Source organism: Ixodes scapularis, unplaced genomic scaffold (assembly GCF_016920785.2).
Source record: "Ixodes scapularis isolate PalLabHiFi unplaced genomic scaffold, ASM1692078v2 PGA_scaffold13__105_contigs__length_92229423, whole genome shotgun sequence".
NCBI classification, from domain to species: domain Eukaryota; kingdom Metazoa; phylum Arthropoda; class Arachnida; order Ixodida; family Ixodidae; genus Ixodes; species Ixodes scapularis.
In genome coordinates this window covers 21,686,954-21,951,758 of record NW_024609839.1, presented here as the reverse complement: position 1 = coordinate 21,951,758, position 264,805 = coordinate 21,686,954, and the positions used below count along the sequence as shown (strand labels likewise).

Sequence of the window (264,805 nt, the reverse complement as noted above, 5' to 3'; positions counted from 1 at the left end):
ACCAATCTTACCAAAATAAAAACCTTGTTTCGATTACAAACCGTTTCCTTGGAGCTTGAGAATGTGCAAACCTATTTTAGTAAGTCGTAAGTCGCTAAATCGGCTTTATGACACCAATACTTCCAGCCGCATTTTGAAGTCTAGGGCTATCTTTGGGTACAAAAATATAACTACTGAAACTTGTGATTATTAAGAAACTTACACACCTGACGTAATGTCCTGCTCTCATATCTTTCTGGGATATATATTATTTTAAGTGCGTATGCTTACCCTGTTTCTGTTGATAACTTCCCAAATGTTAAAGTATATGAGCAAAACATTTCTTACTCAATAAAAAATATTATTGTGTTCCCAGGAATAATTTTTTAACGTGCGGTAGCTTTTAAAGATAACTACTGAGCTTCATAACTGTTGCGTGTTTTGTTTCAGGCACACCAGCTATTGTAAGAAGGCTTCGCAATTTATACCGTATGCCGATTCAATTCCTGGCTTTATTCGTTATTTTTGACAAGAACAAACATCAATGTTTTATTTACTTTCTTTTCGCATTTTGTGTTTACCAAGAATATACGTTCCGTACGACGCATGATGTCTTATAAATAGGTTTATATCAGACAGCCGTCCCATTTGTTCTTGTTGGAATCTCCCAGCTGTTGTGTCACTCTATAACACCAGAGCAAACAGTGGGACGTGCTTGGCTTGTCGATGTTCTGACTCTGTTGTTAATTTAAACCAGGGTTGGGCAGAAATACTCAAAAATGTATTTGGAAATACAAATACTGGGATACTTTAAAATAGAAGCTAAAATACTGATACTGAAATATATCTGTTAAAGTTTATTGCGATACGTATCGGAAATACATTATAAATAGTGGCAAAAAGTATTTGGAAATACAAATACAGGAATACATTCTAGGGAGGCCAGAAATACAAATACAGAAATGCTGATACTGCAATACATTTTTCAATTTTATTTGAGACCAAATTAGATGAAGCTTGGAGTTGGAAGTGGAAATTTTTGATCCTGAAATTACTTTCCCGTAGGCTTGGCACTTTGCCTTGAAGGTAGTGATTTCGGGCGACGAGGTGTCTTCAGTGGGCTCAGAAAAACGTTCCATCAAGGACTGACCGTGGTCCCTTCCCTGACATCCTGTCTGTCTGACGAGGGATGCGAAAAGACCTCTAAATAAATTCTCTGTCATCCTAAATCCTATCATCACGCCCCTGTCAAATAAGGACACCCCTATCAACATTTATCACATGACGTCACGGTGGAATAAACTAGCATTCTTTATCTGTAGGTATGGCCTTGAACATGGAACTTCAACATGCTGCTGTATGAAAGGACAATACATGCTTTCGTTGTCGGTTACCTCGTTGAAAATCGTGCAGGATTTTCAAGAAGGGTGGACCACCTGAAGCATCCTGGAACACATGTCTTATCTTCTGTTACGGTTGAAAAAACAATACGGTGGCATCCCTGTTGTGAAGATCCTTCCTGCTGACCCTCCGCCACCGACGCATGGATTGTAGTCATCAAGTTTCGCCTTGCATATTCCAAATAGAGACTTCGTGGATTGCGACCTGATATTGCCGGCAGAGGTGAGCTCTCCGAGAAACAGCGCGCTCGAGACGAGTCGCAGGTGTACGAAGTCTGGGTCGGCACAGCGAAGCCACGTCTGACCTCTTTCCTAGGTTTCGGATCACCAGAGCAGCAGGTCACTTTCACGTCGGCTGATGACGTACCCTTGAGCCGTGCAATATTATGGGCGCAGCCGCAGACGCATTCGAATATCTGTTGAACTTCACTGCGCGAGTTATCCTACTATTTTAAGTCAACCTCCGCCAGGCTCGTGCTGCAACGGACTGTGACTTAGCTTTGCCGAATGGGTGTACTGTGTACGCTAAGGCAAGAGAGACGGTTAGCAGCGGGCTTTGGATGCCCGTAAGTAATGACTCAAGAAACTCTACCTAAGGACCTGCGGCGCAAGATGCTCTGACTCCACTCCTTGCACGCCACCTGGTTCGAGCCCCCGACCGCACAACAGTTCTCAGAAGAGAAAAGAGCACGCATAGAAAAATAGTTTGGAGAATCGGAAGGAACCTTCGTCAGCATGTACCGATACCCCAGCATCTCCTTGACCCTGGTGCCCTCAAAAATAAAAAAAAAAAAGCGTTCGGATTTTTTTTTTTTTTTTTTTTGGGGGGGGGGGGAGTATTTCTCAAGAAATGTAACGAAATACATTTCACCCTGATTGTTTCGCGGTACAAAGAAACATTCAAAGTGTATTTCGATACAGAAATACAGATACTGGTGAAAAAAATGTATCGCGATACAGAAATAGAGATACGAGATGTATTCCTGAAATACTATCGCGATACATTTGTATCGCGATACTGCCCAACCCTGATTTAAACGTATTTAAGTGGTACAACTATAAACACTCAAATACTTCGAGATAATAATAAAACATGAAAACCTTCCGAGATCCTTCTGCGACCCAATCCTCAAAAATTGAAGAAGTTACTCTTGGCGCGTAACGGTCATTACGTTTTGTATATAATTAATACACAAATTCACAAGCTCACCAGTTCTTATCAGAAAACAAATTTTTTACCATAGGTCCAAAGGACAGAAATGACACGCTTTCAGTGAAATGTGCAGCAGGTGTCGTGATTTTTTAGGTGATTTTATGGAAACTTCGTTTGAAACTGCACAATTAAATCTCCGGCCGTAAAATTTGCTACTTCTAGCCTAAACTACAAAAATACAAACTTTTCAGGCTTGTTCATCAAAAATATCTGGAGTCTTGAAATTGTTGAAACTGTGAATTCCAGGTAAATTCGAATTGGTTTAGTTTTTCGATCTTCATTTGTCAAGTAATTTGAAATCCTTGAAGTCGAACTTTCAAAAACCTTGCCAATCTCGACTTTTCGAATTCTAACCTAAATGGCATCTGAAAATTTTCGCCTTTCATAATTGAACATTATAACAAGGTTCGACATTTTCGAAACGCTTTGAACTCAAACTTAAGCAGGTTTGCGGCATCACTAACTTACTGCTATACGTTTAAGTAGAGATAACCGTTTTACGTGGGGTTGAATTGTTTGCTCGGAATATTCACTTTGAAGTTGAATTTCAAACAAGCTTGTTGGAACGTTATCATCTGTTGTAAAGCTCGATTATAAAAAAAATGTGCACCGTTTTGTGTCCCATGTTGTAACATGGGAATGCTCAATTTTGTGTGCTCTCGTTTCAGACGCTTTATAAATCGCTCAAAGCACGCGCATTTATATAATTATCAAAATAACTATAATTGCTCTCCAGGAACGCGGGGAAAGTGAGGCATGCCTAAGTTTGGATACACTGCTACACCCCACAATGTAGGGGAATGATGAAATGACCCAGAATGGAATGAGGTTCACTGTGGTACCTCATGTGGGCTGCCCACAAAGGCCCAGAGTGAGTCCCATGAGGGACACCCCTTCGGCTTCTCACATATGTCGTCTATGGGATTCAAGGTGAGGCCAATGTGGGCTGCCTATGTAGGCCTCCTGTAGACTTCCTGAGGGCAGCCCGGGTGGGCTGCCCAAATTGGCCAAACGTGGTCCCCCCTTTTAAAAGCCACTTTCTGCTACTTGGGTATGTACGCTCATACACAGAGGCCAACTACTAGAATAAGAGAACAAATGCTAGTGCATCGAAATACGTTAATAATATTTTCAATATTTGACAAATACCCAAAGTTTTCAGCAATGTAGGGCATACTGAAGAAATCATTGGTAATGTAATAATGTTGAAATAAAACGCCAAAGCATCTGCAGTGTTTTTCGAGGTCGTTAGTTTTTAATTCTCAATTTATTACTAGAGGACGCACGTCCGTGTCAGGCTCATCTTCTGCTCGTTTTGTAGCAGAAGAGCGTGCGAATACGGCAAAGTTTATGAAAGCCGCCGTTTACAGAATAAATAAGGAAACCATATCTTGTACGAATCAGTCTTGGAGCGCACATAAACCACGATCCACGTCAAAAATAGTTAAATATTATTATTCTAGTGAACCATATTGTACGAGGGCACAAATGCGTATAACGGCTCATAACGCTGTTAATTTACATTCGTTTGTGGGATGATACTTCGATTTGAAGAGTGCTGATAATGTATTAATGTAAGTGGTTCCTTTTTTACGAAATGTTGTAAATAGTCAGCAATCTACGGGTCGTGGTAATGGAACATTATGAAATAATATAAAAAAGTTGTTTTTTACGAGCAACAACTTTTAACCTTTTTCTTTAATTTTATGCGCAGCAAACTATGCTTGTGTTGCTAAAATTTGAATGCAGAATAGCTCCCGTGTTACACGTGTCCGTCACATTCAACAAACTGCGAACGAACAACTTGCTTCGTATCTCCCAATTTTCATGCTCCGAGTCCATCGGTAAAATTGACACTGAGACTCCTGTAGGTCGTCCCAGTGACATTATAAGATTCATTGTTTGGTGTTTCGCGGCATGTTATATATTGTCTTGTGCCAAACAAAAGAAAGAACGAGCTTTGAGAAAGCAGCAGCGAGCGTCAAAAACGGTAGCAGCGAGCGTCGAGGTGTCGGCGTAAATGGCTGTTTATACTCTAACGTCGACCAACGAAACGCGCGTCGACGCACACTCACGTTCGTCGGCCACTACGCCACATCGCGCCATGCCGAGAAGCTCCCGGACAACCGTGTTTACGGTCCAGCGTAGACCAGCGCGCATACTTGTCCCATGTGGAAACCGCGTCGTCTCGCGCTGCGTATTTCCGCTTTCTCGTCGGTACGAATCATGCAAGCCGGTAGGTGTGGTCCATCCATGTCGTGTGGTCTCTCAAAGCAGCGATACAAAGCGGGGTTTCGCAGTTTAAAAAAAAGCGAATAATAGGGCAACAGGTGCAAGCCAACATTTATTTTCTCCTCTAAGTCGCAGCAATGTCGGCGAATAAAAAAAAGGTCACAATATAGCGTCCTTCGAAGCTAGCCGCTTGGTAGATTCGCCCGAGCCGTGCCAAAGCGACTCTGGTGAATCCGCACAGATAGCTCAATGGAAGCGATGCACACAATATTCCGGAGCAGCCACTTTCTGACAGATGACCAGTGTACTATAATTATAACTAGCCATTCACGTTGACTTAGGAAAGTGACACCGAAGGGAGCGGACGGTGCCTAAATGACGCAACATACGCGTTCAAAATTGTAGCGCACTTTATGGAGACCAAGCAAATAATCCAGACTTCAGTCCCATTTTAATCGCTTACTGCTACTATCGTCTACAGGTTGGGATGCCCCGGTTAAATATTTCTGGTTGGCTAAATAGTTCTGATATATTTCACTGGGTTGGTCGTTCCAGTACATTGGATGGTGTCTGTTTCTCCTATCGCGAACGGTTGCCTGTGCGTACGACTAGAACATGATCATATAGAGCACATACATGAGATTATCCTTCATTTTAATTAATTCCCCTACAAAAAACAAACAAAAAACCTTTGGCTCCTATATGAAAGTAAACTGGTTCATGCTGGTTCATACCAATCAGCTTTTTGTCAAACGGGTCACCTGCTTGAGCCATTCGGGTCATCTGTTTGAGCACTACCGGTCACCTGTTTGGGCGAACGAGTCACTCGCTTGGGTAAACGGATCACTCATTTGGGCAAACGGGTCACTCGTCTGGTCAAAGTGGTCACTCGTTTGGGCAAGCGGGTCGCCTGTTTGTTCAATGGATGACCATTTTGCAGATCAGGGTGACCAGTGACCGTCAAGCAGCAACGGTCTTATGAAACGGCTCTTCCGTTACGCGGTGAGCCCGTTTGATACTGAAGTACAGAGCGGTGGCACGGGCACGCCAGTTTGACCCACAAGTAGTCTCAAGAGTACTGTTTTAAATGACAGTGCACATGTCGTCAGTGTAAGCTGAGCGACGCCGTACCAATCTCGGCGCGAGAGCCGACTGCGCCTCGGTCTGGGCGACCTCGCTCGTTCGGCTGAAGTGTGAGGGTGGGACTCTCGAGCACCGTTAGCTTGCTGAAGATGCAAGATACTGCTTTGATGTCGCAAATCCTTTGCCCTTCCAACACCCGCGAAGCCGCCCAGCAGTCGGCGTTCCCTACTCAGCGCATTTCAACAACCGATCTCGCAGCATCGCAAACTTTTGTCCGTGAGGTCTGGTACTTCATTGTCGCGGGAGTTCTAGTTTGCGGAAGTTCATAAAATACTGGCATTCATGTCGCGACGGTGACCCGCCAACGCTCAGAGACTCGGAACAGTCGTTCTAAAGGTAGCGATGCTGCGCGGGCGGTGTGCCAAGCACTGGTTCGCAGGCGTTCGCAAGGCAAAGTAATCTCAGCGACAGAGCAGCCTCCTGCAATGTCGGCAAGCAAATGGTGCTCGAAAGTCCCACGCTCCCAACTCATCCTATCCTGGCGACGTTCAGGCACGTCGCCAGCATATTGTTTGAGGGGGGGGGGGGGGGGGGGGCGGGCGCCCATGAAAAAATGCTGTATGAGGGGGAGGAGGGAGAGGACGCAATAAAACTCTGACTGATTGATTGATATTCAATAGGTGAGTAGCTGCAGCTAGTACACTTCGACGTGTGGAGCACAAATGGAAAATCAAGGCATATGCGTTTCAATGGACTGCAGAAACACAAAAGATTGGTTTTTTTAACGTTAATTTTTATAAGATTTGTTTGAAACCATGCCATTACCTTCGTAGCATTTACTTGTAACATGTTAAGTGCACTGCGCAAATTTATATGGCGCGAAAGTAACAACATATCATCTGCGTATTGAAAGATTTCACCACCTGACATTGTCTTAGCGAGATCGTTCACATACAGATTAAACAGAAGAGGAGAAAAAACAGAACCTTGAGGAACTCCGTTTTAAGAAATACTTTGATGCTCTGGGTATTGTTGACAGAAATCGTTTCGTCAGAAAGTCTTGAAGTTTACGAAAGAAAGGACCTCTAAACCCGTAGCCAAACAACTTTTTAATAATATTTTGTGACTGATAAATTGAACGCCTTAGACAGATATAAAAAGAGAGCGCAGGTATATTTGTTTTTTTTTTTCAAAGTGTCGTGTAACATATCCACAAAATCTTGGAGAAGTAAATCCGTACCACGTCCCGCGATAAAAGCGTGCTGGGACGGCGAAAAAAGATCGAACTTTTCAAGGAACGCCTTCATTGGTTTTATCAAGTGTTTCTCAAGTATTAAACATAAACACAAAACAATAAATATTGGTCCGTAACTTTCTACTCTATCATGTTTTCCTTCTTTGTGACATTGACACTTTTTAGACCAACTGGAATGTCCCCTGAGCTGATAGTTTCATTCAGTACGTACAGCAGAATATCAGACTAAAGGTGCAAATCTCGCCGTAAGTTGCCGATACGAATATTATCAGCTCCGGGAGGTTTGTTGGGCTTGAAACTAAATACAAGATTACACAAATCCTGTGAAGTCATGTTTGGCAAAAACGGTCAAGCCGATCAAGAACGGTACAATTTAATAGGAGTGATATTCTCGTCGTTTGATACACCCGACATGGAAGCAAAGAAGCAATTAAAAGTGTCAGTAACCGATTTTAAGCCGGTTCCGGAATGCTTGGTAATTGTGTCATCTCTCGAAGACTTGCTTGAAACTCCCTTAACTTTATTTACCAAAGCCCAAGTTTTATAAATATCAAAACGTGATTTATGAAACTTATTTTGAAAACGGTGATATGCTAATAATAATAGTATTAATAATAATAATAATAATCAAGAATCAAGGATCAAGAATAGTTTTTATTTGTGCCCAGGAACAACCTTGTGGTTTTGGTGCTGGCGCACGTGAAAAAAGAACAAAAACACACACACACACAAAAAGGAAAAAAGGAAAAAAAACAACACGGAAGACAGTTTTACATAAAATTCTACAAAAAAAGAAGATGCGAGAACTGTGTACACAAAATTGTACAGAAAAACAAAACAAAAAAGTGCACAAAAATTGCACAGAGAAATGAAGACACGAAAAAAAATTGTTCCAATACATATGGATGCTTCGCTTGGACGCAAACAGACGCGAACGTCTGAACACTACACATACAGCTTCGTACAAATAGAAACAAGAAATCAACAAGTCATAGAAATACATATGGAAGCCCGGCAGTTGATTCAGGAGGTTCGTCAAAAGTCACAAAAGAGCTTCCGCACAGATCTAACAAAATCGGAAAAGTCGTCAAGAAATATATCGAGATTAAGAGAAGAGTTATTATAAAGGAGTTCCGCACGAGATACTGGATCAAGGGTATTAACTCTAGATGACAGATAGAAGGTTGACGTTTTTCTTGTCGTCACTCGCGGTACGTGCAGAGAAACCTGATGCAGGATGTCGGAGCTATCTATTTGACCATGTATACATTTATAAAGAAAGAGCAGCTCCGCAGTGTTTCGGCGTCCCTGCAAGTCTTGCAGTCGAATGGGTGAACTATGCACGTCATCAACTGCTTTTGCAAAGTTGAAACGGTGTTTAAAATTAGATACGAATTTTGCTTGTACACGAGAAACCCACAATAGATTAGAGTGGCACGTCCCAACCCCACACAACAGATGCATACTCAAAGTGAGAACGACACAGGGAACAATATAAGGTTAAAAATGTTTTAGGGTCACGAAATTATCGTGATACACGACACACAAGACCCAGGGTGCGCAGCGCAGACTTCACAATATGCATAACATGACCCTGGAAACGCAAAGCAGAGTCAAATACAACACCAAGACCTCTAATTTCGCCAACGCGGGATAGTTGATTAGTGTTAATTGTGTAGTTAAATGGTACTGTGGCAGTTTTTCTAGAGTAGGTCATGACTTTTGTTTTGGACTGGTTGATCTTCAGGTGATTACGTGAGTACCAGCCAACAAACGAGGTTATATCAGACTGTAAATCCATACAGTCAGGTTCGCCGCCTATTTCTCTAAATATTTTTATATCGTCTGCATATAGCAAGAAAGAAGACGTGGTGGTGGCGCTTGCGACGTCATTTACAAAAACAGAAAATAGCAACGGGCCCAGTACGGAACCCTGTGGTACACCCGAAGTTGCGTTATACGTGGAGGAGCAAGACCCGTTCGCACGCACATAACAAACCCTTTCCCTTAGGTAGTCCTCCAGAAGACAGTATATCGGACCGCAAAGACCAATTGCAGAGAGCTTAGATAAAAGTATACTGTGGTTTACAATGTCGAAGGCCTTGCTACAATCAAAGTATATAACGTCAAGTTGACCTCTGTCGCACACAACCTGAGACGCAGCAGTCGCGAATGCCACAAGATTTGTCGTTGTTGAACGACCAGCGAAAAAACCGTGCTGGTTGGTAATTGTCGTACTTTGAAGTGAAAAAGACAGAGACCTGTGGATGACCTTCTCAAGGAGCTTAGAAAACGAGCAGAGTAAAGAAATAGGTCTGAAGTTAGAAGCGTCAGTCCGCTTGCCCGCCTTAAAAATCAAGACCACAACAGCAATTTTCCAAATACTCGGGAAAATGCCCGACTTCAGACAATTAATAAAGATAGCGCAAAGTACTGGTATTAAAATGCAGCCGTAAGACTTGAGTATAGCTTGGGGGAGGCCGTCATGACCGGCAGATAGCGTCGGACGCATTGCTTTAATACAAGTTTCTACAGTAACCTCGTCTATCGCAATATTACTAACTGATAAAGTGTTCGTGCATGAAAGGGTCTCACTAGGAAGTGCGCCTGTATCAACAGTGTAAGCCGAACCAAAGACACCAGCGAAAACATTAGATACATCAGTTGTAGAGCCTCCGTTCCCTTCTATGACAATAGCATTTTCTCCTGCGCGATCGCCCCTGCGCGATTTAACTCCTCTCCAAACTCTTTTAGGGTTTCGCTGTAGATCTGACTCTACTGCTTCGGTATCTGCCTGCTTATTACGCTTAAGCAATGCCCTGCAACGACTTCTCACCTCCTGAAATTTAGACTTGAATTCAGGACGGCCTGTTTTCTTAAATTTTCTATGCAAAAACGACTTTCTCTTCAAAGCCGTACGGAGTTCAGGAGAAAACCAATAGGGAAACCCAGAGCGTACGTTTTTTCTCAATAAGATGAACTTTTTCATTCCCTCCTGTACCACAGCGGTCAGTTGATTTACTTGAGCATTCACGTTTGGAGACTCCAGAATGGAACTCCAGTTAAAATCAGAAAAATATCCGTACAGGCCTACGTAATCGCCCGTTGCGTAGTTAAAGGATTTCTCGACGTTTTGGCCACTTGGCTTTTGGCGCAGCACTTGTGTTTGAATAATCATTTTTATATCAAGCGCTGGATGATATTTATCCTCTGGAACGAGAGGAACTTTACTTTTATCGACACTGACAGTCTCTGAGGTCGTTAGACACAGGTCGAGGAACTTCCCTTGCCAGTTGGGTGTGGAGTTTCGTTGTGTCAGACCTAAGAACGATGAAAAATTTACTAACGAGTCACATTTTGTAGTGATATAAAAATTATTCGATGTGACCTTCCATGTTTTCCGACAAATAGATGGTGCGTTAAAATCGCCTAAGATCAAAACATTAGCTGAGTCAGATGCGGTTACGGTTCTTTCAATCTCCTGAAGGCAGTCATGGAATGTTTCCGGTGACATATGTGAGGGAAAATAAAATGTTCCCAAAAGTATATTGTCTTTCGGACCGCGCACCTCAACCCAAACTGACTCGGAATAAGTCTCAAGGCCCGTCCGCCTAACGCAATCGTAGGACTGATCAAACGCGACCAATACACCTCCACCCCGCTTCCCTTCAGTAGGCTGCCTGTCACTGCGAAAACCCTTAAACTTGGCGGGAAGTAATCAGAGGAGATGTCTGGACATAACCACGTCTCGGTAAGAACCAGAAGAGTTGAGTTTGAGCAAATTAAATTTTCAAAGAACTGCTTAGATTTTGTGCGCAGACCACGTACATTGTGATAATAGATATTTAAATCGGTATACTTTAGTTTCATATTACGTTTTTATGCTATGTCCGACGGATTAATCATCTCATCGCGAAAATTACCTCTAAATGTCTGGAAGTAGCACGCGCAGGGCCACAGGTAAGGGTCAGCGAGCGCGTGAAAAGGAGGAGTGTCTACAGCGATGTAAAAAGACGCGTAGGATGCATGTCGCGTTTTCAGACGCAGGCATTGCAAAGGTGTTACACCAACAGACTTCAAATGCCTCATGCCAATAATAATAATAATAATAATAATAACTTTGTTCAACAGAAACAAATATGCAAGGTACAGAGACGGGTCTGTGCAAGCCAACGGAGGCTTGCCGGACAGGACGCGGCAGTCGAGCGGCAAGGTAACTGTAGATTGCATCAACAAAAATAACTGATACGCTTAAAAAAATATACAACAGAACAGAAAGTAGAAAAACAACCACGGTATTGACGCGGACTCAGAATCATGAATTGGTCAATAACTTAAACTTTCTCTTAGTAGAAGCTTCACCAAAGAAGCATTCGGGTTTATTTAAGTTTATTTAAGTTTATTTAAGTTAATTTTATTAAATTTAAAAGGCACATAGTAGGAACGATCAGGCTTACCGTGCCTTGTGTAACACTGGGGGATCTCAAATCGATTCAATCTTTGCAAGTCTCTCGGGAATAAATGGGTTGTTTAAAATCACTCCAGAAGTGTTGTAGAACGACACATTGCAGAAAGCAAGTGCGGAAGCTTTGCATTTGTACGGCTTCAAAAAAGTCTGTGTCAACGGAGACATCCAGGTGGTAACCGACACTTCTTAGCAGGTTTTTTAGAACGCAGTCAATTTTAGTTTGCCACACTTGCGCACAATTACCAAACACTGCTATGCCGTATCGAATAATACTGTCGGCAAGAGTAGGAACTATCAATTTCCTCACTGCAAATGACATGAACACTCTGTTATTATAAAGCAAACAACTTACGCTGCGGAGTCCGCCACAGATGTAGGAGAAGTGCGTCGCCCAAGAGAGGTCGGAATCAAAATGTACTCCCTAATACTTGACACTGTCAACACAATTCAACGGAAGACACGTACCGTTAACGCAATTGGTCCCGTGTAACATAACTGGTGTGTTCAGGTTCACGTGCTTCAACGGTTTCCTTAAAGAAAACTAGTTTTGTTTAGGAGGCGTTAATTTTAATTAAGTTCTCAGAAAACCAGTTCATTACTTGCTGCACGTCATGTCGCAGAAACTGTATGGGTTGATGAATATCTAGATGAGTGGTGACTATTAGGGTGTCCTCTGCATATTGAAACATTTTGCAAATGGACAGCCCTGCAGCAATATCGTTAACATAGAGATGAAATAACAAAAGCGATAAAACAGAACCCCTAGGGACACAATTTATGGCACAAAAGCAGAAAGACTCTAGGGGCAGTCGGCCTCAAACAGGTACCAAAAGAAAAATGAAGGGACTCTCCGCCTCACCTGCACAAAGTTCATCGGTCAGATCACCGCAAGGATTCGCCGCCGACTGCAGAAGGTGCAACTTGGAAAGCTGGTTTTATAGCCAGCGGAGCTGCGGGATCAGACGTGGCGACCTCCAGCGGTTGCCTCTAGATTGAAGGAATCACGGTGACACTTGCAGTTCGGCACGGCACGTGGGACGTCAGTATGTGACGCTTGCAAATAATAATAAATAATAAATAATAGTAATAATATTGATGACAATGATGATGTTTATTGAGTTTTCAAGAACAGCCAGAAGCCTTTTGCTGAAACATAATAATAATAATAATAATAGTTATGATGATGATGATGTTTATTGTTTTTAAGAACAGCCAGTAGCCTTTTTGTTGAAACACATATAAATGATATAATAAAAATAGTAATAAAAATAATTTTTATTTTTCCATCGGAAAGAAATGTTATAAGTATGGGCGCATCAAAGGCCAGCAAAAGGCTTGTGTGATGACGCCCTAAAAAATACAATAAGATTGGCAGAGATGCAAAAGTAGAAAAATGACAAAGAAAAATTAAAACATCAGGACAGATAGTAATACACAAATGTCACCAGAACAATTGCAGTAATGGAAATTAAAGTATAATTAGCGATCAGCCAAGAGCAGAGCGCGATCTGGAGAGGAGGAAACAGAGGAAAGTCCAGAGTAGCGAGGAGGTTTCTCCTCTCCACTCCAAGCATCCGCCCACCACGCAGCCCGCACATCACCCCTGAAATGTCGCTGATCAGAGTAAAAAAAAAATATTAAAATAAAAGTACATAAAACTAACAATTTCAGCAGAGATATACTGAAATGAAAACACGAAGCTGGAAAAACATATCAACGAAAAGAAAAGCAGAAGGAAAAGTCGTAAATGTCATCAAACAGTAAAAAAAAAAAAAAACAATGCAATGAATAAGCAGAAGAATGGAAATGTCAACAGAAAAAAAAGAAGAGAAAGCGAAATGAAACACACAGTCGCAATACATTGCATGAGAAAAAGCAAAGAATTGCAAAAGAAAACCCAGAAGGCATAGAAATGTCAATGTCAATGTCAATGTCAATGTCAATGTTTATTTTTTTCTTTTGTGCTAACCAACAAATGTCTTGAGAATCATTGGGGAGGGGGGAGGGAAGCGATTGAAATTCAGTGCACGAAAGAGAAAAATAGAAAAAATGGAAAGAAAATTAAGACAGAAAACAAAATTCTACATACTATAAATGACTTATTCTTCGCGGGCTATATATTTCGTGATTTAGGTCAAAGCTGAAGTTTTGGAATACTTCGCGGGTCCTAATTCTCGCGACGCGGTATGATCTCAATATAGATTTCAATGTGTTTACGTTTTACTGAAATCGTTCGCAAGACCTATTTTTCACGAATTGTAGACGATTCGCGAAATTCGCAAAAATTAGGTCTTCGCGAAAATCGGTCGTTTACAGTATATACTAAGGTAAGAAGGAGAAAGAATGAGGCCAGAGAAAAGAAAATGATAATATCCCTTCAAATTCACTATTCACATACTGGTACTAAGCTTGCACTAAGTAATATCCAAGTCAACACAAAATATTTTGTTAAAAAGAAAGAAAGAAGTTAAGAAGTATCTCTAATGTGCCACTAGTTTATGGAGGCCGAGCCGGCCCGTGGGGCCTGGCGCGACATGGTCGTTCGCGCCACTCCCCGTTGTCGTCTTAACCTTCCTAACAATATAACGAAGTACAAACACACTACGCACTCCACTGTTAAATAAGAAAGAGACGTACATGATAAAAGCACGGTTCTATCCAGGTCATAGAAGAATTGCTGCACAAGACCACGTACGACACGCCAAAATCCGCTATGGTGAATGGCACATAAGGAATAGCAACAGAAAGAGACAGAAATGCTGCAGTAATACTAGAGAGATCAATTGGTCAGCGATTTCTTCACTTGTTTTTCCGTACTGGCCCCGATGACGCTCTCTGAAAGATTGTTAAAGATGAAGGGTACATAATAGGGGCGAACTATCTTGCCATAGCGCGTCACACAACAAGGGGTTACGAAACGTGGCGCATGTCGGTGGGTTTTGTGGCTGACAAAGGGGCGCTTGAAATAATTGGTCCAAAAGTGACCAAGTGCTATACTTTGTACAAAAAGAGCCGAAACATTTTGTATCTCTAGTGCCTTGAAAACATTCATTTCAGAGGAAATATCACAATTATACCCCACGCAATTAAACATGGCCCTTAAAATACGATCGATTTTAACTTTCCATAGCTCTGCACAGTTACCAAAAATCATAATACGTACCTGACTATACTAGCCAAGAGCATACAAGAGAGAGATTCTTAAAGCAAGCGAAAGAAAAAGTTTGTTGTTAAAAAAATAAAGACATTTACAATTCTCTGTAATGTCTAAGTGGAGCGCAGCTCTTAAGAAGGAGGAAGAGAGGGTGCGGAGGGGAGGGTATGCCCCTCCTGCCCCTCCGTACCTACCATCCTCCTCTCCCGCCTCCCTCCCATTTAGCGGAAGATTTCCCACTAAATTTAGCGGGAAAACTTTTCCGCTAAATTGACGTGTGACGTCACGTGCGACGTCACAGGTCAGTTTCACGTGTGACGTTACGAGTTACGACACGTGACGTAAAAATTCACGTGTGACGTGACGTGGCGTCACGTGTGACGTCGTTATGGAAACGTCCTGCTAAATTTACCGGAAAAATATCCCGCCAAATTCAGCAAAAATTTTTCCCGCCCCATTTATATGAAAATTTTACCCTCGTGACGTCACACGTCAATTTCACTTGTGACGTCATGTGACACGTGACGTGAAAATTTACGCGTGACGTCATTATGGGAAACGTCCCGTTAAATTTACGGAAAAATATCCCGCCATATTTACCGAATAATTTTCCCGCAAAATTTAGAGAGAAATTTTTCCTCGGGACATCACACGTGACGTCACGTGTCAGGTGTGACATAATGCAGCACGCAGTCACGCCGACGCTGACGCCGAGCAACCCAGGAACGGGCGCCGCTGCGCTCTAAAAGTGAACAGCTTACGCTCCGAATCCTTTCACAAACGTATGACAAATGTGTCTTCAATGACCTTTCAGAATCGAAATGCGTACCCAAATATTTAACTTGATCAACTTAGTACAGCTGAATACACGGACAGTCAAAACAATTTGGTTGGTGTAGAGTGACTGGTGAGTCAAGGTTCACTTTCTTGAGTGGGTTTCTAAAGCAGAGAAGTTTCGTCTTTGGTGCATTAATTGCGAATATGTTCTCCTCAAACCACTCTGTTACTTGCGTTTCATTGCGTTTCAATTGGTTAACAGCATGACAGTTCAGCATGATATCAAGACAAGACAGGTGTGGTCTGCACACTGGAAAATACAGCAAATAGATACTCTAGTGAAAATATTGCTTACATATAGACTAAAAAGAAGTGTCGATAACACGGAACCCTGAAGAACATCATTACGCGTGTGCTCCTGAATTTTTCTGTAGACACGAACTGTGAACGCTCGGAAACAAAATTTTGAACGAAAGCAAAAAAATGGACCGCGGAAACCTAAATTATATACTTTGCTCAGAAGGACTTCATGGCTAACCGCGTTGAATGCTTTCGAATTGTCTCATAAAAGGGCATACACGAATAGGTTGTTTTCAAATGCGGAGTGAATGAGATCCGCAAAGTCTTTCTGGAGTAACTGGGTGCCTTTTCCAGTCACAAAACCATACCAGTCGCTTGACAGTGTGTCAGAGCTCTTAATACAGCTTGGCATCACAGTAAATATATGCTTTTCCAACATCTCCATATGCATGGCAGTATTGAAATCAGACGGTAGCTCTCATGCTTTTTCGGCAAACCTCCCTTTAAAAGTCGTTTCACAAGCTCAGTTTTAACGTCAACAGGAATAAGACCAGAACACAAAAAACCATTGATGATGAAGATGAGGACCTCTTTGATGGCATCGAAGTTTCGACATGAGTAATCAATGCGGATGGCATCGATTTCAGGTGCTTTGCTCCGCTCTATACCAAATAAAATGAAATGCAACGTGCCTAGATCAAGAGGTGGTAAAAATGCCGAAGAAGGAACTTTGAAATTATATCCTAAACTGGATGACGTTTCTTTACAATATCTGGCAATACCTGATGTCGAAGCAAATATCTTGTTGAAGTCTTTAATAGAGAATTATAGGTTTGCCCCGAAGCGCCACTCCGGAAAAATATTGATCGGTTCTCGTAGTGTGGGTCCTCTTAACGTGTTTATCAGAAAAACTTTCTCTGAATGTACCACCGTTTCGCCGACCTAATAATCACATTTGCACAATTCCTCGCACACCTAAATTCAGAGCTGAATTATAAGCTATTAGGGGCACACGGAAACGCAACCAAAACGCCTCCTTAGTCTTAATTGCAGCCAAGATGTCGGTGTTTAACCAGGGCTTATCTGACCGTTTCATAAATTTTACTTCTTTCAAGGAGTCACGATAGAAAGACTGAATGAACTCAACAAAAACGCTGTACATATTTGAGGGCTCACCGACCTTAAAATTTGAATCCAGGGTGTGTGCAGATAAGGACGATAATTGTGGTGTCATGCCTATTTTTTGTTTTCAAATAAATTATATATGAGGTAGCGAAACCTGCCCCCACAACGGGACAGGCCTTACTTTTTCAAGATACTTTCTTGTATTCGTGAGAGAAATCGCATTCGAGACAAGGTTGAAACAACGATTTTCCCGACTGCGCGATGACGCAACTGAAGGCTAAAGAAATAAAAAGTGCAGCTTTTTACAGTTAACTTTTTTACTTTAATGCAGGCATACTTTACTGCCAGAATATCTTAAAGTTAACTTCTACCAGCATATATTTCAAGCGAAATAAAATGCCAAACGTGACATCTTACGCAAATCTTACATAATATGGCCATTTTTCGGCGAAGGTTTAAGTCACTTTCAATTTATATTCTAAAGCTGAAACTTTTTGTGTCAAGTGTTTAATGTTTTGTAAATTTTCACCAAATTAATTAGCATTCTACGGTTGAAAGTGTTTTCTGCATTGCGCCCGGAAATTTCGGCAAAATGAAAAAAGTAAAAAATTTGCAAAGTTCTGCGGCAATTTAAAAAATATACATAATTCTGGATTTTCTTTAAATTTTACCCGGTGGGCCCTTGATGACCGATAATTACAAATATGCGAAAACATGCTGCATTATTTTGTTTGAAAAAAAAAGTCCGACCAGGTCATGGTAGCATCAGTTACCGCTGGGGCGTTCTGTCTTCACGACCAGTGGTACAGGAGCGACGCATGCCACAGTATCCGTACTTGGCCGTTTTAATGCCCCAGGTGCCATGAAGCACTCTCGAAAAAACACGTGAACTTGTTTTCATCGCTGTATGGCTGATATTGCCAATAAATGCTGAACTTTACGGCGCGTCTGATACCCATTAGGGTGGTATACTTGGCCGGTTCGATGCTCATCGTGCTACCTTTTAAGATTAGTACTTTAAAATGAGAAGTCTGACACAATAATTTTATTCGTCGTTCTACTAACCGCTAGGACCGAACGATGTTACGGAAGGCTTGGCCCGACTGATAAAAGCCGTGGCGTGAACGCAACGTTAAGCCGGTGGTACATTATTGCATTGTAACACATGGCGTAGCTGGACTCCAAGCCGGAGCATAATCGAAGACGTCAAAGGAAAGAAGTACTTCTTGATGTACACTTGCCACCAAAATAGGTTGCAGCCACCCCCCCCCCCCCCCCCCCCGAAAGTGACGCCGAAGCAGAAAGTGAAGCCGGAGGTTGCATCCGCGTTCCCAAAGGCTACCGTATCGCACCGACGCAAGGCAGCGATACGCGACACCTGCGGCGCCCCCTGCGCGGTGTAAACATAACCGGCAGGGCGGGTGGCGATGGTAAACAAACACCAGAGTCATTCATCCTGCGGTGGCGCAATAGCCCCTTCTCACGGTAGAGCAAATACAGAAAACAGAGGAGGCGAGGCGTTTAGACGCAAGGTTTGTGAAGAGGATGTTAATGCAGTGCTTGCATACTACGAAACGGGCGAGCTGGATGGCAAGGCACAAATAAGAAAGATGTTGTGCGCGTGAAAATTAATGGAGAGATCCAATGGGTTCCAAAACGCTTCATGATCCGGTCCCTGCACGAAGCATACGGCGTCTACAAACTTGCCCACCCCAGCTTTTCGATTGGCCTCACAAAGGTTATATCTTTGCGACCTCATTGGGTCAAGTGCTTGCCACACCGGGAGGTGTGTGTTTGTTCTTACTGTGCCAAGTTCCAGCAATGTCCCGTGGGGCTGAAAGATACCATAAGGAGTTCACTTCCTGCGGAAGCTGTGCAGGCTCTCTGTGTATGCCCGCAGCCTACTTCCTCTTGCTTCCTCGGCAAGTGCGACCAGTGCCCAAGAGCGGAAGAGTCGACATTGGAAAAATTTGATATTGGACATGATGAGGAAGTAGTCTTCGCCACATGGGAATTGAGGGAGTTAATTAAGAAGACGCTGACGGCTGCAGCATTTATCAATGAGCATCAAAAGACTGTGATAAAACGGATCCCTCACAACTACCTACGACGCGTGCAAGCAAAGGCAATACATGACGAGAAGCAGTCTTGTGAAAGGGGTGCTATTGTTTTTCACTTTGACTTTGCCGAGAATTGGACTGTGACGCTTGCGGACGAGGTACAGGCGTACCATTGCCAGAAGAAACAAATCAGCATCTTCACGTGGGTTGCAATGTCAAGGAAGTTGAAGCGGAGCTATGCCGCTATTTGCGACGATCTGACTCATGACTCGGCCCTGCACGCTTGGCCTTGTCAAAAATTAAGACACACCTCGAGGACAACGCACGAATCTACTCTCGCGTCATTTACGTTAGCGATGGAGCGGCCACCCGTTTTCAGAACCGGCACCAACTTCACTAGTCGCAGTGCAGTGAGCTCGAGACGACAAAGTGGATCTCTTTTCGGCAACAGGGTGCGTCCAGAATGCATGCGACGGGGTAGGGGGGCTTGCAAAACACCAAGCCTACGGTCCACCGACTGCGAGCTTGAGGCATTTCGAAAACGAAAAAAAAAAACTAGATTGGAAGGATGCCATGAGGGTGGCTGGAATTCAGTCGCTTCACATGTGAAAATATGAAATATTAGATTAGAAGAATTCCTTGTACGTTGCACGCAGCGTGGACTCTGAGTGGAAGTCCTGATGCGTTCAACGTGTTCTAGTAGATTGCTTGTGCCACCAAATCCGGCTGCGCCCCGATATATTAGAGACTCCTCTCGTTGAATTACCTGGAGACCGACCCAAGCGTACACGAGAGTTTCCGAATTTCTATGCCCTTCAAACAAGACTCCGCGGGACAAACGTTTCGAAGGCCTTCCTGTACCTTGTTTCATATATCGCGCTTTCAACCACACTCTTTTCGTCTCGCACGAAACGCGACCTGTGTGAACACGAAGTCTGCTCTGGACTTGGAGCCCTGGAAAAGTGATGGTGGCTGGCCAGATCCGTGCTGGGGAAGCCTCCACAAGAAGTGTGTGTGAGTGTGAGTGTGTGGCTGGCCTCATCGAGCTCCCCACTAGCCCACTATAGAATTCACCGTTCCCACCACCTCCGGACAATGCAACGGAAGGGGCCGTACAGCCAGGCGCTATTTTTAGAAATTGTCAAAGTGTGATTTCCTATACGAATTCGTAATTCTCGGTGGTTGATAAGAATCCAAATATTATTTTATCTCAAAAACATTGCGGGGGTTAGGGTGTGCTTGATGCCAACACCGAGTGCACCGGTGTTTACGATAGATTTATTTTTGTAATAGAAATTACAATATTAAAATGTATGAATCTGTTCAGAGCAAGACTAAACGTGTATGTCTTCCCGAGTTTGATATTACTGCATAAGAACTCATTCAGTAACCTGTAGCACAAGGACACAGCCAGGTCCTATTTTAAGAAAATGCCGAAGCGTGATTTCCAATACGAATTCCTCATTCTCGGTGGCTGCTAAGAATCTCCATATTATTTTACAGCAAAAACATTGTGGATTAAGGTGTGCTTGATACCAACACCCTAGTGCACCGCTGTTTCCAATAGCTTCATCTTTGTAATCAAAATTACAATATTAAAAGTGCATGAATGTGTTCAGAGCAAGACTAAACGTGTACGTCTTTCCGAGTTTGAGATTACTGTATAAGAACAGCTGCTTCAATAAGAAGTAGCACAAGGACACAGCCAGGTCCTATTTGTAGAAAATGTCAAAGTGTGATTTTCTATACGAATTCGTTATTGTCGGTGGTTGCAAGAATCCCCAGTATTACTTTACAGCAAAAACATTCTGGATTAGAGAGATTTTGATCCCAACACACGAGTGCACCGCATTTTCCGATAGCTTTACTTTTGTAATAAAATTACAATATTAAAAGTGTATGAATGTGTTCAGAGCAAGATTAAACGCGTACGACTTTCTGAGTTTGACTTTGCTGTATAAGAACAACTTCATCAATAAGAAGGAGCACAAGGACACAGCCAGGTCCTATTAGCAGAAAATGACGAAGTGTGATTTTCTATACGAATTCGTCATTCTCGGTGGCTGCTAAGAATCCCGATAATATTTTCCAGCAAAACATGGTGGATGAGGGCATGCTTGATGCCTATACGAATCCGTTATTCTTGGTGGTTGCAAGAATCCCCAGTATTACTTTAGAGCAAAAATATTCTGGATTAGGGTGCTCTTGATGCAAACATCCGAGTGCACCGCTGTTTCCGATAGCTTTGTTTTTGTAATAAAAATTCCAATATTAAAAGTGTATGAATGTGTTCAGAGCAAGACTAAACGCGTACGACTTCCCGAGCTTTACTTTGCTGTAAAACAGCTGCTTCAATAAGAAGGAGCACAAGGACACAGCCAGGTCCTATTTTTAGAAAATGTCAAAGTGCGATTTTCTATACGAATTCGTTATTGTCGGTGGTTGCAAGAATCCACAGTATTACTTTACAGCAAAAACATTCTGGATTAGGGTGTTTTTTATCCCAACACACGAGTGCACCGCTGTTTCCGATAGCTTTATTTTTGTAATAAAAATTACAATATTAAAAGTGTTTGAATGTGTTCAGAGCAAGACTAAGCGCGTACGACTTCCTGAGTTTGACTTTGCTGTAGAAGAACAACTCCTTCAATAAGAAGGAGCACAAGGACACAGCCAAGTCCTATTTGCAGAAAATGTCAAAGTGTGATTTTCTAAACGAATTCGTCATTCTCGGTGGCGGCTAAGAATCCCCCTAATATTTTACAGCAAAAGATGGTGGATGAGGGCATGCTCTACGCCTATACGAATTCGTTATTCTCGGTGGGTGCAAGAATCCCCAGTATTACTTTAGAGTAAGAGCATACTGGATTAGGGAGTTCTTGATGCAAACACCCGAATTCACCGCTTTTTCAGATAGCTTTATCTTTGTAATAAAAATTCAAATATCAGAAGTGTATGAATGTGTTCAGAGCAAGACTAAACGCGTACGACTTCCCGAGTTTTACTTTGCTGTAAAACAGCTGCTTCAATAAGAAGGAGCACAAGGACACAGCCAGATCCTATTTGTAGAAGATGTCAAAGTGTGATTTTCTATATGAATTCGTTATTCTCGGTGGTTGCGAGAATCCCCAGTATTACTTTTCACCAAAAACATTCTTGATTAGGTTGTTCTTGATGCCAACACACGAGTGGACCGCTGTTTCCGAGAGCTTTATTTTTGTAATAAAATTACAATATTAAAAGTGTATGAATGTGTTCAGACAAGACTAAATGTGTACGTCTTCCCGAGTTTGATATTTCTGCATAAGAAGAGCTCATTTAGTGACAAGTACCACAAGGACACAGCCAGGTCCTATTTTTAGAAAATGTCGAAGGGTGACTTCCTATACGAATTACTCATTCTCGATGGTTGCGAAAAATCCCCATAATAGTTTACTGCAAAAATATTCTGGATTAGGGTGTGATTGATGCCAACACCCGAGTGCACCGCTGTTTCCGATAGCTTTATTTTTGTAGTAAAAATTACAATATTAAAAGTGTATGAATATGTTCAGAGGAAGACTAAACGTGTTCGTCTTCCCAAGTTGGATATTACTGCATAAGAAGAGCACATTCAGTAACAGTTGCACAAGGACACGACCAGGTTCTATTTTTAGAAAATTTCAGTGTGATTTCCTATATCAATTTGTCATTCTCGATGGTTGCTAAGAATCCCCATAATAGTTTACTGCAAAAACATTCTGGATTAGGGTGTGATTGATGCCAACACCCGAGTGCACCCCTGTTTCCGGAAGCTTTATTTTTGTAATAAACATTACAATATTAAAATGTATGAATGCGTTCGTAGCAAGACCAAACGTGTACGTCTTCCCGAGTTTGACATTACCGTATCAGAACAGCTGCTACAAAACAAGCAGCACAAGGACACAGCCAGGTCGTATTTTTAGAAAATGTCAAAGTGTGATTTTCTGTAAGAATTCCTTATTCTCTATGGTCGCTAAGCATCCCCATACTATTTTACAGTGAAAACATTCTGGATTAGGGTGTTCTTGATGCCAACACCCGAGCGCACTGCTGTTTCCGGTAGCTTTATTGTTGTCATAAAAATTACAATATTAAAAGTGTATGAATTTGTTCATGCAAGACTAAACGTATGCGTCTTCCCGAGCTTGATATTACTGCATAAGAACTCATTCAGTGACAAGTACCACAAGGACACAGCCAGTTCCTATTTTTAGAAAATGTCAACGTGTGCTTTTCTATACGAATTCGTTATTCTCTGTGGTTGCTAAGAATCTCAAGTATTACTTTACAGCGAAAACATTGTGGATTAGGCTGGGCCTGATGCCAACACCCGAGTGCACCGCTGTTTTTGTGAACTTTGTTTTTGTAATAAAAGTTACAATATTGAATGTGTACGAATGTTTTCAGGGCAAGACTAAGTGCGTACGAATTCTCGAGTTTGACTTTGCTGTATCAGAACAGCTGCTTCAATAACAAGGAGCACAAGGACACAGCCAGGTCCAATTTGTAGAAAATGTCAAAGTGTGATTTTCTAAAGTTGAGGCTTGGGCGAGTTGGTACATACTTCGGTATGGACACAGCGCTACGTCCGTGTCCCTTCTTTGTCTGGTCCTCGTCTTTCCGCGCTGTTTTTAATTTCCGATGTGATTTTCTATACGAATTCGTCATTCTCTGTGGCTGCTAAGAATCCTCATAATATTTTACAGCGAAAACATTCTGGATTAGTTTGTTCTTGATGCTAACACCCGAGTGTTTCTGATAGCTTTATTTTTGTAATAAATATGACAATATTAAAAGTGTATGAATGTTTCAGAGGAAGACAAAACGTGTACGTTTTCCCGAGTTTGACATTACTGTATCGGAACAGCTGCTTCATAAACAAGCCGCACAAGGACACAGCCGGGTCCTATTTTTGGAAAATGTCAAAGTGATTTCCTATATTGATTCGTCATTCTCGGTGGTTGCTAAGAATCCCCATAACATTTTACAGCAAAAGAATTGTGGATTAGGCTGTGCTTGATTCCCTACCCGAGTGCATCGCTGATTCTTATAGCTTTAATTTTCTAATAAAAATTGCAATATTATAAGTGTATGAATGTGTGGGCATTTGCGACCGGCAGGAATGCAGACTCGTCAAACCATCTTGTATTTCCTCGTGCAGGTGCTATCATGCTGCGTATCTTGCTCGCTGCTGCCACCGAATGGCACGTCGTCAGCTTCGCAGAGTCATCCGACCTTGCTTGGCTCGTCACCGCAACAATGTAGCCCGGCTTCGTCGTTTGAAGACATCGATTTTCATCGGTGGTCTTTCCCGGCTACTTTGGCTTCATCGTCAGTGACATCAACACTCCTGCACCCTATAAAGCACGGACCGTCTTCCTGGGACTTCAGTGGGCATTCGCAAGCGGCAGGAATGCAGACTCGTCAAACCATCTTGTATTTCCTCGTGCAGGTTAGTCCCATCCCTTCGTTACATTGTAAGCGCACGAACAATGTTGACCTGCTGCTCTTGCCATGCCCAACTGTTCTTCTTGGTTCTATTTGTGATTGCCTTTATGTTGTGAAACTTTTGCTGTTGGGGGGTGATATCGAACAGAATCGAGGCCCACCTAAGAAGGAGTCCAGCCAAAGCTCTAACGATTTAGTGTCGATGCTGAGGGCACTACATTGCAAAATGGACAAAAAACCACGCTGAAGTCTTGTCTCAAATAAATGAAGTGAAAGAAATTCGGCCGAATCTTGAGAGACAAATGACCAGCACAAACGATTGGCTTACTGTCGTAGAAGGAAAAATAGCTGCCTCGGACAACTCCACGGACCTTTATGTGGCTAGAGCGGTGTCTGACGCCGTTCGGAACGAAACAGTCGCTCTAAATCGTCGTTTAGATGATTATGAAGACAGATCTCGGCGTGAAAACTTAATTTTCCACGGCTTACCTGACAAACAATCAGAATCGTGGGCTGAGTCAGAAAAACAAATAATTGAAGTAGTTTCGCCTGCTTTGAACTTGCAACTATCTGATCAAGCGGTCTATCGCGCTCATAAGTTGGGCAAGTTCTTTCCCAATAAATGCCGTCCGGTTATTGCAAAGTTTTCAAATTCAAAAGACAGGGATTCTATTTTGGCAGCCAGGGCAAAGTTGAAGTCGTTTGGTTTTAGTGTTGGTGAGGACTTCTGCATTTCCACTCAAACCTCGCGCAAGAAACTGCTCGAATATGGGAAAGCTAGTAATTACAGTTTTCAATTCGCTACAATAAGTTGTACATCAACAGAAAATGCTTCGTCTATTGTCCCTCATCAGCCAGTGTGTGTGAGTTATACGCCAACAAGGAATCACCTGCTCACGCAAGTTCAAATTCGAGTAATTTCGTAGACAATGAAGTACCATTATCGTAACTATCACGTAACACCGTAATTCCCGTTAGTAAAATTTCTTTTCTTTTTTCAAATATCCGCAGTCTCGTTAATAAACGAGAGGAACTGTCAGCATTAATCGACAAGTGTATCGCCGATGTAATAATACTAACTGAAACGTGGTTGTCTGCCAAAATTGGTAACAAAGAAGTTTTTGAGTGTGAGAAAACTTTTAATATTTATCGGTCTGATCGCGTCAATAGATTGGGAGGAGGTGTATTAATAGCCGTCGCAGAAAATCTGCACTCTAATCATATCTCTCATGCAGCATGCTCGGAAATGGTATGCGTGTGTGTACGCATTAATCACCGTGACATGATCTTTTGTGCCTGTTATCGGCCACCAAACGCTTCCTTGACTTTCTGTGCACAACTTCATGACGTTTTAAACAGCATTGTTGTCAGATTTCCGCACTCACCAGTTTTTTTATTAGGTGATTTTAAGTTTCCGAAAATATTATGGTCTGGTATGTGCCCTGTTCCGTCTGACATTTCCGGTCAAACATCTGAGTTCTTAAATTTGTGCACACATTTTAATTTCTCTCAGTTAATATCTCAACCTACCAGGGTCACCGCGTCAAGTTCGAATATATGGGATCTCATTCTCACAGCTACTCCTGACCTCGTTCATTCTCTAAGTATTTTACCAGGCCTGAGTGACCACTGCTTTGTTCACTTCACACTTGAAGGCAATTCTCTTCGCCTTAAGGGTATGCCTAAACGTATACGCGATTACAGCAAAGCTAACTAACCTGCCATCAATGATGAATTGGCACAATTTCTGGACGAATATATGCAGAATTTTTCTAATCGCACTATAGAATCCAATTGGTCTATTTTTAAAGACAAAGTTAATTATCTTGTAAACAAATGCGTAACCCTACGAATTATCCCGTACGAAAACCGGTCCCCTTAGTTTACTGTATCTTTAAAGCACCTGCGAAATAAAAAGAAACGACTGTTCCGCAAAGCAAAGCAGTTCAATAAACCTGACTTCTGGTGAGCGTATCAGAATATTGCAACCCTCTTTAAGAATGAAGTGGGAAAAGCCAAAAACATATTTTTAATGATACCCTACCATCCTTATTGACAAATGATACTAAGAAATTTTAGAATATAATTGGTGGACAAAAAGAGAGTGTGATATCGCTAGTCGACGATAATGGTGTCTCAGTCCCAAGGTCTGAATGTTCGTCTTTTCTAAATTATGTCTTTGCTCAGTCTTTTATGCCACTGTCTTTTGTATCTTGCCCTGAATATGATCTTGCAGCCTTTCCACTTATGGATTCTGTTATAATTGATTGCATTGCTGTGCTTAGCATAATAAAAAAATTTGAAAGTTTCTTCTTCACCCGAACCTGACGGGATTAATTCTAAATTTCTGAAAAATACTAAAATTCTCTCTTCCGTAATACTATCTAAACTTTTCTCGCAGTCCCTAGATCTTTGTCTGTTGCCCAGCGATTGGAAGGTGGGTGAGGTGGTACCTTTGTTTAAATCAGGTGATGCTCACTCTCCTCTTAATTAGAGGCCTATATCTTTAACTAGTGTCCCATGTAAAATGTTGGAGCATATCATCTATTCTAACCTAGTTAACGTTCTTGAATCCAACTCATTTTTCACATATCGTCAGCATGGTTTTCGTAAATCATTCTTATGTGAAACGCAACTGGTTTGTTTCACGAACGATGTTTTCTCTGCGCTAGACAATAATCTTTCAATCGACTGCATATTTCTTGACTTTTCGAAAGCCTTTGATTTAGTCTCTCACCAACGGCTCTGCTTAAAATTTAAAAAAGAACTAAACATTGACTCTAACATTCTTGCATGGATCGAAAATTTTCTCTCTAACAGAACACAGTATGTATTTGCAAACGACTCAGGTTCTTTTCCCTGTTCTATTAGTTCGGGTGTGCCGCAAGGTTCCGTCCTCGGCCCCCTTCTTTTCCTCATATACATAAATGACCTCGTTAACAATGTCCAGTCATCCATAAGGTTGTTTGCAGTTGATTGTGTCATTTATCGTGTAATCTATTCTGATACTGATACGTCTTTTCTTCAGAGTAACCTTAATTCCATTACTAACTGGTGTGACGTCTGGAAATGCGCCTTATTGCCAGTAAATGTGAAGTAATAAGAATTTCACGGAAAGCTGCCTGTACTATCTTTCCTCAATACAACATTGGTTCTGCTCTTGAACAGGTGACATCATACAAGTAGCTAGGTGTCCATATAACATCTGACCTCTCCTGGCAAACTCGCATTAATTTTATTGCTAACAACGCTAATCGCATGCTAGGTTACTTACGCCGCAACTTCTCAAGGGCTCCTTCATTATTAAAACTACTACTGTACAAGACCCTCGTTAGATCCAAACTTGAGTATGCGAGTTCAATGTGGGACCCAGGCCATGATTTTCTAATTAATCAAATTGAATCCGTACAAAATCGTGGCGCACGTTTTATTTTGTCTAATTTCTCACGTTTTTCCAGTGTATCATCCATGAAACTAACTTTACATTTTCCGACTCTTTCATTGCGTAGAAAATTATCCCGTTTGTCCTTATTTCACAAAATGTATCATCACAACCAGCATCTAAGTGAAGAGCTTTTTTTTGAACCATCGTATGTACCCCATCGAAATGATCATCACCATAAAGTCAACGTTCCTTTCAGTCGCACGAAGCTCTTTTTTGATTATTTTATCCCGAGAACTACTAATGACTGGAACCACCTGCCCACCTCCATCGCCACAATCACAGACGCTCCTGCATTCAAGTCTGCCATTGAAAACTATTATGTTAACTAATATGTGTTCATTCTATTTTTTGTACTTTTGTTTTTCCCCCACTCCCTTCTGTAATGCCGTGTGGCTTTGAAGGTATTGAAATAAATAAATAAATAAATGTGTTCAGAGCAAGACTAAACGTGTGCGTCTTCCCAAGTTTGATATTACTGCATAAGAAGAGCTCATTCAGTGACACGTAGCACGAGGACACAGCCAGGTGATATTTTTAGAAAATGTCGAAGTGTGATTTCCAATACGAATTCGTCATTCTCGGTGTTTGCTAAGAATCCCCATAATATTTTACAGCAATAGCATTGTGGATTAGGCTGTGCTTGATTCGCTACCCGAGTGCATCGCTGTTTCTGATAGCTTTGTTTTTCTAATTAAAATTACAATATTATAAGTGTATGAATATGTTCAGAGCAAGACTAAACGTGTGCGTCTTCCCAGGTTTGATATTACTGCATAAGAAGAGCACATTCAGTGAAAAGTAGCACAAGGACATAGCCAGGCCTGGGCAGTGCCGATCGCATGTTTACACAAAGTGCGGGGTGATAGTTATCTATCGGTTCAAGCGAAGATTCTACATGGTTTAATTTCAGCATTTCAGCACCTGTAATATAAAGATCCAGTATGATGCCATGCTCAGGAGGTCCTTACTTTTTGCATTAAAACTAGTTCGTGGTGTTGATGAGATTGTTTTGCGAATCAATACATGACAAATTAAAGTCACCTAGGATAAGAAAATTTCCATTTATGCTGCGCAATGCCATCTCGAGCCAAGCCAAATTAGCCGAAAAAGAAGCGAAATCTGTTTGGGGAGATACGTAAAAATTACCCATACACATATTCTTAGCTTCGTTAGTCTGGATTTCAATCCAAACTGATTCGTCAAAAACCTCCAAATCGAGACTCCTAAAAGACACCATATTTTCCTTTACGGCTACGATGCGTCACCACCTCGACGCTTTTGAGTGGTCTGATATTTCCGATTTCTTCGATATACCTTAAATGAAAGCGGAAAATAAACCGCGCTTGCAATTTCGGATTTCAGCCATGTTTCGTTGAAAGAAATAATGGAGTAGCAAGAAGAACTAACGATAGACAAAAAGCCTAGTGCTTTCTTTGCAGTCCCCGTACGTTTTGGTAGATATCCATGAGGTTAGGGGATCAGTCTATACGTTCATCCTCATCATACACGCGACTTGCCGTTGGCCGGCCCTGGAATTCCCTGAAGACGCAGACCTCCGGCCAGAGGTTCGGGTCTAACAGTGCCTCAATGTCGCCGTCCACAGCAGCGACGTGGAATGAAGAGTACCCACCATAGCGTGTTTTCAGCTTTGTGGATCGAAACTACCTTGGGCCAAAGAATTTCCCGAGATGTTCTCTGGCATCCACTGAAGAATAGATGGCGTCCAAATGCGTCCAAACGTATCGCACAGACACCGATGCGGCGGTAATCCCTCCATTCTTAGAGTTTCCTTTGAAGAATGGCGGCTGGGGAATGGAGCCAGGGGAACCAAGTCCAGGGACCCTTCTTGCACTATTTTCCGTCAAGCCAGGCGAAGCCGCTGAGTTGCCACAGGCTAGCGAACCGGTCTCTCCCCTATCTCCTCCCTCGTCTAAATTGTTGAGTCGCTGAGCCGCCGGTCCCCAGTGCCTGCGGTGCTAAAACGGCCAAGGGAGGAATGCCTGCAAGGAACTCCGGCGTCGTCTCGCGGAACGCTCTGCCGCTCAAGGTTAACCGGCTCTCGTCAAGTGAATGCTCGGGGGGGGGGGGGGGGGGGCGGGCGGACTGGGAGTTACGGCGCATGTCTCGCCGAAGGAAACAGGTTCTCCAGACCCCGTTGAAGTCGTTTTCCCCTTGGGAAATGGGGAGGCTTCTCCTCCTCTCCGCCCGGAAACACTCGGATTATTCGCGACTCCAGCAAAACGGACGCCACCAAGCGGGGAAACTGGGAACCAAGCGGGGGTCCAGGTCGTCTCGCGAGCCGAGCACAGCCGAGCAGCTGAGCTGGTCCCAGTGTTCTCTTGCTTTCGGATTGTGCGTTGTGCTGTTGGCCGTCTTTCTCGAGATGGCGACGAACCAAGAGTTCTGCTGCGTTCCCCAGTGCTCATCCGCGCGGTGAAAAGACAGTGCGTTGTCCTTTCACCACTTCCCCTGAGAGAACGAAGTGCCCGGAGGTCCGCCTACTCCGACGCGCCGTCGGAAGCTGAATTTCCCGATTAAGGATTGGGAAAAAAAGTCTTAGGGACGATGTCTGTTTGCTCGAAGCACTTCCAAGATGAAGACTATTTCTTACCCGGTAAGTGATCATTTTTTTACGGGGACGTAAAGTATAGAGTGACTGATAACAGACTTAAGATGCACATACCTCAAACCATGTCGTTGAAACTACCACCAACGTAGAGGTGGGTTCCTAGAGGCCGCTTAATAATGTCATGCACAACATGTAGAGCTGTGGGGAAAAGAGTATGAGGTGCTTGAGCATGGCAGAAAGGCGATGCGAGATGCTCGTGCTTGATATTTTAGCTCGCGCGTCCGCTTGCAGGCTTAATCTAATCGATGTGTTTGCCTTCCCAGAGTCTGACTAGGTAGCTCGATTGAACCATCGAAGCGGACCATCGTTGCGACTTATTTTTTGGGTCGCCTCAAGCTGAAAGGGTCGTCGAGCGGACCGAATCAGTTAATGCATTTTCCCGATTATCAGGGCACACCGGGCGTGCCTCGCTGCCGCTTGGCGCACAGGCTCACAATCATTCGCGCTTCCAAAAGTTGCTTGCTTTTGCATTAGTTGTTTTCGTGCTGGCGTTTTTTTACATTAAACGCGATGCTGTTCTGCCGCAGGTGTAGCGTGCCAGAAGCGACGTCTGAAAATGACAGCAGTGCCCAGCAAGTTTCTCCCTGTGCCTTCAACGCATGACGTCCAGAAGACTGCTCGAACAGAAAAGCTGTGTGCAGCTAGGCTACAGAGACAGCGCGTCGCGCCGAGGCCGCGCAGGCATCCCAGGTACCGATGGATGCGAGTACACCGATTCCCTCGACGCTATTCGTGGCTCTTGAGAAACACATCAATAAACAGTCGAAGTTATTTGTTATTTAAAGTGCCTATGGGTATTTGTTAATTTTCGTCCTCTTTGTAAGAATGAGGCCTCAGCCTCTGTACTTGTCATACTACACGGGCAGATATTTGTGCATGTATGTGATAAGGACTGCATGCTTAGCTAGAAAACAATTCCTATCGTAACTCCAAAATTACTTTGCTAAGAAGTAACAGCCAGAACATACACTATTAACCAATTTCACGAATTTCAAGCGAAGCTGAACCAATGAATAGCCAACCTTACCTTCTCAGCTGTCAAGCGGAGCATTGTCAAATACGTGAAGATGTTTCAGCTCGTGGCTCCTTTCAAAATGTTTGTGTGCAGGATGAGGAATCATTCCTCCCATAAGCTCTGGTGTCAGAAAGCATTGGCCGCATCTGTCTAATTACCAGTAAATTTCGTTGAAATTTGATAGCATTGTACCGATAGGACGACATATCCGCAGATTTTTTGATGACACCACAGCGAGCAATGCCTGTACTGGCAGGGCTCGTTCACAAAGCAGAGCCTGAAGCTTTGCATATTTCCTCCTGGAGAGATCATGCTCACAACAGACATGTGCCGTGGATACACCCTGTTCACGTTACTATTAAACCAGAGATAAACGCAGACTGCGCATACAACACCAAATGGATTCTTGACGAAGCCGACTTCAAAGAACTTGTTGGTCACAGCAAAACCCTGCAAATCAGTGCCGTTTCTGTTAGTCATGTTTTCTAGATGCATTCAATGCCCTCAGCTGGCACTTGGCCATAGCAGCACGAATCCCCTTGTCTTTATTTCACATATTTTAGTGTCAGATGTTAGGTCCATGGTCCCCAGCGATCGCATAGTTTGGCAGTGTCGGCTGCCCCCCCCCCCCCCACACACACACACCTCCTGACAGTGTCAGTGGCTAAGCCCATGTCCCCCGGAGATTGCTACATTTGTCGATGTCCATTGCCACCCTCACATGCCACGTTGCCTGCCCCCCCCCCCTCCCCCCCCCCTGTCAGCTGTTAAGCCCACACTCCTTGCAGACTGCGTCATTGGTCGGAGTCCACCGAACCCACACCACAGGTCCTCTCCCCACACTGTATTTTTGTTTCCGTGGGGGACACACTTTTTTTGCTACACCTGCTGGGAGAGGGTTACGGCACCCCAGTTTGGATGTGGCGCCTGAAAAGGAGGCAAGTCATGGCGGAGGGAGCAACCAAGGCCTTTCTGCAAATGTTCCGGGAGCACCCTCTTGGCTATGCGTCTACTGTGCCTGTGCCGAACTGCAACCTTCATTCACACTTTGCATGTTCACAGGTGCTGACGCTGAACATCACGCTATACAGAGTCCAGATCATTGCACAGTTTTTCTACCTCCTTATTACCTTTCCCTTACAGAGAGTAGCAGGTTAAGACAAGGTCATTGGAGCAGCTTTTCTCTCTTCCCTAATAAACCCCTTTGTGTCCACCACAGGTCACCTGCGAAAACTGCGAGAGCACTGCCAAGACAAAGATGCGGATTCCAGCAGCAGTACAAGGGACGCCTACACACCTGCTTGAAATGGAGATAGCACATTTGCTGGCCACATTTTGCCACGCAAACGCCAAGGTAGTCACATTCTACATGTCTTAATAGTCAGAGCGACCAGGCAAACTTTTGGAATTTTACTTATCGCATATCACATTGCGAGGCACAAGAGAACTAATACATGCGAGCAATGAGTCAGGAGAATTTTTTTCTCCATATTGAATGCCTGTCAGGTCGATCAGTTGGCTTTGTTTAGAAATGGACCTATGCAGGCACCTCAGGTGGCATGAGTTCTTTCTTTTCTGGTAATATCTCGCCCATTTCCGACTTCAAGAACGAGGGCGCTGAGGTGATCAGGCACTCCCCAAGACATGCATGCCTGCATCGGTGTTGCCTTTGCCAATCGTCTGTCGTTGCTGTGCACGACGCATGCTGGTGTGGATTAAAGCACTCTAAGCGGGAAGCTTTAGCAAATGCGGAAGGGGAAGAAGAAAGATTGATTGCGCAAAAAGCACTTGTCTGGTATGCATTCACTATAAAGGAAGCTTTGGTCAGGAATGTAATTTCCGCTCTGGTGTTCCCAAAGGCAGCCCTTGAAATTCAAAGTTTTTCAGATAAATCCGAATTGACGGAAAATGTACCGGCGAGTGTTTTTCGGATTTTTTTCTGATTTATCCGAAAACACGGAACCCTATATATGAAGTACACAGCATGCAAGTAAGACAAAAGCAGCGGACAGGACAAGCACTGACTGCTCGTACTGTCTGCCCATTTTTTTCCTTGTCTGACGTTTTTTGCACTCTGAGTACTTTACATCGAACGTCTTGTGTATTATGAACACTAGTGATTATGGTGAACTAATCAGGATTTAGCAAAGACAAGCAGAAATTTCTCTTAGACGCCTTGATGTGACTGTTTCCGTGGATCTTACTGTACATCACTTCCCAGGTCGGCCTGAAATGACTTGGGAGAGGATGAGGACGTCAGCACTGGCGACATGTATACAACAGCCGAGATGGAAGCGGCACGACTACTGGTCTTGTTCGGCTGTCCAAATCACAATAAAGAGATGCGGCCGCAAAAATTGTCCTCCGCAGAAGTTTTTGTAAACAAAGCGGTAGAAGTTTGCTCTGGTGATTCTAGAACCAGGTTTGTCGACGTTCTGTCGGCGCAGAACATCAATGCTCTCACAGGTCTTTTTTCAGTAGAACTGCTGGAGACATTGACAAAATGTGCTGCGATACTGCCAGTGCCAGCTAGCGGCACTTCCACGAATCACGGAGAGAGTAAGCGCCTGCGCAGAAAAAACGGATGCATTGTTATGATAGTGTGTTTCACCCCCTTGCTTGAATTGTAATACCACCAATGGTGTTTCTATTTCTTTATTTTTTTTTTGTAGTGTTAAAACTTGGTCGTGATAAGCAATCTGCCAATGAATGCGCTTTCCGAACAACGAATTCCGCTGTGCATTTTGCGTGTTTCGGCGTGATCCACACATGGCAATCATGCCGATATGGACAAACCGCTCAGCGGAATTTGTCGTTGAAAAAGCGCAGTCCGTTGCAGACTGCTTATCACAACCAGCTTTTCCAACTATCAAAAAAAGCACCGCGGGTGGTATCACAGTTTAAGAATGGCGGTGATATACACACTATTGCAACCGTGCATCCATTGTTTCTGCGCAGGCGCTTGCTCTCTGTGATTCGTGAAAGTGCCGCTAGCTGGAACTGGAAGTATCGATCGGTTAACGGACGTCTGCTCACGCTCAAATTGCGGACGACTATGCAAGAGAATGCACACAGAATTATTTGAAATGACACTGTATGTACTCAACAGACACAAGAAACATTTAGATACACCTTTTTACAGTAGAGAAATGCAGAGCCTCGCTAAACACGTTTAAGCAGTTCGTGCAGGATCGCCTTCTTGTAGATTTTTATCATTTGGCCACAAAGCTCCTCAAACTGTGACTGTTCAAACGCAAGCTCACACAGTAGATACTCCTGTCGAACTGCCTCTGATTTTTTCCCCTTGCTGGTCTCTCCCTTTGCTTCCTTTATATCAGTCCAAATGAAGACATGAGCTTTGGTGATGCCCATGATCCCCATTTGGACATTTACCTGCGTTTTGTATTCCCGCTTCAAGGCACGCTTCTCGAAGTTTGAGAACGAGATTTCGAGCTTAGCGGGACACTTAACTTCCAGCAGAATTACCTCACCTTCACAGCAGGCTCATGCAAAGTCACAACCCCATCAGGGGAGCAGCCCAGCATGGGTACATCTTTTGAAAGGCTAAAGCGCCGTTCACACTCTTGCAACAGAGTACGATCGAGAAGGACCAGGCCGGTTTTTAAGCCTCTTGCGACGTCTTGGAACCGGATGCGCTGCTGCGGAGCTGGTTCTAAGACGTCGTAAGAGGCTTAAAAACCGGTCTGGTCTCTCTCGATCGTACTCGGGTGCAAGAATGTGAACGGGCCTTAAAGCCTACTTTCTTGAGGCTAGCTAAGTACCCTTGGCTTGCCAAGATATCCATATAAGCCTTCTTGGCTTTACCCTCGTTTTCCACAGCCGCCTTCATGGCAGGTGTGAAGACGGAGGACGTCCTTAAAACTAAATTAAGGAACGGCTGTATGTTGGCGCTAGCATCAGACCGCAAAAAAGTTGTGGCAGGGGTGAAGCATGAATGCGCAATGCTAGGAGTTACCACACCTTTTCGATAATCGTGCCACTTGGACGAAGACGCTTGGCCCCGAGTGGCGGCCTCTATTTTCTTCAATGCCTCGTCAGAGCCATACATGGTGCTTAGCCATCCGAGGATCTCTTCGCAACTCTTGTTCCACAGGTGTTGCTTGTTCTTCTGAAGCAGTACCAGTAGGGGGACCGGGGCATCGTCATCTAAAGAGTAAAAAACAATACTGACATCAAAAAGGTAGTGTTCGGGTAGCATCGGCACTGTTAAACATGTGGCGGCTAACAAGTAAACAAAGATAAAAAAGCAAGCTCCCGTACGTTCTTCGTTAGACGTCGCAACTCTAGGACGTCTTGAGCGCTTCCTGAAAAAAAATTTGCGGCTTCAACTTTTATTGTTTTTGGACACCTTACTCGTGAATTAGAACACAGCTAAGAATACAGCCATCTGCCTGGTTGACAATGCTAAAAGCATGTGCTGTGCTCCGATTGGTTGATTTCTGCTACTGGCTACTAACGAGAACCCGAGGTCTGCCATTGAATTGACTGTTACTGAGCGCAAGCCAACCGTCGACTCCTGCTTGTGTTCACTCAGTGCGGTGCAAGATACACAATGTGCCAGGCACTGCTTGGGGCAAGGCGGAGGATTGTGGCGACGGTGAAAAAAGAAAAATTGCCTTTGTGATTTTTAAAACAGCGCGACAATACAGGAACAAAGAGAAGACGAGTCAGAAGACAGCGCTCAGCACTGTGTTGTCTTTTCCTTGTCCCAGTCTTGTTCAGCTGTTTTAAAATCACAATGATGACCAACCAACCAAACTGTCAAAAATGGTCTGCTCTCTTTTTTTGGATTCTTAAAGAGAAAATCACATTTATGGCTGTCTATTTATAACCCACAAATCGATACACACACACTGTCTGAATGTGTTGTTAATTTCCAACAGCGAGAAAGTAGTAAATACATATTCAACAAAAAAAGTGTGGTGTAGAATTATGGTCATTTGGCAGAGTGACTCTTGGTGCGCTGACTGACAAGGCTGCCAGGAAGAGCCACTTTACTGTGCAGCGCTATACTGAACTGCACTTTGTTTATGTGCAGTGGTACCAAGTCATATATTTTTATACTGTCATTACCATTGACATTTTGTAAAAAGGTAGAAATGGCATGCCAAATACAAAAAGTTCCGAGACTCATTGCCATGGTACGCTTTCGAGGGTTGCATTGGTCATCATTGTTTTGCTGAGCTTGTCGAACTCAGTCAAGTCACGGGTATGGTTCGAGTGGAATAAGTGAAGAAGATGATGCAAAACGCTGGGAGGAAAGAAAAAAGGGGTATGCGGGTGGAGCTCCAAGGAGAGGGCCGAATCGTTCCCATTCAGCTGGAGCACGTCGTGTTGGCTGGGAGGCACTCACTTGATCGAATGACATTTTAGCGAACGCCCACGTTTCACTGAACGACACTTTAGCGAATAGTCAGATGGGTGGGCCAAGTGGGTTCACTTTTTTGTAATGAGCCGCCGCAGACTGTCGCCGCAGACTGTCGCGGCGAAGCGGCGTAAAGCACAGCGCAGCGGATGGGTTAACGCGCGCCCCCGTTATTCGTTAAACGTCGATTCGCTCAAATGTCGCTCTTCGCTAAAACATCATTCGCTCGTGATATGGACCCCGTCTTGGCTACACCTCAAGGCATGGGGCCCAGCAACTTGTGTTACACCATAGGCCCGGTAACCGAAGTCCGAGCTTCAAGGCGTCATTAAGGAAATGTGACCTACTTTACTCCGAGGCTACCGAGATTGGGGACCGGTGAGCGATTTCTTCTAGGATTTCACACCGTAGGTCTGTTCCGTTTGGCCATAAAGTTCCTAACTAGTTCAGTCCTAATTCTGAGGAGTGCAGGGTTTACCTAGTGGTGGCAGAGAGCCGGCGTAGCCGCAGCTTGTAACTGGCAGTGTAATCTACCGTCGGGATGCTGCACGGACGCTGAGCTGACCTTGGAGCCGTAATGCCGTGACAATGTGTGTGCAAAAGGCACATTTTTCTGAGCTTTCTGCTTATGTGATTATGTAAAGATGTAATCACTTTCACGCAAGGTTGTGTGATCACATAAGGTTTTATGACCATGCAAGGTTATGCAATTACATAAGGTCACATACTGAAGCACACATGCAGACAGCATCGACCACTCAAAGTGACAATTCATATAGATGCTACCATATGTAAAAAGCGGATTGGCATGCATTCCCACCGATGTTCCTCCAAGGCAGAGTCTGGACATGCCCTTCGCAGACTGGCTGAGAAGGCAGCAAGCTCGCTCTTGGTCAGCTCCATAGTTGCGACAGACTTCACGTGGCAGAATTCTTTAAGTGGCACGGGGTAGTACATTTCTGTGACGTCTTTTTGTCGTGCTGACCACTCGCAGGCTATGTCGGTGCAGCTGAAGTCGGGAAGAGAGGATAGTCCTGTCCTGCAGAAATATTCAGACATACTTAGTACTGCAGTTGCACAAAAACACAAACATTACTGTAGTCCTAAGAAAACGGTGGGCGTAATCGTAAGTTCAAATATGTTTCGCCTCCTTTGAAGGGTTTCATTTCTTCCTGGACGCCAGCACAATCTAGCTTGGTCAGTATCGACAGCAAGTGCGAAACATTGGATCAAAGCAAGAGGAATTATATGAAGTAGCAGTACAACGGACTCAGTCGCCTAGATTTTAATTCATTGGAACGCTTTCACGAGACTGCCAAGTGTACAGGACAACAGAATATGTCGTTTCTAATGTAGCGTTTGAAAGACTCACAGTTACAATCGTTTTGTGCGGTTAATTAAAAACCGCACCTTCGTGCAGTCTCTCTCAGTTAAATGTTGTTCCGCCGATGGATTACTCAGGCTAGGTTATCACTCGGGAAGCGCGCCGCACATGCCCGACCACTCAATCCATCATTAACGTCCACCTGACTCGATTCGTAATGTCCGATTGCAAATACTGAGATTATTTGGCTGCCTACGAGCTTTAACGCCAAACACTGTTTGAGGCGCACAGCGGAGGTTAACGTACTTTAAATTTGCAACTTACCTGTAGCAATGCAGCAGCAGCGCTGTCGTGTGCTTACACTTTTCAGACTGTCCGGCCACGCAGGAACAATCGCTGGTTATTTGCACGACTTTTTTTCGGGCGATTTCTAGTTCTATCCCAATCTGATGAAGATCTGCCTGGGGCCCCGCCGTCTGGAGGCAGTGCCGTACACTTTCACTTTTTCCGCGCTTCGTTGCGTAGCGCCAGCGAGCACTACATGACCGACTTCCGAGAAGCTTCTCGCTTTCTGTAAATCACCTCGATGAAACCTCGCACTTCAGAAAACCGAGGATATCGGCCAAATTTAATGATGCTCCCGTCGAGCCATCGCTAAAGGTCCTGTCCGGGGCCGCCATTTTGGTTGCGGGGGAGCGGGGAGCGGCGGAGGGTAGAGGGTCCTTCGGGGTGGGTGGGGAGGGTGACGGTGACGACCCCGGACGGCACCTAGCGGCGGAACGCCGAACCTGTTGCTCCAGGTCGTTTTGGGAGCTGCGCGCCCGCGCCTTGCCGGCAGCGCCGGCAGTCTCGTCTGCTCGTGCTACATTGTTTACTGTTCTCGCGTGTGGCACATTGTACGCCGTAGCGCGCGATGGCATCCGAAACCAAGGGGAAAAAGTCTAAGGAGTTCTGTTGTGTTCCCCACTGCTCGTCGGCGCGGTGGAAAGACGCGGCATTATCATTCCATCGCTTACCGGGAGCAGACAAAGCCTCTGGATCTCCCCTTACGCCAACAGATCGTCGCAGGCTTTGGGTCGCCAAACTAAGGATTGAAAAGAAAGTGTCGAGGACGATGACCGTCTGCTCGAAATACTTTCATGAGAGTGACTACTTCTTACCTGGTAAGTGCTTTATTATTCGATCGTAATTATCAGTACTAGGCAACGGAACGGCAGAGGACACAGACTGTAACTGTAACGTTACTGTAACGCGCTAGTTCTCGCAGCCGCGTTGGCCGCGTCTCTGAAAGGGCCAGGATAGTTGTGGTACACGTAGTGCTATCGGAACGCATTTGGCGAGAAGCAAACGCGCGGAGCTTGGAAGCAAGAACAGGGCGCGACACGAGACGCTCGTACTAGAGGATCGAACTCGGCGCCTGTCGCCGCCTTCATTCACTTTATCTGCCGAGCGTCGAGCGCGTTGAAACAGGCATAATTTTTGCGATTATAACTTTATAAGATATCGGGAAAGGTTTTCCGGCGTACCTACAGAGTACAAGTTCGCTGACGTCTGCACAACTTAGCGTTAGCGAACTGCACAAATTTGCTAACCTCAACCCCCTGCTGTTTCCAAGGCTTGGGCCATAATCATGCAAAATTCAAAGCAGCTCCAGCCTCGCGAATCTCCGTGGTTCCAAACAATTGGCTGCTCGTTTCTCAGCTGGCGTTTACTGCGCTAAATGCAATGTTACTCTGGCGCAGGTGTAACGTGTGCGAAGCGACGACTAAAAAGGACAGCAGTGCCAAGCGAACGTCTCCCTGTGCTCTCGACGCACGATGTACACAAGTTGGCTCGAGCGCAAAGGCTGCGTGCATCAAGGTCGGAGAGACAACAGCGCCGTGCCGAGGCTGCCCAGGCAGCCCAACTGCGCATACATGTAAGTAGTACATTGCTGCCCTCATCAGGGCCCATCTGTGCCTGCAAGAGCGTGGAAAAGCCTCTGGAAACGTTAGTGGTACTTATCTACACCTATACATCACTTACTTCCCATTTTAGGTCAACTGTGAAAACTGCAAAAATGTTCCTGATAGAGCTGAGGACCTGGATCACAACAGCAGCTTTGGGGACGCCGTCAGACCAGTTGAGATGGAGGTGGCACATCTCCTGGCCACGTTTGGCCATGTTAACACCAAGGTAGGTATTATTGTATTCTTGCTTGACATGTTGACCCTGACACTATGGCAAGCTTTTGGCATGGGTAAGATTTCAAAAATAATTTATTCTAGCTATGGTTGCAGCTCTCACAAAAGGCAGTAGATCGGTGGAAAACGATTTGGCACATTATCAGCTGTCGAAGCGGGGTGCTCACTCCCAGTGGCATCCTCTGGAGGGTACATCTGATGTGGGTAGTGTTCCATAATTGACACAGTTTGCTCCAAGTTCAACATTTTGTACCTTGCCCTCCATAAACCTACTCGCATTCAGGATCAGCCCGTGTTGTCACGTCATATAACCCACTGTAGTAGATTCTGATTACAACCGTGTGGTTCAATCAACTCAATGTTTAACTTCGCTGGTTTGAAAGTTTATTTGATCACAGTACGTTGGAGGGTTTGAACATTGTCGAAAGTTCGAAAATAGGCGAACTTTTCGAACGTACGGTTCCAGAACATTTTGCGGCAGCATCATAATGCCTAAGGATCATTTAGCGAATGAAATTCTAGAAAATGTCTGGAACTGCCTTCAACATAACTGTTTTATAAACCTTATTCACTCCAATATTTTTAATCTATCCTTATCTACTGTTGTGCATCACTTCTCATCCCAGGCCCACTGCGGAAGTCTTGCCAGAGAAGACGAGGATTCCCATTCCAGTAGCAGAGCTCTTGGATACACACAAGCCGACATGGAAGCAGCATGTGTGCTGGCCACCTTCAACCACGCAGCTAAAGCGCAACAGACAGCATTGTCCACAAACAGTTGTGTTGACAAAGCTGTGGAAGTTTGCACTGGGGATTTTGGACGGAGATTCACCGATATCCTGTCAGCAGAAAACATAAATACATTAACAGGCCTCACTTCGGTGGAGCTGCTGGAGACACTGACCGCATGTGCTGGAAAATATTACGAAATGACTGCAAGGCACCATATGTCCCTAAAGGAGAGATTGGTCTTATGGATGATGAAGATGAAACATAACACTTCTACAACATTTCTCAGCAAGCTGTTTGGCTGCACATTGACTAAGTGCACGGACGTGCTAGTTAAGCTGATACCCATTTTGGGCAAAGTTTTGTTCTCGTTGGTAGTGCTCCCATCAAAGAGCGAAACACTCATGAACGTGCCCACCTCTTTTGACAAATACCAGAAAGTCCGTCTCGTGCTTGACTGCACTGAGGTTCCCGTCGCACAGCCAAAGTGTCTTAAATGTGCATTGCGGATGTATTCTTTTTACAAGAAAGGGTTCACTTGTAAATATATGGTGAGTGTAACCCCGGGGGGTCTGATCGCTCATATCAGTGCAGGGTATAGCGGTCGAGCCTCGGATAAACACATCTTTGAGGAAAGCGGGTGGTCGACCTGCTGCTTCCGGTAATTGACAATGTCATGGTTGACCGGGGCTTTTTAATCGACCAAATCTGCGAGGACAGACTGATTAAAGTAATTCGGCCACCGTTCAGAAAACAACGGAAGCAGATGAGCCGCACAGATGCTCTGGACACCCAGAGAATTGCGTCTGCAAGGGTGCACGTCGAACGTGTCATTCAACGCATGAAGATATTTAAGATCTTGAGCAGAAAGGTCACATGGAACATGGTGCCCCTTCTAGACGACATCATGACGATTGCGGCAGGTCTGATAAACCTCTCGGCACCAATCCTTGCACCAGAGAGAGTTCTTTAAAGTGTGGCTGCTCGAAGCCGGCCTATCGCATGACTGAAGATAAACTCTGCTTCATCTAGGGTCTCAGAGAAACAACGTGCCATGCTGTGTACAAGGTGTTTACCGAATTACCTCTTTCAGAGTCCCTAACTTTTCCACTTTTTTTTTCTACTTTAGTTAAATGCCCCGGCCATTAATTCGATTGGATTAGTGTTTCTTAAACCAAAAAAGTACCATTTGGTCTACTACTGGTCAAACGAACCAATAGCAACTCTTCCCTTTTAGCTAGGTGGTGGCTTGAGCTGCTTCGTGATGTTTCGGGCAATATTAGTTTGCATGGCCGTGATGATGTGCCACTCTCAGGTGTCATCGCACACCACCGTGCATCTTTTATGGGTCATCTTTCCTGATTTAGTCAACTTTCTGATGATTTCCCTGATAACTCCCCGTGTTTTCTAGGTGATCTTGGATTTAGGCCGGCTCCAAAGTATTTCCTTTTTTTTCTCTTTCATTGAGCACAGTTGTCTAAAAAAACGGTAACCATACATGTTACGGCAAAGGTTTTGTAACCTTGATTTGTGTAAAATGTTCAAAAATAGTATTTGTTTATTACTGGGCCCACGTGTTTGTTTAATGCAAAACAACTTGCTGACAAGGCACCAGTGTTTTATTTACAAAATCCTAGTCCTAATAAGGTGTGACCATCATATATTTGCCAGGAGAAGGAGCTTGAAACTTCATCGAAAAAATATTCGCAGAGCACAATGTCAGACAACAAAGATTTTTAATCGGCGTGGAAGTTCAACTGCACTATACAAGACGATTAGGATCATGGATGCACTACAAAAAAGTATTGGCTGGTTAACGGCACCAAACAGTGTGTCGCAACCGTAGCAGCAAGCTTTGTTCCAATCATCAGAAGTCGGGTTCAGGGGGTCCCGAGGCGCAGTAAAACTTACGAAAGAAGTTAATACCGCGTCATTCTCCCCGAACCCGTGACCACGGCGCTCACCCTCTCTGCTAAGGAATCGTAGAGCGCGGTCAGGAAGTCTGGCTCGGCCCGAAGCCCCATTCACGTCTCACCGCTTCCCACAATTTGTCGGCACTGGCGCTGTAGAGGGGACGCAGTGACATGGCTAGCTTGACGCGCCTCCAAACGTGTTCGATGACATTCAGATCGGCATCTTTTGGGGGCCAAGGCAGCTCCGTCTGGCAGCGCTCCTCGAGGAGATACGAGCGTGACGACGTATTTTCCACTTCGGCGCTTTCTTGAAATGCACTGAAATGCATGTTAGCTGGAAACGTGGACATTGGGCTGCACGGCACACGCATCGTGATGGTGTGCCGTGCAGTTGTCATCGCCTCATCAATTGTCATATGTGACACTATAGTTTAGCTTCAGCTCACATTCGTGTTCAAAGTTGCTACGTTAACTGCTATTTTAAGGTAGCGTCGCACAAGCCTCATGATGGCTTTGTTGGGTCGGTTACGCAACCTTGCTTCGTGCTAGATACAATAAATTTATTATTACTATTTTAGTAGTGGTAGTTGTAGTAGTTTTAGTATTAAGGGAGGATCGCCTAACAAACCTGAATGCTATCGCCCTATTTCTATCCAGCCTTGCTTTGGGGAGATTTTGGAAAAGCATTTGTACCTTGTAATGCCCAGTATCACTGAAACTTCTAGCATCTTGTCGCCTAATCAGTATGCCTTTGTTGCTGGGAAGGGTACCCATCCTCTGCTGGAGGATTCTTCTGACCTACTACACAGTGCTCTTGATCAAAACTTGCGTTCTTGTGAATTTTTTTTTTTTGTTTCGCCAAGGCACTTGATAAGGTCAGTCATAAGGTACTTCTTTTTTTAATTACGGTTTCCCCGGAGAATTACGGTTTCCGCTGACCATTTAGTGGATTGCTTAAACGTTTTTCTTGATCGCTCCCAAATCGTACCTATAGGAAAATATAAATTGTACTCGGCCAATGCTAAAAGCTGGTGTGCCACAGGGATCGGTTTAGTAGCCTTTGTTCTTTAATATTTTTGTTAATGATATCTCAACAAGGCTCACTAGTCGCAACATTTTTCAGTATGCGGATGATACTTTAATTGTCTCTAGTCACATTAATTACCGCCATGCTGTGCTATTTATTGCAACATGTCTCTGCAAGAATAATGGACTGGTTTTATGACAATACTATTACTGTTAACACGTTTAAACCGTGATTTGTTTGCTTCAGGAGTCAACTGAGGCATGTAAAATTGGACTCATCATTTGCGTTACACAGATCCAACTACCTACCTCGATCGTACATGTAGTTCACTGAAATATGTTGACACTGTCAAGTACTTATGCATATTCTTTGATTCAGATTTGTCGTGGTCACCGAATTTATCCGATGTTTCTCGCAAGCTCCGCATCGTGCGCAGCTTATTTTATAATAATAAGGTATTTATGCCGTTTGCCGTAAGAAAATCAATTGCAATCTCTCGCTTATATTATACTAAGGAATGGCATCACATTATTTGGTAACATTGCAGAAATTCGGTAAACTAAAATTGACCACATTCTTAGGAATTTTTTTAAGTGTCGGTTATCATTATGATCTTCCTTTAGAAGCTGACATCGTTGAGGCTCTACACCTTTCTAACTTCCATTCACTTTTTTTTTCCAATGTGTCGTGCTTTCACACTTCTGGTGCAGTGAATTTAAACATCCCTTTGTGCTCCGCAGATATTTACGTACTTATGATCGTTTTATAATCTCCCGGTGTTTTACAAGGCATGGCAAAAGAGAGCGGTCTTACTGTGTGCCTTATATTTTAACAGACTTCTTAACCACTTCTTAAAGGGATACTACAACGAAATTTCGGTGCTTATTTTTTGGTCTATATGTGTTCTAATGAGCAGTATCACATCGAACATACCAATATGTACCCAGTTGACGCACATAATGTTCAATGACTTAGGAAGCTTTCGGCTCCTTCGCATTTTAGTCTACAATCTATATTTTGCGAACTCAAAGCGGAAAATATGTTCCCCCAAAACTCGGAGCTCTGGGAGGCCGCTTTCCCGCACGAAGGTCGGATCCAGTTCTGCCCACGTGACCACTCCTCCGCCAATCCGGAGATGGCGGCGAAAGGAAAAGGAGCGCGATACTCTGGGTCTGCAAGCTGGGCCTATACAGTTACTCTAGTTCTATCCTGGACGACCTGCCCGAACTAGGGGTGACTCATGCCCCCCCACCCCCTTAAGGAAAACGCTGCGTGGCGTGCATTCGGTCGTTCTGTCCTGAGCGGTTTTCTGTTCCCAGCGAGGTGCTATGAGTATGAGCAAGGTTCAGTTCTCGCGCTCGCGAAGCATGACGTCTTCGAGGATATACATTACAGTTCTACCGAGGCCAGACGAACAAGCCGGGCCCGCGATTGATCCCTTTACGACCGCGAAACTTCACGTGTTGAAGATCTGTTGCACATCCTGCCCAGGCAAGACAAACAAGCAGAAAAACAAGCTGGGAAGCTAACAACGCCATGGTTACTTGTTCCAGTATTCGGGCCGTACAGATGGACGTGTTCACGAGTATGAAAGGCAATCTCGCTGGAAAGTTGGGGTTAAAAGTAAACTCCAGCGGTGAAGCTTTAACTCGAAGGAAGTCCACTGCATCATCTGCAAAAAGCCGTTTTCATACAGTGGAAGCGAACGTTCGCTTCAGTATCACCTACGATTGATTGATTTTGGGGGTTTAATGGCGCAAGAGCTACGAGGCAATCTGCGCCAAACGATAGTAACAATCAGCATACTTTGGTGAGGATTTTACCAAAGTGCAACCTAAGATTTGGTAAAGCTATATTTGGTATAAAATGCCAATGCTAGTAAGAAAGTCTACTACCCTGCTAAAAGGGACCATGGGATTCTCCCCCAGCAGGAGGGCCGGATGAAACGGGATCTGTTGTTGAAACAACTCGGGAAAATAAACACGATGTTTGGGCTCCAGAGCAGGACAGGACCACAAGATATGTAAGATTGTAAGAGTATCACGACACTGATCACAAATAAGAGGATCTTCCCCCCAAAGTAGATACTTATGAGTGATAAAAGAATGCCCAATTCTCAGACGGCAGAGCAAGGTTTCATAAAGACGACTCTTGCATGAAGAGCTTTCCCAGGCTCCAAGAACAGGCTTTGTAACGTGAAGCTTGTTTTCCCACTCCCTGTCCCATTCCAACTGCCAACAACGAAAAAGTGATGACTTTACTAAAGGCTTTATATCCTGATATGGTAGACAGGAAGACGATTGGACGAGGTTTCCCACAGACCCTGCAAGCCTGTCGGCCTTCTCGTTGCCTTCTATGCCAAGGTGACTAGGTACCCAACAAAATATTATGCTTTGACCGTCATGTAGAGCAGTGTTGAGTTTACTCTGAATTTGTTGTACAAGCATGTTTTTAGTGTCTTTAACAGAGCAAACGGCAACAATCGCACTCTGAAAATCAACAAAAAGAACAGCCCTAGTTATTTTTTATGTAGAATGTAGTCTATTGCCATTGATACTGCATAGAGTTCTGCAGCAAAAATGCTGGCAAACGAATTAAGTCGCTTAAATTTAGAGAAGCGTTCTCAATACACAGCGCAGCCAAAAAAAATGAAGTCTTGGCGCCATCTGTGGAAACATGTAGAGAACCATCATATCTGATTTGTACTTCAGAAAACACTTGCAGTATTACAGCATGGGAAATGCCATGTTTGTTAAATTTTGTGAGCGACCAGTCACAGGCAACTGGCAGTGTCTTCCAGGGTGGAATACGGTCGTCGACATTTCGATTGAGGCCGACCTGGTTCAATGAAAAATGCAGTGAAGTGGAAAGTTCTTCAATGGCGGGAGATTAATGGTGTCACAATGCCTGGCTTGTTGTTAAAGAGACGGGGAACCTCCACCTTGTAAGGGAAGAGTAAGTAGGGTGTTGAGGGTTAGCCAGAATCTTAAAAGCATACGTTAGGCTAAAATAGGTACGTCGTTTGTTCAGTGATAGCTCATTAGCTTCTGCATACAAACCTTTGGTTGAGACTAGCACCAGTTGCTAGTCTCAACCAAAGGTGGTGAACAGGGTCCAACATCCTGAGGGCAGATGGCCGGGCCGATCCATACACTACCGCACCATAGTCAAGAGGAGATCTTACCAGGGCATTGTACAACCGTAGAATACATTTTCTGTCAGAACCCCATGACTTGTGAGATAGAACTTTCAAAAGATTCATAAACTGAAGACATTTAGTTTTTAAAGCTTTCAGGTGTGAAATAAAATTTAACTTTTTATGAAATATCACGCCGAGAAATTTGTGCTCTTTCCTGACAGGTACAGGGTTTCCATTTAGTTCCAGTGATGGGTCCAATGACAGCCCACGACGCAAAGAAAACACACAGACTGTTTTGGATGCAGAGAACCGAAACCCGTTCTCGTCAGCCCACTTGGAAAGTTTGTTTATGGCTATCTGCAATTGGCGCTCACAGCTGGAAAGGTTGCAAGAGGAAGACGAAATCTGTATATGATCAGCGTAAAGAGAATATGAAACAAAAGGAAATAGCAGTCGTGCAATTGAATTAATTTTTAGCACAAATAAAGTCACGCTCAAGACTCCTCCTTGAGGAACTCCATTTATTGCACGTAGAAATCGGATAGGTCAGAGCCAAGACGAACTTGAAAAGTCCTGTTTGTTAGATATTCCATTATGCATTGCAGCATATGGCCACGGATATCACATGCGTACAGATCTTGAAGAATCCCATGTCTCCACGCTGTATTATATGCCTTCTCCAAATCGAAAAAAAAACTGCGACACAGTGCTGCCGGTTTACAAATGCCTCAAGTACCACAGTTTTCAAGCGTACCAGGTGATCGAAAGTAGAACGACCTCGGCGGAATCCACACTGGTTGTTATCAAAGGCAGTTGTTCCTGTTGTTCCAATGCATAAACCAGTCGCCTGTTTATCAGCTTTTCAAACGTTTTTCCGAGGCAGCTCGTCAGTGCGATTGGGCGGTAACTTGATGACTGTGAAGGATCTTTATTAGGTTTTAGAAGGGGAATAATATTTGCATGCCTCCAAGTCTGAAGCAAACAAGCCTTCTCCCATAAGGAATTAAAAAAAAGAAGAAGGTTTTCAAGGGATTCCGTGGACAAATTACAAAGCCTTTCATAGTGAAGCCTATTGGGCCCAGGAGCAGATAGCTTGTTTACCTTAAGGCCATCTTAAGTTCATATCGCGTAAATGGCCGATTATAAGAGGCTGCTTTTGCTCCAGTTACGACTAGCTTTTGCTGCTCCGCACGGCCTTTAAACTGTGCGAAGTTAGCACTGTAGTTGGCTGAGCTGGATGAATTATAAAAATGTTCCCCGAGGATGTTAGCTATGTCTTTTAATGACGAACAAGGAGCATTAAACGTTGGGATGGCAAAGCACCTATAACCCCCTTTTACTTTCCTATATCTGTCCCAGGCCTCTTTGGCAGGGACAAAACTAGCTAGAGAAGACAGGTACTTCATCCAAGACTTCCGTTTTTCCAGCTTCCTAGTCCAACGAGCCTTGGCTTTCGACGCTTGAACTCCACAAGGTTGTGCGACGTGGGATATCTACGAAATCTTTCCCAGGCCCTGTCTTGATGTGCCAGGGTTATGGCACACTCCTTGTTCCACCAAGGTTTGTATTTTTGTTTTGGCACATTACCAGCGGTTTGTGGAATAGAGCGCTGAGCAGCGCTTAGTATCTGCTCAGTTATATGAAGTGTAGCGTTCTCGGGTAACATAGAAGAAAGAATCGAAGGATCTAAAGTGGAGTGAAGATTAAAAAGCGTCCAGTCAGCCTTGTCTAATTTCCACCTAGGGGCACACTTTAAAAGATTAGGTAATGGAATAGTACTTTATAAAACATTAGGATAATGATCACTTCCAAAAAAGTTATGGAGAACCTTCCATGAAAAGCAAGGAAGTAATGAAGGTGAAGCTATAGAAAGATCAATAGATGTGATTGAGTTGTGTGCCGCACTAAAAAAAGTTGGTTCTTTCCCGTTAAGAAGACACAGCCCAGAAGACAATAAAAGGCGTTCAATAACACCACTCCGGGAGTCTTGATGGGTACTACCCTACATGGGATGATGAGCGTTAAAATCACCCAAAATTAAAAACGGTTAAGGAAGCTGTCCTACAAGTCCCTGCAGCTCTTGAAGGTTCAAAGGAACATTTGGTGGTAAGTATAAAGAAACAAGCGTTACAAGGCGGTCCACGAGGAGACGCACTGCAACAGCCTCCAGAGGTGTGCGGAGTGGAACTTGAGAGCAAGCGACTTTACTCTGCACAACTACTGCAACGCCACCAGAAGGAGTGGAATCGGGACGGTCTTTCCTAAAAACCTGATGACGTCTTAAAATGTTAAAGAATCAGAGTGAAGACGGGTTTCTTCCAAGGCAACAGCGATGGGTCGAAGCTCATCCATGAAATGATTGACATCATCAATATTTCTTTAAATACCGCGACAGTTCCATTGCATAAAATGTAACTTCGTCATCTATTAAAAAAGTGTGCAAACATGTAAATATAAGGAGATAAAACCTAGAAAAATAAATAAAACTATGGAGAGCCAACTCGAGCTAAGTGGAAGATGTGACCACAATAGAGCAGCTATCGGGGCCATCACTTGGGTGCTACTACAGATTGCTTCTTTTTAGATTTACGGGAAGCTGTCTTCGATTCCATACCATTCTGGTCGGACCCAGAAGTAGACTGACTGTCAGCATCAGTTGGTATCTCCATGTCCTGGGAAGTGTCTGATGGATGGAGCATGACAGAGCTGGTCCGGCCTGGCACGCGCGGGGGAAAACCCCGGCCACGACCGGATGGAGGAGTGGTGGACGAACGGGGGAGGGGTCACCCAGGCTCGTCTTCACACCTCTTTTCACAGGAGCTGCATGGGTACCATGCTGCTCCTTCGGTAGGGGGACCCTCTCCAGCGAGCAGGAGCGAGAAAAAAAACTCGCTCCCTCTCCCTGGGAGGGAGAGGGAGCGAGTTTAGGCCCTTGCCATGTGTAGGCGAGTGTAGGCCCTTGCCATGTCGTCTAAAAGACGACATGGCAAGGGCCTACATTTTACACATGAACTCCCTAACCAGGATCTCCTACAGTTTTTAGACCTGAGCTTGAAGTTGCAGGAGACCACGATCCCAAAAAGCGCTCCTGCCATATGACTCTGCGCATTCTAAGGTGGTAAGGAGCGGAATTGCAACGCTCTGCCTAGAGTCAGTTATCAAGAAGTCGTGTGCTCACCGCATGCAGGCCAGCTTCCACAACCAATTGACTAGACTATTGTCAGCGAGCTTCCCTCAAAAGGTCTTGACGAGTGTGGCAGACGCCACCCTACAGAAAGTAAAAGGTCACACAACCAGGAAAGTGACGCAGTCGGCACTTGGCAATATGAGGCCAGAGGTTGTACCATATGTACACAAAATGGCGCACAACCTCAAGAAGGTTGCGAAGAGGTACGGAGTACCTCTCGTGTTTTCAGCGCCAAAAAAACTCGGACAACTTGCCCTCGAATTACTAAAGAAATCAAGAACGATCGAGGATGTGGCACGAAGCACGCCAGGCCGTACATCGAATGCGTCACAGGGGTCGTGTATGAAATCCCCCTAACGTGTGGAAAATCTTACGTTGGGCAAACGGGAAGATGCACGAATGACCGTCTAAGAGAGCACGCGCAAAATTTAAAGACAAATGACGGGGCACATTTGCCCGCGCACTGTAGGGTCTACAAATGCGAGCCACGCTTCGGTGATACCAAGATTCTCGGTAGAAGCAGAATTCAAAGGGCACGCGAACTGCAAGAGGCATATTTTATCAAGAAGAAGGGACCCCAGTGCGTCAGCGACACGTCAATAGCATTGTATAACGCTGAGATTCGTTTTTTTGATAAATACATGTAAACGGTTTTATGCTCTTGTATCTCGCGCATGAGTAGCCTGGGTGACGATAAGTGTATCAGATATATATATATATGTACTTCCATCTTCGTTTCCCAATACAGTTCTGAGTAGCGCCCGTGTTTGTCTTCTATCTTGTGTACGTCTTCTTTAGCGCTTTTAACCATGGTTCAATTCAGTCAACACCAGCTAGCCCAACAACAAGTTCTTTTGCACCGCTGTGGGTTGCGGACATAAGGGCGGATGCGGCAATTAAGGTACCCTGCTTTAATTGTCTCTGGTAAAGTGTGTCTTTCGAAAGTCAAAATAACATGCTTGGCGGGAATTTCGTCACCATTCTTTTTAAACATTATTCGTTTGACGGCGACGACACCAGAGCCTTCGAGACCCTCAAGAAGTTCATCATCACTGGTATGAAGAAAGTCATCCTCAGAGAGGACACCACGAATGGTGTTAAGTGTACGGTGAGGGATCACCGACACTTTAAAGTCAAGAATGTTGGTCATATTAGAGAGTGCTTCACTTTGTTTTTTTTTGTTTCTACCTCCACAAGGAGGTCTCCACAGTGGAGCTTCTTAGCCTTATAGGAGAACCCTACAAGGTGCTCGAGAACTAGCTCAACAACAAAGGGTGAGAGCTTTGCAACTGGTTTCTGTTCGTCCAGCGAATGAATGACAAAAAACTTTGTAAAGGCTTCTTCCTTGGATTCTTTTTCAATGGTTTTGTGTACAAGGCAGCGCCTTTTAAAGGAGTGCCCTGAACGGGGTTTGGAGGGGTGGGCCGCCATAGGAGGGCAAAGAGTGTTCAGAATCCGCGGTGCACCGCCCACTACCGAGCCCAACAAGGGGTTAGGTAACGCACCATAACAAGAAGGGCTTGGCTGGAGACGTTACGCTAACAGTGCTGCCGGGAAACTATACCCAAGTGTGGGTCAAGACAGAGGTCCATTGCCACCCAAGGTTAGCCCTTGCCGCCAAAGAGGGGTGAAAAAGGAGTAAAATAAGTGAGAGAGAAGTAAAGGAAACAGGAAAGGTACAAGTGAAAGGTCGGAGGGGATAGTAGAAGAAAAGGCGACTAGACTGAATCATCCTGGCCGGGCCTTACCAGGACTCCCGTCTATGAGAAGCAGGGGCCGAAGTGGTCTATTGCCTTACCCGGGGGGCCCCGAAGGGTCCAAACCTACCCCGGGCTCGGCTCAACCACCAGGATGCCCTTTTACCCAGACACGGGAAGGCCACGCACAGCCAGACGTGGGCGGGCGAACCCGCATGGCTTGGGGTCCGTGGTGACGCCACTCACCAAACACCGGCTTTCACAGGTGCCCTTGGCGGGGTCGGTATCACCTACGAGCGAAGCACCCATGTACGCCGCTGCAGCAAGGACCATCCGCCAAAACGCAGACAAGAATCAACGACAACAACCGAGGCCCCTTTCTCTGAAAAAAAAAAGAAAGCATCGCCCAAGCCCTCACTTGTTGCCTTCCTGTCGGAAAATGTGGACAAACTTCTTTGTCTTTGGAGCTGGAGCAAAAATATGTGAGTCTTTGAATTGCTAAACTATATGTATCCTCAATTGTAAATGTCCTTTGCGCCGTGTAACAGAGAGTAAAATAAGTCTTCAAAGGCAAGACGAGTTATTGCCATTCTTTTTAATATATTATTGATAAAAATCAACGCAACCTATTAATCGATTAATTAATTGATTAAAGGGTGGTGATTAATCGGGTTAAAATTTTTAATCGACGCCCAGCCCTAACAATTTTGTGACTGGAAAAAGTACCCAGTAACTCCTGGAAGACTGGAGATCTTACTCACTCCACATTTGAAAAGCACCTATTTGCGTGTGCCCTTTTTAGGCGTTTTGAAAGCATTCTACACGGTTAGCCATGAAGTTCGTCTGAGAAAACTATATAATTTCGATTTCCTCGGTCCAATTTTTGTTTTCCTTCAAATTTTTTTTTTTTTTTTTGCGAGCGCTCAGTTTGTGTTTATAGGGAAATTCGGGAGCACGCGCGCAATGATAAAGGCTGGTGTTCCTCAGGGTTCCGTGTTATCGCCACTTCATTTTAGTCTATACGTAAACGATATTTCCACTAGAGTATCGATTCGCCATATCTTCCAGTATGCAGACGACACCTTGCTTGTCTTACTATCATGCTGCATTACTATCATGCTATAAACCAATTGAAACACAATGCAACGCCAGTAATAGACTGGTTTCAGGAGAACTTAATCGCAATTAATGCATCAAAGACGAAACTTGTCTGCTTCAGAAACCCACTCGAGAAAGAGAACCTTCACTCACCAGTCACTCTACACAAACCAAATTGTCTTGACTGTCAGTGTTCTCAGCTGGACTATGTCGATCAAGTTAAATATCTGGGAATCCATTTCGATTCTGACACGTCACGGAAGACACATTTGTCATATGTTGGTAAAAGGAATCGGAGCGTAGAGTCTTACTTTTAGAACGGAGCTCTTAGGCGCCCGTTTCCCGGGTGAGCGGCGTCGGCGTAACTGAGCGTTGCATTATGGGACGTTTCCAATATTGACGTCACACGTGACGTCACGTGTGACGTCCCGAGGATAAACTTTTCGCGGAAAATGTGTCGGGAACATTTTTCGCAAAATTTTGCGGCATATTGTTTTTGCGAAATTTAGCGGGACGTTTCCCATAATGACGACAGATGTTAATTTTCACGTCAGGCGTCACGTGACGTCACACCTAGTTTTTGACGTCACGTGTCACGTAACGTCACACGTGAAATTGCCATGTGACGTCACGAGGGTAAACTTTCCCTCTAAAGTTGTCGGGAAAAATTTTCCGCTAAATTTGACGGGAACTTTTTCTGCTAAATTTAGTGAGACGTTTCCCATAACGGCGTCACACGTGACGTCATCTGTGACATCAGTCGACGTCACGCGTGATTTTTTACGGCCCGTGTCACGTGACGTTAAATTGACGTGCCACGTTGGACGTGACGTCATAGTTCTACTTAGGAAATTATAGGCCTATTTCCGTTTTACCAATATTTTCGAAAGGTCTACAAAACATTTTACGATTTGAAACGATTATACTGTTTTTGTGACAAATTTTCAATCCTGACACCCTGTCAGTATGGGTTCAGTAAAGGTCGCGCTGTTAAAGCAAATATAATTAATTTTAAGTAATATTGAGAATAAACTGGTTAACTCGGAGTGTTTGTAGATTTTTCGAAAGCATTCGATCGCCTTATTCACGTAACTTTAATTCAAAAGTTATACATGCTAGGTGTTCGCGGTGTCGCTCTTGAGATGATTAAACGTTACTTTGAAAACCACTATCAGTGTGTAGAAATCAATAAAAATAGATCAGATCTCAGGAAATTAACAGCAGGCTTGCCTCAAAGCAGCATACTCGGGCCACTTCTTTTTGATTTTATATATCAGTGATATAGTAGATATTGATGATACCGTTAGTTACATCATATATGCAGATGACACCTCCCTCTTTTTTTCAGGGAACGACGCTAACCAAATTATACCAAAGGCAAATCCATATCTTATTAAGCTAAATGCTTGGACGATATTAAATTCCTTAAAAATAAATGTAAATAAAACTAAAGCCGTTCTATTCAGATCACGTAATACAAAATGTACCTACATGACTATTCCCTCACTTGGTGGAAATGAAATAGATATACTAGTAGCAAATGTAAAAGTACTAGGGATAATATTTAATGAATACCTATGTTGGGACGAAACTGTGCAACAGATAAGTAATAAGCCATCGAAAGTTGTTGGGGTTATATATAAATACCGAAACATGATTCCCATCTCTGTTATGCTACTTATTTACAAGTCCCTTATTTACGCATACTAAAACTATTGCTTTTTAGTATGGGGTGACACGACTGCTACAAATCTTAAAATAATACATAATCTTAAAAAAAAGGCAATTCGAGATTTATGTCATGCATCATACGATAGTCATACCGAGCCATTATGTCATAAATTTAAAGTAGTACACATTCCGAATCACTATAGTTATAAAGTTGCACTTTCCTAGAAAAAGGTATTTTAGACAGAACAAAAATATGTATCTATCAATTTCCCAACTTCAACTTAGACAAGCAAATTATCCAACTCGTAATGCTGAGAAATGGATAGTGCCACATTCAAGAACAAACTACGTGAATCAGATGTTAAAATCTACCCTCCCCCATATTCTGAATTGTTTTAATGAACTCGATATAGATATCTTCAGTATGTCCGCAAAACAAATATGTTCACTTTTTGTCTAATAGTTACTCCCATGTAAAAAAAAAAATAGTATAACACGATTGTATGCGTTTTGCGCGTGTTGTTATTTTTGACATACTTTTTTTGTTTCTTTTTTCTCTCCCTTTTGTTTACATTTTTCTTTTTAGCAATATAAATTATGTTGTCGTTCCCATGTTATAATGAATATGTCAAATGCTACTTACTGTCTTTACGTTATGTTTCTTCTTCCAATAATGACGACGATGGCTGCTACGGGGGGCAGAGGCTAGTCAAGCAGCGTGAAAGTTGCTTTTTTCTTTGCCTCCTTTCTCTGATTTATGGATTAATAAAGGATTTGATTTTGAATTTGAATTTTGTGGGAAAATTTTCCCTCTAAATTTAGCGTTAAATTTAGCGAAACTTTTCTGCTAACTGTGAGTGGAGCAGGAGAGGAGGATGGGAGGGTTGGGAGTGGGAGGAGGGGCATACCCTTCCTCAGTACCTTCTCCTCCTCCTCTTCAAGAGCTGCGCTCCAATTCGGCATTACAGAAAATTGTAAACGTCTTTAATTTTTTTACCAACAAACTTTTTCTACCGTTTTCTTTAAAAAAGTCTATCGTGTATGCCCTTGGCTATAGTATAGTCAGGTATGGTATTACAATTTTTGGCAACTGTGCAGAGATATGGAAAGCTAAAATTAATCGTATTTGAAGGGCCATGTTAAAAAACGTTGGGTATAATTGTGATATTGCTCTAAAATGAATGTTTTCGAGACACTAGAGATGCCGAATTTCTCTGCTCTTTTTGCACAAAGTATAGTAACTCGTCACTTTTGAAGCAATGATTTCAAGCCCTCTTCGTCAGCCACAAAACTCTCCGACATACGCCATGTTTCGTAACCCCTCGTTGTGTAACACGCTATGGTAAGAGAATTCGCTTCTATTATGTACCCTTCATCTTTAACAAAATTTCAGAGAGCGTCATTGACTCCAGTATAAAAAAAAAACAAGTGAAGAAATTGCTGACCAATTTATCTCTCTAGAATTGCTGCAGCATTTGTCTCCTTCTGTTGTTATTCCTAATATGTCATTCACCATAGCGTGTTTTTGCGCGTCGTGCGTGGTCTTGTGCAGCAATTCTTCTATGACCTGGATAGAACCAGACGTTTGCCTTGCAAGTCTCTTTCTTCTCCGATTATTGAGTTCATAGTGTATTCGTACTTTCTTATATTGTTAGAAAGCTGAAGACGGCGAGGGGGAGTGGCGCGCGCGACCATCTCGCACCAGGCCCCACGGGCCGGCTTGGCTTCCATAGCCCATTCCATCTCCTGTCATCACCTGTCCTGTCCTCTCCGACAGCATCATCCTAAAGGCCCGTTCACACTCTTGCGACCGACTTCGACTGAGAGAGACCAGACCGGTTTTTAAGCCTCTTTGCGATTTCTTAGGACCAGCTCCGCTGCATCGCATCCGGTCCTAAGAAGTCGCAAAAGGCTTAAAAACCGGTCTGGTCTCTCTCGGTCGAAGTCGGTCGCAAGAGTGTGAACGGGTCTTTACAGTATGGTGGAGGTACGGAGCTATTGTCATCCCCTGTATCGAGCACCGTCGCTGTTATCACCCAGCCATCGCCTCGTTGTGGCAGTCATGCGCAGCAGCAGACCAGTCACCAGCCCATGGCTCCGTCGCCCAGCCCACGCCCAAACGCCATGACGAGCCCAATCAGACGAAGCCGACCGGCGATACCCCGCCCCCGACGTTCCGACGCTTCTTGACCTGAATCCCCCAGCCCACACCGTGACGTTCTGCAGCTGTGACTGATGCAAATGTCTGCGAGGCTCCGGATTAGGGGCCGAACTCCAACGACGTTCCGATCTTCATCACCGTGCACCCCCGATGCCGGCAGCTGTCCCTTGTTCTTCTGTGCCTTCTTATTCACCGGCCGGGTCGGCCGTTTTCGTCGGACGGAGTACTTACAGGAAGGTGAAGACGACGACAAGTCAGTGGCGCGCACAGTCATCTCGCGCCAGTGCCCAAGGGCCGGCTCGGCCTCCATAAACCATTTTATCTCCTGTCATCAGCTGTCCTGTCCTCTATGCTGCCGACAGCATCATCCTAACAATATAATAGCACTATTCCAAAAACCAATCGAGTCAAACGTTTTTCTTATCGAGCCGATTAGGTTCTGCTATCTTTCCGGATACTTTTGTTGAACGTTTGTTCGCGATATGGTGCGTGTGTTTTCGTAACTCTTCTAAAAGACGCAGGTCACTCTTCCTGACATTCCATATAACGGGAAAATGATATTTTGTGTGTTTTTTTCTTATTTTGTGTGGCCAAGTAGATATCCAATTTTCCTCTTATTTTTGTTTTGTTTTTGTTTTTGTTTTTTACAATGGTTTTTTATACTGATTGTACAAGCCTTTGCTGGCTTTGATCGGTCGCCGAACTCAAATGGCATTTTTGCACCCTTGAATAAAGCTATTCTTATTCTATTATTTTTATTCATAATATTATAATTGTTGTTAGTATTCCAAGTTCGATGTGTTTATTTTTTTCTGTTCTATTGTGTCATCTAACACAAAAGTGAAACTCCTAGATTTGGGTAACTGAACTTGACTGTGTAACCGAATGCAACTGAATCATATTGTGTTAATTATCCAGAGTTTCGCTGGCGGCTGGGTTTCGGTGATACGAGTCAACTTAAAGGGGCACTCAAGTGGATTCTGAGATCGTTTATTTATTCTCATAACGCAATCCACGGGCTCTAAGCATCCTAAAAATCCTAAAATTACATTCAAGGGCGGCCGATTTCACTATTGAGAATACAATCAAAGATCGGTGTTCTGCGCCTAGGCGCACGCCGTCAGGGGCGCTGTCGGACGGGAAGGCAGCAGGGAAGGGCGTGCGCCCGCCAATCAGGAGTCCCGGCGGACTGATTTTGAAATGCGCGCGTATTCGGCGGACTGATTTTCAAATGTGCGCGTATTCGGCGGACTGATTTTTTCGAATGTGCGCGTATTGGACGGACTTATTTTGAAAACGTTCATCGAATGTGGTGTCGTCGTACCGAAATTCTTCGGCGGACGGCAGATATCAGGTTCATCCCGTACGACGCCGCTGCGACGCCGACGCCTCAAACGCGCCTCAAACGTAGACGACGGCATTCCACGGCGCTGTGAAGACAGCGAAGCAAGCATCTTCGGCATCGACACCGGACTCCGGATACAAAAGAGAAGAACGCACTCGGCGACGGAACCCAGCGGCTCCCAACACAGACTGATAGATGGTACGCTCTTTATTGTAAAGCTCACATGTATAGTTGATGCCAGTTTTCTGTTTTAAGGTGCCAATGCGGTTGCTGCATGCCGATGGAGATCGTCGTCAGGTTGTCTGCCGCCGGGTGTACCCTGCCGCCGTACGCTAGCAGCAGGGGCGGCGCGCTGCGTGACGAGCCACTTGGATTTCGACTCGCTGTGCCTCAGCCCGGGCGTGCTACGACTCGCTTTATACAATAGACGCCACTATGGGCAGAAGAAAATGCGGGGCGACGAGGCACAAGTGAGTACGACTTACCGATCGTAAAACTTTCGATCGGCGTCGACACCGTTCCAATCATCGGCGCCCGTTTTTCTTGCCGCACGTCCGCACGGGATACCTTTCAATAGAAAACACATAGCGATCAATTGCTTTTTTTAATGTTCGTTTCATGTGGCTGTTTTTTTGTTTTGTTTGCCGTGCGTTTTCGTTTTCTTGCCCATGCCTCCCAAGCTGCGAGCCGAGGATCAGGACTCCTCCAGCGACACGGAGTCGGAGTCGGGTTTCGGTCCGTCGTCGGTAGAGATCCTGGCCCTCAATGACCGTATGTCTACCACCCTCGAGTTGGTGACGGAGCATTCAGGCAGCCGTCACGGGCGAAACCGGCGGCCAGCGGCAGCGCGAATCCGAGGGGCTTGACGACCGCAAGTCCGTCGCCGACTTCGTGGCGGTGCTGGGCGTCTACACAAGAGCGTCCAGCGGTCCAGCGCCCCGGACGCGTAGCGCCTCGGATGCCTACGCGCTGAATCGGATCTTCCCCCTTGCCTTGCCGGCGAGTGCGAGACGATGGTAGGTGTTGCAGACTGTAATTGACTGCACCTTGACCGGAAAGGGCTCTACACAAGACGCGAAACGTTTTGGTTCTCGTATAAAACTAACTGTCAAAGCAAGATTTCCGAAGCTGTAAAGTAGCCTATTGGTAACGCGTCTGTCTCGTACACAGCAGACCAGGGTTCGACCCCCCTTATGGGTTTACCTTTCTTTTTTTCTCAAACATTGTTTTGTTGAGGCATTTGGCAATATTTACATTTCTTTTCTATGATTAACAGTGAAAAGAATGAATGTTTTCGACGAAACTTCGCTCAACTAAATGGTATGATCCTCTCTTTCCGGAGGTGCATAGGGAACAGCCGAGCTGTTCCCCATGCATCTTTTGAAGCGTTACCCCAGTCTCTTTTGAGGCGTTACCCCATGTTACCCCAGTCTCTTTGGAGAGACTGGGGTAACATAGGAAATAGAGCGGCAGAAGACCGTTGGCAGCCCAGTTCCTGCTACAACGAAGGACAGCGTGGCCATTCTCGCAGCCAATGCCTGCACTGGTAGTGCCGGGGCCAGAGGAACTAGGGAAACCAACAGGGCCCCCGCTGAACTTCAAGATCTCGCTGCCGCCGGCCCAAGCTGGCGGCAGCGAGTTTCAGCCTTGGGATAAGCGAGTCGCCAGCACTTCTCTCGTCTGTGGCGCTGACGACCTACAGATCAATGCATCGAGCCTCACATGACACTTTGTCTACTTGCTGTTCCTTTTGCCGCCCTCCTTGATAACTGAGCAGAAAGTTTGATTACTGGAGACTTTTTTTAGCTGTGCAAAACAATAAAATAACCGCTTTGTTCCTAAATCACACTTGTGCAGTGCGCTGCAAGGCTCGGCATTCTATTCGAGGAAGAGGCACGGTAGAATTTTTTTTATCTGCCAGGATTGAACGTGCCATTTACCATTTGGTTGAGATTTTATTGCAGGAGAAAAACTTTTGCTCGACTTTGATGTTGCCGGCTATTGACCGGACGTACATTCAGCTGGATGCGACCCCCTTCACCAGGCGACAGGATTGCATTACCGGCGCAACTCTCCCGGCTCTCTGTACAAGAAGGCCTGCTGCAGCTTTTCCTGCCGGTGTCTGAGAAGCCCTGCAGGTACGTCGAGCGTCCAGGAAACAAAACCAGCAGCTAGAGAGCATCTTGCAGCCATTTCCACCAATGTACTACACGGAAGATCCGGAAAAGAGTGATGTGCTGCTGCATCGAATCGAGACTGGCGACGCTCGACCAACTGCGGTGCAACCCAAAGCCCCTCATCGTCCATGTAAGAGCTCTCCTAAATGCAGCACTACAGGAGTGGATCGACACCGGAGCTGTTTGCAACTCCCAGAGTCGTTGGGCTTCTCCCGTCCCAGCCTCAACGCTGTAATGGTTAGAGAGTCATACCAGTTTCCCTTGATCGACTCAATCACGTATGCGATCGACGACACGAAAGTGTTCTCAACGCTTGACTGCAGTCTACGACAACCGAGATAGACCCAGAGGAGGTTTCGACAACCGCTTTCACCTATCACAAGAGAGTGTTCGAGCCTTTCCAATTTGCCCGATACCTTTCAACATCGAATGGACCTTGGTGTCGATGATACAAAGAGCAAGTTTGTGATGGCGTACATGAATGACGTCATTTTCCCCAGTCTTTCAAGAAATACCTCGAACGTCTTGAATTGTCCTCGAGCAAATTCAATCTGCCAACTTGACAGTTCACCCTGAAACGAAAATGAACCTTCTTGGCTTTGCTGTTGTTAACCCGAGTTTTTCACCCCAATCGGGACAAGATGTGCGCGATAACAGATTGCCCGCAGCCGCAAGACGTCAAGAGCTTTCAATGCTTTCTAGAATTGATTGGATGTTATCGCCAAATCGTCCCACACTGCGCCAAGGTAGCTAACCCTTTGTATTTGCTTTTGTGCAAAGGAGAAAATTGGCATTGGAGACGAAAGCAACCAGACGCTTTCCCTCGGCTCTCGAAGGCAATCACCGACTTCCCTTCGTTAGTTTCCGGGTCTCTTTAACCTGTTTGTTGTTCAGACTGATGCCAGCGGCTCTGGCCTTGGTGCAGTCCTGCTTCGGGAACACAACGATGTTCTTCGGCCAGTTGCCTCCACCAGCCGCATGCCGACAGCGGCCAAACACTACTATTACGCAATGGAAAAGGAATGTCTCACCATTATTTTTGCCCTAAAAAATTTAACATGTATTTAAATGGCACATACATTCAGATCCAGACCAATCAAGTGTTTTCCCGGCCGAATAATTTGCGGAATCCAGTCGGACGTCTCGCACAATGAGCTCCAACATTACAGGCATACCACTAAGCCACTACATACAAGAAGGGAGTTTTGTTGCGGCAGATGTGCTCTCGTGTGCTCCTTTGCAGGTGCTTCCCACTCAGGACGAACATGCATTGGTGGGAATAACTGGCATTGTGGCCGACACATCAGTCAGAATGGGGGACGTTCGTGATCAGAGAACAAGGCACAGTGGGAGGGGAAACTCCGTCTACGGGTATGCGAGAAGCTTGCAGAACAAAGGGTAGGCCGCACCGAGAGCAACGGTAGGTACGACTCGTACTTGCCGAGAGAGATTGGACTTCTTCTCAGCTGCATTTTTTAAGTAAACGATGCTGCCCGTGGCTCGCCTTTCAGGATTGTGAAACTTCGAACGCCGTTCATCAGTCACTTCCATGATTCAGCCTCATCAGGTCACAGCAGCATCAGTATGACTTGCAGTAAGTTACGCCGTGTCGAGACTTCATCAGGAATCAGGCAGGATATACTGAAGTATGCCCACTCTTGTCCAGGATGTCAGAAGTCTAAGCCACGCGAAGGTCACCTACCAGGATTTATGCAACCAATCGTAAGCCACTCTCCTTGGCAGATTGTTGGCTGCGACCCGTAATGGGATCGTTTCCTCATAATCCGTACAGTAATCGGCATCTTCCTGTCGTGACTGATCACTTCACGAAATGGGTTAAATTTTTCCCTTTACAGAAGCTTCTTTCGCAAAAATATACCGGATTGCCTTCTCGCCGTCCTTACCAGATTCGGGTTTCTTTCAGAGCTCATGGTGGATCATACTTACGGAGCAAGGTTGTCTCGACATTTGTGCTGTGCTTGGCATACAGTACAAGCTCACTTCTCCGCAGTATTTATAGTCTGTTGTGCCGCCTAGCTGTTCGTTGGCAGATGCATCACATGCACAGCGAAAGGGAACATAAAAGCAGCATAATGTGTTATTGGTTTCCCAGGGAAACGAACACAAGACGTGTACACTTAGAATATAGAGTATTCCTTCTTACATCTGATCAGTGTGGTCATTGCTTCAGTTACTGTGATTAATTAAAGTGGTGTTTTTTTCTTACATTCAATCAATGGATATTGTTTCAGGTGCTTCTGGTACGCTGCCTATTGGCAGTGGATGCTATGGTTGTGACTGCGACTGGGGCAAAGCAACAGGCGACCACTGCCCTCCTGCATGGTGAAAACAATTAGGGACCGATCGCCAGCGATACATTTTCCGGGTTCCTGTGCCCTGATCGCTGCGACTGAATAAAAGTGTTTTTGTTATACTGGGTATAGAACCATGTTTTTCTCACCACAAAAGTAAACAATGCATCGTCCATTGGTCGGTCTTCACACAAATGTATTGTTAGCCGTTAGAGCCAAGTGACAACTTACTATTGGCCACTACAAAGTTGTAATCGATTTGCGTAACTTCTCCCCAAGAACACTAGGGGTTTTGTTGGCTGCCATCTTCGCGGCGCTTCTGTGTAAATATTTCCATACTCCGTTTCAGCTTACAACTGACTGCAGCGGACGCTACGAGCTATTGGAGCCAATGGGCAATAAGTTAAATAGCAGCGCCCCCAGCGGTTCAGGTGCACTCTGGGAACAGGAGACTGTCAACAAGTAGTTTCGGTTTCGCCGGGTTGTGAATCTGTCGTCTGCTATTGTCTCCAAATTGTCATTGCTCACGTCGTCGTGGATTGCTCCATACTTGTGAACGATGCACTAAGTGCCCTTTTCTTCTCGTCGCTACAGGTCTGACTAGGCGAATATTCAAACAATTAATTTTGCTGGCACGGGTTTTGAGGGAGAACGTTCCAACGGCGAACTGAAGTGAACGTAGAGCGACGTACGCCGAATGCCGTGCCAGCTCGCTGCGTGCATTTGTTTGCCATCTCGAAAACATCCACTGAGACTAGCACTCATTTTATAACACCCTTGGTTCGCCAATCGCTATTTGCAATTGGTTTAACACAATACATTACGAAGCTCTCTGTACGAGAACGTTCAAGCGCAAACTAGCGCCCTTTGCTACGTTGCTGTGTAAAAATTGGCCGCGGAAACAAGGCTGTTGTAGGAACAGAGTACTAGTCTCAGTGGCTGATCTCAAGGTTGCAAACAAATGCACGTGGTGAACTGGCATGGAATTCGTCGATCATTTGACTTCACCGTGATGGCGTTCTTGCTCGTCCCCGGTGTCAGAAAAAAATTCAAATTGTTTCGTTATTCGCTGCAACCGATATGTAGCAACGAGAAGAAAAGGGTACTTACTGCATCATGCGCAAGTCTGGAGCATCCACAACAACGTGAGCAATGGTGGTGCGGGGACAATAGCATAACAGATGCACAACCCAGTGAAACCGAAACTACCCGTTGACACTCTCCTGCTTCCAGAGTGCACCTGAACCATTAGGGCCACTGCTATTTTGCATATTGCCCATTCATAGCTGTTCGAGTTTCCCGTGACCTCCAAGAGGAAGCACATTTTTTTAAGATGGTTTGTTTTGGGTGACTCGATGAATTTTGTGAATTTCAGATTATCATGAAAGAGCGAGACTAGATACTAGTGAGGGACCAAACTTTTTGCCGAATCGAAAACTCGGTGCCGAATCTTAGGCCGAACAAAGCGGAATTTTCGCCGATCTTTTTTAAACATTCGGTAACAATATTTTGTTGCCAAACCTAAAAGTTGATATCTTGTATTTCAGTCAAAAAAGGTTTAGGTTTCTTTTATTTTTTAAATGTGTATTGACACAGTTATTACTAAATAAGGTAATATTCTGCAAGAAAATTGTATAGGTGTCATTTTTGCAAGTTTACTGGCAATTTTACAGTGACTTTTTACAGAAGTGGTGTGACACCGAGGTTGGGTAGTAGCGATCAGAGCACTATAAAGCTCCTAAGAGCAGAACAACGCAATCCTTTGGATCCGCGTGTTTTACCGACATGGCTGACAGAGCAGCTCGGCGCCAGTCGCGTGTTACTCGCGGTTCCAGGAGGCGCCCGATTTATGGGAGAACAAATGTAGATTGACGCAGCAAACACAGAGTTCACACTTTTCGAAACTAGTCTGTCGTGAGGTTCGTAAAGCACTAAACACTTTATCAAAGTTTTTATAATTATGAATGCGGGTAAAACGTTTGAGAAGGCAATTTCCAAGGCAATGGCTTTTGAAGCGGTCAATTTTTTTACGTAGCGGAGATACCTTTTGGGTTTACGCAGCGGGTTTTACGCAGCGGGTCATGTAAACGGTGCAACAATTTTTATGCGCATTTTCTGAACAGCGTGAGAGATCGTCAATGCATGTAACCGCTTCTGAACGATCATCCTCCACTGCGCCACGTTGTCTGTTGCATAATGCTGCTCCGGCAATTTTTTTTTAATTACGTTCTTATGTGGCTTGCAGCTTACCACAAATTATTATTGTTATTCTTGAGGCAAAAAACTATTGAAGAGAACCACACTCACAAAGGCTGACAAACACACAGTTACCATGTCGTATACTTCACACCTTCCTGTAACCGCTGGTTGTACTCGACTGCCCGATGGTAACCGCACGGCGTCCATTTGCAATCCATGGCTCCGTCGCATCTCGCTCGTGCGAAGACATTTGCCAAATTTTTAACGAATTTTCGTCAAACTTCTTTCAACAGTTTGGCATATCCGAATCTGAAGTTCGGTAGATTCGGTCCATCACTACTAGATACAGACAGAGAGAAAGACTGGCCGAAACACGAGTGCCGACAGATTATGTTGCATGTAAATCCTAGTCAAGGGCTTTGTTCGCAAAGCCACATTGGCTGGGAAGGCTCGTACACTACGCTGTTTAGGAACAAGGCTTGCTCTTGCTCCTTCAATGCACATATGAGTTACCCAGTAAATTACTAACTGACATTCCTTTCAGTAGTTAAAATCAAACCTTTTTGCCAAGGCACAAAGGAGAATGGTGCGGACATAGGCAAATGCCGAGTGTGCATGTCTTGGCATCTGCAACAGTTACTCTTGCAGATGCCGTTTGTAAATGTACTTCCAGCATGCTCCTTGGTGCTTGGCAAAAGTTCTACTGTCCGAAGAAACCTGTGCATAGTCATTCGGCTTTGGCTAGAACTATTTTTATTTGTTTCCTCAAAGGTTAACAAGGCCTAATAGGTTGTATCTTTGTGAACCAGTGAAAAATCGAGACGAGACAATGTTGCAGATGGGGGAGGAAACCGTAGCGTAGAGTGGAAAATATGTTTAGCTTTGTAAGTCTGAATGGTATTGAACTTGTGTTAAATGTTTGTGCTGTCACGCACAGTTGCCCAGGTTTGGTTTATACAGTTCCAGTCTACCTCCTCGTTGAAAGTCCCATTCATTGAAGACCAAAAGGAGAGCTGCTTTCCCAAGGTGTAGTCTCTTCAGGATGTCTGTGGCAGCACATGAAAAGAAAAGTCAATGCAGTATTACGTGTGAGGGACATAAAAAAATATGCAGAGAGCATATATATCAATACTCGTCTGTGGCGCATCGGAACACAAGGTGGGCACACAAGAAATGACAAGAATAAAAAGCATGAGGAACGCACGATGACAAAGCAAGCAAGCACTGTCACTAGGCCAAATTAAAGGGGCACAAGCATGTGGACGCATGTGGAGGGAGGGTAAACAAATGCACAAGGCGTGCAAAGATCAGACAAACTTGTTAGTTCTAGGCGCACATACGCATAGCTTACCTCTCGAAACCTTCGGCAGAGTGGGATGGAGAGTATGTCGCATCAGAGTCTGGCATGTTGCTGGGAGCAGGAAATATGCAGTTGTATGGCACCTCGCTGCTGCAGTAGGGGACGGCAGAGTCGAAAGTATCAACGGTACCGGCTCCTCCACGACCAGGGAGATTCATCTCGACAGTGCAGTCCCTCTGCATCCTTTCTGCCTTGCAGGATGCAGCAGTCCAGCTGCTGAGACTAGGACCTGCAAATAGCACTATTATACTACAATGTTTTTCACAATGCCTGAATGATGCAATTTGTGCGATCAATAGTTTCTAACACTTAGAAGAATGAAGAGTTGGGCGAGTTGGTGGGGATTCATCGTAGGAAACAGCAAAAGCAGACGAGGACGTAGAAGAATCACACGGGACGAGCGCTACGCTCGTCCCGTGTGGCTCGCGCACTAGCCGTTTAGTGCGCGAGCCACTCGTGGGAACCGGCACGACAAGCACAGGCATCACAAGGCGTCTCATTTGGATGACCGGTTTCCACATTCGCTCGTTTCGCCGTGCTTTGGCTGCGCATACACGCTCCAAGCTCGCGAACGAAGCGTGTTCTCAGTTATGAAGCTCGAACCGGCAGGACGGGAGAAAAAGAATTCCTGCCGGTCGCTTGCTAGATGTGGCAGCTGTTTGAGAAAACAGAGCCGTGCATTCTGGTCCAAGTAAATAAACTGCACCGCAGAACACGACGACAATGAGTGTGCAGGCGAGCTGGTGGATGCTGATCATGTTCAAAATTACCCAAGTCTGCGGTAAAAGAGAGAAAACCTAGGTCCTAGAAGAAAAAAAAGATCGTGACGTTATTAGGCTTTGGTGGGCATCGGCTCCATTCTGGTGGGGGCAGCATGGCCTTTTGTAACCCTGTACGCGTCGGTAATCCTTCCCCACTGAGTACAAATAAAGCATTAGTATCCTTTTGATTCAGGTAACGTCATGCTCGGAAACTTTCGCATTCTGTCGCCATCACTAGCATCTCGGCGATATTCAGATTTCTACGATGCGTAGTTTATTTACCCGGATCGAAAAAACACGGTTCTCTCTTCTACAAAACACCCTCAGTTTCGAACACGTATGTCACGCAGACTCCTGCACAATAGGACGTTCATGAAACTCACAAAAGTCACCAAAACACTTACCAGGACTTTTTCGCGGGTTCCTCGCTCGGTCCCGTAGGCGACGGGAAGCAGAAGCGTCGGTACAGCAGACTGAGGGCGTCCACAACTACGTTCACCGGTGGCGAATTCCTCGAAGTTGTCCGCACAGAAACGAGGAATGTGGAGGAGGTCCTCGGTGGTTGTTTTTTTGCCTGGTGCAACGTAACCATTCGCATCTTCGCGAACCTTGCTTCGAGAACGGGATGAAATGGGAGCCTCGGGAAGAAACCAGGTAGACGACGGAGTTGAACTTGACGGAGCGACGCAGCCTCGTCGCCGCGCGGGCACATCACTCCCGCGTAACAAGGCAAGGAGAAAACATAGTTCGCTCGTTTTCAAGCAATAATAGCTGTATTACTTCACCTACATCCTAAGATTTGACGTGGTTGTCAAAATATAATGTGCATCTGTCTAAAAAGAGCAATATTAGTAACTTTCGAAATCTCCACGAAATTCACAATTTTTATTGGTTGAATTTTATGGCGGTGGTGGGGACACAGGATGAACTCCCCAAGAAGAAATAGTGCCTGCGTATTTCTTTTGCTGCGAGTTTATTTCGGCGCCTTGCCGTCTAGAACTGGTCATTTTCATTGACCAGTTCTAGACGACTGACCCATGTTCAACTGCTGTTCACATGGAACCCTTCTCCACTTCAGTCCTCAAGGTTCTCACTTGAGTACTTGCTACTACCACCAAGATCTGCACCCAACAAACAATATACTTTCAAAAACAAACTTCTCCAAAAAGGACCGACTGACCCATTTTCAACTGCTGTTCATATTGAACCCTTCTCCACTTCAGTCCTCAAGGTTCTCACTTGAGTATTTGCTACTACCACCAAGATCTGCACCCAACAAACAATATACTTTCAAAAACAAACTTCTCCAAAATGCACTTGAGTGCCCCTTTAAGGCTGTTTCACATGGTGCGATTCTCGTCCGAAATCGGTGCGATTCCCTGTAAATGTGCGATTAAAATCGCAGTCGCACTGTCGCAGTGAAGAAGGGTATGCACTTGGGCTAGTTGGTAATCCATTTTTTAGGGTAAAAGCGCTAAAAACACCGAACAAGTAAAAGAAACGAACAACACAGAGCGCTACTGTAAGTCTGCGACTGGTTGTCGGTGCGATCGCTTTCTCGTCAACCAGCCGTTTATTAGCCAGCTTTTATCCGCGATAGCTGCGTATTCGAAAATACATTTAGAGACTCAAAAGCGTTTGGTTTTAGGCTTAATCATTAGAAATATCCAGTTATATATTGTATTCGTAAAACATTTGTGTTTATTAAGACATTTTTTGTTGTATTTTAGGCAAAGTCAAACGCGTCGCGTCCGCGTCCGAAGAGCCGGCCGCGCGAACAGAAATCGCGCGTTTGTTGGAGCAAGTGAAACCAAACATTGAAATCGCACTCGCTGCGTCGGCTGTGGCACGATTTTTTTCCGCACAGTCGCTGCGTGTGAAACAGGCTTTAGGATTTGGCTGACCCTATACTGAGAATTGTACTTTTCAATTAATAAACCTATTATGTTTATTGTTGTTGTTGTTGTTGTTGCTGTTGTTATATTATTTTGGACAACACACATTTTGGGACATGCATTCGGAGTCATTACGTTCCACACATTTTTAGCAACCTCCCACCTGTGCTCAGTGATATCACTTGTCGTGGAAAGTTAAAAGAAAATTGAAGACCATTTGCTCATTCATAGTATAATAACGTTAACATTTAAGACTTGTGATGATTTGGTACTCTACAATTCTTGTTCAACGATATTTACCTAGTCGCGTCCCTGACTCTCTGTAGCTTCTTTGTTTTGTGGTTTTTAATGCGAAAGCCTTAACTGGTCCCATGGAGCGAGCCGACGTCATCAGCTTTGAAGCCGCGCCAAACGGCACCTTCACTCCTTTCTCCGAGTGAAGCCGGCTCCCAGCTTAGAAACCAAGCAAAACGCCTAGCCGAACGCCACGTGCACCTGGCTTCCCCGATCGCAAAGGAGCGGAGTGAAACTCATAGTTTCAAGAAACGAGACTTCCATTGTCTGCTGCGCGTCAGTTTAAACGACCGACACCCCATGGCGCTGCGTGTCCGCGAGGCAGCGGCTCCTCCACTCCACGCCCAAGGTCAGCGCGCCGAGGAGATCGTTCGCGCTCGACCGTCGGTGCAAGTACGCGGCATACGGAATAAGGAAGCGGAAGAGCGGCGTGCGTGCTTTCGCATTCACAACTCATAAGAAGTGCTTACGTGTACCTCGAGCCTTTTCTTTTACTTTATGTGTGCTTTTTGTAGACTTGTAGGACACAAGTCTTTAGGACTTTGACGGTCCCGAAACGACACTTTGAGGACCTTTAAGCACCTGCATTAAATTTGAGCGGAATCAATCATCATTTTATATTTTCAAACATTTTAGTCTCTTAAGTCCTATTATTAGACTGACTGAGTGTTATAACCACTACTCTGAGAAACGCAATATTTGTAACTCGTTCTACATGGCACTTGTTATATCAATTGAAAACCTGTCCGGCGGGTCAATAATTACTGTGGTTCACTTTAAGATTGAATTCGGACAGCACAGACATCGTTGGGTCTGTGATTGTGGTACTCCTTCGTATGTTATTCGTTTTGAGAGCCTCTCAAACTTGTTTTTACATTAATGCAATTTCTCATCCTTGTACAAAAGACGTACACATTTTATTTTGTTATCATTGAGCTCAGTGTATGTCCTGTATGATTATATGCGAATATTGTATAGTGCATTGCTCTTCTGTATTTGTCTGTTTTATGTATTCATTTCCGTCCAGTGTGCCAGTATCAAGACCGCAAGGTTTCTCCTGGGCACTATATTAAACATTGTATGATTGATTGATTTATCGATTATTATTATTACTATGTGTTTCAACAAAACGTCTACTGGCTGTTTGAACACGCAACAAACATCATCATTATCATTATTATTATTATTATTATTATTATTATTATTATATCCTTACCTACTGATGATTCCCATCCAAAAATATACTTCAATATGGCAATCTCACACAGGCAAATTGGAAGCAATTCTGGATGGAAAGACCAAGAGGAAGAGAAAAGTGTTTCGAATTCCTATGGGTGCGGCATGGTGAAATCTTTGCAAAACAAAGCCAGAGCTTTCGACCCATTCCCAGTACTGACGTAGGTGCATTGGATAAAATTGCTTAGGCCACGATGACGGATTGTTTCCAGCTAAAAAAAAGTGAAAGCCGTTTACAACTCCCTGTAACGCCGAATTAGAGCGCAGCTCTTGAGGAGGAGAGAAGGGTACTGAGGGGGGGGGTGGGGGAGGGGGTCACGTGACTTCGGGGAGGGGTGTCACGAGACCTCGGGGAGGGGTGTCACGAGACCTCGGGGAGGGGGGGGTGGGGTTACGTGACCTCGGGGGGGGGGGGGGGTCACGTGACCTGGGGGAGGGGTCTCGTGAACTGCATGAAGTCACCGAAGATACCCGAGGTCCTCCAGAGGTCCTCCTGAAGCAAACCGAGGTCCTCCCGAGGTCCTCCCAAGGTCCTCCCGAGGTCCTAGGGGGGGGGGGGGGGCTCGCGGTTACGCCGACGGCGACGGCGACGGCGACGCCGAAACAGCTCAAGTCGGAAACGGGCGCCTAAGAGCTGCGCTCTAAAAACATAGAGTCCTGTATAGACACCTTCAAGCCCACCTCGTGTCGTACTTTTACTTTTTTCCACGTAAATATTAGAAGTATTCGGAAGCACTGGGATGAATTTCAACTTGCTATTATTTCTGTCCTTCCAATTGTTGATATTTTGGCAATTCACTTTACCAGGCTTCAAAAGTGCCTTCTACACCCGCGAAAATAAGCACGGAGGTGGTATTGTGATCTTCCTCAAGAACACGATATATCTTACGGAAGTTCAGTTAACACTCCACTCAGCTGAGTCAAAAGCTTTGCATATAATTAATTCTTCCTATTACCTCTATCTATGCACATTTTATAGACCACCTTCGGAAAAAGCTGCAGATTTTCTTTGTGACCTCCCGAACAGTCTGCAAACTTTGCCGCCAACAGCTTTTTTATCTTTCGTCGGGAACTTAAATATTGACTTACTGAACCCTTCAATGGCTCTAGTTTGTTAATATCTGACACTTCTAGCAGATCATGGCATTAAACCAGAAGTCCTAGTCCAAACAAGAAAGGAACTTTTAGGAAACAAACTTGTAATCGCGTCTATCGACCACATCAATCTGAGATCGGCGTCCTTCAAAACAAAAGCAGCAGTCATCACTGAAAATTATCAGACCACTATTTTGTTGCATGCCATCTAGAATTCCCCCCTGATACGCTGACTACAGTTTCTAACAAGATTCATTGGGCTGCAATTGCTAATCCTCAAATGTTTGACAACTTTGTCTCTAATTACGACTGGAATGCTTTTCAGCAATCTGTTACACCTTCAGATATATACCTCCGTTTTGTGCAGCTGTATAAGCGGTTTTCAAAATCCTCAAAGAAAGTAATTCTTCGCAAACAACGAAATTTAAATACACGTTGGTTAAATAAGGATATATTATCTGCTATACAACTTAAAGAAATAGCCTGGAGACGAAGCCGGTGCTCACCTCATAACTCTAACCTTCAAGCTGAACTCTGAACTCTTCGGAACAGAGTAAGCGCGCTTATTCGCTCGGCTAAGCGTCAATATATTTTCAAAAGCAATTCTGCGCATCGAAGTTCAACTTTGATAGATCATGGTCGCTGATTATTGAACTACGCGGGGTCGTACCCCCTGTTCGAGCTGGAGTCTATAATATCAAGTATCAAACCTCGAAAATCATTAGGGTATGAGGGAATTCACCTCTGCGACATCCGAAGAAATTTTAGGCACATACAAGACACACTTCTACTCATGCTTAACGGAAAAATAGAGTCGGGTGTCATTCCTACAGGATTAAAAACCTCCACTGTTAAACGTCTTTTCAAGGGTGGCAAACGTAACCTGGTTGAACACTACCGACCAATATCTATTCTTCCGTGTCTTGCTCAAATCCTGGAAAAGTATATTTATACAATTATGTCTTCTTATATCGAAAGATATAACATAATATCGCAGTCCCAATACGGTTTTGTGCCGAAACGTGGGACACAATCTCTTTTTTAATCACTCTCGATCAGACGATTTCAATTTTGGTTTTGATCACAACTTATTTATCTGCGCAGGTTTTCTAGATGACAGCAAGGCATTTGACACGGTGTGCCATTCTACTTTGCTTCAAAAGCTTTCCTCTATCGGGTTTTGGGGACCATTCTTATCTCTGTTAAATAATTTTCTCTGTGGTCAATCGCAGCTTGTTTCCATCAATGGCATGCAGAACATCAAAGTTTCCTTAAAAGCGGGGGTTCCACAAAGTTAAGTCCTTTCACCATTACTTTTCAATATTTATGTTAATGACATGAGTTTATCTGTTTCAAACTGTATCATTTATCAATACGCGGACGATACTCTTTTGCTGGACAGCAATATCTCATATGCAGGACTCCCAGACTGCCTCAAAGCTAATGAACTGGTTTGCGAATAATCTAATTATTATAAATATTTCGAAAACTAAGCTTGTCTGTTTTCGCAACCCCTTTTAAAGTTGTTAACCTAAATATTATTCTTTTACTGCATACGTCTCAGTGTCCCATGCCAATGTGTCCCTACTTTGTTCATACACTGTGTATGAACTAGGTGTATGGTTCATGCACCTAGTAATCACGTAAGTTGCAGGATTTCTCCTGCTACTCACACCTATCAAAACTCTGTTCCAAATTAAGAAGCCCTTCCTGCTTATTATATCATAACAAAACGTTTCTATCTTTTAACTCAGGAAGCTCATACCTCACACATTAGTTTATGGTACACTCCGATACGGCGTAACAATATTTGGCAAGTGCTTTGGATTGCGGCAGGCCAAGATAAATACAATTCTAAAACAAATCTCACAAAATATTAAGCATAAATCTGCATCCTCAGATCACGCTCTTTTTCAGGCTTTTTCCATGCCAAATCTGCAATTTTTGTTTCTTGAATCAGTCGTGCTTGAACACTACTGGAAGGATGATTTTAAAACTCTTCGACAGAATATGAAACAATTACGAAAAATATCAAAGTTCTTTGTTCCCGCTTACCATACACGCTATGGTAAAAATATGCGGTCGATCTATGTGGCTCAAATGTTTAGTTACCTACCTCCCAGCTTATGTGATTTTACCTCAAGAAGAAAGCTCAGAAGAGCGCTTCGACGTTTTGATATGACCGACGAACCGTTGTGAGTATTTCATTAGTTTTATTTACAGCATTTTGTTTTAACAAGTGCAAGTACCAACTAGACCAACAATCTGCATTGATGCATTTTTTGTATGTTTTTGCTTGTTTTATGATGGATTTTCTTTTCTTTTATGGCAACAAAGGAAGTCATCTGGATCTTCCGTGTTGCCAGAACTGGACAAGATTTTCTGCTACTTTCAATGGCGGAAAGTGAGGCTAATGCGTTGTGTGTGTGCGCTTTTTTTTAATTTTCTGACTCAAAAGTTTATTCTTTTTTTTTTGAGGGGGAGAGGGGTGAGTTTAAGTATGCCGTTGGAACTGCTGTAAAAACTTGGTGACAATTTAGCTTTTTTATCTAGAACTGATACCTTCATTTTTATGCAATTACATAGCTGGTTTGGCCGCACAAGCCCATGATGGCTTCGGCGAGCCTGCACTGTGCCTTGATTGTACTCTCCTTTATGGAGAAATTTATTCTTATTATATTTTATTGTTATATTTGAGTATTATTTTTATCAAACCAGAAGTGAAACTTCTAGATTTGTGTAACTGGACTTGACTGTGGAACTGAATAGTAGGCCTAAGTGACTTTGCCTCTTCGCCCGGCTCGGCTTCTAGAACGTCGGTTGTGCTCTAGTTTTCTTGCCTGTAACGACGATCTCCAGGGTGAGCAAAGCATCTCGCGCCAGCCTGCCCAACACATCAGGGCGACGCACTTGGCACGGGAGTACAGCATTTCACATCTTTCCCTTCTGCGCGTGTGCAATGTCTTATACGCTCAAGTGTGCTGAATGTCACGAGAAGATTGTGAACGATGATCGCTGCATGGCCTGCACCGAGTGCAGAACATCGTATCATCTTGGGAAGCTTTGCTCCGGTGTTGCGGAAAATACATTCAAGACCATGGGTGTTGGAAAACGAGAGGTCTGGCGCTGTCGTGTGTGCCGACTACAACATAGCGGGAATGAGTCTCGAAGTGAAGCTAGCTCGTCACAGTGAGCATCTCCTGCTGCTACGGAAGAGTTTCCATCTCTGGTAGCTAAACTAGAGTGTCACATCTCCCTGAAAGCCAACGTTGACACCCTCCTCGACTTACCAACTCAGATGAATCAACACCTTACATTGAAGCCGGTAGTCGAGAGCCTGAAATCCGCAGTAAGGGAGGTTCAGGAGGCTGTAGACTTTCGGTCGGCTCGCTACGACTCTCTGCTGCCTACAACCACTACCAACCAAACCGCGATAACAGAGCTCCGCGAGGAGACCACATTACTAAGAACCGTGTAACGGAGCAGTTTCAGACCATCGAGCACCTGCAAGAAGAGCTGAACGATAGTAACCAGTACAGTCGTCTCTCAAATCTTGAGATACATGGATTTTCTACAGTGCATAACATTGGCGTCAAATAATGGAAGTACAGTTTTGTCAATGTTCAGATTTTTCTCCGTTTTAACGTTTCTCGGAACCAGTTAGTGATTGTACTCTTGGCTTCTTACATGGAAATATTAGGAGTTTTCGTAAATATTGGGACCAGTTTGTAATAACTGTAAAAAATATGTCATCACTATTTGACGTTTTTGTGCTAACAGAGATCAATGTTAAAGACGATTTTTGTAATGAGTTCCGGATACCGAGGTATAAATCATTTTTTCTAACACGGCCGGTTGGTCGTGGAGGAGGAATTACAATATTTGTTAAAGACTTGTGTTGTACTGAAATACTTGATGTAGAGTTTTGCCGTTGCGTCTCTGTCTATGAGGCTATGGAATTATAAGTGGTCCTTGATTTTATTAGCTTTTTACAGACGCCCTTCAGGTGACCCTTTAAGATTTTTAGAACCTAAGCATACACTTAGTAGCTTTCAGTTTTTCAGTATGTCGACATCTGTTTAGTAGGTGATTTCAACTTTGATTTGCTTCAACGCGCCAAGTTTGTGACTCTCAATCTTTTAGCGCATTTTAGCCTGGAGGAACTAACTCATTTTAGATCCAGCTCGAGAAGAACTTTTGCATGATCATCTTGTGACCACGTTTCTGTATCATATAAGCCTACGCGCTCCGTATATTTTGTAAAATCGGCCGTAATAGAGCAAAAATTCGCCGACCATTACCTTGTGGCGTGTCAACTTGCATCCTAACTCACGATGAAATCAACAGAAGCGATAACAAAACACTGGAAATAACTGATAGAATAAGATTTGATAAGTTGGTTAAAACCTATTATTAGAATAGTGTACTCTTCATTTAAGACTTTGATGAAGTTTACTGTAGGTTTAGAGATCAATTCGACTACTTCAAGGACATATCAAAAAAGGTTATCACTCTGAGGTGGCGTCGAAGCGAACAAGAATGATTAACGAGTGATACTTTGCCAACTATCCGCTATAAAGATGTTTCATGGGCTAAATTTCGGCGATCTCCAACTAATACCAACTTGAAAAAAGAATTCCGTAGTGTGCGAAATCGTGTAACGGCACTTTTTTTGATCATCAAAAAGAAAATGCTTTCGTGGTAATTTTTTAAAGCGAGATCAAACATTTTACTGACTTGGAGTTTGGTACACCAATTAAGAGGAACGGGTGTTAAGAGATTGATTGATGCCTTCCTTGAGAAACTGTTTGGTAACAATACGACAAACTTGTAGAGGATTTGAATAAGTTCTTCGCTACATTTTCTGGAGTAGCTCGTGACGATGCTATGTTTACGGCAGATTTTCTAGTTTCAAATGTTCCTCGGCATTCCTTCCCCAAATGTCTGAACTTGATCTACGAACCTCGCTTCATAGTTTCAAAAGTAACAAGACACCTGGTATCGATGGCATCAGCTTAAATGATGTGCTCCGAAATTATGATTCTTTAAAACTTGTGCACCTGCACATGTTAAAGGGTTTTATTTCTTCCGGGATGATCCCCGTTGATTTGAAAAGTGCACTAGTGAAGCCAGTATTTAAGGGAGGAGAGCACAAAAAACTTGACAATTATCGACCAATATCTGTTTTGCCTTGTATTGTCCAAATCCTAGAAAAACATATTTTTAAAACTATGACGGCCTTTCTTAATCGCTTTAATATTTTATCGCCCAATCAATCTGGGTCTTTCAGCGGACATGGAACCCAGCTACTTTGGGACGATTTTGCAGACGAATAGCATCTAGCGTTCGAGATGGCATCAGGTTGCTTGCGCGTGTTTTATTGATGTAGCAAAGGCATTCAGTACAGTGAGTCAAACATTTTACCGAAGAAATTACAAAACATTGGATTGCGCGGCACATTCTTTCTCTTCTCCGCAACTTTTTTACTGGGAGAACACAACTAGTTTCTATAGGTAATAGTTGAAGCTCCTTAGTTGCCTTAAAAGCTGGGGTTCTCCAAGGTTACGGTTTGTCACCTCTTCTTTTTAACATTTTTGTAAACGATATGTCCAACTCAGTTTCAACATCTAAATTGTTCCAATACGCGGATGACAGTGTCTTACTTTCGAAACATCTTGATTATCCTGAAGCAATGGCTTTACTCCAAAAGGAAACTTGTCAAATTCATGACTGGTTTAATACAAATTGTCTTACGATTAATGCATCTAAAACTCAGCTTGTCTGCTTTTGAAATCCTCTTAAGGTGTTAACGCCCAATCATCCTCTCTATATGCATACCTCTCTTTGTACATCTTGTAACTGTTGTCCCATATCTCGTGTAGATCAAGTTAATAATTTAAAAATTCAATTTGAATGCGATTTGTCGGAAAATTCTCATCTGTCAAAACTTTGTAAACGACTGACAAATGTATCTTGTTTACTGTGTAATACCAGGTCTTTAATACCTTATTCAACAAAAAACACAATAGCTCACTCTTCGGCACACAGTATTTTGCGTTACGAAATAACTATTTTGGGTCACAGTCCAGGATGATGGAGTCGAAAAATTTATTCAATATTAAAATTAATACTTAAAAGCATTGCTTATGGAGATGATACCAGTCTTGGGCTTGCCGTTGGTGAACTCTTTATTGGTGCAGATCGTTGTATTGAAACACTTCTGGTATGATAATTTCAACGAACCCCCCATGCCTTGTCAAGATCGCTTCGGCACACGAGCGCTATGAAATGTCTTTTGTTGTTACAAAGTACGGAAAAAAAATTCAAATTCTTATGTTCCCCTTATATTTAATAGCCTACCGGACGATGTTTACATTGTGGACTTGCTAAAAAACTTAAGCAAGTGCTCCGATGTAATAGTGCAACTTTTCGGCTGTGCTGTATATGTGCATGTGTCTGTGTGGCCATCATTTTTTGTATCACAGCGTATATTTGATGTATGATGAACTTGGAACTTTACGTGTGTGGGGCAGTGTTGTACGGAACGGCGTTCCAAGGAACGGCGTTCCTGGAACGCGTTCCTTTTAGGAGGAACGAAGGAACACCGCCGTTCCATTTTGCATCGATGGAACTGGAACGGGAACGCGTTACATTTTTACGGGAACGGAAAGAGTAACGGCGTTCCTTTTTTCGTCCAGTGGAGAAATCTTTATTTTGTTTCGAACAGGTAAATTTTGAAAGTACAAAAACAATATCTTTATGAAGTGCAGGATCTCGTTACCTTTTTGGCTACTAATCTTGTGAATTATTTTGTGTGGTCCTCGCTTGCTAAGACATTCCGGTGCAGGAGAGCTAATGGACATTGATTCTTTTTGAGTGCCCGAAACTGCGGTACAAAAAGCAAGGCTTCTAGTCGTAGGAAAGACAAAGAAAGAGGGTTTTTTCAAGCTCAACTACTTTCTTTGGTTCCACGAATCCTCATACACCCAGAAATCTAAGGCCGACTACAGCCACTTGTGAACTTCCATAACGAGGCCTACAGTTACAACAAGATCACAGACTGCCAGACATCGAACGCACCCTTGTATCCCGAACATCGGTCACTTAAAAAATACTCCCCCCCCCCCCCCAAGAAACAAAAATTCTTCCCCCCCCCCCCCCAAACCTTCAAAATAAACAAAGCCAACCTCATAAAGAGGTATTTGTAGTTTTTAAGACTGACCTTCCAAAAGCCCTACCCTCTCCTCGACTTGCTCGTCTTGCAGACAGCAACATCGAGAAGCAACTGTTGAAGTTCGAACAAGGGACTTTGCTCAATTGAAACGTGTGAGGTTGCTGTAAAACGCTCGTACAATGTTGGGTAAAAGTACATTCGGCTCGTCTGAATCGTCCACTACAAACATGCATATGGTTAAAAGCTGAGATTTTTAACTTGAATATATCAACAAATGAAACCCTGCCTCCGCTTGTATTCTTCTCCTGTTGCCCATCCATAACGACATACAAACTCGTATGTTGAATGCTAATGGGATAGATAAAAAAACTCTGCTTGAATATACTAAATATAGTAGTTAGCAAAATACAAATGTAACGTATATTTAACGATACGTTCCATTTTTTAAACTGTAACGGGAACGAGTTCCTTTTTCACAGGTGTAACTTGTAACGGGAACGCGTTCCAAAAATCAGAAGGAACGAGGAACGAGCTTTCGTTCCTTTTCTTGAGGAACGTGTACAACACTGGTGTGGGGACGCTTTCTATCACGAACTGTGGTTTCTTGTCAACAAGCATTTTGTCTGACTTTGACAGACCCGCCTCACTATCAAATGAACTGCATGCGTAAGCATAACTTTATTATTATTATTAATAGTATTTTTACTATTATTATTTTTTTCTAGCGTCACGTTTACTGCTGATTCTATTATTTTTCTCACTGAAACTTGGATTAAATTTTACGGCATTTCGACGTTATCGCGAATTCTCCAATAAGAAAAAGACGGGGGGAGGCGTTTTGATGGCAGTTGATGCTTAATTATCATGCATAAGACTTCCTAACCTGGTGACATTGCTTGAGTCAGTGCGGATGGAACTGCAAAGTGTGAATGGTGAACACATTCTGCTTGGCGCATCCTACTTGTCGCCCGACACCTCTCCTGATGAATTTCGCCAGTGTCTTCTTGCTATTGAAAGTAGAACTAGTGCCCTAGACAAATTCATATTTATTGTTCTTGGTGATTTCAATGTCCCCAGTATAAGCTGGGAAACAGCCTCAGCCTCTTCTAATAATTACTACCTTGCTCAGAAATCGACATTCTTACTTAACTTTGTATCATTTACGAATTCAAAGCAAATAATTGTATTCCGAATTGCCAGGGAAACATGCTTGATTTCTGTTTCTCAGATTTAGATGGTATACGTATAGCTGAGTGTGACTTAAGTTTAGTTCCACCTGACAGATATCACCCCCCCCCCCCCTTCTGGAGATCGTAGTAGGTCTTGGAGAGCGCATGAGGCGTTGTTTACGGAGCCATTCTAATGTGACTAGTCACAATTTTTCCGCTGGAGATTACGTTGGTTTATACAACTATTTTGCCGATTACGATTGGTAATTGATCAATCAGTGCACTGACGCTGATGAACAGGTTCGTGAGCTCAGACGCATCGTTCGAGAAGGGATGCACCAGTTTAACCCGTTACGAAGAACCGCAGGTTCCAGGTTTCCCTTTTGGTTTTCACGTGAATTACGCAGATTAATGAATAAGAAGTGGCACGCTCACAGAAAATTGAAAGAGAACAGTCTCCCTGGATGGAAATAAGAATTTAGGCGTCTATGGTCTTCATGCAGGGAAGTTATGAGGCGTGATCGTCAGAGGTACGTTAATTCTGTTGAGTTGCATTTAACTTTAAATTCCATGGAATTTTGGAAATATGTTCTGTCTCGATCAAAGACAAAAAAAGGGGGGGGGATCACATTGCTGAACTCAGGAAAAGTCAACCACAGATGTTTGCGAAATTTTCGCCCACCACCTTCAGTCCGCATTTAGGCATCAACCGAACTCTCCCATTAACACCGCGCCAGCTGCATCTAGGAATGCAACCTGTATTGCGTTTTTTGATGAGGAGCTCTTACATGAGTGTGTAAAGAAGATGAAGCCGTCTTTGTCCTCTGGCCATGACGGCATCCCGTCGATTCTATTGAAGGCCTGTAGCGCAATATTTATCCCTATTTTGGTACACATTTTTAAAAACTGCGTAAAAAAATGAAAGCCGTTTACAATTCCCAGTCACGCCCGATTTGAGCGCAGCTCTTGAGGAGGAGGATGGAAGCGTACTGAGGGATAGGTTCGTGTGACGTCAGGGGGTCACGTGACCTTGGGGGGTCACGTGATCTGAGGGTTCACGTGACCTGGGGTGTCACGTGACCTGGGGTGTCACGTGACCTGGGGTGTCACGTGACCTGTAGGGTCACGTGGCCTGGGGGTCGCGTGACCTGGGGGGTCACGTGACCTGGGGGGGTCACGGGACCTGGGGGTTACGTGACCTTACGGCGACGCCGCTCAAGCCAGAAGCTTGCGCCTAAGAGCTGCGCTCTAAAACTGAAGTGTTTGCCGTCTTGTGGAAAACAGCACTTGTTGTACCCGTACATAAGTCCGGTTCAAGAACAAGCGTCTCAAATTACAGGCCTATATTTCTTTGTACATTTTCAAAACTCTTCGCAACAACTTTGCACAAAATATTGTCGTTCAAGCTGAAACATTTTCTCATCCCCAGCCAACATGGTTTTATGGCGGGTCGCTCAACCACAACTAACCTCACCTGTTTCATGTCAACTGTTGCTTAAGTCATCTCTAATAGAGGCAAACTTGATGGAATTTACTTTGACTTAAGCAAAGCGTTCGATTTGTAAATCACGACGTGCTGCTAGCAAAGCTGTCAAAGCTTGACGTCCACAGTTCGTTACTTTTATTGCCCAAAAGTCACTTGCTTGATAGAATGTGTTTTGTCAGCTCCAATGGTCATTCCTCTGCTGCTTATCAGGCTACGACGGGTGTACCTCAAGGTTTCGTTCTCGGCCCCCTTCTGTTTTCAGTTTTTGTGAATGATTTTTCGGCTGTGATCCGTCACCCCTCCTTTCTACAATATGCAGATGGCATTAATGTTTATAGAAGTACGAGACGAACGCGACTGTTTTTTACTACAAATGATATATATGCTTTTGAAAACTGGTGCGATCAGAATGCCTTAGAACTAAATAGTTCTAAAACGAAAGTCATGTCCTCCAGTCGAAATACACATAAGATCATATTCTCTTATGACATTCAGTCAGTTATTTTGGCACGTGTGAATTAAATCAAAGCCCTTGGAGTTGAATTTGATAGTACATTACGCTTTTCGAGTCATGTTGATCATATTGTGAGCTCAGCTTTACGCACGCTTGGTATTACGTGCCGCATTAGTAAAGAGTTTAATAACCCTACTACTTTTGTCACACTGTACAGTGTTTTTTGTCGACCACACGTCGAGTATGAATCTGTTGTTTGGAATGGAATCTGCGCGACAAATTCGGCCAGGATCGAACGTGTTCAGAATAAGGTTTTATGTATCTACAGACATCGTTTCTCGTCGTACAATGCGTCTACCTCAAACGGTGATCCAGCAGTCCCAGTTGAACATAGCTTGGCACTGCCCACCCAGCGGCGTAGGAGAGAACATGCCGATATCCTATTTCTTTAAAAACTTATTCATGGCATCACTGACCGCACATCACTGATCTTAAATGTACTTTTGAAAATTCCCGTAAAAACAACACGACAAAATAATCCTTCTACAATGCTCGCACAATTAATCTTCACGACCCCGTGTCAAGAATTGGGCACACCTACAACTCCTCTTTTACAGATACTATTGATATATTTAACAATAACACACCGGAGTTCATCAAAGCGCTAAAGGTCCTCACCTAAAATTTGTTTACCATTTTTTGCACTTGATTAAGTTGCTCAGAACCAAATTTTATACTCTCGCTTTGTGATCTGTTTTAAGCCTTTTTATTGTTTACTGTTTGTTTGTTGTGTGTAGTGTTAAGTTTTTCATGTTTCCTGAGTGCACCCGTACCAAGACCGCAAGGTTGTTCCTGGGCACTTCAGTAAAAACATTGATTGATTGATTGATTATTATTATCATTACTGTCTTCTATATTTTTTGTTTTCTTTAACAATTTATTGCTCTTTTCATGCCACGTAGTATCGTTTTGCGACTGTGTGTTTCATATTGCTTTTTCGTTTTTTTTCTGTTGACATAAGCTTCATTCTGCTTATTCATTTTCTTGTTTCTTTTTTGTTTTGTTTTTTACTCTTTGATGACATTTATGAATTTTCCTTCTACTTTTCTTTTCCTTGATATGTTTTCCAGCGTCATGTTTTCATTTCTGTATAGTTCTGCTGAAATTTTTTAATTTGTATTTGCTTTTTTTTTACTATGATCAGTGACATTTTGGGAGTGATGTGCGGACTGCATGGAGGGCGGCTACTTGGAGTGGAGAGGAGAAACCTCCTCGCTCCTCCGGACTTTCGTCTGTTTCCTCCTCTCCAGATCAAGCTCCGCTCTTGGCTTGTTACTGAATATGCTTTCATTTCCACTGCTCTAGTAGTCCTGATATTGTTTTCTTTTGCTTCGTCGCTTTTTCTACTTTTGCTCCTCTGCCGATCTTATTGTAGTTTTTTTTTTTAATAGCTTCATTGCACAAGATTTTGCTGGCTTTGATATTCCCATACTCTTAACATTTTATTCCGATAGGCAAATAAAAAATGAATATTATAATCATTACTATTAATAGTATCATCATCATCATCATCGTCTTGTCGGCGTCAATACTGACGTTCCACGTCCCGTGCCGAACTCCAAGCGTGACCGTAATTCCTTCAATCTAGAGCCAACCGCTGGAGGTCGCCACGTCTGATTACGCAGCTCCGCTGACCATAAAACCTGCTTTCCAAGTTTCACCTTCTCCAGTCAGCAGCGAATCTTTGTGGGAATCTGACTGATGACCTTTGTACAGGTGAGACGAAGACACCCTTTGTTTTTCTTTCGGTACCTGTTTGAGGCCGACTGCACCTAGAGTCCTGCTTTTGTGCCGTAGGCTCTGTCCCCCAGGGTTCTATTTTATCGCCTTTGTTATTCAATCTCTGTGTTAAAAATATTGCTGCCAGGCTGTTCATTAGCAAAATGTCTCAATATGCTGACGACACTCATAATAGTCACCACTAATCTAGACATTCGTCAAGCTGTACAGTTTCTGCAACATCACGTGGGAAAAGTAATGAACTGGTTCACTGAGAACTTATTTAAAACTGATGTCTCCAGAACAAAACAATTTCTCCTAAAAAGAAAATGTTGAACCGTGTGAATCTGGACACAACAATTATGTTACACGAGACTAATTGTGTTAACAGTTTGTGTCCTCCGTTGAATTGTGTTGACTGTCAAGTATTTGGAAGCGCATTTTTATTCCGACCTGTCTTGGGCGACGCACTTCTCCTACATTTCTGGCAGACTCGGCAGCGTTATGTCGTTTGCAGCGAAGAAATTGAATCTTCCTGCTCTTGCCTACAGCATTATTTTATACGGCATAGCAGTTTTCGGTAATTGGACGGAAGTGTGGCAAACTAAAATTGACCGCGCTCTGAAAAACCTGTTAAGAAGTGTCCGGTAACGCGTGGATATCTCCATAGACACAAACATTTTGGAAGCCCTACAAATGCCAAGCTTCCGCTCTTGTTTTCTGCAATCTGCCGTTCTACGACACTTCTGGGGTGGTGTTTTAAACAACCCTATTTTTCCCCAATAGACGCGAAGATCGAATCTATTTGAGATATCCCGGAGTTACACAAGGTAAGGTAAGCGTGTACTTTCCTACTATGTCCTTTTTATATTTAATAAACTTCCCGAGTGTTCTTTTGGTGAAGTTTTTATTAAGAGAAAGTTGAAGTTATTGACCAATTTATCATTCCGAGTCCGCGTTGTTTTTCCACTTTCTCTTCTGTTTTTTTTTTTAAGTGTGTCGGTTATCTGCGTTGATGCTATCTACAGTTACCTTGCCGCTCGACTACCGATCCTGTCTGTCAAGCCTCCATTGGCTTGGACAGAGCCGTCTCTGTATATAGCGTATTTGTTCCTGTTGAATAAAATGATTATTATTAATATTATTATTATTATTATTGTTATTACCCTCGTTATTATCATTATTCTGTGTTATTCAGCGGTGTTATTCAATATGTTCTTGGTTCAGACTACGTAGTCCTCAAGTATTTTTAAACGATAACTCTAAGATACCTTACGTTGTTACTAGATCACTCAGACACACAGAACAATTTGAGGTACCTTTTTCCTCAACAAAATATGGGAACAAGGTTCGGGACCTCTATGTACCAATGATCTTCAACAACCTACCAGACTATATTTATGGTGCGGACTCGCTGAAGAAACTGTAATGAGCACCCCAAGATCTCGGCAAAACAACATGAATTTGTATGTCTATGTGTGTGCGTGACCCTGTGTGTGTTCTGCGTGCACGCTTACAAACGTGATTTTTTTTTCTTTTCTTTATTTATTAATTATCGTCAGTATCATAGCATGGTAACGGTTGCTTGAGTCGGGAACTACTTTATCAGGGGGACATTTTGTACTCATAAAATGAAGGGTGCTGTCTCACAAGTCATCCAACTGGTTTTGACAGACCTGTATTTTTACCAAATATGATATATGGAAAAATAAACAATAAGAATATTATTATTATTGTGCGGGTGTTCTTTTTTTTTCTCGAATCGCAAAAACTCTTTAGTACAATGCAAATTGTGAAATATCGTTCTGATACGACAATCACATTAATATGTGTATGTGTGTGTGTTCTTTGTCTGCGATCGTGAAACTGTTTTGAATATACATCATTTGAGCACTGGGTCTAGTCCTACAAGCTCTTGCAGGCTTCCCCCAACCCATCAAGCAAACTTGCTACAGATACACGTTTCAATAAATATTATTGAGGCCTTGAAGTCTGGAGAAACTGTTCTAAAGGCCTGTGAATCTGAAGTGGCAGCTTTGAAAGCTACGGTTGCTGCCCAAGCATCACAACTCGCAAGCATACGCGCTGATATGTGCGAATCTGAATTGTCTGTTCTGAGCGATATAATCACTGCAAAAGCCTCACAGCTTGAGACCTTACGCGCTAATATGAGCGAATTCGAGCAGCAGTGTAGCAGAGTCAATATGGAGGTTTGCGGCCTTCCAGCTGTTGAGAACGAGGATCTGACAGGCCCCTTGTCGGAGATCGCGGCGACACTCGACCCGCAGAAATTTCGACATTTAGGAATTGTCTCAATTCACCAATTCACCGCCTTCCGGCCAAACAAAACACAATCCCGAAACTTCTGGTAAAACTCAACCATGTCGCAGTCAGGGAGGGAAGGGTTGCAGCTAGAAAGAAACTGCGCGTCCTTTCTGAGAAAGACGCAGTGCCAAAAATGTTCTTCAGTGAAAACTCAAACCAGGCAAACCGGGTACTCTTCTGGCTAACGAAAAGGAGGGCACGCAAAGCAAATTTTAAATTTGTTTAAACTAAGCCAGGCAGAATCCTCGTCAGTATGTCTGTGGGAACAACAGCTATTCATATTGTCAGAAAGAGCAATTTAGATACGATCAAGTGAGTTTCTGGGTTCCAGTTTTTTAACCATTTCCCGATGTATGCGCATTCAAAGTTTGTGTTAGCCAGGCCTCTGGTAATTCATTTGGACTATCCAACCTGAACATTCCTAGTATGAGAAAATATGACTGCTGTAAACTTAAAAGAGGTAATTGACGCTTTTGTTATAACAGAAATTAACACTCCTTCTGAGTGACTGGAGCTTTTTGTTGTACCTGGATATTGCTCTTTCTCCTATACACACCCAACAGAGGCAGTGGCTGAAGTTCAGTTTTTGTTAGAGACGTATACGCCCCATCCCAAATGGACATTTCCTTCATTTATGCTGAATTTGTCCCTACGGTTAATCACGAAACATGCGTTGTTCTTGATAATTGCAGACTATCGCCCTCCGTCCAACACTGCTTCCAATCGTATTCTAGAACTTGAAAACGTCTTTTCATCATGAACGTTGTGCGTGTTGGGAGATTTTATTATAGATACATTAGGCTCATTCGAACCGGTAGTAATTGGCTACCTTACACATTTTATTCTCGTGGTATTGAATGCGGAATTCAATCTCCAACAAGGGAAGAGTTTTTAAATGGATAGCTAGTTGCTTCATGTCTTGATCACATAAATGCGCGTGGTCCAAGTTTTAATATTCAATCCTGCGTAATCAATCAAATAAAGACAGACCAAGGACAGATCAATCAAATAAGGACAAAAGCCGCAAATAACCCCAAACAGAGGTGGTCCATTGTCAACCAACTCCACGGGCTAACTACACTTCTAGAGCTGCTCTTGCAGTACTTTAAAGATAATCCCCAGCAAGTTGAAAATTCATTCAACATTTATTTTGCAAGCACATCACGGGTAACACCTGAGGCTTCCCTCGGCTTTTGCACCCTAATGAATTCAATATGTGAATCAGCACTTTGGCCAACAATTACTGATGTTTACCTGCATTCTCTGGTGTTTAGCTTTAAAGAAACGAAACCAAATCAAATTGATGGCCTGTTGATAAGAATTCTACGACAAAATTTTGCGGCTTTAAATATTGTTCTTTTATTCATGCTAAACGGTTTCATAACGACCGGTGGAATTCCAAGAACCTTAAAAAACCGCCGTTGTTAAACCTTTATTCAGAAAGAATCGAAAAGATAAATATGAAAACTATCAACCAATCTCCATATTTACTGTCGTAGGTCAGCGCCTGAAAAAGCGTTTGCTAATGACTGTCTCAGGATTCCTCAGCAAGTTCTCAGTAATTGCACAGGGGCAACTCGGCTTTGTACATGATCTCGGAACTGGTTCACTGTTAGAAGAATTTTTCGACCTCCTCCAGTCTGCTTTTGACAATAATCTCTACAGCTCCGCCCTATTTTTAGATATTTCTACAGCTTTTGACTCGGTCGACACAATATATTGCTTTAGAAATTGCAGAAGCTGGGATTTCGCAGCAAGTTTCACACCCTTCTTGCAAATTGTCGCTGTAATCGTTCGGAGGTAGTTACTCTGGGAGATCTAAACATGAGTACAGAGTTTACTGTGACATGTGGTGTTGCACAAGGATTTATAATCTCCCCTTACTGTTTAATATTTATATGAATGATCTTGTAGAAAAAGTCTTAAACTGTCATACATTTCAATATGAGGATGATACAGTTTGAATCGCGTGTCACATAAATTACATTTCAGCCGTACAAATGCTACAAGTTGTTTTTGTTGCTACGAACTGGTTTTGTTACAACTGTATCAAGATTAATGCATAACAAACTAGTTTAGTCTGCTTCATGAGTTCTCTAAAACAATCTGTGATGAAGATTCCTTTGTTCATTCATACCTCTGACTCTGCTGCTTGTTCCTGCACGAAGGTTTCTTATGTCAATTCAGTTAAACACCTGGGCGTTTATATTGACAGCGACCTATATTTATATAGGTCGCTATAGGTCGTCAATATAAACACCTGGGCGTTTATATTGACGGCGTTTATTTTGACACCCACCTGACCTATAATTTTAGTAAACTCCGAAGTACTGCCTAGCTTTTGTACAGCCTTAGACATCTTACTCCGATCTGTGTGCGCAGAGCTATTGCCAGCACTCTTGCATGCGGCGTTTTAAGATAGGGAAGTACTAGTCATGCCAATTGCCCCATACGATGGCAATTAGGAATTTATAACATTCTCTGGAACCTACTGAAGAGCGTAGCGTATAACTGTGATTTGACAGAATCCGGAAGTATCTTTGAGTGTTTTGGTTTACCTTCCTTCCAAAAGCTGTTCGTGAATTCAGTAATTTTGCGCCACTTTTGGATGGATGACTAAAGAAAAAACATTCATGTCTTCCCGAGTTTTAAGAGATAGTCCTTGCTATGCTGTACCTCGTTCCTATACTCGCTACGGACAAGTTACTCTTAATATTTATGTCCCGAAAATATTTATTTTGCTTCCTGATGATATTTTATGCTTTCCTAAAGAAAGCAAGTAAAACAATTTCTCATTGATTGGACCCTACCTTAACTACTCGTTAATGTTTCTTACCTTTATTTTCACAACTTTGTCGGAACCTTTTAATTTTACTTGTATATATCACTATAGAGTTTCTACCGGTCCACTCTGATTGACAATCTCCATCCGAGGCATGTGAAAAGTGACTGACTGTCCCAAACGGACAACTATGATTTCCTATATGTGTTAGTGTGTTAGCAGGTTGACTAGGTATGTAGCTATTGACTTACTGCCTCTCCCAAGCCATGTCCCACAAGCCTACATTGGCTTTGACAGGCCCGAAAATATCGGGAACAAACATGACAGCGGAACAAATTATTATTATTATTATTATTATTATTATTATTAAAAATTCCTCTAAAAACAACAAGGCAAAATGCGTCCTTCTGCAACAGGCGTCTACTCAACCTCCACGATCCTGTGTCCAGACTTGGGCATACTTATAATTCTTCTTTTTCTGAAACACTCGACATATTTAACAATAACACGCTGCAGTTTGTAAAAACGTTAAAGGCCATCACTTAAATTTGAACTGTATGCACTAACTTGCGGCGTTCACGCCGAAATTCCCCACTTTGAATGCATTTTTTTTTCTTTCTTTCTAGCAATTGGTGTTGGCGGTAGTACCATTAAGCTTATCGTGTGTTGTGACTTTGTGTTTACTTTTTATAATTTTTAAGTGTATTTTTCTAGGGCTTGTCCGTTGTTTGTGTTGTCCGTACTATTGCTTTATACCCTGTTCTGCCTTACATGTTAACACAGTGCACCTGTACCAAGACCGCAAGGTTGTTCCCGGGCACGAATAAAAACATTGATTGATTGATTGATTGATTGATTGATTATTATACTATCTAGACTGTCTTACAACGGTATTGGGGAATACGTGATCAAGTGGTTTGGAAGTTATCCGTTAAGTAGTAGGGGTTTTGTGCGAGTTAATAGTATGACGTCAACAACCTTTAATATTAGCTCCGGGGTGCCTGAGGGACCTGTTTTAGGCACTCTTCTGTTATCAATATTTGTCAATGATATTCCTCTCGTTATCTTACAACCATGATTCATCCAGTACGCCAATGACATTAAAATAAGCCATAAAATTCGAACTTTTGACGACTGCGTTAAATTACAGACAGACGTGAAGAGATTCAGCGATTGGTGTAAGAAAAACAGAATCCGTCTGAATCGTCTAAAAACCACAGTATTGTAATTTTCTAGGAAAACTCAAACAGTCGGGTTTCCTTATTGAATTGAGGGGGCCTCATTGAATTGTGTAATCGGAATGAGAGACCTCGGTGTTGTGTTTGGTTCGGACCTAATGTTTGATGTAACAGTAGGCAAAATAGTTTGCGCAAGGTTACGAGTGCTTGGCTTCCGTGTCGCCTGACCAGAGAATTCAACAATCCAAGCATGTTTTAAACGCATTACTGTTCACTCTGCCGCTCGCATCTACATTATGCGTCAGTGGTCTGGAACTGAATTTGTAAAACTAATTCACTCAAAACTGAATGGCTCTAGCACAAATTCATCTCCCTTTTTAAGTATCGCTGTTTGACTAGCGATGCGATGAGCAAAATTTGGATTATGAAGCCCTTTTGGAACGTGTTCGATTACCTAACCTGCATCACCGTAGAGCAAAACTGGATTTGGTGTTTTTGTTTAAAACCCTTCAGAGCCTAATTGACTCCCCATGTCTGTTATTTTAACTGAATATTAGGTTTCCTAAAGTACTTACAAGAATGAATTCACATTTTTATACATCTCAAATATTTAGTAATTTGCGTCCGATTCCCAGGCGATTCTATTGTTACAATGGTTAGGCAGAAAAACAGGACGAATTTGACTCGAGCTGGAGGAATTTTGTCCACTCAATCAAAAACCTGTTTGAAATAAAGAAGAGCTGAAAGGTACTCAGATATTACAGGGAATCTCATTGGCATTTTTCTTTCTTTCTTGTGACTTTGTAGACACGTTGTTTTTCTCTTGAAGCTTATGTAACCGACCTTCTACTATCCCTTTTGAACTACCTTATAATGATTACAAGTGGTAGGAGGGCTACATGGCCACTAACAATTGCAAGAAACTTGGTCAGTTTACCCTTGTTTTTTCCCCTCTCTGCGTGATGCACTCTCCCGACTATATACATCATCCTCAAGGTGCACCAACGTTTTAACTTCCAACATAAATATTTGCCTTCTAATTTTATGTGTCGCTCATTCTCAGGTGTGTGTGTTCTTCAAGTTATAATTTTCATGTTTTATCTTATAATTGTTTTAATGTCCGCTGTGCCAGTGCCAAGACCAAATGGTTGTTTCTGGACACCCAATAAAATTGATTGATTGATTGATTATTATTATAATTATTATATTATTATTATATTATTATTATTATTATTATTATTATTATTATTATTATTATTATTATTATTATTATTATTATTATTATTGATATATGATATATGATATAGTTTAGAGCCAGACTATAGAGGCGTACCTCATGCTGAGTATGATATTACCGTATAAGAAATGATTGCTTCAGTAACGAGTTGCGTATGGAAACAGCGGGGTACTAGTGTAAGAAAAGGTCAGAGTGTAGTTTCATTTCCAAATTAGACATTCCCAATGGTTCATAAAACATATTTTTAATACTTGACTGCAAAAACATGCTGTTTTAGGCAGTGCTCGATGGCAACATCCGTGTGCACCACTGTTTCTGTTAACTTTATTTTTGTGCTAAAAATTACCTTATAATACGTATGTGAATATGTGGAGAACAAGACTAAAGGTATACGTCTTTCAGAGTTTGATATTACCGTCTAAGAGAGCTGCGTCAGTAACAAGTACCAAAAGGCTACAGCGGAGTTCTATTTTTAGAAAATGTCGAAGTGCGATTTCCGATACGAATTTGACATTGCCGGTGATTGCTGAGAAAGGATGTCGAAGTGAAGAAATAACAAAACACAAGGGATTGAGGTACTGATCGTGACTTTAGAAAGAGGAAGATGGCAGTGTTGTTTTTACCATTAAACCCGACGGTCGCATAGACCTTTTACTGCTACAATCCGCCGTCTCTATGATAGATATTTAAAAAAAACCACATGATGCCAAAACCCGGAAGAGAGTTTCACGTCATCTTCTTGTGCTCAACAAGATGCTGTGAAGACAGTTGAAACGAAAATATTATTTATCAGCGGAGCATTCATCTCATAGAGCTAAACGACGGAAGAATTACCACCGGAAAAAGTAACATGAAGATTAACTCTTCGGCTTAGAGATTTACAAGGTTGGAAAGAGCGTCAGCTGACGAGTGACCTCACAATTAGCCTTGGATCGTTTGAAAGCCACGTGGTCAGCCCGACGATACCGGAACACGCGGCTGATTAGTGACGCCGACGCGATTGAACCATCCACAGACAGACTTAGGCAGACTCCATGCGATCAAGGATCGACCCGGCTGCCAGCAACATCGAGCTAGACCGCATCAACATCGGAGCTGGAAAATGAGTACGCTTCGGTAGGCGAGTACTGAGACAACGCCATCAGGGTACTCGCAGAGCTGCGATACAAGGTTGAACACCGGGAGATCGCCAGACGTAACCCGGTTTCTTCTACCACGGCCCCATTGCAAGGCGCTTCCGAAAGCATCGCTCCTCTGAGTGGTCCAAGATTGCCGAAACTGAACATAACCATTTTAAAGGCGAAATCAGCCACTGGTGCACTTTCTGGGAGCAGTTGCCTGTGTGTCTTCGCCCAGTATACAAAGAGAGATGGCTCGTGCCAACGGGCAATCGGAGGTCGAGTCCACCTACAGACGTATAAAGCATGAGCCCTCAACGACGGCACCAGCCGATTTACAAGACCAATTCTGAACGGAAGCAGCCAGCCACAATTTATTCAAGAAAACTTGGCGCAGCGATTGAAGCTCAACATTCTGTGGACGACGAAAGTTAAGCTGAACACGTTTGGCAGCACACCCAGCAAGGAACTTAAACATAGCAATGTAGTGGGGGTCCGCCTGTCAGTCCAGCTTATGTTTTGATTGGACAAAGCCTCATTGTTCTTCCGAAAGTACGTTCAAACTATCACCTTTCCAAGTCCATAACTCACAGGGAATCTATTTGGAGGCTGAGGTATAGACAACTGGTTATGGGCCACTTTTGGAATCGGTGGAGTAAGGAGTATATCGTGTAACTGCAATCGGCTCATCAGTACCCAAACGACAAGGCTGCTTCGTTCAAAGTTGATGACGTAGTCCTGTTAGAAGACGAAAAATGTCAAAAATATTTTGGGAGCTCGCCTGAGTTACACAGGTCTACACTAGAACTGATGGGTGGCTAAGAGCATGTTTCGTCACAGATAAGTATGGAAACGTATAGCGAAGACCAGTTCAAAAGATGCATCTACTCGAAATCAATTCAGCTTGGTTTGCTCGGAAGGATGTTGAGGAAGTCAAAGAAAAGAGAGAAGAAAACACAAAGATTGAGGCACTGATCGAAACTTTAGAAAGGGGGAGTTGGGGGTGTTCTTCTTTTACCATTAAACGCAACGCTCGCATAGACCTTTGCTCTTACAGTGCACTGTCTCAAGTATAGATGTTTAAGAAAAGCACACCCTGTAATACTTTACAGCAAAAGTATGGTGGATTAGGATATGCTCGATGCCAACATGCGTGTGCGTCGCTGATTCCGTGAACTTTATTTTTGTAAAAACAATTGCACTATAAAACTACACAAAATAGTTCTAAGCAAGACTGTAAGGCATTCGCCTTTTTCCGAGTTTGATATTACCGTCTAAAAACAGCTTGTAAATATATCAGCTGGAACTTTAGAATTATACTTCAACACGGAGAAAGAAAGAACAGGAGAGGACCAACTGCTGACTACCAACGGTATTTTAGTGCCAATGTCTTCTTTGCGCGTTTGCTACCTCATTTGGAGACCAAAGTAGATTGCGATAAACCTATTACATATTTACTTATACAAATTATTGCCGATATTTATACTTATACAAATTATATAGGACAATTAGATAAAATTTCCTAAAAAAATATTGTTTTGAACTAACCCGCCACAAGCTCGTACTGTTGTTGTTCGAGGGTAACATTTCGTAGGTATTGTCTTCCTCTTTTGTAAGCGGTGATTGACGGGCTGCTGACGCAATCTTCCGCGTGTTCCTCGATAGCGAGCGCCTCGAGCAACTCGCGTGCATGAGGATTGTCGCTACTGGCGAGAATAGTTGTTCTGTTAAACGCTGTCTGCACTGGCATGTCCTGCAATGAGCTGCCAGATGTGCTGCCGCTGTTCCTTTAAGAAACGCTGCATGCTCTCGGGCTCTGTATTTGATACATCGGCCCGTTCGGCCGATGTAGCATTTTTTGCAAGAAAGGGGAATGTGGTACACAACCCCTGTTGTGCATGGGACATGCTGCGTTTTGTGGCCGTGTAGCAGGTTTTTTCCTTTGTTCTTTGCGTACCTTGTCTATACATAGAGTAGGAAGGTATTGACTTGGGCGAGCTGGTAAAAGTTTGACATGGTGGGATTAACAGCTTAAAGAACGAGGACGATAAAAGGAATAGACATGACAGGACAACAGCTGTTGTCCTGTCGTGTCTATATCTTTTATCGTTCTCGTTTTTTTAAGCTGTTGCACCCACCATATCGAACATAGATAGGCTTTGTTGAGCGGGGAGCATACAACTTGAACGTCTTTTTTGCGGCAATCTTTTTTAACTTGTGCATAATCTCGTGAATGTAGGGTAGCCCCGCAATCTTTCTTCGAGTTTTGTCTGCGTTCTTATTCCCCGGCCTTCTACGTTTCAAGTTTTCGCAGAGGTTCTCACCGACGGGTACTTTGAGACTAGCTGGATATCCCGATTCTCGTAGCGGTGACACCTGTTTTTCGAAGCTTTGCCCTTTTTGATGTTTACACGATTTATGTAGGGCAAAGACTAAAGCCGTGCTGGCAACACTTCTCTTAAGGGTTCATGACTCACCTGATGTGAACGGCAGAAACCCTTTTGGTGACCGGGACTCGTACCTCCAGCACACGTGTCCTTGATTAAAAATCAGAGTGAGAGTAAAACTTTTATATTTTTGTCCACAGGTGATTCATTCGTGAAAACTAGGCCAGGGCAACTTTCTTTGAAGCATCCCGGCACTGTATTTCTGCATCCGTTTTTCTGGTCATCTAGCTTCGTGGCACTAAGTATTAAGAAGTCGTCCACATATAGAAAAATAGCCTGGACGCTTGTGTTTTATATATTGTATTTGATGATCTTGCGGCATGCCGCCTGGTACAAATCACATAGCTGCGGCGGCACCCGAGTTCGAATACGTACTCCGCTTTTTTGCACCCATTTTTGGTCTTTTTGTTCTACCACAGTTGCGTTTAGATATACACGTAATAGTTCTAAAAGGTGTCTACATTTATTCCAGCGGCGTTCTGAAATGCTGTGGTGCGTTGCTTCTCGATGGTAGAGCGGAGCATTGTCATAAGGTTTGCGTGTGGAACCGAATAGTACATGTCTTGAGTAACTACTCGAAACCCAGATGTGACACGGGCTCCAATTTTTTGAAGATACGTAATCGGTTGTTCCGAATTCTTGATTTTGTATGAATCCTCGGATCATATCAAGGACAGGTGATTGGACAGGAACGTCGACAGACGGATTTGCCCGGTTTCTCTTTCCGACACAATGGCTCAAAACGGTTTGCCCTCTTTGTGGGTTTCCACCGAGAAAAAAAAAAAAAAAAAAAAAAAACTTGCATTTGTCCTTTACTTGTTTACTCTATTTTTGTGCAGAGACTGGTTAGGTTGTGATTATGAAGAAGCTTTAGGACCGCTTGTTTAGCTTTTTGTTTCTTTTTGCGTCCACATGAACGAAGGCCTTTGCCATGGCGTCAGAAGCTTTCTCTTTATATCTTTCTGAATCTAGGACAACAATCCCGCCTTCCTTGTCAGAAACGCATAAATTAAGATCTTCGCTAATTGGCTCCTGTGTTGTGGAACGAAAAGTCATACATGCTGTTGCTGAGCTTCTTTGGGTCGGGATGCAATTGATTCCCTTGTTGATTATCTGTGAATTATAAAATAAAAAGTGCTAACAACGGCAAGGGCAAGAAGGAAGGCGAACAGAACAAGCGCATACTCTCTAATCAAGATTTAAAAACTGCTAAAGCAAACAACCTCCGACAAAAAATACACTCAATCACTCAGTGACGTCATTCATCACCACGCGTCAATAGAATCACTCTTTTCTGAGGGATTTTATTGACGCGTGATGATGAATAACGTCACTGAGTGATTCAGTGTATCTTTTTATCGGAGGTTGTTTGCTTTAGCTGTTTTAAATGAATGTTCAGTTGAGAGTACGCGCTTGTCCTGTTCGCCTTCTTCTTTGTCCTTGTTTTTGGTACCGCTCTTAATTTTATAAGTCATGAACCAACTCGCCCGCTTCGCCATTTTAATTATCTGTGAAGCGTTTTCAACATCAACCTTAGATGCAATATTTCTGACTAGGGTCACCTTATCAATGGGTTGTAGCCTAGGTGGCAAAGCAAACAGTGGTCCTTGTACAAGTTTTTTATTGTTTTTTTGCCTTATTTCAGATGGTGACGTCTCAGATGACCTGGAAGACCCTCCTTTCCGGATGTTTTTTTGTATTTCCTTGCCAGGTGCTGTTTCAAATATGAAAGGTACCTATTTGTTGACAAAGTTTATTTTGTATATCCTGCCATTGTCAGGTAATTTAGAGAAACTTTGTTGTGAGGACATTTGGCACGTAGAAAGTCTGTGAGGAGACGTTGTTGCCTAAATGTCTCGGACCTGACAATCTTACTCACTCGCATAGCGTGCCCTTGTGAAAGTGTTAATAGATCAAATATTTGCCTGAAATCTTCCAGGATGAAATTCTTGTTGATGCTGTGTACTAGTAGTCTACGCTGGCACGTGGTCGTGGCAATTAAAAAGCTAAGAATCTGTGAGTCCAGTAAATGAATATGTAGAAATGAGGGGCTGAAATAACTAGAAAGGAACTGAGAAAAGGTTAAGACTTAAGAGTTGAGTTTGTTGGTACATACTTGTAAATGTATTAGCCTGAACTTGAGAATTATACCTCAACACGAAGAAAGAAAGGACAGGAGAGGAGAAACAGCTGACTACCAACGGTGTTTTAATGTAAACGTCTTTCTTACGCGCTTGCTTCTTCATTTAGAGTTGAATGTAGCGCACGTTATTCAGTTCCTTTCTAGTTATTTGAGCCCCTCTTATCTATATATGTAATTACTGGACTCAGACTCTTAGCTTTTTAATTGCCACCACCATGTGGTAGACTTCTAGCGCACTGCATCAACAACAAAATCATCCTGGAAGATGTCAGGGAAATATTCGGTCAAATGACACCCTCGCACGGGCAAGCTATGCGGGTGGGTAAAATTCTCAGGTCCGAGACATGGAGGCGACAATGACTCCTCTCAAATTCTTTACGTGCCAAATGTCCCCAATACAAAGCTTTTATGAATTATCTTACAGTTGCAAGATATTAAACCGAAACCATTTCGACCAATTGGTACCTTCCATATTTGAAACAGCCCCTGGCAAGGAAAGACAAAGAAGGTCCAAAAAGGCGGGGACTACAGGTCAGCGAAGACGTCACCGTCTCATATCAGCAAGAAAAATACTTGAGCAAGGACCAAAGTTTGCTTTCCCACCTCGGCTGCAACCCATTGACAAGGTTGCCCTTCTTACAAATAATGCATCCAAAGCTGAAGTTGAAAACGCTTCACAGATAATGAACGAGGGAATCGATTGCATCACGAGCCAAAGAAGCTCAGAAAATGGTATGAGCTTTCCTTCACAGTACAGGAGGTAATTAGCAAAGATCTTAATTTATGTGTTTCTGACAAGGAAGGCGGGTTTGTCGTCCTAGATTCAGACACATACAAAGAGAAAGCTTCTGCCGATATGGCAAATTACTTCATTCACGTGGACGTAAAAAGGAACACAAACGCTAAACATGCAGTCAGTCTTGATAATAACAATCTGAACAGTCCCTGCACAAAAGTATGAAAGACAAAGAAACAACAACTGCAAGTTTTTGTCTCTGTGAAAGCCCGCAAAGACGGCAAACCATTTCGGGCCATTGTGTCAGAAAGATAAACTAGGCAAATTCATCTGCCGATGTTCCTGCCCAATCGCCTGTCTTTGATATAATCCCAGGATTCATACAAAATCAAGGATTCAAAACAATTGATTACATATCTTCATCTTCAAGAAAATGAAGCCGGTGACGTATCTGGGTTTTCAATAGATATTCAAGACAATTCCTATTCGATCCCACACACAACCCTTACGACAATTCTCCACTCTACCGTCGAAAAGCAAGGCATCACAGCATTTCAGAACGCCGCTGAAATAAATATAGACACCCTTTTAAAACGATTTCGTGTGTATCGAAACGCGACTGTGGTAGAACAAAAAACCAACAATTGGCGCGAAAAAGCGAAGTATGTATTTGATCTTGGCTGGCGCCACGGATATGTGATTTCTACCTGGCCGCATGCGGCAAGATCGTTGAAAACAATCTGAAAGATACAAGATTCCAGGCTATTTTCCGATATGTGGAGAACTTCTTAATAATTAGTGCCACGGAGGTAGAGGACTAGAGACACTAATGCAGAAGTACAGTTCTGAGATGCTTTTAAGAAAGTTACCCTGACCATGTTTTCATGCATGCATCACCTGTAACAAAAATATAAAAAATATAAAAGTTTTAGACCTCACTTTGATTTTTAATCAAGAACACGTGTGCTGGAGGTACGAACCCCGGTCAGCAAAAGGGTTTCTCTCTTTCCCATGTGGGCACTGAAGAACAATTTAAAGAAGTGACGCCAGCACGGCTAAATCTCTGCCCTACACAGATCGTGTAAACATCAAATAGGGCAAAGCTTTGAAACAAAGATGTCACGACTACGACAATCAGAATAGTCAACAAGTCTCATGGTACCCGTCTGTGCGAACATCTGCAAAAACTTGAAATGTACAAGGCCGGGGAATGAAAACGCAGGCAAAACTTGAAGAAAGATCGCGGAGCTACCCTACATTCACAATATTGCGCGCAAGTTGAAAAAGATTGTCACAAGAAATGACATTCAAGTTGTATGCTCCGTGCCGAACAAAGCCTACTTCTTCTGCACTCAAGTAATCCGAAGAACAAAGGAAACAATCCTGCGACACAGCTCACAGATCGCAGTATGTCCCATGCACAAAAGGGTTGGTGAGCGGCAAATGTTACATCGGCTTTTCGTGCGGGAAATGCTACATCAGACTTTTATGCGGGAAATGCTACATCGGCCAGACAGGTCGATGTATCAACAACAGGGCCCGCGAGCATGCAGCGTCTCCTAAAGGAACAGTGGCAGCACATCTGGCAGCTCATTTTCTGACATGCGATTGCATTGCAGCATTTAACAGCACAACCATTTTTGTCAGTAGCAGTAAGATGCTCCAGGCGCTCGATATCGAGGAAAAGTTAAAGGTTGCGTCAACACCCCATCAGCACTGTTTACAAGAAAGAAAGACAATGCCTACGAAATGTCACGCCCCGAACAACTACTGCACGAGCTTGTGGCGTGTTAGTTCAATAACAATATTTTTAGGGGAATTTTATGTAATTGTTTTGTATTACTTCTATAATGTAAATATCGGTAGTGTCATTTATTAGTGGAATAGATTTATTTATGTAATAGGTTTATCCTGCTCTGCTTTGGACTTTAAATGTAGAAGCAAACGCTCAAGGAAGAGGTACAGATTAAAACACCGTTAGCATTTGGCTGTTTGATCTCTCCTCTTCCTTCTTTGTTCGTGTTGAAGTATAATTCTAAAGTTCAAGCTGATATACCTACATGTATGTACCAACAAGCTTAACACTTAACCGCTATTAAAAACAGTTGCTACAATAACAAGTAGCACATGGACACCGCCGGGTCCTATTTTTAGAAAATGTCAAAGTGTGATTTTTTATACCAATTCGACATACCCGGTGGTTGGTAAGAATCTTTCGTAATACTTTACAGCAAAACATTATGAATTAGGGTATGCTTGATGCCAGCACTCAGGTGCACAGATCTGTTTCCGTTAACTTTATTTTTGTAATAAAAGTGCACGATGAAACGTTTTTGATATTACGGTTTAAGGACAGCTTCTTCAGTAAAGAGTAGCGAAAGCTACTCTTTACTGTACAGTGAAGAGTAGCGAGTCCTCTTTCTAAAAAATTCCAAAGTGTGTTTTCCGATAAGGGCTAGGCATTTCGGGTGGTTGCTAAGATTACCCCGTAGTGTTTTATAGCAAAAAACATGGTGGATAAGGGTGTGCTAGAATCGAACATCCGAGTTCATCACAGCCTGTGAACATTATTTTTGTAATACAAATTACATGAGGAAACCTGTATGAATGTGTTCAGAGCATGATTGTAAAAGCATACGCATTTTTGAGTTTGATATTACTGTCTAAGAACTGTTGCTTCAGTAACGAGGAGCGAATGGATACAGCACGGTACTATTTCTAGAAAATGTCAAAGTGGTTTTTTGTATGAATTCGATATTCACGGTGGTTGCTAAGAATCCCCCGTAATACTTTACAGCAAAAACATTATGGATTTGGTTGTGCTCGATGTAAACATCAATGTGCACCGCTGTTTCGTGATATTTAGTTTTGTAATAAAAATTACAGTATGAAACGCGTAGGAATCTGTTCAGAGAAAGACTGTAAAGGTATGCGTGTTTTCAATTTTGATATTACCGTCTAAGAAAGCTTCGTCAGTAAGAAGCAGTGAATGAATACAGCGGGGTCCTATTTTTAAAAAATGTCAAAGTGTGATTTTCGATACGATACCGAGGGGTTCGAGGAGAGTAGCTTAGTCGGGACAAACTTATGGTAGTATTCGACTAAGCTTAAGAAGGCCTTCAACTGAGAGGGATTCGTATGAAGTGGGGAGGTTGAAGACCATGTCACTCTTTGCCGGAAAGGGTGCTGGTCCCTCCACAGAAAAACAATGGCCAAGGAACGACAGTTCTAAAGCTTTAAAAACGGTTTTCTTGTTAACTTTCCTGTCGGCCTCTTGGATTCCTTTGAGGACTTGACGGAGATTGTCATCGTGCCCTTTCTGAGATGACCCATAGATGATTGCATCGTCCAGATAGAACTGGACTCCTGGACGGTGTTTCAGGATCTTAGACATGACCTGTTGGGAAGCCTTTGGCGCAGAAGCTAAACCAAAACAAACTCGTTTAAATCAAAAAAGCCCTTCGTGAGTTATAAATGTGGTTGCGTCACGACGCTTTGAATCAAGGCGGACCTGGTGATACGCAGACGCAGGATCCAACTTTGAAAAATGAGACGCTCCACTGATGAAGTTCAGGAGCTCATCAATGTTTGGGAGCGGAAAAGAGTCTACGACGACTGCTTGGTTCGGCACTCGTAGATTGACACTCATACGGATTCCACCGTCTTTCTTTTTGATTACTGCGATGGGGGATACCCAATCTGATGTGTTTACACGCTAAATTCCGGCTTGGCGCTCAAGCCTCTGGATTTCTGCAGTGACAGCATAACTCAAGGTGATCAGCAACCGACGAAGCATTGCCTTACAGGCAGAACTTGGTGACGGACAGTGACAATGAAAACAAGTCTTTGAAATTAGCTATACCTAGTGATTGTATTCTTGTTGAAATACACTATCCAAATGAAAATGCGATTTTACTGCCAACCAGGAAACTTCTACAATCCCTTTTAAAACCAGGTAGCGTGTTGTTAAAGTTAATGTTCTATTTAGAGTTTTAGTTGTTTGAAAAATGAAAGTTTGTTGACCATAGTTGGTTCTTATGGCCGGCATCCTTCGCTTCGGATTTCTAATCGAATATGCACTAAGGCTCTTCGCTGGTGTGGTGTAAAGTCTATTTTTATGTATCCATAGTAAAAGTTTGAAGTAATATAGTCTGTGATCAGTACAAAACGCCGTGGCTTGCTGACTTTGGTGTGTTCCTGCATCATGGCAATGCCCGCCTTCACACGGCACGTGCGACAGCGTAAGTATATCTAATCTACTTTTTAGTGCATTCAGCATCCGCTGTACTCGAAAGGCCTTACACCGAGCAATTTTAATTTGTTACAACCAAGAAAGGCAGTTCTCGGCGGAATGAATTCCCGTACAGGGGATAGGCTAAAACCAGAGGTGCATCCTTGTCCTCAGACTCACTAGCAAGATGTTTTCTGCCGTAACATTCACGGGTTCCTAAAGCGTTGGTGCAAACGTGTTCAACGCGGGAGGAACTGTGATAAAAATAAAGAACTGTATATTGCTTTTACTTTTGTTTCTATTATAATGCGGATAAAAAAAATGTTGCCTTTACCCTTTCACACTGCCTCCTACAGATAGATTATTTTGTGTATACATATTTGCTTTTCAAGAAGATGCATCCTTTTGTATTTCGCAATATATATTTCAGAGCGCACAAAGATGAGAAGGGAGAATATGCATCTTCAAACACCAATGAGGTTAACTACGCTTGTTTGGGTGCTTTCTGTACTAAATACCGCATGGAGCATTCTTACATACACTTCAGGTAACAGCTTTTCGAGTAACGTTCAGTGACTAAATCGCAACTTACAAATGCTTAAACTTGAACTCAAACATAGTATTTACGACTGAGCCCCTAATTTCATTGAAGGTTACAGGCTGTTTTAATTGTTTATGATAACCAAAATACATATACGTTATTTAACAATTTATAAAGAACCTCTGCTGTGATGATGCTTAGACAGGCATAGCAAATAAAAATGTGAATTTTTAAAAATTAGTCGGTATTTATATAATTCTGTATGTGACATATTGAATAAAGTCGTTATAAAATGTTGGTACCCATAAAATTATTGACATTTATTTATAAACGGTGGGCAGTACAAGAGCTAAAGCAGGAAAACCGCTATAAAAACCATGTCCAAAGATTTTTTATACAAAAATGGACGAGCGGGAAACAAAATAGGATAAACATTTGTTTTAAGCTGTACCAGATCTATTCATCAGACAATTGTGTTGCAACAGAGTTGATTTGATAAATTTATGGCTAAGCGAGCATAACATGTAGAGTACTTTTGTAATTCATGTGAAAAAAGTACTCAGCTTTATGCAGTAATTACTACTACATAAGAGTTTTATACTTCTAAAAAGCACGTCATCAAGGCTTTTTTTTTACAAATACCCTTGCACTGAATCGTGCCCCAAATAAGCCAATGGGATGAATATTGTTTGGTTTTCGTGCTTTAGTATTGATCTTTCTTTTAACATTTAATAGAAATAAAATAAAAAAGACAAGGGCTCTAAACGTTACAGTTGAAAGCTGCTTTAAAATCACATTTCCCATGACATTTTAATCAAAATCTTTTTGCTATAACTTTTTTCGTTCCCGTGACAACTTTTATTTTAGAACTACTCCCGTTGAAGACAATTGAAATCACAAAATTAGTCGCATTTCTTTTTGCAAACATACTTGTAAGCGTCAGAGTAGCACAGGAATCTCGCTAAAACACTTATCATATTCAAATCCCGGAGAAGTTAACATTCTTATCAATCGGCTTCAATGCTGTTGTACTCAGCAGGTTGTTTTCAGAAGTTTAGTTCCAAGCAAGCACAGTAATAAAAATGGCATTATTTACGACTTGGTGTTTCTTTTATTTGCAATTAAAATCATTCTTCACCACTTTATGGACTTCTTAGTAAGTATGGAATTTCTATGCTCTCAAAATTGTGATCTGAAATTGCTAGCTAAATGACACCTTCATGCCCTTTAGAGACTGAAATACGTTTATCGCATTCTTCAATTTAAATACTTAATACTGGTGCAATTGCCGTTCTTGTGATAAATATTTTCAAAACATATTTATTGTATACTTTATGGCAGATCAATTTATTTTGAAATGAATCGTACATTCTACGCTGACATTAATTATCCTCGGCTCAAGACACAGTTTTGGATACACAGAACAATCAAAAACAAACCGTCTCGAAACACTGAATAATATTGTTAAAAATAATATATCTACGCAGCGGAGGACAGCGAATGGTCGAAGAAGCATATTGCGCGTGACCTCTGAGCTTGTTCTATAAGTACAGATGGAGGTGGGCGTAGATTTCGCTTGGTGGTGCCGAGGTTAAGGCATCACCGTACTTCGCAAGCAGCAGAGTAGGCTGGCCTGCAGGGTATTTAAGGCCGGCGAACGTGGGTTGCGCTTGCTTTCCACCGGAACCTTTATTGCCTTTGTGTACAGCTTGCGCATTGTATTTATTGGGGATAGCATCTAGATACAATACGGCTAAGAGTTTGAACTACCTTGCACCCAAATGTGTATAATAATTATTAGGCAACAACTTTAGTGCATGCTACACAGCGGTCAGAAAGCATATTCACTTCAATCGCCATTTTAATTCACTCTAAAGTGGTTTCATTCTAGATAATGACAAGGTTTGCAAGTCCCAGGAATGTAGGGATATGGGTAAGCCAAAAAAACACTCTAGAAAATTTAGACAAATTCATTTAAGTAAAGTAACGTCTTACTGAAAATTGTCGCAGTTATTACTGACCTTGAAAAGAAAACGGTGCAAAAGTTTACTACTACTTACAGCGTGTCGATGAAATATTTGCGGGTATTTACGCCTTTTTTATGATCATATTTAAGAGATTATAACACAATTCGGAAGAAATATGAGCTTTTTGAGCTATACTATAAAAAGTGGCTTAGATGCCATCTTTATAAAAGAAGCTTCAACAACGAACCAAATTTTTCCATTGCTGAAATTATGACACTTCAAAAGTTATGAGAAAATGAAAGCCGTCCCTGTAACCCCGAATTAGAGCGCAGCTCTTAAGGCGAAGGAGGGGAGGGGAAGGTACGGAAAGCAAAGCTATGCCCCTCCTCCTCTCCTACTCGCCTCCCATTTAGGGGAAAATTTTCCGCTAAATTTGGCGGGGAAATTTTTCCGCTAACTTTAGCGGGAACATTTTCCCGTTAGATATAACGGGGAAGTATTTTCCGCTAAATTTAGCGGGGAAGTTTTTCCGCTAAATTTAACGGGGCAATTTTTTTCACCATGTTTGGCGGGAAAAATGTTCCGATAAATTTGACGGGGAAATTTTTGCGCTAAAGTTAGCGGGGAAATATTTCCGCAAAATTTAGCGGGGAAAATTTTCCGCTAAATTTAGCGGGGAAATTTTTCGCTAAGTTTAGCGCGAAATTATTTCAGCTAAATTTAGTGGGGAAATTTTCCCGCTAGATTTAGCGGGGAAATTGACCCATAATGCACCGCGTGGTTCCGCCGATGCCTACGGCGACGCCGACGCCACTCATGCCGGAAACGGGCGCCTGAGAGCTGCGCACTATAAGGAAGGAGACACGTTTTTATCATCCGAGGTAACTATTCTTCGACAACATGGTAATAGAGCAATAGTAATGATAATAACATTACTTTTTGTCAGACATGTACAAATTACTCAAGAAAGGTAGTAAAGTTAAGTATATGAGTATGGACGCCAAAAGTAATTGGAATAGAGTAGAAATTACGCATTTGTAATAGTAATTGAGCAAAATACTAACTACTGTAAAAAGTGGCGAGTTACTTTGAAGTTACTTTTTTATATTTTTGTGGTAGTGAAATGAACATCAATTTTGATACGTGAAAAACCCAGCGAGCTTAAAATAAATGCAGTCTTTTAATGGCGTGCGTTTTTGTAAAATAGATTAATCGCCCGCAGAAGCAATTGACTTTCAAAGTTCTTGATACGGGAGTTTTCCCCTTTTCCTCCTAAAGACGTCCCCAGCCAAGTAAAATGCGTTCCATCGACGCGCTGGATGGAACGGCAGCGTTGAATTTGAGAAAGAGGCTGTGCAGGGTCGGGTAAGCGAGTGTCGATCTTAGGTGTCCGGGACGAAACATGTGAGGTTTGCCTAGGCTAGAGGGTCTTTTATAAGAAAATCTCGTGCTTTTTCTTTTTTCTTCGGCAAGTTGAGATTGTTATGAATGGCCCTTCTTTATCCCACGACGTTCGGAGAGTACGCTGAGCGAGTGGATCTGACCGCCAAGGGTTCAAGTCTCGCGCCACGACGATGAGATCATTCGGACGACTGTGCAGTGCTACGCTACTGAAAAAAAAAATTGCTTCGGTTTGACAGAAGATGAAACGAAGTATATTACGCCGCTGATGTCGGGTCCAACAAAAGGATCTCCCAAGGGTGACTCGCAATCCTCGCCGGCGACTACGGTATCTTGACGCGCCTGACACGCCTGACAAGTAAATCGTTTTCAACAAAGAGGAGGTCTCCTTAGCGTGGAAAGTCGGAAGGACGCGTAGTCGAACTACGTGAACAAGCATCGTCGCTCGTGCAGTTGCAGCTGGAAGCCGGAACGTGCTCCCATGAACGGATTTATCCGTGTCTGCGTTTGTGCGCGGGGGAGTCGGGCTTCGCAAGGGAGCACGCGCTGACGACAACGCGACCATGGGAACAGGCGCCCAGCTGCGAGGTCATTTCAGTGGCGCTCTTCGTGGAACCCCCAAACTGCTTGAGGCAGAGGTCACTAAAGGCAGACAACATGAAAACAACAATAACCCTGGGAGTTTCCCCGTCTTTCACGGTACAGCTGGAGGCGGGCGCCTGCGTGCATTACCGGATTAGGTCAATACCCGACCAAGGCTTGTTAAGCATGTTTGCCTGCGTTCGTGCGCTCCGGTGTTATGTTTTGGCTACTCGTCACCACCTTGGCCCAAGGACGCCTTTGATGCAGTTTCTGGAATGGGAGGGGCCCCTTGCTCCGGAATGCCACTTCATCTGCTGGCGTCTTATTTATTTCTGCGCTCAAACGGTTGTGATGAGCAAAATTAGCGGTAGATTTCGGAAGTAGTTAGTAGTTTGAGTAGAAGTTACCTGAAAAATGTAGTTAAATTAAACTACTAATTACCCAAATAAAGTTGTAATTGAAAGTTACCAAGTTACTCGGAAAAGTAGTTAAACTACAGTAGTTTGAGTTGAGTAGTTGAACTACGTCCAAGTCTGCTTTTTGTAGGAGGGCCGTGGCACCGCGGAAAGAAAACTAGACCATACCATGAATGCCTGCGGCGCCCCGTCTAATGATGAGGTTATCAGATAATGTAAAGATGACAGACGTGCTGACGATGTTTAAATGCAGTTGGAGGGAAAGGGGTTTCGCTATTTTATGTAGTTTCGGAACTGCTCTCTTATTGTGTTAGTTATTAGTGCCCATAATATTCTTTTATTATGCACTAAGAGTGTTCAAATAATACCCTTAATGTAGTGTATGACCAGTCGAGAAAAACTTTCAAAATAATTCACATGAAGTACCTAAATATACAGTTGACCCACTTTTCACTTTGTCACCGTAACGATGTTAGGGTCCATAAGGACATTAACAAAAAACACTGAATGGTTACAAAGTGTTGCAATCAAGTATTTTCAGGGGTGGACGCAGGTATTTATTGAGGGGGGGGGGGTCAGGTGTTGGTCAGCGTACCATATGTTTAAGACCCCCCCCCCTTTCCCACTTCCACGCCCTAAATGTTCACACATGCAGAAATCAAGGGGGGGTCAGGACACCCGGACCCCGCCTCTGAATCCGCCCCTGAGTGTTTTACGTTCAATGAATATTTGCGAGATATGGTAATCCCATCTGATATCTGTTTTATACATTGGGTAATTGAAATTTACCAGCTTCTCTGGTAACGAATTGAACAGAAGTTTTAACATCAAGCTTGGTAACTAGATTTTATATTTTTATATGGTAAAGATACATGCAGTAATTAGAGGTAAATAAAATTTACTACATTGCACTGCTGAACTGCACTATATTGAGTGAAAACTCTTTCTTAGTGACTTCAATTTTCCAACCTTGCATGAAGTGTGTGATGCCTAAAACTAAATGTGCTGTCTTGTGTTTATATTGTACCGACAGTTATATATGACTGCTGGATTATGCTTAATTGTGCCTCTTCATTTGTCCAGCATTTCATGTGTAAGACGTTTTGTGTTTGTTACGCGTTGTGACTCGGGGCCCTATAGTAGCAAGCAATCCCTTATAAAACATATATTACAATACGTATTATTTACGTAATGTCTTCTTAAAATTGAACGAAAGCAATGATATTAGGTAGAGTCATAATCACTCAACAATAATGGCAAGAATAGCACCCATGCGAACACGCATTCACGATACACGTTTGATAAGATTGAAGATTTAATAACGAAGAAAATACTCTACATTTCTTTTGTGTTTTCTGATGAATCACTATAACACCATGCTGCTCATAAGAAAAAACATAAAATAAACTGTTTCTTTAGACAATCGATTTTGAATTTGCAAGCTTTCGAAACATTTGTTTATTCAAATCTTTGTAACATATTTCATTTTGTATATCTAATCGTGTATATATTTTGGACATGCGCTTATTATGAAATCTTCGAGAGTGTCTCAGAAGAGCCGAAGTGCAGTATCGCGTGCCTCTGAATCGAGGAAAGCCTTTAAGGTGACCATCTAAATCGACTTGGTAACGTATCCCGCTATGATTTACCGCATAGCTGCCTTAAGGTAATGAAAGCATCGCATCAAAATTTCAAAGATTGAGCCTACCGAAGTTAAAACGAAATAAGAAGTATATCCTACTTTTTTTCTTCCTACCTGCGGCGGCTGTGTGCGAATAAACTTCTTCCAAAACCGACGCGCCCCATCGCGGCGAAATACCACGCAGTGCACTCTGGGAACTAGTTGGCCACTCAGTTTCGGTTTCGACTGAGCAGATTCATCCCATGCTATCACGCCGTGACCAAATGCGCTGCTTGCGTTTTCGACTATCTGACTTTTCACGAATGTACAATACGCTTGATCTCGAGCGATACAAAAAAGAAGACCGGGGCACTTTTTTGGTTCCCGAAACCCCGAATATTGTGCGTGCGTATGCAAACGTAGTAAGACGTGGCTTAGTCACCTCATCCCACCAGTGCATCTTTGAGCTCGTGTCAGTAATCCCGTCTAGTATAAGTGAATTACAACTGAAATTTGGTCACCTTGAGCCCTACACGCATTTTGTTTGCCAAACGTCCGCTTCTTGTTACTTCATTGGGCGAAAAGCAAGCCGCATCCTCACAGGAGTATCAAAGTTCAGCCAGCGTTGGCGCATTAGCTTTTAAGGAAACGCCATAAATTTGACCTCACTACTGCACAAAAGTTACTATGATGTCTTCCTCGTGTCATCACATATCTCGCACTCAAATGTTATCCTGATATAAAATTAAGCTTTCGCAAACGCTGAGATCGGCTGGCTACGAAGGAGGCCCTAACAAGCGTCCCAAAGTCCTCGCTAAGCCTTTTTGGACGACGTTTTACTGACTCCCAAGATCTGTGCCTGAACGGTGTGTCTGAAATTATCTCGGCACACTCAGTGAGGAAGAAAACAAACACATAACACACATTATAGCCATTAGCAACCGTCAAATGCGCTTTGAATAATTTCGTTCGTTTGGCGCACCGGGGTTCATGCCCGTCCGGCGCACTTCCACCGAACAGTGCGAGGTTCTTCACACAAGTGCTCGACTTTTGCTTTCTTTAAACGGTTTGTACGTGTGGATGTGCCTATATGATTGGCAGGATAACTTTGTGCGTATACGCGATGTTGAATATTAGTGAAATGCAAGCGGGTGGGGACTTCACGAATTCGTGCAGTGCTGCCGGGCAGTACAGGTAAGCGATGAGAAGTGTGTCCAAATGGAACTTTTCCATGGCGCCTCCGAGTTTTCCCTCGCGTACTCAGGCGTATTAAGAAAAACAGTAATTGCAGGAAGTTATATTTCATCTATGGACGCACGAAACAAACAAATTTCCTGATCAACAACACTAATGTTAAGGCGTGAGCTCGTTGTATGCATACTTATTGGAGTCTACAGCTTGTTGATTCGTACACAAGCAAGATCCCCGAGCTTGGCAGCGTCAAGATTCCCAGCACTGGCTCGTCCACATACCTCGAAACGCTAACAGAAAGGCTCAAGAACAAAAATACAACAAGCATGCGTTAAGACAAGCTATACGTCTCGGGCTTGTGCTAAAGCTTCGATGTCTCCCCATTTAGGTTAGTTTAGAGACCACAAATGACGCTCTCGGGACCAGAAAACATGAAATAACGGCCGTTTATAGTCCACGCTTTGTGTATAATTTCTTGTCGACGTGTCGATCGAAACGAAACCATGGCACTCTCCTCCCTGGCCAACTAGTTCCCAGAGGGCAGTGCGCGCCGTGCTGCATGCAGGGATTTATGGAAGTAGTCTATTGCGCACCGCCTGACTGGCGCAACAACCGGCAGATGGAGGCAGCGCGGTCCCTGAGGCAAAGAGCAGCTCAACAGCCGTGCGGTCGCGCCAAAAATAATCATACACTGACAATTAGAGTATCAAAAAAGCTCACGCCATTTATGGTCGGAAAAAGTTGTCGGCGTTTGGTACAAAAGCAGACAACATTTTCTGATTATTAACGGTTCGGGCTTTCTTACTGCTCTAGCAGTAAATATATGATTTATTTTTTCTTCCCAATAAGACACAATAAATGGACGCACACGAACAATAAAAAAGGTCATTTGTCGAGTAATTCCAGCTAATTGCTGTCTGAATTTGGCGCGACCGGGCCGCTGCTGAGGTATCCTAAACCGCCGTAGGGGAAGCTCACTAAGCTGTCGGTGCCGCTGCCGTTATGTATCGGTTGTTGCGCCAGTGTGCGCAGTAAGCAAACGGGCGTACCGCAGGTATGTAAACAAGTTATGGTTTTTGCCCTTAGTCAGGTAAGTTCGTTTTCTTTAAAATCTTGAAGCGGTGCTTCCACCACCTTCGGGCACCTGTGTGGTAAATCATGGCTCGATACGCTATCAAGCCGATTTTTCAGTCGCTTTAAAGGCTTCCCCGGGTTTGCGGGCATCCGATGGTTTGAGAAGTGGCAAGATATTGAGTGGTCAAACGTAAGATTCCCGACCAGTGGGAGATTTTTGCCTCGGTGGCTTTAGTGGTCAACAACTTGAGAACAAAAAATACCAGACCGGCCGTTTGCGCTTTACGTCATTTCAAAAGTTCGCCCTCAACATATATGAGTTTTTCATAAACATTATTCATTCTACCCCAAACCCCCTGTCGGTTTTGAGATTAAAAAGAAAAAAAATGAAAGCCGCTTACAACTCCCTGTAACGCCGAATTAGAGCGCAGCTCTTGAGGAGGAGGAGGGAAGGGCACTGGGGGGGGGGGGTTAAACTAACCAGGGGGGGGTCACGTTACCTTGGGGGTCACGTGACCCCCAATGCCGATGATGTCATCACTGACGTCACTGATGACGTCATCAGTGACGATGACGATGCGGGTACCGATGACGTCATTAGTGACGTCACTGATGACTTCACCAGTGATGATGACGATGACGATGCGAATGTCGGTGACGTCATCAGTGACGTCGCTGATGACGTCATCAGTGATGATGATGATGACGATGCGGATGCCGGTGACGACATCAGTGACGTCACTGATGACGTCATCAGTGATGATGACGATGACAATGCGGATGTCGGTGACGTCATCAGTGATGATGACGATGACGATGTGGATGCCGGTGACGTCATCAGTGATGATGACGATGACGATGTGGATGCCGGTGACGTCATCAGTGATGATGACGATGACGATGTGGATGCCGGTGACGTCATCAGTGATGATGACGATGACGATGCGGATGCCGGTGACGTCATCAGTGATGATGACGATGACGATGTGGATGCCGGTGACGTCATCAGTGATGATGACGATGACGATGTGGATGCCGGTGACGTCATCAGTGATGATGACGATGACGATGCGGATGCCGGTGACGTCATCAGTGATGACGATGACGATGTGGATGCCGGTGACGTCATCAGTGATGATGACGATGACGATGTGGATGCCGGTGACGTCATCAGTGATGATGACGATGACGATGTGGATGCCGGTGACGTCATCAGTGACGATGACGATGACGATGTGGATGCCGGTGACGTCATCAGTGATGATGACGATGACGATGTGGATGCCGGTGACGTCATCAGTGACGATGACGTCATCGGGGGGTCACGCGACATCGGCGGGGGTCACGTGACCTCGAGGAGGGGGCCACGTGACCTCAGGGGAGTCACGTGACTTCGGGGGGTCACGTGACTTCGGGGGGTCACGTGACCCCCCACGAGGTCACGTGACCTTGGTGGGGGGCTCGCGCGGTGCATTATGGGACATTTCCCATGATGCACCGCGCGGTTACGCCGACGGCGACGGCGACGGCGACGGCGACGCCGACGCCGACGGCGACGCCGCTCAAGCCGGAAACGGGCCCCTAAGAGCTGCGCTCTAAAAAGTGAAAGCCGTTTACAACTCCCTGTAACACCGAATTAGAGCGCAGCTCTTGAGGAGGAGGAGGGAAGGGTACTGGGGGTGAAGTGACCTGGGGGGGTCACGTGACCTTGGGGAGTCACGTGACCATGCCGATGATGTTATCAGTGACGTCACTGATGTCATCAGCGATGATGACGATGACGATGCGGATGTCGGTGACGTCATCAGTGACGTCACTGATGGCGTCATCTGTGATGACGATGACGATGCGGATGCCCCCCCGAAGTCACGTGACACCCCCAGGGTCACGTGACCCCCGCCGAGGTCACGTGACCTCCCCGATGACGTCATCGATGACGTCACCGGCATCCGCATCGTCATCGTCATCATCACTGATGACGTCATCAGTGACGTCACTGATGACCTCACCGGCATCCGCATCGTCATCGTCATCATCACTGATGACGTCATCAGTGACGTCACCGGCATCCGCATCGTCATCGTCATCATCACTGATGACGTCATCAGTGATGATGACGATGACGATGCGGATGCCGGTGACGTCATCGATGTCATCGGGGTCACGTGACCTCGGCGGGGGTCACGTGACCTGGGGGTGTCACGTGACCGGGGGGGGGTCACGTGACTTCAGGGGGTCACGTGAATTTGGGTGTCACGTGACCTTGGGGTGATCTTGGGGGTCACGTGACCTTGGGATGACCTTGGGGGCCACGTGACCTTGGGATGACCTTGGTTACGCCGACGGCGACGGCGACGGCGGCGCCGACGCCGCTCAAGCCGGGAACGGGCCCCTAAGAGCTGCGCTCTAAAAAACGTGTGCAGATATGTATATCCTATAAATATTTTCCTAAACCGACGACCTGAATAATATAGCACTACTGAAAAAAACGAAAGACGTTTACAACTCTCTGTAATGCCGAATTAGAGTGCAGATCTTGAGGAGGAGGAGGGGAAGGTACAGAGAGGAGGGTATGCCCCTCCTCCTCCCTCCTTCTGGCGTCCTCGTCCCCCTCCCCTCCTCCTCCTCCCCTTCTCCTCCCCTCCTCATCCCTCTCCCCTCCTCCATTCTCCTCTCATACCCCTCCCTGCCTCCCCCCGTGACGTGACTCGTGAAGGCCTCGTGAAGGTCATGTGAAGGTTCTGACCTTCATGTGACCTTCGCTGTGAAAGTCGTGACCTTCACGAGTGGCCGTGACGTCACGTATGACGTCATTATGGGAAGCGCCCTATGATGCAACGCCAGGGTAAGGAGTAACCCCCACGCGTTGCATTATGGAATGTTTTCCATAATGCAACGCAAGGCACCCTTTTGACGTCACTCGTGACGTCGCTCGTGACGTCATTATGGGAAACGTCCCATAATGCACTGCGCTGGTCACCCGTGAGACCCGCCTGTTTCATCCTGGGATGTTTCCGATAATGCAACGCCCGAGACCCTCGTGACGTCACTCGTGACGTCAATATAGGATGCTTTCCATAATGCAACGCGGGGATACAACGACGGCGACGGCGAAGGCGACGCCGCTCAAGCCGGAAACCAAGGAGGTTATATTTTAAGACTTCTGGAGTGGCGGTAGCACTGCGGAGCTGACGCCAAAAACGGCGACCGCCGCCATCTTACTAAAGGTAGAAAGCGGATTTTACTAAAGGTTGAAAACGAGTCTTAAGCGGCTTTTGCGTCCTCTAAAACAAATAAAAAAATCAGTTTTGTTTTCCTTTTAATACGCATCCCCAAAGCAACGGTGCACTGCTACTGCCACTTCGAGCGCCGTTTCGTTTCACCTTTGGTAATGGCCGCCGACCGGCAAAACTGGCTTCGCCCGGTCGCATGGGAGAGTGCGGGAGGCCGCCACTCCAGAAGTCTTAATACAACCTCCTTGCCGGAAACGGACATCTAAGAGTTGCGCGCTAAAAGAATAGTAGTGATAAGTCAAATAATTAATCGAACTCTAGTAATTATCTATTTCATTAGTCAAAATGAACGCATGGTTTCAATTAGAAACTGGCTGAGAATCAACATAGCCCACTAAATCAGTACACCTTAAAAATATTTGGAACGCGAACGCAGCACAGAAATCGCAGGTGCTAAGTGCGCGGTGGTCTTATCCGCGTTACCGCTAGCTTTACGATTGTGGCAGGAGAGGTAACTTTAGAGCACCACCGCACATCCCACGCGCGTCATATCTTGCCAGAATTACTGATTTTTCGGTTTTAGATTACGGTCTGCAAGTTTGTAGTTATAACGGTTTGTTTTGTTTTTCTACACTTAAACCTTTAATTAACATATTTCAGTTATTTTATTGGACTTATCATGACATTTAGTCTTCCATCTTATGTACCCCTGAACGTATAGCTCACGTGTGCAGACCAGATAAATGTAGTTTTCATAGCGCTTTCTAAACAAACCTGAAAAATATTGAAGAAAATGCCCCTATAGGCATTAAGCCTATTATTGTTTTCTATTCACATCAAAGATAAATTTGAATTCGAAAATGTGTGTTCAACTCGGTTCCATCAAGGGAAACACTGGCCTTCAGCCATTTTATATAACGATCTAGTAAATAAGGCATCCATCTACAAAAGGATAGTTAGGTATCCTATTATAAATTACATTTTGATGTAATGCTAATGCAGGTTACATGATTGTAAATGCTAGCGGGGAGCTTAGCATGATTCATTTAAATTGTAAGTGCTGGCACATTACATTTGAAGAAATCAGTGTTTTGACTTTTCGTTATGCGGTTTTGAAACCCTTGCATTGCCATTTGAAACTTAACCTCGAACTAGAAATAAACAAAATATTAAACTAGTGTTTATGCGAAAGAAAGTTTTTTGTTTTTTTTTCTGATAAAATAGGTATCTTGGAATATCAAAACGTTTTCTTGCATTTAAGTTCCAGCTATATCATTATGTAGCGTGGATTACATAATAGACAGCCTTGTTTAGAAATAGTGTGTTGGTAGGAAGAATAAGCATGCTTTATCACTCTCGAGATAATAAATATTTTTTCCTAAAATGTAATCTCTCTTTTTATTGACTTCGATAAACGTGAAGTGACCGCCGAATAAAATTTTAAAATAATTATTCCTTTAAAAATATATATCAGCAAAACAAATTACTGACGCCATCGACACTAAGGTGGATCCTTGCGACGACTTCTTTTCGTATGCATGCGGGAAATGGAGGGAAAGCACACAAATTCCGAGAGGCATTTCTGCAGTTAACCGATTCGCAGAAGCAGCGAACAGAAGAGATCAGAAAATGGGACGTACGTAGCAGAATGTTTTTGTATGTATACGTGGTCAAAATTAGATATATTGCAACTGCTTTACTGAACTAATAACACGAAGTGTCGAAATCTGAAAACTCTAAAAAAAATAGATCGTAGAGATATATTCTTCTTTACGTAGCATAAATATGTTGTGAATCCCACTAACTCAAATTTGAGATAACGATCAGCAGGAATAACTCAGTGCGAAATATTTAAGGCCGCGTTGGTGGAAATGCTTAAATTCTGCTTGAAATTCACAATTGCTTTCACAAATAAGTAGGTTGCCGAAGACCAAAATTACATTTAGTTAGTCAAAGTGCAAAAAGAAAATTGTGTGTTTTTTTTTTGTTTTTAATTCTGCAAAAAGCCGATTTTACCGAACTGAATACTGAACTGCCCATTCGTTTTCCTATAAAGTGTAGAACATATACAGTGTCACTGTACACATGCTGGTCTTCTGAAATCACAGTAAACTTGAATAGTTCTCCTGTGCGGCACTTTACTTACCCTTCAGCTTCTCCACTTTAACATCTATATATTCCAGAATTACTAAAGCAACTGAGTTATACCAGGGGAGACCAGTCCATCGATCACAAACTGGGAATTTTATTCAGGAAGTGCACAGAGAGTAAGCATTACAATTCTGCTTTCTTTATATTGTCTCAAAACATAAATTGCCACCGAATGGCAACATTTCAAAAGTACAGTCGGCAGCACTAGTTTGCGGGGCATGGAAGCGCAAGGCGAAAAGACACGCTGCGCCTTCTGGGGGCGCGTTGCAGCTCTCAAGACTCACGCTTTGCGCATGCACATCTCTGCGTTTGCGCAGTCTTTTTTTTTGTTGTTTTTTGCTCGTCGCCTACGAGATAACAGAGACTGGCGCAAGGGGCCGCGAAATGTTTGTGTAATGCGACCTACGTCACCCAACACGGTGGCTAAAGTAGGGCAGACGCGCGGCATGACGGCTGGCAAAGCAGCCAACTGGACCTGTCCCGGTTATCGCGTGTTTCTTGGATGGAAGCGAGTAAATAAGACACGACTGCGAGCACGAAAGAAAGCTTATTCTCGAAGCGTGATTCTTGAGAGCGACCGCGCGCCTGTCAAAAGATGCAGCCAGTTATTTTCCGGTGGCGCTCACGCGCCCCGCAAACTTTTTGTTGTCGACTCTATACCTTGTAATGTGAACCAGCCATCTTTGCGCCCATGTCATTTCATTTTATTTTAATTTATTTACCTAAACGTCATCCGGAGGCTGAACACATGCTATCGAGTAGTCTCTTTGTTCATTGCTGTCCAACTCATATCCATATAGTTTCTGGAAAACATGTAAAACTGTTTTGTGTATTACGCGAATATCGGCTTTATTGAATATATTTCAGGCTGGACAGAAACAAGCAGAAAATATAATTATAATAAGTCAGATAATTTCGTAACATTTCCTCGTTTACTTTGTAGTAAATTAGGTTTTAAAGTGTATGTCATATGATCTCTAAATTGAAGGTAAAAAGAGCGCCTCATCCTTATGCTAGCGACAAACTTTGAACTGGCACTTGTCATTATTTCGGCACCGAGAAGTTGTCTGGAGCGCCGATCCCACGCAAGGCAATCCTTAAGTACGTCACAGCTCGCTAGCGTCTCGGAAACTCTACTTGTTGGTTTGACTTTAATAATATCTCCTTTCAGAACTTAAATTGCAGCATGACCCCTCGATTTATTAATTAAATACAAAATTAACCGGTATATCTTAGTTATAGATGTAATGCCGATAGTTATCAATTCAGGTACCCATCGTACCCAAAAAGAGGGAAGTAAGTATTTTTTTCATCTAAAAGTCACCCCTTAAAAAATATGAGAACCAGAAAACAATCTACTTTGAATGTTTGCGCGGTTTCATCTGATCTTGAGCTAACGTGCTAAGGACTGCTAAGTACATATAAACATAAAACTTAATATTGTCCGAAAGCAAGATGCAAGGACAATATTGTACAACACATTTCTTAAAAATTAGTCAAGGAACCGACATTTGTAGACATAGAAAAATGCAAATAGTTTTTAGGTTCTGCTTAAATAAATGTTTTTGAATTAAAAAGGCTTTTAAGTACCACTCACATGTTATGTATCATTCTCTACATAAAACTGAGGTGCATTTAAAGACCTAAACTTATCATACATATTCTAAAAAGGAAACGTACATTACCTCTAATATTTGTCCATTAGACGATGTCTATGATTTTCATCCTTAGAATAAATAAGGCTGCATGGAATAATAGAATACTAAAGCTTTTCATGCCTTTTATTGTTCAAATATTCGCCTTTCATAAAAATATCAATATCTGTAACTATAAACTTGCAACTTTCATTACTTTAAGGCATAAAGAAAATGTTTATTTCGACCATTCAACAATAGCTGGAAAAGATCTTCGATTATACTTCTTTAATTTGCGTACGTGTAATCTATCGTTTATTAGAATATCTTGGGTTTACCGCTTTTGAAAACATAGTTTTTTTCCACGTGAAAATAATTAGCGGATTGGACAAGAACAATACGAAGATACAAGCAGAACAAGTGCTAAAACACTAAAAGATGTGAAAAATGCTTTGATTTAAACAAAAAAATAAAGAAATGTAAGAATCAGAAAGTATTGTGAAACCAAATGACAGACCTGCTGAAAAAGTTGTAGAAAAAACTAATAAAATAAAAAACAAAATAAAAAATGAGAAGAAAACAGGCCGGGTTAACAAACATCTTTGAGGCACATTTGTTCCCCAATTACTGCTACAGATGGTGCAGTAACGCGCATGGCTCCTTGATGTATGATGGTTTTCGCCTCATGACGGTAAACCACAGGTGTACAATTAAAGTTTCTGACGTTAAAAAAGAATTGGGGTGTGTGTATGTTTATACAGGCCAGAGCTTAGTGTGCCTCAGCGGGCGACTTGTCTCCCATCTGGAATGAGAAATTTGGCCAGTGCAGTACAACCGCTAGCCTGGAGTATTTTATGTGCATCACGTACTAGTGATACACGGCTGCACGCCGATACGATGTTCATCCAAATCGTAACGCGCACGGGTTGGGATTGAACCGAGGATTCATGGGTTTTGCAGCGCACGTCTCCACTTCCCGTGCTCTGAGCATATGAAGCGATAATATTCTAATCATCGGCATTTTGCCACTGCTAGCTTTGCGCCTGCTGGACGAGTGGTAAATTTGGTGCGCCCCCAAGTTTCCCACGAGCTTCAAGTCATTCTAAAATTATCTGAGATGGTGGATTTCGATTATGCTCGAGATGTTTCTAATTGAAACCATATGATTATTTTACTAACTAAAAAGTTAATTAAGAAAGTTTAGTTATCCGTCTTATCGCAAAGTTTGGCCACCCACATAATCTCCCTCTGGCTGTATAAGGCACCAGCACAAACCGTACTAGTGCATCTTTTAGAAGTGCTTTGTAATAAGTCTGCTCGAATTAAAATGGAACATTTGGTATACATATATGTCAAAGTGGCGAGCTTCTAGCTCACACTGCAACATTAGAACCTCATGAAGAGCGGTACCCGCTCGGAAATTCGTCTGGTAAATACGTTTTAAAAAATTTACCTCCTTTTTACGATAAATATATATTTAGCACGAATATATATATTCGTGGGACACCCTGTATATATATATAGGGTGTCCCACGACATCATGCTCGTTAAAAAATGAACCGTAAAAATTGACGCCTGCACGAAGCAACCTAAACTTTTCGTCAAAGGTGTATTTCACAAGTCGGTTTTTTTCTTGTAAAATAACAAAGCGTACATCTCTTTCTGTAAAATTATGGCCAAGCAACTTGCCAGTGTCAACGGCTGGCAGCAACGCAGAAGAACAAGTCACGTGGCGGGGCGCGTTTGGCGCGTATTGATAGATGGAGTCGGAAGACGCGAGTCATTGCGTATACAGTTACTCTACATCCGAAGGAGTAGTCGACCAGAAAAAGAAAGCAGACGACACGCACACAAGATCTGTTGGCAGCAATAGCGCCGTTGTTATGCAAACGCGTTTTCTTTCTTTAAGTTTTGCTTTTTTTGTCCGTATTTATTTTTTAATCAAAAGTGCAATACAAAAGGATTATGTTCATCTTAATAAACCACGGTCTTCGCGAGAAGTCTCAATATGGTGGTAGCGCCATTTATCAATACGAGCGCCAAACCCGCCCCACTACTTGACTCGCCGTCTGCGTAACGTGATATACATCATGGGCACTTTCGCTTATCGTACTTGGTCTCCGAAGAGGAAATAAATAAACCAGGACCTGTCTAGAGGATGTAATCAGAGCACATAAAATATTAAACATGGCGGACGTCTATATTATTTGCAGAATTCATCTTCACCAAAACCGTGTTTGTGGTCTTGGTTTTTCAACAAAAAAAATAATAATAAATTCATGCAAAAAAAAAAACTTTACTTTTGTTGGTGTTAACGCTCAAGGAATAAAATGCACTGCGTATTTTTTACATAGCATGGATGTTTTGTTTTGTTGTTGTTTCGTTGTTTGCATGTTTGGAAAAAGGACATAAAACACAATTGGCCTGATGTTTTCAATTATTCTTTTAGAGCATTCAGGAGACAAAGAATTAAGCGAAATCAAGCGTCTATTCAAGGAAAGGTTTGGAAAATGGCCAAAGAAGGTTGAATATAAATCCAAACGTGTTGAATCTACGGACCTTCTGAAGACCGTCGGTTTCCTCGGTCTTCTTGGAATAACTGTGGATATCAATGTGAATGATAATAGTAAATACGCTATTGTTGTGAGTATTTTTTTGCTATAAAATCGAGTAAAAGAAATCGTTTTTGAAAACGGCCTGATAAGGCACGTTTTCTTCACGAAACAAAAAGTTGCGCAATACAAAATTCTTCACGAAAAGAAAAGTTGCGCCTTTAGACGTAACGTAATTAGAGGTCACGGTCTTCTCTAAGGTCCGCCCACAGATCACTGAACCCGCCTTTACTACTGGATCGGCTTGGCTGTTGAACATACTCGCAAGTCTAGTGTATCCTTGTCACAACAACCGCTGCGTCTAGTTCGGAATCTCACATCGCCTGCTAGTCGTGTGAGCAGACGCGCGGCACCTTGTGGCATCGTCCGCCATTCCACGACCGTTTATCGTCGTCTGCAACACCCATAAGACACGGACATGAAAGCGGCGCGTCTGCGTCCGGGTCCGTCTGCTATTCCGTCCCCTTCTAACTAAAACATTATTATTATTAATACGAAAGTATTAACGGTCTCATGGTGCGAGCCGACGTCTTCAGCCCCGCAAAATGGCAGTTAAATTCCCCTCTTCCAGGAAGCGAGCTGAAGCCGCGATCCGAGGCATCCCTGTTTTGAAGCCGCGCAAAAAAGCCACGCAAAACGGCACTAAAATGTAGCCAAACTCTGATGGCTAGGGCCGCCGAGCGTCACTTTCAAGGAGAGCCACCCCATGGCGCTACGTGCCAGCGCCAAAGCGCTGCGGGAGAAGGAAGCGGTTGGCTGGCCGGGCCCGCCGGGCCGCCCGACCAGAGTCCACTGCGGCATAGTCCGGAGCGGCTGCAGGCCCATGTCAGCGCGGCGTGCCCACTTCACGAGAACGAGCGCAAGAACGACATCCATGCTTCTTTCGCAATCACAACTCGTAAGCAGTGGTGATGTGTACATCGAGCCTTTTATTATTATTAACACCGTATGCAACGCTTGCAAGACACGACCACGGAAGCGGCGTCACTGCAGTTCATCACGTACGAGCCACCGTCTGATTCAAGCGTCTGCCAGCATCTATCGATGTGGAATGAAAAGCGACCGAAAGATATAAAATTTTAACGGAATGCGAAGGCAACACTTTCGGGTTTTGATTCGTTGTTTTCTTCTTGTTTTTGTATTGCGTCCGCGAGCAATCTGGGTGAGAGTCATAACGCACAATTAAAACGTGACTGAAACATATTCGCTCTAGTACGCCATATGACTGCACAAAATTCGAGAGTTACAGGCCTTTCGAAGCAAAATATCGAAAACATAACTAAACAAGCATGATGCGAGGTGAACCCTCGATTGCTTCAAGATAAATGGCTCACAAATCCTTACCAGCGTAAATTACCTCTCTGTACTGAAACCATACTAGAAAACAAGACGGTTGCTCGGTTCTGAGTAGGAGGGCCGCTTTCACGGGAATGCACGCATTCATTCGGCATCAAAGTGCGCAAACGAACAAATCAAGTCAGATCGAGCAATATAGTTGACATGGGACGCTAAACTTCCGCAAATCCGGCTATAAAAAGAAGCTCCCGCACAGCGGTTCCGGAAGGCGTGCACTTGCGACAGTCGTCTACGCGAACTACATCGGTGGAGATCTTCCTCTGGATATCTCAGTGAACGCCGAAACGACTCGCACTCATAAAAATTAAACAAAAAAGTCATTGGGTCACATGGTGCGATAAAGCTCTCGCCGGAGACGCCAGCAGCCATGTTTGTTCTTTGAAACCGAAGTAGAAAGGACGATCTAGTTATGTTTTTGAAAATTGTCACTCTCCCTCTATAGTTTGTTCCTCGAACGTAAAGAAATGTCAAATAAAAGACTTCTGCAGCACGGCGAAACTATTTTGCAACAAACATTCCACAATTTCTATCATATCTACATCCAATGAGCACTAAGAAACGGAGCTCAACTAGCTAAACATCTTTTGTTATGGATTGGGCGTCGATAAGGGCTACAATTTCACCTAATGGCTGTATAATGGCGTAAATATCGCGGCAAGCATTATCTTTTCCGTCGAATTATTTCTTTTTTGCCAGTTGCGTTTAGGTTGTTTTTGAATGTTTTTTATTTGTTTTTTTATTTGAGTGTTTGTTTAAGTTATGAAAATAATTGTTTATAAACAATAGCATCATTGCGCTTTTGTTTTTCCGATAAATTTAATATTCTTAATGATTTCACTCTTGTGGTTCTGGAGAAAATTTTGCTTTAATTTACTGAAAACGCTACATGGTGTGTTGCTCTAAAATCGTGTTTCCAACACATAAAAAGTTCGGTTTACGGCTGTGATCAGATTTCCAGCAGTCACAACGGGTAGACGAAAGTTAACCACAGATACACTTATACTCAGTCAACCATATTCACGAGTGGTGACAAACAAGCGCTATTGTAAAGTTTGTAACACGTCTACGTGGTCGCGAGCTGAGCGAAAAATCGGCGACTAAGGAGCGACTGGCAGCGACTAGTAGACCGTGCGGCATTCAGGAGCGCAAAGCAAGTTGGTTACCACCTATTCGGGAGTAACAAGCCCAAGAGAAATAAAACGATAGGTCACCCACGCCCGTACGTGGACGCCACTGCGTGAATGGGGATCCTATCACGTAAAGACAAATAGTTAAATATCTATTAGCAAAATAAAATGCTATACCGAGAGGCTAATAAGTGTTCAGGATCGTGCTTTTCAAAGAAAGAAAAAAAAAACGGAAGGGCGGAAACACAAAAGCCGCATTGCCAGCGACATACGCAAATGTAGAAGCGCCATTAAGGCGCTTCTATATCTCGTCGTCCAGCGCCTCTGAGTTCGCTTCAACGCTATCTCTGCTGCTCCGGTTTTTTCTGGCTGTTTCCCGCAGGTTTCCGATACAGTAAGTTCTTCCTTAGCGCTGGCGGTCAAGGTTGATGGGAGTCGGCCATGGCACCGAACCGGTAGTCACTCGTAAAATGCCGGCTAAAGTAGCCGTACAACCGATTAGGATTTTTCAGTCACCTTCTAAGTCGCTCTGGGCGATTAAGCCCTAAGCAGAGTCGGAGAATACTGAGGGCTTACTTAGCTGTGATTACCACCTGCCACGCTATCATTTTAATCGATGACGTTGTTAGTCAGCGGTAAAACAGACGCTCTGGTGAATACGGCTGAATACTTTTAACATATATCACAGAAATTATCTTCTAATGGAAGCTGTGGCGCAAACATGCAAATAACTTTACTTAGGACATTTCGTAAGCCTATTGGATAAGGAATAAATGTCCTACTACTGATTACAAAAATTTCACTGAACTTCGAATAAACAAACGGTAAACAAACATGAGACCGAAAGTGAACTCCTTCGTTTTGTTTCTTTTACAAGTTTTACAGCGATTACACATGCCGTACTTTAAGTTGAAACATATATTTATAGATTTAGAGAAAAATATCCAATTCCAGAACTTAAGTTGTTGTTGTTTTTGTTGTCGTTCTAAAGGCAGCTTCTGGGATCCTATTTATTCTTCTGATAGTATTGAGATTTATAAAAGAAACATTAAAATTTAGATGCATTGATCTGAGTAAATCCGGAAGAAATATGGGTGTGTGCAGAGTCACTTGAACACTCACTAATTCTATTCAATTTAAGTGTCTTACAATACCACTTTTCTCCTGCAATACTTTGACAAACTAGCACCTGTTGCGTAAGGCGTCTAAACGTATATTTAGCTTCAACTGTTCCTCAGGAAAGCCACCTTTGAGCTCACATTATTCTGTCTTGTTACTTCGAATCAAAAGAGGAAGAAGAATAAGGGCAGCTTTAAACCCACCAAAAGTTTGATTGACGCTATAGAACTCGTGCAAAAAGCCCCAAGCTAGCGTTAGGAAAATGCGGATGATAATCTAATCATCCCCGTTTTTCCAATAATAGCTTTGCGCCTGGTGTACGAGTTGCTTTGCCGCGCCACCATGCTTCTCAAGTGCTTGAAATCTTCCTAAATTTGACTGATTTAATGGTTTTCGATGACCTCAGCAAGTTTTTAAATGGAACCATATGTTTATTTTCAATAATGAAAAAAAATTAATTAGGAAGTAATAATTAGTTATCTGGCTTATTGCGAGGATTATTCCCCTGTATTATGCCCCCCTTGGCAGTATAAGTCACCTACACAAAGCCCATTAGTGTACCTTTCACGAATATTTTGTATTAAATATGTTCGAATTAAAATTAAACACCCTGCATATCAAAAACGTGAGGAAACCAAGGACAGGGCCTTGTGGTACAGCGGAGTTAGCAGGGAAAGATGAAGAGTCATTACCTTTTTATGGTTACACATTGTGATCGGTTAATTAAGCAACGCTCATGCAAAAATGAAATAGTAGGGTCAATATTGAGAGCGCTAAGCGTATGTATTTAATGGTCATATGCTATTTTGGAGAACACCTTCGATAAATCTAATAATATGCAGCCAGTCTGATATTCCCCTATCAAGGGCAGAATGAACGTTATTAATAAAAAGCTAAAAGCTGCCAATTACACGACAGTGATTTCCAAAATCTTTGCTGGGGAGAACTAAAAAAAAAGTGGACTTTAGGAAGAGTGATATATTTGGTGAAATGTTGTGCTCCAAGATTTTAAAAATTGACCTATTATTTGTGGGGAAAATGGACACCGTGTTTGCAGATCAGGACTTCAATTTTTTAGTTATTTTGTTTAAAAATATATTTCAGTATCTGTTGCAGCAGGGCCACAGCTTTAAAAAATGTAGTGTTTCTAATAAATTGTGTGTTTACATCGTCACCTCCCGAGTCCAGAAATATATTGAGGTTATCTGTTTTCGGTCGTAACAATACCGCCGGCGTTAAAGGTAATGAAAACATAATGAAGAAATCTGAATGAGGAAATACAAATGAACTGGCGCTTAGCAGTTTACATAAGAGGTTATGAAAACTTTGATTTAGAACAATTACACAATCGTTGCAGAAAGATGGTTCTCTTTCGGCCTTTTTTTATTGTATTTATGACTATCTTAACTATTAATAATGCTCGAGAACTGTTTTGGATTCTTGATAAGTATCGATGGCTTTTCTGAGTTGAAAAAATTAGTTTAAGGAACATTGATAACCATTTTCTGTTGATTAGCTACGAAACAATTATGCTGCCCAGCGATCTGGGACATCAGGTAACTGATGCTCTAGGTTTTTTTGGTTTTTTTAACAAGCGCTTTTTTAGTGGACAACAGTTTCAGAGCAGTGTTGCACCAATATGCTTTTAAGCTTTATTTTGCAACACGACGTATAGGAATGTACTTTGTAGACAATTATATCACTTTTTTTTTAACTGGAATCGGTTGATATCAACGATTTTCGCTATTAAATACTGTAGGTTCGAGTCCTTAATCTTGCTCATTTCATGGTTCGCACTATCAAAGTTGGTTCTGCCGTAATCACTAATGCGCTTGACAAACGTGACAAACAAGTCCTTCGATATTTATAAAAATATGAAGTAATGAATGAGCACAAAGACTTGGCAAACTGAAACTTTCTTCCACGAGGTCACGAAACTATGTTGCCATAAGATGAAGAACACTGCCAGTCGAGGATGTGATACTCATTTGCTCAGTAACCAGTTGCGCAAAATTCAAGTACTGTCAAAACCATAAAACTCGTTGCTCTCAAATGAATACGAAAGTAAGAGGAACATATTGAAACCACAAAATATTCGCGTCGCTAAAATTGCAATTTTCAACTGTTAGTTTGGAAATCCTGGATACAGCTCCACACAGTTCGGCAAAACACTAGAAGGCAGATAAAAAGGCTAATGGATAATGATTTGGCGGCTTAGCAGTAAACATGCGTAAATATACTAGCTCTAAGCTAAACACAATGTTAACAAAAATGACTGTATTCAATCAGGAGCAGAATCCACAACGTTCCCACCCATGCACATCGTCAGAATAGTCACGAGGAGCGAATATAGTATAAAATATGTATAATATTTCAGATGAAGACACCGTCGAGCGATCCGCTAAGTTGGCAAGGTTTGCAGGCACTAACTGCACAGCAAAAAACTGTGTACAAGGAATACATTGAGCGAATGATAATGACAATTGACCCGGCATTTAAAGACGCACAAAACGTCGCCAAATCTATATTTGACTTTGAAGGAGACCTTTCATTTGTGAGTATTGTATTACCTTTTATCGGTGTTCAGGGCTTCCATGTAATCACCACGCTTGCACGTTGGAGGTCACAGCTCACTAAACGAAGTTATGACATGGGTGCTTTTATGTTTATTCGACCGAATTTGTCAGGTTAGGCAACCAGATATAGGGTCTGCTCGAGCATACAGCGCGCAACTAATTTATTGCTTGTACGCCGCCGGAAAGAGCAATGAATTTTAACATTCGTACAACACTTCATATTACAGAACTAACATAAAAGAGGTCGGTGCCAAAGAAGCACAACTCTTTAAACAATTTTTTGTCACTCAATTTATTTTTCTGGGAGCCCCCAAAATTTAAGTATAATAAAACTCGATATTCTTAGGCCAGAGTTTGTGTATTTCTGGCATAAATTGCCAAACTTTCTGCGTTAGGCTCTGATGCCTGATAGTTCGGCTCTCCCCTGGCTACTTTGAATATTGTCTGCCACTTTGGCAATTACGTGGAATACAAAAAAAACACCGTAGAAAAAAAACTACTTTGGCAATGACTAACACCTTTAAGCAAAACATTATTAAACCCAAGCCAGACCCTTAGGATTGTCGAACTTGCTTCATGTTTCGCGTTTTGCTGGTGCACTACCTGGGTGGTTTCCATGGCACCGTTTAAAGTTTGATACCATAGATGTTGCAAGGGTGTTACAGGGGCCAGGCCGTATTATTGCAGTAACGTAAAAATGTTTGAGAGCTACTTGTTCCATGTTTTGAGCAAAGAATATCCGTCGAAGTATTGAGCTTGGGCCAATACCGGTAAATCTTACCTTTCTCTGAAAATGTAGTTACCTCACTGTGCCAGCAGACGAAATCAAACTCGACATCAGAAGTGCCTCTATCGCCAGCATAGAATCTCAGCCTACTTGCGCTACTTTGCGGTGCATCAGATTGCGAGGAGGGAACCACAGCGGTCAGAAGAAGAAATACAGATTTAAATAAGCCCTAGATTCGGTGCTAATTACAGTACTTATTCAGGGTTGTGGTCCATGTGTGAACTTGTCTAACGCAAAACATAATTTACGGGATATTTTTTTTACTGTAATTAACTAAACTAATTTTGAAAACTACACGAAGACGATTTCCAAGAAAAAGTTAGAGTGCACTGTGTGGAGAAATACAGCTTAATTTCGATTTCATTGTTTTATATTTAGCTTTTGTTTACAGACTAATGTCTTTGCGCAAGCATCCTCTATTTGTCGCCGTAGTAGTGTCTGTGACTGACGATTTTTATAGGAAAACAGTGGAGATTTATTACTTCTGATTTTGTACAACACAAACTGGCAAATCTGCACAATTGTTTACTCGCATTCAGAGTGCTGTAGAAAATGAACCCTTAGAAACAGGAACGTAAAACAACTATCATTGCGTGGTATCATAGAATACATAGAGGTATATCAATCAAGCGAGCAACAATTATTTTATGAATTACATTACATGTAAATGTTTAAGTAAACCATGCTTTAAATATAAATTGAATTTTCAAAAAACGTATTTATATTTTCTTCTTTTCTTTTCAGTTTTATGTGATTGACAATTAACGAATATAAGTATTTGTTCATCCCTTTGGTGTGTTTGTGGCATTTAGTTAAGCAGGCCACGCTTATTAATTTACTTCAGTCTCCGGCTACGATATGCTGGCTTCACCGCTACGTTTTTTGGAGAATCATAAATAACATACTTCCCAAAAACCTACCTTCTCAAAAGCCATATCTGTGAGGAGAATCTTCACAATTGCTTAAACTCGTCCCAAAACATCATGTACAAAAAAAAAAAAAGAAAAGCTTTACATCATTTAAGTGCCATCCGTGCTCAGAGCGTAGTGATGTAAATATTATACTTGCAGTTCTTACGAAACGTGCTTTTGTTATTTGGAATAACATATAAGGTATCATATGAATATCAATAGCACAGGGATTTTAAAGTCGCCATTACATGAAATCAGCTTGCACTTCGGGTGATATGTTCAGTTGGCGCGTAGAAAAAATAACATAACTAAGGGCCTCAAACTAGTGATCCACAGGAGCGTGATTCTTACGCTCTGGTTGGTCCGATTAAAAACAAAAAACAACAGGGCTTTCTAAAAAAAATTAATAGTTAGGTATAATTTGGCCGAGGCGCCGCAGGAAGACCAGTCGCCCCTACCGTGGAGGCCCACGGCGCAGCGTCTAACGATGATGAAATGGTTTTGTACAGAGGAATAAAAAAAATGGTGGTCATGGTTTAAATTAAGCTTGTGGATGAGAGTGAGCGTTTTATGTTGCGGCTGAAGAGGGTTAACAGCGTTAGGCCCAGCGACGGTTTTCGCGACGGTGATCTTCGCAGCCGCCATGGACTGCTGATTTCTTTCCTAGCAGGCCGGTCTCGAGCGCTTTGCGACAGATCCCTGCGCTCCCGGCTTGGAAACGAGCTGGCCTAATTTCCGGTGACGCAGGCAGTCTAGCACACCCGTGGTAAGGTTCCACGGGTTGGCGCCCTTCTGGGCTGGGCGGCTGTTTCGCGAAAGCGGGCCTTGAAGTCTCCCAGCCTGCGGTCGAGCTTGTAGGCGAGTAGTCTGAGCACCCTGTCTATCGAAAACATGGTCTGTGCCACTGGTCCGGCTGGTTCTTTGACAATGGGGTAAAATAAGTCTTACGCCCAGCTGGCATCCTCTTCCTCCAGTACACTAACGTCATTTTACCGCAACGCTGAAAATGTATGTCATTTTTTGTTTGTTTATAAACCTATACTGAAAAGGTCTGAAGTTATAAACGCATAGTGGGGGTAACCACTCTCTAATTAGACATTCAAATTGTATGAACATAAACTTACTCGTTCTGTACCACGTGAGTGAATGAAAAACAATTTGGGTTCTTTAAGAATTGGCTGGCACACAGATTCCAATAACAGTATTTGTTTTTATTTAAGTTTCTTTTTCATTAAGTATACTTAAGGTCGATATTCTCGTTTTTAATAAATTAGTATTTTTTTAGATTTTTCCACTGTCTGTTCAGTCCCGGCTACTTCATTGTCATTATGATTTATTATTTTTTGTTTTTCGTTTTATGAATACCTACCGGTGGGAAAAAGAACACTATTGTTTGCCTCCGCAGGATGCGGTTTACGTAAGCAGTATTATTGTATGTTCAACGTTATAGAGCGCTAAAAAAAAAGCGCCCATGTTTTCTTTCAAATTAATATTTTGCTACCTAAACACTATTATTTGAATATTAGATGCAGCCTATTTCTAAATTATAATTTATATCCTCATATTTAGTTTTGGAAGTATACATTCGAACTTTGAAACACATCCATAGGATGGTGACTCGCGGCGACTTTAAATTAACGCCTACGTAACATATTGCAGTGTTAGGTGTTACTCACCTAATCAACCTTTCTGGCATATCTTAGTTACCACTGACGGGTATATCTTCACTGATGGAAAATGGTAGACGAGTACAAAACTGAAAGTGAACGCTACATGAGGCGAACTTGTGACTACAAACATAAAAAGAAACCTGCAATGCGTCTTGAACATGGCGACCGAAGGGCGACAGGCCCGAACCAACGTGATACTGCTGCTTTTATACATGCGGTGGCTCAAGAAGGTTCTAAACCAAAACACTCGATGATGGACATGAATGGGCTGGAACTTTCGAAAAGAGTACAGACTTTCAAAAGAAAGATCCGGGCGGACTGCGGTTCGAGCACTGTTCCTCCGCGTGGCAGTCGCGTGCGTTGCTAACTTCGCCACGTACGTGGCACTGCGTTCCCTCTAAAAAGCAGCAGCCCGCTGTTTATTGACAGACGAGCAAAGCGAAAAGCTATTCAACCAGATTGCATGTGTACGTTCTCACAGTTTATTATGGTTACTGTTCCGTCTGGTACTTCATTGTGGTTGTATTTTTCGTGAAAATGTTTATCTCTCGTTCGATATCGGCATAGCTGGTCGTTGTTGTTGCCGTCGTAGGTCGTCGTCAAAGATCGTCGTTCTAAGTTGTCTTCCTAGGTCGTTGCTCTAGGTCGTCGTTCTTGGTCGTCGTTGTAGATCGTCATCGTAGATCATCGTCTAAGATCACCGTCGTAGACAGTCCTCGTTGTTCGCCTTCGTCAGTTACAGCTCACCACCGTTTGACGTGGCTCGTCGTGGTCGTTGGTTATCGTTCGTAATTCCTCTCCTGTTGGTTCGCTGGCCTTCGTCATCCTTATCGAGTGTCGTCGTCGTGGTCTTTATACGAGCCTTAAGTGTGGGCAAATGTTACCCTGCACCTCCTCCAGAAATGTCACGAATGAAAGGCAAAGAAACATTGTCAAAACTGATAAAATTTCAGACTTATTGCTGCGAACTTGTGCCAAAACAAAAGACACAACAAAGAGTGTCGCCGCGTACAAGTTGACTGGCAGAGTCGAGCTGTGGCGAAGGTCTGACCTTGTGCAGCATGCTGCGGCCATTTTTATGCAACGATGTACCAGTAAAGTATCCACTAAGTAGCAGGTCGTATAGTTGTTTTGTGACTCTTTGTTGAACTTAGTAGTCACAATATAATGAAGTGAGTACGCCGGAGACGAAACTTCTGAGGACATACCAATAGTTGCCCATTACTACGCGGTTGCAAATGTCGGATGGCACCGGCCATCCGACCACCGTAACCACCTCTGGACAGTTGGTCGCATGCCGCAACGTCTAAACGGAGTTACGAAACGACCAAACAAGCCGTGCCCGACCGTCGTATTGCCTAATCGGAAAGGAGGATTCGGACGATTTCGTCGTTAATCTGCTTCGCGCTTAAGAGCTGGGTTCTAAAAGAAAGAAGTGCTTGAAACCAACCACGACGGACATAAACACTGGCGCCACAGACATCCGGAAACACCTCCAACGACAGCGATCTTACCGGTCATGTTTCGGCAGACTGGAGTTCCTATAGATAAAAAATCATGTTTCAAAATATTGAAACATTTCACGCGCCGACTATATTTGCGTAACAGCATCCAGAGTATACGAATACAACGACTGAAAAATCATAATAATCTAGAAGATGCTATTTTCTTATAGCTTAGATTAGTGCTCCCAGTGAACAGTTTTCAACAAACTATTGAAGTAGATGACATATTAAGAATGCAGTACCTGCTTGAGTTTTGACAAGGGAATGAACGCGAGCGCGCGAGGGCTAAAAGTCTAACGGGGTTACCCAAAACTCTTAGAACGCTGGTGAAGACCCTACAAATAGGGTGCATACGCTCTTGGCATAATCATAGGGATGTTTGAATAGAGGAGAAAGTTTACAAGCCCCAAACACCACATGCAGTTCTTACATGCAAAACGGAGCAAACACAGACCCAATGAATCGCGCGCGAGAGAGTAATTATGACCCTTGTGACTGATATACCGCCTTGTTTAATCGACAACTGAAAGGCATTTATCCACAGATAAATTTCTCCACGATTACAGGGGTTGCGTAGAGGTTTCTTCGTTTTAGTCAATAGTTCACGTACTTCATTATACAGGTACAAAATATTTTTTTTCTTCAAGTTTTACAAGTTTGTTTTAAAAAAGCCCTGAAAGCTACACTTATGCGGTTTGTGCAGGTGGGTTATACGACCAGGGGAACATAGTAAAGGTGAGTAATTATAACAGCCCTTGAATAATTGAGTAAACGCGTTTACCTTTCCAATTAGTGAAAATAGACATAAGGTCCCAATTAGAAACTTGCTGTGGCACATCGGAAACTACTAAATCAAAAACTTTTAGAAATACTTCAACTGCGTGGGAAGCGTAGTGGTACGCTATGGGTACCACCCGTGCAGCAGGTATGAGGTCATGGGGCTGTATTAAGAGACGGAAAAATCGCGGGGTAGCCTTGCTCCTGCTGCACAAGTGCTAACTTTCTTGTATTACTGCGCTTTTCACAACTCAAATCTTTCTAAAAATAACTGAACTGGTGATTCTGGGTGACGCTCAGCATGTTTCTAATTGGAGCCAAAGGTCTATTCTCCCTAATTAAGAAGTGAAGTAAAAATTTTTACTTCGTTATCCGTCTGATCGCTATGACTAGCCCTCAATAGTATGTCCCCCTGGCCGTGTAATTTACCTAATAAACCCGCATAAGTGTACCTTTAACAACTTTTTAAAACAAATCTGTTAAGCTTAATGAACAACCTGTGTATCTTACGTCATAGAATATTTCTCCAAAAAAGCATTGATATAAGCAATAATCGTCGCTAAAACAACATCGGCTAAAGTGGGTGTCAACGTAGCGAACGTCATTCATGAGGTTCCGCTGACTTCACTACTGTACCCTGTTGCGCATCCTTGTTAAAGCCTGAATGACAGCAACCTATTTTACGATTAAAAGGGTGTATTATGGCTAAATAAGGGTGATGAAGCAGTATAGCCTTGAGTGTCAACAGCGTTTTTACACCCTTAAAGGGATGCTGAACCGAAATCTGGATTACCCGAAATACGCGGCAAAAGCGTGCAACTGGATACTACAAACACCAAAACATCACTCATACAGCGGTATCTCGAACGGATGACCGTATTTTTCTTTTTAAAAAGGCGCATTTGGCAGGAATGTTGACGTCATGTTTCTCCGAGAAGGAGAGGGAACGGCCTCGCGTCTTCTCCGCCTCGCGGCCTTGAAGCGAAGCGAAGAGAGGAGGAAACTAGGTATCTTGACGGTCACGCGCCTCGTCGGCCTGGTTCATCTCGACTTCTTTTTCCAAAAATGCGGCTGTCTATTTGAGTTATTGCCTTACTAGTAGTGTTGTAGGGATTGTAGCGTCCCACCTACATCTCGAGCATTGTTTTTCTGAAATCCAAATTTCAGTTCACCGTCCCTTTAAGCCTGTAAAAGTTCCTAGTGTTTCGCTCTGCAAAGTGCCTTAAAGGGATTATGAAGGTAACTTCGGATATTTTCTTGGCGACTGAGCTAGATTCCAGGCACGACACAGACCACGTTGCCCAAATTTCAGCCGAAACCGGCGCTTGCAGTCGCTGCGCGTCGTCACAGTAATCGTTCCATTGTCAGGCAACGAGCAACACTTTAATATTTACACCGCTGAGAATAATACATCAACATTCGAAAGCTTGCAAGGTCAAAACGTTCAATCGTTCACGTTCATCGTCGTTGTCGTTCTTTTTCTTTTTCCCGCTTTTCGTACGCACGTGCCGGGGCAGCTTAGCAGACTTCTTTCTTTTCTGCTTCTACTCCCTGTTCGTCTAACGCCAACAGAGGTTTATCCGACGTTAGTTGCAACATACTCCCCACCGAATGGGTTCGAACCCATTCTTAATTTCAGTTACTTCTATGGGATAAAGCAATTGTACCGGTCGTTTCAGCAACAATCCCCTGTTTAAACGTACGACAAATGAACGACTCTTTCCATCCTGACCCAAAAACACGTCAATCCTGCCCACCTTCCACAGCAAACGTGGAAACTGCTCCTTAAGCAGGACAAGCTGTCCAACCTCAATGGGTGTGGATTTCCGTTGCTTGCTTTCATAGGCGGATCGGAGCTCTCTTAGATACTCCGATCGCCACGTCTTCCGAAACCTGTTAAGAACCTCCTTTCTGGGTCTCCAAAGCTGGCGGAGCACCTCAGGTGACGAAGCGAAGTCTTTTTTCCCCGCCACCGGAAGCGCCGTGAGCCTTCGTCCCGTGAGGAAGCTTGCAGGAGTGAGCGACCCGCCCTCGTCGATCTCATTGTAGACAAATATGAGAGGCCGTGAATTCACTACGGCTTCAATCTTGCACAGAACTGTATGTAAATCTTCCAAGTCCAAACATTTTTTTACCGATCACTTTCCTGAGCCCAACTTTCGCCGATCGGACGAGTCGCTCGTAGAAGCCTCCCCACCATGGTGCCCGCACAACAATATAGCGCCACTCAATATTCGCGTTGGCGAAGTGGTCTACCACCTCTGGATGTCGGAGCGTCTTCCAGAGTTCGGCCAAGTCTTTGGACGCCCTCTTGAAGGACAGCGCATTGTCCGAGTACACGATGCGACACAAACCCCTTCGCGACACGAACCTTCGGAACGCAAGCAAAAAGCTTTTTGTCGAAACGTCCGGCACGAGCTCCAAGTGCACCGCGCGCGTGACGGCACACGTAAACAAGGCAATGTGCGTGAGTTCATTTTCTCGCACGTACATCGGCCCCGCAAAGTCTATACCGACTACCTTAAAGGGATCAGCCTGCGTGGTTCTTGTACACTGCAAAGGTCCCGTTGGAGCACTGGCAGGAGTGGCAATGAACCCCTAGCAGGTAACGCAAGCATGCACCACCCTCTTCACCAATTGTCTTCCGCGGATGATCCAGTATCTCTCGCGAAGCTGCATGAGATTGTCTCGTGGCCCTCCGTGCATCATCTTTCGGTGAGCTTCGGTGGTCAGCAAGGTAGAATACCGGTGCTCGTTGGGCAGCCACGATGGGTTCACGTTCATCCCCAGTAAGGTTTGCTGATCGGATACGGCCTTTGATCCGGAGCACTCCCTCTTGGTCGCCGGATGTTTGGAAATTTCGCAAGGCTGAACCAGGCGGCGCTGCTTTTTTTCCAGCTGCACAACTAATCTCGGAGGCAAACCTCGAGCTTTGTGCCTTCTTTATCCAAACGGTTTGTGCTGCTTGGATCTCCTCAGCGCTCAGCGATCCAGTAGTTTTGATTGGTGATCGAAGGTTATGGACAAACCGAAGCACCCAGGCTGTTGTTCGGTGCAGTCTCGCAGCCGAATTGAATCTCGAGATGTCCATGAACTCCACGGACGTGTCTGCGGGCACTAGCATGACTACAGCTTCCGAAGCTTTCTCCTCGAGCTTGTCGTGGGAAAGCACCCCAACAGTTTCTTCGGGCCATTCGGTTGCTGGAAGCTGTAACCAAGTTGGTCCGGTCCACCAGAGTGAAGCAGAAAGCAGTCGATCAGCTTTCAGCCCTCGGGTCATCAAATCTGCGGGATTTTCCTTACCCGGGCAGTGGTGCCACTTTGCGTCCCCTGAGTGTCCTTGTATCTCCAGTACTCGGTTTTTGACAAACGTTTTCCATCTGGAGGCCTCTCCTCTTATCCAGTGCAAAGTGATCTTCGAGTCCGTCCAAAAGTGAACTTCGTCCACCTGGAGTTTGGGGCATGTCTTGACGTACTTCAGTAGTCTCGATCCGATCAAGCTTGCCATGAGCTCCAGTCTCGCCAAGGAAATTTCCTTCAGGGGGGCGACGCGGCACTTAGCGAGCAATATTGTCGCCTTCTTCGTTCCGCTGTCGTCAGTTGAACACAGAAAAATAATCGATCTGTAGGCGGAAGAGCTGGCGCCCGAGAACACATGCAACGCTCTGTGTATGATTATGTTGCTCAGTCCGCTGTCGTAGTACCTGGGCACGCTGATCTGACCCAGTTTGGTGAGCTCGTCACACCAGCTCTCCCAGTCTCCCATCAGTTCACCCGGCAGTGCATCATCCCAACGCAGGTTCCGCTTCCAGGTCTCTTGACAAAAAATCTTGGCTCGGGTCACGAAAAGAGAGAGGAAACCGAGTGGGCCGTAGAGTCGCGCCGTGGTCTGGAGCACGAATCGCTTGGTGTTTCTGCGTTGGCTTATAAACTCGACCACCTGTTCTGTTGTGAAAGACAATTTGTCTTCGTTTGACTCCCAGGTTATACCCAGCACTTTCACCACTCCCGTCAGCTGTCCAAGGACTCTCTCTTCGGATGCGTTGTCCTCCAGCATTTTCTTTAGGACCGCGCTGTTGGACCCCCACTTACGAAGCTTCATTCCAGCTGCCCCGAATATTTTGGTCGCCTCGGGGTAGAACTTCTGGGCCGCCTCCTCCCTTTCTGTGCCGGTCAAGAAGTCGTCCACATATACTGATTTTTCCAGCTTTTCTGCTCTTTGTGGGAACTTGCTTTCCATAACTTTGTAATGGTGCTGTAGGGTTGCTCCCAGTAGGAACGGACTGCATGTGGTACCGAAGGTTACCCTTGTCATACGCCAGACCTCGACTTCTGGGGTAGGTTGGTCTGGGTGAGGCGGCTCTTTATACCAGAGAAACAGCAAGGCGTCGCGGTCCACCTCGTGTACACCGATCTGAAGGAAGGCTTTCTCGACGTCTGCAATTAGTGCTACCCGATTTTGCCTAAACCTCAGGAGTAGGGCCACCAGGTCTGGATTCAGGTTCGGACCGCCTTCAAGGTTGTCGTTCAATGATCTGGAATTCGGTCCGAGCCAAAAGGCGTCGAACACGATCCTCATTTTTGTCGTGCTGCTACCCTCTCGTAGAACAGCTTGGTGTGGCATATAATAAGCACGTCCTTCGGAACCGTTTAACTGTTCAACCTTCTCGGCCATTCCGTTATCTGCGTACAGCCGGATAGCCTGGTCATACCTTCGCATGAGGTCTGGGTTTTTGCTTAGCTTCCTTCGTAGACTTTCGAGGCGGTTCCATGCCACATCTCGGTTGCATTCTAGGTGCACGTCTGTTTTCCAAGGGAGGCCAACCTCGTACCTTCCCTTCGTCTTGGTGATGCTTGCTTCAAAGCGTCACATGATGTCATTATCTGACTGATCTCGGTCCACCTCTTCGAGTACTCCTACACTTTCAAGCTCCCAGAATCTCCTCAAGATGGATGGCTCTTGTTCGTCTACAGCAGATATGAGCACTATCACCTGGGAACAGCTGACAGTATCGGAAGTCAACTGTGTGGATCCATGTATTGCAAAGCCAAAGGCGGTTTCCACTGCGGTGAGGCTGTTGCTCAGTCGTGAGGTGAGGTGAGGTGGACTTTATTGGGTCCAAGACTGTTAGATCCCCGCGTCAACCAGTCTCTCTTAGGGAGAGACCCTTGACGAAGCGATCCCCTCGGTCGACAGAGGAGACGCGATGTTCACGGCGGCGTCCGAGGCCAGCTGGACTAGAGTTTTCTGAGTCGTGGGGTCAGGATCCCGCAGGAAGGATTCGCAGGCGCCTGGTTGCCTGGCTTGCTTGATGAACTCCTTATTCTTCGAATGAAGAAGCAGCTCCGGACACCCCCAGAGTATATGGTGGAGTGTGGCGATCTCGCCACAGTTCCTGCAAGACGGGTCGTAGGTATCTGGGTACCACGAGTGCAACTGCGTCGGGTTGAGGAAGGTCTCCGTCTGGACTTGACGGAGGATGGTGGATTCTGCCTTGTTGAGAGTGCTGTGAGTCTCTGGGTAGGCTCGGCGTTCAACTCGGTAGTGGTCCAGCACCCCCTTAAAGGTGTAGAGGTTGTTGTGGTTCCACGTGGCGAAGGTCGAGTGCTCACTTGGTGTGCTAGCCCGGTTGGTAAGAGCGCAGGCTGCACTGTGAGCACTCTCGTTGCCTGGGAGTGACGCATGGGTTGGAGACCACAGTATGCGGACTGGGTGGTCAATCAGACGATGACCAGTGGCGATCTTGAGGGCTTTGTCAGAGATGTGACCACGCATGTACTGGCGGATGGCCATCTGGGAGTCACTGACGATGACTTTCGTGGTGCTGAGGGTGAGGGCCAAGGCGATGGCTGCCTCCTCTGCCTCTGCACTGTTGCTGGTGTACATGCTGCCTGCCGTGAGGATTTGGCCGGAGCGATTCGTAACTGCAAGGGTCATTCGACCCCTGTCAGCTGAGGCTGCGTCGACATAGGTCACCTCGAAGTCGTCGTAGCCTTGTTGTAGAGTGTTCTCCAGAGCCTTCACTCTGGCCATGCGTCTGCCTGCGTCGTGCACTGGATGCATGCTCGCGTAGCTCGTTTGGAAGCCACCCTCGCGTACTGTGCCCTGTTGGGTGGTAGTTGATGCCCAAAGATGTGACGATGGTTCTTCCCGCTGTGGTCAGAGATAGCCTTTCGTAGTGGACTATCCTTTGTGCCTCAATGATTTCCGAGAGGGTGTTGTGAAGCCCAAGCTTCTCGAGTCGCTTGGTCTCTGTTGAAGGTGCTAGGTGAAGCGCTTTCTTGTATACGCAGCGGATGATGCGATCGATGGCATCCCTCTCCGTGAGTGTCAAGTCCAGGAAGGGTGCAATGTAGGCAATCCGGCTAATCACGAAGGCTTTGATAAGGCGAATAACATTCCGCTCTTTCATCCCGTACCGTTTTCCGGCGATTCTTGCTATGAGTCTTCCTACTTGCCGTGCGTGGTTATGGAGGACTCCGATGCTGTATGTGTTCTTGCCATCCTCCTGCAACCACAGACCGAGTTTCCGAAGTCGCCGGACCCGAGGGACGTCTTTTCCTCCGACCTGCAGTATGATGCCTCAGGGAGTTTTTACCGTGGTGCCGGCCATGAGTAGCAACTCCGACTTTTCCTGAGAGCAGGCTAGTCCGCGCTCCTTAGCGTAGGCTTCCACGATGCGTATAGCTTCTTGCAGCGAGTCTTGGATGGCGCCATCGCTTCCTCCTACCGTCCACAGAGTGACATCGTCTGCGTATATGCTGTGGTGAAGGTTGGGGATACCTTGTAGTTTCGTCGGTAAATCTTTCATGGCGATATTGAAGAGAAACGGAGAGAGCACTGCTCCTTGCGGTGTTCCGACTCCGCCCAGAGTTTGCAGGTCAGATTGGAAACCGCCGATCGAGACCTGCACCTGCCTACTTGATAGGAAGTTCTGTATGTATTTGAAGATGCGCTCGCCCACATCAATGGAGTTTAGCCCACGGAGGATGGCTGCGTGGCTGACATTGTCGAATGCTTTGGAGATGTCCAGCCCGAGTATGGCTCTGGTGTCTCTTTTGGGTGCGTATTCCCTTGCCACAATCTGATGATACTGTCGGAGCATCACGTCCTGCGTCGAGAGCTTGGGTCTGAACCCGACCATCGTGTCCGCGAAGACTTTGTTGGCCTCTGCGTACCTGTTAAGGCGATTGAGTACGACATGCTCCAAGACCTTCCCGAGACAGGACGTGAGCGAAATGGGGCGCAGGGCTTCCAGTTGAAGTTTTTTCCCAGGCTTGGGTATAAACACCATCTTCACAGTCTTCCAGGATTCTGGGATTTCTCCTTTTTTGCCAGCAGACGTTGAAGTATGATGTTAGCCGGTCAATCTCTCTGTCATCCAAGTGCCGCAGTAGCTTGTTGGAGACTCCATCAGGTCCTGGAGCGGAGCGGGTCTTGAGCTCTCGGATCGCAGCCATGACTTCGAAGGGTCGGAACTCTTCGTCTAGCGTAAGGTTTGGCTGGCCCGTGTATTCCATCGCAGGTGTTGGCGGAGCTCGTCCGATATACTTGTTTTGTACTTCTTGGACAAGCTCGTTTCCATCTCCCTTGAATGAGTTCAGGATACACTCCATCTGATTTCGGACTGTGGTTCGGCTTTGTCCGGGGTCGAGGAGATGTCGAAGGATGTTCCACGTCTTTGGAGTGTTGGGAGCTCCTTCGAACTCGTTGCAGGTGTCTTCCCATTGCTTAGTTGTGAGATAGGTGGCGTGACTCTCGATGGTCTTGTACAATGTTGCAATTCGCTTGCGTAGCCGACGATTTCCTTTCTTTCGCCTTAAGCGTGCCTCAAGGTTTGTCTTCATTTCCCATAGATGCAGGAGCCGACTGTCCGCCGCGGTCAGATTTGCTTCCTCGGGAATGTTTCTTGTGGCCGAGACCTCAACTTCTCTGATGCCTGCGGTCCACTGATCCAGGTCCTTGATCTCTCCGTCTCGGTCCACTTCGTCAAGCTCCTGCCTGAAAGTGTCCCACTCGACCACTCGTAGAGGCCTTCCCATGGGCTTCGTAGGGCCGCGTCTCAGGAGGATGTTGAGGATATAGTGGCCACTGCCCAGAGTTTCCAGGGTGTTGTGCCATTCTGCGTCCAAGCAGTGACCGAGTGTGAGGTCTGGTGATGTGTCTTTGTATCCGCCCGTGGCTTTCCGAGTTGGCTGCGTCGGGTCTGTAAGTAGGTCCAGTCCCAGGGTGGCAATGTCCTGCCAAAGCTGCCGACCCTAGCGCTGTCCCGCGGATAGCCCCATGACATGTGTGGTGCGTTAAAGTCTCCAACAATGAGCAGAGCTTTTCCCTTGGCCATGTCTATGGCGGCGCGCAGGAGTTGGTGAAACGAGTGTCGTGCCTTCGGAGGACTGTATACATTGAGGATGAACGTGCTGCGATGGCTCTTCTTCTTGCCCGCCAAGATTTCGATGAATGTGTGCTCGATGTTTTCGATGCCGGTTGAATGAAGTTGTGCTGGTAGGTTCCGTCGCACTAGCGTGGTGACTCGTACGACCCCTGATGAGTTGGTGTGATTAAAGGCTTGGTATCCCGGAATGGTGATGGCCTTCCACGTTTCTTGTATAGACAAAACGTCTGGTCTGCGTTTTGGTGGTAGGGATTGTAGGTACTGGTGAAGGTGTCCCCTCTTCGGAGCCAAGCTTCGACAATTCCACTGCCCCGCAATGCAACCTTTACTTGTCTTGGCCATTGTTGCCTTGTGGGAGTCTGTCAAGGATGGTCTTCAAGTAGCGCTTTACTTCGCGCATCTCGCCTTCCAGCTGGTCTATGCGTGTGTATATGTCTTGGTTGGTCGTGTCCTGTTGCATGGCCACTCTTTCATCCTTGGTGGTTGTGCCCGAGGGGTTAGAAGTGAGTGGTGTCATGTTGCGGCCGACAGCCCTCCTCTTGGGAGTTGGTCCTGCTTCATTTCTCGGCAAGTCGAGTTGCTGCTGTACTGCGCTATACCGAACTTCGGCCTCCTTCTTTCATCTTTCGGACTCTGCAGTTTGTAGCAGAAGTCGTGCTACTGTGTCTTGAAGGTTCTCCATTATAGTCTTCAACTCTGAGAGCTTGGTGGAAGTCTTGTCTGCAGTGCGTGAGGTTGGCTTGGTCTTGGGGTGACCGGCTACCACCTCGCTCCACCCGATGCTGTGTCTCGCCCTTGATCTTGACCTCGACCTGCTGGGTTTGGCTAGTCGACGGGGAGTTCTGCTCCGTGACCTGGATCGGCCCCTCGATCTTGATCTCGCGCGAGGCGTCTCAAGTGGGGGGAACTCGGAGCTGCGCAGGGTTGGGCTCTCGACATTGGTGGTATCTTGTGGCGGGCGTTGGGGGAGAAGCATGGCTAAGGGCCTCTACCTTGTGTAGAGGCCTCCGGAAATATTGCGCTGCCGTTCGTGTGGTTCATCGTTGTGTATCCAGTGTGGGGGCGTGGAGCCCTGAGATGGTGGTGATGATCATGGATTTGAGCTCAGCCACGATTCTTGAGATGAGGGCCGTCAGGGCTGCCTTGACTTCCGCCTGGATAGCTGCACGAAGCGTTTCATTCGGTTGTGTTGGGGTCGGCGATTGTGGTGTATGCAGAGGTCGATCGCGGTTGATATTTCTCCGCACGGGCGACACCAAGTCTTCGGTATCGGCGGTTGTAGACGTCTCCCGCCGAGATGGCAGGAGCGGGAGCTCCTCTGTCCCTCGGAAATGTGGCTGTGATGATTGAGTGTCTGATAGTTGTCGGGCAGTACTAGTATTTTCCTGTGGGGTTCGGTTTTCGTCGGATGTTCCCTTCATTTGTGGATTAGCCTCGAGCAGACTTGAGAGCAGTTCTTTAACCAGTGGAGTGAAGGTGTGATGAAGGATCATTTCCGTCGCTACACACTTTTGGTGTAAGTCATTCAGCACCTCCGCAGAATTCCCCGAGTGTCCGCACATGCACCGCGCTGGTGTCGCATGTCCTCTCGAAAGAGTAGAGAAGAGAGGAGGAGGAGCAGCAGCATGCGCCTCAGGCGAACTGGGAGGGGGACAGCCGCGATCATTTGGGGAGACCGGGAGCCGAGGCTGGTTGGGGTCGGCTGCCAGAGAAGTATGCGGGAGGGTTGGGTGAGTCCCACTAGCTGTTTTGCAGGGGAGGCTGGTTGGTTCCGTGGGAAGCCCACTGCTGTTGCCATTCCCGCTCCGGCTTCTCTCAGACGCGTTGGAGGCGGACCCGTCTGTGTAAGGACGTTTTTCTTCCCTCTGGTGTTCTTCTTGGAGCAGCGAAACAAGCGGTGGCCAACTTACTGCCCCCGTCCGTCGCATATCGATGTCACCAAAAGGAGGCTCGCTCCGTGCAGGCCAAAATGCACCGCAGGAGGATGATTCCGGCAAACCAAAGGGCTCGATATGCCAACCTCCAGTCATCGCTCTCCGCAATTGGGACCGCTCACTGGGTGACGGCACGGATCGGCAGCGCATATCTCGTCTGGGCATCCTGCCATCTCTTCGGCTGCACCACATGAGTGGACGATTGCGGCCGCAGTTTGACGATGATAGGGGCCCCCGAGTATCCATGTCTCCACGGATCCAGGTGCCCCCGTGTCTCGAGGAGGATCTCTCTCCCCTGCGTTGAGACACAGCTGCACCGTGGCACCGAGTGGGGGTGGTGGCTTTGTGGCCCACAGAGAGCTCTGCGTTCCGGCTCGGTGTTTCCCGACCTGCATGGAGTACACGCGCAAAGGTAGGTCTGCCTCTCCATGGGTTGTCTTCTGCTTGTGGCGGTTCCGATATTGATGTTGATGTGAGTGGGGGCATCTCCATGGAGGTCTGCCGGTCGTGATGGCGATCCCTTTGAGTCGTTTTTTGTTTTTTAGCCGGATAAACCCTGTACCACCGCGGGCCCAGAGTCACGTGGTCAGGCATACTTGGGCCCTCAAAAAAGGCGAAGATTGATGTGCCTTTTCCCTTACGGGCGATGTCCAGGATGGTCCCTTTTGCCTCCACCATAGTCCGAATCACCTGTAGAGAGTGTTCGCCGGCCATGCCATGCACTGTTCCCACGGAGGCGTTTGTCGGCGTAGCTGGGAAAGAGCGTACCGGAATTCGGACCAGGTTGCGGACGAGCAGAAGCCTGTCTCTGGTTTCAATGTAGGGTGTGTCAACCGCCAGGATGTTTTTAGAAGGATTTAGTCGGATGTTTGTGACGGCCGTCTTGATGAAAGTGTTTCTGATTTCTTTAAAAATTTTGCTCCGTTGTGTTGCTTCGAATGGGCGACTTTCTAGCGAGGGATGAAAAAGCACGGTGTAGAGTTTATCGATTTGGTCTGTTGGCTTTTTGAGTTTTCTCTCCGATCGGTATGTGACCAGCGTGTAGCCATCCTGGGTGAGGAATTCGGCGGGCGCAACCCCGCATGGACGGCGCTCACCTGGCGGATCATGACTGGTCGGTGCTGCTGTTCCGACGCTAGGCTCCCCGTCGGGATTGTTCCCCCCAAGGCACTCGAAGCTGTTCGATGTCGGCACGTTCACCCCCGTTGTTTCGCCGTTGTTGGTGCTTAACTCGGGTGTCTCGTTCATTACCCTCTCCACGGGCATGGGGATGGGGCGCGAGACGGAAGAAGCCTCTCGCTGAGTCGAGGACGCTCCCGGTGAGTCCGGGGCACGGCCGGGGGGTGAAGGGGGAACCGCAGGAGGCGCGTGTTCTCTCTCTCCGTCTTCCGAAATGGGTGACGTCGGCCGAGTTGGGGGCGCGTGGCGTGGCCTCCCTCCAGGCACCCCGGGAGGCCGGCAATGGTCCCGGCTTGAATATCGTCGACCGTTGGGGCCGTCCTGACCGCCGGCGCTCCCGATTCAATGCTTTCAATGACGGGATGCCGATGGTTGGTGGTCTTGAGCTCGGTAGCCTCCCCTGAACCATTCCGTTTTGTATCCATGGGAGTCGCTGGAGCGTGGGCACCTCGAAGACGCAGCGGTCGGGGGCGAAGGCGTCTTGGGCTCCCTGGAGCATCACGTCGATGGGGGGCCATGTTGGATTTGGCCGGCGTCTTAAGCTTCCCTTCTAAACCATCTCCTTGTCCCCAATCCGCGACCGGGTCTTAAAATTTATCTCGTGTTTTTTTTTCTACGAGTTTGCGCTTTGTTTTGTGCGAACTGATTGATATAAAACCTTCAGAGATTTTGTCAAAAGAAGTAAAAAGACGGGAGCTCACGTGAAGGTGGTCGAGCCAAGCTGGCCCCCTGGCGGGCCTCTTGCTCAGTCGTTAGATCCTTCCTGTTATACATTCCCAGTAATGTTCCGATCCCAGTAGTATCGCTACTCCGCCACAGTCCAGTGCGTTCAGGTCGTCACCCGAAGTAAGCCCGAGCTCTTCCATTTTTCCAATAACGTCCTTCTCAGGGCTAGGGAGTTCTTTCTCAGAGATGGAATGTGTCTCGAGGGCGTCGATCATGTGTTTCTCGCCACTGTGTTGGTTGCGCAGTATCACTTGAACTCTGCGGTACGTTCGTTCTCTATTCATGCCTCCGAACACTCCGGCAGTCAGGATCTCGGTCCCGAGCAGTTTGCAGCCGAGACTCCTCGATAGCTCTTCTGTGATGAAGGAGCTCTGGCTACCACTGTCAAAAAGAATCCGAGCTCGCTTTTTCCTGTTTTTTCCCGCAGTAACCTTTTGAAAGAGTACTGTCGGCTTGTTTTCCTCGTTTACATGTAGGCTAACTGGTGCTTCGTCTTTCTTTTGCTGTGCTTTTAACCCGTCGGCAGATCGTCTCGGAGTATAATCTGGGTCGCACATGCTGGAGGTATGTCTGCCTCGGCACCTGTTACAGCAGGGTGTACCTCGACACATCCTTGCGATGTGCCCCACTTTCGTGCACCGAAAGCATCTCTGGGCGTTTTGTAGCCTGCGCTTTTTATCAGCTAGCGCTATTCTTGAGTTGCAGTCGGGTGTTCCATGCTTTTTTGAATTGGAGAAGAGACATTCGAGACCTTCCACAACACCATGCAGAGCCGTAGCAGTAGAGGTTCGTGGCCTGTCGGGATCTGTAGACTTCTGCGCCTTGCGCTTGGTGAAATGGGGTGTAGATTTACCACCAACGACCTCTGGCCGTTCTTTAGATGCCTTTTCCTGACTCTCCACCTCGATGTGCAGAAACTCGAGGAGAGTCCGAAGCGCTCTCAGATGTGTGCGATCTGTGGTAGGTCCTAAACTTGTCTGTGACGCTGGTACAGATCTACTGGCGGTGGAACTCTCGGCTTCCCCCTGCAGTGTCTTTCGGTGGTATTCGATGGTCATTTCTCTTGGGAGTGCTCGAAGGAGCACCGGGTAAAGCATTGAACAGTAGGATTCTTCGCTCACACATAGTGCCTTGAGACCCCGGATGCGAGCTCGCAGGCTATCATACAATCGCCGCAGGATTCTGTCGTTGCGCTGAGGTGGAACACGTTGTATGTCCACGAGGCTTTCCATGTGATCCTGGATTAGCGCTTCTTGATCCCCGAACCGCCGCTGTAGGAAATCGATGGCGTCCGCGTAGCACTCTGCTGTGGGCTGAAGTCCATCAATGGCTGCCGCTCCATCTCCTGTTAGTGCCGCCTTTAAGTATTTAAAGGTGGATTGTGGCATCAAACTGGTTCCAGAAAGGCAGCCAGTTTTTCAGGTGTCCGTTGAACTTGATCAGTTCCAGCTTTGGAAGTCTGACCTTCCTTGATGTTGATGCTGCCAGTCTGTCTCCGTTTTCGTTCAACTGACTGGCACTGGCGGAATGCCCCGCTCCCGTCGAGCGCCTTAACTGGCTCTTCAGCTTGGTTAAGTATATGACAATCTTGTCTGCGTACTCGACGACTTGCGCGAATTCAGCATCTCCATCTTGTTCCGAAACAAGCGGTTCGATGGCGGAGTCGACGTTGTTAAGTTTGCCCTGAGCTAGTATCAGACGCTCGATGAGCATCTCTAGCTCAGCTACGTTCGGTCCTGGGGCCCTTAGCAACCCTTCCGCGTCGTTCACCAGTCGAGTTACCTGTGACCGGATGGCCTTGGGCTTTTTCTTGAGGACTTCCATTGTACGTGAAGAGTCACTCACGTTCCAGCTTCGAAGTATCCGCAGCGATGTCAGTCCCGGGTTTCGGCACTAAATTTTTGTGGCAGTCGCTGCGGGTCGTCACAGTAATCGTTCCATTGTCACACAACAAGCAACACTTTAATATTTACACCGCTGAGAATACTACATCGACATTCGAAAGCTTGCAAGGTCAAAACGCTCAATCGTTCACGTTCATCGTCGTCGTCGTTCTTCTTTTTCTTTTTCCCGCTTTTCGTACGCACGTGCCGGGGCAGCTTAGCAGACTTCTTTCTTTTCTGCTTCTACTCCCTGTTCGTCTAACGCCAACAGAGGTTTATCCGACGGTAGTTGCAACATGTGCCGCGCAAATCAATTAAACAGTCGCGGTAATAATCGTACCGGGATCGACTGCGGCGACGCCCCGAGAGTTGAGGGAGAAGCCAGGAGAAGCGGAACTCACGTGACCACTGCGGGCCAAGAAGCGCGACGTCACAAGAGACGTTTCAGCGATTGGTCGAAACGAGATCCCAGGCAGCACACAATATTGAAGCGATATTCGCCTCGGGTCGGGAAAGTTGTGCGAGTATTGCCGATTTTCCTGTTGTATCGGGAAAATTGTGCCGGTACCATTTTGATTCAGCCGATGTCGACAGAATATCTGTTATATTGCGGCGACGCAACCACGCTATGTATGGTACACGAACCGTGTTTTTCCCTGAATATCGTCTTTGAATCGACAATAACTGCGCAGTATTAGGCATTTTTGGCCGATTCGAAAATGATGCTGAAAGAAAGCCGGTACCATGTTGACACAGCCGGTGTCCACCGAATATCTGTTGTATTGCACCGACGCGAACCTGGTAACGACGATTGGACGAATATTGTTTTTTTTCCTCCCAAAAAGATAACTTGGAATGGGAGAGGAGAGCCAGGCTCTGAGGAGAGCTAGAGGACGACACGAGTGAGAGAGGAGGCATAATAAGAGGGAGAGTGATCCCAACCTTTTTAGGTAAACCTCACGTTACCAGACTCGCTGGACCCTTGGAAAACAAACTTGGAAAGGGAGAGGGGGAGAGACAGTTGTGACGTACCCGTCTTTGGTTAACTCTTCGAAACAGGGCGCTCGGGCCCAACGCAAGATCCGGTTAGGTGCGCGCGCGCGGGTGTGTGGGTGTGTGAGCGTGTATCAAGAAGCGAGAGACAAAGGGCGGTGACTCAAGGCGATCACGACATGTTACCGAGAAGCCCCCCCCCCCCCCCCCCCCGTTTCGGACGTGACAATCTGCTGGCCTTCTCCCCATCGATTAAAAGGTTAAAAGGCGCGAACAAACAGGACAAAAAAGAGACACGTACGACACGGACAGGTGCCAACTTCCAACTAACACGAATCACCGTCAAACTCTATCCCAATCGCCTAAACACATGCAACTCATAAAAATTCCTATCTCTCTTTACACACATCCTTCAAGAAACATAATTTCTTTGGTCAACAGATAAAGAAATGGCATGCTTACGCATCTGTCAGCCGCTTTCTGTATACAGAAAGCCTCGATTAGTTCTCTTTCCATTTTTTCATTCCCTTTCTTGATAAACCTGTGCGCTCAAACAAAGGTTCGCACCCACATTGTTTGCAGTGCTCCGAAAGATGCCCACCCGAATTATTGCGTACGGCCAGCTTATGTTCGCGCGCCCTTTCATTAGAACATCGGCCGGTCTGACCGATGTGAACCTGGCCGCAACTGAAAGGAATTTCATACACCACCTTAGTCACGCATTCGGTGTATCTTAATTGTTACATGTTTCTTTGAGCACACTACAGGCTTTCGTTTAGTCATCGCGGGGCATATCTTTGAAAGTTTGCACGGGGCTGAGAAAACGACGTTAACCCGGTGTCTAACAGCCATCTTTTTTAAAATGTGGGAAACTTTGTGCAAATATGGTATCACCTGCACTGGCATCTTGTCTGTCTTTTCACGACTTTTGTCAACACCCTCTCGTTTAATTTTCTGTAACAGCCTTTCACACACACTTGTCACTAAGCTCTTCGGGTAACCGGCCCTCGTCAAGCCTGCAACCTGCTGATCAAAGCTGACCGGCAGTCTATGCTGGAAGCTTTTTGTAATGGCTGCGTGAAGGCAGAAGGATGCAATCCCCCGTCTTACGAGCTTTGAGTGGGCACTGCTAAAAGGAAGGAAACCTTTCCTAGTTCGTGGATTATAACTCAAGCACAAATGATCCTTAGTAAAAAAGAGGTGTAAATCTAGAAACTGAATACTGCCTTCATTAGGCATTTCCCAAGTGAATTTCAGTCCTCCGGACAGTGACTTAAACAACTTAACAATTTCTGCCACGTCATTATCCATACAATTCTCTGTACATTCCCCCAAAATAACCAAAAAATAATCCACATAGCGGAAGATCCTGACCACGTTCGTCCCGTCAAGATTCCTCGATATGCGCTTGTCCATGGCAGAAAGATAAATGTCACACAAAACCGGTGCCACTGAAGAACCAATACAAATGCCACTTTTTTGTACGTAGAACTGTTCATTTAGAACAACGGCCGTTGATTGCAAGTAAAATTTTAACAGTGCTATAAAATGGTCGCAGTTGACACCCGTAGAATTCTGGAACCCCAATTCACCTGACTGCGTTATGCTCTCAGGAACAGCGATGTAAAGTCCATCATGGGGAACCGAGTAAAACAACTCTTCAACATCCACAGAAAAGGCTGTGGCCGCATTCTGCAACCCTGTGTAAAAAGATCGTCAATGACTAAGGCACTTAGGTGACGCTGTAAGTACTTGCTGACCTGGACCTGCCAGGCACTCTTTTCCAAAACGATGACTCGTAAGGGACAGCTAGGCGTATGAGTCTTGCCGCTAAAGAAGACCTCCAACAAACCATTTTCTGCCTTGTTGACCGCCTTTCTTAATCCTTCAAGGTTCACGTCTTTGAGCACCCTCAGCGTAGCCGTCCTTTGCTTCTTCGGGAGAAATTCGACAGGCTTGAACTTCTTTTCAATAGCCGCTAAACCCTTGTCCTGGAAAAGGTCTTCCCTCATCACAACAAAACCGCCCTCTTTGTCGGCTTCTACCACTGCAAGCCCACTGTCCTTCATAAAGTCAACGATTTTTCTAACAGGAGGTTGTTTCCTCGGTTGTCGACTCACTGTGTGCTTGAGACAGTCCACTCCTTCACTGATAGCTCGCTCTCTGTCCTGTTCATTGACGCGGTTGGCAACCCGGCGCACCATGCCCAGTAGCTCATGCTGCTTTGAAGAAGGTTCATAGCTGTACTTCGGACCCTTTTCCAGAGTCATCCGCACATCTCCTTGCAAGGAGACATCGCCCAGTACAGTGACGTTGTTCGCAGAAGTGGCCGCACTTTTCTTCTTGGCCGGAAGGTTCATGCGTACGCGCTGCCACAAAAAGTCTGTCGACTGGGCCGCCAACCTCCTGTACCACGAGCAACAAAACGACCTGGTCATCCATGCAAACGGAAACGGAAGGCAGGCGAGGGACATTCCACCAGAGCGTCCGACTGGAAAGATATCAAGTTCTCCCCCCCCCCCCCCCCCCCCTCTTCTGCGGGGCAAATGGACGACCCCGGAGCGGAACAAAAAGGAAGGAAGAACGGGGCCACGGGCTGGGCGTACGGGACGGTGCGGAGACCAGGAGGCAGATTTTTCCTCGGACAGGACGCCCTGGAGGCAGCGATACATCGACGGACAGAGGAAATATTTAGGAAAGGATGATTTCCAACGCCGTGGAAACTCGACGCGGCTTCTCCGAGACGACCAAATCTGCAAACGCTCGGCGGATAGTTTTTTTTTTTTTTTTTCGCTTGATACTACGCCATTTGCATGGATACGCAGAACAAGTCCTGCTACAGTTTGAGTGACGTGTGCGGCAACTTGGCAACTAGTCAACGATGGCACTGGTCATTATCGATAGAGCCCTCTGTTGACAAAGACGCTTCTTGGACTTTGTCTTCAACCGTTTTCGTGGCGGATAGTATGGATGCGATAGACAGGTGAGAAACAACTTATTTACGGGTTTTCTTGGTCATGCAGGACACAAGCGAAGTGCTGTAGTCGATTTTTTTTTAATCTTGTGACGGAATGAAATTTTGTTCTTCGTCGTTATCCGCGTGCTGTTGCGTCGACATTTGTAAATATGCGTGGTAATTTTCTAGCTTTTATTGGAAGGTGAATGACAAGTTTGGGAATATTGAAAGTGCGTTGTTGGTGCTTATGTGTATATATATACTAATGTTACTTTATTGCCTTTGCCGCGTTTATACTGGAATCTTAACTGTAATAAGGTAACAGTATTACTGTATACAAAATAAGTTATATTTTGTTCTAAGGCAGCTGAAGCCCATAGGGAGAAGTAAATTAGTTGACTAAATAGTAAGTTTAGTACTCCTGCCACACGGAAAAGTTAATGTATCTTCATTAAATGATGATGTTTAATCAGTTCGCGGTCTTGAGTGATTATACGAGCGTCGCAAGCTGATCTGTCGACCCCATAATGTCACTCAATCAAAAATAAATTAATTTTGCCATGTGGCCGGGGTATAGTGCAAGAATTCAGTGACTGGTCGAGATAACAGCCGCTTACATGATCGTAAATGACACTTGTCTAGCCGTGCCCGCGTTGACTACGTCTACCTGATTTTTAACGGTGATCTGTTTTGCTATGTACAATCACTGCGTGTCTCGCCATTTCGCCGGAGTATTTCTGTATAAAACATGCATTCCTACAAAAATAATTGCGCCTCAATGTTTTCGACTTAAAACATTAACATTTTATACACGTCTTATACGCATACCTCGTGCCATTCCGTACCGATTATTTAGCGGTGTAATGTTTTTAACGTGTAATAAAATGTTTTCTAGACCCGTTGCTATGTGCAGCGCTCATTTTAGCTAATAATACGCACGTTACAACGGCAGATCCACGCGCCTCGCCTTCGCTTCGTCGCGCGCACCCGATGGCCTTCCGTTGCGACGTCACGAGAAGAGCGCTACGGTCTTATTCGTAGGAGGTGATGGTTAGTGTGCTGTTGGGCTGATGTTTTTTATGTACCGTGTATGTGTGTGCGCTTAATGTATATGCTTAGCTGATTCTTGTGGTATGCGTAATGTATCTACATATGCGTATAATAAAGGTGCCAAAAAGCCCGAAGCCTAATGGTGGCGTGAGCAAATAAAAATATTTTTGTAGCACATAAATTGACCGGTATCTGTAGTCCGTTGCAACTCGAGAAGGTAGGCGAGGGTAAGACGAGCCGGGGAGAAGCAGACGGAACGCTAAAGAGGGAAGGAGGTTTTCCCCTCTCTTCTCTGTAGCGTTCCGTCTGCTTCCTCCTTTCCTGCCCGTCTTGCCCTAACCCTACCATCCAAGTACTCTGTAGATATACGTACGATATCTGGCGGGTGCTCGGACGACACTGCCTGTACAAAATTGAAATTCTCGACCCCCGGCGGATACTCAGCCGACGCTCTAAGTACTTTATAGACATACGCCCGATATCCAGCAGGTGATCAGACGACACGCCAGCTCGATTGATATACGCGATGCCCGGTGGGTACTTAGCCGACGCTCCAAGTACTGTATGGATATACGAGCGGTATCCGGCGGGTACTCCGACAACTCGATTGACCTTGGATTAACAAGCGACGTCCGGCATGCACTCAACCGACGCTGCTAGTACCCTATAGATATACTCGGCGTCCGGTGGGTACTCAGCCTGACGGTGGCGGTACTCCAGTGATATATGCTGGTACTGCCACGCATTTGAAACGATATTGTCTAGACGTCGTGTGGATGGGAAGAACCGTATATTCTGAGTATGGTGCCAACAATATTGTGTAGATACTCGCCTAATATTCTTGTGCCGCTTGGGGAGACGTGCCCTCGGTCACGATTTGTAGGGATACTGTTAAAATTTCCGCTTCAATAACCATCAAAATTATAAGTCGGACCGGAAATGGTTACTAAACCGTAAATAAAACAGCATTAATGTTTTTCTCTTTGCCACGCTGGACGCCAAACGGGCAACGAGCAACTACGAGCAAACAAAATAAAATGAGAAAAGAATACGTGGTAGACGTTTGGTTTTGGTTCCAGAGGTCGGTGTCGTGTTTACTTTGGGAACTCGGTACTCGAAGGATTCTGCAAAATGATAGTCATGGCAAATTCGTGCTCTGTAGATGGCTGTTATAACGGTCGACTGAAGACCAGTATTCGTTCGGACGACCTAAGTTTGCACGTGTGCGTTGTTCTACGTTGAATACGGTTAAAATCGCGCACAGAGACGAGGACAAACGAGGAAGGAACACAGAACACAGACAGGCGCGCACTCACAACTCTAGTATATTAAGTGAAGAAGAGAAAGATGAAGCACTATTTTTTACAGGGGACAACATCACCAGGGGCAAACAAATCATCCGCAGTCAAATGATCGCCAGAAGGCAACTTCTTTTTCGCTCAAAGCTACCGACGGCTGACTAACGCAGCGATCGGTCTCGCTCAAGATGGTGAACGCCTCGAGCACCTCGCGCGTTTCTTTTTCTTTGAAGCGGCCAATAATTGATGTGTTTTCTAAAGATGATGTGCACATAAAGGCTTTACAGTGCACCGAAAGGTGACCTACTACATTGGATGTTAAAGAAAGTTTATGCTCTCGTAGCCGGCCATTCAGACACCCTCCCGTCTGTCCAACATAGCATCTTCCACATGAAAGATGACTGCTATATACAACGCCCGATGAACAGGGAACAAATGGCCACACATTTTAACCTTGAGAAACAACGTAGTCTGTTTTCAAAAATGAGCAAGACATTAGGTGACGTCACCGAATTTTTATGGCAGAGAGATCGGCAAAACCTGCCCAGAAAGCAAGAAGCTGCCACAGCGTCTGGGCGATTTACCAACCTTGAACATATTTAGGTTCTCCCGAAACTTAAAAAAAAACTTGGTCTTGGCCCCAAGTTTAGCATTCAACCGGACCTACCTCCTTCAGAGCTGCTAACCTTGGTAAGAAAAGTGGCGTACAGGACAAATGAAGAAATTAGACCACGTTGTGTCTCCGAATGTGTTGACACTCTTACCGCCTCGAGACGGGTCCAGTCCCCGGATCCTAGACCGCTGGTTCATTTTTTGGTGGACAATCAACAACTTGTTTTGGAATCCGATAAAGAAGGCTTTTTTGTAATAATGCCTGTAGGCATCTACAATGAAAAAGCCTGTACAGCGGTGAAAAAGAACTTCCGACCGCTTGTAGTAGAAACGAAGAAGGTTAGGAAACAAGCTTTAGAACTTTGCGAGAGATTGTCGTTGACTCAGTTGGCTGCCAACATAAAAAAAAACGAAGGACTGCACCTGGAGGTCTTTTTTAGTGTAAAGACGCACAAGGAAGCCTGTCCTTTTCGAGCTATAGTCACTGAGAGGGGTACGTGGTGGCAACGGCAAATGTCGGCCTTTCTACGAAAACATCTCTCCGCTTTGCGCATTGAGGATCCCTTCTCGGTTAAGAATTCTGAAACTGTTGTTCAAACCTTAAAGACAAATGCATTTTCCAATCACAGTGCATTTAGCATAGATGTACAAGACCTTTTCTATTTCTTTCCTCATGACCCTTTACTTAGCTCAGTCAGGGCCTGCATTGAACCCCAACACGAAATCGCTTTCCGGAACTCAAGTGGAGTGACTACAGACAGTTTTCTTGAACTACTACAGTTTTATTTAAATTCCACATTCGTCGGATGGCAAAACGAGGTTTTTTTTACAAAATCGGGGGTATGTTACGGGTCTTGTGTTGCGCCAGTCTTAAGTGATATTTTTCTTGCGAGAATCGACCGTGACATTGGTTTAGCTATTAAGTCTACGCCTGTCACCAACGTGTTCAGATATGTAGATGATTTTCTTTTACTGTACAAAAAGACTGCGGATCAAGATTTAGTAACTACGATTATGGACATTTTGCATACGTGTGGTTTCGGGCTCACCTTTACTTTTGAGAAGCCTAACGAAGGGGCGTTGCAATTCTTAAACCTTTTCAACTCATTGCACGCCGATCACTTGTGCTGGGCATTCTCAACATGTTCCAAAAAAGGTATTGTTCACTACACATCCTCGCACTCCAAGGTGGTGAAGAGAGGCATTGCTATCTCTTGTCTCACCTCAGCCCTAGAACAGTCATGTTTCCATGCCATTCATCGGAGTTTCTTGGGCGAGATCGATACACTAAAATCTTCAGGGTCACGAATCAGGTCTTAATCGAAGTGATAGGAACGCTGGTAAAGAATGTAAAAGGGGGTGAAAAAACTAGGCGCCCCGTGGAAAAAAACCGGGTGGTGGTTATGCCATACCTACACAAAATATCGCATAACCTAAAACAAGTGGCTAGCAGGTATGGTGTGCCCGTAGTACTATCAGCCCCTAAGAAAATGCGACAAATTTGTTCTAAGGTTCGTGAAAAGGCGTAAAAATTATTAAAAAAATACGTGCCACAAAAAACATGTGCGGCCATTTGTTTCCTGTTTATCGGGCGTTGTATATAGCATTCCATTTTCATGTGGAAGATGCTATGTTGCACAGACGGGATGGTATCTGAATGACCGGCTACGAGAGCATAAACTTTCTTTAACATCCAATGTAGGAGGTCACCTTTCGGTGCACTGTAAAACCTGTATGTGCACACCATCTTTAGAAAAAACATCAATCATTGGCCGCTTTAAAGAAAAACAAACGCGCGAGGTGCTCGAGGCGTTCACCATCTTGAGCCTGAGCGCCCTATTGAAAATTCCATCAAGATACGTAATTTGGTACACTGACTGCCAGTCAGCAGCCTTGGTGGAACGTGATGGACCATCAGACGTCATCTGATGGTCCATCAGATGACGTCTGACTGCCGCTGCCAAGGGAATTTCATCAACAAGGGCAGCATTTATATAAGAGTAAAGCTATACGCACTCATAAATATCGCCAAATGCCTCGATAAAACAAAATGTCCGAGAAAAAAAAAGAAAAAAAAAAAAAACAGGACCGCCGCGGATCGAACCCGCGACCACTTGATCGGACATCTTAACCCCTATGCTATGCCACCGCTTTGAAAACTCGATTTGACTGTTCGTTTTATACGAGATGCTTCGGCTGCAAATGCAGTTAAGCCGTCAGCATGCTATGCAAAGCACACGTACATCACTCGCCGTACTTCAGTTCTACTCACCTGCCATGTAGAGTACTTTCGCGTCGTCGAACGATCCTTTTGTTCGCGCGTCTCCGGCCCAGTAGACCTGGTACACCTTGTCGTCTTCAACTACACCGCTTAAGTCCCTTACATCGTCGGAACTCACAACAGGCTGGGTCTTGTCGAGTAGAAATTCTACTAAAACATAAGACATTGTAGAGCCCGGGCAGGATCAACAGGTTGGAGCAAGCGGGCAAACAAAACGAGTCGAGAGCGATCGTTCATGAAAGCTCGGCGAAGCCTCATTGGCGAAGCGAAATGTCGTGTTCGGCGCTTCGGCGGGCTTCTGATCAAGGTTGTCGGTCGGTTGCGTGTCATATCTCTAACGTCAGCGGTTTTATGGGTTCACGTCCCGAAATCGTTTTCTCGTGCATAGATTACTTCTCGTATTCATAGATTTGACGAAATAGTGGTATCCGAACGAACTTTACGTCCTTTGACCGTACGTCTGTCTGTACGTCAAAGCTTTTTGACGTACAGTCAGAGACAATCGATGTACAATCAGAATCGCCACCAAGACATCCTGATGGCATTTCGCGGCGGCCGACTGCCACCAGGAAACCATGAGAAAGCCAACAAGCGGAGTCTGACTGGAGTTTGACTGTCGGTCAGAGTAACGTGTTGGCCAATCAGACATGCTTGACGTACAGTCAGGCACAGTCAGCGGTCCACTAGAAAACATTGACTGCCAAACAGGGTTACATTGATGGATTTTCCTTCGGGCGATCGCTGCGTTAGTCAGCCGTCGGTAGCTTTGAGCGAAAAATAAGTTGCCTTCTGCGATCATTTGACTGCGGATGATCTGATTCTCCCTGGTGATGTTGTCCCCTGTAAAAAATAGTGCTTCATCTTTCTCTTCTTCACTTAATATACTAGAGTTGTGAGTGCGCGCCTGTCTGTGTTCTGTGTTCCTTCCTCGTTTGTTCTCGTCTCTTTGTGCGCGAGTTTAACCATGTTCAACGTCTACCAACTCGCCCAACTTACTACTCTTCTACTGTTGTTGTACGTGTTTTTTCATGACGAAGAAAGAGGACGTTGGACCAACCCCCGGACGGATTCCATAGGGCCAATGGAGTCGAGTTTTGTACAGTAGCGCCGAATTCCTCGTCCGTGGTGGGGGGCTCTCATTACTTGAACGAGTTAACTCATTATTTTATATTCGGTAAATTGTAAAATTATATTAAGAGCTAACCATGCTATTAATAAAATATCTGGCTTACTTTTCAAAACGACTTCTATATACACGTTTGGGACGTAGTAGCCTACTTTGAAGCCGTTTCTAAGCCAAGCCGTAAAGAATCCAACATGGCGTCTCTTTATTTTTGTAGGGTGGTTCTCGTATGGATCGCTTCGGGGTCGTGCTGGAGCCTGGATCCAGGCTCCTGAGCATCACGCCCGGTCCCGGTAGTGTAATAATAGGGACTTTTAACAAACCGTGTTCCGCGTACCGCACTATCGGAGCCTTTGAAGCATGCTTTTAAGTGCGCGCCCCGCTGTCACGGTATCACTCCGGGTGCGCGCCTATAAAGCATGTTTCAAAGGCTCCGATAGTGCAGTACGCGGAACACGGTAACAGTTCGCTAAAAGTCCCTAACGTAATATACGATGTGCGATTTCGCTTTCAGCTGTATAAGGTGCGTAGTCATGTGTGTTCGTTGTTCTTCTGTTTCGAGGCGTCCCGCCGTCCAGTAAGAAATCCACAGCTGCGACCGAAATATTTCGAAGCACATTTATTGCACAGATGCTAAAACGGAATTAAGTACAGCACTGCACCTGCATACGCGCAAAAATAAAACATTGGCAAAATCATTTCGTCAACCTCGCCCACAGCTGCAGTTGCACATCGCCAGCACCTCTCTGTCATCTGTGCACGATCTCGTCACTTCATTATTACATGCTTGGCCACACACCTTCTTGGGAATGGGCTTTATCACTAACTTTATCACTATCACTTCTTGGGAATGGTCACTAACATATATCTTTACAAGTGTACACATTGACCCACATAATTACGCATTCAACATGCCAAGTTGGATCAGCTGTTCACTGAAAGTAAAGTTGTTCACTGATTTAAGAAATATAAGCCACTTAGGTGGCCCCAAGCAATCATTAACTTCATTTTTACATATTCAAAGCTTCTCACGCAAGCAAGATGAAAATGTGAAATAAAGCTTCGACAAATGTTGGCACTCAACAGGCTGGATAACTTGTTGGGAACCACGAAGTGTCCGAAGCTTTCTTCCTCCTTGAGACGACGTTCAAATGCTCGTTCTGTATGTCCCAGCATCTGTAATGACAATGTGGTCATGATGTTTAAAATTTTAAACTGATTTAAAACTAAACAATCGTCCATCTACAGCGAACAAACTAATGACATAATGCCGTTGTCGCACCCGGAACCATGCAGAAATAAATGAAACTTCAAATTAATATATAGGAAGTCTCATTCTTTCGTTTTATTATCCTCCGTCTGTTCGAGGACCGCCAAAGACCATTTTCAAGATTAAACCCAATTGTTACACTTTAAATAAGCAGTTGTGCACAAATCGAAGTGGAGCTAAGTGTATACCATTAACTTCATTAAAACCGTACTTATTCGGGGGAAAGCATATGTTTTTACTGTGAGAACGAGCCTGCAAACTAACAGCTATGGGCAGCAGAAGTTTAATGGTAAGTTCGCTGAGCAAATAAAACTGAGTACGGGAGATACATACTCACCTGCCTTATCTTGAAAAAAAAAATGAACAAACAAAAACTTGTGGTCTTGGCATTTGCGCTGTTCGTGCACCATCGGGATATGGCCACGTAAAATGCACCCCTCAACAGTCTCTGAAAGTTCGCACCAAAATATCCATCGAGTTCGACAGGCGCGCGGAACGCCGGAGCGCGAAACTACGCTCGCACGACCCTTGGGTAAACAAAACCACGCGACGCCGCCGCTGGCCGCCGTCCGCCGTTACGAAGTTTCAGATTTGGGCGAGGGTAGAGCGAAGGGGGGGGGGGGGGGGGGGGGCAGCGGCGCCTGCCAGGGCACCGGCGAGACCAGCGGGTCGGTTTAGTGTTTTGGTTTTAGACCGAAAACAGAACGAAGAGAAAGAAATATATAAAATAAATTGCATTTTATTTTCATGGTGCGGTGTAGACGTTTTGTTGAAATTGCTGTTAGCGGACAAAGTTTCATATTTGTATTTTTGTATTAATGAGAGCCCCCCACCACCTAAGCGCTGCTGCCGGTGGCGACGCTATGCACAGCGCCGCTGATGGTGGCGACGCTAATGTCAGCGCCGCGAAACTGGGACTGTGACCGGGGGTTGGTTGGACTTTGGTGAAAACCAAAAATGGTGGGGGGTCGCTACCGCTTTCCCCTCGGCATCTCCCCCGCGTCCCTGTCCTTCGGCAACACGCCGCTCTCGTGTCGCCCTTGAGAATGGTGCTCGCTGCTTCCCTGTCCGCAGCCTGCGGGCCGCTTGTTGCCGGCTGGGCGGTCGCCGTCGGGTGATGGCGGAGGCCGCCACACACATACTCCCCCTCTGTTGGTGTTAGCTCACTGAACGGAAGCCAGACCTCGCTAGCGAGAGCGGCGTTGTCGTCCATGTTGACAGATCCGACGAAGCGACCGCGCCACTGCGGTGCTAAAACCCACCGCGGTAACCAGAGTCTCGATCACCTAAATACTACCGATACCGACTATTTACACTTGACGTCACTCCCTGCATCACCTCCGTTTTCGGAGGCCCAGAAATGAGAATGGAGATAGTTTAGTTTCGGTTTCTTCAGGTCTTTCGTAGGCACAGAAATGCGCGTCGCAAATGTCTACAAAACATTAAGCAGCCTGCTAGGTTTCCAAGAAGCCTAAAACACCATTTTAAAACAATTACATAAAATCGTCTTTATTGTCCCTTTAAATGCGCGAGCTTCCTCGCAGAAGAGCGTTTTGCTAAGCTAAACTCACGCGCCCTTAACCTTTCCTACACCATAGACATTTCTGAAGCAGATATCTTTAGTATTGCCGGTTGGAGAAGATGACAACGGCAGGGATGTCTTTCTGTTACCCATAAAGTGCAGCTTAATTGGTATGTTGGAAGCAGCACCACCTTGCATTCCAAGGCTAGAAAATATAAAAATACCTACAAAAATGGGAAGATTGACCATTTTATCCCACTCTGCAGATGTAACATTCAACTTTCAACACGACCACGATCCCCTATGCTTTGTTTATATTTTTGCCTTCTCCGTCTTATTCAGATCCAAATTTCGAAAAATTAACTTGCCTTTGCCATTGCGGTGCTGCTGGCAGTGCACAGCTGGTAACAAGTTGATAGTGACACATGAGGCTTGAAGCGTGAGGCCGCTCTCGGTCATCGGGAGAAGCAAACGATCACCATACCTTCCCTTTTTGCCCATTACACTGAAGCTAAAATAAGCAAGCGCATTGGCTGAATTCGCTGAGTTGGAGTTTAGGAAAATTGGAGATACGCAGCTAATCACAGGAAATGAAGCCGACAAAGCAAATGAGGCTCCTGAGTTTACCTCGTACTATCTGTCGCACACCCTGCTCCCGTGTTCTACTCTTGATCCTGAACGTGATTAAAACAGGTTGATACCGTTGTATGTTTTAATAAACTCAAACATAATCTATTTTGTCCCTTATTCAGGGAATACGATTACTAAACAAATAAATACTAGCACTAATACATTCAATTTAATATTGAGACGCGCAACCTGGAGGCTTCATTTCTCAACAAACCATGTGGGCGGTTTTGGCTTGCCGAGCTGAAATAACATTGGCTATGATAATGATAGAGGCGTCAGCGCCGCCCTCGATGATTTTTGAACACAAAAAATTTGTGGCTTTTCGGCCTCCCACCAGGTGGTACAACAAATACTTCAAACAGTTTTCCTGTTTTTAATTACTTCTATCCAAATAAAAAAAACTGCGTGGCAATAAAGAAGGAAGTCTAATATGGAGTAATATGACTATTTAAGACAGCCGGTTTCGCTGGATATCATAAAATTTATATGACCATAAAGTAGATGCGTCAAAAGAGTGATAATGGCAGGCTACTTCAGCATTAATGCTTCAAAGTTTAACAAAACCTCTCGTAAACTTTTTCGCATATCTCAAGAATTTTACCCCTATCAGATATACTACTGCAGTTCAATTATTCGCTAAGTAAAATGAGAACTCCCATCACCTACAACATAAAAAATTGATATGTTTGTAATAATTATTTCACTAACAGCTTAAGAGATACTTTTGAATTTTTTTTTAAATAACTAAGTCCAAGAACAACGTATCTTGCAGATTTCAAAGTTCTTTTTTAGACAATAAAAAAAATCCCCCTGCTGACATTTGCGACTTTACGGCTATATTGGAGACCTGTACAAAATGAAGTAATTCATAACGAGAACAAAACCTTGCCCACCTCTGCTTCAGTGTGTTTAGGACAAAAACAAGTATTAAAATTATGTTATCGTTAATGCTCCCTTCAAAAACGATAACTAGCGGAGGAAATAACGAGTTCGTGGCTTCCTATTGGTGACACCATAAATATGCACAAACATAAAAAATAAAATTAGCTATACGAGAGGAAATAGAATTATATCGCCTTTCAAATAAAACTACTGATTAAAAAAAGGTATTCAGAATGATACAAGTAACGATCGGCCAAAAAGCACGTATATTGACAAAATCAGTGGGACCGTGACCCTTAAGGTACCGTTCTATATTTGAAGTTGTTTCCGGCAGGTTTCCCAGATATTACATTCGACACCTTCATGAGTCAAATCAAATCTCTCCTTTAAAGGTCATGCAACCTAATACCGATCCCGAACGGGATTATTTTCTATTAAAGATGACAAGTGCGCAGCAGGACTCAATGAAATCGACTACACTTGGTACCATTGATAACGACTTGAAGTCGACGGTGAGAAATTTTTACATTACTGTACTTAGAGTTGCATAGCCTTTACGCAAACTCTAAGAACACCTGTTAGTCGCTTGTCACTTCTCTACTCATCAACATATTCAGATATAATCTTAATTTATCTTTACGAAAAGTAGTAAATTGTGGCATTAACATATATTATGATTAAAACTCTCATGTTCGCCACTTTATTTATTTGCACGATACGTATGAAGCTTTCTTTCATTTGGTCATAAAAGCGCAAGCGTGCCTGTGCAGGAGGTTCGGGGAGGGCGCAACAAGTATACTTCGAGAAAAGGCAGTATGCAGAAAGCATTTTCGATTTCACCACTGCAGCAATTCACTGTCCTAAGGACGAGTAAGTTCATCTAAAAAAACGTAAATATGGTAGTGTTTCCTTCGTTTGCCATACACACTTCACAGCATTTACAAAATTGTACATCTCATGAAAATGCTGGCAGTAATCTCAGGGTAAAGGGAAGTAACTTTTATGAGAGCAAGCCGAAAGTAAAACGCAGACGTACAAAAACACTCCAAAGATTTTATTGATACAGGATAATGAAAAATCGTTTGTCACGTTCTGTATCGAAACCGCACACAATCAGGGCTGAGTAATCCAAATTAGATGCAACAATATTATTTTAGCTACATAAAAATCTTTTTCTCAAAGAACCCATTAAATTTCGTGTTTGTTTTGGAGCTATGTGTTGTAGCGCGAGAACCAAGCGCTGAGCGTCTAGCGCGAGGGACTGAGACATCAAGCTCGTGACATGGGCTACGTTCGTCACGCGCGTGGGACATTATCGCTTTTTAAGCTCTAAGAACGAGCTGGACGCCATAAATAATCTTCTCGTTTGGATCGTTGTGCTTAGTCGCGGTTATTACACTATGGATTATATAAAATGCAGTAATAATTATAATAATAAATTAAGCATGTGAGGTAAGGAAGATCCGAGTTAATATGCCCATATTAACCCTGACGATGCCGACACAGTTCACACATAAATATGACGTGCTACCTCATATACTTTCAGAGCTCTTCTGTTCTTTCTGTGGTTCACTTGAGAAACTTTGCTTAAAAAAGTATTTCGTGTTTTTCCGTCTCCATTTCTAAACAGTCATCGAAGAACCAGTGATTTCATGCCAGAGCTTTTTTATAATCTGAAGTTGTACATGAAAAATACCGTTAGTTCAGACAAACAAAAAACTTATATTGGCTGGTTTTTGTTTGGAGAAAACCTGTATTTTGAAATTAAGCATGTGAGTCTAGGAAGACTCGAGTTAGTATGAAAATATCAACCCTGTTGATGCCGACACAATTCAGGTATGAATATAACGTGCTACATCATTTACTTTCCGAGCTTTTTTGTTCTATCCACGATTAACTTGAGAAACTTCGTTTACAGAAGTACTTCGTGTGTTTTTCTGTCTTAATTTCTAAATATTCAAAGCACCATTTTTATCAATTCTACAAGGTTTCCACGGGTTTGCATAGAACGCGAACAAACACTAAAAATGTTTTAGTCTTATTTCAATGGTCAAATCAACCGGTGTCGTGCTTTTTTGCTAAACAAAATATCTTTTTTTTATGAACTCAAATATACTTGTATAAATAATATTAGGCATCCGTTTGCTTTTATTGCAGATGATAAAGTATAAAGAGTTGATTAAAAAGGAATTTTCTACACTCAAGAAAACAGTTTCCTTAACTGATTCCCAAATTATTATTGTTGAGAGCACTGCGTACCACGCCAATGGTTGAAAACGCTCTTAAAGACAATGAACAGTAAGCAACTGATAATATATATTTTCTTTAACTTTACACTACAGCGTAAATAATAACTCCCCTCATATTTTACGATGCTATGAAATGCACTTTATTAAAATGATGACCACACGAACACACAAAATAATATTTGTTCTCATATGGCCTATTAATTTAAAAAAAATTGTCATATTGTCATAAAAGAGATGTATAGTTTAGAATTTACAAAAAAATTTGTTCGACAAGCGACTCTAAAATATAAAGTGCATGATTTCACATATTTTGCATATCAGGGTGTTAGATATTTAATTGGCAGATATTTATTTATTTCCCAATTAAGAGTTGAGTTTTACTGCCAGTTGGACATAATAAATCATTATAGCCCTTATCCTAGGTCAAATAATTATCTAAAATTTAATAATGACGCATTAAGTGGGTAAAAAATAACGTATGGTTATGATTAGAAAGTTGCTCCGCGTCATCGTTGAAAGATTCCGAGTAAAAGGTGTCTCTGGTTGATGCCATCATATGCTTCAAGTGAACGTAAATAAAAATAATTTGGTGTGCAGCTCGAAAGGCGACGAAAAATCGTCAGACACGGACAGCGTCCGTGTCTTACGTGTTTTTGTGTGTCCTTTGCCTCCTTTTGCGTTCGCATACCACCATGTTTAACCAACACGCTCTACTAATTCTACCTAAACAAATCGTCGCCGCCAGGATTTCACCTTAGTTCCGCCGAGTACGAAGCGGACGCGGTACCAGAAACCACGGCAGCTTCCAACTTTTTCTTACCGCTAGTATTGCGCAACACGCAAAGAGCTAAGCTCGCTTTTGCAATGCGCCGCCTATTAATGTTATTTGTTGAGGAGACGTGCGCGCATCAGTCTGGCTCAGCGCTTTCACGATGGCAGCAACTGCCGTGACGTCGAAGCAGTCTCACGACGCGTCCTGGTATATGCGCGTGTACCTAAGCGCGAGTACAACCATCCGGCGGAATCTGCGTTTGTGAAATTACCATTACCTGACCCAGCCACGGCAAAAAAATTCAGCTTACCCGGAGAAATCAAGGGACACCCAAATAAAATCAAAAGTTCCAAGTAAAATTAAACTCCATATATAATTAATCACTATTTATTTATATTTAAAACATTAAACTTAACATCTATAATTTGCAGACCACCCGTGTACCTCCAGTACCTCACCAGCCGAACCCCCAGGCAGTACGGTAGCTCTGGCACTTGTTTTGCGACTTTTGCTCAATAACCTGTAAACATGCGTCCATACTATTTTTGAGAATTTTAAGCTTAAAATATCGGACAGACCTATGACCTTGATATACTGTTCGGGCATAAAGTTCATTCTTAATAAAGCGTTCGGTACTTATCCTGGGGCAGCTGGTGGTATTTATACATTCATTCTGGGATGAACATAAAAGAAATCTTGAAGTTCGTAGATATAATTTCGGCGTGAAAAGTTACTTGACTAGCGAAGGCTAACACAAAAAATTATATTTAAATCATATAGGTGCAATATTTTCGTTACCTTTCAAATATTGTCGTACCTGACTCTTGTGCAAGCCTAATTATTTAATATGCCTAACACAAGATATTAATTGAACCATTTTTTCATTTTTTAAATTCGATTGTTAGAAAAGTTTACGTGGAGTAAATATACAAGCTACAAAAACGACCCTTGTATCTAAAACTAACATTGAAAAATGTTATATCTCGATTTTATGAATATCAAAACATACAATGTCTTTATGTAAATGATACGGCAGTTTACTACAAATATTTGGTCTTTGAGAGATAGAACGTTTGTTAGCCATCTACCCGAGCGCATAAAGTTTAGAGACCAGCGAGACCCATCACATAGCCGTATGTGCGGACATTCCTTCAGGACTGGGCACGACCAGTTACTTGACCTGACGCGAATGTAAGTTCTGCGCACGCGCAGTGCAGACACTTTGGCACCTTTGTGTGTGTGTGTGGGGGGGGGGGGGGGGGGGGAGCGGTTGTTCTGAACACAGAGTGTGGCGTATGTACACTCTCCGGCAATATAAAAAACCCACTGGGAGCGCGTGGCAGAGGCGGTGGCTGAGGGGGGCGCTGCGCTCGCTTTGGGCGATTTCATGTCGCTCGGAGGGGAGGCCTCACTCAGTGCTCAGCTGCGCCAGCCGCGCCAAGACGTGCTTAACAGATTTTGATTTCAGTTTGGCGGGAATGCGCTTCTTACGCGGCACGCCTGGGAGTATTGTAAAGGAGGCTCGAATGAAGTCTCGTTATCACGGGCGCTTTTATCAATTTTTTATGGAAATTATCAAATCAAGCACTGCGAAAAAACAAAGATAGCAGTTATGCTGAAGCCCTGTAGAAATCGCGCTCTCCCGCCAAACCAAAATCAAAATTTAATCACGTCTCGACGCTGCTCGCCAGCTGGCGGGGCTGAGCACCGGGTCAGGCCTCCCCTCCGAGCGACATGGAATTGCCCGAAGCGCGAGCAGCGCCCCCCTCAGCCATCGCCTCTGCCACGCGCTCCGAGTGGGTCTTTGATATCGCCGGAGATTGTACATCGAATATAGTACTTGCGCTTTAAAAGCGTGACGCAATGATTATAGATATTAAAATGAACTTACAAAGTTCCACGTTATACTCATGATGTTTTCTACCATTGCTTCTTTTTGCATTATCAGGGATGAGCTCTATAACTTTCTTGGGTATAAATACCTATCTCAACTCATTAAGTTCTCAAAATCAAATCTGTTTTTCGACTACACACGTTTCATGAAAACTGTCGATCCTACTTACAATGAACCACAAGAGCCGGATTTCACGAGCCTTTGCATACGGGACCTGATGGTTACTATGAAGCACGCTTTCGGTCACCTGTATGTTAAGAACTTTTTTAAGGACCAACGTATTCGGGACGAGGTGAGCATATGCATACTATTTTGTTATTCTTACCTTTTTAAAATATTTTGAAATGTACAGAAGACGTTAGTTCGTTTTAATGAATATAGGTCAGTGACGTGCTTTCTGAAATTGAGCAGCATTTCGGTAAGTCTACACCCATGTAAGTGCAACTAAAAAAATAGGCTTGCCATTAGGAAGTCGTTAGACAATTTATAAGTGTCTTATGTTGTTACCCGTTTCTCTAAGGAGAGTGTGCATTGGATAAGTGAATCATACTCATTCAACTCGCCATAGTGGATTGTAATTTAGTGTGAGTTAAACTCTAAATTAAATACAGTATGTTATGCCAAAGTAATTAGGACAGTTAAAAAAAAAGTAGACTTGGAGTTCAAGTTCCACTAATAATAGGTTGACTCGTTAAAAAAGAGAATCTGATTAGTTCTTTGCAATATTTAGTGTGATTATAACTGACAATAGGGAGTTTTAGAATAACGTACGTACGCTAGCGCTAAATGTAGCGCTTGTATTAGCGCACGCGACGCGAGAGAGTTTTAGAATAGCGTTTCTCCGTCGCGACGCAAAAGCCCAAGCATCTCGCGCTTGCGACGCCACCAACATACAGTCACAATTTTTATTTCACACGCGAAATGCTGTAACTTTACAAAAAACAAAAAAAAAAAAAAACAAGTTTTTTTTTTGGTCCAGAGTATTATTTTAGATTTGATGAACATGAGAATACAACCCGAGCGGTTGACCGGTCGTGTCCGCTTGCGTCGCCGCGGCAAGAGAGGTCTCGTGTACTAACCTTCGCACATCGTACCTTCGCCGAGAAATGTTCGCGCGTCACAAGCATCAAGTTGCGGGTGATCGTAGCCACACCAAGTGCAATGTCGTCCCGTACTGAAAATCGCAATCGCGAGGATGCCGCCGACGTCGCACTCACGACGCCGCCAAAGCAGCCGCCGACAGAATCCTGGAAGCCGCCATTTTTTTAACTCTGCTCGTCTCGGCTTTAGCCAACTTCTCATCATGAATCCATCTTGGAGAAGCGCAAAGACTCTTTGCGTACGCAAGCTATTTCCGAGAAATATCGCACGCTAAAATTGCGCACGCAAAGCGCAAAACCTGGTTTGCGTTCTGAGCATGCGCAGTACCAACGACGCTATTCTTTGCGCACGCAAAACTTTAGCGTGCGCTATTCTAAAACTCCCTAATGCTTCTCACAAAATGTTGAATTCTGTTTTATAACATTTGTTTATACTCCACATTTGGGGAAAGAGATTTTCCAAATATGCTGTAGCTATGACTCAAACAATTATATTCCTACAAATCGGATTATTAAAGGGACACTGACATCCCAATTTTTTTTTTTTTAATTTTTGTCACGCGATGTATTATGGTGTCGGAAGTCTACCCAATTAATATTTTGCAAGAGTCACGTATATATTTCATAAAGCCGAAAAACGCCACTGCTCGAAACCGAAACCAAAACCTGCGCACGGAGGTCGAAGAAGTGGAGAGGAGAGAGTGAGTGGCTGAAGTCACGTGGCTGCACACAACCATGCGGTCTTTTTTTTTCGCCCTCTTTTTTTTTGTTTGCGCAGCAGTTGACAGATGTGGCGGGGAACCGTTTGCCGTGCGATTCCTTTGAGGTTATGTTTGTTCCGCTCGCTGTTCTGTAGTTCAACATGCGTTGTTTTGTACGAGAGTTGGAGGTGAGTAGTGAGTGCCCGTGGTGAATTTCCGTGATCGGCTTCGAAAAGAATACCCCAAGATGTCGCGTGAAAAGCTGCCTCACAAGTCCTGCGTCCGAAAAAAGTGGCATTGTGCGGCAAAGTCTGCACATGTTTCCGAAGGGTCAACGAGATCGGCACCAAGGGCGGGCTGCAATTGCTGTAGAACATCCACGGGCACCACGTAAAGCGGACGTTCCCCGATTTATATGCTCCTTGCATTTTGAGGAAAGTGATTCCATTGAGTTCGCAGGTGTCAAAAAGAAATCTCATACTATTCAGTTCAGCGACGTTTCGTCTACAAGGTTTGCTTTTTTCAGTGATAATTGAAAAACGAAAATTGTAAATATAGCAAAATATTTGTAAAAAGAAAAGCAGAAAAAAACGTACGCTCACACGGGTTCGAACCCGGTTTCGTCGCGTGTGAAGCAGTCATCTTTCCACTGATTTACTTGGGAAACACCGTTTAGCGCCAGTGCTCTACGATATATTTTTGGCTGTATATGATAAGGGAATACGTACGAATATTGAAACATTGGGGGCATTCGCAATCTGTATGTATGTGGATGACTACTTGGTGCTTGCCTCGAAGTCCGTTATTGTTAGCGTGGACTTAATCAACGATGTGCTGGATTGTTTTAACTTGAATTCACGTGGATTGACGTTTACCCATGAAACAATGACGAAGGGAAGTCTGCAGTTTTCGGATTTGAGCCTCAACTTCGAAGGTGACCAGGTTTCTTGGAAGTATGAGCCGCGAACTAAGGAATTGGTTCTGCCCTTCAATTCTGCGCAATCCAAACTCGTTAAAAGGGGAACAGCATCGTCCCTAATGAGAGCCTCGTTGGCAAAGTCATGCCACCACGTCGCGGATGAAAGCTTCCTCACGCAGGTGAATCACCCAAAACGCGGAAGCTACCCTGATCGCTTCTTGGGGGAAGTAGCGGATAACGTTGTTCCCAAGATGAAGAAAAAAGATGACGCTCATATTCCTTCCAGACAACTAACAACACCGGCGGTGATTCCTTACATTCACAATCTATCTCATAATCAGTAAAAAGTGGTGGCTTATTTTGAAGTGTCAGTGGTGTTTGCAGTGCCACACAAGCTTTTCCATCTATGTTCAAAAATAAACAGAGATAAGGGAGAGGGTAAAGTGCGCCAAAAGAAACACGCAAAGCAATATGTGGAGTGTGTAAAGTAAGTGGAATATAACATACCAATGTGTTGCGGGAAATAATATGTGGGGCAAATGGGGCGTTGCATAAATGAGGGAGCAAGAGAATATGTCTGGTCAGTGAAACGGTCCCCGTCGGGCAATCTCGCGGTGCACTGCGATAGGTGCCGATGTGGCCCGCAATTGGGAAACAACAACAGTTCTGGACGGATACGCAAACAAAACGGCGCGAGAAATACATGAGGCATTCTGCGTAAGAGAGCGAGTGGAGAGCGTGTGCATTAGTGCGCCGTCACTGCACTTGATAGATAAGGAGTTTTTCTTTCTGAGCCAGCAGCCAGAAAGACGGTATTAATAGCCAATGTTTGTTTCAATAAACCTTCAGTTGAGAGTACGCTTCATCTCTGTTCCCTTCGTCGTCCTTGTTCATTCGGCGCTTTCCATTCAGAAACACCTTCGCTAGTTATAATGCAGCCGGTCAGCTGTAGATTGGAACGTTTGCTGCCGACTTTCCTCCAGCAAAAACACTCCCGCGTTGAAGACGGGCAGCACCAGGCATTGGCCACATTCGAACCCAGTAAAAAGATCGTACGCGTGCATACTTAACTCGAAGTACGCACTTCGTGCTTTACATTTTTTTCTCTTTTAAAGGAGGACAGAGGTTCCACACCCGTCGTCCGCTGCCATCGCCGTCACCGCGAGTCTCACAATACGTGAAACGACGCCGTGTTGAGAATTACGCAGTGAACGCACAGAATGCTTCCGGTTCTCTGTGCAACTTTCTTTTTTTTTTAATCGGCGTCTTTGCAGCTTTTTAGAAGCCACTAAACATGGGTTTCATTTTTTTCCTCTTTTTAATATTGAGCGTGTGCTTTCAATGACCAACGACTTTGATTAAAATTGGTGGGTGTGTCTAAACCTTAGAAAATGGCCCGTGACCACGAAAAAGAGAGTGAGCGCGGCTTAAACTGGCCAGTTCTTGATCGGCGGTTTTCAGGCGAAAAGAAACCGGATTTCAAGGCGCAAATTCGGTTCTGGGTAGTTGGGCTCTCAAAGTACAACTAAAAACTACGGCGAGCATAAATACCGTCAGTGTCCCTTTAAGGGCTAACATGGAAAGAGCGAACTACTGTATAGATATAGAGGGTGTTTCACGTAAGAGTGAGAAAAATTGCAACGATTAGCGTATCGCAGGTAAAAATATATTTTTCTTGGGACCGCATTACTCCTGGAGGCGGACGTCAGAAAATGCGCGATACTTACTAATTAGTTCAATAATTATTTGAAGATTACCTTTTACCTTTTAAATTAGTTAAAATAGACATATGATTTCAATTATAAACTTGCTGAGCGCCATCGAAAAGCACTGAATCAATAATTTTCAGAAAGAATTTGAGCGCGTGAGAAGCGTGGTAATGCACTAAAGCTCAAAACTTCTTTAAACAAATATGTTTAGCTTAAAATATGAGAGACGTTTACAATTCCCTGTAATGCCAAATTAGAGTGCAGCTCTTGAGGAGGAGGAGGGGAGAGTACAAAGAGGAGGGTATGCCCCTACTCCGTACCCTTTCCTCCACCCCTCCTCCTCCTCCTCCCTTCCGCCCCCTTTCTTCCTCCGCCCTCTCTTCCTCTCCTCCTCCCCCTCCCCCTACCTCTTCCCTCGCTACGTTACACGTGACCCTAGTGACCCTCGTCACGTCACTCGTGAAGGTCGTGACCCTCGGGACATCACTCGCGACCCTCGTGATGTCACACGTTACGTCACGTATGACGTCATTATGGGAAACGTCCCATAATGCAACGTGCGGTTGCGCCGACTGCGAAGGCAAGGCCGCTGAAGCTGGAAACGGGCGCTTAAGAGGTGCGCTGTAAATTAAGCACCCTGTATATAAGTGTTGGTGTAAAATAACTCTGAATGCATTAGTAACGTTTATATAGTACCTAGACTAAGATAATAGACAGGAACGCCTAATATATGTTTCAGAACCACATAGCTGCACCGCAATCAAAGACTTCAAATGGGACGCCCCGCGAAATCAAAAGGCAATTATGCGTTCTGCTTCTTGATACATCGGTGGCTAGACAGCTGCCTTGAATAAATACTGCTTCTTGGTACATCGGATGTTTGAGCAATAACCTTCACGCCTGTCAACACATGACCCATGGTGTCACACTACCTGCAAAAGCTGCTGCGCAAACAGTCTACGTGTTTTTTTTTTATTAATAATGACGTCAAGATCAGCGACGCGAGTAGCTAAAACGGTCAATTGTGCCAATTCGTCAGTAGCTCAAATAAAATGTGATGCAACGCTGATAAAAATACGCATCACTCTAGTAGGACACAACGACACGTGCACTGTCTGGTATTATACAGCAATGTATTCATGTAGGTAACGAGTTTTACTACGAATTTCCTTCACTGAAGTCAACACCTTCCTTAATAGCCGGTGCCGCATAATATTAAGCAGAAACACTTCAGCTTTCAGATGGACATAAAACTTACGGCCACCTTATTTATGTGTACTGTTAGAATAAAAAAAATTATAGTTGAGAGCTTCCGAGCGGCAATCTCATAATATAAAACTATAAAGGCACACGACCGCTGCTTTTTGTGCTACTTACGACAGCTTGAACCTTTACTAAACTGAATGCGGTAGACGTATAGCTTTGTTTTTATGTGCCACTTAACAGGTAATGGAAATTACCACCAAAGTTAAAGAAGCAGTGAAGACATTGGTTGACAAGACTTGGCTGCAAGTCGCAACTAGAAAGGCTGCACAGAATAAGGTATGCGCTATTAGCTTGCGCTAGTTTTGCGACTGTGGGGCAAACGTAGTTCTCATCTCTCGGCTTATTTCCAGGCTGACCAAATGAGCATTTCCGTAGGATATCCCGAATGGCTTTTGCAGACATCCGAAATTACTGCATTGTTCAAATATGTGAGTTATCTTAAATCTATTTCGTCATCGTGAATAGGTTTACTTCATGGGTTGAACGCTTTTCTACGTACACTGCGCGACTCTACGTGAAAATTTTTCTTTTTTTATTAAAGTATTTTATCAAAACTTCGGGAAGTGCTCATTTGGAGCAATAACTTACGTGGTAAGATATAAAGCTCAATATAATCAACCCTTTCTAAAGTCAGTCTAGCAATTTTGATCACAATCATCATCTCAGTGGATGGCACTTGCGCCAAGCTGACGGTGACCTTTTTGAGGCTGTTGAAGGACGAAATTAAAGGCGCTACCATTCGGATAATATGTGAGGTCTGAACGTTCGAGGCGTCAGTCCAACACGACGCACAACAGCGTAGATACAACAGGTGTATAAGCGTTTATTCTGGAGTGTGCTCCAACCAATTCCTTAGCACAAGTTGGGTTCTAAAGTCTTTTGAAGGCTGAAATTTAATCAGAGGGCTTATGGGACGCCGCTTTGTACTAGTCACGTATTATCTCCATACCATCGGAAATGCCATAAATCAAGTCGCAATAATAACGTGACTAAAAACGAATTCTTATCTGACATGGGATACGAAAGTGACGGTGCCTGATAAAAAGGACAGCATCATAACGGCCATTAGTTTGGCGAATGTGAAATTGCTTTTTGAGTGACCAGATGGCATTGAATTTCGAAAAGGGTTTGTTTCAAAGAACAATGTGAAAAAAAACACCGGTGTCATGTTCGGTTCAACAGTGTCGTGCAGCGTACGAGGGTATGTCAATGTTTAAGTTGTAAATCCGCACAAACTAAAAACAAGCTAAACTTCTGTGCCCAATTTTTCGTCTGTGAATAGCAGCATCAGTAGCTGAGAAATAACAACAGACGCTATATTCAAGTCACTGACGGCTTAAAGGGGCCCTGCGAGGACGTTTTACTGTTTTTTAATTTGCACCAAACCTGAGCGCACTGAACGTAGTAACTTAGTGAAACTTTTCTTTTCGCAAAATTCGCGTTATTTTAAAAGTTATAGGCAATTTAGAATTACAAAAACAAGCAAAAAATAACCTCCTTCATGACGTCGTAGGTCCTGGCTTGAGTGGCCGTGAACTAGAGGAGGAATAGTGAGCTCATCCAGCGCTCACGGCCGCCGCACTCCGTGTCGACGGCGCCAGAGGGCGCCACTAAAGCATGTTCTGGATAGGCTGTATGCAGCGGGCAGCCAAAGCGGCTTTCATTGCGTTTGCTGCGCGATTAAACACTAATTTGGCATGACACTTCATTGGCCACAAACGACAGCAAACACGGGGTAAAGATCAGTTCAGAATGGGAGCCACTTCGCGCTGCCATACCGCGAAACGGCCAAACCGCAAGACAAAGCCCCTCGCCGAAGGCCTTCGGAACGCTCAGAGCCGGTCGGATCCTCCTGTCCATACGACTGCAGCGCCACCGCGTACATCTGGGATTTTTCCGTGTCGGCGCCTTATCCCACTACTCCTTTCTAGTATGCGCCGCCTTTGCCACCGCTTGGCGGCGAGTATGTCGACGGGTCATTTCTTGTTTCCTTACTTTATAAACTGCATTTCTTTCTTTTCTTCATCTATAATAGTGAACAAAAACTACTTTTATAAATAATTGAAATGGTTCGCGCCACTTACATTTTGTATTTCGACCAAAAAGAAGTTTTAGTGGCTCTGACCAGTAGTAAGCCCAGGACCAAAGACGTTACATTTTTTGCGCTTTCGGTACCGCAGGTCGCCCTCGTCGGTGGAGGAGGTTTCCGTGTCGTCCGGTTAAAATATGGCGCATTGATATTTAGCTACTCTTTCCGTGCCCGCTGGCTTGCCCGAACCCCAAGAGACGTGGAAACCGCATAAAACGAAGACCCTTAAATATGATTGCAGGGCCCCTTTAAGGAACACAGAACGTGGCGAATCCGAGAGCTTAATCGCTTCGCATCAAATGAGATTGTACCATCAGCCAAGAGGAAGGTCAAAGAAGGAATCGGTTATGATGTTTTAAGTTGTTCTGTTTCAATACATGAAGATGGGATCGTTTGGTTAGAGAATTATTTATGCAACATATGAAATAAACTAAACAATAATGACAAAAACGGTATCAATAAAGGAAGCAGATGCTGTTGAAACCGAAACGCGTTAAATGTTTAAAATGTGCGTGTAAAGTCTTTTTTTCTACAAGCATGTACGTAGCCGGTAGATAAACTGCACCACTTGACGTTGCTGAGAGATGTGTCGCCGGGTCGGTTCGGTGGCTTGAGGTTCCTGATCCCCGCGAAGGTGGGGTAGCTGAGCAGGTGGTCCCTTGGCTTCTCGGACGTGGAGAGCCAGGACGAACCCGAATGGAGGTAGACGAGCGGGAAGACCTTTGAGCTTCCGGTCTTGGAAAACCGGGACGAACTCAGGTATCCTAAGATGAGTAGGCGGACCTTTGAGTTTCCGGTCTTAAAAAGTCAAGAAGAACCCAGATGGGCGTAGACCGGAGGACGGATACTGGCGTACTATCTCCTGCTGCCTCTCTTCATTGTATTTCGCCTTTCTGCTCGTCTTTTTGTTGTATTTTTATTCCTCTTTGTGCGTGTTTAGCCCCTGCCGTCGACGGCTGATCTCGCGACACGTGAGCTCATGCCATGGTGTCACGATTGAAAGACCCGCCATGCTTTTTGGGCGTGCACATCACAAGAATCCCAGTTCTCGATTTGTTCTTCGTTAAACAACTAGGCAAGATACACCAACTTCCTGCGAGGAGAAATATTCACTATGCGATTGATAAACAAAAGCCTATCTAAAGTTCAAGCGAAAATAGACAGGACGCACAAACTTCCCCCGCGAAGAAATGCAAACACTACAATCAAAAAATAAAGGCATATTAACAGTTCAAGGGAAGGAAGACTACTCTGACGTGACGTACTACTGTAAGCGGCTCATGTATTCTGCCCCCAAGGTTTCAGAGCCCTTGATATGCGCAATCCACCGTAAACTCTACCGTTCAGGTACCAGGCTTGGGTAAGATAGTGCAGCGGCTGATTGGTCACTTTGAACCAAAATCGAAGTACCATAAAAGTAGATCCGGAACTTTTTGAGGACCCCACACTGGCGCCAAACACTCGTGCGCCAAATACCCGAATATCGCGTCTCGCGCGATAGCAGTTGTAGGCTTTCGGAATAGACGGAATGGTGAAGCCCGTCGTGCTTTTGTAGGGGAACCGTGTCCACACATTTGGCGGAGGCGTCCGAGGGGTTCACCCTCCCCCCCCTCCCGAAATCCAGCCGACCCTATAATATACACATCAATTTTCGCCCCCCTCACCCTCTCCACACTCCATGTCATGGACATCCCAGCCACCTCCCCTTCCCCCGAAAAGAAAAGTTCCTGACTACGTCACTTCTGGGAAGCTTCTGGAAAGTGTTCTTCATAGTGCTTCAACATGTTTCTCTGGAAAAGCTTCTTGGTGTGTCCCCGGTCTAACCAACAGTCAAACTCATCCTTTCTTCAACCGTAAAAGGACCCTTTCAGTGCCTTAGAAGCTTGCTATGACTTGTCGGAAGAAGAATGAGAGTTCGATCTCCGACCTTGAGTCGTCAGCCTTGGTTACTTTTCTCGTAATTTCTTTTCTGCTAGTCTTGGTCTCCACCCAGATACTAATGCGTTAGATTCAAAGTTTGCTGGAGGTGCACTTTCAGGTCAAGGACCTAGCCATACGTTGTCTTGAATTCGTCACTCAACTCTTCGCCTGTCCAGAGTTACTCGAGGACCATAAGCGGTCGTCGTACAATCGGAGGCTGGGTTGGGATACTTCCCGATATTTAAACTGAAGGGGGGTGAGGTACCAGTCCCATGACTTTAATTGTTCCTAGCTTAGTTTTCGTGGTAGTTTTTTATTCTACCGTTCAAACGTTGAACCGTACCATTGCAAATCGGATGGGCGGGAGTTGTTCTCAGCTGTTTGACTGCTAACAGGTCAAAACTTATCTCGTTAACTCAAAGGTCGCAGCTCATCCAAGAAAAAAAGGCAATCCTTAAGAACATTTTGATGACTCCCCCCGCGGCGGTTGCAGAGTCGACTACGTGGTACGCCACCGCGTAAAGATAGCTTGTGGAAAAGTTGACCAAAATGAGTATGTATCGGTTGTCCTTGGTCAAAGATGGCGACAAGAGACCGACGATGTCCACGGCTACCTGCTCAAAAAACGTGTCTGTCAAGGGCATGCGGCCAAGTGCGGTTTTACCCACCTTGCCCAGAGGACAGGTCCTTTGACATGTGTCTCACGGGAACGCGACAGAACAGCCCATGACAAAACAGCACGCGACAAAACAGCACAGTCAAAACAGCCCCACGTCAAAAGAGCAGAGCGACAAGAGAACACGCATCAAAACAGCACGCGACGCAAGAACACGGCATCAAAAGAGCCGAGCAACAGACGAGCACCGTGCCGAAACAGCACGTTCCAAAGCAGCACGCGAAAAAATAGCATAGAAACAAAACAGCACGAACATAAATACATGCTGTTTTTAAGCTGTGGGACACATTATTAGCAGCACGCGCCTAAATTAAGTACTTGCTGCTAACGCGTTCAGCAGAACACGCTTCATTCCATTTCATTTCCTTTATTTCCATCTTAAAAAAGAACCCTGAAAAAAGTGCGTTTTTTTTTAAATATCAAGTTGGGACACGCGTGTCAAAAAATAAATTTTACGCAAAAAAATAAGAAATTTAGAGCAATATTGACGACGAGGTATTTATTTGAAATTCTGAGCGCAAAGTACATGACGTCACTAGTCATTCCAGAATGACCCTCTCGGTCGTGAAGATGAAGCCGCTCCACCTCCTCTCCACGCGCCCGAAATGCCGAGAGAAAACAAGTGGAAAGGGGGTGACTGCCGACTAAAGTGCGTCTCGCGCCGTCAATATTGCTCTATTTCTTTTCTTTCCTTTTTTTCGCTTAAAATGTATTTTTTGGCACGCGTGTCCAAACCAGACTGTTGGAAATAACATTTTTTTTTAGGGGCCCTTTAAAGGTTCGGCTAAGGCATTACATAACGGGGGGGGGGGGGGGGGGGCAGTATAACTAGAAATACAATAGCAGACGGCTCAGTAGAACAGTGGTACAACACTAAAATAATAACAGGAGAAGTTATACATGATGGCCTAGTAAGAGATCATAAAACACTGTTGCATCAGTGGTGCTCACGATGGAGGATGGAAACTGGTTCCACACTCTGATGGCACATAAACGGAATAATATTGTTCTTTTATAATATAATATTCTTTATTTTGGGTGCCCAAAAACAACCACACCGGTAATCCCCTTGGTGAACCAACACAAACAATAAAACAAGCAAACAAACAAAAAAATCCTAAACACACATAAAGTTAACAGACAAATGTGATTATAGAAATGGCGACGATACATTGTAACAGCTGCAAATATATCAAGGTGGGGTGGTGCGATGGCGCTATATCATGACCAAATCCGAGAGAGAGGCGAGGCATTGCACAGTTAGTGAAGATAGAAGCAAACAAAATGTCTGGTTAAACGTCAAGGAACATGAAAGTTCATCTTTTCAAGGAGTTGCGGAGAATCAAATTCGCCAATAGCAACCTTGTGCCGAGAAACAGTCTCGGACAGATCTCCTGGTAGACAGAAGTGAAAGTGAAAATATTTCCAAGTATATGTTCATAATTATAGAAAAAGCGCCTCTCAAAGTATCTATCGTAAACAATTGGGATAACCTTTTCTGAACGTTTTCGATTGTTAAAGCCTGTGTCTCAGGTATCGAGTTCCATATGACACAAGCAAACTCGAGTCGTGAACTCACTCGAGAATCAAAAAGGTGGATCAATGAAAGGGGTTGTTTAAAATTACGCGCCAAGCGAGATGTTATTCCTAGCACCTTACAATCATTTCCGAAGATTTGCTGAACGCCTTAGATTTGAAGGAAATACGTTTAATTGCACAATAGTTATTTAGGCGGGATGATAATCTATCGGGGGTGAGAGAAAAGGTTTTTGGTTCCGGGCAATGGTAATAAACTTTATGGGGAAGGCAAAGACCAGAGAATTTTCTATGGGTGAGGGAGGGTCAGGGTGTAAGTCAAAGTGGACTTTTAGAGGAGAAACTGGAGAAGGGGTCATACGATGATAAGACCAATCGGCAGTCTCGGATTTGTGCTGACTCTAGGTAATTGTTGAAGTATACATGATGAGGGCTCCAGATCACGGATGCATATTCTAATTTTGGTCTTACGTAAGTTTCATAGGTCATCTTTCGCGCATAGGGGAGAGCGTCTCGCAGATTACGTCTGATTAATCCGAAGGCCTGGGAAGGTACTGCAGAAATGGCTTCGATGTAAGGTTTCCACAAGAGGCTAAGTGTTAGTCTAAGGCCAAGATATTAATACATTGATACTGATTCGAATACGTATTTGTCAAGAGTACATTTGGAGGGTAAGGAAGACACTTTATGGGTAAAATTGATTAGTTTACATTTAGAACTGTTAGGTAACATCAGCCTTTTTCCACATTTTTCGTAATGCAGTTACGTTCCATTATCTAGCGTTATATGACTTTATATTATTATCTGCGCCGTTATATTTTATTACCTCCCCGCAAGGGGCGCCCTACACCTTAGGTGTTAGGTGCTTCGTAAGTGGCGTCTCCATGAACCCCAGCTACGGGGGGCCGCAGGGGACACCTGCTTTATTAGGTGCTTGGAGAGTGGCGTCACCGCAAACCCCCAGTCCTGTGGGTTCACCCACACGCGCCTGGATGTGTGTTGCTTAACCAGTGTTCGGGGAAAAGGGGATATTGGTGGTTGAGCTGAGCCCGGGGTACGTTTGGAGCCTTCGGGGCACCCCGGGCGAGGCAATACACCACTTCGGCCCCTGCTTCTCCCTAGACGGGTGTTCTGGCTTGGCCCGACCAGGATGATTCAGTCAGTCGCCTTTCCTTCCTCTCCTACCTTTGCCCCTTCACTCTTCCTGCCCTTCTTTCCCCTTTCATCTTCTTTGGAGGCAAGGGCTCACCTTGGGTCGTGACAGATGCCTCTCTAGAGCCACACTCGGTTATATTTTTTTGGTAGCACTAGTAGCGTAATCGTGCCAGCTCAGCCATTCTTGTAATGGCACATAACCTATCCCCTTGTTGGGCACGGTAGAGGGCGGTGCGCCACAACTACTGAATACCTTCCGATCCCTATGCGTACCAAACAAAAACAACGTGACCGGCCTCCTAAAGGATTCTGCACAGAAGCCCTTTCAACGTTCATAACCAAGAGCAACTGAAACTTAAACGACTACTTTACCAGCTTTTTGTCCAAGGTATTTCCCGTTATTGGCAATGTCCAAGGTGTTTTCTTTAATTGTTGCTGAAGGTCTCGAAAGCACACTAGGAGCGAAATATAAAGCTGGGAAGCTCTTTTCAGGCGACCTTCTTGTGGAGGTATTCCAAAACTTCTAGGCCCTAGCCTCAATGTGACTGTTTCTCCTTACCACACACTGAACACCATACGCGGTGTGATACCAGAGGATGATCTGGCAGACAGCTCCGAGGAAGAAATTGTGGAGGGTCTGCAAGCTCGAGGTGGTAACGCCACAAAACGAATCAAAATTCGAAGGGATGGACAGGAACGGCCCACTAAACACATAATTCTCATTTTCGAGAGGAATACGCTGCCGCCTTCAGTGAGAGCAGGCTACATCAATTGCCTACTGCGGTCGTACATTTTGAATTCTCTCCGCTACTTCCGCTGCCTGCGCTATGTTCATGGTTTGCTGTCGTCCTGCTGTGTCGCACGACCTCACGTGTCCTCGTACTTTGTTATGTATGCTCGGCTAAATGAAAGCTTCCAGAACACGATCGACTGAATTCTCGATGCCATGATTCCCTGCCATCGGACTCTTGTGGGCTAACTTTAACGCATGAGGGCGCAAGCACTTAGGTAGCACCGCCTGTTTCAGAGACTTGCAGCGTGATAACTGGTAAAAAAGGAGCCTCAGGGCACTTCACGATAGCATTCCCAGCGAAACAAGGGTAAACGATGATAGCTTCAGCTTCCGGAACCTAAATGCTGCGGCCATCCACCAACATTAGCGTGGCAATGGTCCCCGTAAATACCGCCTCTGGGACAAGAGCGCGGCGCACAACTAAGGTTTTGCTGCTTGTAACGTTTTAAACAAACAACATGGCCGAACAGCGCACCTCCAAAGGCGGGCATATCATGGGTTGCCGTCTCCCCATCCAGGTCTATGTTGGGAGCCTCGTTCCTTTCCCTCTCTTTCTCTAGTTTGCGTTTGAAAGTATTCTGTGTATCTGTGATATGTCCTTCGTGTTCATCCGAGACAGACACGGCAGGAGGTCTCCTTTTGGCCGCTCTTTTTCTTTCTCTACGATTTCAAGTCGTGTCGCATGCAACGACAGGGCACGCAGTATATACTAGGTGATTCAAGGAGAGGCCAGGCTCTTTAAATCGACCGCAAAATTCGGTTTCTTAACCTATCGCGCTACGACTTTGTGAGACGTTGCCCACAGATGGTGCTTTTTTTTTTGTGTGTAAAATTTGCAAAGAGCGAACTTACCTGAGGAAAAAGTAAAGAAAGAAAAAGGCTTAGCTCCTATGGAAACGCAGCGAAGCCAAGGTCTTCAAACAACACAGCGCCGTTTCGCACGGGAGACAAGAGATGGCGCAAGCGGTCGCGACGCCAACTGCCACCAACGAACGAGCACACGACACCGAGAGCCGGCGTCTTTAGCAGACAAGCAACTGCAGTTCCTTGTTGTTACCGCGCCTATTTTTGTTTCTGCGACTGTCACCGCCTGCGGAATGCGCCGCTTTTGAGTCGAAAACATCGTCTGCTAAAGACGCCGGCTCTCGCCGCCGTATGCTCGTTCGTTGGCGGTGTTCGTTGCGCCATCTCTAGTCTCCCATGCAAAACGGCGCCGTGTTGTTTGAAGACCGGTGGCGTCGCTGCCTTTCCATGGGAGCTAAGCCTTTTTCTTTCTTTAGATTTTCCTCAGTTAAGTTCGCTCTTTGCAAATTTCACAAAAAAGTGCACCATATGTGTGCAACGCTGCACAAAGTTGTAGCGTGATAGGTTAAGAAGCCGAATTTTGCGGTCAATTTAAAGAGCCTGGCCTCTCTTTGAATCACCCTGTAGAGTCGCTTGGTTGTCGAACGACGGTCCGAAATTTTGTGTCTTGTTTTATTATATAAGAAACATTTAATACGAGGCTGTTGGAACAGTCGAATTCCTTCGTCTTTACGTCTACCGACTCGTGCTCTTCCCAAAACATGAGCAGGTTTCTTTTATGCTATGCTTCAAGGAAGCTGCACCACGCTTCTGCCATCACGCTAAGCATCTTGCGTTTTCTTTTTTTAGAAACAACACCAAACGGCTGTCGTGGTTGTTGAGGGTTTGCTCGGCAACCAGTTGGTTTTGCAGATATTTGAATGTTGCCGGCGGTGCTTGTCATCTCCACCCAGCGTTCAAAGAAACTTGAATTTTCGCAGTGCACTTTACTTTTTTTGGACTTGGCCATCCTGGGGTTAGCTCTCGCGAAATGTATCTCTGTATTCTTCCACTGTCAACCAAAACCGTTTCAGAACTGCTAGCATAGTTTTCTCAAAATTTATAGATAAAATCATCCGGAGACAGCCGCTCCAAGACCTTTAGGGCTTCCCCACCTAAGCACGCACTAGATGCCGTAGCTCAATCGGAGTTTGGTGAGTTATATCCTGCGGCGATGTGTTCGAAGTGTTTCAAGTACACGTCCAAGTGATTTGGTTTCTCATTAAACGCTGGGAGCATCTTGTGAGGGTTTATGACCACCGACAGACCTTCCGCTCCTTTATCACCTGCAGGCCTCCTTCCCAGTACAATGCCGGTCTCTGCCAACCATATACGGAGTTGTAGCATACGGTCTTCCGTCTCAGTGCGTATCAGGTAGCCTCGCGTTCAGCTGCGCGTTCTTTCTCTTGTCTTCCTCCTGTGCTTGCTTCGTTTCCACCCATGTTCGAAGCTCGGTGTCTCGCAGACACAACCCTTCCCCCAGACTGACTAAATTTCTTTCACTCATTCCTGCTTTTTTGTTTTTTAAATAACCCTCAATCGGTCTCGTCCTGCGGCGGACGCGAAATTGTCATGATGTTTTAGGTTCTTATGTTTCAATACATAAGAACAAAAGCGTGTGGTTAGAAAATTATTTAAGTAACCAAGAAAATAAAAGAAAAATAGAAGCTACAAAAGCGGTATCAATAAAGTAAGCACACGTGGTTTAGATATTGCGAAATGGCACTTGTCGGTACTCGAAAGTCAGTACTCGAAAAGCCATGCCACAAGGTCTTTCGTTCGACTTTTATCAACGCTGCCAGTTAATCCACTGCACAACGTGACATTGCTTAGGGATTGGTCATCTGAATGTGACGAACCCAAATGGAAGTGGACGAAAAAGAAAACTTTTGAGTTCCCGGTTTTGAAAAGCCGGTACAAACCCAGAGGGTGGTAGGTCAGGTGAACTTTTGATTTCTCGGTCTTGAAAAACCGGAATGAACCCAGGTAAAAGTAGTCCAGCGGACGGACCCTGGTGTTCCGTCTTCTGCTGCCTTTCTTCACTGTCTCTTGCCTTTCTGCTCGTCTTCTTCTGCGTGTTCTTTTTACGTGTTCTGGCCCCGGCCGTCGACGGCTCATCTCATGACACGAAGGCCCGTGCCAAGGTATTAAGATGGCGAGGCCGGTCATGGCTTCTTCATCGTGCACATCACAAAAATTAGAGCAAAAAGCGTCATCATTATAGGTCACATATTGCGTTTGTTAAGCTTTTAGTGACTATATAGTATGCCACAGTTACTCAACTAGAGCCCGTTGCAAATGGGCAAATGGTCGGTTTGTCGCACGCCTGTACACGAGAAGAACATCGCCGAGTTGTTCCTGTTCTTGGGGCCAAAGCATTTGAAATTGATTAGTGTATAAAAGAAATACGAGTAGATCGTATTGTAAATCCTTGTTTAAGTCGGGGAAGGAACGTCAAAAAAAGATGCGTCATATAAAGGAAGCGTCAAGGTCGTCCCATGGAGCTTGCAAGGGAGGCCGCAAATTGCGTGTAGACGAGATTGTCTGTTCCGACTAACATGTGGCGATAGACGTCGTAGCTGGTAGTATAGCTTGCTCTTAAGAAACTTCCTACAACGTGATGTATAAACTGCTAATATTCTATATTAACAACTTTCTCCCCATGCTGTATTGTTTTCTGGATGGCATCGACAACAGGGGAAATCCACACTCCTTGTTTGAGATGCTCGTTCAATGAATGAAACAGGACTTATTTGCAGAACAATGCAAGGCTTTTTGGGCCGTTCCTTTGTTTCCAGAACCTCCACCTGACAACACGAATTCCGCACTGCTTTTTCCCCAACCGCACACCCGAGTTACACGACACACCCACTATGATAAACTATCTGCAGCTGAGTAAAGGCGGTATGCTGGTATGCAGCGTCAATTATGATTCCTCGCCCTCTAGTGCTACTACTAAGCGACGAAAATTGGGCACTGAAATTCAAATTTTGTTTAGTATTCAAAAAGTATAAAATATATTACAGATCAAAGTTTGTTTAAAGGGGTCAGCTGATTTTAAGAAACATATTTGAGCTTTATGTAACATAGAGTTCCAATAAATTATATATAGTTCTAACCACATCAGAGCTTGATAAAATTTGACATCTAATTGGTAGCGTGTTATACCGTTGATTACAACCTGCGTTGTTTTTTTTAGGTTGTAATAAAAGGTTTGGGACGATATTAATTAAAATATAGTATGCTTCAATTTGGCCATAAAATATGCCCTGCTCTACCAATGTCGACACGCCATTTGGTTGATTTGGTTTTGTATCCCTCACAACAAACAACTTGATACACATTATAATAAGCAAAGGGTAATACGTGTTATGAGCTATATTTAACATTTTTATTTTGAATTATGTTTGGTTCATAGCGTGCCCTCCTCGGTAATATATGAACCATTGTAAGAGAGGTGCTACGTAGTAGCCGCCACGCGTGCGCCGCTATAGCCATAGCTGCGGCGCTGTTATCGTATCTAGCAGAGGGTATAACATAATCCGCTTTCGCTAGCGCGAGCGAATTTTCCGGTCGCCATGTTCCTGGTCTAAACATACTGAAACCGGTCCTATGTCTACTTTTACCTTTTCTTGTGGATAGAGGAGGAGGAAGAGGAAGCAGTTACGACAATAGATCACATCCTAATAGATGTATTTGCGCTGTCTAAACATCGAGTATTACTTTGTGGAGGTCCTACCACCCCTGCTGCAGGCCCTCCGCATAAACACGGTAGTCCGATCGGGCCAGAAACTGCAGCCCTGCTCGCAAAGCTCTGGTACAATGCCGGCTTCAACCGTAACCATCCTCCAGCGGGACGGACCTGTGTTCTCTGACTGCAGATTAGGATGTCATTGAATGACCCCGCGACTACGACAAAATGAGCACCCGCAACCGATGGGTCGACACTCTCAAGGTTTTTGACGTCAATTTCTACTTCAAGGACACAGCAATCACTTTGTATAACAATATTATAGATTCCTTCGCCTCCTGGGACCGGTTTCAGAGGAAATTTATTGAAGTGTTCAAACTCCCGGCGCAAAGGAAACAACTTACCGAGGGACGCCTCTTGTACCGAGCACAAGGTCCCGACGAGAACTACATTACATGCATCGGGGGCGTACTGGCGCTGTCTAGACTGTCTGACACCACCATGACAAAGGCTGACAAAGTCAGACATATCTTAGAGGGTATACCAGAAGGCGGGTTTAAGTATATAATGGCCCAGAATGCGACGAGAGTCAGCGTTATCACCGAGCCATGCCGTCGTCCCAACGAGAGCAAACGCGCTCGCACCCCGACGACTGCAGCGATTCCAACCACGGCTCCCCTCATGGCACCTTCACAGCAAGTCCCTATCATCGACAGCGTGAGGAGCTGCGCCTTATGTTTCCCGATCATTCTACCGCGCTCAACGATCCCATCGACAACACCATCCCCCTGTCTTCACGCGATGTTATACGGGAGGAGCTTGCAGCAGCCACGCTACAGAACTCTTCTAATGCCCTTACCTCTCGCTCCAGAGAAAGTCCCTTCTTGCAACAACCATTACCACCCCACCGCGTGTCTCTACCAACCTCCCCTTTTCCAGCCCATTATACTAAAAACCACCAAAACCAAATGTCTTTGCCGATCAGTGGCCTCCAGTCATTCGACAACACCGCAGTTGCTTTCACGGTGGTCTTCGCGGCCATATAGCTTGAGTAGATTTACGGATCCCGCTCGGACTACTAACCCCGGCCTGCACACACTCCGCGACCCTATGAAGATGAGTACGCTAACTCGACTTCCTCTGCTCCTCCTCGCTCGCATTATCCCAGACCGTCCCCATGCAAGCAAAACCCGTCACCCTACCGCTCGGCCACGTCATTCAGGCCTTTGCACCCCCATCCACGTCCTACTCGAGCGTGGGAAACTAGACGCCGTGGATTTAGGGGATCATGCCGCTTCGTCTAAATTCTGTAAGTCTCCGTCACCTCCACGAAGCTTCGTTTTAATCACCGTATGTACAAAGCCTTTCTCAGCCTTCATTTACACCTGTGCCGCAGTATGAGAGATGAAGGAGTCAGTTAGGAGCAAGCTTCATCTCGTTGGCGGCACTCCTGACGGAAGACAATTGCGAGATGTGAATCACGCTTTTCTTCGCCGCGCTGCTCGTGCACAACTCGTACTCTGTGAAACAAAATTCATTACGTCTTTTATATTTTTGTGAAAAAATTCCGCAGCTATCTCATATTAGTTTGGGACTTCTTATCGCAATGCAAAGCCCCATGCATTCACGAAGCACAAAATCTTACTGTCATCCGGAGTCCTCGCTGGTTGTAGCGAAAGTATGCGCGGCTTACGGCTGTGTGATTCTACCACTCACGTCTGCTTTGTAACATTAGAAAGTGAGTATTGTTTTGATCGCCAGTCACCAGATGTTATAATAAATTGAGTTGTGATTTGTTTCTTCAGAAAGGACTAGCCTTACGTTTTTCAATACTCACAATGAGAAATAGTTTCACCGAAGCCCCGATCACGAATATTTCAAATGAAACCGCGTTCCCGACCTACAACATGTATCGTTTATGTTCACAAGCTGTCTAACACTCTTATTGCTACCCTCAACACATTCACACCAAACTTACCGAGCCGAGGTTTCTCGACGGATGGAGGTGTCTCCGGTTTATTACCCATGCTTGATTCGAATTTGTCAAAGGAGTAACAACATCATTCATCAATTGTAAAGAAGGACTACACTTTATGTTTTGATCGTAAAGATGCGCCCTTACCATCTGTCACTTTAGTCAAACATCGCGTTAACACCGGTGTTGCTTCGCCAGTTCACCACAGTCCCTACCGTGTCTCTCCATCTGAGTGTAAGTTGATTGATGAGCACGTTCCAGACACGCTTTAGAAATATGTTATTTCCCCTTCCTCTAGTCTTTGGTACTTGTTCGTTGTTTTATTTAAGAAGAAAGACGGATCCTGGAGATTTTGGGCAGACTCTCGGCGATTAAATAAATTCACAATAAAGGATGTCTGTCAGCTCCCGTGGATAGACGCAGCACTGGATTTCTTACAAGGTTCCAACTATATTTCTCCTTTAGATTTACGGTCGGGATACTGGCAAATAAGAGTAGATGAACGCTATCGTGAGAAAAAAGCTTTTATTACTCTCGACGGACTATATTACTTTAAGGTAATAACTTTTGGGTTATGTAACTCCCCAGCAAGATTCGAAAGAATGATGGATGCTTTGCTATGCGACCTGAAGTGGCAAACACGCCTTCGTTATTTAAACGGTCTGGTTATTTTTTCCATGGCATTCGATGAACACCTCCATCGCTTGAAGTCAGTGCTCGAATGCATCAGAACTGCTGCTCTACAATTAAATTAAATTTGGCGTCTAGCTTCCCCTCAAATTCAGATCTTGGGTTACGTTGTCAGTACTGGCGGAATACACCGTGACTCTGAGACAATAAGAGACGTTACCAAGTTTCCTCACCCTACTGATGTAGTACGATTAAGAAGTTTTCTCATCCTCTGCTCTAATTCCCGTCGTTTTATCAAAGCTTTTGCTGATTGGGCTACACCTCTCACCTTCCTTCTCTCGGAAAACGCACCCAACGTATAAACCGTAGACCAAGAAAATTTATTTCGATCATTGAAGCTCTTTTTAAACCACGATCCAATCATGCGTCATTTTCATCCCCGTTGTCTAACCAAAATGCATTCGGATGCCAATGGATTTGGAATCGAAACAGTACTCATTCAAAAGAATCAAGGCCGGAAGCATGTTAATGCGTACTCCAGCCTCAGACTAACTAAGTTAGAAAGCAAATGCTCCACAACAGGGCAGTGTGTCCGGCGCTTATATGGCCATAACAAAATTCCGACCATATCTATTTGGACGACCTTTTCGTCTTGTCACCAACCACCATGCTCTATGTTGGCTCACGAACATTAAAAATCATTCGGGTCGTCTCGCGGGGTGGTCTTTTCGTCTACAAGAGTACAGCGTCTAAATTGTATATAAAGCTGGTCAAGCTCACGAGGACTTAGATGTGTTGTCCCGCTCTCCTTTCCAACGCCCTATTGCCATTAATGACGCCACCCGAGCAGCACGGATTTTGGCCAAGCATTTGCCAGTGGCTGGCGATGGTCTTTTGGCCAATGGCCAAAGAGTGGCCATTCTTCGGCCAAGGCTTGGCCGATGGCTGATGGTCAGTGGCCAATGGCTAGGGGCCAGAGAACTGCCAGTCATCGGACAACGCCTGACCACAATCTGGTCACTGGTCAAAAGACCGTGCCAGCTATTAGCCAATGACTGAACAAATCTGTGCTGTTTGGGCATGGACTTTCCCAACTCCGTTCTTGCTCCATCGTTTGGTATATCCACTGAATAATGTCCTTATCCCAAGCTGCGACACATCATTCAACTTGTGGGAAACAATGCACCCCTATGTAAATTCTCCAAGATGAACAGCCTTTATTTGCTAGTTGCCCACACTCTTCATCGTCAAAACTATGAATCAGGACAATCCCTTCTTGTGATCCCCGAAAACCTGCGTAATGATATTCTTCAGTCGCTTCATGACAACCCACAATTCGGGACACTGAGGTGTATTTCGCACTTACAACCATCTGCGTTGTGTTTTTTGTTGGTTCAGGTTTTACAGCAGCATATATCGGTACGTGAAACCCTTTGATGCTCGTCAACGCCGCAATATTCCCACACTAGCTCCCGCTGGCCACCTTCACCCATTACGACCTCCCCATCACCTTTTCCTTGGGCATCGGAATCGACTTTTCGGGCATCTTTCGAAGTTCACACATTGCAAACGCTAGGTTGTTGTCGCCATCGACCCACTTTCCCGGCAGGTGGAGTCAAAGACACTGAGCACGGCAAATACCGAATAAATCGCATCGTTCTTTTTTCAAAATAATTTTCTACGTCAAGCGTCTTTCCGAAAACTTGTAAGCAATCGGGGTACAGCCTTTCTGTCACCTGTACAACAACATATCCTCCGGCATTGCGGAACCATCCACCGCACCACCACCACATACCATCCTCCGACCAATGATGTGACGGAATGATTTAACCGTACACTTTCCGCTGTGCTTGCATTGTCTATTCAGAGGATTAGCAAACCTGAGACGAAACACTTCGTTTCTAGACCTATGCTTATAACACTGTTTTCCACGAGACAACGAAACACTCTCCATTCTACATGATTCATGGAGGAGAAGCACTTACTTACCTCGAGGCGGTCCTACAACCCGCTGTATAAGACCCAGCTTCTGACCATATAACCTGTCTTCGTCGCCGGGCTGAAAAATGTCACCTCCTCGCCCAGCATCGCACACGGACATATCAGCAGCTACAGATGAGTCGGTACAGCGTCACGTATCGCCATGTGACGTACCAACATGAGGGCCTCGTCTCGATCCGGTTTCCTCTTCGCTATGCCGGCTGGTCTGCCAAACTTTTATCGCACTATACCGGTCCAAATCGGGTTGCTCGTCAAACGCCTGACGTAAACAACAAAGTGCAACATGCACACCCCATTCCGGTTGGCTACTCCCGAAACACTGACATTGTCCATATCTTCAGGATGGCTTTGTACATACCTAAATCTTAACTTAGCTCGGTAATCACGTTACTTGCTTATCGTAAAGGGGGGAGGGGGGGTGTTATCTTTAATTTTTAAACAGTGAACAATTGTGGATAAAGGAAGATAAAGAGGAGGCACTGAAAACAATTGAGCACATCATAAGAGACATATATTGGTTGTGTCTCAAAATCGCTCATTATTAGAGTCACAATGTTAACAGTGGAATCAGCTCGGTAATTGCACGTTTTCCCAGATACCCAGTATTGACGATTTAAATTATTTGATCAAAGTTTGGGCATGCACAGATAGCGTTAATAAAAGGTGTTTTTTTAGAGTGCGGTAAAAGGTTTATTATAATCATGTCTTTTAGCAATTTCATTAATTAATATGCAACCGCCATATCAAGTGTTCCGGTGTTAGGCGTTATACTGACAACACCACTTGAGATTTTCTCTTTGTTGACTTTGATGACTAGAATCAGCGATAGCTTTTTATTGTTTTGTTAAATACTTCTAGATGTCTTTCCGCGATTAGCTATGCTTAATTATGTTTAAGTATGTCTTCTATGCCCTGTATGCTTATACTTTGATTGGTATAAGCTTTGTATGCTTTATGTTACTTTGGAATAAAAGATAATGTTTTGTCACGCTCTAGCATAATGACTTTCACATGAAATCCTCAATTTAGTCTAGTGCTGCCTTAACACATAGACCAGGAAGATTATCATGTGAATTCAACAGAACTTACAGTTCAGACTCGAGCAGCACGCTTTATAACATCTTCCTATTCATATAGCATGAGTGTCTCTCTCCTAAAAGATCAATGTGCCCTGCCATTGCTCGAAGTGCGTCGAACCATTTTAACTCTGTGCCTAATTCACAAGTTCTCTTATAGCAATCGTTTTTCAAGCGTTACTTTCCTTAAACCTCCTAATAGATCATCTCATCGAACCACTAACAGTAAGAGTTTTCAACACCTCACTGAGTCAACCAACGCGTTTATTAACTCAGTTGTACCACGTGGCATCCGCGCATGGAACGACGTTCCTGAATCCATAGTCACCATTGCCGAGACTACACTGTTCCGTGCTAAACTTGAATCTTACTTTCTAACCAATGCGCTTCCGATAAGTTCTGTTTCTGTGTAACTTGACAACTTTTTATATTAGTCCAGTGTTTTTTGTTATTGTTTTTATTTTTCGAAATTTGTACTTAGCTGGGTGTTTATTGTATCCTGTGCCTACATGACAACTTTGTGTGAGACTGTATGTGCGTTTGTTCTATTTTCTCTTCTGAATTTATGTGTATAATACCCCCCTTACTCAATGCTCTGGAAAAGAGCCTGTAAGGTATTGTGAATAAATAAATAAAGATAATACGTCGCAGCTGGTGCCTGAGTCGCAAAAAAGAAAAACCATAACGTTGAGCTTTTCCAGACCGAGTCAGTAAGAAACTTGATTTCACTACAAGACATCCCGCAAGGCGCCCAGCACTACTAATTGGTTTTGCAATGCCAACGCTAACCTTCAATCCTGGAAAATTTGTGAAATTTGAAATGAGAAACACTGTTTATGGGTGTCCCCGCCCCCCTTGGATTTCGCTGACACTGGCGCCCCTCCGTACGTCCACGCACACCTAAAAAAACAAAAAAAATATGCGTGTTCAGTCAATCTATTAGTTATGTGTGTTTTGTTTTGTGCCTCAAACAGCAGGTAGGCCTTATGACTAGTGCACATACATGAGGCAAAAGACCAAAAATATATATTGTTACGGAGATGCGGGGCCGGCAGGAGAAGACAAGGATGTTCACATGATGAAGCCGAATCATATAATGGCGGCAGGGCCTAGCGCGTGGGCCTACCGCGCGATAGTAGTGCACACCACTGCCGCAGCGTTGTCTTTTTCATCGTCACATTGCCCCCTCCTTGGAAGAGGACGACCCGGCCGATGAATGAAGAATACGCAAGGAAAATATGCACGCAAACAAAACAGAAACTGATGAAGACACACGAACAAAGCACTGCTGCCTGCCGCGGAATATGAGAACCTGTCGCAGTTCCATGACCGGAAGACACTCTAGCAGCATTACCGACCGAAGCACCAGTCACAGCCCCGCGACGACACTGTCCGGGCTGGGGAACATCCGTCATGCCTTCACAAGTTTGGGCTGGGGACGGGGCAGGGGATCGTCAATTCTCGTAGCTATCAGTCGTCATCAATTCTCGTAGGTCTCAGTCGTCACAATCATCGTCTCGCAATCGCGTCCTCAAGTCATCACGTAACACTCTTAATGGCTCCTCGCTTACGTCTGTCACTTCACGTCGTCCTGTCTTCATGGTATCATTGAGGCGGGGGCTGTGTTGCAGGGCTGTGGGCTGGAGATCAGTCAGATGCGGCGGAGCGCTTCCACACACGGCGTCAAGTTTTGATGGGGGTGAACGGGATGATCGGTACCCCGCACCTCCACCAAATGTTACGGAGATGCGGGGCCGGGAGGAGAAGACAAGGATGTTCACATGATGAAGCCGAATCATTTAATGGCGGCAGGGCCTAGCACGTGGGCCTAGCGCGCGATAGTAGTGCACACCACTGCCGCAGCGTCGTCTTTTTCATCGGCACCGTAACATACTTGGTGGAGGTGCGGGGGTCCCTTGTCCAAGCCATCTACGGCTCTGCCATCTCGCATCTTCGAAGACATCGGGTGCTTACACCGCCTTCCATGGCAGAAGGTGAGCAAGCGGCGGCTCCGGCCATCCGTACTGGCTCCATACCCTACCGTCAGCGTGATCCCCCCCCCCCCCCCCCCCCTTCGCTGGCTTCGGAAGCGACGACGTCGACGAATGGCTTCGCACATTCGAATGAGTCAGTGTGCATAACGCTTGGGACAACAGACTTAAACTTGCCAATGTCGTGTTCTACCTCCGCGACACGGCGAAAGTGTGGTTTGACAATCATGAAGAACAGATAGCGTCATGGGATGCCTTTAAGACCCGGCTATCGGACGTCTTCGGCTGTCCCGTGAGCCGTAAGGAGAACGCCACCCAGCGACTCGCAACGAGAGCCCAATCTTCAGGTGAGTCCATCACAACCTACGTCGAGGACATTCTGGCGCTTTGCAAACGTGTGAACCCCACCATGTCTGAGAAGGAAAAGGTCGAAAACACCATGAAAGGAATTGCCGAAGACGCCTTCGCAGTGTTGGTCTCACGAAATCCAACAACCGTGGCCCAACTTCAGGAAGAGTGCCAACGCTGGGAAGGCCACAGAAGCAGGCGCATTGCCTCCTCCTCTACCGTCTCTCGGCTTCAGAACCGCGTCGCGTCGTCCGGACCACCCTTGACAGGCGACATCAAAAACATTATTCGGCAGATCATCAAAGAAGAGCTCGCCGTTCTCTTTACACCCTCTCGCCGAGACCTCCAAAGCGAACCCGTTGACCTGTCACCCGAAGGCATACGAACCCTAATTCGGAACGAGTTGGCACAGTCAGCACCATCGCCACAAGAAACTATCTGCGCAGCCTCACCAGCGCATGCCTGCGGCACACCAAATTGTTTTCAAGCCGACTACAACCCCAGATTCGTCCAAAGCTCCGAGAGGCCATGGCTCCGCCAGTTCTCCTCCCCTCCGGCCACCAGACGACCCACGTGTTTCTACTGTGGCATACCGGTTCACATAGCAAGATTCAGTCGCCGTCGCATCGCGGATACTTCTCGGGCATACAATCCTCGAGCCTTCCCACAGTACAGAGATTATCATCCCGACAGTTATCATCAGGACGCAGGAGAACACTTACTTAGTAACCCACGGCGTTCAGTTTCCCCTTCATATCGCGCCCGTGCAAACCGAAGCCCCTCACCTGCAGGATACCGGCGACGTTCTCCGATGCGGGTTGACCAAACGCTGCCCAAATCATTTCACGATGGGGAAAACTAAAGGAAGCAGCTAAAGGGGGTACGGCTGCCCCTTCACTTCCTCGACATCCCCCACCGACTACGTCCTCTTCAAACCTATTAGACATAATCATTAAGAAGGTAAGCTTCACAGCACTTGTCGACACAGGAGCGTCCATTTCTATAATTTCTGACCGTGTCCGGAAACGATTGCGACTTGTTTGTACACCCTGGGAACACGGTAGTCTTCGTAGCGCAAACACAACACTGATTTATCCCCTCGGCTTAGTTTCTGTCGAGATTATCATTCAAAATGAACCTTATCGTCACATTTTCGCAGTTCTACCGAGTTGCTCACACGACATTATTTTAGGCTGGGACCTTTTAGTCACTCGACGTGCGCTTATTGACTGTGAGACGAAATCCCTATACCTTAGCAAAGTTACTCCTGGCGTTGAACCTCTTTCATACAACCGTGTTTCTTTCCGTGCAACAAGTAACACTCGAATTTCACCCTTCACTGCAGCGCTTATTCAGTTAACTGCAGACCTTACAGACTCCGATTATTTACTTGAACCGAACTTAGAAATTTCTTTCAGAAAGGTCTCGAGCTGCCCTTTGCTCTCACGCGATCGCGTTCTTGTATATCTACTGTTCTCGTAGCAAACGCGACAAACATCTACCAAATCCTTCCAGCTGGTTCATGCATTGCTACAACGACGCTTCACGACGTCATATACATCAATGCTGTTAGCGATACCGGCTTGACGTTCAACGCACCTTTGATTTCCGACTCCGTCGATGCCCACAAATTGCTTCGCCAGACCATTAACGCCAATTTGCCTGAGTCACAACGTGACGCCTTTCATAAGCTACTGTGCTCTTTTCTCGATATCTTTGACTTTCAACCTACTCCCCTGACACAAACGTCAATTGTTCAACATACCATTGCAACGGGAGACCTCCAGCTTTTACGCAGTCGTCCATATCGTGTTTCTGCCAAAGAAGGCGAAGTTATACAAAATCATGTGAGTGACATGTTGCGCAAAAATATCATTCAGGATTCATCCAGTCCCTGTCATCTCCGGTGGTACTGTTTAAAAAGAAGGATAACACCTGGAGATTCTGTGTTGATTACAGGCGCCTCAACAAAATAACCAAGAAAGACGTTTACCCTCTTCCACGCATAGATGACGCCCTCGATAGCCTACACGATGCCAACTACTTTTCTTCGATAGATATGCGTTCAGGGTATTGGCAAATCAGCGTAGACGAAAAAGATCGCGAAAAGACAGCTTTCGTTACTCCTGATGGCCTTTATGAGTTCCGTGTTATGCCCTTCGGATTGTGTAACGCTCCTGCTACCTTCGAGCGAATGATAGATTCTTTGCTCTGAGGCTTGCGTTGGACAACTTGTTTATGCTATTTAGATGACGTTATAATATTCTCGTCCAATTTTCACACACACTTGTCTCGCCTCACGGCTGTGCTGAAAATATTTCGCGACGCTGGCCTTCAGCTGAACTCTAAGAAGTGCGTATTTGGAAACACTGAAATTAAGATCCTCGGCCACTTGGTCAGCCCCCAGGGCATATCCCCTGATCCTGAGAAATTAACAGCAGTTTCCCAGTTCCCCCCACCAACGAATCAAAAGGCTTTGCGCTCTTTTTTCGGGCTGTGCTTCTATTTCCGACGGTTCATTCGTGGCTTCGCTGAAATATCGGCCCCCCTGCACCTCCTTCTGAAAAAGAACGTCCCTTTCATTTGGTCTCAATGCGAACAACGTGCATTTCATGCTCTCAAAACCGCGCTTACAACACAACCCGTCTTGGCCCATTTCAACCCCTCTTTTGAAGTGGAAATACACACTGATGCTAGTGGATACGGTCTTGGTGCTGTCCTCATTCAAAAACACGAAGGCAAAGAACATGTCGTTGCCTATGCGAGCCGTGCTTTACCTAAACCTGAAATTAATTATGCAATAACAGAAAAAGAATGTCTCGCGATTATTTGGGCAATTGCCAAGTTCAGACCATACGTATTTGGACGCCCCTTTAAGGTCGTTACAGATCACCATGCCTTATGCTGGTTATCCAACCTCAAAGATCCCTCGGGAAGGCTCAGCAGATGGGCCCTTAATCTTCAAGAATACGATGTATCTATATTTTATAAATCTGGTAGAAAACATGAAGCACCTGATTGCTTGCATTGAAATCCGATAGCTTCAGACCCATCACTCCCTTCTATGCCCATCAATGTAATCGCTTTGACCTCAAGCTTAGACTTTGCTGTAGAACAGCAAAAAGACAAATCCCTCCGCCAAGTATTTCAGTGTTTACAGAAGTGTCCTCAGACACGTAAGGAAAAACGCCTTACCAATATCTACACATTGGAACACGGAATATTATACCGCCGGAACTATGACCCGCAAAGTGCGCCACTCCTGTATGTTGTTCCTAAGCATCTCCGTGGCGACATATTGCGTACTCTGCATGATGACCCCACAGCTGGACACATGGGGTTCTTCAAGACATACATGCGTGTCCGACACACTTTCTACTGGCAGGGCATGTACCGTGATATCTTCAAATGCGTTGCATCATGTCTACAATGTCAACGCCGGAAACGACCCACCACCGCGCCCGCCGGACGCCTACATCCTCTTCACCCTCCCCATTATCCATTTGAACGCGTGGGGATTTATCTTTTCGGTCCACTTCCTGTTACGCAATCAGGCAACCGGTGGAGTATTGTCGCAATTGACCACTTGTCGCGTTATGCCGAGACGTCCCCATTGCCTACCTCCAATGCTGAAGATGTCGCCGCTTTCCTTCTGAAACAAGTTTTTCTGCGGCACGGACCTCCTCGGCATCTCATCAGCGACCGAGGCACAGTCTTCCTCTCCCAAGCGGTTCAACAGTTGTTAAGCCTCTGTGGAACTGTACATAAACCTACTACAGCTTACCATCCCCAGACGAACGGTCTAGTGGAACGCTTCAATCGCACAATAGCAGACATGATCTCCATGTACGTCCAGTCCGATCATCAGAACTGGGACAGTGTACTTCCCTTCGTCACCTACGCCTACAACACTGCTCTCCAAGACACACACGGCTACACTCCATTTTTTCTTCTACACAATCGATCCCCAACCACACTTCTCGACGCGTTACTTCCTTACAACCACAATGAACAGCTAGAGGACACTGTCGCCCGCCTTGTCTGCCGTGCCGAAGAGGCGCGATAGCTCGCCCGCCTACGCACAATGGCTTCACAGCAGCGCCAATGTCAACGTTACAACGAGACACATCGACCTGCGTCTTACACCGCCGGTGACCTTGTGTGGCTCTGGACGCCACGTCGGCAACAGGGCAAGGCCACCAAGTTCCTTCACCGGTACGCCGGCCCATACCGCATCACTGCCAAGCTGTCGGACCTCACCTACCAGGTACAGCTCCTGCACCCAACACCTGACCGACGGACACCTTCGAAGGACACCGTTCACATCACCCGCATCAAACCCTACCATCATCCCAATCAAACCCTCGCCCTAGAACACCCCTTTTCTCCACCAAACTTCCCCCTCCACTATGCGGTCGAGACGACCGCCAACAACGGCGGGGGTAATGATACATAGACGGCGACGAAGACAACGACAGGCCATTGGCCTGTCGTTGTCTTCGTGCACACAGGCGCTGCAGCGGGCAGTTTTGAATTAAAACTATCGTTCGGAGGGCACCCCGTTGCCATCGCTCCTTCCAGCACCGTAACAATATATATATATATATATAACCAGAGAGGAATCGCGAGTAGAGAACTTTTCAGGGGCCTTTCAAGATCGGGGGAGAATTCCACGTCAGGCTTATTAAGCGCGTCGTGCATTATCTGCATACGTGTCAATGAAGGGGCAAATTCTAAGTCAAAAGGGTAAAAAAAAAGACGTCAATTTGTTTTTGCCGCTAGGGAACATAAAATAAAATTCTACCAAGTAGAAAAATAGAGTCAGTAACTCTGTTAAACATCTTATATCGAAATACCATATTGTGAAACTTGCACTCATGCCAACCTAACAAGTGCGTACCAAGATTCCCGGTATCGACGCGACCGCAGAAAAAATGGTGGCCTGATACAGGCAATTAGTGTTCAGCATTATTAGTGTTCCGCTTTTTTGAGTATTATGTGGCTTAATTTGCATTCTGAACTTTTATTTTCAATATTCTCTTTCACTGTTTGGTGGAAAATTATTTTATCGCAAACTTCCCTCGGATCAATTAACTGGAGACATGTCGGCAGCAATCCCATTCAGGATTGCGAAAGTGGAAAAACGTATTAAAGTATAAAGTGCCTTTTAGCGGTATACCCCAATCCGAACATTTATTTTTTCGTAAGTCCGTCTGTACATTTCCCGCTAAATTTGGAAGAAAAATTAACGTGACCTATACACCAACGCAGTCTCCAAGTCACTAAAATTCAGGTCTCACCAATTCTCGGTCAGTCTACCCTCTAAATCTAGCGGAGAAATCCACAAGGTGTGACTAAAATGTCTTTAAATTTCGGGCTAGATTTAGCAGACAAGTTTCGATCGAGCAAAGTGGCGTCCCGTGACCTCTACAAAAATTAAAATTTTCCGTTAACTTCATTGTAGGAATTGACGTCAGGCAGGCTGCATGACGTCAATTCACCAGTTTACTTTTACCGCTAAATTTAGCAGGGATATTGACATCGCGTGAATTCACTCTTCAAAAAGACTGTTTATCGCTTTCCAAACAGAGTTAATAACGGCTCCATAAATACGGCATATCATTCGTTTAGAATTCTGAGATGAGGAGTTAGCGTACTTGCGGTTGCGTACTTCCGGATAAGGAGTTAGCGTACTTGCAGATAAGGAGTTAACGTACTTGCGTTCCGTGGCGGGGCCACGGAATGGTTGAGATGTGGTGCGGTGACGCAGTTTGTTTCTTCGCTGAGGCTCTTGAATTAAATCAGTTGAAAGTTAGCGCTCTCTGGTTTCTGTTGTTCCCATGTCCCTGTCTTCAAAGCGCAATCACGTTTTCTAACGTACCATACCAACTTGCCCAACAATCAGCACTTGTCAGTAAAGATCCTTTCGACTTTTTTTTTAAACATTGCTTTTACAAAAAAAAAAACTATCTACCGTATCGAGATTCTTAAACAAACAAATAAAACTTTAAAAGTAACAACACGAAGAGACTAAACATAGAGCATTGCTTGATATCTAGTACACTTAAGCAAAATAAAAGCGGAAATACAAACAAATATACGTTTTTTAGAGTTGTTACGTTGCGACGTTCGGTTTTCAAACATGGTAGAGGTCTGACCTGCTAATTTTCTATAAGAGAGACGCCTTGAGGCCCAATAGCTTGATTTAATATTATCCAGTCGGTACGTCACGGAACTACTTGGGTTGATTGGGAAACAGTTTATAAATTCACACAGATCCGGTTCTTCAATTGACATCATAGGTTCCTCCTTTGGATGAGAAGAAATCGCTTTATGTTACAATGGTGAAGTCTGTACTAGAGAATAATCGGGTTATTAATCTGGAAAAACTAACTTCATCAGTGGACAAGACTAAAGAGTAAGCATCTCTTTTTTTATTCGGGATTACTACATTATTTGTCCTTTGATATATTGTTGTTTCGCAAAAAAACCTTTAGGCTATATATGTTACCAATTCTAACAAAACAGAAGGAGACGCAAATACAATACTTAAGAAAAAGCAAGAACGTGTGCTTCTTTGTACCTAGCAAAACAGCAAAAAACAACAAATTACTAGAAGACAATGAGCAAAAAGATTTCATTTCAAACGGTGTTGTGTTTGCCCACTTTTTTGTGCTCCCTCCTCTCATTTCCTTATATATATATATTCGATACCAGCTCGTTTGTCCAGAACAAAGTGTTATTTTTTCTTAATTTGCAGATATTTTTTTGTATTTAAAGCAACGAAAATATAAGACGAGAAAGACTACAAACAGATTATCAAAGACGATACGCCCCCCCCCCTCCCCCCCAAATACTTCGTTTTATTTCTAAAAAAAAACATATATACTTTTTTCAGGTTTATACAAAGTCTTGTTAACAATATCAGCTTTTTACAAGTTACCCCACTACAAGTACCATACGCGAAAAGCACTGTATTCATTGAGCTTCACTGGGCACTTGTATCACATTCACCTTCGATATGAAAACTTCATTGTGAGGCACAAGATACTCACTCAGTGGCATTGAGTTATTTAAACAAAAACCAAAAAAATACTTTTTAGCGCCACCATACATGCAGGGCGTTTCAGCTAACTTTTGCCAAGACTTAAAGAATGTGGGATACGCTACGCATGTCGAACCAAAGCAGCATCGTCCTCCTTCCCATTGAGGAAGTAATTTTTGAGGTCTGCCGAATTGCCTAATTGACACAGAATAAATGGCCGACATTTAATATCTTTGTGTGCGCAAACCGTCCAGCAAAGAAGTCGCAGAACGCGTTCAGAAATATTTCATAGTGCTGTTCTCAGCAGGGTAGCCTTTTTGTGTGAAAGTATCTTGAGGCTTAAAGAAATCCCACGGGAATGAACAAAACTTATATGTGTGTACCCGCTAGCTAACTTTTTATGCCGTTGTCATAAATCAGAATTATAAACAAAGTGTCCAACATGGTCTTACCGTTAAAGGTAATACTAAATATTAATGGTCTCTCAAAGAGTTGTTAGTGTGTGTGTTGATCATGGAACTGGCTGCTTTACGTTAAATGACAGTTTAAATTAAACGAAGTTCAGCTTGTTTAATTGAACATTGCTCTCTATCAACAGTGTAGAGAATAATGTTGAACTTGTCAAAAAAATATAAACGGGAGGCAATATTTTAAGGTTTAATTTTAGACGAAAACGTACGTTGGTACTGTCATAAAGGACGAGGGGAAAGAAAGAATAACTGGGAAGACTTCAACGTTTAATAAGGCGAATTTGTGCCCAAAATAAAAAAGGGAAAGAGAAGGTAACAGCAGAGCATCGCGGGCGTCGAAGTCGGCGTAACAGCAGAGTCGAACGTTGGGGCGAGACTTACTGACACCGGCTCGCCACGCGGAGCACCTTTTGTAGCCGCGAGTTTCTCTGGAACATTCGACCTAGAACGTTCGGCTCGTAGAACATTCGTAACTGCATCGCACGAGAACGTTCCCGAACTTACGAGAACGCCAATTAGAAAGAATAAATAAAAGAAGATTCCGCTCCCTGCAACCGAATCCGGATCCTTCGCGCGACAGACAAGCACGCTAAGCACTCGGCCACGCACGCAATCGTTTGGCAACGCGCCTGGCAATACTTTACTTCTTGGGTTAGTGGATTTGGAAGGTGTGGCTGTGGCAGGGCTGGAGTTGATGTACCGTACCATGCAATAAAATATGGCCCCGATGGAACTTGGCCTTTTAAAGAGAACGGGTTAATCGGTGTTTTAACAAGTTGTGGTGCCATTTAGCGCAGAGGTGTTTACATAAAAACCTAGCTCGTATTCTTTTAGTAAGTGAAAACTCATTATGAGTTCTGGCTAAGTACCGTCATCGTTTTTCATTTGAAATGCTTGTTAATATAGGTTTCAATTTCATATTAATTATAAAATAGATTAAATATTTGGCATAGTTTGGTTGAGTATCCATATCACTCACAAAAGAGTTGGTCTATAGTTTAAATTAATGATTTAAATGGGCCAGTTGTGGTTCATTTTGTTAAAACATAAGGAATAAATTCAATCCCTTCAATCTTATTTTACCAGTCTTTCGGTAATTAAAAGGCCTATTGACCCGTGGTTTATTTTTTGAAAAATATTTAGCTTAAGGCTCGTCTCTAGGAAAAGCTTTTTTTTATTTTAACTCAAGTGAGCTAATATTATCACAATTCAAAATGTTAAATGGGTCGTCCTATGACACCTCTGCAGTAGATCGTGAGGCAACATGTTAAAAAACCAATTTGTGTGCTCTCTTCAAAAGCCATCAATGCCATCGTGATCCTCTGTAGAATGTTTCTGAGTTGAAAGCCGCACATAATAATGCGGATACCCAAATTTATTATTGATCTGGAACGTGTACTGTAACAATTTAAATTACATTTCAGATGGTCAAGAGATGCAGCTGATGTGAATGGAGAGTACAAACCCATAACAAATTCCTTCAGTAAGTAAAAAAGGATCGTGAATTTTGGCTAAGTACAGTCAGTGTTTTTAATTTTAAATGCGTGTTGTTTTAGGTTTTTATTATATAATAAATGTAAAAATAGGATATATTTTCAGCGTAATTTGGACCAATTATCATATGCTTTATGAACTTATAGCTTATAGTATAAATAAACAATCACAAACGTGCTTATGCAATAATAACAGTAACTAGTTGACGTTATCAAGTCTACCTTTCTAAATCACACGAAAGAGGTATTCTTTCGTAATTTGTTCTAGAATTAGGCACTATACCAACAACCGAAACATCGATAAGGTGGTTACGTTGCCTAAATCAGGAGGCGAATACGATGCATTCAATTACCGTCCGATTTATTTACTATCATTCTACTTGTATGTAAAACCCTTAAAGATATCATCTCCGCTCTCTTAGTAAGCTTCTTGGATTTCAGTCAATTTTACATCGCTTCAGCATAGGCTCCGAAAGGCAATATCATGTGAGATACAACTTCTCACCTTCACTCACAAACTTCATTGTTTCCTCAATTGTGTCTCTCATACTAACTGCCCGAGACTCACAGTTGAAAGCCTCAAGGTATCCGATGAAATATCACACATTCTACTAAATTATACAGACTGCCCCTAAACCCAGATCCTCCTGTACTCACTTGAATGTCTAACTTTTTCTAATTGTTTACATTTTGTAAATGCTAATAGTAGCAATATTTTTTGTCATTCTGGACTCTGGTGTACCGCAACGCTCAATAATGGTTTCTTTTGCATCAAATCGGTGTGAACAATCTAGTACCTAATATCTCCCTGTCAATTCGATTTTTTGCTAATGACAGTGTTATGAACCGGAATCTAACTCGACCGCTTGATATTTACCAACCTCGGACATACCTTCTTACGTTGTTCATTGCTGAGATTCTCGGATGATGAAATGAAATGCTGCTAAATATAAGCCTATAATTGTGTCCCGTTTTAACACTGCGCGTCCTACACATTACATTTATAAATATTCTGGCGTTTGTTTTCTCTCAAAAGTACCTTGGCATCGGTAAGGCCCCTAATTTATCCTGGAACTCTCATGTTGACTATGTTAACGACACTGCAAACCGCAGGCTTCGTTACCTAAAACTAGAGTAGCTTTAGATGCTTGCGATGCTGGTGTAGAGTAAGTCTTAAACTCTACACTTGCGTTCTAGAGTAAAGTCCTAAACACTACACTTGCGATGTAGAGTTTCACAATGTCCCACACTTTGGTTCTCCAAGCATAGAGAAAAGTGGCCGTCGCTCTTGCAGCACACGAGACGGGCTTGATCTCTTCGTCGATAAGATTGTTTGCTGACGACTGCGCTGTCTACCGAATAATATCTAGTGACTCCGATTCCCAACAATTGCAGCATGATTTGGATTCTCTCTCGCTATGGTGCGAGCTTTGGTTAATGGAACTTAACATTAAAAAATGTAAGCTAATATGCATAACCCGTAAAGCTACATTTACTGCTACTTATAATCTTAATAACACATCATTAGAACTTGTAGACTCCTACAAATATCTGGGTGTGATACCTAGCTCCGATATTTCCTGGAACCTGTATGTGACTTACGTGATTAATAACGCTAAACGTAACTCTTAAACATAACTTTTTTCTGGCCCTTTTTCGTTAAAACTATTTCTTTATAAAACATTAGTACGCTCTATGCTTGAATATGCAGCCTTCATCTGGGATCCCAGTACTACCCACCTTACTGACTCAATCAAATCTGTTCAGAATAAATCCGCACGTTTTACTTTGGCTAATTATAACCGGACCGAAGCGTGACATCAATGAAGGACATTTTACTTCTACCCAACCTCGCACATCGCCGCAGAATTACTCGCATTTGTCTTTTTCACAAAATATTCTACAACAACCCGGTTCACAGAATTCAACTATTTACCCCACCATCATTCCTTTCAGCTCGTCTAGATCAACAGCACAAAGTATGCGGTCCATCTTGCCGCTACAATAAATATTTTAACTCATTTATTCCGAGAGGCACAAAAGAATAGAATCAGTTACCTTCATCACATGCATCAATTGTTGATCCTGCTCTGTTTCATACCAGTGTTAGTGACCATATTTTCTCCATTATCTAAGTTGTGTTCTACTGTTGTTCTATGTTGTTTCTTTTGTTTATTTTTACCACTCTCCTCTGTAATTCCCCTGGCCCTGAGTACAAAATAAGTAAAACAAAACAAAATAAAATGACAAGCGAAGTCGCGCGCTTTCTACCTTGGCCTCGACAGCACAAAAGGTGTCGTCTACTCATGTTGTCTGTTATATCTCTGTTCTAAAACATGGCTAGAGTTATAAAACAACCAAACTGCACGGTATTTTGTTTATTCATCCAATGCTCAACGATTCATAAAGCTTCCAACTTGTTAGGTTTTAGTGTAAGATCTACTTTTTCGCAAGCACAAAACGGAAAACACGTAACGACCCAAGTTAACTTGTGTGCGGTACATACGCCAGCGGTGGCCTTGTCTTCCGGAAGCGTCCTCGCAATACATATTATGCTCCTACGGTCAGTGAAACCAACATGAAAAAAGCTTAGCTACTTGTACTACCTTCCCACTTGCTCGTTGACCCTGCTTCTTTCACATGCTTTACCGCATCACCAATTCGACTGCTCGTAACTTGTGCTTGCACCGTCTTATAACTCAGCTGGTCACAATCACACTTATAAACCTAACAGCAAATTGTTATACCATATTCCCGCCTCTTTTTTTGCAATTTCGGATGTATTTTAAACATGGCTACTAAAACTTGATTTAATTGCTGCTTCCTGTCTTCACTCCCCTTATCCCTGTAGTAGTGTTTGTTAAAGTAAAATATCTAAATAAATTGACTAAATTATCTGTGTTGTTTCTAATAATACTAGCTAAACGTTTAACCGCTACCAAAATAGATATGATTTTTTTTTGGTTGCATTTGTTCTCTTTTTTACTTCAAGTGTTATATGCTGGAGTGCTACAGGAGCCCCTCTACGCATACCAAATCCCAATGTAAGTATACCGAGTATGTTCCGCCTTCAAATCGTTCTGTGTTTTATCTACGATATTTGCAAGAGTGAAGACAACTACGGCCGGTGGGGTTATTTATTGTAGTGGTTAAAATGTGTAGAAGTTGATATCCTTGTAGTTCCTTCGTTCGTTTTATGCAGAGCATAATTCGAAATGTAGATCTAGTGATTATTTTTCCTCTCTGGACGTTTCTAGTTTCTTCTGATTTGAGTTCGACTATACTGTCGGAAAACATAATATTGCACCAAACACTTCTCATGTTACAGGATTATGAGAGTCTCATAGTCAGACACGCAGGTATAGAGAATAAGATAAAACGACGCCCTTCCTCAGAATGCAAGATTGTAATCAATTTTAAACTTCGTGCAAAAATATACTTCAAATGCTAGGATAGAATTGTACTTTTCAAAATACGAAAAATCTGCTTAATCAAACGTTATGTACCCTAGTAAAAACAACCCTTCATCCCATAAAGACCCCTCAGTGAACTAGACATAACCGCCCTTCAAATTTCTTCAGTCCTTCAAACCCCTTCATTCCTTCAAACCCTCAGCCCTTCAGACCCTTCGAACCCTTCAGACATTAAACCTTTCAAAACCTTTAGCCTTTCAACTCCTTAGACGCCCAAACAATTTTGAGCCATAAACCGAAAATGAAAGTGTTTAAAATGGCATTGGGAGTTTGTTTTTGACATTTACTTTTACATGCATGTTCAAACTCATAAATAAAAATAGAACCAACCTGGACTCCAACACGGGCGCAAGCAGCTGTAGGGAGAAGCTATCTGGACAAATCGCGGCAACCAAGATCTTTCTCGCCAAAAATGTCTTTCGAGGTGCTCACAATTCTGCTCGGTAAATTCCTATGATGTAAATAAATTAAACTTTTACAATTGAGAAGGTGCACTCACTTTCAGTAACATGTTTTACAAAAACCACAAACGTAAAGCCAACGCCCGCTGCCGTTTAAAAAATGCTGAGCACGGTCATGGTGCTGTGCCGGGTGCCGTCGTAACGGCGTCCCCGGTGTTTCTTTTCGCTCGATGGACGAGCTTTCGAAGCCATACTGCTCAATCGACACAAGAAACAGGGCACTGAAGAACCTCCTCCCTTATCCGCGCACTGAGCTGCTCTCGCAGATGGATCCCACATGTGGGACACCAAGCCGACTCTGAGCGAGCTTTTCTTACGGCCGTCCAATACAAAATAGAAAAGACGGCTTCTTCGACACGTATATTATGATGGGCCCGAGACGCGTTAAAAATATTTGAATGGGTCACGTTGCTTTCCGGTGAAAGATCCTGAGAGACCACAGAAACCTCTCGGAAAAATTTGACTTACCTCTATCCCTTCAAAAATGCTTAGAGCACATTTTCTTAGAACTATGACGTACCACTCAGTACCATCAGAAATTTTTGAAAGGTATATCAGGAACTCTTAGAAATCCTAGTTAGCCCCATAAACCTTCCTTTGTGCCAACTTTCATACTTTTGCCGTCTCGTGTTTCTTAAAACTGTTAGGTACTTTGTACGGGTATTTACCAGAAAGTAATGCCTCCTATTTTCTTTGGGGGGGGGGGGGGGGGGTAGGGAACTGTCACAGAAATTGGTAAAAATACACGAAATATTGCTTCACATTTCCGCTATACATTCTATTTTTACAGAAACTTCGCCCTGCTTTACGGCTTTACGCTGGCACAAACTAAGGGCATGCGTGTCTTCCCTGTACCAGCTTGTTTTATTTTTACATAGTCATGTCAGGACCCCACGAATCACATTCTTGTCGTTTCGAAACCTTCTTCCGACAAGACATCGTTTAGAGGGCCAAAAAGTTGCAAATCTGATAGATCAAGTAAGAACTATAGAAGGATGGGACAGTACAGTCCGAGCGTTTGTCTCCTGTGTTTTGAGGCTGGTGTTAGGGCGGGCATTGTCGTGGTGAATCAAAATGTCTCCTTGCTCGTGTTCAGCCGCACACGTCAGTAATTTCGCGGAATTGTGCCTTCTTTACTGCCTGAATGTTCTAAGGATAATATTTAAGCGTTGATGCGCTGATCTAGACAAATATCAATGACACGCAGCAGCGTGTCTGGTTAAGTCCCGGTGCCAGGACTTCTGACTGCGGTCAATATACAGTTTCGTTTCGTCAATCTTTAATCACTTAAGGGACACTGAAATAAAAAAAAAAAAACTTATTATGAAGTTTGTTTGGAACACGTATTTTGTTTTAATTATTATTTTTGCGTCAAACTTTTTACGGGTAATATTTAAAACGTCAGGCACTATTTGCTTTGAGGTAGCCCGCACCACGCCCATCAACGTAGCTAGCTACGTTCTATTTCTCGACTTTCATTGGTTGGAGAGATGATTCTCGTGTGGACTGTTCGTTGTAAAACTAATTCCCCCATGCCGCGATAGTCTTGCATTAGACGTTTTTATGCTTCAGAATCAAGCAGTAGATATATAGAATGTCAATATTGTTTTTAAAAAAATATCACGAGATTGTATTTTAGGATTTGGTTTCAAATGATATCATTCATGGCTGCCGGCGTTTGCAGCAAGCGGTTTCACGCACAAGCGTAGCTCGTTAAAGTCGCCCTGTTTTTATGACTGCGAATCGTTTCACGTTCACAAAGGTCCCAGGCAGCACAAAACGTCGTGGAAACGTCGAGAAAATGTCCCGGACGTCCGTGACGTCCCGCATGACTTCGATCACGTTTTTTCGATGTTGAGGTGACGTCCTTATATAACGTGTTTCATTAGAGTCCAATCAGTGACGTTGTGGCGACGTTGTATTTCAACTCAAACGTCGTCAACGTTCCCACGACGTCGATGCACGACGTTCTCACAACGTCCAACCCTCACGTTTCTTTGACGTTGAAATGAAGTTCATAAATGACGTTCCTTTGTCGTCCTGTCCGTGACGTGCTGGCGACGTCACGTTTCAACTTTAACGTCGTCATCGTCGCCACGACGTCAAGACAAGACGTTTTAGCAACGTCGAACACTCACGTTTCTTCGAAGTTAAAATAAAGTCCAGGATGACATTACATTATTACCCCGTCAGTGACGTTTCAGCGACGTCGCGTTCACACCTAAATGTCAGAAACGTCATACAAGACGTGCTGGCAACGTCGACCACTCACGTTTTGTTCGACGTTTTTAGATTTTGCAGCTCCATCTCCAGCCGCAGAATCACTGTGGTCAAGGTGACAGTGCTCAAGAGCCGCAAAAAAACTTGATTTTTGAGAGGTTGAGAAATTTAAATATTTATACATTAATTTGCGTATTTCAAAATGCTATGATTGCACATCGACGGCGCTAGGAAGGGCATTTACAAAACTCAATGTACACGGAAGAAAAAAATAATAATCTGAAAGCATGTTGGGAATATCATTTACTTTAGATGTGCTTGTTATAATTTTGGTTTGTTTAAAATATTTTTACGGGTTTAATTTGCGACTAGAACGGATCGAATTGTGTAATTCTTGCATTTTGTATCACTACTGCGTGGTACACGTTAAAGACCCCAGGCTAGCGGTTGTACTGCACTGGCTAAATTGCTCATCTACAGCGAGTGACTCGTCGCAGCTTCTAATGACTGACCAAGTACACGCTGTATAAATATCCCCATAACCCAATTTGCTTTTTGCACGCGCGTTGTCGTCTTCCATGGGTCCTGGGCCCTGGCACGCGCCTCAGGGGCGCCGCTACACTATCCCCTCTCCAGGTGATTTCAGGCCTGCATCCTTTCCTAGGAGCATCCATACTGCTCCGCGACCACCTGAGATTGTTTTAAGGTTCGTCAATTTTTCTTCGTATTTTGTAACCCATGCTCACCTGCGCACAACCAAAAAATTCGCATCAACATCACAGTTCATTCATAACACCAACTTCCAGCGCCTTAGCGTTTTCGGTAGATCGGGGCGCAAAGTCTTGTCACGTGACTGTCAGTACAGATCTATAAATAAAATGCCCGGCAATGACGAAATCTGGTGGATACTGTCAACGGTTTGTGGAAACCTGAATGGCCCAGATGACGGTCCAAAAAGCGTTGAAGTCCAGTCCGCACCTACGTGCCGGAAAAAAAAAACACAAAAAAGGAAGAAAAAAAGAAAAAAAAACAGCCGGCACGGCGCGAGAGAGAGGGGGAAAGGTAGGCAGAGGAGATGCCAGTGGCAGCCCCATAGAGCCCCATGCGATGCGTCGGGAAACTCGGCAAGAAGAGGGCGAGAGAAAAGTGGGGGAAGATAGCGACGGACGAACAATTGACAAGCGTAAGTTCCGGGTCGTTACCAAAATATTTCACTGAATGTTTTGTTCTTCGAATTCGCCCAGAGAGAACAGCTCTGGGATCGGTCCAGCTTTTTCCGAAAGCCAGTCACTAGCACCGGCCGTCGAGGCAGCTGCTCTGTCGGCGTGATTTTTTTTCGAGTCTGCATACAGTGTAAGTGCTGCGGTTGGATGGGTCGTTCAAGTCGCCCCTATGAAGAAGTCGGTGATCGCCAAAAACGCCGTCGTATTCAGTCACGACTCGAGGACCTTTTCACACGTTGAATCGTACTACTGCTCGGATCAAGGTGCCTGTGAGGATGTGAATGACGCCTCCCAGAAAAAAAGTGGCAGTGCACATAACGGCGCGTCAAGTCCAGTCTCCGATCAAGACCCTTCAGACGCCTCCGACGATCCCAATCAAGAACGCCCAGCGGACGGAATCCCCCTTCTAAAACCATTCCCGTGCACGCAGCGAGAGTACCAGCTATGTGCGATGGGGCGGCTAAAGCACGCGCGTCAGCACATTAATAATCAGAAGCAGAACGAGGTAAGCGGTGGAACATTCCGTGCTGCGTGACATCGTCTCTTGTTTATTTATTTACGTGAATTTGTTTGTTTTATATTTTTGAGGCTGGCACATCCAGGGACGTCTTTTGGAGGCGCTCCCTATTGCATCTCGTGTCTGAAAATGCTCAAATAAACAGTTCGTACCAAACCTGTGTTTTAGTTACTTCCTTCGTACTTGCATAATAGCAACTTGCCTTCGCAATAATACTAAAAAATTACTTTTTTTTAGTTTAGGGGGGGGGGGACACAACGTTTTCCCACGACGGCTAGGGAACGTAATTTGGAAAGGTTTCTCGACGTTCTGTGAACGTCGTTGGTAGTCCGAATGTGGTAAACAGACGTATCATAAACGTCGAGGGAGGACGCAGCGGCCCACTGAGACGTGCATGTGACGTGCAACAAACGTCATTTGGAACGTCCCCTCGACCTTCTGTGCACCTTTTCTCGCGGACATTTAAAGGTTTTATCGACGTCGAAGGAAGGTAACGTCCGGACCTTCGACGTTTTACGACGTCACGTTACAGACGTCTTCGACGTTTTTTCGACGTTTTCTTCACGTTTATGTGCTGCTTGGGGTGTCTAGCGGAGAATATCCTCATCCTCAACGGTCGTAGTTTGCCGGAAACAATTGTCGAGAGTGCACGCCTTCGGAAGCGCTGTACGGGTCCTTGTTTTCGTAGCGGGACTGGAATAAGCCTAGCGTCCCACGTGAACTAATTTGCTTGACCTACATTGATTTGTTCATTTACGCGTCTTCAAGCTGAATAAATGAGTCGGTTCCTGTGAAAGCAGCACCTTTACTCTGGAAATTGTCCAACCGTCGTGATTGCGACCAGGTGCCGATGTAGGTGTTTCCAGAACGAAAGGGGGAGGAGGGGCAGATCACCATTTCAAATATTTGTGAACCTCCCTCCCCCGCCCCCCTTCCCGCCGTCTTTTCCGCGCCCTCAACTTTAACACATGCTGAATTCAATGTGGTGGGGAGGAGTCAAGTCCTTCGGACCTCCCATCTGAATCCACCACTGATTGCGATCATGGCTTCAGCAATAAGAGGTAACCCAGTTGCACAGGAAAGAATTCGAGAACCATATCGCGGTAAGAAGTCGGGTGTTCGAGCCGCATCATATTTTTCCATGTATGTTTCCGCCATTTCGCTGCAGAATGCCTGTTGCACTCAAGTTTTGGGCAGTCCATCTGGCTTGCTGGGCGAGTATTTTTAGATCGCGTTTTAATTGTTCGTCATGACACTCACCCACCTTTCTCGTGAACGCTATGCCAGGAGCAGTCACAGACACTGGTACAACAGAGGTGGGGTGAATTACTGATATTGGTTCCGGGGGGGGGTGAAGGGGGGGTTGTAATTCAGGCGACGGGAGGGACCTTGAGAGAAAGTCGCGGCGGACGGTGCAAAGGAGGTTATGCCGGCTGTCGCCGCCGTGTCACATGGTGCCGCCTAAACTAAAAGGACCTCAAAGCGGCAACTAATTGTTTCCCATAAAGTGAGATCACAGGACATTTAAATAATCCGTGAGGTGTGCCCGGTGCCCATCGTCGAAGCCAAATAGCGATTTCCAGTGATCAAAGGTGCTCCCGCATTCTTCAGAAAAATGTAAGAGAAGAAAACACGAGCGAAGAGGTTTTGGAGGTGGCGACAGCCCCCTTCCCCCATTTCGCCCCTCTGCCTCCTGTAAACGTCACTGCGGTATGCAAGAAAACATATATAACCAAAAAGGTGAGAGAACTGCATATTTATTTTGCTTTTGGTCTTAAATTATTTCGGTCGCTTTTTACAGCCCATCGACAGATGCTGACATACACGTGTACTAGACCGCGGATCTTGAGTAATGAAAGGTTAGCACGCTGTTTCATAATCACGCCTTAGGTGCGTCACAGACTGCGTTAGAGGGGCGCGTAATAGCGGACGGACGCAAGCAATGGCGAACGTGGACGCGCCGCTTTCATGGCCGAATGTTACGGGCGTTCCAGTGGTGGTAGTAGAGTGTGTTTTGATATCAGACGACGCCGTACACTGCTCCGCATGAAGGTACGTAGAAGAGGAGGCGACACACCAGCTCAAGCCTGCCAGACGAGAAAATCCTAAGCGAAGCGGGAAGTAAAGGTCGCGGCCGGTGGGAGCGCCCTCAATGGTGACCAAGTCCATCCAAAAGTTCAAGGGTGCCCGAGTCAGTCCAGTAGCGTCGTTTAGTTTTCGACATCTTTGAAGGCGGGTTCCCCCGACCCGGAAGTCTCCCCCGGCCTCACCCCTTTTGGGCACCATGTCGCCTACAGAAGCTTCCTGGCCCCATTCTGCCCTGTGTCTCCCCGCACGACTAGCAGCCGGTGTCAGACGGCAAATCAGACGCACCAGATGGCGCGACAGGGAAACATTAGGCTTGCGAACGTGTTTAGCCTAGCAGCCAAGCCAATTCAATAGTAATGGGTGGGGCCACCGTTCTGTGGGCGGGGCAAGGACATTTAAATACCAGTGGACCCGACATGACGTCATGCCTACTGACGCCGGAAAAAGAACTCAATCTCAGACTCCCTTGCGCATCGACCAGCTCCCCTCCAAGCTCCAATAGTCTGCTCGCCGCTCGGTCGGCTACGTTAGGCTTAAGGGCGACTAAAACACTTGCGTTGAGCCCGACCGAGTGCGACTCAATCGACTCGGGTCGTTAATAACTTTTACGAGTTGATATGGCAGCAAGGTTTTCAGCCGCTTATAATCACCCCGTTGCCGTAGCAACCTGTAAAAGGATTAGCGTCGCAAGCCGTTGCAGTCGCACTCGGTCGTTCTCACGTATGTGTGTGAACCGGCCTTCGGGCTACGTCTCTTCTGCGCTTCCGGTCTGCTTCATCTACCCGCTGTCTCGGCTGGCTTTAAATACGATCGGCGCACCAAAAGAAGTTTCGATGAGCACGCGCATTCTCATCACGACGGAGGGAAAATAACACCCGAGGGCTTGTACGATCTTTCTCAACTTGGTGCCATTCTCAGGGTTCCTGCGTACGTCTGAAAATGCTCGTTTTCCGAAGCCGCGCGAGCTATGACGACTCGCTCTAGAGAACGCTCCCGACGCCGTGTTGAAAGCCTCCGCCATACGCCGGCTTCCTACTGGACAGGAAACTGTTAGGCTCCAAACCTCAGTGGACGCTGCCATGTAAATATGAGGCAAGCAACCACTATGCAAATTCAATACCATGGCAACGCGGTTGTTTTCCCCCTATTTAGATGGCGGCGTCCGTTAAATTAGTTTCCTAATCATTATGTGAGCACTCCAAACTGCGGTTTAAGATGGGGGACTTAGTAGAAGAAAAAAGTTACAGGAAAAATCCGAGAGACTGAGGGGACATTTCGTGGCCCCGCCTACTTCCCTCACACTTCGCTCTAAATATGGAGAATACGGACGGCTCATCCTACCCATCATAACCTCCTTGGGTCGGGACCTAGAGTGGGCGGTGAACTCCGCCTAAATTGCTTCTAGCGTCGAAAATATAAATTTTAACGCTTTTTTCATTTTGTTTCTGTCGCTCCTGAATCATCTTGAAGTTTCAATCCCAGTTTCATGGTTTAGACATCATGACCCAAATGCACCAGCATGCCTATACGTTGGCTATTTTTCATAAATAATTCGCAAGATTTTTTCCTTCGAGATAAGTGTGAACGAATTACATTCCTTATTTACATAGGTCTTTAGAAATGTTTTTCTCTTTTTTTTTTTTGGGGGGGGGGATCAGTTTAGTGCTTAAATTTTCTTACCCTGCGTCTAACCGTGTGTAGATTGACCAGACAACTACCAAACACAGCATGCAAAACAGTAGACCATTTTTTGGCACAGAGAACTTTTTCGCAGCTCGTTGTTTGCAGCATATCCCAAATCCTCTGCGCAACGACTCTTGAATTGCTAACTTCTTTGAAAAACAAAAACATCAATATGTCAACCTGAAAACGTTTAGGTTACCGATATCATTTTAGACGAAAAAAATAAGGGGGGCGTTACTTTCCGAGGAACCAAGGACTTCTTTTGCTTAAAATAATGGTATGGTCTTTATATAATATCAAGAGAGCTGACATCACTCTTCAAAGAACTTTAAAACGTTTGATTAAGCGTATTTTGTTTTAATAATTCTTCACCACTTTTTGAGTTACATCAGTTTACACTGATATCGAGAACATCTTGTCGAGTAAGATATTAGAGCTTAAACTTGTAAAAAAAAACATAGAGTAAATAGTGAACATCATATTTATTAACGTGCATGTTCAAACAAAAGCATGTATAAGCTACCAAAATATTTGCTGGTTTAGTCATGCAGTTATTCTGCTTCCATACAAATTGACATAAAAACAAGTCCTTAAAAATTTGAAACATGTAATACTTGCGACATTCTGTGACAAGGATTTGCGTTATTTATAAGGTCGTTGGTTTATTTTTAATGTGGCTCACCTGCACTTAATATCCGCGGTTGAAGCAATAATTGTTCAGAGGCGAAACGCACTACTTTCTATAGGCTGCTATGCATTCATACTAGGCTTTTAAGCCAAATTGGAAGCCGTCTTGAAGATTTCAGTTCCCATAATAAAGTTTTTTATGTATCACAGCAGGTAAAAACCCATGATGACCGTGTAGAGTCACAGCTTTTAATACCTGACTCACACAAAAAAGAAATACTTCGCGCTCTGAATGAAAACAATGGGCGCGCCACAGAACCGAGCACAGCGAGCGAGAGTTGCTCGTTCAGACTCTCGCTCTGGCTCGCGCAGTGGATCTCGGGAGCCGGTGCGACAACAATAAAAAAGAAGAAGAGATGCCTTTCGCCTAAGCTCCGGGCCGGACGTCTCAAATTCTTTTCCGGCATTTTCGAACACCGCCGACAAATTGGTGACCCGGACGTCCGACCAACATGGACCGGAACACAGGCAGCTCATCCAACGGCGATGGAACCTTTTCCGCCACCCAGCTCCGCCTTCCAGCTTTTTGGGCGAAGAATCCTCGGGCCTGGTTTTCGCAAGTGGAAGCCCAGTTCCACTTGCGCCGCATAACGACACAGGAATCCCGCTACTATCATGTGGTTTCTGCCCTACCCCCCGAAGTGGCCGATGAGCTGGATGATGTCCTGGCGCTCCCACCTCCGGAGAACGCCTATGACCACATCAAGGAAACCATCCTCGCCAGGAAGACAGCATCCAAGGCATCGCGGATACAACAGCTCCTTACCACCGAAGAGCTAGGCGACCGGCGACCCTCCCAGTTGCTTCACCGCATGCGCAAACTTCTAGGTGAGCAAGCTCCCGATCAGAACCTCCCAATTCTACGGGAACTGTTCCTTCAACGCTTGCCTCAAGGGGCCCGCATGACCCTTGCACTAGCTACGGACCTACCACTAGATCGCCTCGCCGACATGGCGGACCGCGTTGCCGAATATGCTGCGCCAACCATTTCAAGCGTCACGGACCACGACCACCAGAGCTGCTCCATCCGAGCCCTTGAGGCCCGCGTCGACGCTCTGACAACCGCCATCGAAAAACTCAGCACAACGCGTAGACACCCACATCGTCCGCCACGTCGTAGTCCGTCTCGACGCCGCAGTTCTCCTCGACGACGCGATTCTTCGCAACAACGCGCTAGGGATTCCTGCTGGTACTACCAGAAATTTGGTAACCGAGCTTTGAAGTTCCAACAACCATGCAATTGGCAGGGAAACGCCCCGGCCAGTCACTAGAGGCGGCGAGTGACGTTGGCCCAACAGCAAGCCGTCTCTCTTTCATCACCGAGAAAATCTCAGGAATACGCTTGCTAGTTGACACCGGAGCGGAAATGTCCATCCTTCCGCCAACGCCAGCTCAAAAACGATTACCCGGCCGCCATCTAGTTGCAGCAAATGGCTCAAACATCCCTACCTACGGAATGCGCTCTGTGACTTTGGACTTGGGGCTACGCAGAATGTTTCGGTGGATCTTCACCATCGCCGACGTTACGTACCCTCTCCTAGGTTCAGACTTCTTGTCGCACTTCGACCTAGACGTCAGCGTGCACCACCGATGTCTCATTGACAACAAGACTCGTCTCGTTGTAAATGGCGTAGCCACAAACCAGACTTCCCTTGGGATCAAAAACATCCTCCCAGCTTCAGGATTTACAGACATCCTCGGCGCATTCCAGAAATTACCAAGACCTCCAACATGGCAAAGCCACCGCCACATGGGGTGACGCACCACATCATCACCTCTGGCCCGCCTACCTTTGCACGCCCTCGACGCCTATCTGGCGAACGCCTCAGGGTAGCCCGCCAAGAATTCGAGCATATGCTCGAGTTAGGCATCATCCGGCCATCCAACAGCGCTTGGGCAACGCCTCTACACATGGTGCCCAAGAAAGATCTGGGCGACTGGAGACCCTGTGGGGATTACCGGGCACTCAACTCACAAAACCAACCTGACCGGTACCCTTTACCCCATATCCATGACTTTACTGAACATCTTGCTGGAACGTCCATCTACAGCAAGATTGATTTAGTCAAGGCCTACCATCACATTCCAATCCAACCAGAGGACATCCCGAAGACGGCCATCACTACTTCCTTCGGCCTATTCGAGTACATCCGGATGCCTTTTGGATTGCGAAATTCCGCCGAGACATTTCAGAGGTTCATCCACGAAGTTCTATCTGGGTTACCTTTCGTTGTTGCTTACGTGGATGACCTGCTTGTGGCGAGCAAGTCACACGAAGAACACAGCACACACCTGCGCTTGCTCTTCGAACGACTCCGCGACTACGGTCTTACCATTAATGTGACAAAGTGCGTTTTTGGCGTGACATCCTTAGATTTTCTAGGGCACCGCATAACAACCATGGGCATCGAACCCCTTCATTCCAAGGTGCAAGTCATTCGTGACTACACACAACCGCAATCTCTACGCAAGCTGCGGGAGTTCCTAGGGCTCATCAACTTTCACAGGCGCTTCATTCCACACTGCGCTCAAACCATCAAGCCCCTTACCGACTTGCACCGCGGCCCCAAGAAATCTTCGACGCCAATACCATGGACGCCAGATGCGGAGGTTGCCTTCACCGCGGTCAAGAATGCCCTGGCTGAGGCCACACTCCTTGTGCACCCCATGCCAAACGCACCAACGCGTGTCATGGTCGACGCGTCCGATGTCGCTGTAGGAGGAGTGCTTCAGCAATACGGCGATCATCAGTGGCTCCCACTGGGTGTCTTTTCCCAAAAACTCAACCCAGCCGAAACACGGTACAGCACGTTTGGACGAGAGCTATTCGCAATCTCCGCGACCCTCCGCCACTTCCGGTACTTCTTAGAAGGCCGAGCTTTCCACGTCCTCACCGACCACACGCCACTGATCTACGCATTCCTCGGCAATCACCACTCCTACTCCACCAGAGAAATTCGTCACCTGGCCTACATATCGGAATTCACTACCGATCTCCGCCATGTCGCTGGATCCCAAAACATGCCAGCAGATGCACTTTCCCGCATTGACGCCATCTCCTCATCTCCTGTTGTCAATTTCACGGAATTGGCCTTGGCACAACAGGAAGACAGCGAGCTACAAGATCTACGGGTATCTTCCACATCCCTTCAACTACAGCCCGTCAGATTACCACTGGCCACCTGCGAAATTATCTGCGATGTATCTACCTCCACACCACGACCCTACATTCCAGAAAAATTTCGGCAAGCCATCTTCCACACTATCCATGACCTAAATCATCCCGGTATCCGTGCTACGCAGCGTCTCGTTACGTCACGGTACGTCTGGCCCCGAATGAACTCTGACATCCGTCTGTGGACTTAAACATGCAACAAATGTCAACGATCTAAAGTGTTTCGCCACACACAAAAAGGACGCATTTCGCCCACCAGACGCCAGGTTCGATCATGTACACATTGACATAGTGGGACCCCTACCATCATCAAACGGATTTCGATACATACTAACATATGTGGACAGATTCATGCGACGGCCAGAGGCCGTTCCGCTCGCCGACATCACAGCGGAAACAGCCGCTCACGCCTTCATCTCCATCTGGATCGCGCGTTTCGGCTGTCCATCGACCATTACAACCGACCGAGGCCGGCGATTCCAATGCGCCTTCTTCACAGCCCTCACGAAGATATTGGGTGTCAGGCACGTGCACACAGCAGCCTATCATCCCGCTGCCAATGGCATGGTGGAAAGGCTGCATCGACAGCCCAAAGCAGCGCTAATGACAAAAGAAGATCGAACCCATTGGGTTAATCACCTTCCTCTTGTCCTTCTCGGAATTCGTGCCACTTTGAAAGCCGACATCGACTGCACCTCAGCTGAACTCGTTTATGGAACCACACTTCGATTACCTGGAGAATTTTTAACCTGCATACCCTCTGAACCAACGGACATCCCATCATACCTTCAGGACATGAAGACATTTTTCAATTACCTGCGTCCAGTCTCATCTAGACACTCAAACTCTCGGCACCTATTTATTAGTGACGATCTCAATACATGCAAACATGTATTCGTAAGAAGAGACGCCGTACGACCACCTCTCACGCCACCGTATGATGGTCCATTTGAGGTACTTTCGCGAACGGACAAGACCTGCACCATCGACATCAACGGGCGCCACGACGTCATCACGCTGGACAGAGTCAAGCCAGCATACTTGGCCTCTACTGTTACAGCCCCCGTCATTATGCCCGTTCCACCACCTAGTGCGACAAACACCACCACCACCTCCCGTCCTCCGCACCCGCCGAACAAAATCGTTACGTGGAGCTCAACAAAACTTTCTGCTCGACGCCACTAGGGGGGGGATTCTGTAGAGTCACAGCTTTTAATAAATGACTCACACAAAAAGAAATACTTCGCGCTCTGAATGAAAACGATGGGCGCGCCACAGAACCGAGCACAGTGAGCGCGAGTTGCTCGTTCAAACTCTCGCTCTGGCTCGCGCAGTGGATCTCGGGAGCCGGTGCGACAACAATAAAAAAGAAGAGATGCCTTTCGCCTAAGCTTCGGGCCGGACGTCTCAAATTCTTTTCCGGAATTTTCGAACACCGCGCCGACAACAGCATAGATCTTGTGGCGCGCGACTACTTACAAAAAACGATATAGAAAAGGGTCCCGCGATGGGAAGTCAAACAGGAAGAAAGAACGACAACCCTGAACCACGCCAGTGGCTTCTGGCACACTATATAAACAGTAAAACCCATATTTTCCTAAAACCAGCACTCGATGTTCATCACGCAACAAGCCGTAGTGCAGCAATATACAAATTTTCAATTTTGTCTTCTCTGCGTTTGTTGTCACTGAAGAGGAATTACGTGGTAAATAATTTCAAATAATAACCATCAGAAGCAGTTCAGAAGGAATTGTTTAACAACTCTATTTAATATTTCTTGTTTATAGAAAGTATGTGTTCCAGGCTTAAGTAATGTCTTGGAATTGGTTGTATAGTATTGTTTTTCAAGAATCTTGCGAGATTAGGTCGCACAATTTTGAAGAGAATTGTTGGACAAATTGAAACTTTAATCTGTGCAGTGCTGCCAGCCTGGGAAGTTCAGGGTTTTTTGGAGGCCACGAGCTCACACATGGCTTTGACAGTAAAGGTAACGTGAGGTTTTAATATTTTTCGAAAGGGGAACCATGTTTGTCTTTTTTAGCTGTGTCAATTAATTAAAAATATAGCTTTGTTAAGAGTGATAGCACCAGTGTGCAATAAAATAAAAAAAAACTATTATTAGATTCTACACTTTTTTTACTGGAAGACCAGATAAATTACCAGGTGTCGACAAGGCGGTCACTCGCAGTAGCGCAGGACGAGCGGAGAGAACACGATGTCCTCTTTTATCTATTTAAGGCCAATAATCTGCTCATAGTTAGTAGATTTAAGATTAAAATGAAGTCATATTCCGTTTCATATGAGGCTGAATTATCCTAGATATTTAGCTTAACTAGTTATTTTTATTTAATTTTTTTATTTTATTGTATACGAAAATCAAAGAGTTCAGGAGTGTCTGGTTCGAACCGCATACGATAGATACTTTAATCGTCGTTATTATAAATACGAATCTCTACTTAAATATCTTAACTTGCGAGAGCTAAGTAAAGGGCGTACCATTCGTGATTTGTCGTTTTTACATAAAGTCATCGGTGGTAGAATTGATTGTATTCACTCTAATTATCTGTGAACTTTCATGTACCGTTTTGTACTAGTAGATTTCTTTTTGCGATTTTACCCAAATACATCATACTATGCCGCGCCAATGCCTAGGATCCAGCACCTTTATAACGAGCTTTCTGTTCCTCATCTTGACATCTACGCAGATACGTCTTATAGTGTGAAATTTTATTTGCGTTAGTACTATTGTGTTTTCTTTTGATTTTAGCGCTTTGTGTTAACTGTAGCGTCTTCCTATATGTGTGTATTGCGTTTGTTAATTTCTTTTGGCTACCATTGATTAACCTGTGCCTCAACCTGTGCCTCAAAAGACAGATGCATCTTTAATGCGATGGTTATTTTGTTTATAGTGTACCAATAAGTAGGCTTTCGTGGCCGGTTTTGGACGCCACCAGAAAATAAAGTAGTAATATTAATATTTCACAAACACAGTACAGTTCATTAAAATTTATTTTAAATTGCCACCTATAAATTTCAGCCTAAAAGTGAAGAAAACTATATAAGTTTTTACTTTTTCACAGGCAGGGAATTCGATGCCACTGGGAAACTGTCAAAATGGTGGACTCCACAAGATATAGCGGAATTTACAAAAAACGCCCAGTGCTTTGTGAGCCAATATTCAGATATATATGATGCAGAAGCCGAAGAACGAGTACGTAACTTTTCTTTACGTGTTATTGCCTCCTAGCAAAAAATCTGCATGTTGTTCATTACGTTTAATCTCTTGACAGAAAACCTATTTCACTCCGTGGCGTCACCTACCACAGCCAGATGCATAGCGTTCCTTTTCATCACATTATCTTTCTTTGAGAAGGCTGCATTTCCCTCAGCAGCCCATATCGAGTGTTGTTGAGGAAAATACATGAAAGAAGGCACGGGACGGGACAAAAGGCACATGCGCAATTACAATATCCATGAAAATATGCAAACAGATAAATATGACGAGAAAGACCATTGTTTGAATATTGTTTAACAGCAATTTTTTTTAAGACAATTAAAGTTTAGGTAGTCCAGACCTGGTGCATTGTGGGCACTTAAGAGAGAATCGTAAACGGCACGCCTTGGAAAATGCCTACTTCATTAGCACTAAAATGATAGCAAAATAAAAACAAAATGATAATTAACACAATATATCATCCACAAAATACGCCAGGTCTTGTCAAATTTAACGATCTGGACAAGAACAAATCCTTGTACAGCCCGCAACTATATAGATAAGACCGCATAAGACTATGGCTTTTTTAAACATGCACGGTCTGCGAGCTATACCGTAATGTATTTTCACTGGAGCTTGTTTCTTTGAGTTAACTGACCTCCTGCCGAGGGGCCTTTGCAGCAGAGCCCAAGCAAATTAAGTCATGAACAAAATGTAAGGGCGCAAACGACCTGGTGTACATCGCACGTGGTTGAAAAAACCCCGAGACTGTGGGTAAACGACACAACACTAAAAAGTCTCTAGTTATTAGAGACTTTTTAGTGTTGTGTCGTTTACCCGCAGTCTCGGTTTTTTTTTTTCAACCATTAACACTCATGTTTATGTTGTGAGTTGCAAACTTAAATCAAGACACAATTTTAAAAATGTGTTTTGTGACTATTTTTAAGAACCAGTTTTATTGTATTTTGAATATTCATCACTTTAACGTAGACATGTTTTACGTACCTACACTTCACGTAGGTACACAGTACTTTGATATATGATCAAAGTATTTTTTAATTTCCTTGTATAGCTCAGTGGAACAAGAACTGAGGTGGAGAATATTGCTGACAATGGCGCGATCAGTGCTATTCTATTGGTATTTATATAACTTCATTTCTCTATTGTCTCTGCACTGTTTTTACTGTGTTAGGGTTGCTTCTAAGACGGAATATTCTACAGTAATGTTTCGAGGTGGGCTAGTCGGCAGTGCATGGTAAACATTATTAAAATAAAGCAAAAAACACAAAGACGAGTAGAAGAAGGGACACAGAAACAGCGCTGTGTCTCTGTCCCTTTTTCTACTATTCCTTGTGTTTTTGCGCTGTTTTAATTATATGAAATGTTCTCTGCGCTGTAGATTCTGATATCGAGAACTCTGCTCGAAGATTGTCAGTGAGAAAACTTTGTTGCAATAAAACATTTTACTGCCTTCGGACTACACAAAAAACGAGCTGAACAAAGGAAAACAATGATGTGGAAAGTAACATCCGAATATTTTTGGCGTCAGTATGTGTGAAGTAGAGTGTTTTTCTTAAAACTAATATGGTGCAGGGTTCCCCCATTTCAAGAAGCTATTGTGACTTTATATATTGTGTTACTAAACATCTTGGTAAAATTAACGCAAAGACAAGAGATGGAGAAAGTAGAGACAGGATAGAGAGCTACTTACAACTGGCGTTTAATAGTTTGAGAAAAAGACAAAAAATAAGGACTGATATTTAAGAGAGAAAGACAAATAAAAACATAAGCACTTTTCAGTGAAAAAGAAAGATAAAACACGATGAAACAAAGACGAAAAACAAAACTGTGCTCGAACTTGTAGTGTTTTTAATGGTTATGCATTTTAAATATAAAGAGTGCGACGCCGTGTTTAATCTATTCTGCCATTTTAGATTTTATCTGTATTGTGACGCCGGGAAGAAATAGGGCTTCGTTACACCGTTCAAAATGTTTAAGGTCATCCAGATTGTGTGAAACCTCAAAGCTTGAGCATTGGTATAACGTTACCACATGCTGGCAAGGAAAGCAACACCTGACCGTTGAAAAGGATAGTAAAAGTTTGACATTAAAAATCAAGTCATTCAGTATGTCGCTCTAAATTGAAAGATGGGCTTTAAACTGTAGCATAAAGTAATGTGATGTTATGCTCCAGAAAACGAAGTAAAGAAATCATTTTATCAGTACTTCTAAGCATTGGGTTGATGTGCGTCTTTTTGTGTCATAACTAGGGTTCAGTGTCTTTATGATTTATTTGTATTCAACAAATTCGGTGTTTTTCCTGTCAATTGTTCGTGTCGGAGAGGAAATTGATGTTTATCGGGCCTTATGTTGAAGAAGCAGGACATGGGCGAAAGAGTCCGCAACCTCCAGAGAACATGCTCACGTTCAAAATATCTAAAAGACGTCCCGTTAGAAATTTAAACAAAAATTAGATAAGAATTCTGATCTACGAAAAAAGAATTATCCTCGCGGACAGTCGACTATGGCTGTGGGCAAGATAACACACAAATAAAATCATAGTTGTAGATCTTTTTTCCCACGAAGCTTGCGTTTTTCTCCGTGAAAAAAGTGCAGTTCAGGATTTTTCGGTTTTCCCCAATATTGAGAAAAACCAGCTTGGGGTTTAGGTTTCGGGGCTTGTCTGTAGTTACCCAAAACAAGGAACCCTAATCATAACGAAAAAGAAACTGAAGAAAGTAAGCGGTCCGGCATGTTTGGTACCTTTGAATATTTTCTTTTGTATAGGTAATAAATCGAAAGCCTTCGAGGACTATACAACAAAACACCACTTCACACTCTATATCCATCAGCTCTAATACCCTGCCTGTCATGAAGTTAATCAGAGTGCAATTCAAGCGTAAAACTTCAAAAGCATATTTACTTAATTTATAACCACAGACCACAAATACTCTGGATTGGTTCACCTTGAGCTTATATCACCCTCAAGATAGTCAGCATCGGTGTGGCACAAATAGTATACACTCATATGTATACAGGGATTAATGTAATGAAACTAAATTTCGGATCAGGTATACTACCATCAATCGTAACAATCTCAAATCATTCTTCTCAAAATAAAAGTTGTGTCTCGCCATGCTTTGTGCTTAAACAATTAAAGTCACCCTTTCTGCAGTTTTATAAAAGGATATATTGGCTGCAAGCTGCAGCAGAATCTTGCAATTTTTACCCTTTTTCATATAGCCCAGGAAAGCGGACCGCACACACATTTCAAAATGTTGAAGAATGTGGTACCTCGCGCAGTTTTTCTAGAAACAGTATGAGTACCCTGCTCTATAAAACACTAAATATAGTTTTGATGAACTAGTACTTCATTCATCGCAAAAGTATATACCAAAACAACATGACATACCTTTTTGTTAACTTTCTTAAGTGAATTATAACCTGATGCACCTAAACCATTTTCCGCGAGGCCTGTGCTTGCTCTGCATGCCCCAGTCGTGTTGTTATGTTTCTGATATTCCGGCTTTTAGAAACCCGTAACTGAAGGCCTTACTTTTATCACAATTAAATTACTCAGACTGAATACCACATTGATTTTCTATTTTCCTTATTGATTTAGGCTCTCGGCAAAATATTAGAAACAACGCCCAGAGCGGACGTTAAACTCCCAGGACATGAGAATCGTTCTCCCCAGGAACTGTTGTTCCTTGCATATGCAAATGTGAGTAAGAGGCTGAATCACTAAATTTATCGGACTCAATATATTTTTAGAGAATCCGTTGTTTCAACCCTGAATATTATTTGTATTTATGTTTGTCAAATATTTTGTATATGTATGTGGTGTCAAACTTTCTTTTTGCTTTATTTACAGTAGTGTTAATTTTCTTATGTTGCATCGGAAGTGTGTTTTAAAGAAAATACGACAAAGAAAATCAATAACCGCACTGGAACCAACCACCACAAATACAGTCATCATCCGGGCGACCTCCCAGTTATACATGAGCGAACACAAAATCACCCCACAAACATTGTTTTAAGAAAGCTAGGACGGTAAAAGATTACACGACAGAAAGGTCGCCACCCAAATTATACCACTCCTCTATAGACTATGTGCTAAATTGTTCGAACGTTTGTCAGCACTCTGCGCTGCCATGTTCATTACGTCCAGATTCCTCTGCTGTTTGTCAATTTCGTAGTGTCGTCGGTAACAATCGAGGCCTAGCGCTCGCCGTCAACGATTTTCACCGTTACCTGCGAGCTGAACGTTACTCTTGTTTTACGCGCTTCTTGCACATGTACATGCTGGTGACCCCGCCGGGCGATGGTTTCTCGCCGCAACCAACATGGCAGCCGTACACTTCAGTTGTAAATTTGGCTTTGAGTGTCGGCAAAGCCACCGGCGCGGAGCCTGGTTTTCGAAAGCACTTTTTCTGCGCGAGTGATTGTTCGAGCGAAGAATTCTTTGGAACTACGCTTTTGCGCCGTGGCCTTCGCCAGCGCCGAAGCCAACTGATGAGATGGAGCACATCCTTCGGCGCCTCACTAGATGGCGTTGTATGGCTTGCATATGGTCTATTGTATTTATCCTAAATGACCATTTAAAATAATTAAGAAGTACTCAAATTAATTGAGCTTTGGACAGTAGTACTTGACTCAAACCGTAGCATTACAAACCTTTTTGTATCATGAGCAGCGGTAAGTGGCATCATAGAGATATTTTATAAAGGCGCCTTCTGGTATCTTCAAAGTGAAAGCCGGCGCTTCTCTAATAGACTTGGGTACTTTGGGGATATCTCTCCAACCAAAATTGCGCATGCTTTCATGAGGGATCCTGGAAATTCTTTCTCGTAATCTAGAGAGTCCGCAATGCGTTCTCTTTTCGCCGATGTGTGAAACTTCTGTTCCCTTTATAAGTATTTTTTGAGACAGTCTCTAACAGTTCTTACCAAATGTTTACTAAAACCTTCACGTTGCAAACCCGAAAAGGTTTACGAACAATGAAATCTGTGTATATTTAATTTCAAACGAATAGATTTTAGAAACTTGCTTTAAAACAAATTAATACAAAACGGCATATTCAAGCTTGAACGATTGTACAGTATTGAACGAAATTAGTGTAAAATATGAATTCCAAACACATTAAAAAACTTTTTGACGAAGGGTTGCTATAATTTGCGCTTTGTGAAATAAAAAAGGAAGAAATTTTTATACCTCGTTTTGCTATTACGATGTACAAATATAAACTCACTTTTGAGATGCCTTTGAACCTTCAATATTCAGTAATGGGAAGCTTATTTATGACGGCATAAAACAAAAGATGAAGACGTTTAAAGACCTTATTGAATATGCAAGAATAAATCCAGTTTAAGCATGTGTTGAGCATATTTGTTTTCACGTATATCACGCACATTCACACAGTTTATTCAAGCATCGGAGAATCACTGCTCACATGTTTTGAAACCTAAAAACATAACTTCTTCATTGCCAGGTTTCTCTTACTTATTTGCACATCAATATTTATGCAACAATGATTACGAGTATGCTTTTTTTGTGTTATATCGGAATAGTTTTATGTGATAAACTTAAATCTTAGCCAATTGTAACAAAAAATGCTAAAGAAGTGAGCCTGTACTCTCCATGGCACTGTTAGTTTGAACAAATCATAGCCATTTTCCTCCTTTTTTTATCAGTATTGAAGGACTCTCATTAGAACTTAATACCGATGAAAAGTGCTTAGCTGGGCTACTAACCTACGTGGTAAATTTTGATTCCCGCCAGTGTACTTTCCAAATTAAATGCAAAAAGCACCGAAGTCGTGTTCACGCTAACAGTATCGTGTAGTCGACACACGTCAGGAGGCTTCAATCGCGTTAAATAAAATATATATATATTTTTTTAGATTAGAAAGTGTCATACGAATGCGAATCAAAATAACTTGATGATGTTGATCTGTCTAGAAGCTCCAGCTAACGCATAGCCCTCGCTGAAATATTGCACGAAAACATGCATATCGTTTACATCCTATTACATTCTTCAGTCACGTATATATCAGCCTTAAAAATGTTACCATGTAACGTTCTTCGTACTGTTGCGAGAACTTGCTACTGGTGTAAATGGTTGAACGTGTTGGTTTCTAATTTACGATAACGAAAGACAGACATGGAAGACAAACACTTTCACCTCCATCTTTCGTTGTCTTAAATTGCTTCTGAAGTTCTACATTTATCGGTACCTTTCTTATTACCGTTTTCTTTTCGTTTTCTTATGTGAAGAAACGAATCTTTTAACCCTGTCGTCATTGGCTAACCCCATTTAAATCACAGCCAGAAGCTTTTCATTAGCGCATTAAAATGTATGTTCCTTTTGAATGCGATTTATTCGTGTTTATTTATCGATTTATTTATATATTTGAAAATACTGCGATCTTGCATTAGGTAATTGCAGCGGTGGAGAGGGAAAAAACAAGCCTTCTATACAAACAAATGAAGCATCAAGTGCACACCTTATGGTATGACACCAGCAATAATTTAACAGAGGGTTCAAGAAAGGCAAAGCTACTAAATTTGCTACGTGCACTTCATACACTTTTTTGTAACATGGCAGACAAAACCATAAAAACAACCTATTAAACTTCTAATGTAAATATCTCAAGTTTAAGTCAACAAATCGCTTCATCAATGTTTCAATTTTCGGTACTCTAGCAACGAACGAATATTAGAAACTACATAAGTGACAGTTATACCGTACAATTTTTAAAGCATGAAAGCTTCGCGTACTTGGTTTTGTAATACATTTTCTGTTAAATGGCCAATTTTTTCATTTGTTTATAAACTTCCTATGAAATCTCTTTTATCCACGCACCTCGAAGACACTTTGAAACTTTTTTTTAAATTCACGCAAAACGTAAATGACTAGTTAATGTTATTTTATGATTGACTGTTTTTCCATAAAGTATAAAATAGTTTAGCAAGATTTCAGTTGATGTGAAATTGCTGAGAAGTGAGCATGCAATCAGAATTGCTGCATACTGTACCTGTTTCGTGAGAGGTTTTACAGTTTTGCTAGATTTCAGTAGTAAGAGAAAATCACTCAATTTGTTAAAAAAATCTCGTGCTCGTGTCCGTTTATAATCAAAACTCGATTAAAAATATACAAAAATATACGTGGGAGAAGTCGGAAAGCTTTTTCGCCCAATGTTTGTGTTTTTTCTAGGAATTTAACGCGATAGCGTCAATAAAGAGCTCGTGTTGCAGAAACGCCGACGTAGGAGGCGTAATGCAAAAATCCTGATTGGTGACAGGCTCTTGACGTCCCGGCCACATGAACTCGTGCCAGGAATTTTGAACAACCCACAACGCTCACGCGAAACTTGACGTCACGCGCCTTTGCACATGTAATGAAAGTGACTAAAACATGGCATGTAATGCGAATGAAAGGTGGCGGCATCTCTCCAATGATCTCACTTTATTAAGTAAATAAGTTGCCTTGAGAAAAAACTAAAGAAGTTTAGGTGGGTGTCGAACCCACGACCAGCCAGACACGCTACTGACTAGGCCACGCAAGGCACGCTTGCACGCCGAATGAGAAGGCGATGCGAACCGGGCCCGATAACGCTGTTGCGTTCCACTTTCAGAGACGAAACTTAAGCGTGCTCCAAGTTTTTATCATGTTGCAGTGAAACATACTAAAATATTTAGCGCACAAAGTAGTGAGAAGAAGAACGGGACAGAAAAGAGTGCCGCTCACGTATATAAAATACAATTTTCATGTGGCAAGAAAAACATTGGCCAAACGGGCCGATGCCTCAATGACAGACTCCTTGAAGTCTACAGAGGGCGGAAACCTTCCAATCCACTGTAGGGAGTAGAAGTGCTGACCATTATTTGACGAGTTAAACATCTTGGGGAGGACCAAAGACAAATCGACCCGCGAGGTGCCGGAGGCCTTTCAAAACCTCTGTGAGGACAGAAACTCTATCAGTGTAGAATCCATGACCTCTGCCAAACAAGGAAAGGCAATTCCTTCAACAGCCAATGAAGGGCTCACACGAGCTTGGATGAGTGCGCCACTATCATTCACGGGGCTAGTGGTGGATGCGCGAGTCCGCGGCGAATCATTTGGTTTTTTTTTCTTCTTTACATTCTTGTCAGTAAACATAGCTGTGAGCGGCGCTCCTTTCTTTCCCACTCTTCTCTCTACTTTTTGTGCTATATACCTCGATATGTTAGACAACCAATTAGCCCAAATATCAACTTTACTACGTTGCAGTGAATTTGTATTTTTGTGCTATATATATTATCGTCAGACAAATCTTTTCGTGTCTTCGTGAAATTGCATTACCACATGTTAATACACACTATTCGATGGTTTCCAGACAATGTGCAACAAAATGACGAAGGAAGCACGAAGATATTACCTTCAACAAAATCCACACAGCTTACCAATGCACAGGTAAATATTGTCCGCTTTAATTTCTATTGAAACTGTATAAGAAAATGTGAATTTCAGGAGAATTGGCAAGTATCTTCAAACAAATGTACGACGTTTTGCAACATATCGACCCGAGTAAATCACTACTATAAACATTTTAAATAATATTCGATAATAAATAAGCAATGTATTTACTAAGTGATTGGCACTGAGAAACAGCCTATAAGCGTACTCTGAAAAATAAAAGACATGAAACATTGTTTAGCCCCCATGGACTTACTCGTATCGCATTCCACGCGGCAGTATGGGCTTGCAGTGCACCTCTGGTTAAATATATTGTATTTTAGTGCATTTATATCATATAAAAACCACTGAAAGAAAAGACGGCGTAGTACCGTTTTTTTTACCTTGAAAAAAAAACAAAAAAACTCAAGTTTCATTTTTGGTTTTGACAAAAGTTAGACTTTCGGTGCATATTTAGGACTTACTCCATTTTAACTGCATGGTTTATTGATCGTCATATTTCGTATATACCAGGGGAATAAGTCATGGCCGAAAAGCTACTCAGCACAAATAAAAGGCAACTTGAAAAAACAACACGGGTATATTTATTCTGACAATTTATCCGAGGGTCTCGACTTGTTTAAGGAATGACACAAAGTCAGGTACTGAAGACAGTGAGAAAGACATCTGTTGGTCGAGAAGAACATAACACCAGAACTAAAGTCGAGAAGGAAGAAGGTTCGAGGTACACCTAAGCTCGTCATGTGAGTTGTGAATGTGAAAGCATAAATGTCGTTCTTGTGCGCGCTCTCGGCATGTGGCCGCTCCGCGCTGACATCGACCGTGCAGCCGCTCCGGAGTCTGCCCAAGCGGGCTCTTGGAGGCCCCGCCGCAGCCAGCCGCTTCTTTCTTACCGGCGCGCGGCGGCGCCGGCCCTCAGCACCATGGAGTGGCGCCCCTTGAAACTGACGGGTGCCGGCCAATGGGAGTCTTGTTTCTAGAAACTATGACTCGCGCCAGCCAATGGCATCCTATCTATCAGGTTCCGCCTTCACTTCGCTACGTTTGGAAAGGTGAAGTTAATTAGCTGCCTTTTTGCGCGGTTTCAAAGCTGGGAGGCTTCAGATCGAGGCTTGACTTCGCTTTTTGAGGAAGGGGAATTTAGCTGTCGATTGTTGCGGTTTCAAAGCTGATAACGTCGACTTGCTCCATAGGACAGTTAACGTTTCCGCATTAAAAACGTGCCATGCAACCGATGATACTTATATTTTCCGTAACACACATTTAGGTATTTAAAAAAAAAACGTTCCTGCATATTAATTTTCAAGTCAGTAAAATACTGTTAAGTAAAGACAAACAGGTTGTTTGAGATAAATCCAAATTGACATTAAAAAAAACTAACGGTTCCTTAATGCGGGCTAGGCTGATAAGTTATACAGCAAGACGGAAACAAAATAGGGAATAATTTTCACAAGTTGAATAGTGAATTAAACGTTTTTTTATTAAGTTTCTAAGGAAAGAAAATAAACATATGGTTCCACTTGAAAACCAGCTGAACATCGTCTACAACCGATGAATCAGTCAAGTTTAGGGGGACTTAGAGCACGAGGGAGGCGCGGGTGTGCGCTAAACTTGCCAGTCGTTCAACAGGCTGAAGGCTGGCTCTGCCAAACCGCGGAGAATAGGATCATCATCTACAGTTTCGCACCGCTAGCCTCGGGTTTTCCGTTCCAATAAGCGGAAAAGGGCTTGAAGCATTTGCCGGTGCTTTTGTTTCCTGGACAAAATTTGAGTGCAACAAAAAGCGAGAGAACGCGAACGACCGCGGACTTATCATTTCATATTTCATAACCTATTGCAATTTCAGGGTGAACGTGCCACTGCAAAATCACCAAGAGTTCGCGGACGCATTCAAATGCAAATCGCCGAAGAAGATGATTCCACCTAAAAGATGCACACTGTGGTAACATAATTTGGTTGCAGTCTTCATAATTGGAAGAAGATTAAAGCAATATGTTATCTGATTAATTGGTAGAAGATTAAAAATAATTTATCTGATTATTGTCAAGAAGTTTGAAGTAATATGTCATCTGACTCTCAAGAATGTCCCCAATAAAGGTTCGTCGTCGTTAAATGGTTATCTCGGAAAATAATTATATTCATAACATTGGAATGTACGCATGGCGTTTCTGAAAATCTAAGCGAAACTAATTATGTTAACACAGTTACAGGTTTTAGTAGATAGTTCCTATGCCTCCGGTAACAAGAGCCGCAACCCCACCTGTTGTGTTCGCCGGTGCGGGGAAGATCATTGACGACAGTAGCCGGAGAAGTGCGAGGGAATATTTTTATTCCATGACTGAAACATAACAAAAAGCGACCGTGCTCGCGGGGCACGCTAACTTATTGCGTCTTATCACGAGAGGGAGATGGCCCTGAATGAAAGAGGAAGCAAGAAGGAAGGGGAAGAGGGGTCGCACACAAGGGCTTCAACGCGCGCGATATACAACATTCTCAAGTAGCACAAAATGGGCTACAAAAGAGGGGCCGAATAGGCCCCACGACGGTTTTGGAGGTCGGGCCCAAGTGGGGCCCACTTATTCAGCCCACCTGGGCTACCTCAAAGGACCCACAGGGAACTTAGTGGGCAGCCCACCTGGGGTCCCCTGGTGGGACCCTCTGTGATTCTACTTGGACAGCCCAAAGGGGGCGCAGGTGGGCAGCTCACATAGGCCCCCCTGTTGGGACTCACAGTGGGCCTACGGGGCAACACGCATCTGTTCCCCCCGGAAACCTAATTTTAATTGGGGTAACATTCCTTTTTGTGATATGGTGCGGGGTCTTGCACTGCATCCCAAGTTCAACATCATTTACTTTTCCCGTGTGAATACTGAAAATATTATTACCCTTTTGGTAGATTTATAAAACAACTTCAGCAAGACCATAAACAATTGGGCATATTAAGGGTACAAGATGGAACAAAAATTAAAGTAAAAAACATTGGTGGAGTTTTAAGAAATATGTTAGCATAACACTTGGGAAACACCACACATGTCCCCCTTTGGGAAACGCAAAAACTGACCCCTTCACTTTCTGTTTTGTCTTTTCCTTTTGCTTCCTATAACTTTTCCTCCTTCTTTTTAGCTCCATTCAGGGGTAATTGTTAGTGTTTCCCTAAGGTCATGCTAACGCGATCCCTAAGAATCCACCAATAGATTCTTTTTTTCTACTCTGGCTGTCAAAGTAAGTCGACGCCCTTGAATACGGTCATCCATATCACTCGTGGAAAGAGCCACATCCACACCACTCGTGGAAGTAACCACATTCATAAACGTCGAAGAGGGAACCGAATTCATTGCTTTAACTACGCACACACACCCATCACAGCCAAAGCCCCGCTACTACGAAAACCCAGAGCGAAGAACATCCGGCGACGGCGGAGCGGCAACTGAGCACGCTCGCAATCCACCTTGCCACGGCACCTCCTCCTCTCTGGCTCCGCGCCAGCTGTGCCACGCTTCTTTGACGAAGACGAAAACGCTCGTTTTGTCGAAAACCCGGCGGTGTTTTGGTGTGTGAGTTTGTCGGCGCCGGGAAGAGAGGGAGTGGGTGACGCGTGCTGGCGTGAACCCTTCAAACAAATGGGAGCGTCACACGCGTCACGCTCTTCCCCTCCTTCTCCCTCTCTTCTCGGCGTTGAGAAACTGACAGAGGCCGCCGTGCTTTCGTCAAAACGAGCGTTCAAAAAGCTAACGCATTAACATTAAAACTGTTCACGTTTCCATATAAAATCCTTTTGGAACGGTAATAGGGATTCATAGCCAGCTTGAACCAGCCACGACACTCCGGCGGGCCTGTTTGGAATTCCCCCCCAAATAAAATACTGTGTGTAAACAATTCCACGCCATCTAAAACGGCCTTCTCAACATACATGCTGAGTAGTAATTTGGTAATGAAGTTTTGCAAGCATAAACATTTTTTTCTTGTGCTTAAAGTTACCGTCCTCGGGGATTTAGTATCAAATTAAACCAATCTTCTATGTTGAATTCTCAGAACACGCAGTAAATATTCTCAATACCACTGGCAAGTGATATTTTCAAGCTTCACAGGTAATTCAAGTTGGGGGGCGTGAGAACGTTTTGCCCGTTGGAGCCCCCATCATTGTAAACTAATACCCTGCAGAACCGAGGTAGAACCCACAAAGGTTCTACATACTCAGCCCACCTCAGGCACGCCCACGCTCAGCCGTTGTGGAGCCACATCATTGACTTTGGTCCCCGAAGAACCAAAGTGGGACCCACGGGTGTTTTACATGGCCAGCCCAGCCCGGGCACGACCACGCTTAGCCGCTGTGGAGCTCACATCATTGCATGTGGCCACCGCAGAACCGAGGTGGGACTTACGGGAGAAGCTCACATCTGCGCTAACCCTGCCCCCGATTAGCCGAAGCGGGACCCACGGCCCGAATTGGGCGCGCCCTCATATAGCCGAGATGGGACCTGTAGTGGAAATTAGGTAACGCTGCAGATCCGATACCATTTATCTAATGGTTGCCGAGTTGGCACGACCCGAGGGCCGAGTTTACGGCACTCCAAGAGACTAGACAAGGGCACGCGAAAGACTGAACAAAGGCTTTTCGACGGGTGACTATTTTCCGAATCCAAAATGCAAGTCCTCCGCGTTGGAGTGTCGGAACGTTTCCCTCCGGCACTGTTCACCTTCATCAGCCAGGGAGAATGGCCCGGGTGTGACAACGTGACAATAATACGCCTTCGCAGCCGGTCTCAATACTGCCAGTGACGAGGTGCAAATTCGGAAGCGACTGTACAGCATAGGACTGCATGCCCCCCCCGTGCTGTCACCGCCCTGTGAGTCCGCTCCAAAAAGCCCCCCCCCCCCCCCCCCTTCCCCGGTTCGCGGCCGTCGCGGTGAAGTTGGACAGGCATTTTGTAGACCCTGCCGCAATCTACGAACGTCGCCACTTCCACCGTCGGATAGAACAACCAGCCGGGTCGGTCGACGACGTTTTTACGGCACTACGTAACCTAGTTAAGCTCTTCGGCTACAACAGTCCCAAGGTCGAGGTGAGGCTTGTTCGCGACAAGTTCGTCGTCAGGTTACGTGACGACAAACTGTCGGACCAGCTGTATCACAGCACTAGGCTCATTGCTGAAGGAGCACTATGTCAAGCTCATTTGCATAAAGACTCAGAAAAAGAGCGGCTTTCGCGCTAGCGCATTCAGTGTTGCTCACTGGGCACCCCCCGTTCCACTCCAATTTCATTCCGAGCGATTAGAGTTTCCAACAATTTCATTATTTTGAGCTCATCGGAATGGAAACATTGAGATTGGTCCCACTCCTGGAATGACCGACAACCCCTATTCCATTTCTCTAATTCCTAAACGTAAAAAAATGGGCACTGACAGCCATATTGTGTTACAGGAAAAGGGACAGCATAAAGCTGTTGCCGTTATCATATGCGGAGACGACTGCCAAACTATGGAAAACTTTGTCATCACACTCAATCTACTAAGCCGAAGGGTGGTGGCCGAAAGCGCTCCGTGGCACTTGGCGTCACTGAAGACATCGATCGCGCGACCAAGCGTAGAAGACTAGCAAATCGCCCAAGACGCAAAAAAAAAAAAAAAAAAACATCTTCTTTGCAAACGGACCGTATAACGTCGTTTGTTTGTCAGATAAGGCCTTAAAACTGTCGAGTTCGTCCGTGATGCAAGAGAAAGCTATCTCGCTTTCTGCTTTGAACACTTTCACGACAGCACCGCTAGTGCTTCGTCAGAAGCGACGCCGCGAACAGCAGCCCCAAATCTCCATGCGTTGCGGCAAGAACAGAAAACCGCTGACAAAGTGCAATCGGTATACGGCGCCAGCACAAGGGACTGTAGCACCATATTATGGGACCCGCCTTAAAACGCAAAATTCTACGTTTGGTGTTAAAGCTTCGCGATTTCTTAAGACATTCAGTCCAATTCTTTATTTTTGCACCACGCAAACGTTAGAAGAACGGCTGGAAAACAACAGGAAGTCGAACCAATCATCATACCGGCTCGGTTCGGGTTCAGTAGCTTTGCATGTTGTTCCGGTGCGGCTCTTGTTCACTGATGTTTTTGAAATAACGGTTCGCTTACCGCTTCTACCGTGCGCAACCCCTTTGAAAACATTTATTAAAAAAAGAAACTCCACAACTACCAGTAGTTAATAAGGAAGGGTGAGTTCAACACAGCGTCATCTGCATTAAAACATTAGGTAAGCAGAAGCCGTGCTGCGAAACAAGGATATCAAAACAAATATATGCTGAATTTTGTTTTCTGATCTTGATGAACTTTTAACGAAACCCACGTTTCATAAATTAAACGAAATTGCTATGCAAGCGCTTGGAAAGAGTACAACATTACAGCACTCATATGTGAGGTCATTCAGCCAGCACGCAGTGACGGTAGAATGCACCGTACTTTAGAACTAGCCACAAAAAGCAAATTAGTCGTTAGTTGTTTAGACAACAGCACCCGTATTCACCAGGCGCGAGTAGCGCCTGTTCAACCACCGACTAGCGACGTCGTCGACTAAAAAGATCACGTGGCGAGCGATAGTCGCCGCTAAGTGGGTGCTTGGTGTTCACCGGTCGTGCTTAGGGCCTAGTCGCCCCGCGCGACTAAGACGTCGACTAACAAATCTTAGTCATGGGGCAGGGCTAGTTTAGCCGGTGTTTAGCGGTTGACTAGCGGCTCAGCGCCATGGCCGAATCGTATCACCGCTGACCGCCAGCGCTAACGAAGCACTTACTCTGTCTCGGAACGATGGGGACACATATAGAAAAAAATTGGGGGAGCAAATAATGTGTAAATAGCCATGTTCAATGGCCAGAGATGCCGCTAAAGCGATCTCAGCAGGGCGCAGGACGGGGAGAAAAAACGCATTTACGAGCGCTTCCATATTTGTTTATGTCGCTGGTAATGAGGCTTCCGTATTTCTTCCTTGCGTCTCTTTTGATATTTCTTTGTAAAACTCTGTCTCGTGCAATTAGTCTCGCATTGCACCTTTTTTCTTTCGGATAGACGTTTAAATATTAGTTTTTATACGATAAAATACCCATTTACGCAGCGGCGTTTAAGTACGCGGGCGTGTGACCTATCTTTTTATGTCACTTCCGCTGCTTAGTTCTGACAAGATAGTCACCCGCTAGCTTCGCGCTCGTGAATACCGCAGAGCTAGTCGATCCTTAGTCGCTCATTTTTTCTCTTAGTTCGCGACTACTTAGTCGCGATACTAACTTTAAAACACCGATAGTTAGTCACGACTGGTGCATACGGCTGCAGGAGTTTAGTCTACCAGAGTGTGGTTACATTGCTGCTAACTGTCGACGAGAAATTTATCCAGTGCGGCATGACTAGCCGCACTATATATATATATATATATATATATATATATCCTTTCTCAGATTGGTTAGCACGGTATATTGCAAATTCGAAATACCTCAAGAGCTTCGCTCTAATTTTGCGTTACAGAAATTTTTAAACGTCTTTAATTTGTTCTGTCCTTTTTGTTTCAATCGCCTCCGAAAATGATATATATATATATATATATATATATATAGAGAGAGAGAGAGAGAGAGATATAGATATATATATATTGTGGTATTTTCGCTCACCGCTTGTCCGGAAAAAGGAAATGCAGTTCTCACATCTGGAAGCTCCACTCTGTCTGTGCTGCCGATGCCAGGAAACAGGACAGCAGGAGCAAGGCGGGAGAACGGGAAAGCATTAGAGTCAACACTTTGACGAAGTACCTGATTCATGTGAATCGTGTGCCTTGTCGCCACGCAATTCAACCAACTTCGTCTGACGTGCCACAGAGATCGATGGGTGCAGCAGACAGACCCGTACGCATGTAGATAGACACTTGGCATAAAAGTGCACCACGTTTTCATACGTCCGTCCCCGGCATTTATGAATGGTTATAGGAACCATGCGGATCTAATTCAAGCCCCGACCAGGGCGCCCCTAGCGACGAACGGGTCCTTTGCACCGGGGATCTTCTGCCAGTCGCTGCGTTGGTTGAGTGTTGTAGCGCGTTAGTGCTGTAATTTACGAGATATCTATTCCGCACCAAGCAACGTTACTAAAACACTCAGTTAGGAAACTCGCCGTCGAAACCTGGGCCGCTAGCGTCCACCGAGACCGAGCTAAATGCGACAACAGCGCCACTCTTTATTGTTTGTCTGTACTGTGGTCACCTTGAGCTTTTTGAAAGCCTGTTTTTGCGTAAAAACAAACGGAAAAGACTCTTTTTGTATGAAATTTATTTGAGTTTAGTAAAAGAAGAGGGGCGCGTTATGCTTTTAAAATCTTTACTTTGCACGGTTTTGCGGCACAATTAATATTGTTTTTATATAACCGTGCCTCAGCGGGGCTTTTAGGTAGCGCGTCCCGACCTAGGTGCATTTTAACTAAGGTAGTTCAACGCGGCTCGTCCGCCGGGGAGACGGGGTTGGCACCCCTGTAACCTCTTCCGCTCTATCTGTTCCTAAAGCCAAAATAGAAGTCACGTGCAGTTCCTCAAGTGGCCGCTGCGGGAGAAATGGTGGCGTTGTGTTCGTCATTAGCTCGGTGCTCGGAGACAGATTGGGGCCACTTTTTCAAAGCTGTCTCTATGGGAGCTTCCTAACCGAGTGTTTTAGCAACGTTGGCACCAAGAAAGCCAAAAAAATTTAATCTTGGTCCGCTGCAACAGTACGTACGAGGGCGCGCACGGCACAAAGTTCTACGGCTTCTCTTCGAAACCGTACGAGACGGAGTACCGCGCGACCTGGGTGCGACTTGCGCGTCGAGGCGGGTAAGTGGCATTTCATACCTTGCAGTTCACGTTTTGCTTTAATCTGCTGACGAATAATACAATTAACTTTTTTCTATTCTAGCGGCGATGGAACAGCATGCACACCTACGACAAACTCTAAAATATGCAGCAAATACTTCAGCGGAATCGAGAAGCGGAATGCGGTCGCCCACCCTTAGATGTTTCCATCAGCCTACAGGAAGATAGTAGTTGCAATCGTGGAACGGCGAGAAAACAATCGCCCAGTTACTGCCAAGCTTATCCAGAAAGTTACAAACGTACATAATTAGCGCAGTCCACTCAACGCCAACCAAGAAGGCTCTCACCTAATTACGCGAGGCTCGGAAGTTTTCTTGCGGGCGCGCTCGATTTCGTCTGCGGCGTGCGGCGCACCATGACATCATCCGTCGAAACGGACTTCCTTCACGTCGTACACGCGGCCAAATTCACGAAGTAGTTTTCCTTTCGTAATGCTGGCACCTCGTAATCACCACAGGAACACTATCCGTTCTGCTGCTCGTCGCCAGTGCTTCCCCCCGATGATTCTGCACCGGCTACCGAAGAAGTTTTGCGGATTCATGACGCGGGGACACTGTCCGCTGTGCTGTTGTCGCCACTACTTTCCGGTCATTCTGCGGCGGCGGCACCGGCTACCGAAGAAACTTTCCAAATTCATAACTGCCTTAAATCCCGTCGTAATCACGACGGGGACACGTCCGCTGTGCTCTTCGCCTCCATTGCTCCCTGGTGATTCTGCGCCGGCTACCGCTGGGTGCCGGTGAACAATAGGCGACCGCCGCGGCGCGGCCGGCGTGCTCGCTTCCTATAGCACATGTTTGCACAAAGGGGAGCTACCAACTCCTCAGGGTTTCCACCTCCTCCTCCTCTACCTCTCCTCCCCCTTCGTCCTCCTCCGCTTCCTCTCCCGTCTTCCTCCCCTCCTCTCTGCTCCTCCTCCCCTCATTTGCTTCTCCTCCACCTCCCCCTATTCTCTTCCTCCTTCCCTCATTTTTCTCCCTCTTTCGTTATCCTCATTTCCTACTCCTCCTTTCCTCCTCCTCTACGTTTCCTCCTACCCCTCCTCCTCCTCTCTCCCACGCCTCCACCCATCCTCCTCATCACCTCCTCTTTATCCTCCCCTCCTCTCCTCCTCCTCCTCCTCTTGTAAATTTTTCCCGCTATACTTAGCGGGATAATTTTCCCATAATGCAACGGGCGGGTACGCCCGCTTGTATTATTGCCATAATACAATGCGCGCGGTGACGCCGACGACGACGCTGACGGCGACGCCACTAAACCCGGTAACGGGCGCCTAAGAGCTGCGGCCTGAAACAGAACGGACGACTATTGGCGACTGCAGAAAAATCGACGCCGCTAGCGGCAACGACGCGTAGCGGCAACGTCTTACCCTCGCCCTACGTTCTTGAGTTGCAACGCGCTACAACTGTTTCTACAAAACGCACGCACAATTTTATTTTCTTAAAGCCGCGCCCAGGGCCCTGGGCGACTGGTGTCTCAGTCACCGGCGCCGCAGCGTCGTGCTCGTCGCGGCTTTGCCTCTTGGCGCCTGCAGATTTTTCCACCGCGGATCAAGCGCGCCGACAGTAATCAACCTTTTGTTTTATAGCGCAGCTCTTAAGCGCCCGTTTCCGGGTTTCGTGGCGTCGGCGTCACCGTCGGCGACGTCGTAACCGCGCTAAATTTAGCAGTAAAATCGACGTCATATGACCTTAACACCAATTCGATTCCCCGGTAAATTTAGCCGGAAAATTAAGTTTGTCCGCTAGATTTAGCGGGTAAGTTTAGTTTCTCCGCTAGATTTAGCCGGGAAATTCAGTTTCTCCGCAAAATGTAGTGGACAAATTCAGTTCCTCCGCTATATTTAGCGGGACACTGACGTCACATGACTCAACGCCAACTCACATTTCCCGCTAAATTTAGCGGAGAATTGTATTTGTGTTGAGATCACGTGACGTCAAGTTTCCCGCTAAATCTAACGCAGAAACTGAATATGTTCATGGATGACGTGACACCAAGTCATGCGCCGTCATTTTCCTTGCTAAATTAAGTGGGGAGACTGAATTGTTGTTGAGGTCACGTGGTGTCCATTTTTCAGCTAAATTGAGCGGGGAAGTTGTGAGAGGAGGGGAGGGAATGGAGGAGGAGGGAAGGGTACAAAGGAGGAGGATGGGAGGGGACGCAGGAGGAGGAGGGGAGGGTACGAGGAGGAGGAAAGGAGGAGGGGAGAGGGGGAGGAGGAAATGATGGGAGGGAGAAGTTGAGGGGAGGGTAAAGGAGGAGGAGAAAAAACATACCCTCTCCTCCGTACCCTCCCCTCCTCCTCCTCAAGAGCTGCGCTCTAAATGCGCATTACGGAGATTACCACAGGTCTTGGTTTTCCTACATCTGTTTTGTTGGCTTGGAGGCCCTCTGCCTCTTTCAACAAGGTGTCCGCTACATTTGTTGAAAAAGGCAAAAGGCCTCCAAGCCAATGAAGCAGATGTAGAAAAAACAAGACCTGTGGTAATCCCGTACCTCCACAAGAGTTCACACAATTTAAAAAACGTAGCAAGTCAATATGGGGTCCGAGTGGTTTTTTCAGCCCCGCAAAAAATGAGCAAAATTTGTTCTAGAGTCAACTCGCTAGTCGAAGGTGCCACAAGACACAAGTGCACTAAAAAACATGCCAAACCTTTTGTTCAGTGCACTTCAGGCGTGGTGTATAACATAGCACTCTCGTGTGGCAAGGTCTACGTAGGTCAAACTGGCAGATGTCTTAATGACAGACTACACGAACATGATTATTCTCTGAGAGCCACTGTGGGAGGACATCTCGCAACAAATTACGAAGAGTGCAATTGTAATCCGCTATTCGGGGAAACAAGAATCCTTGAGGGGCACAAAGATAAATTGACCCGCGAGGTTGTGGAAGCCTACCACATCATATCCGCCGCTAATAAGCGGATAAGCGTTGAATCGGTAGCCTTAAAGGAAATATACTTTTTAGCACGGAGCATGAAGCACGGAGCATGAAGCACGGAGCATGAAGCACGGGGCATGAAGAACCCGCGAGAGTCACGGTTGCCGCGAGACATCAGGCACGATGACAAAGCGACAGCGACGACGGATGAGGTGTTCGTCTTCCTCTCTGACAATGGTGACCCCGCACGAGCCAAGACTGATGCAAATACACCCTGCACCATGGCAACGTAACGGCCAACAACGGATTTGGTGTTTAAACAAAGAACTAGTGTCTCAAGCACGTGCCCGCGAGGGAACACCCCACTATGTGATTTATATTTCTGTTTCGTTTTCTTTTTTTTTTGTCATCTTTATGGGGATCTTGACGATGTTCTTCCTTCACTTCATCTCTGTAAATATAGTTGTGAGTAGCGCTCTTTCCTGTCTCTTCTCTCTTCTCCATACGTGTGCGTTAATACCGTCCAAATGTTTAATTACCAACTAGCCCAGTTATCAACCCTTTTACAGAGATTTGTAAACATCTCACTTTTAGAGCGCAGCTCTTAGGCGCCCCTTTCCGGCTCGAGCGGCGTCGCCGTCGCCGTCGGCGTAACCGTGAGGTCACGTGACCTCGGGGAGGGGTAGCGGGTCGCGTGACCTGGGGGCCACGTGACCTCGGGGCCACGTGACCTCGAGGGGGGTCACGTGACCCCCCAAGACGATGGGAGGAGGTTGAAGTATGAGGGGAGGAGAAGAAGAGGGAGAAGGGGGAGGGGTATACCCTCCCCCCAGTACCCTTTTATCCACCTCCTCGAGAGCGGCGCTCTAATTCGGCGTCACAGGCCGTTGTAAACGGTTTTCACTTTTTATAAGTTTATGTTCGCTTCGTCCATCCTTGAGGAATATTGCTTAACAGCAAGAAAAGACAGTACACAGACGCACGAGCAAAGAATAGCTCTTTAGCCTCTTGGCATTGTCAAGCGGGTTTCACATGCAGCGATTTTGGCCCTAAAGCGGCGCGATTTCTGCCGTCGCGGCGCTTGTGCCGCAGAATTGCTGGTGCTGGCCAGAGCGCCGCGACGGCAGAAATCGCGCCGCTCTAGGGCCAAAACCGCTGCATGTGAACTAGGCTTCAGATTTACTCCGTTTTCACGTTGCGATGTACCGCGATGGACGGTAACTGGTCAACACGAGCGAATCCATAGATCGTAGCTTGTCTCGCGACTTCGTGCTCCCCGCGGCGCTCCGCCCGACAGGGAGGACACGTGACACCCTCCACGCTATGAATTGGCTGCGGTGGCTCGTAGCGTTGTTTGCGGTTTATTGTAACGTGAAACAAAGTGTTGAAGTGTACGCCTCCAGGCTGACTTGCCGACGCCAATTCACGCCCAGCATGAGCGTGAAATATACTCATTTGTTTCATTATTATGAAGCTGTCTCCATTTCGTCGCACCCGTTTGTTTAGTCGAAAGTGAGCCACTGACGCCACCGTCTCGAATATTTCTTTACTTCGCGCCGACAACCGCAAGAAGGCTCGGCTCACGTTTTATTACGCTGAACCGTTTCCAATGAACCGGTAACCGCCCGATAGGATTACGGCTCCGTTCCGGCTCATATTCAATATAAAATGTTTGATTTGGCGTTCAGATTTCTACCGGTTTTGTTAAAAATAACCATTTTGCTTTGTTTAACTGTTTGGGCTCGGTTCGACATCGTGATTAAAAGCTTCCTGTTAATCGTGTACGATTAAAACACCCACTCTGCCGCTTCTGCGGCGCAAGGAAAGACACCTCGTCGGTCTACAACTATTCGGTTTTGGTTGCTTCACAGAGGGCGCGCCATTTTCATCCTCGAGGGAGCATAAACCAGTGAGACAATCAAGCCGTCACTCGAAAAATGGTGAAGAATCAGTCTATTGGGTTTTGCATACTAAAGAATCAAAAACAGCGCGAACGAGACAAAGGACAAGAGGAGACGTAGACTGACAGAGTGCTGACTCTCAACTGAACTTTATTGGTAAACAACACATAAAAATCGCCGTGAATAAATAAGACGGAACCCTCATCCCCTTGTCAAAGTGCATGTCAGGGTGAAAAGAACTTCGTAATTTTTATTCACAGCGATATTTATGTCTTGCTTTCCAATAAAGTTCAGTTGAGAGTCAGCGCTCTGTCTGTCTACCTCTCCACTTGTCATTCATCTCGTTCGGTCTGTTTTTTTTAATTCTTCAATAAGCCGTCAGTCACTTCCAGTTTCAATGCTGCTGTTTGAAGAGCCACTTACCATGCGCTAACGAATTCCGCCACTGGCCCGTAAGCCCTAAATGAAAATCGACACAGCTCGCATAAGAACCGAGCTCACTCCACTCTCACTAGATTCCTGGAAAAAAGGTATCTAATTCAAATCCCATGGAGATCCTCCCAGCGCTGCCGCCATTCCATTCCCATTCCATTTCGGGGTTGTGAAAGTGCGGAACGGTATCGGAATCATTCGAAGCTCTGGAATTGCAGTTCCGCAACACATTCGACGTGAGAGCACCCCAAGAAACCTGAACATCAATGCGGCGAAACAGAAGACGGTAACGAGTTCTTGTCACGACGTCGCGGAAAGCTGGAGCAGCCTGACGGTTCGTTTTACGAATGTCCCGTCCGGAACAAAAACAGCACGAGCTTTTGGTGGGTCAGTTCAAAAACAACAATTTTTTAGGTATTTCTATGAAAATTTTTTTGTATAGTTTGGTGTAAGTCTAATTATTAGTAGTAATTCGTATTAGTGCAATAGACTTATTGATGTCATAAATTTCTTGTGGTCTACTATGACCCCTGAAGGAAACGAAAACGCGCAAGATACAAATTTACACTAAAACATCATTCGTAGCCGGCTCTCTGTCCTTTCCTGTACTTTCTTTCGTCGTGTTCAAGTTTAGTTCTAAAGTTCAAGCTGACCTACAGGGTCCGGCCGTAAAACTTTCACATTTGGCACGCCTAGCAGAAATCGAATTTCAAACATACATACCTGAAGTTGGGCGCACGAACGTCGTTTATTCCAAAGTTGTTTTGCCTATTTTTTCAGACGTCAACTCGGGAGTAGCGAATTATTAGACAGATAACAAAAATGATACACGTGCATTTCCTATGGCCTATACCCGCCCGTCCGCCGTCTGCTATCTGGTTCGCGACGCCGCTCCCAGGTAGCGCACTGAACGCAAAAACGCAGGAAACGCCGCACGAAAGGCTGGTGTCGGGCGAGATAATCGCGATAAAAAGTGATTTGAATGAAATATATGAACGATTCTTGAGATAACCAGTTTTAAGTCAAGATTTGGCAGATGGTCGTGCAAGCAAGAAGACACCATGATGCGACGAGATCATTTATTTACAGCCTGGAATAGCAAGTGGTGCTGCTACTGTTGCAGACAAGTTCGTTTTGAGTTATCATTTCATTCTGATTTTTACAGGGCCGCTGTAACACATAAAGTAATTTTTTTCATACAGCTTGGGTATAATTAACACACATGTCGCAAGACATATTTGTAAAAAAAAAAAAGAAATCATATTAATTGGACCAATATTTACGGCGCTGGGGTCATTTCGGTGGGCCGGTGATAAAATGGCTTGTATTTGATAGAGATAGTCGTCTTTTTGCTGGTTTCCCATTGGTACCTCTATCAGCATCTTCTACTTTGATCACCGCGTGCGGCAAGCAGCACGAGAGAAAGTAAGAGGGAAACTACTAATAGTTTATATTCCGTCAGGAAGTGGAAGTTGTGCGTTCATTCAATTGTTTATTCTTGAAAAATACATCTCCTGATACGCCTCTTCTGTCACGGCGATGTGAAATGATGTTGATGCTGCGGCGGCCCCTTAAACGACTAGGGTTCGGCCGATTCGATGTGCCCGCCGTTTACAGACACGTGAAGTCGAAGTCGAGCTTCGTACGCCAGGAAAGCCCTTTCGCGCATCCCATCGTCGATCTCAAGGAACGCGCCCAAAATGCTGAGGATCCTCTTCTTGTAGACAAGTCCTTTTATAAATCCCCATACGAAAAAGTCGCACATATTTCAGTCGGGGGATCGTGGAGGCCAGTTCATATAATCTGATCCCCGACCCATCCACCACCGTGGGAACGTGTTATTGAGCCATGCCCTCACAGTCTTTGCGTAATGGGGAGCCGCCCCATCCTGCATGAATATGCAGATTTGTTTTCTCAGGTGGTACCTATCAAGCTCAGGAAGCATTTCAGTTTTCAGCATGTACAAGTAGGCATCTGCGTTAACGGTGCCATCGAAAAAAAGGGGCCAACTATGCCTTCACGCCAAATCCCACTCCACACTGTCACCTTCGGTGAATGAAGATGCCGTTCGTCCACGGCATGAGGGTTACCGCGAGCCCATATCCTGCTGTTCTGGCGGTTAACACGTCCATCTAGGTAAAAGTTTGCTTCGTCACTAAATAAAAGAATTTGCAGGTTCTCCGGGTTGCTGTTAATTCGCAACAACTCCGTCTTGCAAACTCTAAACGTCGGACGTTGTCGCCGTTGTGCAGGGCTTGGACAGCTTGCACCTTGTACGGGCGCAAATTATTTTTCCACAGAACCTGTCGTACGCTTTTTTTCGAAATTCCAAACAACCAGGCTGCTCGTCTTGATGACAATTGCGGGTCGCTCTCGAAGACAGCAAGCACCGCTTCAATGAGCTCCTCATTTTCAGCATATTGCGGAGAAGACGCCGTGTAACCGAGCTTTTGGTTACACGTCAAAAGATCCCCAGGTGGTCGAAATTAATCCTCAGTCCTCCGCTGGGGCGTGCCAGATGCCCGCCGTTGGTTTGGCACGTAAAACCCCCAAATTTGATTTTTTTTTTCATTTTCAGCAGCCTCTCACGTTCACTGACTGGATTCTTCTTTTTAAAGTCTTCTCCACTCACACAACGATCCGCCCAAGTCAAAAAAGTCGGGCGTGAAGGCGGGCGTTTATGAAATGCAGTGCGAAACGTTCGTTGTGCTTTAGCCACCGAGTTCCGCTCCACGTACCACTTGACAGCCTGGGCACACTCACGTGCCGAGTATTGCGGCATCGCAGGGCGGCGCACAAAATATTTTGATAATAACTGCAGAAGATAGTGCCACAAAAACAATAAATAGGAACAATCAAGACGCCTCAGCAGCGGCACTTTTGGTTCCAAGGTTGAGCTTTCACCGGGAACGGACCCGTCAACAGATAAGCAGACGAAAAAGGAAGACACACGTTCGTCTCCTTTAGAACATATTTTTATTAAACGAGGGCGTCCGCCAGTTTCTAAATTCCAAGTAAAAGGGCATAATCGTTCACATATTTTGGTAAAATCCCTTTTTATCGCGATTATCTCGCCCGACACCACCCTTTCGTGCGGCGTTTCCCGGGTGTTTGCGTTCAGTGCGCCACCTGGGAGCGGCGTTGCGAATCAGATAGCAGACGGCGAACGGGCTGGTATAGGCCATAGGAAATGCACGTCTGCCATTTTTCTTATCTTTCTAATAATTCGCTACTCCAGAGTTGACTTCTGGAAAAAATAGGCCAAAAACTTTGGAATAAACAACGTTCGTGTGCCCAATTTCAGGTATGTACGTTTGAAATTCGATTTTGCTAGACGTGCCAAATGTGAAAGTTTTTGCGGCCGCACCCTGCATTAACAAGTATGTAACAACAAGCTCAACTCCTAGCATTTACATGTTGATTACGCCCCAAACTAACTCAGAACGGCTCCAAATATTTTGTGTCTGGAAAAGCGAAATATTTATCACGCAATTTTTGTTTGAACTTTAACTTAAAACGAAATTAAAACTTTGCCTGCGGCGGACTTGCTTGCTCTCGCGTCGTAAAAGGCATTGTGTTTCTCCTACAAACTGCAACAGTATCCGCGTGGCAGGCCGCTGTGCAAGGGCGAGTATGTTGTCTGCTCTCGTCTGCAGTCTGTTACATCCGACAGTGCCTGTCGAAACAACTTTTGAGATAAGAAGGATTGCTCAGAGGACTGATATTTTTCTGTATGGATTTGGTCCTACTTTTCTCAACGTGTGCGAATAAATATGTAGGAAGAAAACTAGAATAACTGGGGTGTTCAAACTGTCTTAATTTTAGGAATAATCCGCCTTTCCCAATTAGCAATGTACATAAAATCTCTTGTTAATACGGACCCCTTTGTTATGAATACCCCGCTATATAGTCAACATTTTAAGAGACGAAAACTGGGTAAATGCTTGAATTTTTTTTTCGCTATGACGAATAACTCACGTTATGGACACTAAAAAAAAAGTGTCCATATTACCGAGACATCCCTGTATCTAATTCGACTTGGGACAAATTCACATCACAACTCATAGCACTATTTCACGATTTTGACGCCTCAAACTTTGGACTTCAGAGCTGGATGCAAACATTACCTCCTTGATGATGACCGGTGCAAACAAACAACAAAATGTTCCGACACACAGAGCAAATATTTATAAAATTGGTGTCCGCGTCGTGGTTGAATGACCTAAACGCATTTTCCGACAGCAAATGCTGTGCAACCGACTGAAAATGTTTTGACACGAGGTTTAGATCCTTTGGTTCTATAAAACACAAAAAAACAAACCGTGAAAAGCAACGGTGACTCATTCTCTATTTAGCTCAACCAATCAAACGGTACGCGCGTCTTGATAACCGATTTGTACTTTGAGAGGTTTTCTAGTAAACTAAAAAGGTTATAAAAACTGCAGTAGAGTGCACCCAATTTGTTGCCGGAAAATGTGTGTCATGAAAACACGACCCACTGTCTGCAACTTAGTTTTGTGAGCCTGGCTTGTGCACAATGGCGGAATCCTATTCTTCAAGTGTAAGTACCCAGCGTGCTAGTCGTCCTACCGAATTCTCCAGCCGACGAAGTCAGGACAAGGCGACATTATCAGACTGGATCACAAAGCGCGCCATTAATATACATATTGAATTTCCGGAGTGCGAGTGTTGTGGCTAAGCACTCAAGCTCGAGAACGCTATAATTCCGTTGAGCAGCTGCCAATGTATGTCTAGCGAATCCTACGGGCCGTAAGACACCATCAAAATCTCGCATCAGCACATCACCTAAACCGTAGCCGCTTAGATTGGTTTGCAATACAAACGGACGGTTGAGGTCTGGGAGCTTCGAAGATGCTGTTTCGAAAATAGCTCTGGACAGTTGGAGGGAAGCATTTTGCTGTCACTCCGTCCAACTCTACTTGACGCCTTTGTGCAGCAGTTCTTTTACAGACCGCATTACTTCTGCACAGTGTGGTGTGAATTGGCTGTAAATGTCCTCCACCACATGATGCAAACTTTTTGCATCATGTCGGAGAAAAAATTCCGTCATGGCCTTCAGCTTGCCCTCGTTAGGGCGAGCTGCTCCATCGTCGATTATAAAGCTAATCGAGTTAACCCTAGACGTTGTCAATAGACCGATCTCCCTAACTTTAATTCACATGAGGCAGACGGCAATGCACGAGAGGTGTCGGGCCGTCTCGTGCTTTACATGCACAGAGCTCCAGCGAGGTTGTCGCGCGTGCTGAAAGACTAAAGTTACCTCCATGCATCGCGGCACCGGTGGCGTAATCAAACTACTGGCTGGTGAGATCGGTCTTTTTCATTTTGCCTGGATCAACAGTCAAACCAGGGGGGCTATGCTCGACGAATGTTTCGTTTCTCCTAAAAAGAAACGGAAGATACGGAAGTGACGATATCACGTCTGACTCGTTAGTGGCTCAAATGACAAAAGTTCCCTGTTTCATCACTTGAGCCTGTAGCCAATCTGACGAGACATCGTTACTTCCGTCTCTTTTTAGGAGAAACAAAACATTTGTCGAGCATAGCCTTCCAGCATTCTGAATGCGCTCTAGAATTGTCCGAAGGTACTCAAGACGCTCTCCAAACGAATGTGAGAAGACGGTACTAAGGTAGCTAATTGGGCGAGTTAGTAAAAGTTATACATAATAAGAACAGCTCTAACGACAAAGACGAAGTTAAGAAACATACACATGAGAGACATACATGACAGGACGAAGGTGGTGTGCATGTTTCCACACTTCGTTCTCGTCGTTTGAGCTAGTTTCATTATGTATACCAGAGACAACTACGTCACCCGTATAAACCATGGCGTATTTGTGCCGTGCCTCTCCAAGTACGACTTCCGTAAGTCGTTGGAACGCGGCAGGAAAGTTACTTAAGCCAAAAGGCATATGCCTTTAATCTCGTAGAAGTCTTTTGTAGCATGTGAATGCTGCTTTATGGATGTCAGCGGGTTCTACTTCTATCTGGAGGAAGCCGCGAATAAAGTCAAGAGTCATGAAAACGCTCGCCTTTCCCAAATTGTACATTATCGACTAATTTGAAGGGACATGTACGTACATGTCACGAACTGTTACCGCATTTTGGAGGCGATAGTCAACGTAAAGCCGACCTGTTTCATCCTTTTCAGGAGCAGGGACGATTAGGAAGGCCCAGGGGCTCTGCGACTCACGTAGTGGACCCGTGTCGATCACCTCTTGGGGAGCATTGTCCAGCAGGGTTCTTTTGTGCACGCTGATCGGTTGAGGGCTTCAGAGCATAGGCAGTGTATTCAAGGTTCCAATTGAAGTTTTAGCAAGACCTCCTTATCTAACGGGCTATAATTCATCTCTGCCGACGTTCGTCTTCTGGAGGCAAAAGCTATTCGCTTTTCTTCGCCACCTTCTAATCGATGCGCCAGTACAGCCCCAACGCCAGAGTGGGACGCGTCGCAACACATGACCAACGACATTTTCGGGTCGTAGTATACCAGTAATGCAGTTGACGCTAGCATTTTTTTACTCTTCGTAAAAGCTGTCTTCTTTTCGGCCCCCATTTCATGGTTCGCTCTTCTTTTTTAACAACCTGCGCAGCGGTTGTAGCTCAGAGGACAATTTGGGCAAGAAACGTGATAACGATTTATCAATCCTAGATAACTTCAAAATAATCACACGGTCACAGGCTGTGGCGCGTCCAGAATATCTTCAACTTTCTTAGGTGTAGTTCACATGCCTTTCAATCAAAAATATGTCAAAAGTTCTTGACTTTTGGTTTTAAAAGAGCATTTTGTCAGTCTGAGTTTTAGCACCGCCTCTTGTAACTTCCGCAACACAGCCGCCAGGCTGTGATAGTGCTCTTCTTTTGTTACTCCGGTGACTAGGATACCAAAAGAGACCTCCACGCCTTTGTAACTATGGAGGAGATCCTCCATTTCACGTTAAAAAATGGCAAGTGTGGAAAACACTCCAAATAGCAGCCTATTATATTGTACCAGGCCCCGTTGGGTACTGATGGTAATAAACTTTTTTCCCTCTAGTCATAACTCCAATTGTTGACATACGTCACGGCAATCGAGCAAGGAGAATTTTCTGCCTCCAGCCAACTTCGCCCACATCTCTTCCGGCCTCGGTACCAAATACACTCATGTAGTGACAACCTTGTTCACTGCCAGTCTTAGACCACCGAAGATTTCTATCCTGCTATATTTTTTTAACACTTGCACGATAGGGGCCGCTCACTCAGACATTCCAACCGAACTCAAAACTCCGTCGCGCTGTAAACGTTGCAATTCCTGCGTTACCAAGTTCTGCAGAGCGAAGTATACTCTGCTCGGTCTACAAAACATTGGTGTAGCTCCCTCCGGCACGTTATTGTTTGCTGTCATTCCTTGTAGCATTTCCATCTCTTCAAAAAAGAGCAACAGGAAGTGGCCGAACAAATCGTCAACGATGCTCACCTGGTGGACCTTGACAACCTGCTCCAACGGAATTTTGGATGCTTTAACCCAGTTCCAGCCAAGAGGATCTCGAGCCCCGCCTTGCACCACGAGCAACGGCAACCCCACCGTTTTGTTTACATACTTCACTGTCACCATCGCATCGACTACCACAGGAGACTGCTGTCCGAAATACCCTCACAGCTGTGATGTCCGACGATTGTAATACGACGTAAAGGAGTCGCCTCTTCAGCTGGGCTTCGTCCATGACTTGAAAAACCACCCCGTGCCCAGCTCTATCTTGATCGCCGCCCCCTGAACCGTTATTTCGGCAAAGATGGGCGGTTCTTGACTAGGGTGTCTCGTAGTATTTGGCAGTTCACCCCCGCCTCGTAGTCCTTCTTGTCTAGTGGTCAAAAGTTGCTCACTGACTTGCCACTGTCCGTAGGGTCAATGGCATGCAGATGTTGGAAAGATTTCTTGGCTGTGCCGCCACTCGTCCTGCCTTTGCCATTAGGGTGGGCTGTTCCTTGGCACATTCGGGAAATGTGGCCCCACTGTTGACATTTAAAACAGCGCATCATCATGAACTTTCATGATGTATCCACTGCAGCGGAAATAGCTAAGTCGAGTTGATCCTCACGTTGTCACCTGGTTTACGGTTGTCTCTCCCACTCGGCTTGTTATCTGCTCTGCGCCTCGGGCGGCTGCTTCCATTCAAGTGAGAATTTTACCGCCTTTTGAGGTATGAGTTCTGTTCTTTTCAAGGCATCTCCGCATAGTGTCATGCCATCGTTCCTTGCATTGTTTATGCCATGAACGAAAGGGTATCGCAGGTTGTTCTCTGCTCCAAACCAAAATAGCAACGGTATTCCAACTGACACAGCCCGGCTACAAATGCTTTCACAGTTTCGCCGCTCTTCTGTGTACGACATTTTAACGCTGCACGTTGATTGATGGCCGCGGCGAATAGTGCTCTGTGAGCCACTGAAGGCTGCTGCTGGGAAGTGACTCCAACGGTCTCGTTGGCGCCAAAAGCCACCGAAAGGGAGAGTGTATTGGCTGTCCACAACCGCTCAAGAACACAGCTATGCGTTTCACACCTTCCACGCTGTTTCCAATGAAATATTTCTCCAAACTTTCGACGTACTCGTTCCACTCCTGGTCATCTCCACCCGCGAAAACCTCCAGCTTCGGCATGGTGTGGCCGTATTACCATTCTCGCAGATTCAGGGACTTGCAGATAACAAGGGGTGGGCGAATACTCGAAATTTCGAATACGAATCCAATATTATACATTTACTATTCGTATTCGATTCGGAAGCTAAGTCTTTGGTATTTTCCGAATATTCGTCATAACACGAATATTCGAAATTAATCGAATATTCAAGAACGCATTCGGACGCGAAAGTTTTGCTTACGGCTTCGTTTTCGGTATGTAAGGCCCATTGACAGCGATATAGCTGCATGGTGGCTTCAACCTAAACTGGTGGCGTCGGTGTCAGTAGTGGTAATCTGCGAATTTGTGATCCCTTTTGACTCCTGACTTGTAAAACTGCTCACTTTCGCGTTCGCACGCCCATGTTATGGCGGATGGAGGTGTTTGCGGGGAACCGTCGACGAAGCGGAGAAACGAACGGGAAACAGTATCCAAACGAAGAGAGAGGAGAGCTATTTGGAAATATTTTGCGAGGGTGATGACATCGATCGCACAATGTACAGCATGCGAGTCAACGCTTAAAGCGCCCACAGGTACGACAACGCCCCTTGTCAACCATCTCAAAGTACATCCTGCGTTGTTGAAAGAGTATTTTGGATTACCGCTGTTACGGCAGCGAAAGGTCAACCGCCGCTGACGTACTTCGTGCGCCGCACAGAGCCCCTTCCAGAAAAGAGGGTGCGAGCGCTGAATAACAAGGTGGCCGACCAAGCTCAAAAAATGACGTATGCCATTACAGTTTTGCTTTGTACAATTTCATGCGCGTTTTATACTGTAATTTTTAATAAAAAAATGAAGTTCACTTGAACTGTGGTGCATATGAATGTTGACATTGAGCACACCTTAATTCATTATGATTTGGCTGTAAAGTATTACCGGGGATTCTTAGTAACCAAAAGGAATGTCGAATTCGCAACAACAATTGCACTATAACATTTTCAAAAACAAAGTACCCCGCTTTGTCCATACGCTACTTTTTGTTGAAGAAGGGGTTCGTAGATGACAGTATAAAACTAAAAAAATGACGTATGCCTTTACAGTTTTGCTTAGTACAGTTCCATGCTCGTTTTATACTGTAATTTTTATTAAACAATGAAGTTCACGTGAACTGTGGTGCACATAATGTTGACATTGAGCACACCTTAATTCGTTATGATTTTGCTGTAAAGTTTTACCGAAGATCCTTAGTAACCAAAAGGAATACCGATTTCGAACCAACAATTGCACTATAAGGGTTTCAAAAACAATGTACCCCGCTTTGTCTATACCCTACTTGTTGAAGAAGGGGTTAGTAGATGGCAGTATCAAACTCAAAAAATGACGTATATTTTTACAGTCTTGCTTAGTACCGTTCCATGCGCGTTTTATACTGTAATTTTTAAAAACAAATAAAGTTCACGTGAACTGCGGAGCACATGAATGTTGGCATCAAGCACACACAAATCCACTATGTTTTTGATGTAAAGTTCTACAGGGGACTCTGAACCACCACCAGCAATGGCGTGTTCGTACTACCAATGGCACTTTAACATTTTCAAAAACAAAATACCCCGCTTTGTCTATACCCTACTTGTTGTTGAAGAAGCGGTTCGTAGATGGCAGTATCAAACTCCAAAAATGATGTATGCCTTTACAGTTTTGCTTAATACAGTTCCATGCGCGTTTTATACTGTAATTTTTATTAAAAAATGAAGTTCACGTGAACTATGGTGCACATGAATGTTGACATTGAGCACACCTTAATTAATTATGATTTTGCTCTAAAGTATTACCGGGGATTCTTAGTAACCAAAAGGAATGACGAATTCGTACCCACAATTGCACTATAACATTATCAAAACAAAGTACCTCGCTTCGTTTATACCCTACTTGTTGTTGAAGAATCGGTTCGTAGATGGCAGTATCAATCTAAAAAAATGACGTATGCCTTTACAGCTTTGCTTAGTGCAGTTCCATGCGCGTTTTATACTGTAATTTTTATTAAAAAATGATGTTCAAGGGAACTGTGGTGCACTTGAATGTTGACATTGAACACACCTTAATGCATTATGATTTTGCTGTAAAGTATTACCGGGATTTTTAGTAACTAAAAGGAATGTCGAATTCGTAACAGCAATTGCACTATAACATTTTCAAAAACAAAGCACCCCGCTTTGCTCATACCCTACTTGTTGTTGAAGAAGCGGTTCGTAGATGGCAGTATCAAACTCAAAAAAATGACGTATGCCTTTACAGTTTTGCTTAGTACAGTTAAATGCGCGTTTTATACTGTAATTTTTATTTAAAAATGAAGTTCATGTGAACTGTGGTGCACATGAATGTTGACATCAAGCACACACAAATCCACTATGTTTTTGCTGTAAAGTTCTATGGAGGATTCTTAGCAACCACCAGCAATATCGTGTTCGTACTAACAATAGCACTTTAACATTTTCAAAAACAAATTACCCCGCTTTGTTCATACCCTACTTGTTGTTGAAGAAGCCGTGCGTAGATGGCAGTATCAAACTCAAAAAATGACGTATGCCTTTACAGTTTTGCTTAGTACAGTTCCATGCGCGTTTTATACTGTAATTTTTATTAAATAATGAAGTTCACGTGAACGGTGGTGCACATGAAGGTTGACATTGAGCACACCTTAATTCATTATGATTTTGCTGGAAAGTATTATCGGAGATTTTTAGTAACCAAAAGGAATGTCGAGTTCGTACCAACAATTGCACTATAACATTTTCAAAAACAAAGCACCCCGCTTTGTTCATACCCTACTTGTTATTGAAGAAGCGGTTCGTAGATGGCAGTATCAAACTCAAAAAATGATATATGCCTTTACAGTTTTGCATAGTACAGTTTCATGCGCGTTTTATACTGTAATTTTTATTAAATAATGAAGTTCACGTGAACGGTGGTGCACATGAATGTTGACATTGAGCACACCTTAATTCATTATGATTTTGCTGGAAAGTATTACCGGAGATTTTTAGTAACCAAAAGGAATGTCGAATTCGTACCAACAATTGCACTATAACATTTTCAAAAACAAAGCACCCCGCTTTGTTCATACCCTACTTGTTATTGAAGAAGCGGTTCGTAGATGGCAGTATCAAACTCAAAAAATGATATATGCCTTTACAGTTTTGCTTAGTACAGTTCCATGCGCGTTTTATACTGCAATTTTTATCAAACAATGAAGTTCACGTGAACTGTGGTGCACATGAATGTTGACATTGAGCACACCTTAATTTGTTATGATTTTGCTGTGAAGTTTTACCGGGGATCCTTAGTAACCGAAAGGAACGTCGATTTCGAACCAACAATTGCACTATAAGGTTTTCAAAAACAATGTACCCCGCCTTGTCCATACCCTACTTGTTAAAGAAGGGGTTAGTAGATGGCAGTATCAAACTCAAAAAATGACGTATACCTTTACAGTCTTGCTTAGTACAGTTCCATGCGCGTTTTATACTGTAATTTTTTTTAAAATAAAGTTCACGTGAACTGCCGTGCACATTAATGTTTACATCAAGCACACAGAAATCCACTATGTTTTTGATGTAAAGTTCTACAGGGGACTCTGAACAACCACCAGCAATGTCGTGTTCGAACTAACAATGGCACTTTAACATTTTCAAAAACAAAATACCCCGCTTTGTCCATGCCCTACTTGTTGTTGAAGAAGCGGTTCGTAGATGGCAGTATCAAACTCCAAAAATGATATATGCCTTTACAGTTTTGCTTAATACAGTTCCATTCGCGTTTTATACTGTAATTTTTATTAAAAAATGAAGTTCACGTGAACTATGGTGCACATGAATGTTGACATTGAGCACACCTTAATTCATTATGATTTTGCTGTAAAGTCTTACCGGGGATTCTTAGTAACCAAAACGAATGACGAATTTGTACCAACAATTGCACTATAACATTATCAAAAACAAAGTACCTCGCTTTGTCTATACCCTACTTGTTGTTGAAGAATCGGTTGATAGACGGCAGTATCAAACTCAAAAAATGACGTATGCCTTTACAGCTTTGCTTAGTAGAGTTCCATGCGCGTTTTATACTGTAATTTTTATTAAAAAATGAAGTTCAAGGGAACTGTGGTGCACATAAATGTTGACATTGAACACACCTTAATGCATTATGATTTTGCTGTAAAGTATTACCGGGATTTTTAGTAACCAAAAGGAATGTCGAATTCGTAACAACAATTGCACTATAACATTTTCAAAAACAAAGCATCCCGCTTTGTTCATACCCTACTTGTTGTCGAAGAAGCGGTTCGTAGATGGCAGTATCAAACTCAAAAAATGACGTATGCCTTTACAGCTTTGCTTAGTACAGTTAAATGCGCGTTTTATACTGTAATTTTTATTAAAAAATGAAGTTCACGTGAACTGTGGTGCACATGAATGTTGACATCAAGCACACACAAATCCACTATGTTTTTGCTGTAAAGTTCTACGGAGGATTCTTAGCAACCACCAGCAATATCGTGTTCGTACTAACAATGGCACTTTAACATTTTCAAAAACAATGTACCCCGCTTTGTTCATACCCTACTTGTTGTTGAAGAAGCGGTTCGTAGATGGCAGTATCAAACTCAAAAAATGATATATGCCTTTACAGTTTTGCTTAGTACAGTTCCATGCGCGTTTTATACTGTAATTTTTATTAAATAATGAAGTTCACGTGAACTGTGGTGCACATAAAGGTTGACATTGAGCACACCTTAATTCATTAAATTTTGCTGTAAAGTATTACCGGAGTTTTAGTAACCAAAAGGAATGTCGAATTCGTACCAACAATTGCACTATAACATTTTCAAAAACAAAGTACCCCGCTTTGTTCATACCCTACTTGTTGAAGAAGGGGTACGTAGATGGCAGTATCAAACTCAAAAAATGACGTAAGCCTTTACAGTCTTGCTTAGTACAGTTAAATGCGCGTTTTATACTGTAATTTTTATTAAAAAATGAAGTTCACGTGAACTACGGTGCACAGGAATGTTGACATCAAGCACACACAAATCCACTATGTTTTGATGTAAAGTTCTACAGGGGATTCTTAACAATCACCAGCAATGGCGTGTTTGTACTAACAATGGCACTTTAACATTTTCAAAAACAAAGTACCCCGCTTTGTTTATACCCTACTTGTTGTTGAAGAAGCGGTTCGTAGATGGCAGTATCAAACTCTAAAAATGATGTATGTCTTTACAGTTTTGCTTAGTACAGTTCCATGCGCGTTTTATACTGTATTTTTTATTAAAAAATGAAGTTCACGTGAACTGTGGTGCACACGAATGTTGACATTGAGCACACCATAATTCAATATGATTTTGCTGTAAAGTATTACCGGGGATTTTTAGTAACCAAAAGGAATGTCGAACTCGTAACAACAATTGCACTATAACATTTTGAAAAACAAAGTACCCCGCTTTGTTCATACCCTACTTGTTGCTGAAGAAGCGGTTCGTAGATGGCAGTATCAAACTCAAAACATGACGTATGCGTTTACAGTTTTGCTTAGTACCGTTCCATGCGCGTTTTATACGGTAATTTTATTAAAAAATGAAGTTCACGTGAACTGTGGTGCACATGAAATTTGACATTGAGCACACCATAATTCACTATGATTTTGCTATAAGGTATTTCCGGGGATTCTTAGTAACCAAAAAGAATGTCGATTTCGTACCAACAATTGCACTATAAGGTTTTCAAAAACAAAGTACCCCGCTTTGTCCATACCCTACTTGTTGAAGAAGGGGTCAGTAGGTGGCAGCATCAAACTCAAAAAATGACGTATGCCTTTACAGGCTTGGTTAGCTCAGTTCCATGTGCGTTTTATACTGTAATTTTTTTAAAAATGAAGTTCACGTGAACTGTGGTGCACATGAATGTTGACATTGAGCACACTTTAATTCATTATGATTTTTCTGTAAAGTATTACGGGGGATTCTTAGTAACCAAAAGGAGTGTCGTATTCGTACCAACAATTGCACTATAACATTTTGAAAACAAAGTACCCCGCTTTGTCCATACCCTACTTGTTGTTGAAGAAGGGGTACGTAGATGGCAGTATCAAACTCAAAAAATGACGTATGCCTTTACAGCCTTGCTTAGTACAGTTACATGCGCGTTTTATACTGTAATTTAAAAAAATGAAGTTCACGTGAACTGTGGTGCACATGAATGTTGACATTGAGCACACCTTAATTAATTCTAATTTTGCTGTAAAGTATTAGCGGGGATTCTTAGTAACCAAAAGGAATGTCGATTTTGTACCAAGAATTGCACTATAAGGTTTTCAAAAACAAAGTACCCCGCTTTGTCCATACCCTACTTGTTGAAGAAGGGGTTTGTAGATGGCAGTATCAAACTCAAAAAATGACGTATGCCTTTACAGTTTTGCCTAATACAGTTCCACGCCCGTTTTATACTGTAATTTGTTATTAAATAATAAAGTTCAAGTGAACTGTGATGCACATGAATGTTGACATCAAGCACACACAAATCCACTATGTTTTTGATGTAAAGTTCTACAGGGGATTCTTAACAACCACCAGCAATGGCGTGTTCGTACTAGCAGTGGCACTTTAACGTTTTCAAAAAAAAGTACCCCGCTATTGTTCATATCCTATGTCACGATCTTTCTCGAACGTGGACGAAGGGGCCGAAGCACCCGCCGAGGAGAGACGACACGCAGCCTGGTTGTGAGGGTGGACGATGTCTGGCCGGAGCGCGTGCGCTCAACGGCGTTTATTAGCGAGGTGAACAATGTTGCCCGCCGAGCCTGGCGGCCGCTGACGGGCGGACTGGAGGGGGGCGCCACTAACTTGTCACACTCCTCCCCCCCAGTTTGTTTGTTCTAAAACAAAACTAAATACAATGCACACGGCCGACACCATCTCGGCGTCTGGTCATGCAAAGTCCCGGCCTGTCGACGACGAAGGTCACCCCGGCGAGTAGCGGTCAGGTGGCCTCCTCTGCCGTGCACTCCGCCTGGGCACTGGTGTCGACGGGCCAGGTGTGGCAACGCCGGGCGCTGCCTGAATTGGTTGCGCTCCACCCGGTGGAGCTGCAGTGACCGGATTTGGGAGTGGCACCGGTCCAACTGGTGCCACAGGAGTGGCGACGCTTGTCGCCTCCGGGGTGGATGGCGCTCCGCTGGCCACGACTGGTGCTGTTGGGCCCCCTGCAGGCTGGTCCTCTGAAGCGATGGCCGAGGGTGGAAGCCAGGTCCCGAGGCGAGGCCTGACATGGTCGGCGTGCCGGTGTCAGGTGGTCCCGCCGGGCATGCGGACGAGCAGCGACGAGGCACTCGCTGATGAAACCACACGCCCGGCAGACCAGGGTGGGCCAGGACGGAAGTTCCTGGCGTACACCGACGCTCCCGGCTCCGGCAAAGGCCCGGGACGGCACCCTCGGTCAGCAGCCAGCTTCTGCTTCAGCTGCTTCAGGAGCGCCGTGGACCGGAGGTCCGGATGCAAGACGTCCAGGGGGGTCTTGACCATCCGGCCCAGCAGAAGCTCGCAGGGGGCACGGCCAATGACCTCATGGGGTGTGGTCCGGTACTGAAACAGTACCCGGGCCACCTGCGTCCGGAAATCCCCGGGCTGGCTCTTCTTCAGCTTGTCGTTAAGGGTCTGTACCACCCGCTCCGCTGCACCATTGGAAGCGGGGTGGTACGGCGGAACCAGCATCCGGCGGATTCCATTTCTCTGCAGCCAGTCAAGGTACTCGGCGCTGGCGAAAGCGGGACCATTGTCGGACACAATGATGTCCGGCAATCCCTGCGCCGCGAAGACCTGCCGCAGCGCCGCAATGGTCGCGCTTGCCGAGGGACTGGTGACTGGCAGTGCCTCCGCCCACTTGTAGAAGGCGTCCACTACCACCAGGAAGTAGTGGCCCTTGAAGGGTCCCGCATAGTCCACGTGCAAGCGGGACCACGGCCTCTGTGGGAACGGCCAGGGGGTGATCTCCACGTGGCGCGAGGCTCGCTGGTTCTCCTGGCAGACCTGGCAGCCTTGCACCTGGTGCACGATGTCCTGGTCCAAGCCAGGCCACCAAACGTGCGACCGTGCCACCATTTTGGTCTTTTCAATGTCAGGATGCCCCGCGTGCAGCAGCTGCAGCACCTTGGCCCGCAGACTTTGTGGAATCACCACCCTGGAACCCCACAGGAGGCAGCCTTGCTCCAAGCTCAGCTCGGCGGTCTTGTGGCTGAACGCCTGGTGACGCAGCTTCTCCCCTCGGACAACCGCCTTGATCACCTGGGACAGCACCGGGCCCCGGCTGGTCGCCTGCGCCACCGCAGTCCTGGTCAGCACCCCCCGGGTAGGCCCGCTCCAGCAGGAACACGTCAGCTGGCTCTGGAACGGCAGCAGGCACCTCCGGCAGGGGCAGGCGGCTCAGGGCGTCGGCAGGTCCCAGGTCCTTCCCAGGGCGGTAGACCAGCTTGTACCTGTAGGCTGCCAGCGTCAAAGCCCAGCGTACCACACGAGGCGAGGCTTGCACTGGGACCGCCTTGTCAGGTCCCAGCAGCCCCAGCAGCGGCTTGTGGTCCGTGACTGCATCGAACTGTTGGCCCCACAGGTACTGAACGCTGGACCCCGAAGATGAGCGCCAAGCCTTCCTTGTCGAGCTGGCTGTAGCGTTGCTCCGCCGCATGGAGTCGACGAGAAGCAAACGCCACAGGGCGTTCCTGACCATCCTGACCCCGGTGCGACAGGACGGCTCCTACCCCGTACGGCGACGCATCCACGCTGAGGACTACAGGCTTGGCCGGGTCGAAGTGCACCAGCACTGGAGCCTTAACGACGAGCTCCTTGCTGCGCTGGAAGGCCAAGTCCTGCTCCTTCTTCCAGGCCCACTGCTGCCCATCACGAAGCAGGCGATGCAGCGGCTCCAGATGCGTCGAAAGGTTGGGCAGGAACCTCCTGTAGAAGTTGATGAGGCCGAGGTAGCTCTGAAGCTCCTTCTTGCTCTTGGGCTTCCGCGCCTTGAGCACGGCCTCAATCTTGCGGGGTGCCGGGGCCAGGCCAGCCTGGGAGATGATGTGTCCCAGGTATTCCACACTGGGGTCAGGAACACGCACTTGTCCAGCTTCAGCTTGAGACCGGCGTCCTGAAGTAGTGTCAGGACTTTGCGCAGGTTCTGCAGGTGGTCCCCGTCGTCGGTACCGGTAACCAGGATGTCGTCCAAGTACACCGCCACGTGTCTCATGCCCCTGAAGAGGTTGTCTATCTCTCTCTGGAAGATGGCTGGGGCTGAGGCCATGCCGAACGGAAGGCGCGTGTACTGGAAGAGTCCCATGGTAGTCGAAATGGTGACATACTTCCGGGCGGCATCCTGGAGCACCAGCTGCTGGTAGGCATCTCGAAGGTAGAGCTTGGTGAACTTCTGTCCCCCGGACAGAGCCGACCAGAGATCTTCTACCCGAGGCAGCGGGTACTTCTCGACGGTAGCGACGGGGTTGATGGTGACCTTGAAGTCCCCACAGATCCTGACGCGGCCGTCTCGCTTGAGGACTGGAACGATCGGTGCAGCCCACTCGGAAGACTTGACGGGCACCAGGATTCCCTCTCGCTGCAGCCGTTGCAGCTCCTGGGTGACCCCGTCCTTCAGGGCGAACGGCAGCGGACGCGGCTTGAAGAACCGAGGCCGGGCTCCCTCGGGTACATGAATGCCGACCGTCGTGCCGGCGAAGGTGCCCACCCCCGGCTGGAACAGGGACTGGAAGTCGGTCAGGAGGCTTGGGACGTCCTTCACCACGTGCAGCGCAGCTTCTTGGTACTCCGGCAGCCGAACACCCAGCGAGTGAATCCAGTTCCGGCCCAGCAGCGTCGGCGACGACCCCTTGGTTAAATAAAGGGGAAGGATTGCCCCCCTGGCGCCAAGGCGAACGCTGACTTGGGCCCGACCCTGGACCTGGGAAAGCTGCCCGGAGTAGCTGCGCAGCATGACGTCAGACGCCTCGATGGACACTCAGGGGAAGGTCCGTTTGAACAGCTTCCCGGGCATGACCGACACGCTGGCCCCTGTGTCCAGCTCCATGGTGACGGGGTGGCCGCAGATTTCGACTGACACCATGTATGGTGGCACAGACGATAAAATTCTCCTGGTGTGCCACACGTCAAAAATCTGCGGGTCCTCGGCCACGACGTGGACCCTGGCTGAAGACGGACCCGGGCCTGGTGCCGCTCGTCCCCGCCGCGTTCTCTTGCGACGACCACCCTGGCCGCGGGCTTGGCTGGAACCCGGGCTTGAACCAGGCTGCCGCCGCTGCTGCTGGCCGCCACTCGTCCTCCCCCCTCGGCAGACACGTGCGAGGTGCCCAGTTCTCCCGCACGTGAAGCATTGTGCTTGGACGAACTGGCACCGTGAGGGGGAGTGGGCAGCACCGCAGCGGCTGCAAGCACCGCTCCTTGCCGCCATCTTGTTTACCGCCGCTTCCGACGACGGTGAGCCGGCCGCACGTGCAATTTCGCTGGCGTCCTTAGCTGCGGCTTCCATCGTTAGCGCTGCCTTCACCGCGTCGTCCAGCGAGGGGTCGGGGAGCTCCAGGAGTCGCGTCTGCGTGGCAGGGTTGTTGATGCCGCAGACGAACCGGTCCCGGAGTAGCGAGTCCAACTGGTCGCCGAAGGCGCAGGTGCTCGCTAACCCTCGTAGCGCAGCGACAAACTGCCCGAGGGTCTCCCCGTCCTGGCGGCTCCGGTTGTTGAAGCGGAACCGCTCCATCAGCGTGGACGGCGCCGCACTGAAGTGCGAGCGCAGCGTGGCGAGCAGCTCACCCAGCGTTTTGTCGTGCGGCGTGGCCGGCTTGAGGAGGTCGAGAAGGAGGCTGAAGACTCGGGTCCCGCAGCTGGCCAAGAAGATGTCCCGTTGTTTTGCCTTGCGCGTGTCGTTCGCCCGGAAGAACACGTGGACTTGTTCTTCGTAGACAGGCCAGGCGGACCCATCTCCCTCGAACGGCTCGAGCCTCCCGTACAGCGGCATGGCGACAGGAGCGGGGTGCGGTGTTCCGACTCTCTCGGCGGCGTGGGCCGAACCGTGCACGTTGGTGGGCTCCAGTGCCACGGTTCCTCGTCGCCAGTGTTACGATCTTTCTCGAACGTGGACGAAGGAGCCGAAGCACCCGCCGAGGAGAGACGACACGCAGCCTGGTTGTGAGGGTGGACGATGTCTGGCCGGAGCGCGTGCGCTCAACGGCGTTTATTAGCGAGGTGAACAATGTTGCCCGCCGAGCCTGGCGGCCGCAGACGGGCTAACTGGAGGGGGGCGCCACTAACTTGTCACACCCTACTTGTTGTTGAAGAAGCGGTTTGTAGATGGCAGTATCAAACCCGAAAAATGACGTATGCCTTTACAGTTTTGCTTAGCACAAGTTCTATGCGCGTTTCATACTGTAATTTTTATTAAAAAATGAAGTTCACGTGAACTGTGGTGTACATGAATGTTGAGATTGAGCACACCTTAATTAATTATGATTTTGCTGTAAAGCATTACCGGGGATTCTTAGTAACCAAAAGGAATGTCGATTTCGTACCAACAATTGCACTATAAGGTTTTCAAAAACAAAGTACCCCGCTTTGTCCATACCCTACTTGTTGAAGAAGGAGTTAGTAGATGGCAGTATCAAACTAAAAAATGACGTATGCCTTTACAGTCTTGCTTAGTACAGTTCCATGCACGTTTCATACAGTAATTTAAAAAAAAATAAAGTTCACGTGAACTGCGGTGCACATGAATGTTGACATCAAGCACACACAAATCCACTATGTTTTTGACGTAAAGTTCTACAGGGGACTCTGAACAACCACCAGCAATGGCGTGTTCGTACTAACAATGGCACTTTAACATTTTCATAAACAAAGTACCCCGCTTTCTTCATACCCTACTTGTTGTTGAAGAGGCAGTTCGTAGATGGCAGTGTCAAACTCGAAAATTGACTTATGCCTTTACAGTTTTGCTTAGTAGAGTTCCATGCGCGTTTTATACTATAATTTAAAAAAAAAAATAAAGTTCACGTGAACTGCGGTGCACATGAATTTTGACATTGAGCACACCTTAATTCATTATGATTTTGCTGTAAAATATTACGGGGAATTCTTAGCAACCTCCAGCAATGTCGTGTTCGTACTAACAATGGCACTTTAACATTTTCAAAAACAAAGTACCCCGGTTTGTCCATACCTCCCGTGTTGTTGAAGAAGCGGTTCATAGATGGCAGTATCAAACTCGAAAATTGACGTATGCCTTTACAGTTTGGCTTAGTACAATTCCAAGCACGTTTTTTATACTCTAGTTTGTATTAAAAAAATAACGTTCGCGTTAACTGCGTTGCACATTAATGGGGACATCGAGCACACTTTAATCTATTATGATTTTGCTGCAAGGTATTACAGAAGATTCTTATTGACCACAAGGGGATGCCGAATTTGTACCAACAATTGCACTTTCACATTTGTAAAAAAAAGTACTCCGCTTTGTCTGTACGCTACTTGTTATTAAAGCAGCAGTTCTTAGACGGCAGTCTAAGAACTGCTGCTTCTCACAATAATGACTCTTTTCAAACTCACAATAATGACGTACTTTTCGAGTCTAGCTTTGAACAATTTGATGCACATTTTATGCTGTAATTTTATTATCAAATTCAAGTTCACGTGAACTGCGGTGCACATGAATGTTGACATTGATCACACCTTAATCTATTATACTTTCGCTATAAAGTATTACGGGGGATTCTGAGTGACCACCGGGAATGTCAAATTTGTACTAACAATTGCACTTTAACATTTTCAACAAAAAAAGTACTCCGCTTTTTTATATTCTACTTGGTGTTGGTGTAGTGGCTCTTAGGATGCAGTATCAAACTCGGAAAAATGGCATATGCCTCTAAAGTCTTGCTTTGTACAATTCTATGCACGTTTTATACTGCAATCGTTATTTTAAAAAAAAAATAAAGTTGGCGTAAACTCCGGTGCACATTCCCGCAGGGCACAACTGTGAGAGCAGGTGTTTAATGAGCGTCGTCACCCCGGACCCCGAGCCATGCGGGTTCGCCCACCCACGTCTGGCTGTGCGTGGTTATCCCGTGTCCGGGGAAAGAGGCATCCGGGTGGTTGAGTCGACCCCGGGTTAGGTTTGAACTTTTCGGGGCCCTTTCGGTGCGGCGATTCCCCACTTCGGCCCCCACTACCCGTAGACAGGTGTCCTGGCTTGGCCCGACCTGGATGATTCAGTCTGTCACCACCTCTTCTAGCACCCCCTCTATTCTTTCAACCCTTGTCTTCTCTTTCTTTTCAGTTTTCTCATTTCTCTTCTTTCCTTTTTTAACTTCTTTGGCACCAGGGGCTAACATTGTATGGCGACACACTTTTTGTTCAGAACCACCCTTGGTTATAGTACCTGGGCAGTGCTAATAGCGTAACGTCTCCATCAAAGCCCTTTTTGTTATGGTGCATTA

At 44.7% G+C, this 264,805-nt stretch overlaps 2 pseudogenes; both read left to right on the top strand.

Moving 5' to 3' along the window:
- The first annotated feature begins 39,431 nt into the window (after positions 1-39,431).
- LOC120848086 lies at positions 39,432-42,202 on the top strand (annotated as a pseudogene).
- Positions 42,203-102,496: 60,294 nt separating this feature from the next.
- On the top strand, positions 102,497-230,524 carry LOC115332165 (annotated as a pseudogene).
- The last annotated feature ends 34,281 nt before the right edge of the window (positions 230,525-264,805 follow it).